This window comes from Argopecten irradians, chromosome 9, assembly GCF_041381155.1.
Source record: "Argopecten irradians isolate NY chromosome 9, Ai_NY, whole genome shotgun sequence".
NCBI lineage: Eukaryota > Metazoa > Mollusca > Bivalvia > Pectinida > Pectinidae > Argopecten > Argopecten irradians.
Genome location: NC_091142.1, coordinates 6,691,152 through 6,909,308, shown reverse-complemented (window position 1 = coordinate 6,909,308; position 218,157 = coordinate 6,691,152). Strand labels below are relative to the sequence as shown.

The following is a 218,157-nucleotide window of genomic DNA, read 5'->3' as shown; positions in this document are numbered from 1 at the left end:
TTTTAACTATGGAGGGGTCAAGGTCAAGGGTGCAATGTCAACTGGCGGGAGTGAGATTGTATTTTGACTTTCAAAGGCCCTACTGTAACAGTACATGTAACTTGATTTTTCTTCTTCAAAATATATGTCATATCTACGTAATTATAATAATTTCTTCTCACCACCGTTTAAAGCATGTCTGATGTTTTCTCCCGTTTTATGTCTCAGCCACTCCATCCACTGAATGGATACTTTGCTGTACTGTTGTTTCTGTCCATATCCGTCTGAGGGAACAAGAGCTATCGGGCTTTTGACAAATTCTTTAGCAACAATCATTTCTTCGAGATCGCCCGCCATACATCTGCCACACATACGGACATCTTACCGTCCAGTAACTTTCTCTCCATCCAGTCTGATATGACGTCACCATCTTTAAATTTTAAGCGCCATGTCTCTTTCATGAATTTTGTTTTAGAGACTCCCATACACACCGAAGCTATGGTCACGTACTCGATTGCGCCGATTCATTTGCTTTCCTTTTTCTGTCGGCGTTGATCACTTCTTCCCAATGTCCCGAAGCATTGATCAGTAAATCTCTTAATTTGAGGCAAGAGAGTTTTAATATGTCATCGTCAATACGACACCAAGACAAGATTTGTTAACGAAAGACAAATTCTTCTCCCTCTGTAGTACTGTGCCATTCCATGAACAAATTACTATCGCTTGAGTGCATGTAGTCACAACCGTAAAAAGTAGGTGCAGGATAAGGTCCTCTGTAATCTTGGTTTTCTTGTAGATTGAATAAGTGTGGAAACCAGCCTTTCTTTATCTCTTTCAATCCAATCGATTTTGGTAATGCAGACAAATTTATGGATAAATAGTTAAGGCTGTCTACGACTTTGATATTCAAGTCTTTTCCTACATGCATACACATGATCTTAGAACTGTTGTAGATGATGTTGTCTGGTCGTTTGGATTGGTCTATCAAGTACAGTAGTAGGAAATATCCGTCGTATCCTTTCATGTTGTGGGCGACGGCGGTAAAATGCTGATGCTGGCTAGAAAATAATCATTTCCCAAATTGAGCGTTAGTGTCATTGCCTTGAAATACGACCTCTCTCGAATCACACGTGTCCTTGCAAGGTGTTTTAGATCATTCACCGTTTTAACAAAGCGTTCCACAAGAGTTGCATTGCCGTGTAACAGGTTTAGTGATGCATTTATTGCAGACGGTCTGTGCCACCACAAAGTTGTGACGATGTTCCGATTTCCCACACCATGAAAGAAGGCAGTGTTGACATAGGGTCACTTCTTGCAATTTCTTCTCTCAAATTTTTGACATGCCGGTCCAGGTAGATAACCCTCGTCGCATTGTAACACAGTGTCTTGAGTACACTCCAAAACGAAACATATGAACTTGGGGATGTGCGTATCGTTGGCAGGGGTTGCACGTAGGTGGCAGAGAATATCCTCTAACACGTACTATTGACAAGATTTACAGACGTATTCACCACATCGGTGGTATTTCGGGTCGCGCAAACGACGGTCTAGTACTTTGTATTTCCGCCATTTTTCACACTCCGACTGTTCACGTGGTGTTCCCTTCTTAGGTCCCCTAACGTATTTCGGTTTATCAAAATGGCGCTAAAAACATTCTATGTATCGACAAGTGATGTGACATTTGATACATGACATCTGTGTGTCCATCTCCGAACATTTAGTTGTTTTACACACGATACATGGCGTTGTACATGAATGACGTTCTCGGTTACTGTAAGGTTTCAAACGCATCTCGTAGAAAAAAAGCGTGAGAAAAAATCCGCTGATGTTGACAATACTGTAAAACGTTGAATTTCTTCGTCTTCCACTAAATACAGATAAATGTTTTTCCTTTCGTCGTTGTTTGTGATTTTGTTTTACAGTCTAGCACTGACCACTAAAATGTTGACACCTAATACTTCTTCAAAAGCTAAGATGTTCAAACTGGCCAGTCGGTCTGTAGGGACGTCGGCCACGTCAGATATTGTCTCGACCAGATATTCCTGCTCTTTTCTTTTCCTATCAACGACTTTTCTGTAATACTAATCAGAACTTTTCCTTGACGCAGTATTTGCTGTATCATGAGTGCTTGTGGTTCGGTTTTGGTCAATTCTTTCCAATCTTCGTTAGAGATTTTATTAGTTCATGCCCAACACACGGCTATGGATCGGGCCATACACATGTTGTCTTCGTTTACGATTTGAACCAGGGAAGTCTTTTTCTTGATGGAATCGTCTCCAGCAGAAATGTCTGCAATTCGTCTTCTTCCACCAACCTTCGGTACTTTGATGATACCGACGTCGATATCGAACCCCTCGATGACGGCAAGTTCCTCGTGACTCTGTAATACATATTCCACGTGCTCCATGACGAGATCGGCATCCAACCCTTCTAATGGAAGCAACGATGGCACCACGATGGCATTGTCGAGACTTGGGTGATGAATCAACACTCGGTCAATATCGTTTTGGCTGCCCCCTCCTTAGCTACCTACAACCAATTTCGAAACATCGTTCAGATCCCCATGTATATTTTTTCGGTGTAGTAATCTTGGTCTAAGTGTACCTGATATTTAGTATCCACAGCGGTTTTAGTCTTAAAATGCCCCCCCCCCCCCCCCCCCCCTTTTCCAAGTAGTATGGTCTTTTGTTGACTACCAAATTGGTTGAGCCTTGGGCGTTTTGGAGGGTCCGTTAGAAGTCTAAATCAAAGTTCGCTCTATTTCAGTTCTAGCAATATGTATTTCACGTACTGTTCATCAAGAATGCCCGTAAAATGGGCAAACTCTTCCGATTCCTTGCTGTTATTTAAGGAATCCACAATGTCTTTCAGGTCGGGAAAATGTTCCATTTTGAAAAAAATATACAAATAACAGTTATATGTTTTATTTTTCAAAACAAAATCCCCCTCGTGGACCCTTTCAGTGTTTTGGCTGATATGTAAATGTGAAGGCGGTTCGTTGAGTGCTTTATCGTAGATGTATAGGATGAAGTAGGCACTTGCAGAGGCACGTGTCAATCACAGTATAATGAACAACACATGGGGATCTATTCACCATGTTAGCAATCCTTTTTGAGACATTTATAACACTTAAAAACTCCCCGTTACGATGTAGTTAGGGTATTTAATGCGAGCGAATGAGATATAATTTTATAATAATTGACTATGTGATAACAGTTTTTAATGTTGACAGTTTGTTTATAAGCCAAGTTATCAATGCATAGCTAGACGATACACGAACATGTGTTATGTATTAAATACTGCTGTGTCTGTTAAAGATTAGACTGGCCACCAGACCCTAAGTTGCTGATAAGACTTTCTCAGCAGAGTTCTTTACTAGATTATCTCCCCCTAGTTTAAAACTCTAGAATCAGGCATGTAGTAGAGACAAAAATAATCAAACCAATTTTTAGTGATTTGTTTAATATTCTAGAGACTGGTAGCCAGTCTAGTTAAAGACTTGTGTTATCTCGATCTTACCCAGACACCAGTGCTACCGCGAAAAGGGCATCAATTTCAATAAGGAATGCACATTTGAAATATTTTACGAAAATAAATTTCAAACATCTCATTTATTATATGGAAACTACTGGACGATAATGGAAGTTGTGTTCCGTGTCGATTAAAACGCATAAAAATTTAAATGATCAATGATCGAATAAAAGCCAAAAATATCTCGACTCAAGTATCGACTGTAAAAATGATGTAAAACGTTGACACCATCCAAGGATTTTGATTAGGTATGTAAGTTTGCAGTTCTACTCCAAACAAGACTGATGCTAGGTCACCGGAATCATATGTCTTTTATACGGTAAAGTAGGTCAGGTTTGGGTTTAGGCAAGTAGGTGACGCAGGTGTTAGTCGGGGCTAAGTCAAGTTGGGGTTTTAAAACAAGTAGGTCACGTTGGGGTCTAAAGACCTAGGTCACGCAGGTGTTTAAGTAGGTCACGCATGACTTCAGATGTAGGTCACGTTGGGGTTAAAGTGTTCTCTAGGTCACGCATGTGTTTAAGTAGGTCACGCATAACTGCAGATGACTACACGACTTCAGATTTAGGTCAAGTTGGGGATAAAAAGCCGCCTGTACTACTGACGGTCACTATATCACACGTAGCACTCATTTTAAAACTGAGTTTCACATAAACATATACATAAAACTCGAAAGTTACTGACCAGTACATTCCAAACTTTCATGGAATATTTGAATTTCTCGACTTTAATACACTTACTTAGGAAAATGATGTGCATGCTTATTTGCTTACGTGGCAGCTACAGTGTACGTACACGCGTGGAATGTTCGAGGTCAGTGGAATGTTCCAGGTCAGTAAGTGCACATTCATTTAACATTTAGCTGGAAAGATAACGTATCTAACTGGACATAATGAGTCCTTATTTTAAGATATGATTAAATATTCAATGACATTACGAGACTGAAACATATTTAATATACAGATGTATCAACAAGACTCATTTGGTGTTAATTATTTTGCATAATGATAGATCACGCAAACACTGCTAAAAGCGACTAAATGGCACCATTTGAAATCTAGATTTTCATTTTTTGCCTAATAATATATAAGGGGTGGGTGGGATTGGGGGGATTTAGAATCTTTCAAATCAAGAAGCTACATGTACATTTAATCTAATAAAGAGAAAAATGAAAGTCAAACAACCGGATTGCAATGGAGTGTATCTACACGAACAAGTAATATGTACGACGAGGATTTTTTTTAAAGTTATGGTACATTACAGAATACCTACTTGATAATATATAAGAAAAGGATCAGTATTAGATGAAGCAAGGACTTGTTTTGAAGTGTGATCCCCACAATAAACAGGAAACCAGGAAATAGAGGAAGACGACTCCCCGTCCCATATCCTGCAGTTGCTGACCCTTCATGATCTTTTGAATGGATCATCTTCACACACAAAATGCTGTCTCTGTCTTGCTACCTTTGCAAGAAATGAAACAAAATCATCAGTCATACCAAAACGTGCAAGACATCACTTGATCTATTCACACAAAATGTGGTATCCCGCGTCTGCTCCATTCCCCTTATTGGTAACGACTTACAGAGGTTGTCCTAGATGGTAATGGTTCCTTGGAATCTCAGTTACCAACAAAATTGTCCGAAATCATTAATGACCTCCTAGAGGTGTCGCACGTACTTTCACAGAACTAGTCTGTTTGCAATAAGTTTTTCTTCTCTTGATGACTCGACATGCATGTCCTGGATAGGTTGGTCAAAAGATCAGTTCCACTCAAATCCACTCGCACTGATCCCCATATCTCATTTCTTGTATATAAACCAACATTATACACGATGCTCTATTACTGTTCTGGGTAAAACTGGAAACCGACATTTCCTTGAGTCAGTGTTCTTCTTTTTGGAATTTCCATGTCAAGCGTGTTCAAAACTGTCCACTCTATAGTACAGGCATTAGACACATCGATTGTCCCACATATGTCCGAATCCTTGACAAAATTCGGGCTCGGGCACAATACTGTCTTTTCAGAAGCATTTTTTTGGAGATGAAGCCACTGCCATATTAGACGGCACCGATATTTATATCTAGGAAAGCTACGATCACAAGCTCCAGAGAATGTCCTACTGTGGCAAGAAGAAAAGAAACTATATCGAATTCATGAGCATCGCCTTACCAGATGGCTACGTTCTGGACACAGTAGGACCATTCACTGGCAGCGAAAAAGATGCTAAAATTACAAAACAAATTATGGACAAACTAGTTACTTGGCTACAACAAGACGATAACGTTGTCGTTGACCGTGGTTTTAGAGAAGTTCCACCAGTTCTCGGAGCCTCTTGACTCAATGCTAGCATGCCATCATACCTGAAACCCGGCCAAAGTCAACATTCTGACTTCCAAGCAAATCAGATCTATCACCAAATCGAAATGGATTGTGGAATCCTATCATGGTCGTCTGAAGCACTGGACGTTCTTCCGAACGCAATTGGTGTCTAACAGATTAATCAATGTCATCAAAGCTTTGTTTCGAACCGTCACAGCCTGTCTGAATGGTATTAGAGATCCCAGAGAGAGATACCAAAGATAGACTAATGGCTGAACGTATGACTGACAGTTTGACAACACCGAATGGTTTAGCTGAGAGAGTCAAGACAGATACGGATGTATCTAGACGAGCATATACTCTCGTGTTTTTGTTAATTATCTTAAGAAAGTCGAAAATCGGCAATTCAACAATAGGCAAATTGAGATTTGAAAATGTTCTACCACTTTTTATCCTGTCATTTTGTGTCTAAAATGTTGTTATCGGGAATTTTTGAGATTGTTTCTTTCATAAAACAGCCAAATGGAAACATGCTGTTTTGTCACAAACATGCTAAGAATGTATTCTTTACTATGGCTATGATTTGATTAGATTTTCATTATTTTCGATAACATGGACATTCTACCAACACTTAGACAGCTTCTGAAAGGTACAATTTTGAGGAGCAGCCATACTCAACAAACCAATTGAAATGACCTAAATCATACTTAATAGATTTGTGACCACAGAGCCATGGGCAATGCACCAACAACAGGAGGTTTGAATCAGAGAAAGGACCATTTTGGAAACAGGCTCTTTCATGAAAAAATAACCAAAAAAAATTTGAATAAGGTTTTTTTTTCATTGAATAGGCAAGTTTTTCTTATAGTTGTAAAATATAGTTTAAATTATAATAAATAAATCATAATCCATGTATTATTTCTAGTACAAAAATGTTGTCTTAAGAATGTAAACCTCTGAGAAGTCAAAAGTTTTTTGTATTAAACTTTTTTTCTCATATGGATTTTTGGAAAAACGAGTTCATACCATAACAGAAAATGGAAGAAAAAAACGTATGTCCGTGTGCTCGTTTTTGAGCTATTGTCACTCAAAGATACCTAGTTGAAAAAATATTGGATTTTATAGGACTTTTGCCGTTTTGACCATGTAAGATAGATATTAAAGCCATTACTTCCTAATGAGGTGTTTGATATGTATGAATGTTTGTAGAATTCATTTTCTAGTAGTCTTTTTTAAAACTAAATCAGTTTTGATTAATTAGACTAATATTTTTTCTCAGAATAACAACATATGCTACCCCTACCCCTTAATTTTGAGCTATAAAATGCACCATTTTCAGCCATTTTTGCAAAATTTAACCCTTTATAGAAAAATTTCTGGTATTAAACTTTTGTTATTATTTTGCATATCAATAGGGAAACGGTTGTTCTTTCTAAATCAGGAAGAAAAAATGGGGGTCCGTGTACTTACTTTTTTGCCACATTTGATATTTTGTTATTTTTCAGTATTTTAAAGTAAAAAACAAAAGTGCCCAAATTACCATTAAATGTGAAAATAAAGTCACAAAAGTGAATCATTTCACATATTAATGCTTAATATTTTAATTACTACGAACCTAGTAACGATTGGCAGCAAAAATTAGCTCAATACAGCTAAACAATTCTTGCGCAGTGATGATTTAAGTAAAAACAATTTCAGTAAAAAATGGTAAAACTGTGGCTCTACTTGAAGCGAAAAAAGACACAATTTCAAAATGGCTGCCAAATGGGCCATTTCTTAAAAACCCCGTATTAAAAGATCTACTAAAAATAGAAATGTCATTTTTGACAAAATTTGCATCTGGCAACTTGCTATAGATACTGATAAATTGTATTTGAAAATCTCATAACTTCTTTGATCTATGTTGAAACGAGACTTCAACGGGACTGAAACCTCAGTACAAAAAAATATTGTCTTAAATCAATACCAAAGGCCTTTTAGAGGAGTGATAATTACATAAAGTTGTAACAGGATGGACATTTTTATAGCAGATGGAAAGTGTAATTATCAATAAATAACAATGTTAGTCATTATGTTATTATAAATCACAGATCCCATTAGACACATGTATTAAATTAAGAAGTCTTGTAAAATCTCACTTTTTTATTTTTCAGTCTTATTTAATTAGCTGTATATATTTCTAATAGAAAAAAATGGAATGAGTATCAAAGTCACTACTGTTACAAGATAAATTTCTCTCTTATTGCAAAAAGAATAGATTATACTACTACCATAAATTTGCTAATTTTATTATTATTGTATCACACATTGCCTTAAAGCATATTTTAACGTGAGCAAAAACATTTCTACAACGTATTACCAAAATGAATATCATACTTGAAACTTTATATTCTCTTCATCACAAAATTGTGAAATTAGAAACATAAGATTATTTTAAGCATATTGTCGATTAATTTATTAAAAGCACTCGTGTAAACAGTGTACGTGTCACTTCTGTTTTAACAATTGTCCCTCCTGTTTAAAATGGAAGAGCTAACAGAAGTGACTGTTACAGAAAGGATATTTTATGAGGTTTTTTTTTTCAGAAAATCAAGACTGTTAAGAATCTTTAATTGTACAGTATGCAATCCATGCAATATATCTTTTTCGTCTCAACATCTTTAATCTTTACAGAATACCTGTAACAGAAGTGACATTTCAAAATGTACAAATCCATTTTTATGTACCTATTTTTTGATTTTCTTGTACTTAAGACCTCTGTCCTGTCTTTGATCAATGGCACAGTCCAGATTGTAGTGTGTGCCCTTTTTGTGTGTTGTGTTGTCACGTGGTTTAGCCATATATTGATTGTCATCGTCCGGGAGGAAAGGTAGGAAGACTAAAACCGACTTATCCCCCTCACACCGTGCCAAAATTTCCGTTGGAATTAGGCTCAAGCACATGCATGATACAGAAACTTTGGACTCGCACAGTGAAAGGCTTCGCTAATAAACAAGAGGCCAATGACCATGTACCTCCCTGGACACGACAACAAAGCTAAATATCAATATCAATTTATCACTGTATTGAATATTAAAGATGTTCCATCTCCGACAGAGCCTAAACGATTTTCATCATTTGAACAATAATATGTGTTCAATCGTGTATATACATATGTATACATTCTGTATGTCTAATTATCACAAAAACTAATATAAACTTATCTATTTTGCTTTTGGTGCATGCGCAATTAGTACTTCATCCAATATAGGACATAGTGCTACGGAATTTGTTCGAAATGCAATTAAATATTTTTTTTATTTCTCTTTTATCTTAAAGTAAAATAAAAAGTTTAAACTTTTCAATGGTGGTGTAAAGTATAGCTAGCTTGTGTAACATTTTGAAAAAAATACTTATTCGTCTGCTCCTGCTTTTGATAGAGAAAAACAAATACCGTTTGTCAGCGGTGGTGCATCTTTAAACTATTATATAGGCCAATTTAAATGACTGGTACATGTACCATTTATATATGCTTATAACAATTCTGTTACAATCGATCGATGTAAAATATTGGTCATCGTCAATGATAAATTTGACGTTCATTTAAAGATGCTCCACCGCTGACAAATGGTATTTTTTACTATCAAAAACAGGATAAGACGATTTGGTATTTTTCTTCAATTACAAAAGTTACTTACTTTACACCATTACCACCTTTGGAAAGTTTAAGCTTCTAATTTTACTTTAAGATAAAAATATTAGAAATAATTAATTGCATCCCGAAAAAATTCCATGCCACTATGTTCTATATAGAATGAAGTTCTGACTGCGCATGCACCAAAAACAAAATGAATTATTTTAAATTATTTTGTGTGTTAATAAGAAATATATATACACGATTAAACACCAATTAGTGTTCAAATGATGAGTATCATTTATGGTCTGTCGGCGGTGGAGCATCTTTAATTTACAAATACACATTGACTTCTCACATACTTATAACCTATTATAAAGAAAACGTATCGATGAACAATGAAATTAGGCTTGGCTATTGTATACACTGCTGTATCGCTAAATACTATGTTTATCTGATTTGCATGTTATACCATGTAACTGTTTTTTCGACAGTGTCAAATTAGCTATTCTCGCCATAATATAGCTTGGCTAAATTTAACTTGCGAATATAATTTGAGTAGTAGGTAAAATCCCGGACAACTTTACGGAAAGTGTTAAAACGATTGTGTCTTTATTTTCGCTATTATAGTCAGAAAAAGTTTTCAAACTGGCATTTTGCAAGGTTTAGTTTTGAGACTACTATTTTTTCGGGATAAAAGTTTGTCTTTCGGGTAATTGATTATTAGTTCGACATTTTGTTCATTCGTTCATGTTTTGTGAAGGAACAATCAAATTATACTACATCCCCCATTTTTCAGGGGTCACTATTACTGTCCCGATGTCCATCCTCGGACTACGCAAAAATGAAGGCAGTTAAAAAAAACATGGTCGACCAGGAGCCAGAAGAAATTCGTTACAGAGAACGACGCCATCTTCAAAGCCACAAGTCAACCATAATACACCGGTATTCGATTGTTTAGATGTCCATCAAAATACCAAATTATATCTTATCTGTTGACCCACACAGAGCCTTCAGTGTTACTATGACATAGTTCAGGGGTGGACATTACGACAGTGATAGTAACCCTTTTAATATTAAGGATGATTATACCTGAGCGACCTTCATAGCTTCTGAGTTATGAAATTTGTTACATTAGATTATGATCGTTAGAAGAACTGATTCCCAAATTTCTTTTATATGAGACTTTTATATGATGATAATCGGACAATTTGATAAATAAATGAATCTTCCTCAAATGCTGATAGTGACCCAGAAAAACTTATGTAGGTATGATGACTTGCTCAACGATGTCTACAGCGAAATATCAGCTAAGTAGACAATCATTCCAGGAAGAGAAGCAACCCCAATAGCCTTCTGTCTCACGCCAAAACCTAGCTACACTATCTATATACCGATCGACCATACATTACCATAGGTTTTTGATTGGAACTTAGGAAAGCTCCAGATTCATATAAAATACAGGTCAATTTCAATAACATTCCAGGAAAGTTTCATGTCAATGCCTTTCTTGCTCTTTTCAAGTAGGTAAATTTTCACCTGAAATTGACTTGAATTTACCTGAAGATATTTAGCATGTTTTGTTCTTTTCAGGTAGGTAAATTTCACATGAATTTGACTTGAATTTATCTGAAAATGTTTTCATATTTTGTCCTTTTCAAGTACATGTAGGTAAATTTCACATGAATTTGACTTGAATTTACCTGAAGATATTTAGCATGTTTTGTTCTTTTCAGGTAGGTAAATTTCACATGAATTTGACTTGAATTTATCTGAAAATGTTTTCATATTTTGTCCTTTTCAAGTACATGTAGGTAAATTTCACCTGAATTTGACTTGAATTTACCTGAAGATATTTAGGATGTTTTGTTCTTATCAGGTAGGTGAATTTCACTTGAAATTGACTTGTATTTACCTAGAGATGTTTATCACATTTAGTTCTTTTCATGTAGGTAAATTTCACCTAAAATTGACTTTAATTTACCTGAAGATATTTAGTATGTTTTGTTCTTTTCAGGTACATGTAGGTAAATTTCACCTCAAATTGACTTGAATTTACCTGAAGATATATAGTATGTTTTGCTCTTTTCAGGTACATGTAGGTAAATTTCACCTGAAATTGACTTAAATTAACCTGAAGATATTTAGCATGTTTTGTTCTTTTCAGGTTGGTATATTTCACCTGAAATTGACTCGAATTTACCTGATGATATTTAGCATTTTTTGTTCTTTTCAGGTAGGTAAATTTCACCTGAAATTAACTTGAATTTACCTGAAGATATTTAGCATGTTTTGTTTTTTTCAGGTTGTTAAATTTCACCTGAAATTGACTTGAATTTACCTGAAGATATTTAGGATGTTTTGGTCTTTTCAGGTACATGTAGGTTAATTTCACCTGAAATTGACTTGAATTTACCTGAAGATATATAGTATGTTTTGTTCTTTTCAGGTACATGTAGGTAAATTTCACATGAAATTGACTTTACCTGTAAATATTGACCCTGTGTAACAAATTGACATTGAAATAACAAATTCAGAGTCAGACATACGTTTTAATATGAGTTTTATTGTTTCAAGTGAAACGTTTACGCTCTGGAGGCAATTGGATGGATTTTCATAGAACCCAGGAATGTCCTACCTCGGGCTGCTCAGCTATTGCGAAAAAAAAACAAGAAAGAAAATACTTAATTTCATAAAAAGCATAAAGATGAAATATTTTTAAAATAACACACTTGAAGTTTTTAGACATTAATTCTCTACTAATTATTTATAAACTTAAAATGTGATCTTTATACATTTATAATAATCATGTTATACACATACAGTAAGTTGGGTTCACTTAATTAAATGATGTTGATGAATTTGCTACTTTGGTGTTTTTTCCACACAAAAGAAATATCTACCGATCGAAGGTTTATCCATGCGATGTTTTATCACTAACACAAGGAGATGTTAAGATTATGTAACTTCTTGTAAATTATATCAAATATTGTAGATCAAAGCATTTTATATAATCTTCATGACATATTCATATTATCTAGATTATGCAATTCGAATTACATGATGATGATACTGTAAATGGACTTATTTTAGCGCAGTCAAACTTTAGAGCTAATGTAGAAAACCGTAAATTATAACTGATTAGCGCAGTTATAAATTAGCGCGATTTGATTGTTCAAAACTGGAAATAGCCTTTTACACAATTTAGCGTTGTTCATAAATAACCGCTTCACAGAGGGCGTGAACACGCTAAATTAAAACTATCGATAAAATAAGTACTTCTATAGTAATTCTTTTAAACAACTCACTTGTTCCGTTGAACCAAAGCGTCAGTTTCCGATCAGTCCTTAGATCGATCTCGAACGTTTTCAACACCGTACCACTTTTCTTTACTTTGATGACGTAGTCTCCTTTGAAAACACTCTTCCATATTACTGAATTACAGTTTGGTACAGTCTCGGTCAGACTTGTCCTCCAATCGGTGTTTACAAGGTCCACGTACTTCTGCCCAGCTGCGTTGAGCTGAAATAAAAAGTCTGGATTAAGAATTGATTGCGCATGTTTTTTTAGAGGAGTAGATTCACGAATGAACTTTTTTTGGCCATGTTTTCTTCAAAGACATGTTTAAACACAACACAGCGCAACGAAACTTGTACCCATTTCTACCCAAACAGAAATGATATAAGCATTATAAAAATGCTTCATTTGATAAGACTGCATTTTGTCATTGAACTTGGTAGAAAATTTGCATTTTATTTATTTCAATTAACTTGTTCAGAAGGTGATGATAAATGTAGTATTAACGCTAATACGACTCTACAAAATTATCGATGTCGTTTAACATTCCCATTTTAAAAATTAAAAGCCGTTTTGGAAAGGTAGTGGGCCTTTAATAAACCCAAAAATAATATTTATTAAAATATAATTTTCAAAAATAGATGTTACTAATCTTTTTAATATAAAATCAAAAACATGTTGTTTGCATACTGAGTGAATCCGCGTAAATGTTTCTTACACAAGTTCTTAAAAGCATTTTCCTGTCATAACCCGATGAAATTAAAAAAGAATAGTAACATCAATGCTTAATTAATAACTTGAATAATGTTGGATTTGTTTATCACAAAGTCTCACTGTGATAGAGGATGTCCCTGTCGCAAGTGCAGCCGATGACTCAAAGATAGCTTCAGACCAGAAACCCCACAAGAGCACACCCTTCACTTGGCTGTGACTGAAAAAGACTTTCATGGCTTTATCCATTGCCTCGGTTTTGGCAGTGATGTTGTTCTCTTCGATAGACATTTCCGTGATCCATATCGGAAGCCCAGCTTCTGCAACCTTATCCAAACGATACTGAAATAAATACAAATAACAAGGATATAAAAGATACATTTTAAACAATCATTAACATTTCAATATATACATATATTTTGCTATAAAAACATAGTATTATTTCATAGTATAGTATAGTGACACCATCTTGTGATATGTGAATGTATACAATATCTATAGTGCCTGATGAATTTAACTATGTTAAACAATTCATAATAAACCTATTTAATTTTGCTTATTATGTAGACATGGAATTTTGCCAAGGCTAATGTGGTTGTTGCTGATCTACGAGGTCCCAGTGACGAAAGTTGAGGAGTTGGAGAGAGCAGTTAGCAATTATCTGCGGCGATGGCTAGGAGTCCCACCAGGATTTACTTCCGTAGGTTTGTATGGGAAATCCAACCAACTACAATTACCACTTTCGTCCATAGTAGAGGAGTTCAAGGTAGCGAAGTGTCGTCTAGTAATGACATTGCGAGATTCCTTAGATGTAAAAGTCAGTGGAGCAGGTGTCCCGACAAGGACAGGAAGAAAGTGGTCAGCATCAACATCTGTAGACTAGGTTGAAAGTATGCTCGAACTACGGGATGTGATTGGAAACGCGTGCAGTGGAAGGCAAGGGCTAGGGTTGCAACACTTTTCAGCAGTGGAAAAATGCATTAATGCCAGAGAGGCGCAAGATGGTTCAGAGCGAGATCAAGCGGGTAGAGGAGGATAAAAGGAGGGCAAAAGCTGTTGAGCTGGGAAAGCAAGGGGCGTTGATGAAGTGGGAATTACCAAACAAGAAATTATCTTGGTCAGAAGTGTGGAGGAAGGACCATTGCAGGATAGCATTCCTGTTAAGAGCTGTATATGACACACTGCAGTCCCCAGCAAATCTTCATCAGTGGAGACTTATTGAGGACCCATCATGTCACCTCTGTGGCAGTCAGGGATCAATGGCCCACATCTTGTCAGGGTGTTAGACATCATTGTCACCAGGTAGGTACAGATAGCGTCACGATAAGGTCCTCGCGAGCTGGCAATCATTGTAGAGGAAGAAAGGACGGGGAAGCGCCCAAAGTCAACACCTAGTAATACGAAGATCTTTGTAAGGGGAGGGCGAGACAGTGGAGCAAAAGAAGGCAGCTACAACATCATTGCTGGATAGAGGAAAGGACGAGAGCTCAAAGTGGACCTGGGTGGAAGACTTGTTTTCCCGATAGTGGAGACAACAATACGTCCCGACATGGTTCTGATATCAAACCAGTCCAGAACTATCATCGTAGTGGAGCTCACAGTACCTTGGGAAGAAAATTGTGAAGAGGCTCATGAAAGGAAGAACTTGAAGTATGCGGATCTAATAGCAGACTGCAAAGAGAAAGGATGGAAGACATGGCTGTTTCCAGTCGATGTTGGATGCAGGGGGTTTCCAGCTCAATCAACGAACAGACTCCTGCAACATTTAGGAGTACGGGGGAAGGCAATGTCATCAGCCTTGAGAAGAACTGGTGAAGCTGCTGAGAAAGCATCTTGCTGGTTATGGCACTGTCGGGGCGACTTGGAATGGACGTCAGGATCAATCGAGTAGTGGATTGGCCACCACTACTGACCCACCAACTGGAGGATATCGTGGTTTAGGGATGAAACATCTGATGATAGTTGGCGAACACCTGATGACGATGGAGACTTGGCAAGTGAGCACCGAGGGGCAGAAAACCAGGCATTTGAACTACATGGATGCCAGGAAGATGACGCAGCATTAGATCAGCTGTAAGTGTAATAATAGGGTAGAAAAAGTATTGAATAAACTGAGATGTCGAAATTATATTCTATTATCGATGTGAAAAGAAATATTATACTTCGATTTTCCACTTTTCTCATTGGCTATTGGCTTGACACGTAGTGGACGATTCATAACACTGAGCTCTTTCCGCTGTTATCACTATTATGACCTCACGACCGTGTCATATTGCGCGTGTGAATTTACATTGTTCAAAGGTATGGTTTCACAGGATGATGTCATATGGTCATCGTTCTTCTTGCATTAACATGCACATCAAAACAGATAATGTATTGGTATAGAAAATCCATATCGAATGTAGAGCGAGTTCGATCACAAACTATAAATACCATAGTGAAACTTAAGTGCGATCGAGCTTACTTTCATGTTGTGCGCATGTGCACATAAACAAGAGGTTGCAATGCGCATGTTTTATCGACTATAGCTCGACAACCGATTTCTTTTAGTCATTCTACGGTAACTAAACTTTTTTGCGCATGCGTCTTTTTTTGAAAACATATATAAATAGAATATAAAAATGAATAAATGGAAGAGCATGTCCATGGTCAATAGTCAGTAATCAAACTCGATCGTAAAAAAATAACGGCATTTGATTCGGTTCATATAGTGTTAGGCAGACTGCGTTATAGAATATGACATAATTGTCTCATGTGTCCCCGATTATAATATTCCATCAGGTCGACATAACAACATATATTGACCTCTCATTCATGTTTGATGTTGTTTTGGGTTTTCTTATTATTCAACGATGGTACTTCTTTATATCCGTTTTCTTTATTGATCAGCTTTAACCTCCACCAAGCTATTTGATTCAAAACATTAAGTTTGAAAAAAAAGTTTGGATGACAGCATTTTTTTTTCGTTTTAGAAAGCCTATTATTTTGAGACATGACAGTAGGACCTTCGAAGAGGTAAACGAAAGAAATAATTAATATTAGACAAGAAGATGAAGTTACTTTGATAGGAAATTTTATCAATATTTGAATATGGCTTACCTTAAGTCGTGTTACGTCGATGTCTCCGGACTGAAAATGACTTTGTATTCCGATTCCATGAAGAGGCACTCCGGCGGCCAAATAAGTCTTAGCCAGGTTTGCCATTGCCTATAAATGTAACACATGTTTCGTTTCATTTTTCATTTCAGAATATCTTATTGTCAGACAATGGAAATACCCCCTTGCCCCACTCAACTAAGAGATATGAACTTATTTAGATATAATATGTTTAATTAAAAATGTTTTTATTTTATTGATGACGACGTCTTCGTTTCGGTTTGAGATACCATTTTGTGCTTATGGATGTCTTTTTGGGTTATAAGATATTAAGTTTTTATTTTCATTTTAAGTCTGAAATAAAATCATCATGTGCTATGTTTTTAAAATTACCGTTGTGTATAATCCACTTTTTACTATGGAGTAGTCGTTGAGGAAGAGTTCGGCGTTTGGTTCAGCCGCGTGGACATCCCGGAACATATCCATGGAGATATTCAGATTTCCCGTTCTCCTTGCGTAAAGATCACCGTGTAGATTTTCATTATCGACATCCCAATGCTTAAGTCTAATAAAAAGAATTTGAGAATAACGATAAACATCAAACGCAGAACGTGCCGCGCAATAATACAAACTAATTCCGGAAGTAGTGAAAGGCGCATTCGCTTAGGTCTATTGTGTTTGTATTGACAAATCTTCAAAATACTCTGAAGTACCTAACCTTACTTTATAGAATATCGGATCATTTCGTCGTTTTATTTTTTCTTATCTTGTCTTTAAACTCCTTTTTTAGATAAATAAATAGTAATGTACAGTATATAATACAGTAAAACTTTGCTATAACGAATCCCATGGGACCAGAAGAAATAATTCCCTTAAACCTAAATATTCGCTATAGAGTTCCTGAAAGCTTATTAAAGTCATTGGCCGATTACAACCCGAATCAACGTAGTTACCAACATAACTCACAATTCTCAAGAAGTCGAGAAAAATATCTTCTTTGGCAGATATTCTTTAGCGACAATTAATTTTATACTCGTATTTGATTTCTACCAATCGATTCTATTTTGACACCAAGTTTCACTTTAGAACAGAGCTACACGCAATGCTTCAGAACAAAATTTTGGAAATAATTGTTATTGAACAGAATTTGCTGGACAAGACCACAATATCACTTTGAATCAAAAGGTAATTCGTTATAAGCAAATTCGTTATACGTTTCTCTGAGAAGTAAAGATAAAGTGGTGCCCAAACCGGGGAATAAAATCTACTTCATAATAAGCGAAATTTCGTATCAAGTATATTCGTCATAAGAAAGTTTTACTGTATATATAGTATATTTTGGAGGATTTTGTTATTTCTGCGATGTCTTACCAGATGCGTTATTTAACTGTGTGAACCAAAGTATTTGATTGATTTTGTTTTACTGGTTTTTTTTTAAATTGAATCAGTATTTCTTTTTGCAATGAATAATTAGCGAACCTGTCTTTGGTAAGACCGATAGCAGATGCAGTCCTGTTGTCGATGGCCTCTTTCATTTCGTCTGGGTCCATTATATTAGCTACCCAAAGAGGAACTTTGTCTTCAAATCCCCAGAATACAGCGTGACCACGCACAGATAATCTATAATTACAAAAAATTTATACAAATAGTATGTATCATTTTTATATATATTCTTAAATGTTTTAATTGAATTTGTCCCATGTTTTATTTGAATTCGCCCCATGTTTTAATTGAATTCGCCCCATGTTTAATTTGAATTCGCCCCATGTTTAATTTGAATTCGCCTCATGTTTAATTTGAATTCGCCCCATGCTTAATATGAATTTGCCCCATGCTTAATTTGAATTCGCCCCATGTTTTATTTTTTTAAACATCGCTAGTATAATTTGCTTTATGCGATTTGTTTATGTAGTTTGGATAGTTAACTGTGAACATAGCACATAAAAACGGTTTACATAATTTACATTTTATCTTTATTCTTCCGTGAAATGATTGATTGATTATTGCAAGATTAGGTAAATGGAGTTTTTTTCTGAATCAGGTTACTGGGGATGATTCTCGACCATTTAGGTTTTTAACCTGACTGATAAATGTTCAGTTGACTTACCCATTATCTAATAGGTCGTTGAGGGTGGCATTAGCGTCCTCAAATTCAATAACTCCCTGTAAAATAAATTACAATAGCAAAAAGTGTCTCAGCTAAAATTGTTTTCTATATACATTGTTTGATTTTTTCAGAGTTTTAAACTCAGTGCTTATATCATGTACGAAACTTCTTTTAATTGATTAAACAATTAAACGAAATATTTCATTAATTTCATTAGGGACCATTTTCAAGAAATCGGTACGCAACAACATTGTTTCCAGCGACATCAGGATGACGTCACAAATAGGTTTTTAAGAAAGCAAACTTAACCAATTAGATGTAGCTTTCCCTGAGTAATAGAACATTGATAACATGAAGATGCATTGGAGTATAAATTCTGAATACAGAAAAAACGCAAATTCAAACATGTATAATAACCTTCGTCGCTTCCATACCCTTCCATTTGAGGGCATTTTCTAGGACGGCCCAGTTAGGTTTGAGTGTGTTGTATACAAAGTCCTTGTAAAAACCGTAATTGGGATCTGCCCATAGCTTGGCTTTAACAGCCGTTCCATGTCCAAAGTCGATAGTTTTTTGCTGAACCTTAAATCGAAAAGTGATATGTGTAATAATGATCAGAATTGTAGCCGTCAGACGTCTTACTATTTTCGCGGATTATGGACATGACCGCGAAACTTTTATTGATCCGTGAAATATCAAGAATTGGTTGAAGAGTATTAATATAAAATCGAGAAATTCGATTCGCTTAAATTTAATTTTCCCAGGTTTGGCTTCAAATTGCGAACATTTTGACCCGCTCGCTTTTACACATGCGAACTCTTTGTACCAACATAAAAAATAAAGGAAAGGCATCAGTGATAATACATTAGGGTTAGCTGAATATTTTATGCTTATCAGAATATCCGATTTTTTCTGGGCTCATGGTAACTTCAGAAGTCAAAGATCAAAGGGTAAAAATTCACATTTCTCTTGTTTAAGTTAGGTCCATACTTTTGAAAACCGCGCCAGTTCATATGACGCGAAACCCGAAGCTGCAGAAGTTGTTTTGGATTCCAGAATGGTTTTCCAATAATATACGACATTCCACTTGGATATTTTTTCAATAGGTGAAAATTGTCTACATATAATATTGAATGTTTAAAATCATTAAATATATCAAACAAAAGCAATGAAGTGAATATTAGATGCTATCCCTGAGGTTTTTGCGGTCCCTGTCGTAAATGGGAATGGATTTTCAAACACCGGATGTAACAATCGTCGCTATAAATGATAAGTGGGGACCCGCCCGTACCGAAATTCCGGAATTCTAAAACAATTGCCTACGGATTTCATGAAAACACAAAATTTGGAGAAAAATCAGAAAAATATACAGATACGATATCACGAAAACGTATGAACTGATGTGGGATGTTTTTTGTGGCATGATTTAAAAAAAATAGTCAATTATGACCAATCTTAGTCCGGGATAAAATGGGGGTAGGGTTGTGAGTTACCAACTTCAAGCTCACAAAATTGTGAAAATTTGAACTCGGACTCCATGTTTTTATATGATATCTGAAAAATATATTACCGTGGGCATATCATATACAAATATTGTGAAATTGACATGGATTTTCATTTCTTTTTTTGTCTATTCATCGATTTTTATGGGCGAAAATATGGCAAAACATGATAATTACGTATAGAAACGGTCCTCGGAAATAACAAAAAATAGTAAGCATTTGTAAAAATATAATGATTTTGTATATTGTTCTATCGTAAGAAATTAAGGACAAAAAGTCAACAGGATTGAGACTACATTCATCCAAATATTACAGAAAACATGTTTTTATGAATTTTTCTATTTTCGGCCAACAAATGTGTACGGATGGTATATTTCAAGTTCAAATATCTCAAAACGTAGTTCGAGAACACCCATTTTTCTATACAGATTTGAAATCTGAATGAAAAATGCAAGAAAATAAGACATGTTGAAACAAAAATGACATGGGTTTTCCTAAACGTATAGAGCTACATTAAGTCCTAATTAATCAAATATAAGAATTTATTTAGTTTCCAGGTTTTGCTTGTAGATGTTTGTAAAAAAAGAAAATAAAAACTAGGTCTCAGTGGCCTAGTCAAGTATTTGTCTATTTTAGCATAAAAAACGTGAATATATTTGCTGAAAACTAAGATTTTTCAAGAATTTGATAGCTAGAGATTGATGTTTAGCACTGCAAGTGGATTTTGACCTGCTTAAAATGATTGCACCCTTGGTTCATATTGGCTAGGGCATATGCATAAATTAGGTCATGTTCAATAAACGGTATCATCTGCCCACTGAACATCCTCTGTTTTCTCATGTTTTAAGCAGAATTTTAAATTAAAGCAACGCCTTCACTGGAGATAGAGTGTTAGAATTCTGCTTGTGGGTCCATTAAACAATGAAAATGTGGATGTTCAGATTAGGAAACAATATGCAACTGGCTCTAAGGTATATTCATACAAAATATTTGCTCACCACTGAGTTGCCGTAAAACGGCCCAAAATGATAAACCTCCTTTGCCCGCTTTAACGTTTTAAATCCATAAATAACAAAATCAAACAAAATTCAACGAGAATGCCAAAATACTTTGGTTATATGCAACATACCTCTACTTCAATACCACTGAGAGAAATACCTTGTTCTGCTAGAAATCTGAAATATGAATATAAGGTAGATATTGTATTAAAAACAATAAGTCAGGTCAGGAGAAAAAAACTGACCAATCACCAGCCTACAGAGACTTTCTTTGAAGACTACAGGGAGAGCGACGCCCAACTTCAACGCCACACAGACGGAAATATACTGTTATACATTTGCTTTGATGAACATCAAATGATCAATCAAATGTACCTCTGTGTTATGTTGCCTCCAATTAATATATGAGATAGCCCAGGGGTAAATACAATGTGAGTGATAGTAACCCCTGGAGTGTCGAGGATGGTGTTGTAAAGGTCAATTATTAGATAACATATATATCTACAATAACCTACATTTCGAGTACTCTGAACGTCAAAATGTGAAGGTCGCTATTTTGTCAAAACATCCTCAAATCACGTCAAGGCTTACCAACGTCAGGTCGTGACGTCACAATTGATTTCTAACCAATGAAAAGCAATCCAGGTTATATTATACCAGTGGCATGTGCAAAATTATTACACGAGGGAAATCACTGGATATCAGGCGGATGAGTTTAAATTTTTTTATACTTACGCGACATCTAGTTGAGATTTTCTAATGGCATCGATACTGTTAGCTGCTGTGGTCTGCCAGTTCGGATCTGGCACAAGTTCCACAAGGCTCGCATCATCGAAGAAATAGTTAACACCACCTTCTGGTATCTTAATGATAATCTTTACATGCGTCATATCTAAAAATAACATTCAGAAATAAATAATAATATTCAGAAATAAACAATAACATTCAAAAATAAACACCAACATATATAAATATACACCAAAATATATAAATAAACAATAACATTCAAAGATAAACACCAACATATATAGATAAACACCAAAATATATAAATAATTAATAACATATATAAATAAACAAAAACATTCAAAAATAAACACCAACGTATATAAATAAACACCAAAATATATAAATAAACAATAACATTCAAAAATAAACACCAACATCCAGAGTTTAACAATAATATTCAAAAATAAACACCAACATACGTAACTAAACAATAACATCCAGAAATAAACGATAACCTTCAGAAATAAACAATAATATCCAGAAATAAACAATAACATCCAGAAAAAACTATAATATCTAGAAATAAACACCAACATATATAAATAAACAAAAGCATTCAAATATCAGAATAATATCCAGAAATAATAACCAACACCCATATTTAAACAACTGGAAAATAAATACCTTTATCTAAAATCAGACAATATGTTGAAATTATCCATGTTATCTTACCATTAGAAAGCTGAATGTCGCCTCCAATCTCTAGCCAGGATCCCGGTCTGACATATTTCTGTAAGCTCAATGTAGTGTGTTGAAAGCTATCTGGAAATAAATACACAGTAACGAAATCTAATTATTCTTATCTTTATTATCAAAAATCTTTAAACATGTAATCGAACGCACCGTTACACGAATTATGGTGACGTTATTTATTGTCGTGAAGAGTACATGTTATGACGAATGCACATAGAAATTAAGGACCTGAATAATATGACATGATTATGTGTATTACGTATTTACACCCGCGAAACTTAACAACCATCTAGTAACTAGCCATCATCCGCTTAATAAGACCACTTTTCAGGGTCCGAAATGCCAGTTTTAACACAATTCAACCTGTGTATATAGTCCACCTAGCTATAAATTTTCCCTTTGTCCTTTGGGAGCCTTTATAGATAGATTAGACTGTGTAGCAAAAATATTTGAATGACAAATTTGATCCAATTGATTAAGTGTACTACAATAGAAAAATAAGAATTATCCCCCATGAGAGAGCGAGACAAAGTTAAGAACAACCTTTGGGACAAGATTCTTAAGGATCTGCTCTAGTCAAAGTCAATTTTTTTCCCTTATATATATATATTTTTTTGGAAATAGAAATCCATACCTAAGTTAAAAATGTGATAAAAATAACACGGTGGTGTGTTTGATTTTGAGGTTTTGTGAATCAAAGATGGCAATTTGACGTGAATTGTTATTTTAACCGAATTTCACTGTATTGAGCATACCCACGACAAACTAAAACAATATTTTGCAAAATTAGTTGCCTAATAAGTATGACAATTTGCAAAATTGACAAAACCAATGTTTTCTTTATGATACTATAACACAGTCAACAAAATATTTTTGCTCATGTTAATCCTACCCCATAAATTATCAAAATGAAAATAACTTGTTTTTACAATGATTGGCAGATTTAACGTTTCACAGAAAAAGATCTTATGACTTACTTTTTCTAAACTTTGCAGTTATAAGAAAATAGTTGCTGTTTCTAAAACTACCATAAAACAGGGGTTAAGTGTTTGATGTTTTTATCACATTACAAAATTTGTTATTTTCAGTACTTTTTGCTAAAAATTTAATAAATAAATATCTTCAATTGAACATAAAAATTTAAAACCAATATGTTATGATTCCAACCTTAAACGCTTATTATTTTCATCTCAGTAAACCTTAAGAGATTCAAAGCAAAAATTAAGTTGATGCAGCTAAAATTGTTGCCGCACCGGCGAGTTAAGTAAACATGTTGTAGTAAAAAATTGTGAAATTTCACTTCTCTATGAAGTGTAAGAAACGCATCTTTTCAAAATGGTCGCCAAATCGGTCATTTATTAAAATTTGTGTATAAAAAATGTATTGGCAAAAAAATATGTCTATTTTTACATAGTTTCCTTATGGCAACTTGCTACAATTAAATTGAGAAAATCACAAAAATCTCTTTGATTTATGTTGAAACGAGACTTCAACGATAATGAATCTTCACCAGAGCAAATCTTCAAGCTGCCGAACACTCGACAAGTCTTGTCAGCTTTTATAGATATTGACATATAGCACATAAGATAACCATACTTACTATCACTCAATGTTTCCTTTGTGGTGACTTGTACGGTATGGTTCAGTAGGCCATCGGCTAGGTTTTCCAGTTTGATGTATGCGGAGAATGCGTATATCTTTCCGGCAGAGATACCATCATTGGGACCTATATCGTATCTAAGTCCGGCCCAAGATGCTGCCCTATAAAATGGAAGGCGATGACAGTCTTTTAGTCTTTTAATTTTCCCTATCTTATTTTGATTTTATGTAGTGTTTTGGTCAAATACAATGGGAAGTCCATGTAGTACGTGTTTATTTACACAAAATTTTACAGAAAGTTTTTATTTTTGTTATATGTATTAGCATAGGAAGATTGACAGGTTAAGAAATCATTATACTAAAACATACTTAGTAGACTTTAAATAAACCAAACTTATTTTATGTTTTAACTCCATAAAATCTATTTAAGCTTATTCTCTTAAATAAATCTATAGTTTATATTCTCGTGAAATTCAAAATTTCTTCATCTTCAGGGACTCTTTCGCTGTTGAAGCAGCCAATCAGAAGCGACGTTACAATTGGTGTCCCTAGATTTTTAATGTTTTTCTCGTTAAGTCATTTTAACTGATAGTAAAACAATTAAAAAAAAAAAAAACAAATAAACAAACAAACTCATCATTATTTACTTTGTAGGACGTTTTCTTCTGCACATGTTTCAGTTATACCATTGCGCCTGCCAATAATTGGCTGGTTACTCTCGTTAATTTTGCACAGTTTTTCATGAAAATTTAATTGCTGATACATTAAATGTAGGACGATTTATAATGTTCTTCATTTCTCAAGGTCAGAACCAACATGAGAATAAACTATTTATAGATTTAAAGATGTTCCACCGCTGACAAATAGTATTTTTCCACTATCAAAAACAGGAGCAGACGATTAAGTATTTTTCTTCTGTTACAAAAATTACTTACTTTACGCCATTACCACCATTGAAAAGTTTGAGCTTCTAATTTTACTTCAAGTTAAAAATATGAAAAATGATTAATTGCATCCCGAAAAAAAATCCGTGGCACTATATTCTATATGAAATGAAGTACTGATTGCGCATGCACCAAAGGCGAAATTAATTATTCTATATTATTTTTTGTGTTAATAAGGCATATATAGACACGATTAAACACAAATTATTGTTCGAATGATGTATCATTTATGCTCTGTCGGCGGCGGAGCATCTTTAAATTCCTGTTCGTTTTAACACGTATTTCTACTAGAGATTCATAAACTATTTTAATGACATTTTTTAAATTATTTTTTAGAACAGATCGCAAATACATGATATAGACCCCATTTTTGTTGCAGTTTAATGTTTGAAAAGTATCTATCTTACCGACTTACTGATTCACTTTAATGGTTCAACGATTTATATCTATTGAAAGTAGGGACATACGAATTAGTTTTTTTTTTCAGTGATCACATTTACTTACTTTACACTTTAAAATAAAAAAAAAAACATTCATATGTATCTGTATGTTAATTAGACCCTCAGCGTTAAGGGAGTAGAACGACTGGTTCTTCCGTTGTCAGTATAATGTTGTACGTGAGTTGGTGTCTTCAGCAGGCAGCATGCTTCAGTAATATGGTACTATAAAAGGACAGGAGTTTCACTATACGAGAAGACACAACACGAACATACCGCAGTCTCCCTAAACACGTACAACTTACTTCATACATGTTACACACCGCATACATGGGAGGCCGTCCTTAACTGACCCTAGCTATCAATAGGATGTTAATTAATCAAACAAACATACATATCAGACACAGGATTAAACATCAATTATTTTGCACATGTGCTGTCGCCGGTGCAGCATCTTTAACAAAGTATTTATTGATGATAATGATGGTAAAATTAATAGTATCTTCCATGTTACTGTCATGCTGTAATTTTTACAGTTTTGATCACGCGTTAATAACCGACACGTGTGAAATTCAATACGATAAAGTGACAACTGCACCTGATGTTAAAGCAGCAGTTGCAAACGAACGCATCCGACCCCTTAGGTAATATAACTCTATCGATATTTACATCTGGTACAGACAGCAATAAACAACGTAACCGCGTTTTTGACTAACGTATAATGGCCTTGCTTCACGATGTATAAAATGGTACATCAGAAAAGTTAATATTGATCCCAGCCAATTATTTAATATAACCTACTTTCATTCGCGTGTGGTTTATTTTCTCGAATTTCGCGATGAAAGTAATTTTGCGATAATTTATTCCTGCGGAGTCATTATGAAATGGAATTCGCGAAATTTCTTATTCACTAAAAAATGGTTTACAGTATACGATCCTTACACGACAGGTACAATTTCATTGGTACGATTTCAGTGGTATGATTTCAATAAAATTTCAATAGTATGATGTCAATGATAAGCTTTCAATATTAGGATTTCACTGGTATTATTTCAATAAAATTTCAATAGTATGATGTAAATGATAAGCTTTCAATATTAGGATTTCACTGGTAATATTTCAATGGTATGATTTCATTGGTATGATTTCAATGATAAGATTTCAATATTAGGATTTCACTAGTATGAATTCAAAGATAAGATATCAATATTAGGATTTCACTGGTATATATTGAATGATAACATTTCAATATTAGGATTTACTAGTATGATTTTAATGATTATATTTCACTGGTTAGATTTCAATGGTATGATTTCAATGATAAGATTTCAATATTAGGATTTCAATAATATGAATTCAAAGATAAGATTTCATTATTAGGATTTCACTGGTATGAATTTAATGATAACATTTCAATATTATGATTTTACTGGTACGATTTCAATGATAGAATTTCACTGGTAAGATTTTCATGGTATGATTTCATTAGTGAGATTTCAATGGTAAGAATTTACAGATAAGATTTTTTAATAAACATATAGCACTAAAATTGGTTTTCTTAAAATTGACTTATATTTTCATAATTCAAGACTACTGCCTGGTGAGGTAAGGTAAATCTACTTCATTTATTGCGTAATTTCGCGTGAGAGCTTAAACAAAAATCTGAATATTTCGCCAATAATTATATACAAAACGTAATAATGTATGCATGGTCGTTAGTGAGAACCCTTGTTGAAAATTTACAAAAATGAAATATTGTATACAGGTTTTACATGTTTCGGACACTTTCTACGAAATAAAGCAAATATAGAAAATAAAAAGTGTAATAATTAATTTTCCCTAAAAGCTATATTCATCGCAAGCTGTTGGAATGGATTTTCACTGTTTGAGGTTTGAATGGTTATATGGCTTTGTTACATAGTTTAAAGATAATTCAGTCGGTTTAGAGAACGCTGACAGAATGTCGTCTAACGTTAAAATGTGAATCCCCTAAATAGTTTGTGCTTTATTCATATTTATCAAGGTTAATCAAATTGCAAACTAGATATTATGCGTAACAGCATTTATTAATCAAATCAACATATATAACACAATACTTTTGTGACATATACTATTTTACGATTTTCATTTAAGCATTAAACTATCTTCCTATGGCATGTATGGTCTAAACAGATGCAAGAGCTTTGCAGACAATCTTGTGAAATGATTGTCTGCAAAGCTCTGGCATCTATATAGACCATATAAGGTCATAGGAAGATATTTTTATGCTTATATGCTTATATTTACATTATCAACTCATTTCAGGGTCTGCATTAACATTTTTTTAATCTAGACCAGGAAAACCGTTTATCAACGACGATTTGATCCACAAGATGAAACAACCGTTTAGACGGTGATCAGTTGACGTCCCCACGTCAACATTAGTGACGTCATAATGGTCACGTTTTTGGTGTCCGTTATACCGTCATATACTTCACTTTGCCTTGGTTAATTTACATAGAAGAAGTGACAAGTAAATGTAAATAGATATCTAAAAATACCTGTTACTGATGTAGACACTCTGATTCCCGGTATGTTTCTCTGTGGTTTTTAAGTCCCAGGAACATCCCGCTTTGCTCCAAGGTGTCCCAAGGTTTGGGTCCTCAAATCCACCATTCTGTAGTAGATTAGTCCCATCGGCGCCCAGTAGGAAAGTCCAGACCAAAAGGAGGTACACCAGTGGTAGCGCCATACTTCTGTTTTAATTAGCTGACGGGGTTATGAAAATATATATTTATTAAGCATAATATTTATACATTGCTACGACAGCTTTACCTCAGCATTCTTGTTTCTTATTGGCTGGGTATTGTAGCCATAGAGATCGCATCACATAAGACACATATATCGATCGGAACTCCTCGGAGGAATAATAAGTTACATCTGAGGAGTTTCGAGTGATAAATCTATACATTTGTTGGTAAGCAGGCGTAACGCCAGCAAATAATCCTTGAGGGTGTATATACAATTTAAAATCGTGTGTATGTATATCTATTCGAAATTTTCATTATCAAAATATATTTTTTATGTTAATGTATAACATATGCCTCAAGATGAAGTGATGTGTCGCAAACGAGACATCTCTGACTTCAGTAAACGAGTTTTGAAATAGATAAATAAAAAAAAAATAAAAAACATTTTGAGATGGACATTAAATGCAAAGTAACAGGCCGGTATCACCAGATCGCATTAAAAACAGCATTAACGTCATTGATCAATCTTTGATCAACCAAATTTTTACGCCCTTAATGACTACAGATTTTCCACGTAGCCGTGTTGTCAGGATGATATTGGATATCACCGAAAGTGCTGATGGGGGTAGCGAAGGATATGTAAAGCAAACGAAAATAAATTAAAATAAAAGTAAGAGAAAAATATAATGATGCATGTACGAAAGGAAAACAAAGTTGTTACCATTCCATCGCTGTCCACGGGAAAATGTCTAAAGCCCTCACAATAATGATCAAAATTTAAAAAAAAATGTATATATATAAATATGTTGCAAGATATCACAGAAAATTGTGGGACTTTGTTGTGCAAATAAACATTGACCAATCATGCATGTGAAGCTGCTTCATTTCTCATGAATCCTGAATTTATGAACTTCAAGTAACCTCGACCAACATTGTTCACCTTCATGTCAATAGCATCTTTGAAAATGTGTGGTTGTGTTTGTATATATAATAATACGCCAAGTGTCAAAATATATTTTCTCAAAAAGATTTTTTTTTTCTTTCGGTGTTGAAAGAAATGTACAATGTATAAGTTCTGCATGAATTTAGCATTTTCGATAACATGGAGTTTTTATTTGCTAGTGTTGATAGTTTAATTATATATATTATTTCACTATATCTGATATTTCGCTATATCTGATATTTCGCTATATCTGATATTTCGCTATATATGATATTTCGCTATATGATATTTCGCTATATCTGATATTTCGCTATATCTGATATTTCGCTATATCTGATATTTCGCTATATATGATATTTCGCTATATATGATATTTCGCCAAATTTCATCTTATATTTACATAAAAAGATATTTTCTTCGGTATTACTAGAAATGTGTTCATTGTTGCAAGTAAATAGTGTAATAATGCAGATGCATGTTTCACAGCATAGGCAATGAAACGTTTACTGCAACGTATGTGTTTCACACAACAGGCAGTTATCTGGTTGGATGAATATATTGCGACAGTTGTACTGATCTTTTATTATAAGTAGAAACTCAACGAGTATATTTCATTTTCCACATTTTACAGCTACGAGTAACAATAACCCGATCGCTTGCGTGCCATCGTTTTATGATTATGTGTGTTGCATATTCATTATAAAGGAATGCTTTATTTACTGCGGAAAATATATCTTAAAGTATCATTGAGATTTGATTTTGGAAAGGATCAACTTGAGTAAGGTATATTTATTTGGATAGAAAATGAGGTACAAGATCGATACCTTTCTCCTATTTCTCCTTAAATAACTACCACCAAAATTGTCAGATGGAAAGGTATATCTCAACCCTCATGAAAGATTTTGGCCGGCAACTCTCGGCAGGCCACGGATTGCAAGCCAAACTATCTTACTTTGAAATATCCCTGTCTCCTGGTCAGACACATGCGAGATTCTATTTATCATGTGGTTATATCGTGGTAGGGAAAGGACCCATTGCGTAAGACAGCTTACACGCACTAGACAATAGTTCTGGTTTGTTACCTGACGTCAACAAAAGATGCGTTTATTGGTGATGACTTCATCAATTTGTACGTATAACGACGTTCCTCTGTTGACGTCGCGTTGAAAATGTTTGATATCTATTCAGAGGCAATATGTCTTCACGTCATTTGACCTGAAAGAAACTTAGCATGAAATTGACATGAAATTCACCTGAAATTGAGGTCAATTTTACTTGAAGATTTTTTTTCCAGTCAAAATCGTCACCTGAAACCAGGTCAGTTTCAGGTCAATGTAGTTTCAGGTCAATGTCATATGAATTTCAGGTCAATTTCAGGTTTTTTAATGTCCAACGGTTGAATGAGTATTTATTTTATGAATAAAATATCTTTCAGGATGAATTTTAATATTAAAGAAAGAAACAAAATTAGTGCTTGATATGAAGTAAGATTTTTAACAATTTCACATTATTAAGCTGAAATCACTCTCAAAACCTTATCTGAACAGCGGTCAAAATTATATCAGGTATGATATCGAAAGGTGTTTTATAGACTTGAATAGCTCGTGAAAGAATGTCAAAACGCTATCTGACATTGCGGGTATGTATTGTTTGTTACGTCATGTTTTTACGAGTGTAACGTCATATTTCAAAGTGTAAAGTGCGCAAATTGTGTTACCATAAATTAATGACGTCACAATCGATTTCTTTCTGCAGTGTGATAACTGTATTGTGCAAAAACGTAATAAGGAGTTTACGAACCACCCATATGACATCGAGCTCTCTTTTTCATGAATATCCTGCATGAGTTACATAAAAACAAAATCTAATCAACCACATTTAATATAAACTTTATTTTATTTCGTTTCTTTTTCAGTGCAATAATTTATAAAAGTAACGTCAAGTATAAACAAGAAAAAATAGGATTTGGAAACAAGTTTAATCTATTTCCTAGAACCACATTTAGGTTATGAGAAAGAAATTAAAATAAGAAAAAAACTTTGTAATTTATAGAAATGTTTTTAATAAGAAAAAAGTATTTGAGTCAATATCTTTTAATCAAAATCATAATAAGGTTGGACCATGGTGGTACAATAATCCAATAAATCTATACAATCAATGCGTACCAGCATAGTGGTGTTTTATCTTTAAAAGGTGAAAGTGGTAAAAAGCTAAATGGAAAAAGTATTCATTGTGACGAATCAGATATTGAATTAAGATTTTATGTTTAAGTCTCCTTAAGTATTAGTCTGTACACCTGCTGCTAATGTGTTTTGGAAAAAAAGGAAATTGATGGGTTTTTTAAAATATTTTTATTCTCACCCGGTAACCAACGTTATCAATGGAGCGTAGTAGAGTTGACACACTATGCTTTCCGAGGGTGGTTCGGATATTTAAATTGTGTTCGTTTTGTTTCTTAGTAATCCTTAATCAGGGTAGTTGCTATGTTTAATGTGAGAGAAGAGAAGGTAAACAGGAACGATTGCGTCGTCAAGTTTTGCTTTAAATATTCTCTAAAAATGCATGCAACCTCTCGCATTGCTATAAGAACTACGGTGACTATACTTTAAACCGTCATTTTTTTGTACCACCTTGTTTTCGCGTTTACATTCCTAATTACTTTCTCATGGTGATTTGATTTCGCGATTTAGAGTCTTTTTGCTTATGATCGTAACAATTTAGCGACATTAATTTTCGTGGTTTCTCATCACTGGCGAAATACGAGAAATTAAAACGTACATGAAAATAAGTTGGTTTTCAGTATTTCTAGATAATTCAGAATGTAACTTCGTAATCCGATATGTCTTCACGTAGATAGGACAACACTTCTCATAGTTACTGATGTGGAAACATGTGTTATTGCTGTGTCATCAGCCAGCTGTTTCGTAGGTGTTTTTTTTATATTTTTAGGTTTGGAAAGAGTGTCCATTACATATGAAGTAATTTACTGTTTATTTTTGCGAACCTTGACAAAAGATGATGTTATGAGTTCAATTAAATTCCTTTTGAATTGAGCACAAATTTATGATATCCTTGATAAAACTTACAAGAATGTATTAGTAGTATTTGTAAAGATTTCGGAGTCAAATTATTTTTCGAGAATTCCAATTTTTATCGACTTTCTCCAATCCTGTTCACATAATGTCGCCACAATGGATTTAAAAGCAAAAAATGTCATTTGCAATTGGGAACCTTTGACACTTTTTTTCCTCGTTTACGGAAAGTGCCGATGATTTCCGATGGTGTCAGTGGATCGCTCTAGGTTTTTTAATATGTCATACAATGCCTCTATTTGGCTCCCGTACAGTGGTGACATATATACCAATGCTAAGTTGGGTTTGACTTCTTAGAATAGTCTCCTATTAACAGCCCGGGTAATGTAAAGACGTGCAAGGTTTATTGGGGGAGGAAAGCCGGTGTGTGCGAAGAAAACCCACTGACCAGCGCCCAGTACCTGGCAACTGCCCCAGCAGTAATAACCAAAGTAAGTAGGCACAAAATAAGTTGCATAGCAATTTACATGAACCTTTACTAATTATACCAGATATTATATCGGTTTCCAGTTCAAAAATATATGGATGTGAAATCCAGATACAATGTACAAATGAGACATTGTACAACATTTACTTCTAGTATATATAATCACAAATGTGTTTAATGATGCAGAATAATAAAATCTGTTACATGTAAGTGATCGAGATCGGGTTTTCTCCCATACTTCACAGGGAAATTCCATGGTTGCTAGGGAAAAGATATCTCTATCTTACACAGGGGGGTGTAAGACAGCTCACACGCGCTAGACAATAACGTGATGTCATCAATACATGCGGAGTAACTGCGGCGTGCATTGTAGATGACGTCATCAATATTGACGCATAACGACGTTCCTGCAATAATGGCGCGATGAAAAAGCTGAAAACCAACTGGAATTTTTATCATCTTTTCTACTTAGTATGGGAGTAAAAGAATCAAACATGGGTCTGTTAAGTGGACAGGGATATCTCAACCCTCGTGAAAGATTTTGGCCGTCAACCCTCGGCAAGCCTCGGGTCGACAAACCAAAATCTTTCACTCGGGTTGAGATATCCCTGTCCACTTGACAGACCCATGTAAGATTCTACAAATCTCAGTCGAGGGCTAAGATTTTGGAACATAATCCCAACAGAGGCGTTAGTCTAGGTTGGGATGTTACAAAATCTGAGCCCGAGACTGAGATAACCCGATCTCGATCACTTAAAGGTAATAGATTTTTTTCGTGCCTCTTAGATATAACCAAACCCATCTATGTACGCGTTCAAAGTGTAAAATTATCCCGTCTAGGACCTCCTCGTTCAAAGCCGATAAAAGATTTCGTCTGCGCTTCGATTTAATTCATTCCGCGTAAAGATATTGTTATATAAAAGAAAAAACGATGATCAATCGGTACATACTGTTTTCATATAAATTAAAGACAACAAATAAACAATGCATGGTAAATGACTAAATGCATACATTTCTAATAATATTGATTATTTGACGCGTGTGACGTCACCGATTCGAGAGTATGACGTCACATGCGCGGACTGTTACATATATGGCGTAAAATTCCGCCAAAAATCACGTAAAGGTACCAGACATATCGGACGAGATAGCTCTGTCCGAGGTGCGAGAAATACAAATCGAGATCATGATGTGATGGATGATAATGATTGGGAAACTTAAGAATGAAAGGAATTCAAAATGAATTTAATTACATGTATGTGGGAACATTCGCAGGCTTCATTGGGAGTTACTTCCCTTTGCTTTAGTTTATACTATACGTATACGATTTATTTTTACAAATAGCCGTATCTTACGTACTGCTACTGTAATTTACAATTAGGATTATTTCGATTAAGGTCCTATTAATAGCCAGTGTCATGTAAGGACGCGCCAGGTTTTGTTGAGGAAAACCAGAGTACCCGGTGAAAAACCAGATTCAGGGTTATATGTATGTTATCATTGTATATACACAATCGGATCTTTCTAAGTTGATTCCCTTTATTTTATTCCGTCAGTACATTTCTGATCTATCATAGTTAAAGGCTTCCCCTCGTTTGACTCTCAGTATCAGAGTTACGTCCCCTCGTTTGACTCTCAGTATCAGAGTTACTTCCCTTCGTTTGACTCTCAGTATCAGAGTTACTTCCCTTCGTTTCACTCCGTCAGTACTGACGGAGACATACGAAGTGTAACACTGATAGATCGAAATTTTATTACTCCGCCAACCGGCAAAACAGTTACATAGAACTATATTGTTGTTCTAATATCAAACATACAGTCTTGTATTTGATTGGTTCTTAGTTTAAATATATATATATTTCGGAAATGTATTAGGCATTTAGAAACATATCCTTTGCTTGCTTACATTTGATTTTCTCAATGACAATAACAAACGTTTTATTGAGTAACGATTTTAAAGTTTAATAATTGGATAAAAACCACAATGTATATGTATACAAAAAATGCAACATTAAAAGAAAGCATAACCTAATGGTTTTTTGTCGTGTTAAATTACCAATAAAAGACGTTAGTAATGTAGAATTCTAGTGAAAAGCATATGCGTAAAAATTGTTCTTGACACTTTCACAAAAAAAATATTTGAAAAGTTGGATAAAATCAACAATATATATGTATATGCACAAAACGGCAACATTTCATATAACACAATCAATGGTCATGTTAAATGGACAATTAAAGGCGTTTGTTTTGCAGACTGCTAGTGAAAATTGGCACCCAACAAATTTCAGATATATCTCATAAAAGACAAATTTAAACATTGGATTAAATATTTTGGGGCCAATTCCATCGTATCAGTTCAAGATACAGAAAAATATCTATAGGAAATGTTTACAAAAGCACACACTCACACTCAAACGCACAAATGCGTTAAGCAAAAAAAAAGCAGCGTTAAGCAAATACAAAGAAAGAAAACGCGTTAAATAGGAGGAAACAAGTTATATAGCATGTTTCAATTATGAATAATTTCATCATGCTTGTAACAAGCAATTTCATTGCTTTAAAAATAACATCTCATCTCATAACGTAAACCAAATGACGTCGTTGTTTGTAATGCTGTTTCTGATTGGCCTAAACTCATTCCACTGCTTCTTGTGTAACTTACAATGTATCTGTGAACTATTGTCATCGTATTAAACTCTCTTAATAAACACTTCTCGATGTGACTACGATGGAGAGCATTACCAGGAGAATTTCCAGCGCTGGAGGGGAGCAGATTGTCGCAGAGTTGAATCTGAAAGAAACCACAGAATATGATTAAAACATCTGACACCCAAGATACACAGAAATGTACCTAGAGTCAGTTTATTTTGCAGATCAAAAATGCGCAATTTCCCTTGTAAACTGTCTTTTTAACTCATAGCATTACATCAACTTATTTTCGCGTGATTCGTGTATTTCGCGTATAAAAGATTGCGAAATCAATTGCTCTGAAAATGCATGACACATAGATACATTAAAACATCACTGTTAACAATTATATTAAATATTGCGATCATGTATATACACGGGATATTTTTTGCTGTTTATTCGGCCTTGTTTTTCCTTTATTTGTTTGTTGGTATGTTACCGGCAGAATGCTATTTTTAATAGACAATTGTAATGTCCATTACCTTTCGGTTAAGTCTCCTCCTACGTATATGTTTACACCTGTGAATGAAATAAATATAAAAGTATATTACCTTTACCGCGTGGATGTAGGTTACAATATGTGTCATTACAGTGCAAAGATTCGTCGTTGACGTCCGTACGTACCTACATATTAAAATTACTATTTCACAAGTATGACAGAATATTCTCGAAACAATTTGGTGAAAATCTATTTTTATTCATTTGTTTATTGGGCAAGATTTTCCTATCAAAGTTGTGATTCACACAGAAGCGTTTGAATCATTTCATTCTGAAGTTATCAAAATAACCCTTGAAGTTCCACTACCTTTACGAAGCAAAAATTGTATTTATGGTCTAAAATGAAGTTACAACACCAAACAAATGTACAATTCCCTGTGACGGCTGGAAACATAATACCACCCGTGTTATGAAAAGCAACATTCAAATTATTTGATTTGAAATATTCAAAGACGGTGATAAATGTTGTATTAACGGTAAATTATTATATAACTTTTACGAATTTACACACTTATCAAAATTGTTTTATATTCCTATTTTTTAAATTTAAACCGTTTTGTTTAGGTATGTACCTCTAAGGACATAATGGTTAAAGTTATGTGTGCCGATTATTATTTTTTTCATATGTTACTAACCACCAACATTTTGCAACATTTTGAAAATTACATTACTTTCAATGCATACATTCTAATTTTACAATTACACATAAGAACTGAAAATGAGTTAGGCAGTACTGCCAAAAAAATCATTATATTTACATCTACAGTGTAGTGTAATGAAACTGTGGTCAACCATTTCATTTCACATTCTACAGTGATAATTATTAATTATTTCTGCAGAGATATTTGCATCTGAACAGACATAAGGCATGAAAATAACAAGAATTTTACAATGTATTATTTCTGTGTTAAAATTACCGATTATAAGCCATTATACATTTCTGTCCATTTTAATTATTTTCACAGTTTAATTCATCAAATCTGATGGTTTTTAATAGATTACTGAAGAAAAACCCATCAGAATTGATGAATTTAAAGTGTCATCCTACCTGATGATGCTACTGACACCACAATTACTTGATCCTGTATGACGGAGAAGATTGATGATGCCATCGTCACGCCGTTCTGTCTCACATACAAAGTATAATTTCCCTTGAAGCATGACTCATTACTTAAAGATCCCAAAGTTTTGTTCCAGTTCGTCCTCCATCGTGTATTGACAAGCTCTACGTATTTATCTCCAGCGGCATTCAACTGAAAAATTAAAAAAAATATGAAGCCAAACTCAAAGTTCAAAAACGTTCAAGGTTAATGAGATGTTTGAAAGCAAAGCCAAAGTCAAAGTTAAAAAACTTTCAAGGTTAATGAGATGTCTGAAGCAAAGCCAAAGTCAAAGTCCAAAAACGTTCAAGGTTAATGAGATGTTTGAAAGCAGAGTACTAGAAAAGACAAAATCATCGACCTACGATTAACGCCTTACATTCCCACGTTGATCTCGAAGAATCAACCCAGAAGTTGATGTTTTGATACTATGTCGGAACACCGTTACGAGTCGGCCTCATCAATTTTTATATAGAAATATATAAATTATATGAACACATTACCAAGATACGTATCATTGCTTACAGAAAATGTCAAGCATATTTACGGAAAAAAAACAACATTTTTGCTCACCGTGACGGTACCAGACCCAGAAGCTAAGGCTTTGTCGCCATTGTCGAGTGCCCCTGTCCAGAATCCCCACAACATCACTCCTTCCACTTTCTGTTGACTGAAGAACAGCGTAAGCAGCTCCTCCAGGACGATCGTCTTGGCTGTGACGTTGGATTCTATGATGGACAGTTCCGATAACCAGATAGGAATCCCCGCCTCGCCTAGCTTGTCAAGACGGTACTAACACATACCAAATAATATATTGTAATATAGAAAAAGTTAAAAAAAAAAAAAAAAAAAAAAAAAAAAAAAAAAACAAACAAACAAATAAAAGATAACTGAAAATGAGGCGTGTGTGGTCAATGGTGATGTGGTAACACACTTTACTTTCACCAAGACGACCACGGTTCTATTCTTCATACGTATATATACAGACCATAATATAATTATATGTATTATTTCCTTTGGTTAAATAAAGATATCGACCGTAAACTTTCATCAAATTCTTCGGCAATGTTTACTGGAATCTCTTTATTGATGTCTTTGTTATTAATCATGATATGTTTCCAAATAAAAGGGTGATCCACAATATTTTACATCTGATGGAAACAAACCTACCTTTAAACGAGTAATATCGATATCACTTGAGGTGAAATGACTTTGGGCTCCGATACCATAGATAGGAACATTCGCATCTCTATACCGCTTTGCAGACTCTTTAATCGCCTAAAATAGAAATTATTGTCTATAAATCCATGTTCTTAATAAACGTTTTACTTTATCTATGAAAATATTTCATGAACGAAAATATCCTAATATTTTATAAATATCCACTATTCGGTTTTCGTGTAACTAACACGCACATCGGTAATCTTTTTGACATTTTTAATATTATCTTATATTTAATATAGAAATTAAGGACCTTTGCTTCGGTCCATATATTCTGTCTTTGCAATATTACAGAGTTAGCTCCCTTGCGAGTAGGTATAGATTGTTACGTCATTATTTTGCGAGCGCAATTCACGTGGTTTCCTCCGAAAAGTATGACGTTATGCTCGCAAACGCCACAATCAATACCTACCTGCAGATAACACTGTAATATGCAACTACAGAATATATATATAACACCATACGGAACTAAAAAATCTCCATAATTGAATATCATGTATGATCAGACAGACATACTGTTGTGTATACTGGTGATGTAATGACGCCGTAGTCGTTGAGGAAAAGATCGACGGATGAATCAGCCGAGGAGATGTTACTGAAGAGAATATTCGTCAGGTCAGCGTCATTAGTGATGCTGTGCATAAAATCACTGTGTAATTCGTCATTAAGTACATTCCAGGCGGCTATCCTGTTTAAAAAAAATAAATAAAAATTTAAAAAAAAAAAAATGAAAAAAATAATCAATGATAAATCTCAACTGGGTTTAGCCTTAGAAAGCTTTATATATATGTTGCTGTACCATACATTTGGTGGGGCTGCGAACCTTTTTTCCTTTAGTTCGCTGTGTGGCGTAATTCTGTGGAATCCCCACCACAGGATGTAAACAGTGGTGCTATATTTTGGAAAAGTTGTAATTCCACATGATAAATTTTGAAGAATATAATGATATGATGCGGATTCACACAGTTTGCAAACAATTTTTTTTTCGTACCCCGATAAAATTAAAAAAGTAGTGACATCAATACTTACAATTAATTTTATACTCTATTTGATAAAATGAAGTATGTTTAAATGTAACATTATAGTGGTTTTTCAAGGGATTCTTTTTTTCCGAATCAATACGCAACGTCAATGTCTCTATTGTGACGTCACGATAACGTCGGGGTTTCGCACCATTCACGGATTTTTTTTTTTCATAGTGGTATGCAAAAAAATATTGGCCAATCAGAAGCCAGATTTGGTATGAAAACAAAGAAAAAATAATTATAATAAATTGTAATAAATTGAAATTGCCATTTCAATTCATATTGTCTGAGTTTTATGTGGAGCAAGCATAAATATCATTTACAATATGTAAGTTACTTTTATCCAGTCCGAATACATTGTTGTAGAATCTAACGTTAATTTATACTGTGGATAATTCACACACAAGTTCTTATTCGGGTATGACATGTAAGCACAAGGCTTGACGAACGCCTGTCAAAGTTTTTTTTGTGACAAAACAAACATATCGAGTCGTCATTATTCTTTCCAAAAGATAGGTAGGAATGGATAACAGACTGATTTTGTAATTGTCTACGTAATGTAACATTGTTAATTATGATAAGCTCTTGTTCTTCATGGACGAAAGGCATTTTGACACTGGTTACTGTTTGAATATTTAAACTAATAACTACGAGTTACCTGCCGCTTACGAGATTGATAGTTCCTGTGATTCGAGTGTTTAATTTTTCTAACATCGTGGAGCTATCATTGATGGCCTGTATCCACGACGGGTTGTTTGCCTGTACTGCCGAAATCATGTAGTGACCTCGTGCGCTGACTCTACAAAAACAAACTAAAACAGTTATAAAACAAGTTGCGTTAGAAATCATCTTAGCAATGTTCTGAACAAGCAAATAAACAAAAGACCAAAAAACCCGAAAATGATTATGTTCTATGTAAATGGAAATATCAATACACAATTTGACTTAAATGTCCCTTTAAAAATAGGTTTTCACAGATAACAGTGTCTCCAAATGCAACCAACCAGAACATTTTAGGACTTATCAACTTATCTGACCATTTACAACACATACCACATTTGAACTTCTACCATCGAGTGTTCATTCTCAAAGAAAAATTGTTAAACATACTTGGAATTAAAAACTGTACAAACAAATCCTGTATTCACAATTTCGAACTTCTAATAGTATTTATGTACATGTATAATGTAAAATAGCCAATCCATAGAAATGTTGATTTATGCTTAAATAGCATGTATGTTTTGAAAATCTCTGGGGGGAAAAAAGTAAGAAAAATAATAGAAAATGTATATACAGATATATAGAGTTCTTACATACCACAAACATCAATCTTATAAGCTAATGTAATGTATCGGATATTGTTTGTCTACCTTGATAAAGGCACAAACTGCCTTGAAAAAATGACAATATATTTTGTCCACACGGATATGATGACTCCTTTTCCCCATATTTACCATTTGAAGTAATTCGTATCCCACAGACACGTGTTTATAAAGATCACGTGTGACATATGGCATACCTTTGATATTACATCTTTGGCCCAAATAATATGTAACGTAATAAGACATTAACTCTCAATAACTCTTTTCAGAGAACGCCATACCCTTATTAAACTTTATTGGTTTAATCCTTATCTTATGTATCTTTAATAAGATTTTAACTTGCAATAACTCTTCAGAGGCCGCAATTTCCGTTATCTAAGTTTATTGGTATTTACCAATTATCATTAATTTCCGATCAAGGTGGCCATTTTTGGAACTCGGAGCCATACCGTGCGTTTCATTTGCGGATTCGTACCAGTTGCACTAAAGTGATACGGCACCGCCAAATGGAACGCGTTTGGATTTTTCCATGATGGCAGCACCCATATGAAAGATACATGTACGCTTCGAATATTAAAGCTTAGTATTTTCGGTGTTAACAATGATATGGATATAAAAATAATACCTAAATAGTTTCAGCACACATTGAAATAAACGATCCATGTAGTTTTATCGGATATAAATACGCTCTGCCTTGCTTTCAACAAAGAAAACATTACGGTGACAAATGAAGAATCTCGGGTCCGCCATCTTGGATACAAGGGGTACGCTTCTGAAAACGAACCACTTGTACCGGTTCGGTTCGGCTGGTACAGCGCGTTCCATTACAGATAAACGGGTTCGTACCAGTTGTATCTGCAAATGGAACGCGCGGGAAGTGTTCACCAGTGAATCTGGAATGATCATCTTGTCCAAGATGCATTTGCACATTACGATTTGGGCGGTCATGAGGTAGCTTTGATGTAATCGATAAAATGTTAACATGAATCAAACATCTATTACAGCAAGCACAAATATAACACTATTGACACCGTGGTGCGACAGAATCTATTATAAGATCCTAATACAAAAAGATTATGAAATGACTTGAATAATCTGCACTTTTAAAGGGCATGTCTTTAATGATTATTGATTTTGTCTCGTCTCAGGCGCTAAATTAAGATTCTTATCACAGTATATTTGTTTAACAATTGTATCTATCTGCTGTGTATCCTTCGGCGCTAGTACAAGCAAATCTTAAATTGATATGCAAATGCATTCGTAAATTACATGTCTATATATGGTATTCAAGAGTGCATGTATTAATTTAACTTAACTATGATGAATTGAGAGGCTTTTAATTTAACATGTCTCTTTATAGATCAGAACGTCTAAATTTTAATTTATCTAGGCAATGAAACTATGTAAGTTTTATTTTGATCTGAAAAGCGCTTTTCATTTGAATCCAGGTCGAGTTTGCAGAGAGACATTAAAGTCAATATATCATTTTGATTAGTATTACGCAACATAAACAAAAAGAAACAATTGACCAAAGACGAAGATCACGTTTTTCCACATGCACTTACCCTAATGTACTTTTGTCAGTACATGGAAAATATCATATCAAGCTAAATACGTAGAATTCAATTGAAATGATGTAATTGTAATGTTTTAACTGAAATGTTGTTAGTGAATAACTTACTTACTTAGAAATTATGAAAAAAAAATGTTTTAATCGAATTTTCCTGATACCGCAAAAGTTGAAATTACGACATTTTTAAAATAATTACGTATGTGTTGTAGTTGAGCACAGCCTCAGAAAATCATTCGGGCACGATTTTCTATACTTTAATGTAGGTTTCCAATCATTTTAAGCTTATACGTGCACTTATATATTATTTTTGTCCAAAAGAAACATAACGACCATTCTTGATATATACTTTTTCACTTATATGACTTCAAATTCATTATTTGTAGACTTGCCGAATAATTTTCCTTCGAAAAGCCCATCATATCTATACGTGAAAAAATAATGTCTCGCTGTGAATTTGAACTTGTATACGGTTCAGTTTTATTGCCTAGTAGATCAGTAATATAAAACAAGTAGGATAAAATGCATACAGACGTTTAAACAATGGTTTGCACGATCATCAGTAATTGACACCAATTGTAGCTCTAAAGACGACACCATTATCTGTGTAAAAGTATTTTGAGCTACAATATTGGAGCTACTTCATAGCGTGAACTTGGTGTAAGTACTTCTTTTCGTGGTTTGGAATTCCGAGTAATGATAACATTTTATTTTGTTGTATTGATTTTGTAGCTTCAACAGTACAAAAACAATATTTCATGATACAGAAGTTACACTAGAGATACAATGTTGACGAGTTTATCATTATTGATCCTTTGGTAGTTCATAAATTGGACATCAACATACTACAAATAAACCTATTATTCGCGTTTACTTATTTTCATGTTTTCTTGTCAAATAACGGCGATTTACATCAGTTTAAAAATCTATATCTTGACGACGATTTATTTCCGCGAGTTCTACTTGCACACAAATATAATTAAAGCTTTAGGAGAGAAGGAAGCAAAAATAGCTAATACGAAAAAGGTTAATTTCAACGAGTAGTTTAATCTTCGTTTATTATTACTTACTGTATAGATGAGTTTTTAATTTCGTTAAATTTGTGGATTCATCGAAATTCTCGAATTTTAATGCTTCGCGAAATTGATCAAAATCAGAATTTTACATATTCATATTACAACTTGTCGTGTGAATTACGCTTTCAAAGGCTACAAAGATACCTCGCGATAATAAGCCTCGCATACAAGTCCCAAACAGTAAGTCGCGAAATTTAAGACCATTACAGTAGTAAGTTCAAAGAATACTGACCCATTATTCCTCAGGTCTGTTAATGCTGTGTCTACATCAGTGAAAACTATTGTCCCCTAAAAATATGAAAATCTTTAAAAGTTACAAAGCATCCTATAAACGCAGAACAGTCCCACAAGAAAAAAAATACAACATAAAATATATTCAAGTTAAATAATAAGAATACAAATTAAGAAATCAACGTAAAACTACGGAATAATATTCTGGAAAAATACGTAAATCATACCATCGTGGTTCAGTGAGTGCGATTATATTACTAACATCTACACACATGGAAATAGCATTTATCGTATTTTGTCTGTGATATCTCGGAAGGAATCTTTAAAGAAGCTCAACCGCTGACAAAGCATAAATTATATTCCTCAGTTGAACAATAATTGGTGTTTGATCGTGTATATATATGTCTAATAAACACAAAAAACAATATAAAATAATTTATTTCGCCATTGGTGCATGCGCAATCAGTACTTCTTTCCATATAGGATATAGTAACACGGTTTTTTTCGGGATGCAATTAATTATTTTTCATCTTTTTAACTTGAAGTAAAATTAGAATCTCAAACTTTTTAATGGTGTAAAGTAAGTAACTTTTGTAACTGAAGAAAAATACTAAATCGTCTGCTCCTGTTTTTGATAGTGAAAAAATACCATTTGTCAGCGGTGGAGCATCTTTAACAAAGACAATGGATATGTGTAATCATTCAAAATAATGACAACATCTGGGATTCAATCTCCCAAACACTCGATGACTTCCAGGTTCCAGGATCATGAAACAATTTTAGACTTCAGTTTGAACTTAGCCAATCAAATATGACATAATGTTCTGTAACATCTTCTGTGATTGGCTAAACATAACAATGTTTAGACATAAGTGCGTTTCATGATCTTGAGGCCAGATGTATTCATTTTGCAAACTCAGACGCAAATTACCATACATATTGATAACCATACATGTCGATAACCATACAGTTTGATAACCATACATGTTGATAACCATATATGTTACTAGCCATACATGTTACTAACCATATATGTTACTAACCATATATGTAACTAACCATATATGAAACTAACCATATATGTAACTAACCATATATGTTACTCACCATATATGTAACTAACCATATATGTAACTAACCATATATGTAACTAACCATATATGTTACTCACCATATATGTTACTAACGATGCATTATAATAAGATGTTAAAAAACAGTAATAGTAAACCTCGACGGCCTCCATGTTCTTCCACCTGAGTCCGTTTTCCACAGTCACCCATTCCGCCTTTAAGATGTTATACACAGTGTCTGGATAGTAGGAGTAAGTAGGGTCGGTCCACAGGTCTGTCCGTATGGCTGTCCCGTGTCCGAACTCACTCTTATCCTGGACAAGCTGGAAAACATATGTATACATCACTTCAATGGGTGAAACCGACATCGCTTCCAATTTCAATATATGGGGAAATCATAATTATGCCGTCGTTAAAAATCCACATCTGTTTAACAGAGAAATAATGATTTTTTTTTTTTTTTTTTTTTTTTTGTATTTTTTTTAACCCTGACACGTCCTTAACTTAAAGACACTGACTGTTATAGGATGTTACACTTATCACCAAATCAAAAATTCAGATTTTTTTTAACATAACCTACCTATTGTTATGTTAAAAAAATATGATACCTACCTCTATAGTATAGTCATTGAGGTTCATGTTTTCAGGATTAAGCACTCTGGAAAAATCGAAATCAATATATCTTTAAAATGACATATTTATCCATTGTATTTGTAAAATCACTTCACGAATTACGATAATGAGACAATATAACAACCGATTGATTTCTGTTACCATTCTAATTCTTTTATTTGAAGGGTTTCATTATCATCCATATATTCTATAATCTTGTCAGTATTCTTTTGTTTATTTATTGCCTACACTTTTATTTGTATTTGTTTGTTTGTTTGTTTGCTTGTTTGCTGATTTGTTTGTTTGTTTAACTTACGTCACATCAAGATTAGCCTTTCGATAAAGGTTTATATTAGCTTCTGCATTTGCCATCCAGTTCGGATCAGGCACGAGCTCCACTAAACTGGCCGTGTCAAAATAATAGTTAACTTCCTTTGATGTCACTTGAATGTATATCCGAATTCTTTCTAGATCTGTGTAGATAGAAAACGCAAAACACATAAAATAGAATCTGCGTGTGTACATGAGGTGTAAAGCAAATCATTGGCTAGCAATTTTCCATTTTTAATGCCTCACTCGTTTTTCACGATCATTCAATTTTGCGATTTATATTTATATGGTTATAATTTACCCATGCTTTTCATGTTTTGGCAGATATGAAATTTTTATGATTTGTTTCGTACCACCCATGGAAATTGCGAAATTTAATTGCATACGAAATAACGTAAAAAATCCAAAGGGTATGCTACTTAGATGACGAACGAAATTAATATATAATTTTTATAACAATGTTATTAAAATTTGCATGTTTGTTTTGTTCATCATGATCACGACTAGTGTTTATAAATACGTACTATCCACAAGTTTGAAGTCCCCTCCTACCTCAACCCAGGTCCCGATTGGAGTATGGGTACTTCGGCTGATGATGTAATACCCCCTTACCTCTGTATCTAAAAATAGATTATAGCATGTATTAATTTACTTAGTCAGCAAATGGAAAGAAATTTATTTCTGAATTAAAAACCAAAGTGATTTTTCACCCATGTGAATTCGGTATACTTAACGGATATAAGCGATTTAGTCTACTGACTGGATTGTTTAATGTCCTATAAACAGCCAGATTCATTAAAAGACAGGTCAGGAGCAAAAAATAAAAATAAAATAAAAAATAGAAAAAAACTAAACAACTAAAGAAAACATTTGCAATTTTCCTTTTAACGTAACAACCTGTAGAATGGGCATTCCTGCATTAGCAATTATTAAAAAAGTTATAAACGTTTGATTAGCGAAACTTTATAAACATTATTGCTTTATTCACTCTTTCGATGTTATCATTTTTTGAGTGTTTTATTTGCACGTATATTGTACCTTTGTATACTGTGTTTAAGATATTAAAATAATATCGTCCCTCTAATACCCTAATTATATAGATTTTACAGGGTTAAATTAGTGTTATATATATGATATATATATTTATTTGTAGAACCATCCACGTGTGTAAATGTTATTGTATCGTAATGTGTTGTCTCCCTTTGTTTGCTGTTCACAGTTTTAGTTCATATATGTTATCTCCCCTTATGCGGAGCTCTCTAATAAATGAGTGAATAAAGTTATGACATGAAAAGAAGATGGTCTGTTTTCTATCCCGATTTTTTAATAATTTTTCAAATCTCGTATTTTTTGAAAAAAAATCACATGACTGTCATATATACTCATCAGTCCATCCTCCAAATACAAAAAAATGTATGACAACATCCATTTTCATTGAGTTGGCCCCCTGTGATTTGAACTCCATCAAAGACATTCACAGTCTCGATCTTTTATACAGACGACAATGCAATATAATTTCTCATATTTATATAGATTCAATAATGTATCTTCATACATGATATATAAGTCAAAGTTCTTTCACGCCTTTTACTGACCTTTGCCTATAATCACCTTCAATTCAAGAAGTGAAGACGAATCTCGCCTCAACACAAAACAGCTACAGAACTAGGCCTACTTGATTCAAAGACCCGTTAATTACTGCACTCATTATGTCGATTAAAGCAAAAAATTCATCTTTAAGCGAAGTAATCGTCCCAGTATATTAAGCTCACATGAAAGTTAACAATAAAAGTAGATCATATTTACTCGATACGAACTATTTCCAAGAATGCGTACTCACATACTATTAAATGACCAACGCGCACCGAACTCATTCAAATCAACTAGTGTGAAAAGTAGAGAGCAGAGTCAAAAGAAATAAAGAAACGGTCCATACATCATTTTGTCCGCTAAACCTTTCTATATTTTTTTCTTTCGGCTATTATATATAATATAAATATATGACTAATATATAGGCAAGCAATGCCTAATAATATAGGCAGGTTCAGATAAATTGACATCAAATATCTTCTGAAATATCATCAGTTGTCACTATAGAATACGAAGTCAAAGGCGTAATTCGTATTCGTTGCTATTACGTAATATTCTAAAAGTGAGAATTATCTAGCACGTCCCCTGCATTGGATAAAAAAAGTCAATATTGATTTTGGATGTATCTCTAATGTATCTCTATAAAATTCAATATATGTACAACTACCATCTGTCACACCTTCTGAATGTCGTAACTGTATAAAGGTCATCAAAGGTGAAATCTATTAAACTTTATAAGTTATTTAAAATATTTTTCATATTTAGTAAGCGACATGTGTAAATGCCTGTGCCATAAATGTTTAAGTTATAACAAAAACATTTTCAAGTAAAACGCGTTACCGTAGATATGTTGTGCCTATTTTAAAAAAAGGAATTTGGCATAACCTTAAGATGCAGTAAATAATACGTTCTCTTCCACTATATTTATTACATGATTATATATTGCCTCATTCATTTGTTGACATCAAAACAATTAAGATTCCAGTAATAACCGGATTCATGTAATGTTTCTCATATCCACAAGAGAAATTAATTTTTAACGGTGAAATGTTCTCGTATTTAAATTTAAGGATCATTTTTTATTGATCTTAATAATTCAATCGAATCAACCGACATTCCAAATTTCTTGTTGAGCTTTTTTCTTAATGATATCGCTACGAAGTATTTACAACCAATAAAACGTCATTTTAAGTTGTGATAATATAATCTATTTAAGCCAATGCAACGCTCGTTACAAACGCTATATGAAATATTTATCTATAATAGTAATTAACATTTAAAGATGCTCCACCGCTGATGAATACTATTTTTTCTCTATCAAAAACAGGAGACGACAAATTTATATTTTTCTCCAGTTACAAAAGTTACTTACTTTACACCATAACCACCATTGAAAAGTTTGAGTTTTTATTTTAATTCAAGATAAAAATATCAAAAATGATTAAATGCGCCCAGAAAAAAAATCCATGGCACTATGCCCTATAAGGAAGTACTAATTGTACATGAATCAAAAGCAAAATAAATGACTGCTATGCATTTTTGTGTAAATTCAGACGCAAATAAATACAAGTACATGCCAGTCATTGTTCAAATCATGGGTATCGTTTATGCTCTGTCGGCGTTGGAGCATCTTTACTGAATATATATCAACTGAAGATGTTTGTCCCGTTCATATGATTCGCCAATGACTTTCCATACGTATCAACCTCTTGTATTTTTGTTCATAGTGGTATGAAAATTATTTTGTTTCCAAACTGTGTAAATCTGCGTTGTGCCAGGCTTTCGTCTCATCCTCAGATTAGATTCCAGAGTGGTCTGAACAAAGAAATATTAATTATAACAACTTACTGTAGAATTTTTGTTCCATCATCACCTCTACTTCCTCATATAGTTGTCCAGGTGCTAGATTTTCCAGACGTATAAAACCGACGAAAGCGTAGATATTGTCCATAGTCAAATCCAGTGTGTCATTGGTGAACGTATGTTCAATACCTTCCCAATATTGAGATCTGAAAATGATAGTTTAGATTACATTTTAAATAAATTTTTTTCTTAAATGTTATCTGTTACATATACAGAAACTTCTACTTTCACATTATGCAAATATACGTGACTGCAGTTTTATCTCAACGCCACTTTCCGTTGCCAGGCGGAAACATTCCGAATAAATCAAAATGTAAATGTAAGATTCAGTTGACAAATTAAATTGGAAGGTCTTACTTTCACTGATGATGTTTTCATTATGGTGGTGTTTTTTCTTCAAAATATTTAGGATCAAATATGTTTTTCGGACCTAATCAGTCGGGCCCTCTTGTTCAAAAGCCGATTAGACTATTCAAATCCAAAATAAATATTTCATGGTAACACTTAATTCACAAAAACTTTTATAAACTCACCAAGGAACTTGTTTTTATCTACTTTTGTATTTTAGTGAAAATATAATGAGAAGTTTTGAAGCAAGTCCTAAATCAAGAATCAAAAGATTAAGCTTACCCCCTTTGATCAACCGGGTCCTGATCTACTTTTTGTTCAAAAACCGTTTGATTACATTGAATACAGAACACTAACATAATCTAAGTTTTTAAACAAATACTTTGTCACGTTTGCGTGGGTCGTGAATGTGCATCTCATATCTGAAGGGATCGACTGGACAAAAAAAGATCATAGTCTGTAGTCTGTCCTTCGATTTTTTTTAATCTGCTTCAAAATGCTAGATGTAGTTTCAAATTCCAAGAGTTTTGATTTTGTTTAAATATCTTTGAATTGCATACAGTATAATATAAATGATGTATTTTTATATTAATTTTCTACCTTTGTTTTCAATATATGAAGAAACTGATAAAGTTATGAAATGAATAGATATAAGGAGAAAAAATAGCAAGCAAAATAAAAAATCGCATATAAACCAAGCACACAATAAGGTTATTTTATTACATCGATACCACAGTCTACATATTGATGTAACATGCAGGTTATGATAAATGTGCGGGGTTTAAGAACTCCACGGGAAAAATAATTATAAAGAAGAAATTATATATCGCTAAAATAACGTTCATGACGTTGAGTGGAAAATATTCCATGAAGTGGATGAGTTATTGTGCATTTCTGCATAGAATAGGTTACCAGAAAAAAATACACATATTTTGATGGCATAAATGATCGTTGGTTTCTACTTGTGATTTGAAGATCTATAAGGTAGAAACTTCCATCATAGCTAATCTAGACATTAATTTAAAGTTTTATATATATATTGATAAATGTAATCATGACCCAAAAGATTCAAAGAAAACCACGAATGTTCTGTTATGTATGACACTAAATACATGATAGTTATGAGATAAGGGAGATAACTCCTATAGCTTTATTATCAATGCATCCTATAAAGGTCATATCATTAACCTAGGTTATAGAACTTTCTAGAATATTATCATGTATAAACAAATATGTTTGTAAACATGTTGATTATAAGTAGAGATCTAGAATGATCTATTTCCAGAAAGTTCTGTGTGTTTATTTGTTTACTGTTTTTAGTTAGATATTTCTAGAAGTAGAAGGTTCTCCAATATTCTTGAACTAGGGTTGAGCTATATATATACTCCAACTGTCCAAAGCTAATCAGAACTGTAATGAGACCTGTAATGAGACATATCAAGAATTGTACAGTGCCATATAAGATTCTATTGGGAGAGCTATTGTGACTTTATCTGTGGATTATTTCAACACTTTGTGTGCATTTATTCATATTGCCTGGAACTTTACAAATCATCTGTGGACATTCATTTTCCTCCTGGATTTATGATTATTGTTAATTTGAAACCTGGAAGGATCAAGGATTATACCAGGACATTTGCATACAGATAAGTAACACTTTAAATCATCGTATAATATTGTATATATAATTAAATTGTGTTTTGAATTTAGCTGCTGGTTTCTCATTTCTGTTATTCTTGCTTGTAACAGTTCCATTAACATGTTGTAAACCTCCGTTTAGAAAAAAATATTATCTAGGCCTAAAATATGAAAAAAAATCCTTAAGCTTTTTATTTGTTTAAAATCTAATCTTGTACCTAAATCAGAATCATGGATAAATATGTACTTTTTTTAATTTCGTCGTGTTTTGAAAACAAAAGGATTTGTAAATCATGTTTGATAAGTATCTCGCTATACGAGTTCAATGCCCTCTAAGTAAACATGGGCAATTAGAATCGATATTTACAATAGAAGAAACTTTTTTGAGATTCCCAATGCATTAAAGAAAACCAAACGAAAACTTCGTTCGACATTCACTACACATCGACAGTTTTCAATGCACAAGGCCACAGATTCTTAAAAATCTATAATTCGTCGCAGCCATTTTTTTTCTTCAAAATTTTGATAGATTTTTGTCTGTGCCGGAAAGTCAAGAATTGATAAATCGACGTTTTAAAGCAAAGACATTGGGTTCATGTGATCGTGTATTTGGTTTTTGATTATGTTGTACGAAACCATGTGCAAGCTTTTGTAGCAGTGATGAGATGAATGAGAAATCTCTTTCATGCCCAGGGACACTGTTTATATTTTGGAAAATTGACCCCAAAGCACCAACCCTGGTAGTATTAGCCCCATGTCTCTAGTGAAAATTTATGTTGTTTTTTTTTCTATTGAAAACCGAAATATCATTAAGTTTGAGGAGCGTAAAAATGATGTAATGTCATCGATATAATTTAATAAGGTTTAATTTAAAAAGGTCGCTCTAACTCACCATAAAATATCAATTAAACTGATAATGACTTTCCAATGTCATTAATCATTTGCCGCTTTGTGTTCAATTATTCAATACGCATCTATAATTCCTAATGAATATAAAACTTTCAGAGAAGTTTATGTGATAAAAATTAAAGGGACAATTTAGTCTGACAATGCATTAAAAGTACCTGAGTGTTTGATTTTTAACTTAACGTTCGTGAACTTTGAATTTGATTATTTGTTTTATGTCATTTTACAAGGATGTAAAACAATGATTTTAAGTAGCAATTTGTTTAGTTCTTATTTGTGAATTAACCTCCCTGGATTGTTCGTTTAAAGCCATTCGTAAAATCTTTCCATTATTTAAAAAGCTGCACTCCAAAGTGTTCTTGTTGAAAATGAAATAAGCTAACCACGATTTAATTAAATCTTTAAAACAATAAAATTGAGAACCGATGTTATAATTCATGTACAAAGTATTCGAACAATAAAATTTATTTCTATTATCAGATTAAAATCATTTGTATATTCATATAACGCGGTCACGGACTACTGTTTTATGTACCTCGCACCAAATGCTCGTACCCTTTTTCTTAATTAAATATCCAAATTCGTTAATTAATCATCAAATATTTAATTAATGAAATCCATTAGTACCGGATATATATGACTTGATATACATGTAATAAAAGTAGCATTAACGAATTAAATTTAAAAAATTAAATCTCCTGGTTTATTTTATTACATTTCTCATTTCTTGAAGTCTTGAATTTGGATAATTAATAAAGATAAAAATATCTATTATGTCATCATGTTTAATTAACACATTTTCAAGTTTTAGTTTGGTTGATAAAAAGATATAGCACAGGTGTTTGTTGTTTTATTTGCAAAAAAAAATAATCAACTGGTGAAATTCTTAATTTTAGAAACAAACAAACCAACATACGGAAACATAAATGTAGATACCACATAGCCGGTTATTTACGTGGGACATTTTCTTCGCGTTTTCAGCTAAAAACAAGAAAATTAAATTTCCGTGTTTTTTTTGTTTTTTTTGTTTTTAATTTTTGCGATGTTTAAATGATTCAAGCATTTCCCAATATTTCGCGGATCAAATTTTCGCGATTACAGCATTGACCTACGAAATCGCGAAAATATCATCCCCGCTAAAATAACCAGATATACGGCATCACAAACGTTCAATGAATAATTATATATATCACTGTACGCCGATAGCCTCAAAGTAGACTTCAACATGACACACAATCAATCGTTTTTTTACCTTCTTTGATGTCCATATTGAGTTTTTAACTTTTTATTCATGTTCCTTTAAATATTAATTTATACCGAAGTACATTGGAAAAAAAACTACTAACCTGCCACTGATGTAGGCACTTCGGGATCCACCATGCACGTGCACAGTACTTGATGCTAATGTGCTGCCACCTGGTGTCCAGAACGTTATAGGGTCAGCCTCCAAATCGCCATTTCTGGACGCTAGCAGGTTTGTGGTTGACAATACGACCACGATCTTGATGCTAAGAACAAGGCCTACCTGTACCCACTTCATTATTCTCATCCCGACTAAATATCACAGAACAGACACCCGACTATTTAAATTAGATCACAAGCACTTCAAGGCCGAGGGTATAACTCAACGCCTCTATAAATAGATAATTATTAAATGCAGTTCACATTTACTAGGGCGAGTTTACAAATGACTTTGATATCAAGGAGACTGTTCTTTCGTTTGACGGGGGATTGTTGGTTTAGAGTATGAATTAATTACTCAGATTGGTATATTAATAGTGTGATGTGTAGATAGTTTTTTCACTCAGACACTTTAATGTTTGCTAGAGGTTTCCATATAACAATGATAACGTCGATATCGCAATATCATGCCATAACCGTTTGGCGTCGAAATAAATCAAATAAATATCCTTATTTCATCCCAATATATTTTGATGTTTTAATCTTTTTTCCACAGTTAACGACATTATTCCTGACGTCATAATGAAACATGTTTCAATTAATTTTGCATCATTCCAAACTGAAAAAATCTAAGCTAATGATGTCAGGTGAAATATTTATTTTTCCCTTTCGCTGAAACACCATTATTTAAAAAACGTACATATATGAGGAGATTATTTGCCTTTAAGGAGGAGAGATAAAAAAATAAACGGTTTCATGGGTTTGTTCACTTGAACCGATTTTATATCAACGGTAGATAATTTATCAATTCAATTTCATGTTTATTCAACGTAATTCAATGTTTGAATATTTGAAAGCATAGGGATCACAGTCACCATGACAACTTACACATATTATTTGTATACGATTCCTTACTGTTTAATTGTTATTTAAGCGAGGGTTTTGTTTTTGCTGCATTCACGGATTCATCCAATTTCGGAAAATTTAATACCTTACGATAATCAGATTTTTTTTTATATATTACGGCCAGTCGGATGAATGACGCTTTCAAAGGCTAAAAAATCAACTTTAGCAGCTATACAGTTATCTTAACGAAACTAACGTAAAAAGCTAACACCTCACCATACTTGATATGCCTTATTTTTGTAACTTCTATTAGTCAACCCTCCATAAATAAAAGTGCTGCAAGTGAGGACATCTCGTCCAGACAAAAATTACGTTTTAATATTATAGGAAACACGATGGGACGAATTTGCCTTCAAGCACAGTATTTGTTTCAAGATTTTTGTCAGGATAATGTTAGTCCCTTTAAATTATAGGAAACACGTTGTATTATTTTGTACGACAAGGACCACTTGTATTGCCCGTGTTTTTTTAATTTCTTTATATAATGGCACACGAAATTTTGGTGCATTTTTTCACATGTATACATTTTTCAACATCGAATTACAGTCCTTATCCAGTGATTCGGCACGACAATCTTTTGCTGGTGTATAGAGGGATGGTCAAATAAGTTTTTATAACATGAACATCGATAGTACTCGCATATTATCATGCTTATTTAGCCGCTTGATTTTAAAAATAACACGGTCTCTTTGGCCAAGTGGTTTTTATACATAGTTCAAAATGTGTTTAATTGATCATTTGATCATCTGATCATATTAAGCAGGTGGTCTTTATACATAGGTGGTCCAACACCCAGCACATTTATACAAAGGCCTGAGAGTGGAATAACACGACATATTGTGGTAGAAATTTACTCATTGATTCCTTCATAGATAACTGTCTGTAATGTCTTACAGTATCGTATTCGAATATTATTAAAAAAATATATATAAAAAAATTAACTGCCGTATTTTTTTTGTATAGCAAGGGATCTTGGCACCCACCAAATAGTGATCTATGTATAACCTTCAGTACTTTCTGAGAAATGGCAACCTTCAACTACCAAAATCCAAGATGGCTGCCGGTCGGCCATCTTGTTGACCGATTGGTCCTAAAATGCAATCTGCATAACAAGGGCCCTAGGAAAACCTACATATCAAAATTGAAAAAGATCCCTTTAGTAATTTCTGAGAAATAGCGGTAACAAGAATTGTTAACGGACGGACGGTCGGACGGACGAACGGAAGGATGGAAGGACGGACGGACCACGGACGAAATGCGTTTTGAATAGCTCACTATCTGATGATAATGGGCTAAGATATGCTACAGATCTCCGCTTAAGGTATCTAACTTAATATATAACTAAATCTCAACAAAACCACAAAAAAACAAATATTATTGCCCATGATGCAGACAGCTGATTACTTTTCTCATAAGTATAGGGATCACTAATGTAAAATAAATTTCATTGTAGGTGGCGCAACAGGAGTAATGTAAGGAAATAAGATCGAAGATTTCTGACAGACGCATAAAGGACTTCCTTATAAAGGTTTTATTATTCGATGGGATTTTGAAATCGAAATGATGGGTCTGATGTTAATGACAAATGTGTTTGGAACTCAACATGTAATCTATTCCTCATTAAACAAAAATATACAAATAATAATGAATACTTTGTTCCTTGTTAAACAAAAATGAATATATCTACTAATTTAACAAAATGGTATCGTTTATGATGCGAAAAACTGATCGCATTTATTGTATAGTGATAAAATGATATTTCGTATTTTTTCATATTGGGTTATTTTAAATAGGGGGGGGGTGGCAGTGAGACTTTTTATAAGAAGGATATGAAGGAAAATTTTAGTGTCTGAGATAGCCCTGATTAAAAATTGATCGTGAAAGAATGTATGGCACATGGTCCCGGACGAAGGTCGGTACTTTTTCTGTAATAACCCTGGGTTTCGATTTTAAGGAGCAATCTAGGTCACTAGTTATTCAAAGTTCCGTCCGTTAGATTTTGTTCAGCAATGCATAAACCTAAATATACTTTCCACGTTTAACAAAAATAAATTAAGTTTATAAAAGGTTTGAGCTACATCCGATATAAAAAATGGTTATCTCTATGACGTTTGAAAGGTGATCTTCCACATACTTACGTTCTGTTCTTATACAGCTATAAGTATTTTACTTACCTTTCCACGGTTGGATGGTTGTTGGTCCATAACGTCCTATTAAAAGTCAATGTAGTTCTAGCGCAAAAAGATAAATGCCTACAAATTTATTTTTGAAATGTTGAAAATGTTAGGTATATACAAAATATACAAAATTCATGGATGTGTGAACTAGAACTTTCCCCAATACAACTCCATTTTACAGTTATCCTTTTTATACAGATGTAAACATTTAGTATCAGTTGAGATGAACGTTTAGTAAATACCCATGTTAAAAAATATGAACAGTTTCAACTTTGTGAAAGGATGAAAGCTGATAAAGATTTTTCTCGTTTTTCTCTCTTACATGAAAGAATAGAACCATATGCAATATGGAAACTTGCTTTACGTTTTCCATAGTATAGTTCATACATTAAACGAATTGTTAAAATATGCGTAGAAATGCGCGATAATGAAAATTTATATTTGTGTCATTTTTGTGGTCTAATGTATAATGATCTCATATTGCACAGTGTACTTGAATGTAGCCACACTGAGAACTCGGTTGGGTTTTTTTAAAAAAAAATTTTAGGCAAATATTTGATCGTATTAACTTCAACTGAAGTTATATGTATACTAAATCTTGTGAACTCGAGAGTCTTTGTATTATGTATGTTTTTGTGCTAGCCTTATATATAGACTTTTGATACGTATATATCTGTTATTACAAACTACATGTATCATTTGTGATGTCTCATCTACATATGTTTGTAGCTAATTATTATTTATAAAGCATTCTAAGCTATTAGATAATGGCGAAATGTAGTCGAATATATTTTCCTTTCTACTAATTGTATTTTCTTGTATTGATAGATATGTATATATGTGTGTAACGTGTGTATGTTAGAATGGTTATTTATTTATTTATCTATTTATTGTTTTCTGTAAACTCTTCAATATTGGAGGAAATAAAGGTAATAATCATAATAATAATTGCTTCCTGAACAATAAAAATATATCAATTTCTATTACGCGGGTCGTCTTATGTTTTCCGGTGACGGCCTATAGCTAATAACCGTTGAAAATAGATTTGTACAGATATAATGCATTTTTTTGTTCTTATGCTTTCAATTCAGACATTTGAATGTTAAAGCTGACAATGCATATTAAAATTATTAACATGATTTTTTTTTTAAAATAAGTATACTCGTTTTTCCAAGAATCGTTTATGAGACATTCCCCGGTTGAGGACAGCCATTTTTGTTTTACATTCCGACGACTCACCGACCCCTATATAAAGCGCGTGAATCGACACACGTGCGCTCATTCATGTACCTATACACCTAGCAGTCCACAGGTTATATCACCTACAAATAGGTAAACAAAACCCTCACCTGTAAAACTATATGGGACTTTTTTTAGCAAGAAAACATGTCAACTCCTCTAAGTTGTAACGTCATTTAGATGTTTCTCAAAATAAAATTCCTACGCAAGTGAATAGAAATCCAAAAATAATCCGTCCACATATCTCCACGTATATCATCGTACCCGACGCACTCAACTGACCATATACACGTGACTATGTACCTGACCCGAACGAGCGACAACTATCAAGGACACACACGTGTCGTTGTACATGTACGTGTAAAACTTAGTGTATATTGAAGTGTTTTATTAGTTCGTATTGGACATATGTTGGGATATAGCTGACAACACATTCATCTATTACTTCAATGAAATATTGTCAGGTGAGTGCAGTGTTTATTTTCAATTTGACATTGTTATTTGCAATATCGGGGCATGTGTATCTGAGACAAGATATGTTTAGAATGATACACGTGTGTCAAGTGTCCCGTGCTTTATATAGGGGGTTGGCCAGTGAAGGTTACTAAGCAGAGCAAAAGAAAAATGGCTGCCACTTCCTTAGATACCACACTGTCATAACTAGGGGATGTCTCAGAAACAATTTTTTAAAAAAATATTTCGTTAATATTTTTTTTTTAATTTCAACTGCATGTTTTTAACTTGCATTGTCAGCTTTAATCATATTTTGTTCAACAATGTACACAGGTAATATTTCTTCACGTGAATTTCACGTAAAGGGCCTTTCACTTGAATTTCAAATGAAATTTACATGAATACTTTCTTCGTGTGTCACGCGAATTTCATGTGCATTTCATGTGAATTTTACGTGAAAAAATCACATGAAATTCATGTAAATTTCACATTAAATGTATGGAAAAACATTTACACGTGAAATTCACGTTTTTGCCCCTGTTCACGTGAAACTCACGTGTAATAATTTGCCTGTGTAGTGGGTCGTGACCACACAAGAGACTTTCGTGATTCACATTATCCTAATGGGACTTGTTATCTATCTACGCCCACTTAGATTCCTGTACCCTCGAGGTATATTGTCTACATTTGAATCAGATCCATTATTAGATGTTTTTACTTTATAGTAGTATTGACCTGTAATGACGAATGAACTTGACCGACGAATCCTGTTAATACATTAGGATAAGGAATGTTGACGTCAAATCAAAGATCTATATCTTGTTATGCGAAAATATACGGAGATATTGTGGAGTAGTGGTGACAACAGACAAGACGTATAATGTATTTTCTAACTCATATCCTCTTAATAGGGGCTTTTCTCCCGACCGTAGTTGGAACTAACTTGCTGGGGAATGGAGATTTCGAGGCGGGTGCCCTAGGGTCCCACTGGAGTAAATCAGGATGTTCCTGGGCCATAAGTACTACGGAGAAACGTGGCGGGGCTCAGAGTGTCCACATCACTGGGAGGTATAGTGTAAATTAAGTATTATTTTCAGATATTGAGATTACTTATGCAGAATTGAAAACGCCTTTCTTAGATTTCAGCTACTGGTTAAACGTTCTAAACTGATTTTACTAATTCCTGTCAAAGTGATGTCGTTTTTGGTGTTGATATATGTGATACATTTATGGTAAACTAAATATTTTTTTACGTTTCTTTTACCGTTTGTCATCAGATCCGCGAATTGGGCAGGACTTGGGTATCTTATAGGCACTCCTGATATCGAGTCCGGTAAAATCTACGCTTTTGTCGGCTACATCAAACTACAAAACCTGACACCTGGTAACTTGTACCATGACGTCATAGTAAAGTTACGGGTAGAAACACTCGACGGTACGTCTAATATAGAATAATTCGGTGATAAGTGTTAACAAAGCATATTTATAAAATCTAGATATATTTCTTAAATACTTCGATATTTATGTTTATATCATTTCCTGTAATTTCGTCGCCATTTGTAACGCTGCATCTGATTAGCTCATACAATGACAACCTTTTTTTCGAAATTTGGATAAATAATGGAACTATTGAAGTTATAGACAAAAAACGGAAGTAAAGAATATACTCTATCAAAATAAACATATTTTATTTTTTAACCAATTTAATAAAAAATTATTTTAGGGGCAAACGCCTACTCCAACATTGCGATACATCCTCGCCTCAGGCCAGGAGCTTGGCATGAAGTTGGTGGGGATTTCAAACTCCCAGCGAGTAAGTATATATTTAACTACACGAACTCACAATGAGAAAGAAATCAGGATGTGTCTTGATTCATAAAGTCGATTGCGTAAGTGTCTCTGGTATGGTAAAGGGTTTTAAAAGATATGCTAATTTTGAACGGAACAACATTATATAGAGAATTGGCATTAGATATTGTTTATTGCATAGAAATAAGTTTCTATAATAATATTGGAAGATTTTATTATGTAAAATCAGTTGTTGTACAATGTACATTTTTACCTATTTCCTTATTCCAACAGTACACCAATATCAAATATCTTTTGCGAAATTTCATAACCTGTACTATCTATGAGTTAAGACCAAGTGTATACATCAAGCTCGAAACATTCAGGTTCATGCATATATTTCAAATGATTGTGAAGGAGAGATTGAGGTTTACAAAATAGAAATTTTTAGGTTACTCTGATAATGGTATTCTAAGTCAATGCCAATTGTAATGAAATGACGTAATCATTTATCTTCATTTTTTTTTTTTATTATTATTATTTATTTTTTTTTCATTTGCAGATGTCAAAGAGATTAAGATTTACATACAAATCGAGGAAAAGGACGTGAACTATTTTTTCGATGACGGAAGCCTTGTTGAACTCGTTCCAGATCCAAATTGGCGTTCAAAGGCTGAATCTAATATAGATCTGTACCGGAAGGCCACACTAAACATACTGTAGGATCAAATTCCCCTTCCGGCGATGTACAATAAAATCGTCTTAATATTAAATTTATCATAAATACCTCCGCATTGAAACACTTAAAGAATTTTTCATTCAATCAAATTTTATTTCAACAAAGAAAATTAATTGAACACTTTTATTATCAATATCGTCAAAATCAATTAGGTAAATTCCCGGTATCTATATAAAATGTTAAAAGTTTTGTTGAACGTTAGAAAACCGTCTCGGCTAAGACAATAAAACTATATAAATAACTATTGCCGATTGAGGTTTAAGATAAGATAGCATCTAAATGTTGTATGATGTATGGAATTCATTGTGTTTACGTGTTAATGGTATAAAACAGGTCAGACATTTGGCATTTAAATTGACCTTATAGCACTATACAATACATTTAAATCTCTTAATCTTAGTCCAGGCAATATCCAGCTAATGCATTTTTATGTTCACGGAAAGCGGTAACAACTGTTTCTCCTTTTTGTTTCTAGAGTACGAAAGGTCAAGGGAATCAAATTAAAGACCTTTACAATCGAGGTGGGTATGTTAACAACATTTAATTTGTATAAATAGAGAATATTCATTATTTATTATTATTCATCTTAATTATAAATAACAATTATGTCTCATTGAGTGAAGTGGAATTTGTTTTTATGTATATCACGAATGTGAAAAATAAAACAATCAACCTCACGAGATAAAATGAACTGTTATTCATCTAGAAATAAGAAATATTATATTCATAATATACAACCATTTTACGTCTCCTTCCTAGGTCTGGTTTCCTTCCTATGCTTACTGGTACTAGTATATGATTGTATTTCAATCTGCTGTGATACCGCCTTGAATTATTTGCCTTTTACTAATCTAGTTTACACACAAATGCAACACATTTATGCTCCAATTAAAAGTGGAAAAAAACCTTACCAACTGGAATGCATCTTTTTGATTCGATTACAAATACAAAAAAATACAGAAACTGTTAGAATAGCGTCCCAATAGACCTGATAAAATTATACTGCTGCATTGATCTTAAAGGCCCACTACCTTTCCGGAGCAAAATTTAAATGTTTCTTAAAAACATAAATAACATAAGAAAATATATATCGATGGCTTAAGATCAGGTTACAGCACCAAAGATATGCAAGATTTCCTGCGTAATATATAACAGGGGAGAGTCATTTCGCTGTTTTGCCGTCTGGCGCAGTGATAGTCAACTACCGAGTGGTATTTAGAACGACGGCTGGGAAACATAATACGACCCGCTTTATGAAAATTAACATTTTATTTGTTTTAATTAAATTGTCCAGAAGATGATGATAAGTGTAGTATTAACGTTAAGTTAATAACTTCTGCGACTGTACAAAATTATCGATCTCGTTTTACATTCACATTTTAGAAATTAAAAGCCGTTTCGGAAAGGTATTTGGCCTTTAAAGTGAATAGTCGGGCAAAGAAACCAGTCTAAATGCGTTCATTGGCCTTCCAAAAGTTCTCACATATTAATACGACGGTCAAGTTCTGCTTACATTTCCCAGTTCTGACCATTGAAATAAATAAAAGTTGAAGCATTGAAAGCGAGGCTGCGTGGAAATGTAACCACCGACATAGTCAGCCGGGAGGACGTTTTAGGATTCCCATACTTAAAATTAAGTTCTTCGTACGCAGACAGATTTTGACGAGAGATATTCTATTTCTATTTCATAAGAAATTATACTGGATACATTCACACCATTTTTACCGACTTTAGCCATCCTTGCCCGACTGTTCACTTTAAACAAAACGTTGATCATTTGGTTTTGTTTAATCATTATTTTTTTATTTATCTATTTATTTTTATTTTTGTGTGTGTGTGGGTTGGGGGTGTGGGTGATGGAAGACTGTTGCATGATCTTGAAATTGATTTATTACACAAACTGAAGTAAATAAACTTGATTTTCAAAATTTATTAAAAACGATCACAATTTGTGTTCAGGTTGAGCAAAAGCGAAGTGAATTTGCACATGGCACAGCGGTGAAAGCTAAACTATGGACCAACTCAAGCTATTCTTTCTACAACGATTTCGTATACAACACCTTAAAACCAGAATGGGCCGTATTGGCGAACACACTCAAGTGGAAAGGCATGAGATGGACAGAGGTATTATAAAACGAAGATAAACGACAACATTTTTTCTATGTGTCTGTCTTTCAGAACGCTTCCATTATTTGCATTTTACTTATTTTGACTTATTTTGATTTATTCAATATCGATTTATCTGTTCGTTAGTAACATATCGATTCTTAATTTAGTTGGAGGTTTTAAGACTCTGTTTGAAGTATAAAAATAAATACGATAACTTATGTACCGAAACTCAATAAACTGAAATGTTATTTTGCCAAAATTTACAAAAAACACAACAATTTCCGAGTCAACAGTAATACCAAAGGTTAGGCTTGATGCCTACACTTTTTATCAACTTATTTATGTTCAAGTACACCTAAGAAGTGATAAATGGTCATACAAAATATCACTAGTTCAAACAGGATCTTTAACCTTAAAACGCACGTGTACCTATTCAATGCCTTAGCAATGTTGCAGCATGCACAATATAAAATGTAAAGTCACGTGCAATACCTGGACGATTTGATTGACACTTTTAATATCCCTTCACTTAAAAAACGAAGCATTTATCGGTGATTAAAACGAATTAAAATGATATCCTGGTGCCCAATATATAGAACATTTTCACCATTTTAATAGATAATCAAAACGCCTTTATAAACAACAATAAATCCCTGTTGACAAAAGTTATGAGAACCACAATAGGAAGATTTTGTAGTAACATTTTTCTTATATTTCGACAGGATAATTTAAGATTTGATGAAGCTAATGCCACTATCAATGACCTGCGTGATCATGGGTAAGTATTACTTTGCGTAGTGCAGAGTTATCTCCCTCGCAAGTAGGTATCGATTGTGACATCATTACTTTTTTAGCAAATAAAATGCGTCATTATCTCTGACATATATGACGATTCATTCATAAAAACGTGACGCAATAATCAGTACCGAGCCGCAAGGGCAAATACCCCTGTAATACACAGACAGAGAATAATGCATGCTGCATTTTTTCGATTAACTAAATATAGAATGGGCATAAATTCCTGTGTGAATGCAGCTTTAAACAGACACAACTACATCTTATTAAAATAAATCTATTTATTATTATATATTGTGACATACCACATAAATCTTATTAAGAATTTTTTGTCCAAATTCCGTACACAAAGTATTTTGCGAATATCGGATAACCAAATAGTCACCGACTCACCTAATTCGGATCATAGAATATATTAAAACTAACGCCCGTCTGTACAAAAAATGCAGTTTACATAGCAGTAAACAACGAAAAATAAAAGGCTTAATTTCAAAAGGAAATATAAATTCAGTCCATATTATCTATTTCTTTTTGTTGTCATGGAAACGGGCTTTATTAGAATTGTTTATTTCTCAATATATAACTGTGTACCACTATTTGTATCAGTGTTTCCTACGAAAATCCCGATATTTCAAATTATCTTGTAGATTGTCAATTCGAGGCCACAACATATTCTGGGGTGTACAGCGCCATGTTCCTGATTGGGTACAGAGCATCACTGACCCAGCTGAAATGTTGATCAAGATCAAGGAGAGAATCAGTGAAGCTGTAGCACTCACCAAAGGGAGGTAATTAAAATCTAAATTTAGATATTGATATAAGATACTCCACGTGATATACTTATACCTGTACCATGACATTATTTATTATTCAAGTACATTTATATGTACAGTCGAGACTGTCTTAGCGACTTCATGTATATAGTGACTCTCTGTCTTATGTGACCTTTCTTGAGACACCTCACAACGTAATTTACTATATAATTGGTCTGTTTTCAGCGACTGTATTTTGTAATGTTGAGCTAAGGGACGACACGTGGATCCGCAATGTCATTTTATCTGCTATTTAATTACTTATTTTCTTCAGACTTAAGCATTGGGATGTCAACAACGAGGCTCTCCACGACGACTTTTACGAAAGGAAGACCGGAAATGTCGATATCACCATGGATATGTTCCGGGATGTGAACACGGCCGATCCGGATGTTAAACTGTTCCTTAACGACTTTGCTGTCGTCAACAGGGGTGTTTACACAACCGTATGTCTTAAATTTATTATTATGACGTTGATTTAAACATATTTTATTATCATATACAATAAAATTGGGCACAAGGTTTTCAATTTATATAAAGCCTTCTCCCGACAGATTTTTAATTACCAATAAGTTATTGTTGCATAAGCGTAACATACAACAAGTGTGATACTAAATATGAAATATTGTAAATATGGACATATTCCACCTTTGCATATTACAGAGTTAGTTCCATTGTGTGTAGATATCGATTTTTACGTCATTATTTTGTGAGTGCAATTCACGTCGTTTTCTCCAAAACGTATAACGTTACGCTCGCAAACACATGCGTCACAATCAATATCTACCCACAAGTACAGATAACTCTGTGATATGCAAATTCGGAATAGGAGATTGCAGAAAAACTTGCAAAAACCATGTATTCATTTCAACAATGACGATTTGTTTCATTTTAAACTAAGGAGAAGCGTAAGAAGAGGTTATAATATACGTGTTATATCATTTATATTTTTATCATATTTCCCTAACAAATGACAAAGCAATTTCACTCAATTTTTATTTATTTTTATTGTTGTAATGTTTTCTTCATCAGGCAATAAAAAACCAAGCAAAGAGTTTTGTAGATAACCAAGTACCCATTCATGGTATTGGAGTTCAAAGCCATTTCAATCCAATAGAAATAGATATGACGCAACTAAAGGTACGGTTCACAATTTCTGATGAAAGTACTTGAGACATTTTATTTTTTCAAAGTAATATATCCTGTTAAATTTAAATTGCTGAGTGAGTTTGCGACCCGCATTTTGATCCTATTCGTACACAAATTGTACTGAATATCTTCTCATTATGCATAATGAGAATATATTCAACAAAATTTACAGTAAGAATAGGACTAGATTTCGGGTCGCAAGTTCACCCAGCAATTTCACTTTGACAGGATAATTTACTATGAAAAAATGATGTTTTTTTATTTATGCGCTGAAATAAATTACACTTCGTTAAAACAGCAATAACGGCAAATGTACAAATTCGACTTTGCGACAACTTATTGAAAGTCGATTTTACTCTAATAAAGTTGTACCATGATATATGTAAGTCATAAGAGGAACCAACTACATCTCTACTGGTTACCACAAATAGAAAAATAAAGTAATTCTGGGAATACGAATATATTTCAAAAAATATTTTTGATTCGTGTAAAACAAAATATTGTGTATGGTCTTTAATAGGGGAATCATCTTTCTTATTCGTGGGCAATATATATTATTCTTTGTGTATATGCTAATCTTCTTTGAGGCTATGATTTTTTTTTCACTCTTGTTATAGTACCGTTTGGATAAAGTAGCCGAGGCTGGACCTCCGATATGGGTGACTGAACTCTCAATCAGAGGAACAAACAACACAGCTAAGGCTATATCAATGGAGGACGCCATGACGATGTACTTTGGTCACGAGAAAGTTCAGGGGATCATTATTTGGGGATTCTGGGGTCCCGCTATCCAGTGGCCTGAGGATACGTTGACTACGGATGCCATACCTATTGTTGTGAGTAGAAAACCGTATAAGACCTCAAAAGACTTCCAGACAGATAATGATGTCGTCTTTAGAGCTACCATTGATACCTATCAAAATTGAGCAAAATATCAACAATTCACGCCAAAGATTATTTACACTTGTATATAAATTGAATATCTCTTACTTACGAGGCAATGTATAAAAGATTTAAGTCAAAGTCATATACCATTAGCGGTACATACTACTTATGGCGGAATCTTTAAAGGAAAATTTCACAGCAATTCTACACATCGTGAAATTAATGCGTTGTGAGCGGTATGGTAGATACTATTAACGATTGTTATGTTTGTTTTGAGAATATATGATATAAACTTGCATCCGTAAACGTTAAATAATTGGAATCCTAAAAAGAAATTGCAGGTGACCCCAAGAGGGGTCTAATTAGGCACACATCAGGACCATTTCGTAGCCTGGAGGCCCTACCCATAATTCCTAGCCGCTAGTAATTTTGGGTAGGGCCTCCAGGCTAGACCATTTCGCACCTGGCCGGTAAGCTTTATAGACCGAGTACGTAATATATATAATAGTTTGTAAAATATCCATTACTCTTAAATCCCTTTGTGGGTTTTTTCAGTTCAATGAGGCCGGGGAGAAATACGTGGAACTTGTAAACAGCAAATGGAGAACAAACTGGGATGGTAGATTGAAAACGTACAAAAACAGGCGATATTTCAAGGGCGACTACTGTGTAAAAGTAAAGAAGGACGGGGTAACGCTGAAAACCATTAATTTCTCTTTACTGAAGGACAGGAAGCTGAGACTGAAAATCAAGGGCACAAGTACGTTAGATGAATAATAGCATAAACAATACTAAGCGTGCGTTCCTTTTGCAGATTCGTACCAGTTGTACTGAATTGATACGTAACCTCCCTAATGGAACGCGTATGGGTTTTTCCCAATATGGCGGCACCCGTTTGAAAGAAACACTTAGAATTTTAAAGACTAGTTATTTTCTTTCTTTATAGCATTACAGATATAAAAGCAATACCTAAAACGTTTCAAAATGGATTGAAAAAAAAAGATAATAAATTTCAATTGATATAAATCTATAACGTTTTTCAATGGAAAGACTATTTCGACATTATGACAAATAAAATACATCAGCAACTTGGATCCAAGTGGTTCACTTCAAGAAACGAACCTTTTGTACCAGTTTGGTTGGGCTGGGACATAGAATTTCATTTGATATACAACAGATCCGTACCGATTCAAATGGTACGAACCCGCAAATGGAACGCACAGTCTATAAATATAATATTTAAAAGCAGTAGTTGTGATCGATAAAAGAAACACATCTTATCACATAATTGACCGACGGCCCTGTTATACAATCGCTAGACAAGTGCTATAATGTAATTGTGACGTCATAAATACCATTAAACGTCATTCTAAAACAACCGAACATTAGCGATTATAACACTTCAGCGCTCTTCTGGCTGGAGCTTCTAGGATTGAATACGATATTATAGCAATACATGTGCACTGTAATTACATTATTTGTATGGCTTTGGTATAGTAAGTCTTAAATCCGTCAAAATACGTACGCTTACAATACATTTGTGACGTCATCTTATTGTTGAAAGAAAGGCAATGTTCCATCATGGCAAGATTTTGCCTGACGTATGAAAAACCAATAATGATTGGTTTTATTCCTTTATGTGCAAGTCAACTGATAAATCGTTTTTTTTTTGCATTCATGAACTTTATTAAACTTAACTCAAGACGGAACTCCCTTAAATGTTTATAAGGCAATACCATGTCGTTAGCACATATAGTCAAATGTAAGATATTCTATATTAAAATAAAATATCATATTACAGCGTTGGTAAACGTATAATGTCCTAATTAAGTGGTTAATCATCGCCAACAAAATCATGTCACGGTTGGCTGAATCTTATACTAACGCATATAAATAGCAAAAAAATGAAAAAGATTTCATTATATAAATATAAAATCTTAACATTGCGCAAAAGGTGAAGATCGAAAACCAATTCAATAAGCATTTAAATACTGTCTCTGAAATTATCTTAATTTTGTTAATTTCGGTCATAAAATTGATGTTATTATCTTTTTGCAGACGACAAACCAACGGTTGCAGTGCGACTCTCCAAATAAAAGTGTCACTCGTCTGAGTTATATATGGCGACAGAACGCGGCAACTAGGAGACAAAATAGGTTTTACTTTCGAATTTATCACAATAAATGAAAATGATCAAATAAAAATGCGTTCTTCTTCTATCTATAAGAAATCAACATGTTTTTTATATCTACTCAGATCTTTTTTTTTAATTTTAATTTTTTACTTTTTTTTTTTTTTAATGAGCAACCTTGTTAGACTTTCCGGTCAATGCACTAGTTTTTCTAAGCTTTTTTTAAAGCACCCATTTACAATTTTATGTTGTTTGTTTTTTCAAATCCTTAAAAACTTTGAAATGTGAGGTTACACAGAGCAGCAAAAACGAAAACGAAGCTCATGTTATATAGATTTAAGTTGAAATCGGATCAAATCATGACCATATAAATTGAAAATAGTCTCATGCTGTATGATAATATGAAACTTTCTTTGTCTATGATCGTCTAGCTGTCAGGCATGATAAGTTATCGCTTAACGAATATCAAAACAAAATTGGTAATGAAAGCTAGATTTGCTAGACAATATTTAGGTAAACGTCAACCAGAAACCACAAACTATCTACTTCACTAACATGATCCCTCAAACAAATGGTATGCTTGTCATTATAGTTTCCTATGTAACGAACTGTATATAAAAAGAGAAAAATTAATTTCTTCAATTGATTCAATCATAACAAGCATTTTCATTGGTTGATTGAAACGTCGTTTCCGATAGGCTGAAACAATGGCGCAGGGATTTCATAGACAAAAGAGTCCCTAAGAATTATGTTGGTTTAGATTGAATTATAGGCGTTAACCTGAATAGGTTTTTAGGTTATGGAGCGATAACATAAAGTACAGAGTGTACTCTTATCATAGCCGCCTTCGTGGTTGTTAATTTAGAGTATTTAGAGTCATTGTTTCAGTCAATTATCTAATTACTAAATTATCAAGACAGAACAATGGTGGTGGTAGAAGAAATACTTCCTGCTGGAGTAACATGAAGATGATTAACTTATTAATTTTACAATTGTATTAAAATAGCTTATCAGTTTAGTTCAGTTCTTCATACCCTTAAACCACACGGTTTATCAGTACACTTATGCAATGTATGAATTGGCCGTGGGACATTGAAGATCTCCACATGATATAGTCTGACAGTTCTACACAAAGTCATGTTACATATATGAAGACCATCGGTCAAGTAGCCTAGGTTCCTATAGCATAGCACATGTACATATTAAATTGTTTGCCCATGTTCATATCTAGGATTGTAACAGATTGTGACAGATGTCATGTATATAGTTACTGAAAAATATGAAAGAGTATTGCAAAAGTACAATACCAACTATGAAGTTCGCCAGTACAACAACACTGAATGGATCGTTAAACATTGTCCACACAATGTCTGCCTCCAGACATATAACTTGTGATGATTATCCTCGGAGTATCGCGGACGACATAACGTATAAATCATCATGATAAACATAAGGATATTCGCTGTCTTTAACATGATCACGTTTTAATCAATTGCTAGATTATCCGGTTAGAACTCGGAGCAACCGCCCTCCCACCCAATCTGATTAAAACCAGCTCTTCATAACGTAAGCGTAAGCGTAGGTTTGAAGAGCTGCTGTTTTAATCAGATTGTTTATCAGGTTTTCTCAGATCTTTATAGCGTAAGCGTATTGAAGAGCTGGTTTTAATCAGATTGTACCCTGGGCTTTTGGTTCTTGAGAAAAGTCGTTTAAAAGATTTTAGCCTCTTTGACCCCTGTGATCTTGAATGAAAGTAAAAGACATTCATTTGAAGTAATGTGGTAGCCCTTCATCCCAGCATGCTACAGGCCAAATATTAGTACCCTGGGCCTTTCGATTATTGAGAAGAAGTCATTTGAATGAAAAGTTTACACAGGGCGCATATACTTGGTGCACGAGGGACGATGCATGATGACAATAGGGACAGATGACCTTATCAACTCTAAATCTTTAAACAAATTTGGTCAAGTCAAGTGCCATTTGGAACCACAAGGTTCTTTATAAGTGTGACAGAAAGAGAGAAACTGTTTAACAGTTCTTTTAAGTTTCTCAACGTTTACACAATATTCACCAAAGTGTACTTTAACAATTCTACTGGTTATTGTCTCCGACAATCTTTTCATGTATTTTTACGTGTATATTTTTTATCCCAAGACATACGTTTTATCAGAAACTTCCTGGGTTTAATCATAGAGGTCATCCCGCAGATATGAGAGACAAAACATATTTCTTGCTACGTTTGCTAGTTGATCAATTCGACTTTGTTTAAATAAGTAAATAATTTGACTCACTCTACCACCTGGTGTTCCGTAAGGTTTATCGAGACCTGCCTACCTAATTTGGTTGTGAAGTGTAGTTCGTCGTGTAAAAGTGTAGTTTTCGAAGAAAAGGTGTAGTTTTCCATATGTTTATATGACAAAGATTTTGAGAACAAATAACAATCATTTGCAGTGTTATAACACTATAATATTTAATTCACAAAGATGTTTGATTTACTTTATTAATGTTAAAAGTCCTATTACCAGCCAGGGTCATTTAATGACGTTCCCCTCATGTGTGTGTAATTCATCTAGAAGCATATCTTTGAAACAATATAACTTTAAGAATTGAAAATAAATGTCGATCAATCTTAATACGAAAACATTTTATACAAATATTGCATCTGAAGGAAATTCTTATCATTTTTATCTAAGCTTTTAATAATAGTGCCTTGGGAATACAAATTAATCTAGAAAATGATGACTGCTTCGACCCAATGTTTAGTCTGAATATCATTTTGTTATTTACCAATACAGTAAATAAACAAATTAAATTGCTTAATGGTCTAGGCTTAATTCCACTCACCTTTAGTTCTTTTGCTTTCGCACAGAATAGTTTTATTGAGGTGTTTAAGTAAAAGAAATATTGATATATGCAGAATAGCACCAGCCACCTGGTGAACGAATCAAAACAACGATTGATGCCTCATAAGGTATTGTTTTAATATGTGCATAAGAGTAAATCAACAACCACAAATTATGATAAATCTTCATAAATCAATATGAGAGTTTTTACATACAATTGTATGACAACTTCTCCCGACAAACCATTCCTACAGTCAGTATATAGCACCTCATTATGTCACAAATAGTATCTCACACAAGTGTCAAATTTATATCGTACAGCCTAGGATACACTTAAATATATATGTACATCTTATTTATTGATGTCCACTGTTTATACTGTGAACCAACTGATTTGCGCGACCATTTCATTTCGTAAATGCATGCATATCAAATATTTCAGTTCCAGTTTTAAATACATTATCCTATAATAAGCTAAGTCAAGGTCATTTAATATTTGCGTCAACATGAATTGCCCCAGAATAATAATATGAAATTCAACTGCACCCCAAAATATGGCTTAAAAATGGTTTGATTAAAACTATTCTTGCATATTTCTAAGTTACCTCCCTTGCGTGTACATGTATCCATTGTGACGTCATTATTTTGTTATCCAAATTCACGTTGTTTTCCATGAAAAGAAATGATGTCACAAGCAATACCTACCCGCAAGGACAGTTAACTTTGTAATATATAAATACAGAATACTAAGTATGTTTTCTCTATTGTGAAAGATTTAGAAAAGCTTAATGAATACACTGTATAATTATATAGATATCTTGACTAAATTCTACATCTAATTAAACTTAACAGAATATTATATAACTGTATAGATATGAAATCATGCTGTTCCTTTCGTAAGGCCTTTCTTTTTGAACCACTCATCGCTTTTGTCAGCTGCTATTCCCTGAAATCATAAAAACACAACTTATTACTTTTCATCTGCAATGACAGATCTAGTGTGACAATTATCACAACTCATTTTGCCTCAAAATTCAATTACTAACAAGAGATCCCACGGCGAAACTGATGCCTGCTATTGATAGTTTTTTGGGTCATTTGACCCGAAGAGTCAGGATGACCTATAGTCGTCATGTTTCGTACGTCGTCGTTAACTTTTCACATTTTGAACTTCTTCTCAAGTTCTATCAGTGCGATTTAGCTGAAACTTACATGAAATGATCCTGACATGGTCCCGACAAAGTGTTGTTATTTTTCGGGTTGATCCGAAATCCAAGATGGCCGCCACAGCCGCCATCTTGAAAACACATTTTGAACTTCTTCTCAAGTTCTACCGGTGCGATTTGGCTGAAACTTGCATGAAATGATCATGACATGGTCCCAACAAAGTGTTGTTATTTTTTGGGTTGATCCGAAACCCAAGATGGCCGCCACAGTCGCCATCTTGAAAAAACATTTTGAACTTCTTCTCAAGTTCTTCCGGTGCGATTTGGTTGAAACTTGCATGAAATGATCCTGACATGGTACCAACAAAGTGTTGTTATTTTTCGGGTCATTCTGAAATCCAAGATGGCCGCTCCAGACGCCATTTTGAACTTCTTCTCAAGTTATACGGGTGCAATTTGGCTGAAACATGCATGAAATGATCCTGACATGGTCCCGACAAAGTGTTGTTATTTTTCGGGTTGATCAGAAATGCAAGATGGCCGCCACAGTTGCCATCTTAAAAACACATTTTGAACTTCTTCTCAAGTTCTACCGGAGCGATTTGGCTGAAACTTGCATGAAAAGATCCTGACATGGTCCCGACAAAGCGTTGTTATTTTCCAGGTTGATCCGAAATCCAAGATGGCTGCCACAGCCGCCATCTTTAAACACTTTAAGAACTTTTCTCAAGTTCTACTGGTGCGATTTAGCTGAAACATGCATGAAAAGATCCTGACATGGTCCCAACAAAGTGTTGTTATTTTTCGGGTTGATCCGAAATCCAAGATGGCCGTCACAGCTGCCATCTTGAAAATACATTTTGAACTTCTTCTCAATATTTACCGGTATTATTTGGCTGAAACTTGCATGAAATGATCCTGACATGGTCCCGACAAAGTGTTGTTACATCTGGTTGATCCCTAATCGAAGATGGCTACCATGACACTATATCTAATTAATTTCATATGTGATGTTTGCCAAGGTAGTCAGATGACCGTTAAGGCCCATGGGCCTCTTGTTATATCAAACATATTTTCCAATAATTCAGAACCGACATATATCTGAATTTCTGCTTAAAAGTGCTTATATCAAAGCAAAACGGAAAACCTATAAATGCATCTCTTAAAGACCCACTACCTTTCCGAAACAAACAAGAGGCCTTGACAGTCACCTGAGTGCAGAAACAGAAAGAGCATTGTAAAGTTGGTTCAAATCTGTAAAAAGTATTTACGAATTAGAATAAACGAAAGTTGAACCTTTGTATTAGAATTTTTATTTTTTGTTTTTCATTTTGATAGTTAGTGTATTATGTTACCGAACCTTATGCTTAAAATTCCAATTTGCTTTGTCAACGTTAAACAACAAAACCAAACTAGAAGTCAGTCAGTGTCAGTGATTTTATAAATTTCACTTTTTAATCTATGAAGATTATTTGGTTCTATCAAACCTGTGTATTCAGAAGATTTTTTTTAAATTTTAGCCTATTTGACCCATTTTGGCCCCGCCCCTCTGGTCCCTGGGGGCCAGCCAGGACCAATATGGATATTGAGTTAAAATGCTATTTCAGGCTAATAATTCTAACGCAGTTTGACTCATTTCCCATTAAAACAATGGAAATCATGTTCATAAATGTGTTTTTCCTATATAAACTATAGTAAATTTGACTCCCTCACAAGAGGAAAAATCCGAGGACCATGAAATTCACACGTTTTGTAAGGGACCTTAAGACCTTTCAATCTATGAAGAGTATTTGTTTTCATGGAATCCGTGAATTAAGAAGAAAGATTTTTGAAAAGTAAGTCAATTTGACCCTTTTTGGCCCTGCCCCTCTTGCCCCTGGGGGTCAGCCAAGACCAATCTGGAAATGATGTTAAAAGGCTATCTCAGGCTAATAATTCTAACCCAGTTTTACTAATTTCCTATGAAAACAAAGCAAGTAATGTTCATAAATGTGTTTTTCCTATATAAACTATAGTAAATTTGACCCCCTCCCCAAGGGAAAATCTGAGATCTCAGGGACATAAAATTCACAATTTTTGTAAAGGGCCTTAAGACCTTCCAATCTATCAAGATTATATGCTTCCATCAAACCTGTGAATTCAGAAGAAGATTTATGAAGTTTTAGCTTATTTGACCCCGTTTGGCCCCGCCCCTAAGGCCCTTGGTGGTCAGCCAGGACCAATATGTATATGACGATAAAATACTATCTCAGGATAATAATAATAACCCAGTTTGACTAATTTCCTATGAAAAATAAGCAAACGTTCATAAATGTGTTTTTTCCTAATTAAACTATAGTAAACTTGACCCCCTCCCCAGGGGGAAACATGAGACCCCAGGGTCATATAATTCACAATTTTTGTAAAGGACCTTAAGACCTTTTCATCTATTAAGAGTATTTGTTTCTACCAGTTCCAGAATTTCAGAAGAAGATTTTTGAAGTTTTAGCCTATTTGACCTCTTTTCGCCCCGCCCCTAAGGCCCCTAGGATCAGTCATGGAAAATTTGTTAATAAGATTCAATGGTCATCTTATATGGATAATTCTGACAACATTGACTAATTTTCTATCATAAATGACTAATTAATGCTTCAATGATTTGAAAAGGTCACTTGAGACTTCGTCTCAGGTGACATAAAAATAGGAAAGTTTCTTAAAAACAATATCAACATGGACAAGGAAATGTATATCGATGACCTTAGATGAAGTTGAAACACCAAATAAATGTAAGTTTCTCTGCGTAATCTATGTTTAACATTGAAGATTTGTTTCGCTTTCACGGGAAACCTAATTTGATTTATTTTAATTAAGATGTTCAGAAGGTGATGATACGTGTAGTATTAATGGTAAGCTAATAACAATAAGGACTCTACAAAATTATCATTCACATTTTACATTCCAGAGGGCCTGTATCGCTCACCTGGTTTGTAATGCCAAATAATTTTCTGAATACAGGTTCATTGTTTCTTTTCTGAAGGAATTTTAATATTAACCTCTAAATCCCCTATTGGGCCCCACCCCTCCTGCCCCCTGGGAGTCAGAGCCAAAATTTATACAAGTTCTGTTCCCCTTCCACAAAGGATGTTTCTGGCCAAATTTGGTTACATTCCAAGCAGAACTCTATGACTAGTAGCGATTTAAAGAATTTACCTCTATTTCCCCTATTGGGCCCCACCTCTCCTACCCCCGGGGGATCAGAGCCAAAATTTATACAAGTTCTGTTCCCCTTCCCCCAAGGATGTTTGTGGCCAAATTTGGTTACAATCCATGCAGAACTCTATGAGAAGAAGTGATTTAAAGGATTTACCTCTATTTCCCCTATTGGGCCCTGCCCCTCCTGCCCCCTGGGGATCAGAGCCAAAATTTATACAAGTTCTGTTCTCCTACCCCCAAGGATGTTTGTGGCCAAATTTAGTTACAATCCATACAAAACTCTTGGACAATTAAGTAGCAATTTATAGAATTTACCTATAAATCCCCTATTGGGCCCCGCCCCTCCTGCCCCGGGGACCAGAGCCAAAATTTTTACAAACTCAGTTCTTATTCTCCCAAGGATATTTCTGGCCAAATTTAGTTACATTCCATGCAGAACTCTATGACTAGTAGCGAATTATAGGATTTACCTCTATTTCCCCTATTGGGCCCCACCCCTCCTGCCCCCGGGGGACCAGAGCCAAAATTTATACAAGTTCTGTTCCCCTTCCCCCAAGGATGTTTCTGGCCAAATTTGGTTACAATCCATGCAGAACTCTATGAGAAGAAGTGATTTAAAGGATTTACCTCTATTTCCCCTATTGGGCCCCGCCCCTCCTGCCCCCGGGGGGTCAGAGCCAAAATTTATACAAGTTCTGTTCCCCTACCCCCCACGGATGTTTGTGGCCAAATTTGGTTACAATCCATGTAGAACTCTAGGACAAGTAGCGATTGATAGAATTTACCTCTATTTCCCCTCCTGGGCCCTGCCCCTCCTGCCCCCTGGGGGTTAGAGCCAAAATTTATACAAGTTCTGTTCTCCTACCCCCAAGGATGTTTGTGGCCAAATTTAGTTACAATCCATACAAAACTCTTGGACAATTAAGTAGCAATTTATAGAATTTACCTATAATTCCCCTATTGGGCCCCGCCCCTCCTGCCCCGGGGACCAGAGCCAAAATTTTTACAAACTCAGTTCTTATTCTCCCAAGGATATTTCTGGCCAAATTTGGTTACATTCCATGCAGAACTCTATGACTAGTAGCGAATTAAAGGATTTACCTCTATTTCCCCTATTGGGCCCCACCCCTCCAGCCCCCGGGGGGCCAGAGCCAAAATTTATACAAGTTCTGTTCCCCTTCCCCCAAGGATGTTTCTGGCCAAATTTGGTTACAATCCATGCAGAACTCTACGACTAGTAGCAATTTACAGGATTTACCTCTATTTCCCCTATTGGGCCCCGCCCCTCCTGCCCCCGGGGGGTCAGAGCCAAAATTTATACAAGTTCTGTTCCCCTTCCCCCACGGATGTTTGTGGCCAAATTTGGTTACAATCCATGTAGAACTCTATGACAAGTAGCGATTTAAAGGATTTACCTCTATTTCCCCTATTGGGCCCCGCCCCTCCTGCCCCCGGGGGGTCAGAGCCAAAATTTATACAAGTTCTGTTCCCCTTCCCCCAAGGATGTTTGTGGCAAAATTTAGTTACAATCCATGTAGAACTCTATGACTAATAGCGAATTAAAGGATTTACCTCTATTTCCCCTATTGGGCCCCACCCCTCCAGCCCCCGGGGGGCAAGAGCCAAAATTTATACAAGTTCTGTTCCCCTTCCCCCAAGGATGTTTGTGGCCAAATTTTGTTACATTCCATTCAGAACTCTATGACAAGTAGCGATTAAAGGATTTACCTATATTTCCCCTATTGGGCCCCCGCCCCTCCTGCCCCCAGGGGTCAGAGCCAAAATTTATACAAGTTCTGTTCCCCTTCCCCAACGGATGTTTGTGGCCAAATTTGGTTACAATCCATGTAGAACTCTATGACAAGTAACGATTTAAAGGATTTACCTCTATTTCCCCTATTGGGCCCCGCCCCTCCTGCCCCCGGGGGGTCAGAGCCAAAATTTATACAAGTTCTGTTCCCCTACCCCCAAGGATGTTTGTGGCAAAATTTAGTTACAATCCATGTAGAACTCTATGACTAGTAGCGATTTAAAGGATTTACCTCTATTTCCCCTATTGGGCCCCGCCCCTCCTTCCCCCGGGGGGTCCGAGTGAGAGCCAAAATTTATACAAGTTCTGTTCCCCTTCCCCCAAGGATGTTTGTGGCCAAATTTTGTTACATTCCATTCAGAACTCTATGACAAGTAGCGATTTAAAGGATTTACCTATATTTCCCCTATTGGGCCCCGCCCCTCCTGCCCCCGGGGGGTCAGAGCCAAAATTTATACAAGTTCTGTACCCCCTCCCCCAAGGATGTTTGTGGCCAAATTTGGTTACAATCCATGCAGAACTCTATGACTAGTAGCGATTTAAAGGAAATGTTGACGGACAGACGGACGGACGGACGACGGACGGACGACGGACGCCGCGCCATGACATAAGCTCACCGGCCCTTTGGGCCAGGTGAGCTAAAAAACAATCGTTTTAGAAAGGTAGCAGGCAGAACTAGCAGAAATAATGTTTAAGGTTGTCGAAAATGTTTCTGGTTGGCAATATTGCCAATCCTAAAATGATTATGTACGATAACGCTCAAAACAAGAGATCCCAGAGGGATCTTGGCGCCCACCAAAGATTGATCTATGTCTGACAAATGAAAGAGGGATCTTTTCTCTGCTTTTCAAACTTACAATTCTTTTTTCTGCTTTTCAAACTTTAAACTATCAAAATCCAAGATGGTGGTCGCAAAATGCATTAGGCAGAACTAGGGTCCTAGAGGAACATACATATGATATTTGAGAACAATCCCTTCAATACTTTCTGAGAAATAGCGGTAACAAACTTTAACTATCAAAATCCAAGATGGCCACCGGTCGGCCATCTTGTTGACCGATCAGTCCCAAAATGCAATATGCACAACTGGGGTCCTAGGGGAACCTACATATGAAATTTGAGAAAGATCCCTTCAGTGCTTTCTGAGAAATAGCCGGTAACAAACTTTAACTATCAAAATCCAAGATGGCTACCTGGCGGCCATCTTGTTGACCGATCAGTCCCAAAATGCAATATGCACAACTGGGGTCCTAGGGGAACCTACATATGAAATTTGAGAAAGATCCCTTTAGTGCTTTTTGAGAAATAGCGGTAACAAACTTTAACTATCAAAATCCAAGATGGCTACCTGGCGGCCATCTTGTTGACTGATCAGTCCCAAAATGCAATATGCACACTACTAGGGTCCTAGGGGAACCTACATATGAAATTTGAGAACAATCCCTTCAATACTTTCTGAGAAATAGCCGTAACAAACTTTAACTATCAAAATCCAAGATGGCTGCTTGTCGGCCATCTTGTTGACCGATCAGTCCCAAAATGTAATATGCAGAACTAGGGTCCAAGAGGAACCTACATATGAAATTTGAGAACAATCCCTTCAATACTTTCTGAGAAATAGCGGTAACAAACTTTAACTATCAAAATCCAAGATGGCGGCTGGTCGGCCATCTTGTTGACCGATCAGTCCCAAAATGCAATATGCACAACTAGGGTCCTACGGGAACCTACATATGAAATTTGAGAAAGATCCCTTCAATACTTTATGAGAAATAGCGGTAACAAACTTTAACTATCAAAATCCAAGATGGCTGCCTGGTGGCCATCTTGTTGACCGATCAGTCCCAAAATACAATATGCACAACTAGGGTCCTAGGGGAACCTACATATGAAATTTGAGAAAGATCCCTTCAGTGCTTTCTGAGAAATAGCGGTAACAAACTTTAACTATCAAAATCCCAAGATGGCTACCTGGCGGCCATCTTGTTGACCGATCAGGTCCCAAAAAAATGCTTTGGCCCAATATGCACACCCACCCCAAAACCCAACCTAGGGTCCTAGGGGGGGAACCTACATATGAAATTTGAGAAAAGATCCCTTCAGTACTTTTCTGAGATTTAGCCGTAACAAACTTTAACTATCAAAAATCATAAGATGGCGGCTGGTCGGCCATCTTGTTGACCGATCAGTTCCCAAAATGCCGCACCCGGACACAACCACTTAATATTTGTTTTTGTGCCCCAAACCCCCCCAATAAAAACATCTTCTTGAGGGTCCTAGGGGAACCTACATATGAAATTTGAGAAAGATCCCTTCAGTGCTTTCTGAGAAATAGCGGTAACAAACACTTTAACTATCAAAATCCAAGATGGCTACCTGGCGGCCATCTTGTTGACCGATCAGTCCCAAAATGCAATATGCAATATGCACTTCTAGGGTCCTAGGGGAACCTACATATGAAATTTGAGAAAGATCCCTTCAGTACTTTCTGAGAATTAGCCGTAACAAAACTTTAACTATCAAAATCCAAGATGGCGGCTGGTCGGCCATCTTGTTGACCGATCAGTCCCAAAATGCAATATGCACAACTAGGGTTCTAGGGGAACCTACATATGAAATTTGAGAAAGATCCCTTCAGTACTTTATGAGAAATAGCGGTAACAAACTTTAACTATCAAAATCCAAGATGGCTGCCTGGCGGCCATCTTGTTGGACCGAGATCAGTCCCAAAATACAATATGCACAACTAAGGGGAACCTACATTTGGAAATTGAGAAAGATCCCTTCAGTACTTTTAGAGAAATAGCGGGTAACAAGAATTGTTAACGGACGGACGGACGGACGGAAGGACGGACGGACAGACGGAAGGACGGACGGACGACGGACCACGGACGAAAGGCGATTTTAAGCCCACCATATGAGGTGGGCTAATAAAACCTACATTTGGAAATTGAAAAGATCCCCTCAGTACTTTTTTAAGATATGAGTAACTTTTTTTTTCAAAATCAAAAGACGGTCTTTTATCTGCCTTTTTTAAATTCTTTTTTGTTCCAAGAAAAAACGTGGCTGCTATACTGTATAGCATGAAATATTGGTAATTTCTTTTGTGATTCGAAGCTTTCGAATCATCTCATGTAAATAAATATTCATGTTTAGTCGATTAACAACAATAATAATTTTGTTTTATATTAGTGGTTCTATAGCACATACGAAAACAACAAAAAATTCACATCATACAGTATTCCTTGGTAAAATATTGTAACCTCAATATAATAGTAAAGATATCGTGACTTACCTGGTCAAGTAATTCATCTGCTTTATCATCGACCTGAGAGAGCTCACGGAATGCCTCATCACCCACAAAACATATTTCATGGCCATCCTGAAGCAAAGATAATGCTTCTAGATATATATATCACTTGATTTTAGAATGATATACTCATTAAGTGCAAGCCTCATTGAAATTAATTTGAAATTAACCCATGGGTTCAGTGTAATAAATATTCCTTTAAGAAAAGATTCTTGAACAATTCTTTAACTTATTAAATAAAAAAAAAATTTTGAATTAAAAGTCATTAAAAAAATCACAAAAGAACTTAAGGAATATCAAGTTCCAGAATCTTGGTTAAACTGTAATGCTTTCTTTTGATTACATTTGTATTTCAAGTTAAGGAATTTTCATGAAATCGTCCGTCTGGACCAATATGTCCTCAAAAGCAGAGAAAATTTTGAAAAGGACACATTTAGGTTCAATCACCTTATCGAAACGTTAGGGAGGTGAATGAGTTTAAGAGTAAACAAGCCTCATTGAAATTAATTTGAAATAACCCATGGGTCCAGTGTAATAAATATTCCTTTAAGAAAGTGTTATTCTTGAACAATTCTTTAACTTATTAAATAAAAAAATTTTGAATTAAAAGTCATTAAAAAAATCACAAAAGAACTTAAGGAATATCAAGTTCCAGAATCTTGGTTAACTGTAATGCTTTTCTTTTGATTACATTTGTATTTCAAGTTAAGGAATTTTCATGAAATCGTCGTCTGGACCAATATGTCCTCAAAAGCAGAGAAATCAATCACCTTGAAGACACATTTAGGTTCTTATTAGACAAAGACTAGACCAATCCATTATGAAATTTAGGAGGTGAATGAGTTTAAGGTAACTTACAGGATCAGCCACAATGACTACTTCTACTGTGGCCTTCCCCGGGGTATCAAGACTGATCAGAGGAGTTAGGATCGTCTGCCCAGCGTCCTTCATCTTCTTCTCTATATCTGGTAACTGTGACAACATCACAAATAATGTACAGTCCAAAACTACAGAATTGTTTTAATCAAAGTACTGAAAATACTGAAAGGTTCGGCCTTAATCTTTAAAAAAATAAATTGTAAGACAGTTTTAAAGCATGCTTATGTAAACGTATTCTTGAATGCTAAAACATTTCTATGGTTCAAATGTGTTCAATTTTCTTAACCTTTAATTTGTACAATCCTTGTGTTTACATTTTTAATAAATAAAGTTTTAAGCAGATTTTAAGATTAGCGACAGCAAGTTTGAGAACTAACCTCTGTGCGAGGACATGAAAAAGCAATCCTTCCATAGGCAGTAGCATGGTCAACACTGGTGCCAATGTCTTGTAACTCAAGTTTACACTGAAAACAAACATATCCTTACATTGATATGGTAACTATTCTGTCTTGTAAATTTAGTTTACAATGAAAACAAAAAACAACATCCTTATTTGGCATTTAAATCAGATGGTTTTGTTTTGCTAATGTTCTATTAATAACAAAGGCAATATTAGTGTTTCAATCTGGAGACTAAGTAATGCTTATGCTATATTTCCTTGCAATACTGAAGACATTTTACAATTCATGGTACATTTTGAAAAACCTGTATTCAAGCAATATTAGTGTTTAAATCTGGAGACTAAGTAATGTTTATGCTATATTTCCTTGCAATACTGAAAACATTTTACAATTCATGGTACATTTTGAAAAACCTGTATTCAAGCAATATCAGTGTTTCAATCTGCAGACTAAGTAATGTTTATGCTATATTTCCTTGCAATACTGAAGACATTTTACAATTCATGGTACATTTTGAAAAACCTGTATTCAAGCAATATCAGTGTTTCAATCTGCAGACTAAGTAATGTTTGTGCTATATTTCCTTGCAATACTGAAGACATTTTACTATTCATGGTACATTTTGAAAAAACCTGAATTCAGGCAATATTAGTGTTTCAATCTGGAGACCAACTAATGTTTATGCTATATTTCTTGCAATACTGAAAACATTTTTACTATTCATGGTTCATTTTGAAAAACCTGTATTCAAGCAATATTAGTGTTTCGATCTGTAGACTAAGTAATATTTCCTTGCAATACTGAAAACATTTTACAATTTATGGTACTTTCTTATCAAAGCACACAACAAAACATGAACAACCAACAAAATATAAGTATTGCTTATGTGTGTCAAACAATTATTTTAAAAGTAGATAAATTTTGAAGCGGATACTTGTTTGAGTGAAAGAGGTTTTACTGTACTTTACCTGTGTATCATCAAATCCCAGTAATGCTAACTTATTCTCTTGTTTATAGACCTTCATACCACACAGCTGAGTCCAGAAATCTGTAACCGATACATTGCAAAAATACATGTACATATTTGTGTATTCTCTTCCAGAACAATTATTATGTAAAAGTCAGGCATTATAATTTCATCACAGACTATAAATTGCTTAAATATTTAACTTGAAACTACACCACTGTCAATTAAAAATTGTCTACGAGACAAGAGACACAAGCGGTATTTTAGACGCACCACTGAATGATCATGATCTTGATCTATGTCGGTCAAAAATACAATGTACATAACTAGGCAACAAGGGGAACCTACAAATGAAATATTTGAGAGAGAGACTCCTGCAGTACTTCAAGAGAAAATTGTCAAAATCTAAGATGGCTGCCGGTCGGAAAGATTTCCTTTGACCGACATAGATCATTCAGTGGTGGCTGTCAAAATACCTCTGGGATTTCTTGTCTTATAAAGTAGATAATTTGACAGTGGTGGAGTTTAAAATAAAATAATTAGGCAAGTTATAGTCTGTGATAAAATGGTAATGCTCAAGATTCTGTGCTTTCTGAGAAAAAGCCATAACAATAATTGTTAATGGAGGGATGGAGAGAACAAAAGGTGATTTGAATAACCAACCGGTTCGGCGTTTGACGATGGTGAGCTAATAAATCAAAATACAAATTAATAATAATAATTGTTATATAAACAGAGATCAGCCTCTATGTATAACAACAAATGCAATACATGGGGTTTTATTTTACATCAGTATGGTTGGAAGACAATGACATAAAAAGCAAAAGAAGCGGGCCCCATCAGCTGTGTGACAGAGACTGTATTTAATAATATGTACATGGTACTGGCCAACAAACCACTCCTTTGCGAAATCATAATTCAGTGTATATTTACTTACCAACAGACTTGGAGAGATCTGAACATCCTAGACACACACTCTGTACTGGATCTATAATACAAAACATTCAGTTATTCAACTCATTCACCCCTGAAATATCATAATGGACTGGTCTAGTCTTTGATTTAGAAGAGTCCAAATACATCTTAGGGGTGAATGAAGTAATATCCTATAACACAGGGCATCCCGATCAAAGATTCAGAAATCAAATTATCATTTCTCAAAAATCTGACGAGTCAAAGTCTATGATACATAGAAATGACATGTGCTTCAAACTCAAGAGTCAAATCTGACCTTTGGGAGTCAAAAACATACTCCCATGGGTCTAATGGATGCCCTGCATCAGTGCAGGGTTCTCTCCTGTTAGCTAGGTAAACAGGTCAGAATAGGATAAATCATTGTGGGAGGAGTAAGATACCAGCGGACACTACACACAAGTAAAGCATAGCCATCTCATTTTGCATTGCTCGATTTATGCAATTCCCTTCTGAACATCAGAGCACTTCAATGTGGATGGACGAAAACATTAAAGATGCTCCACCGCTGACAAATGGTATTTTTTCACTACCAAAAACAGGAGCAGGCGATTTGGTAATTTTCTGCAGTTACAAAAGTTACTTACTTTACACCATTACCACCATTGAAAAGTTTGAGGTTCTAATTCTACTTCAAGTTGAAAATATGAAAAATAATTAATTGCATCCCGAAAAAAGTCCGTGGCACTATATCCTATATGGAATAAAGTACAGATTGCGAATGCACCAAAAGCAAAATAAATTATTTCTATATTATTTTTTGTGTTAATTAGACATATATATACACGATTAAACACCAATTATTGTTCAAATAATGAATATCACTTATGCTCTGTCGGCGGTGGAGCATCTTTAAAGATCTAGTATTTGTTATATGTACAAAGGCTGTTAAGTTTAAATGTGTCTCCATTAAATAAGGTACACAAAATTCCATAACTAAAAATAATCTGTCAGTACTGAACAGATATGCATTCCATAGAGCAATTTTGATTACAAAAGAATTAACTTGAAATAACTTTTAATGCTGTCCAGCAAAGTGTTCTTCAGATTTAAATAGCGGATATCCTTGTTTCTTGATACCAGTTACATTTCATTGAGTGAGGTGGAAATTTTGATATTTTCACTTGGAGTAAAGTATATTTGCTTTTATGTTCACCATAAAACCTTATATTTCACTGCACAAAATGTAATAAATACTTCTATCTATTTGAGCAGATCCACAAAAAATAACATTTTAACTTCATAATTATACTCTCAGACTATTATTATAATCTAAAAGTAAACTACAGTTTAGCGGGGGTAAAATTCAGGTTTATTTATATTCACAAATTTATGCATACCAGTGAAATATCTATAAATTCAATGACGAACCTATGAACAATAGTTCAAACTAGTGAACTGCGAAAATTAATCTTCATACAGAAAAAACTCGAAATTTTGACCCCACTAATTTTCAGCACTTTACAGTATACTGCCCCACTCACCTCCCTGACTGTCCGTATCCTCAACGGTAAAGCTGTAGCCATCGGGAGATTTCACTTCCTGTCTCCCTCCGTCCACTGACACAGCATAACCACAGTTACTCAGGTTCTTAAAAGCTTCTTTAGAGGAAATATTGATGCCCTGAAATAATTATATAACTCATTTACCCCCGAAGACACTTTAGACACTTCTAAATCAAAGGCAAGACCAGTTCATTATGAAATTTCAGGGGTGAATAATAAAGCTGGGTGTCAGTCTTTCTATAATATTCAAAAGAGGTCTCTGCAGGCCTGTGATTGGTCTTTTTTTCTCTCCTAAAATGCCTTCATTTTACTATGAGATAGCCCAGGGATGGATAAAATGTTAGTGATAGTAACCCCTGGAGTACTGACTATGGTTCAGGGGTGGATATAACGTCAGTGAAAGTAACCCCTGGAGTATTGACGATGGTTCAGGGGTGGATATAACGTTAGTGGTAGAAACCCCTGGAGTATTGATGATGGTTCAGGAGTGGATATAGCGTCAGTGATAGTAACCTCTGGAGTTTTGAGGATGATTAAGGGGATGATATAATGTTAGTAATAGTAACACCTAGAGCATCTGTACTGTAACAGATCTAGAACTAACCCTGAAATCTGTCCCCAACCTGCATGTACCTATATCATAGTTATAAGTCAGCTCCACCACAAAGTGATTAGTGATAGTAACCCCTAGAGTATCGCAGATGGTTCAGGGGTGGATATAACAACAGTGATAGTAACCCCTGGAGTATTGAGGATGTATAGAACTTACCCTGAAATCTGTCCCTAGTCTGTATGTACCAATACCATAGTTATAAGTCAGCTCCACTTCAAAGTATTTAGTGATAGTAACCCCTAGAGTATCGAAGATGGTTCAGGGGGTGGATATAACAACAGTGATAGTTTACTTACCCTGAAATCTGTCCCCAATCTGTATGTACCAATACCATAGTTATAAGTCAGCTCCACCACAAAGTGATTATCCTCTGGTCCATATCCCACCATAGACTTACTCCATTTTCCATCGTAAGGTCTAAAACACATGGAGTCAATCCAGATATCAGTAAGGTGTATTGGTATACATGTACCTAGTAATAATATGTGAGAGTTGCAAGTTAGAATCCCATTCGGGGTCAGGGCTTTTTTTCAGCATGATTTGGGCTGATTTTCGGCCCAATTCCCCATTGCAATCCCTCTAAATTTTTCCCAATTCAAGTCATAAATTTCCCAAAATCAAAGTTTCTTGAAAACTATCCAAAAATATTGCATGAACTAAGTAGGCTACGGCTTTAGTTATTTGTGAATTGGCTTCAGAAAAGTTATGTATTATGCTTTATTTCATATTTCATAATTTTTCCCAAATCTTGGTTTTGTTGCACATTTTCCCAAATTCGAAGCCACAGGCCCATTTCCCAAAGCAATGAGAAAAAGCCCTGGGGGTAGTTGCCAGATACAGACCGCTGGCATGGTCAATGGCTATCCTCCACCAACATACTTAACACGTCCTTAAACTGCTGTAAAACTAATAAAACCAAACTAATATGTGAAAGGAGTACTAAATTGCATCATAATTTTGTAAAGATATTCGTTGAAAGATTTTTGCCTATTTGACCCACAGGGACCTGGCACGATTTTTTTTAAACTAACAGTATACATATATATAATATATATATGTATACTATTGGTTAAAAATTTTCGTGTCAGGTCCCTGTGATTTGACCCAAATGAGCCTCCATGAAGATTGATATCATTCATTTGAACTAACTTGGTAACCATGCACGCTTCATCCAAACATGCCACAGGCCCTATATAATGTCTCTTAAACTTTTACATTTTAACAAGAAAATTTTAAACCGCTATTTGAATGCTGTGTCCTTGAATGAAGATAAAGTAAATTCATTTGAATAAATTTAAATTGGTAGCCCTTTACCCCAGCATGCCAGAGGTCCAATATCTTTGGTCTTTGATTATGCCATGTTACATGTGCAATTTTGCATCAATTCATGAGCTTCTTGGTCCATTTTAGAAGAATATGTTTAAAGGGAAACGTTGACAGCCAACATTGCATTGGTGACATGTACGCATACAAATTTTGGTATATGGTGCCCACCCTTTCTATAGACTACCCAGGGGACTATATAAGAAAAATAGGGCCTTTTATACACTGGTCAAGATGTGTTAAAATTGACCATTATGCACCAGCAACAAGAATCATAAGCTTAAGCAATATCAGTTGGTTAATTGATCGAGGTGGTGTCTACTTAAGCTAAAAGGCAAGTTTAATTAAAGATGCTCCACCGCTGACAAATGGTATTTTTTCACTATCAAAAACAGGAGCAGACGATTTAGTATTTTTCTTCAGTTATAAAAGTTACTTACTTTACAATAACACCATTGAAAAGTTTGAGTTTCCCAAATATGAAAATTAATTAATTGCATCCTGAAAAAATCCTGTGACACTGATAGAATTAAGTACTGATTGTGCATGCACCAAAGGCAAAATAAATTATTTTATACTATTATTGTGTTAATTAGACATATATACACATGATTAAATACCAATTATTGTTCAAATGATGAGTATCATTCATGCTCTGTCGGCAGAGGAGCATCTTTAATATTAATATATAATATTACAGTTACCCATTACATGCTGCTTCACATCCTTTCTCAAATTCTTCATGTCTTAGAAACTGAAAAAAAAAACCCCAACATTTTATGATTTAAAATGTATTTACATTTTAATTACTGGCATATACAATTATATATGTTTATTGAATATGGAACAAGGAAGTAATTCCAACCGTGTGGACAAAAAAAATGTCAAATTTTTGTGGCGATCTGCCCCTTTATCAAGACATACAAAACGAACACGATAACATAATAGGATACAAACAGTAAAGCGGGACAAAGTGGACAAATATTAAACTATACATCAGAATGGAGCGCAATTTACTCTTCAGCAAGTGGCAGCCGAAGGCCGGATCTACAACAAGAGGCCCATGGACCTTAACGGTCATCTGACTATTAGCACAACACAATGTAGTCGTTTAAAGATTTTAGCATATTTGACCTCTGTGACCTTGAATGAAGATCAAGGTCATTCATTTGAATAAACTTGGTAGTCCTTCATCCCAGCATGTCATAGGCCCAATATCAGGTCTCTAGGCCTCCTAGTTATTCTCAAGAAGTCGATTAAAGATTTTATCCTTTTTGACCCCTGTGACCTTGAATGAAAGTCAATGTCATTCATTTGAACAAACTTGGTAGCCCTTCATCCCAGCGTGCTGTAGGCCCAATATGAGTATCCTGGGCCTTTTGGTTCTCGAGAAAAAGTTGTTTAAAGATGTAAGCCAATTTGACCCCTGTGACCTTGAATGAAGGTCAAGGTCATTAATTTAATCAAACTTGGTAGCCCTTCATCCTAGCATGCTGCAAGCCCGATATGAGTATCCTGGGCCTTTTAGTTCTTGGGAAGATGTCGTTTAAAGATTTAAGCCTATTTGACCTCTGTGACCTCCAATGAAGGTAAAGGTCATTCATTTGAACAAACTTGGAAGTCCTTCATCCCAGCATGCTACATGCCCAACATGAGTATTCTGGTCCTTTTGGTTATTGAGAAGAAGTCGTTTAAAGACTTCAGCCTTTTTGACCCATGTGACCTTGAATGAAGGTCAAAGTCATTTATTTTAACAAATTTGGTAGCACTCCATCCAAGCATGCTGCAGGCCCAATATCAGGTCTCTAGGCCTCTTAGTTATTCACAAGAAGTTGTTTAAAGGATTTTTAGCCTATTTGGCCCTGTGACCTTAAATGAAGGTCAAGGTCATTTATTTTGACAAACTTTGTAACACTTCATCCCAGCATGCTGCAGGCCCAATATGAATATCCTGGGCCTTTCTGTTCTTGGGAAGAAATCGTTTAAAGATTTTAGCCTATTTGACCCCTGTGACCTTGAATGAAAATCAAGGTCATTCATTTGAACAAACTTGGTAGCCCTTCATCACAGCATACTACATGCCCAATATCAGTACCCTGGGCTTTTCGGTTCTTGAGAAGAAGTTGTTAAAAGATTTTAGCCTTTTTGTCCCCTGTGACCTTGAATGAAGATCAAGGTCATTGATTTGAACAAACTTGATAGCCCTTCATCCAAGCATGTTACAGGCCTAATATCAGGTCTCTAGGCCTCTTAGTTATTCACAAGAAGTTGTTTAAAGGATTTTTAGCCTATTTGACCACTGTGACCTTGAATGAAGGTCAAGGTCATTTATTTGAACAAACTTGGTAGCCTTTCATCCCAGCATACTACAGGCCAAATATCAGTACCCTGGGATTTCTGGGTCTTGAGAAGAAGTTGTTTAAAGATTTTAGCCTTTTTGACCCCTGTGACCTTGAATGAAGGTCAAGGTCATTAATTTGAACAAACTTGGTAGCCCTTTGTCCCAGCATGCTACAGGCCAAATATCAGTAACCTGGGCATTTCGGTTATTAAGAAGAAGTCGTTTGAATGAAAAGTTTACGCACGGTGCACGGCGCAACGGTCAGATGACCTAAAAATGTATCCATGCTGTTCGGCAGAACGCTTAAATATGAGCGATGACTGGAAAGCGTGCCACGTGTGACGTCCAATGTGTGGCGAAATTTATAAATAGTGCTCATTGGTAGGGATAATTAATTGAAAAGCAAGTTATCAATTGACGTCAATAAGTATATTTAATGTTCGTTAATGCCTTTGGGATAGCGGGTCTGTAGATAGATAATCCAGAATCTCTCTCTCGATCAACGCTTGGTTTGTGTCCAGTAGGAACAGTGCTCAATTGCAATCACCTGCATGTCTTTCCAACTATGGATGGGTAAGTTGAAATGTCTGACAACCGGATAGTCAGGTTTGTTCTGTTTGATAGACCAGCGGTGATTGTTGATTCTGACGTTGAGTGGACCACCGGTTTCCCCAACGTATTGCATTGTGCATTTCCTACACGAGAGGAGGTAGATGACATTGCTGGATTTGCACGTCAGGTTCTACCGGATGTTGTATGCTCTGTTGTTGATAGCACATTCAAATGTGTCTGTGGATGCTGTGCACATGGACACATCATGCACCGTTTATTTCTGTATGTTGAATATTTATATAAGGTAACTAATCTAAACTGGATGTCAACTGGACCTGCATAGGTATTTCTGGGTTATATAGGTTTTATTACAATAGATTAAGAAAGAAAATGACACATAAGTATGCTGGAATACACTGGGGTCTGGTAAAAGATAAATGGATAAATAAATGTCTGGTAAATGCATACAGCAAAGTTTAATTCTCAATAGTAAAAATGAAATGTCACAAAATAACATTTGATTTAATTTTCCCCATATAGAACTATACAATACTACATAAATGCAGATCAGCTATATGCCATAGCTTTTACCTACATATATACATGTATTAATATATTTCCAGAAGACATTCCAGATTTTATATATTAAACCTGGAATTAAAACGTTGAGAGAGATCTGGAATAATTTGACTAGTGTGAGGAAAGCTCTTATCAGCTAAAAGGCACATATTGCATGCATATAGTATGTATTTGTAATTTGTATGTACCTTGTACATTATGTAACTAACTTATATAATATCTTACTTTCATGCCAAGAACATCTCTGTAAAATTTAGCAGTTTCCGTCCTGTTTCCAACTTTAAACACAAAGTGTAATGCTCGTCTTGTAGACATGTTTCTGCAGTAAATTCTAGAACGATATTGACGTGACAAACTAGGACAAGGCTACTCGGTCTAGATCTAGGTCTACAACAGCAGTGCAAACAAATGGAAAGTGGAAGTTGACAATATGGTCGTTATCATATTAACGTTTGAATTGGTCGAGTAAACCTAAGCGCTTCGACAACGTCGTTCAATAATTTCAAGATGGCTGCCTTCATGATGAAAACATGCGGACGAGAATTGACTTTAATATCTAGAACTAAAACATCGCATCTGAGTGTCGTAAACCAACTATGTAGAAAATATGCAAGAGGGTTTAGACGGACCCCAGTACGTGTTCTTACTGCTGACGAAGAAAAACGAGAATTATTGGACAATAAAATGATATTTCGCGATAGAATTCAGGATTTTGACAGACAGGATCCGGTACTAAATAATCTTAGCCAACAGAAGGACTTTGATCGCTTAGACTCACTTCCAAGAATTCGAAAATCATCAGTTGATAATGATTCGTTGTACGATCTGGAAAGAAATTCAAGATACGGCTCACCTAAAAAGAACTCTGATTGGCAAAATAATCTGATGAGCAATATTCATCAGAAAAAGGACAGAAAGACACAACAGAAGAAACAGACAAAACTAAGTCAGCAGTCCTATGGGAAAAATTCATTGAATGAAAGACGACAAGACGAACGGGTCATTAAGAACACTTATTCTGGCGTGAATTATACAGTTCTTGGGTCCAAAGACAAAAAAGTTGGGTAAGAAATGTTGTGACTAAAATCTCAATTACTAGTTTACTTGTGTAAAAGGACCTAGTCGGTGTGGTTTATAGTGTTAACAACGGTCTCATTCACTCTGACTCAGCTGACAGAGCATGCTTCTTTGGCTCAGTTGCATTGCCATTGGTAAATACTCATTTTTCGCAATGGAGACCTGGGTTCAATTTCTAGTCAGGTGTATTATTTCCCTGTTCTTGAAAATTTAATCTCTGAAAATTGCTAAAAAGTCTTGTTTGTTTTAAATTCCAGTGTCCTGATGAGAGCTGCACGATCTAAGAAGCACAGAGAAATAGACAGAACTATTCTCTTGGAAGGGAGCAGGTTGATCAGTGATGCTTTACAAGCCGGTGGCGTTCCAAAGTCTATTTACTTCAAAGACTTTGTTGCATTGCAGAGATTACCTAAAGAACTTCTCCAAGAAGTACCTATATTCAGAGTCGAGGAAAAGCATTTAAACAATTGGTCTGATGTTACCTCGGTCCCTGATGTCATTGGTAAGATTTCTGCTAAATGACTAGACCAGGAGCTTTTTTTAAGGTGTACAAGGCTGAATATGAAATTATTTCAAATTTTAGATAAATTCCCAAAATTCCATTTGCTTCTGGAAATTCTAGAGATAATCTGGTGTACATGTTCATAGATGAGATATTCTAGGGGGAGATAATCTGGTATACAAATTCAGAGTTGAGATATTCTAGGGGAAGATAATCTGGTATACAAGTTCACATGAGAGATATTCAAGGGGTAGATAACCTGGTGTACAAATACACAACTGAGATATTCAAGGGGAGCTAATCTGGTGTACAAGTACACAGTGGAGATATTCAAGGGGGATAATCTGGTGAACAAGTTAACAGCTGAGATAGTCAAGGGGGAGATAATCTGGAGTACAAATACACAGTGGAGATATTCAAGGGGGATAAGCTGGTGTACAAGTTAACAGCTGAGATAGTCAAGGGGAGATAATCCGGTGTACAAATACACAGCTGAGATATTCAAGGGGGAAATAATCTGGTCTACAAGTACACAGCTGAGATATTCAAGGGCAGATTATCTGGTGTACAAGTACACAGTGGAGATACTCAAGGGGGAGATAATCTGTTGAACAAGGACACAGCTGAGATAGTCAAGGGTAGATAATCTGTAATGCAAGTTCAGAGTTGTGATATTCTAGGGGGAGATAATCTGGTATACAAGTTCAAAGTTGAGATATTCTAGGGGAGATAATCTGGTATAAAAGTTCACATGAGAGATATTCAAATTGGAGATAATCTGGTATTCAAGTTCACAGCCGAGATATTCAAAGGCGGAGATAATCTGGTATATAGTTCACAGCTGAGATATTCTAGAGATATCCAACTTAAATATTAAAATGAACAATGGAATGAGTTTTGTAATTTTATTTTAGCCTACAATATATTTTCAATTAAGAAGTTAAACCTATGTAGAGATAATTTAAATATGTCTGACTTCTCAATTCAACTTAGAAACACTCTATAGTAAACATTTCATCCTGTGTTACACTGTAAGCCTATGTACATTTATTTCAGCATTATTCCACATGCCGGAAGATGGCCAGGTGTTTTTACAACCCCGCACCACGATTCCACTCACAATCGTCCTGGACCAGATTCGAGATCCAGGAAACATGGGTACACTGATTCGCTCAGCGGCGGCAGTGGGATGTGAGAGAATCATAGCTATGAAAGGTAAAATTGTAGTTACTTAACGCATTCACCCCTATAAACACATTAGGCTTTTCAAAATCAAAGACTAGACCAGTCCATTATGAAATTCTTGGTAAATGAATTAATGTACACAGGTAAATCATTCACCCCTGAAAACACATTAGGCTCTTCCAAATCAAAGACTAGATCAGTCCATTATGAAATTTCAGGGGTTACTGAGTTAACATACACAGGTCCCTCTGGTCTAACTGTTGATGTTTTTAGAAGAAAAAAAAGACATACAATACACAGTATGACTTATTTTGCAAAAATTTTATGTTGACCGTATGAAACTTGACAGGAACCGATATACTTCCTGCTATTGAAAGCAGTATTACCTGGTACATGTAATTATTTATCAATATCAAAAATGTTGTGCTGCTACAATTTATACGAAGTTGTTTTTATGTGCCACCTCTAGTGTCCTGTACATGTTCCCATTTTCATATGGATAGGAGATGTTTCTTCTTTGTTTAAAATAATATATAATATATTATGATATTTTTCTTTTTTTTTACAGAATGTGTAGATATGTGGGAACCTAAGGTGTTGAGATCTGGAGCTGGCGCTCATTTCCGTGTTCCATTTCATCGCAACGTTGCCTGGAACCATGTAGAAAACTACATACCTGTTGGATCAAGTATTTACCTAGCAGACAAGCGGCGGCCAACCGACAAAAGAATTGAGAAATATACCGACCCAGAAGACGATGAAAATGTGATAGATACACTCGGATATGATCAAAATGACTATGAAGATGATCCCGAAGTGGGCCTAGTTTCAAACACAAGTTTTGATGATCCAGCTCAGGTGAGACAGTACAGGCATGCCCCGCTTCCCGTGAAAAATTTCTCAGATGTGAACTTCTCAAAGGCTGACCACACAGTACTGGTGATTGGTGGTGAGATCGCAGGGGTCAGTATGGAGGCCCATAAACTAGCTTATGACTTGTATGGTCAGTGTGTTATGATACCCATGGTCAACGGGGTGGAAAGTTTGAATGCTGCAGTGGCTGGAAGTGTGGTCATGTTTGAGATCCACAAACAACTTCAGCATAAACAGTCCAATGATAGTGATGTATTAGAGTCGACCGATAGTGACGGAGATAGTTCTGATGATGATTAGTGTTTTAAGTGGTACCATGCTCAGTTCCAGGTATAAATCCACATTTATCAGGAGTCAAATAAGCGACACTATATATTTGCACCGAGGATGAGGTGGTACCATTATATATATATATATATCAACGGGGCTAATCGTACAAACCGGGCTACGCTATATATGTTTGGAAAAGTTGGGTTTTTTTTTTACATAGAAGAAGTCTTCTGGGGAGCTTCTCCCATAACATGATAGTTGACTGGTTGGCTTTTTAATTTATCGAACATTATTTTGCTGACTGTTGATACAATGTAATGTTTCAAAAGTCTAGTCTTGCTTTACCTCTATCATTGTTGGAGTACTGGGGAAGCATATAAATATTTGAGCGGTGTTCAAATCACAGCCAAGAATCCAAATATACAAGTTGCCCATGGAACACTAGTGTTTCACCAATGCATAAAAGCAAAATTGTTGTTTATTTGTATTACACTTTCTCCTGTATTTCACGCACAATACAGATGAGTATGTGATATCATGATTAAAAAAAAAGTGTGATTTTTGTTAAGATATTCAAACATATATATATAAATGAGGAGAGACAGAGCTGCTAAGATTGGATTCTGAGTTCATAAAATTATCACAGATTTCAATGATTAGGTGACTTTTTCTTGAAGAATGTTATTGTTATAACTGTATTATTTCTATTACACAGGGGACTTCTATGAAAAAAAGAGTGTTTCCCCGAGCGTAAATAGCATAGCCCGGTTTGTACGATTAGCCCTGGTGTATATGGGAGACCATAAATAACGGTAATACAGTAGTATAGGTCCAATTGGCCATAAAATGTGCATTACCATATTTCAGTATTTACATGTTTGTTTTAAAAGTAATAATGATACTGATTTAATTATAGTGTTGAAAAAAAAATGTAGGTGGTACATCATACAATTCTTTTACCAATAAAATTGTTGATTCAATGACCATATCTTGCATATTATATTTTCTTGCTGCTGCAATCACAAGGATAAATTTTAAACTTTATGGAGTGAAAGTGTCAAAAAAGAGGACAGCAAGTTTTTGTTGGGTCCCTCGAATGACTGCTTATTGATGGTATACTGTGTAGCTGGTTATTTTCACAGGGACCTGGCATGAAAATTTTTAACCAACAGTATACATACATATTATAGAATATATATTTATCCTGCAACTGTCCCACATACTGACCGATAACTACTGCCGGATAAACTTGTGCTTTATCCGTCAATACGAATGCTTTATCCGTCAATACGATCACATGAATTTGTTCCATATCTGACGGAACTTTTTCTAACTTGACACAGAACTTGAACCTTCCGGTGAATGGAACGTCATTCAGTCCCGCTAAAACGTGATGTCACATTCACCGGAATGACGTCATTTTTACGCTATCGAAAATCTCGTATGGCGGTGTTGTCTTTTTCTTGGCTCATGGCAAAGGTATGTATTGCAAAATAATTCTTTAATAGGTATTTATTGTTTTTTTAATATTTTCATTTTGTTTGAGCGATGTATCATACTGAATAGAATTACGGATACTGTTTGTGAATGTGCTTATTTATTTCCCACGGCAGTAAAAAGTACACTCTCATTCGGTTTACTGAATGAATCTTTACCTCCGCATCAAGGAAGCGTCTCTCTTCGAACGAAACCAAGTAAATAACTGTCAATTTGCTTTCATTTTGAATGCCAAAATGGTTGCAGGATAAACAGAATACACGTTTAGTATCTTACAATACAAGATTTATTTTGGTGCTCGACACGGAAAGCCGGGATGACTCGGCAAAGCCTCGTCATCTCGGCTTTCCTAAGTCTCGCACCAAAATAAACCTTGTATTGTAAGATACTAACCATGTATTCTCTATATATATGTATACGGTTGGTTAAAAATTTTCGTGCCAGGTCCCTGTGGTTATTTTCACAGATATGATATTTTCTCAATTTCGAGAAATATTAAAGATGCTCCACCGCCGACAGAGCATAAATTATATTCATCATTTGAACAACAATTGGTGTTTAGTCGTGTATATATATGCCTAATTAACACAAAATACAATATGAAATAGTTTATTTCGCCTTTGGTGCATACGCAATCAGTTCTTCAATCCATATAGGATATAGTGCCACGGAATTTTTTCGGGATGCTATTAATTATTTTACATATTTTAAACTTTAAGTAAAATTAGAAGCTCTAACTATTCAATGGTGGTAATGGTGTTAATCAAGTAACTTTTGTAACTGAAGAAAAATACTAAATCGTCTGATCCTGTTTTTGATAGTGAAAAAACACCATTTGTTAGCGGTGGAGCATCTTTAAGAAATGGTTGTGATACATTTAGCTTAAAGCTGGTTCGCAAAAATTTAAAACTGCTAGAATTTAATTTTGTTTTTAGTTCAAATTGATTTGACCCCCAAAAATAACCTGCTATACCACAGGAACCTAGCACAAATTTCTAACAAACAGTATATATATACATGTATGTTATAGTATACTATAATACATGTATATATATATAAATACTCTTGGCTAGAAATTTTTGTTGGGTCCCTGTGTCTTATACAGTATTTTATTCCAACATCTTCTGTAGACTGCTTTATTGAAGTGTCTACTGTAGCTTGACAGAATTATGCCCTCCTTTGCATTTTTTTTCAAAAAACAAAAACTCGAGAGTAATCAATAACAAAAACTAATGCATTGTAGTTTTGAAAATTGAAATTTATTTCACATTCACCATTTTCAGATAATTACATCTAAACTCTTTGGGAGAAAACACTCACACTCATAGAATCAGAATATGCACAGAGAGAACAAATATTGAACAGATATGCTTGCCTGGTGTCAGAACATTTTAGACGCCTCGATGAGACTCTTGTACAACACACAAACTTCATTTAAAACCCTCATTGTTTTAATTAAACATTGCAATCAAAATGATATAAATTTTCTGTAATATTGCAGTGATATGTTATAGTTTTGAAATTAAGTTATCCAGATATTGTTCATTTACATTTGTAATAATTCAGCTGTCAAATTATATATTATGTGACAGATGTTTTTACGTGGAGAGAATTATTAAGCAATTGTTTTGTATTTCTACATGGAAATGACTAGGAACATGTAAATGTATATAAATTTACCTAATCGTACCAAACTGCTATTTTAAAATACATTGTTTACTAATTAACAAATGATATCGAAGTCAGCCAAAAAAAAACAAACAATTGTTAAATGTGGAATTCACTGCCATGAATTAAATTGTTTTTTTGTATTATAATCATTTTAACTTGTCTTTCGACCAACAGATATAATGTAAATCAGTGTTTTTCTAACAAAATATGACAACTACACATGTCATGAGCCATTCATTTCCAGAATTAAAGCGTCACTTAAGATTATTCTTATCTTTCATAAAGAATGAATTATACTCATCACGTTCTCGCATACAAAATCACCCAATCTGCACCAAAACCCTCACTCATACATAATGAAAGCAAAACAGCTCAAAGGAAAAAGAATTTCCTTTACACGGATTAAAATAAAACATACCTTCATCGCCGGATATAATAACAAGAGGCCCAGAGGGCCTGTATCGCTCACCTGGTTTGTAATGCCAAATAATTTTCTGAATACAGGTTCATTGTTTCTTTTCTGAAGGAATTTTAATATTAACCTCTAAATCCCCTATTGGGCCCCACCCCTCCTGCCCCCTGGGGGTCAGAGCCAAATTTTATACAAGTTCTGTTCCCCTTCCACAAAGGATGTTTGTGGCCAAATTTGGTTACAATCCATGCAGAACTCTATGAGAAGTAGCGATTGATAGAATTTACCTCTATTTCCCCTATTGGGCCCCGCCCCTCCTGCCCCCTGAGGGTCAGAGCCAAAATTTATACAAGTTCTGTTCTCCTACCCCGAAGGATGTTTGTGGCCAAATTTAGTTACAATCCATACAAAACTCTAGGACAATTAAGTAGCAATTTATAGAATTTACCTATAATTCCCCTATTGGGCCCCGCCCCTCCTGCCCCGGGGACCAGAGCCAAAATTTATACAAACTCAGTTCTTATTCTCCCAAGGATATTTCTGGCCAAATTTGGTTACATTCCATGCAGAACTCTATGACTAGTAGCAAATTAAAGGATTTACCTCTATTTCCCCTATTGGGCCCCACCCCTCCAGCCCCCGGGGGGCCAGAGCCAAAATTTATACAAGTTCTGTTCCCCTTCCCCCAAGGATGTTTCTGGCCAAATTTGGTTACAATCCATGTAGAACTCTATGACAAGTAGCGATTTAAAGGATTTACCTCTATTTCCCCTATTGGGCCCCACCCCTCCTGCCCCCGGGGGGGGGTCAGAGCCAAAATTTATACAAGTTCTGTTCCCCTTCCCCCAAGGATGTTTGTGGCAAAATTTAGTTACAATCCATGTAGAACTCTATGACTAGTAGCGATTTAAAGGATTTACCTCTATTTCCCCTATTGGGCCCCGCCCCTTCTGCCCCCGGGGGGTCAGAGCCAAAATTTATACAAGTTCTGTTCCCCTTCCCCCAAGGATGTTTGTGGCAAAATTTAGTTACAATCCATGTAGAACTCTATGACAAGTAGTGATTTAAAGGATTTACCTCTATTTCCCCTCTTGGGCCCCGCCCCTCCTGCCCCCGGGGGGTCAGAGCCAAAATTTATACAAGTTCTGTTCCCCTTCCCCCAAGGATGTTTGTGGCCAAATTCGGTTACAATCCATGTAGAACTCTATGACAAGTAGCGATTTAAAGGATTTACCTCTATTTCCCCTCTTGGGCCCCGCCCCTCCTGCCCCCGGGGGGTCAGAGCCAAAATTTATACAAGTTCTGTTCCCCTTCCCCCAAGGATGTTTGTGGCAAAATTTAGTTACAATCCATGTAGAACTCTATGACTAGTAGCGATTTAAAGGATTTACCTCTATTTCCCCTATTGGGCCCCGCCCCTCCTGCCCCCGGGGGGTCAGAGCCAAAATTTATACAAGTTCTGTTCCCCTTCCCCCAAGGATGTTTGTGGCCAAATTTAGTTACAATCCATTTAGAACTCTATGACAAGTAGCGATTTAAAGGATTTACCTCTATTTCCCCTATTGGGCCCCGCCCCTCCTGCCCCCGGGGGGTCAGAGCCAAAATTTATACAAGTTCTGTTCCCCTTCCCCCAAGGATGTTTGTGGCAAAATTTAGTTACAATCCATGTAGAACTCTATGACAAGTAGCGATTTAAAGGATTTACCTCTATTTCCCCTATTGGGCCCGCCCCTCCTACCCCCGGGGGGGTCAGAGCCAAAATTTATACAAGTTCTGTTCCCCTTCTCCCAAGGATGTTTGTGGCAAAATTTGGTTACAATCCATGCAGAACTCTATGACTAGTAGCGATTTAAAGGAAATGTTGACGGACAGACGGACGGACGGACGACGGACGGACGACGGACGGACGACGGACGACGGACGCCGCGCCATGACATACTCTCACCGGCCCTTCGGGCCAGGTGAGCTAATAATGATAAAATGTATATATTTTGCTGTATGAAATTAATCCTGAAACTTCTACCTCCAGGGACTGTAATTCTCATAAATAAATGTTGTTTCTTATACAAACAGGGCAGTTAGGATTTGGGATTATTTTTTAATAACTAAATAAAAATCCCACGACCATGGAACAGCAAGAAAATTTATACCACATCACAGGGATAGGAAAATTAAGCAAGGGAGACAACCTCAACTACGATATCTTCACACTCTCTCTCTCATCTCTCTACCATTTACAAGTACACTCATGCAATCACAGTCATCAACTTGATGTGTTCTGTTTTGATGAAAAATTGGGGACTGTGATGAATCCTGATACATATTAGAAAACTTACAAGAATTTGTAATTACTAAATCCTAACAAAACATAAATTAGAACAAGACAGAATATTAAATACAAAATTTCTGTTAAGCCATATTATATCTTTTTAAATTTTGGTTTGTTATACTTGTTCTGTAGTTTATATGGCTAAGAAAATAATATCCAAAATACATGAAACAGTATTTCCACAAGATTAGGCTTAAAAAAGGTACCTAAATGTCTCCTTTTTGACAGTTTTTTTACTAAAAATTGGCTTTCTTGGAGATATTTTTCGTAATCTCTTTTTAGAAGATGAAACACATTTTACATGTTATAGTCACACAAATAATGTACATAAAATATTAAATGTACCCATTGATAATACTGTGGTATATATCATCAAATCTGCAAATGCTTTGAAACTGGCTCATTTATACCTATTCTTCTTCAAATAAATTAAACCTCAACATAACATGTAATAATTAATCAAATGTTAATTTGAGGAAAATATACTTTGTTTGACTAGCACTAATTAGCCTTCTCATTTATACATGTACCATGTATTTGTCCAAAAGGTTATATAATTATGATGATCAGAAAAAAATTGATGTAATTTTACAAATTTCAAATATTTTCCAGTCAACTATATTACATCTTGAATTTTGCCTCACATGTTCTTTCTTTATTTAATTACAAAGTTTTTACATTTAATAATAGTACATGTACTTGGTTTTTAATCCATAGTATTACTTTATCAAAGGTAAAATTTCCCTGGTGACAATTGGTTCCTAATTTTCTTTAAAACTTTTCTGATGTTGAACACGTGAAGATTCCTAGCCATGTGCTAGCATTAAACATTCTAAAAGGACACTTGGAAACATGAACATCCTATCTAAAGAGTCCTTTCTACACGACTCGTCGTACTTCGAAAAATCTTTTGAGGTAATACACCTGTCCGAGTGTCATGGCTACCAACACCAAGGCTTCAAAGAATGACCATAAAACCACACGAGAGTTGGTGTTGTCGTTTACTGAAATAAACATGGTAAAATATTGTTAGAAATAATGCCAATATAATTTAAATCAGATGTGTAATTCTGCTCCACTATGATGCTCTATGATATACACTCCAATACAAAATCAAACAACTGGCTGTTCGGGGTCACATTAACATGAACCCTGACCTAAAATCGAAACTTCTTGGAACGTACTAGTAGCTGTTTATACTTTCAAGAGATTCAATCACACAAAAGTCAAGATTTCATAGGCGACACGCTGATTGGCTAAACATAGGGGTCATGCTGAGGTGACCCTGAATTGGGAGTTGTTAGATCTTGTAGTGGAGCGTAATGTAGAGCATCAGAGTAGAGCAGAATTACAAGTTTAATTTTGATTAATTTGAAATATTCATATTACATATGTTTTATTCATGATCAGGCTTTACAGTAATTCAGTACAAACTCATTCACCCCTGAAATTTCATAATGGGCTCCTCTATTCTTTGATTTAGAAGAGCCTAAATGTGTTTTCAGGGGGGATTGAATGAGTTGACTGACACAACTGAACAACATAAAGCTTTTTGTGATCAAAATTAAATACTCTGGTTTCAACAATTTTGGCAATTATTCCAACAATTTCACAATTACACCAGCTGATGAGAAAAAACCTGTCAACAATGCTGTCATTATTAAATATGAATCATTTCAAGGCATTGCTCAAATAGATAAGACATATAATATAGTAACATGTCAACATAGAATCCAACCAAATTGAAGATTGTCTACATATTCATGTAAAATCTGCTCTAAAATTACACGAAAAGCATGGAACCATCTTATTAGACTATGACAGAATAAATATTGTCTAATAATAAACTTCTAAAAAGGAAAGTGATTTTGTAGTTAACTTACTTGCTCTATGAATTCTCTCTCTGACTTCCATATATTCCTGTTCATGCTTGACACCAGTGAGGGATGTTGACAGCTCATTTATCATCTCTGAAAGCTTCTGGTGGTTAGCTGAAAAATGAAATGACATTAAACTTTTAATTCATTTGAGCTTAGAAATTATCATGACAAGAGGCCCAGTAGGCCTGTAGCCATCCTCCTTTACTGTGTACAGGTCGCATTATAGCCAAAAGCTCATCATCTACTCAATCATCCCTGAAATTTCATAATGAACTGTTCCAGACTTTGAAATAGGAGAGTCCAAATGTGTCTTCAAGTGCAAAACAGTTAAATATGATACAAAATTATACAGAATTCAGCAAATTCTTTAAAATTATACAAGAATTAACAAGCAATAAATATATATATTGCATTCAGGTACAGTAAACCAACTTTGTTTCGCGCCTACATAATTTTGTGATTTCTACTTCAAAACAAGTTTGCAAAGATAAATATTCCCGGATTTAAAACTTCTGTGAAAATTCCTTTCAATATTTATGGTTTAGATATTAATTTGTGAAGATAAATTTACATATAAATTTACTCTGATAACCAAATTCGCGCAAGTAAATTGCACTCAAAAGAAAATTACAGTGATTGATTGAAGCTTTATCACATTCAATCTTTTGAGGCTTACCGTCAGTATCTCCTGTATCCATCTCTTTAGGTTTCTCTCCAAGATCCATGGTGAACATGACGATTTTAGGGGTCATCGTCGACATCTTGTTACTGAAGCAGTATTTGTATACGCCATCCATGTGGGCAGCAAATGTGTATTTACCATTGGATTCTCTGTCACCCTGATGGATAACGTTGCCATCTGGTCCATAAATCTGAGGAGACAAAATGTATAATTGGTTTAATCAGAAAAACATATAACACATGTTAAAAGTAATTTTCATACTCAATAAATTTCATGGGCCTGTATACCTTGAAATTAGGAAAAGATTTGTACTACAATCCCCGGTTTTTCAAGAGCAGTAGGTAGCTGACCATAAACAGGCGATCAGTCAGAATTTTGAGCCTGCGATTATGGTCAGTTTTAGCGGACTACTACTCATGAATACCAGCTGATATAGCCAGATTGGAGTACATATGGATTTGTTACTGAAAATATATTGGATTATAATCAAGCTAGTTAGTGATTTTATATACAACATGCAAGTTGGTGCTTTTCCTCAGAATTTAGGTATGAAAATTATAACTTATTTTAGCTCCTTTTACATATTTAACCCCTGATATGGTATCAATGTTCTGTTGAACATGGAATAAAATGTTCCGTTAAACACTATTAAGTATATGTACCTATGGTTTACAAACTGACAGTCAGGCAATCTGTCATGCATCTGCATGTATACTATAAGAATGGAGAACTCTTTTGTGAAAGGAGGTAAAAATCTTATACTTCGCAAACCTCCTTAATATCTACATGCATATGTTATATCCTCGATTTAAACGGGTATTAAATCTAAATCATGCAATGTGTGCTTAACAATCCGATTTTTATTTGGTCTTTTTGCTGTCTTGTCTTTTACCTTCACATCAATATCCAGGAATCCACCTTCCGCCACCTCAAACATCAGGCTCATTTTCGTCCCTGAAGTCACTTTATCGAAGAAACATTCCTCGGCATGTGCATCTATACTTACGAAATAACATTCTATAGATTTAATTGATATAAGAGAGACTAATAAAGTCACTAAATTAGGTAAAAAGTTCATCTTGACTACCTATATACCGGCTTTGTGTCAACACGTATGCTCGTCCACAACAGGATGCCACGTAAAGTCACCTAGTACGCAGGCGCAGGTGCGTCGCAACAAAATAGTGTATTTCCTGTTCTTGTTTTCAATCTTTTAAAATTTTCGACTTCAAACTTGGTAACTAAAAGTCAAAATTTAAAATTGAAACGGAAATCTTTGGCTGGCGATGAATCAATATAAATAAATTATGTATTTTTGGCTCATTCCATGATGTATGGATAACTCCAGAAAGTATCGAAAGGACGTTTTTTGACAGGCCAGTTATTTTTAAGCTAAAATGCAGATCCTACACGAAAGGCTTATTTATAAATAGAAGGCGTGACAGTAGAAAGTCACCAAAACGTTTGATCCTAATTTTAATTGATAACAATATTGTTCAAAGCTTTTTAGCTACCCAGTACAATCAATTTGGTGGTCAGGTGCTCGGAGGAGGAAGGGTTCTGATTCACAGAAGGAAATAACCGTATGATGCAGATGATCAAATGGAGCCTTATATCGGAAGGAGAGATATAATGGCAGAAGAAACAATAGACGTTATATCTGTAGTAGACGTTTACGACCAAGCGGCCGGGATTGGTAAAGAATTCGAAAAACTAATCGAAGGATATGGCGTTGAAGCTGTGACAGATTTGATGCCAAAAGTCATCAAATCTTTAGAACAATTAGAGACACTTGCTGCCCGCTATGAAAAAGAGACCAATGAAATTTCAGATTTAAAGTTTTTAATAGAAAAACTTGAAATAGAGAAGAATGAAAAACAACAAGAAAGGCTGCGCTATGAAGAGGTTTGTATAATTACTGTTTTGTATACTACATAATTTTGGTTATTTATGACTCGAATTACAAATTCTAATTAAAACATAGGATAAAATACCGAATAATTTGTAACAGTAGTATGTAGCTTTAAGCAATTTGAACCATAACAGCTGGACTTAATCACCGTTACTAATTACTTGTAATCGCAAATTACCCATACATTCTTATGCAATGCAATTTGACACAACCGCCTGTGGCCAAATTGGCGTAAAGGTCTAGACTGTTTGCTTTTAGGTACATGTAGCTCAATCTCAGGTAATCTCAGGTAAGCATAATTTGTTGACATATATACCTATACACCTGACTGTTCTATTGGGACTACCAATTAAAGGGGACCCAATGAATGCAAATACTGCAGTATATTTATGGTATTGTTTTCTGAAGCAGGTTTAACAGTATTCTCGTAATTACTGAAGGGAAAATTATCACATCTGACTGAATGTCTTAAGTTTTTGATGCATTTATGAATGTTACAATGCAAATTCCCAACGACCACTTTGCTACTTATCTCTGATTTATGTGAACAATCTTGATTCCCTGACATTGCTGTTCCATAGAAATCAATTTATTTTTTTGTCTGCATTTCAAAAGACTATTTTAAAGAGGCCACATTCAAAAAGCTAAGACTGAAAGTGTGCATTTGTACTATAATCTTTCATTATCATAATAAGATACATTAAATATCCTATTAAGAGCCGTACTTTCCTGAAGAAGCTTAAGAGCTTATTCTTATCCAGTTATCTAGAAATACCTTGGTAAATTGTTTTAAATAACCTAGACAATGCAAAGGGCCATTAGAGTCTCACTCTTAAGTCTATAAGTATCTAATTAATCCTTACTCAAAGTTAAGTATCTAATCCTACTACTCGAGATAACAAATGTTATCTGTTATTATTATCTTGCGAGAGTGTAACAATCTGCTGGCTGGTGCTATTGCATTGTCTTCTGAGAATGTATACAGTATATGGTGGCTGTGAAACAGTATTGCTGAGGCCCTTTGCTCACCCCTTTTTTAACCTTCAGGCATCTGACATGGTCAGACCTTCTTGATTGCTGGGAAGCTCTAGATCTCTGGACATGTTAAAATGATTAATCCGTGCCGGAAGACCATATGTGGAGGAAATATGTATACATAGCTAAATTATAATCCCTCCAATAGATTCACTTTGACTTGTCATAATATTAAAGATGCTCCACCGCCGACAGACCAAAAATGATATTCATCATTTGAACAATAATTGGTGTTTAATCGTATATATAGTAGTCTAATTAACACAAAAAATAATATAAAATAATTTATTTTGCCTTTGGTACATGCTCATGCAGTAGTTCATTTCATATAGGATATAGTGGTACGGATTTTTTTCGGGATGCAATTAATTATTTTTCATATTTTTAACTTGAAGTAAAATTAGAAGCTCAAACTTTTCAATGGTGGTAATGGTATAAAGTAAGTAACTTTTGTTACTGAAGAAAAATACTAAATCGTCTTCTCCTGTTTTTAATAGTGAAAAAATACCATTTGTCAGCGGTGGAGCATCTTTAATAATTACATTTTGGGTCATGTACTGTATATATAACATTGTACAGCAGATCCAGACTACTACGTATACCTGTACATGTCATGTTTGACAACCGTTGTCAATGTACCTTGTCAATAAGTTCCAGGAATACATAAATTATGACAATAACAGCTATTACAGCACTGTATATTGTACTAGAGTAACTAAAACCTGGGTTGATATATAGTCATAATGTAACATGGCAGAATATTATATATAAATCTATATAGCTAGTATCTAACAAAATTCAATACAGTAGACCTTTTTGCATTTTGTATGTACACACTGTGTACATGTACATTGTATTGATAGAAAGATCTACCCAGTAGCTATAGATCATCTGATGACATCGATGCTATTGTGCATTACTTATTTCAATCAGCCTTGTATCATAAAACATTAATGAGTACTGTGATAACTCTTCGGATATTTTACACAAATAATTTCAGCAATACTACAGCATGTACATACTACTTAATTAAGTCTTATTTATGCTAGAATTTGAAAATACTGTAGCTTTAACACAAACTGGGTCACCTAAGCTGCGAAACTGCCAAGTTTTGTTAGTCTGTACAGTTTTCTGTACAAAGTATCTGACATTTCTGTACAAAGAATCTGACTTTTCTGTACAAAGAATCTGACTTTTCTGTACAAAAGGTGTGTTTTCCTGATTATCCGTGTCCAAATTATTGTAGATTCACTCTAGATTTATGACCAGACCACAAACAACAGAATAGTAACTTACAATACCATTTATAAATATTGTAAACTATAAACATATTTTAATCACAATTCTTTATTCTTCTTTGAATTTGATATTTAGTAACCGAACTATTATTTACCTTTTCTGTAGAGTGAATAATTTTGTAGCAATTTACAGCAATAATTTGTAAATATTATTATTTACTCAATAAGTTTATCATAAACATGCAGTAAACCCATTTACCCCTAAATATGCATTTAGAATCTTCCAGATCAAAGGCAGGAATAGTCCACTTTGAGATTTCAGGGGTGAATGAGTTAAAAATGATGTTTGAATTGGCCGTGTAATGTATTTATCTATTGTGTAATAAATCTTTGTACAATAAGCGATGTGAAAACACTGGCTACCATAACAGCTGTCAGTGTTGTGATAGGATATGTAGGACAGCTCACTCAAGCATGAAGTAGGTAGGGTTGTTTTTATACTCAATTACTGTTATCACAAAACAGTAATTCGATTTTCTACCATGATTCATTTAACTGAATTACTGTAATCACACAATTTCAGCAAACAAGGTTTGTGACATAACTAATCTTGTAATAGCTGGGTATTTAACCCTTTAGCTTCCTGATATATACATACACAGAAAAAATAGATCACTTTAATTATGTGAAAATAAAATATCTTATAATTCAGTGCAGCTGTAATCCATTAAATAAACAATGTACAATCATAACTCAGTTTGAAAAGTTGGTATTATAGATAAAATAACTATATGTATAAGATAAAATAAAATATATTTTACTGAAGTGTTGTTTCAATTCTAAAATCAACAAGCCATCAGATCAGATACTTACATGTACCAAACAAATTGTACATATATATTGTCCAGCCCTGACTAACAATACACTCTTATCAAATTTAATCTACCGTATTTAAAAAATATTATAATTAAAAGACTGATAATAATATTGGTACCATATTTAACAGCAAATAAGACCCCTACCAGAGAAGAAAAAATTGTCAAGACTAGTAAGACTGATATCAACTTTTGGTTCAAAAACTGAAAATAATAGAAAGTATCAAAAAAATTTATTAAAATAAGGCTCAATAGTGGAATGATCGGGTGTTGTAGTGTTTAAGTTACTCAACTTTCACCTAGCTGGCTGGGGTTCGATCCCCGGCACCGACATGAAAAGGTTAGGGGTCACCTGCCTAATCATTTGGGTTTTCATCGGGTACTCCGGTTTCCTTCCACACTAAGATGATCCCTCGCGCGCTTACATCCGGGCCATCGAGAGTGATTTGCATAAGTTGTATAACTTGTTTCGTAATCGATGTGAAATAAATAAAGTTTGTATAAATATATATGGTGGAGTCATTTTGCTATCATCAAATTCATTGAATGCTGAGTGCTCTTAATAAATATTTTCTGATTTCATTATTTAGGAGTTGGAGAAAATAGAAGAAGAATGGAGGAAAGAAACCAAGGAATTACTGACCTCAGTGTCACGACTACAGGAGGACAACCGACGCATGAAGGATGCCCTGAACGATCAAAAACAGAACATGGCTCATGAGGTTGCCCAGGTGACAAGAAGTAAGAACATTCATTATCAAATAAATAGAACATAAAATAGCTTAGGGGCTTGGCACCCAACTCAGAATCTAATATATTTATGTATTTACCTTAGGTTGCGCCAAATCCCTGTGAGGTGTGATGACATCTGTTAGATTAGATATTTAGATAAATAATTGATATCTATTAAATTTTCTATGGTATTAATATTAATTTGAACTTTTTACAAATTTATAGAAACTGAGGAAAAAGAGATAGAAGTGCTCGTAAAATTAAAAGACACAGTTGACAGACAACGAGAAGAATTAAGGAAAGCAAAACAGGACCTTAAGGAGAAATCTGTAGACTGTGAAGCGGTAAGTTAGTTATCTCCCCTGTAATTCAAATTCAAGGACAGTTTATGTTAATTATCCCTCTTCCTCGTATATAAATAAACAAGACAGTGACAAGATAAATGGCACAAAATGATAGAAAGTTATCCTTCCAATACTAGAATAAAGAATAGACAAGATATTTATAGTAAATACTGGTTATCTCCCCTGTGGCTTTTCACATAGTCAACAGCATATGATAGATATACTTCAAAAATAAATACTAATAGTGAAAAATTGTTGGTAGATAATTTGGTATACATTTATGTATTTCCTTACATACCAGTCTCTACAAAATATACCTAGTTAGGATAAGTTACATCTCCCTTTGATTTTATAAAGCTTTGAGATAGTAATAGTAAGCATTTAATTCAAATTATCTCCCCTTGACAAATGACAACCTGTAGAAATGACTGTGAATGCAGTTTATATGTAAACTTTCATTAAAGCCACTTTGATGTCAGTCTTTTCATTATTATGCAATTCCAGATGAATTTGTAATAAATATTCTTTCAATTCCTTAAAAAAAAAAAAAAACACAAAAAAAACAGCTGGAGGCACAACTGGAACAAATAGTGAAAGTGAATTCTGAATTGAGGCGAAAGAACAATACACACAAAAAGCAAACAAAAACTTTACTAGAGGAAAAAGTCGACCTTGAGACTCAACTTGCTGACAAAGAGCAACAAATAACACATATCGCTGACATGATAAAGGAGCAGGAGGCCATCGAAGAAGAGAAAAAAGCCAATAAACGTGCACAAAAGTTGTCCGAAGCTAGTACTGAGGTAAGTGTTATCAGTGGAGAGTAAGTAAGCTTATAATTATTTAGAAAGTTACTGTATAGCAGAGAAAATAACTGGATGTACAGGAGTTTGAGTCTATTTCTGATATGATGGTTTGTGGTGGAGCTCTCATACATGAGCTTTACTAATGAAAATAAAAATTCAAATATTATGTCCATTGTATCTCGGTATCCTAATGGGATATTTTGTTACCTAGACAATTTCACGAACACCAAACAAATTAATTTTACACTGTAGGAGGATCATGAACATGATCAGGAAAACAATATACCTCAGGATTTGAAAGACGAAGTTCTAAATGAAGATGTTGCTGCGGGCAACGTCGACGGTACGGCTTCCGTCGATGAGTTAGAGGGCGAAAACATGGCCGTCCTGCAACACAAACTTAGCACGATCGGTAAAATGGTGATTGACATGAAGGATCCAAACCGTCCACGATTTACACTCAATGAACTCAGGACGGTACTGATGGAGAGGAACGAACTAAAAACAAAGTTAATTGAAGTGGAAGAGGAACTCACGGCATTCAAACCAAAGTAAGTAGCAGTTTGGTCTGCTGTGTCGCCCTCCAATCCCATTCAATGTTTTTAGTGTTATGTGTTTATTCAAGATTTTTTCCCAAACCATGGTCAGCTTGTACGTATACAGCCATACCGCTTGTTATTTAGCAAAACTTGTCGCCGAGCTACGCAGGAGATCAAAGGGACCCAAACTATTTACCGTTTTAAGTTTTGCTAAATAATAAGTGGTATCGCCGTAAAACGACTGTACATGTATTACCGGTAATTTTCACAGGAATGATATTTTTCCAATTTCGTGTGTCTTCTGTATGATGGCAAAATTTTGTCGAACTGTGAAATATTAAACATTAATTGAATAATATATATATATAGTATTATATACCCTTGAAGCCAAATTTCGAAATTTTGATTCCCTAAAATTTGATTTGGTCCAAATGGCAAACATTTCTTCCTGCAATGATAATTGACTTTTCAGTATCCTCTATGTGGTATTTTATATTAATTATACTGATATTCAATCAATCTTGGTACGACAATTATATGTTATAACTGTGTGGCTATGTCTCTGCTGTTATTACAAAATGTCTCTGCTGTTATTACTTATGTCTCTGCTGTTGACCCCGTGACCTCTCTGTCCTTCAGACTCGATGCTGACACTGCCAATGCATGCCTTGAATCCTCTACTGACTCCATGTAAGTTAATTCTTCCTTGTTTTATTAATTACTCTTAACATTTCCTTGTTAAACTTCCTATTTACCTCATTAAATTGCTGTGCTTTCCAATAAATTCTCGAAATTCCAAAGAATCTCTGACAACAAAATCTCAAGTTGTGCAATTAGCATTCTTTAGATTATGAGATGTTACTGTGATGTTTAAATTACTGCCTACATAGCTCTGACTATTGGTTTACCACAAGTCTGCTACATAATACTTCCTTGTGTACTCTTTGCCCTACAGGGATTATTTCCATAGGGATCTACTGATAATAATCCTCTGTTTAAATAAAGCCCACATCCTCTGATATTTAGCTAGATGTTAGTTTATGCACTTTTGAAAATCCTATAATAACAGACATCAGTATACCTTTGTGTATTTCTGATTGATACCTGTGTATTTCTGTGTGATACCTGTGTATTTCTGTTTGATACCTGTGTATTCCTGATTGATACCTGTGTATTTCTATTTGATACCTGTGTATTTCTGATTGATACCTGTGTATTTCTGATTGATACCTGTGTATTTCTGATTGATACCTGTGTATTTCTGTTTGATACCTGTGTATTTCTGTTTGATACCTGTGTATTTCTGTTTGATACCTGTGTATTTCTGTTTGATACCTGTGTATTTCTGATTGATACCTGTGTATTTCTGATTGATACCTGTGCATTTCTGATTGAAACCTGTGTATTTCTGTTTGATACCTGTGTATTTCTGATTGATACCTGTGTATTTCTGATTGATACCTGTGTATTTCTGATTGATACCTGTGTATTTCTGTTTGATACCTGTGTATTTCTGATTGATACCTGTGTATTTCTGATTGATACCTGTGTATTTCTGATTGATACCTGTGTATTTCTGTTTGATACCTGTGTATTTCTGTTTGATACCTGTGTATTTCTGATTGATACCTGTGTATTTCTGATTGATACCTGTGTATTTCTGTTTGATACCTGTGTATTTCTGTTTGATACCTGTGTATTTCTGATTGATACCTGTGTATTTCTGATTGATACCTGTGTATTTCTGTTTGATACCTGTGTATTTCTGTTGATACCTGTGTATTGATTGATACCTGTGTATTTCTGATTGATACCTGTGTATTTCTGATTGATACCTGTGTATTTCTGATTGATACCTGTGTATTTCTGATTGATACCTGTGATTGATACCTGTGTATTTCTGATTGATACCTGTGTATTTCTGATTGATACCTGTGTATTTCTGATTGATACCTGTGTATTTCTGATTGATACCTGTGTATTTCTGATTGATACCTGTGTATTTCTGATTGATACCTGTGTATTTCTGATTGATACCTGTGTATTTCTGATTGAACCTGTGTTATACCTGTGTATTTCTGATTGATACCTGTGTTGATACCTGTGTATTTCTGATTGATACCTGTGTATTTCTGATTGATACCTGTATTTGATTGAACTGTGTATTTCTGTTGATACCTGTGTATTTCTGTTGATACCTGTATATTTCTGATTGATACCTGTGATTGATTGTACTGTATTTTCTGATGATACCTGTGTATTTCTGATTGATACCTGTGTATTTCTGTTTGATACCTGTGTATTTCTGATTGATACCTGTGTATTTCTGATTGATACCTGTGTATTTCTGATTGATACCTGTGTATTTCTGATTGATACCTGTGTATTCCTGATTGATACCTGTGTATTTCTGTTTGATACCTGTGTATTTCTGTTTGATACCTGTGTATTTCTGTTTGATACCTGTGTATTTCTGTGTGATACCTGTGTATTTCTGATTGATATCTCTATATTTCTGATTGATACCTGTGTACCTGTGTATTTCTGAATGATACCTGTATATTTCTGCCTGCTTTTATAAATAACCCTCTTTCTACTTTTGAGGAATTTATATAGTGGAGAAGAAGACCTCCCTGTCCAAGGCCCGATCAACAAGGAGCCGGACGAGAAGCTCTACCCCGGCATCAAACGCGAGACGGGCATTCGTAAATTGTAAGTAACAGTTTCACATATATTTGTTATGGATGTGGATGATGAGTGTCATGTGATTTTCATTTTATACATGGATTGTTTATTTTACTCATTCACCCCTAAAGACACATTTAGACTCTTCTAAATTAAAGACTTGACCAGTTCATTATGAAATTTCAGGGTTGAGTGAGTTAAATTTAACAGGTGATAGAATAAGAAAAGAAATGAAAAAAATCAAATGTACAACACTAAATTTATGTAAATTACTGAAAAAAGTCCTTATTTTGGAAGGGGTCCATAAATCCCTCTAATTTTAATGGAAAATCTTTCCCCTGGCCTATATTTTTAGAACCGATTATAAATAAGTTATAATGTCCTATATGCCCTGTATTGATGTTTGGAATGCATTGCCTTGAGAAGTTTTTGTTCTTTTATTCACTATTGATTAATATATGATATAAAATTCAATTTCAATTGTTGTAATCATGAATGATTAACATTATCTAAATATATTACTTTTTATCTTATATCTTAAGCCTTATATTTAGAACTGTTTGGTCCTAATGAGTCACTTAAATATTAATTAAATGGTCTTGAATTTAGATTTTAATTTTCATGCACCATCGAATATCCTGATGGGAGGATATAATGTTACCCATGTTTGTCCAGTCAGATCCTGTATGTTGCCTTCATTTCGTATGAAGGCTGAACTCAATCACCCCGAAACTTTATAATGGACCAGTCTAGTCTTTGATTTGGAAGAGTCTAAATGTGTTTTCAGGGATGAAAGAGTTAAACCTTTTCACCTGAAACAAAACCCTAAGATGTCCATTTTCAGTATAGATTGTAGCTGTCTAATATGTCTATATGTTACCAATGATTTTCATCTTGTGGTATTTTTCCTGTATTTCATCAGAAAAATTGAACAGAATAGCTAGGTTTTGCATATAATGAAGATGTACTTTGTGTGGTTGTTTAGACAAAAAAAGCCAACATTCTAATTTGCATGCATTTTATTTACTTAGCATGGAAATGTTGTATTTTGAGAATTTCTCATATCTGAAATTTACTAATGATGATTTTAAAAACTTCCCCTAGCTTTTAGTGGTATAGTATTAGCATTATTTTTTTCTAAACATTATCTATCTTTATATATATACGGGATACATTACAGGTCTACATATGAATACATGATGTATATATGTGTAAAAGTACCTTCAGTTCACTTGCCTGTTAACATTAACTCATTAGGGACAGATGGAAAAATTATCTTATTTTCATATTTTGATATTTCATATGTATAACCCTTTCTTTTTTCTATTGTTTGTATGATATTTCTAATAGTTATAAGCATTTCTTAATCTGAGTTTCTGAAGGATGTGACTGGGGCCTTTGGGTCATGTACATCTTAACAGATTACTATAAACTTGTCTTTGGTTGTGATTGGATGTCAATAATTTACCTAGATACTCTCAACATTATACAAGCATTGTTCCTCATGTTGTCTCTTAATTATCAAATTCCAATTTGAAAATTCATTATCACACAATCTATTATTTTCCCAAACAGGAAGTTTCACTTTCATTTAATGGCAGGGATCCTTTGTAGATGGCAATCTTTTTCATAAATTATGCATCTTAAAAATAATCAATTGCATCAAATTGAATATAAATAGTATCTGTTTATTAATAAAATACGATAAAAGACAAAATAGTATGAAACTATGACAAGTAGAGAAAGCTTGAACTCAAAATGACTAAGAAAAAGAAAACAGAGTTTTAATTGATTGCAGTAATATTATTTCTCTTTACTAGAAATATGTATGCAGCTATTCACAGTGTACCAATTCAATGAAAACTAAGAGAAGAGAGTCACTGTGACCTAATTTAGTAATTTAATATGCAATCTTCTATATTTAGCTATTCACAGTGTATCAATGAAAACTATGAAAGAGGTCAATGTGACCTAGTTTTATATTTGCCATCATTGTATGCCTTTTGAATTAAAACTATGAAAGAGGTCAATGTGACCTAGTTTTATATTTGCCATCATTGTACGCCTTTTGAATTAAATCTATTAAAGAGGTCACTGTGACCTAGTTTTATATTTGCCATCATTGTACGCCTTTTGAATTAAATCTATTAAAGAGGTCACTGTGACCTAGTTTTATATTTTTTGTGCCATCATTGCAAGCCTTTCACAGAGTTGTACTTGCTATTTACAGTTTTACTGGACTGGTGGAAAAACTCAATTTGCCTGAGTTGGACTTCTAACGATCTCTAAATGTAGTCGTCTATTGACCGTACGTTATTGCTGTTGTCTTTCAGTGGTAGTCTCTGTTGCTTGTGGAGTCATGCATCTTCCTGCTTTGGTTTTAAAATTATCTTTAATTATTCATCTCTCTTGGATCTCATTTCTTTTTCCTTTTGTCTCTGTATTTCTGTTCCCTCCGCACGGATGAATATTCAAGTTTGGTCTTACAATAGGCATGTGGGGTTTATACTGGGTGAAATTATTATACAGTTTTCTTTAAACATCATACATGCATTTAAAGGTTATTAAGTCATACATAAAGGTATATCATATTTATATTGTAAATATATTGTTGTGTGTTGTCTGGTGTATAAAATATTATATCAATTTTGTAATTCTATTGGATACTGATCTTCCTTTGTTTAACAGCTGATGGAACTTAAGGAAATCTCATTATTTCTCATGTCATGAACTGTAATGCTAATTGCAAGTCTTTTAATTAAAAGTAAACATATTTATCATCATCAATTAGTGACTTCAATCAATATTGTTAATAATCAGCTTTTGTGTTAATTTAAACATTTACCAGGTATTTTTATGATACTGTTATATTATTTTCCTACAATTGTCTTCTAGTTTGAAAAGGAGCAAAGAGGGTATCAGTCAATCAAGAGTGAACAATCCTTATTCATACTCTATTACATTAAGGATATGCCAACATTCAATTTAACTAATTCACCCCTGAAAATTGTAATGAACTGTTCCAAGCCTTGAATAAGAAGAGTTGAAATGTGTCTCTCTAGGGTTGAATAAGAGTTGAAATGTGTCTATCTAGGTGTGAATAAATTAAATTTTGCGTTATAATAATATTTCCTTTAATAATCATTCATCTTCTCAGACTTCTGCACTCAGCTTGATTCCTCAAAATATGCACAACTCACTTTCATTATCCTGGAATTTTAAACCACCATAGTCACTATGTTTACAAAAATTACAAAAAAAAATTATATTATAGAATCATATAATTATGATTTGATTTCGCTCACCTGGTTCTGAATCAGCGAGGTGAATTTTACACGCCATTTGAGCCTTTTGTAAGCATCAATTTCATACTTCTTTAACTCATATAACTCTGAAGACACATTTAAATTTGGACTCAATCTTCTTCTTAGAGACCTTGGACAGTCCATTATAAAATTAATCAGGGATGTATGTGTTAATATTGGGTAGAATGTTTGTATTTATAATAATGATATTGTTTATTAAAACAGACGAAATAAATCTCCTTGTCATTGTGTATTTAATACAATGATTCAGCATATTAAGAATCACCTTAATTGTAATTGATATTAATTAGTAATTAATTATAAGTTTATAAACATTGTATATGTAGCATACAAGTGAACTGTTGGGCTGCACATATTACATTCTCTCTGTATCACAGCACTTTTGTTTTGTTCTCTAAATCTTGACAATGTATATTTCAAAAAAATGAATTACATGCAGAATTTTTAGAAGAGTATTTTTAGCAAACCTTTCTCAGCATGCCTAGATATACTTGGGTAGTTTAGCTTTAGTTTTGTTTGAAAAAAAAAAACTGTTTTATTACTTTCTTTTTTATTTACTTTTTATAAACTTTTTGTTTCCCTGCATGCTTGGCTTTAAATATTTTTTTGTTTTTCTTGAACTGATTTTTGTTACTAAAATTTTTAAGTTAATTTCTCGAATAACATTTATCGGTAAAAGTAAAATTACATTCTGGTTTTAAACCTGTTCACCATTCACCCTTGTAGACTTATTTGATCTCTCTTTTAAATATTGTTTTTTCAGAAAAATTACAGGTGCATGGGTTATGTTACCACAGTCACCCCTGAAAACACATTTGAGCTCTTCCAATTCAAATGATGGAATAGTTCATTGTGGATTTTCAGGGGTGAATGAGTTAAATGCATACAGAATGAATGCACCACTCTGAATGGGACATAATGCTTTGATACATGGATATATTTTAATTTGCTAGTGGGTTTCTTTTCCATCATGGTGTATGTGTTAGAAATGAGATTGACTGTTATTTATTGATAATTATGATCTTGTTGACTTGTTAATGTTAGCTTACTGAAGCTATAGAACTCGCTCTGAATAGTTTAAATGTATTTATTTATTTATACACAAAAGCTGTAATGGTTTTTATTGGAGAATTGATTTCCATTAGGAATGATCACCGTATATATATAGTTGCTACAAGGATGTGTCTGGTATGAGTGATTTGGGCTAGAGGTAAAATATTGACTGTTTACTTAAGTCATTCACCCCTGAAATTTCATAATGGACTAGTCTTGTCTTTGATTTAGAAGAGTCTATATCTGTTTTCAGGGGTGAATGAGTTGAACTTTTTCATCTGAAACAAAAACCCTAAGATTTCAATTTTCAGTATAAATTGTAACTATTTGTTATATCTATATGTATAACTTTATACTGTGGAGGCATTGTGGTTAAGGTGTCAGAGATTCTACCATGGGGACATTTAATTTGCTTATATCTTTTCACCTGAAAACCATCATAAATTGTAACTATTTATTATATTTATATAAACTTCCACTATGGTGCATGGTGCAGTAGTTATAATGTGTCAGACATCTACCATTATTACTCCCAAGTCTAGATATCCACCTCTGGGTTACGTTGTGATGAAGGAATGGTTAGGTATCAGACATTATTTTCTACCCATCCACTTCTAGCTATTCCGAATTTGCATATTACAGAGTTATCTGCACTTGCGGGTAGGTATTGATTGTGACGTCGTGTGTTTGCGAGCATAACGTCATACGTTTCATAAAAAAACGATGTGAATTGCGCTCACAAAATAATGAAGTAACAATCGATACCTACCCGCAAGGAAGCTAACTCTGTAATATGCAAAGACGGAATAGATTGTCAAGAGAGTGAGTGGTCAAGATATCCAGATTCTGCCATGACTACGATCAGGTCCAGCCAAACTAACTATGAATATTAATCATTAAACTGGTACAAAAAAATATTAAATTTATAATCACTCAAATGAAAGGGATAATTTTATTCTTAGAATGCAACCACAAAAGTATTATAACATTTCCACAAAAACCTGAAATTTTCCATTTTTATAAGCAGCTAATATCTGTTAGCTTGTATAATCAGAAATAATATAAGAAAGAGATAATTTTATTCTTAAAATGACACAACAAAAGGAATCAATATTTTACATTTCCACAAATTCCTAAGATTTTCCATCTTTATAAAACAGCTAATATCTGTTAGCTTGGTAAAGATCTATTCTAGTCTTTACATTATTAAAAGAACAACACTTTGAAGGACATTTTCCAAATTGCTTCCATTTAAAACAATCTTCTTGAGATAGAAAAATGTTTAAAACAATCTTCTTGAGATAGAAAAATGGCAGCTAACATACAGTGGAACCTCGTTATATTGATGTCCGGATCCTTGGGGAATGGGGAATCTCTTCAAACTCAACCAAATTTGAAATGACTCGACTAATTATTATTTGGCAATTTCTGAACTAATCACACAGTCAAGGTTAAATTTAATAATCAAAATGAATAAAAGTTGACAAGTTACTGTGTAAAGGTTAAGATCAGCAACATTATAAATGTCAACAAATTTCATTTTTGTAAATTGTCTTTGTAGCATTTGAAAGCGCCGTTATTATAACTGTCTGAAATAAGTCAAACCATGGATTTGATCAGTTTCGCGAGATATTAGCTTTCGCAAAGGACAATTTATGGTTTAAGCCCTTTTTGGCCCCCAAATCCATAAAATTTACATACATAGTCGTTTGGCTGGATCCATGAAATTGAAACCCCCACAAATATAAGCAAATATACAGTAATCTTCCTGAACTAGTTTTGACATATATAATTTATGAAATGGACAGAGCTACTGAAGAAGCACATCAGGTCTTAGATATTATATTTGGCTACAGGAACTTTCACTGACACAGAATGCTTGAGGAGTTGATTCAACTAGTGTAACTGATACAGTAATGTGTTATAAGTGGTAATGTCCTCGTGCTGCAACAGTGGATCAGGAAGTCAAGCGAATTGTGGATGTGTATTTAACGAGAGTATACGATCATTGATTCGATTGTGTTTGTAACCGACGGCGATTCCCCCACAGCGAGGGTCGGTCACTGCAAATTGGCTCAGCTAGAGCTTCCTAAATCTCACTAGTGTCCATGAAATATTGATCAAAGCTTGGAGTTAACACTAGAAGTGAGGAAATATTGTCACTCCCACGTCTCCTTCGGCACGAATTCCCGACGGATGTTGTAACATCATTGACATATATATGTATTGAACGATTCGGCCATCAAGTAATTGAATGGGGATATCAGAGGGGTGTGTTTATGATAGAATTTGTCAACATAGTGTGTATCAGTTGAGAGTTTTTCTGTTATTCTTATTGATAATGTTCATTTGTGGATCAGGCATTGGGTAATTAAAATTGTAATGTATTTTAAAATTTTAAAATGTCCTTTCTCAAATTCAAGCTTATTCACACTGTGAATTGAAATGTGATTTTGAGGAAGAACATTTTATATTTTGTAAACTGAATTGATTGAATAATCCATGTTTATATCAATTGATTCAAGATTTCAGAGGTTAACTGATGAATAAATATCTTATTTTTATTTTCAATTTTTATTTTCAATAATTATTTGTCATTTGGTTAACACCCCTTTCCCATAGCAAGTTATTGAATTAAATCAGTTGTACCCTTCCACAATGGGATTTATTTACATACCATGTGATACCCGATAACTTTTGTGCAGGACTAGTATTTCCAGTGGTGATGGAACAAATAGCTTTGTAATCTTCCCGCAGAAATAAAGTTAGGGATGGATATCATCTTTTGACATAATTCCGTCGCCAATAGAAACAATAGTCCCACACAAACGTTATCATGTATCCCGTGATATGTTAATTAGTCCTTAATATACCCCATGTATAAATTGGTATTTGTAGTATAATAACAATGATATAAAATAGTTCAGTGTGCCAGAATTATTTATAGAACTTTATCTCCACATGCAGAAATATTAGGGACAGTACTGAAACATGTATAGGAGTGACAGAGGTCTGAGAATTAGTTAGTGTTTATAGCCGCATAAAGCTAGGTGAGGTTGATTTTTTGCATGGAGACCTTCCAGCCCCCACACCCCCCCCCCCCCCCCCCCCCCCCCCCTCTTGTATTAGTACTTGTAGAACACAATAGTTAGTACGTATACTTACAGACTAGAACAAACCATATAAAACTGGTCTATGGACAGTTGGACACTCTTGTTGGGTCCAAATTGATATTAACTGTAACTAATTCTCAGACCCCTGAGGCACTGATGGGGCCATCCATAAAAATGCTAATTATCTCCCTTTCAGAGCATTTATTAATGAAATTGACATTTCTGTTGCAGTTTTAAGTTTGTGTTTGGTGGATCACCAAATGAAACAACAAGACACAGGACACGAAGCCACATTCATTGACATCTCTTTGGGCTGGAAGATGACCAGGAACTCTTCACTGACTTTGATGTCAATATGGCAGCTACCTGGTCACATTACCTTGGAGACGACCTTTCACCTGTCGATCTATTGGTCAGTAGCGTCTGGGACACACCTGATGCATCATGGGACCAATGCTTGTTATGAGTTGTGATCAATTATACATTGTTGCTGTAGAATGGGATTTTTTTGTGACCAAATTTTTTGTGATATTGATATTTCATAATATCTACCAACTTGATATTCCAAATTTATTCTAATAATAATTTAAGGTTTGATAATTTCATTGGATGTTATAATAATACTATCATATGACATATTGCGATCATTTTATAGATATATCGATAGTTATAGACTAAAAGTTTTAATTGTATTGATTTATAATTAAGGGTTAATGTAAATCAACATTTCGTGTGCAAATTAATTTCACCTATTTCGCAGCGATTATAAATCCCGAAAATAAACCTCCGCAAAACTGTTTCAAATACAGGTAAAGTAGAATTAAGTCTATATGTCTAGATCGCAAATCTCCATGAAAACATCCTTGAAAATGTGAAATTAGGTCGCCACCAAAAGTAATTGGTTTACCGTAGTATAAACCATAGAATTGATTTTGCTCTTCCTCCAGTTTTGAAGGAGAATTGACCACCATATTGGTGGAATAAAAATGTCGGGACTGATACCCCAAAATTAACATTAAATGGATACAACATTCTAAAAATAAATTGCCCACAAAAAAATCTGTTCTACAGTAACTACATTTTCTATGCTGTAGATATTAGGTATGGTAACATGTATGGTATATTTCATGGCTTAATCTGTAATAAAGTTTAAACAAGACCCTGTAGGTTTTTAAGAACATCTTATTTCAAAGAAGAATATTTGAATTTTAATCAACAAAAGTATTCTGTTATCTTTTAAATTCATTTACCTTTTGGAAAAAAGAAGTAGAGATGTGATGTAGTTTCAGTTTGCATCAGAAAATATCTGGTAAGAGTCAATTAAAGTTTGATTTATTTTTTGCAATTTTTTTTTATCAGTGTAAGTTCACGAATGTTCTGCAAATTAATATCTTCCACATTTCCACAAAATTTAAACTCCATGAAAATGCTATGAAATGGAAATCGCAAAATTTAGAAGCTGTGAAAGAATGTTCGTTTACAGAATAGCAATTGAGGGTCAGTATAAAATTCCACACCTTTTGCCAGACTAACTGTGCAAATATACTACAGGTTTCCATGTATACAAATTTATATTTAGTTACCATCAATTTAATGATATCATGTTTGAATGTTCCAGGCGGATGTTTGGTGTATTGTGTGAGTACGACATTATACAGTGTGATCGAACGATAGGCTCTGTGTTTTTATAGGGTAATCACTTCATAGTGTACAGTAATACATTTACTTGTTATTTCTCATTTTATATTCATTAATTTTTAGTGCGAGTGTACTCGTACTATTATTTTCCTTGTCGGGTGTAGAGTCTGTGTACATCCACTATGCGCTGATTCCAACTGCGCTCACAATACCGGAAGTCAGTGTCTTATAACTTTTAATAGATTTCGCCATGATTTAGTGACACCAAACTTTCAAAAACATATATTAAGATATACTTGTCAGCGATAATCTACTATAAATTAACAACAGTGACATTTCACAGTGCTTAACGCATTTGTTTTGTGTAAACTTCAAGCGGCGTGTCATACACACACATAAAATCACGATATTCTTAGCATCTGATCGACTTTGGAAACTTCCGGAACAATACAATGCAATTCAGGTTTATATAGTCAATAAAAGAAAGTGACGAAACGGATAACTTTTAGTTACGTCCACATATTTAATTTATTTCACATCATCCTAGGTCCTAGGTGTACATTGCACTATCGCTTAGTAAACCCTGTGACCATAGACCGCATTTGCTGCAGTTCAAATTAAAATTTATAAAATTACACAGCTTTGTGTGAGAGAAACAGAATAAAAAACCATTATGCAATATCAGTCCGGGTGCCTGAGCTCTAGATCTAATGTGCCCAGATAGGCATTTAAGCATGACACAGGTAAGTCACCACGTGCACAGAGACTGGACAGTGTCGAAACAAGTTTATCGTATCAATATCAATATGATAATAAACACACTTTTATGTTACAAGGAAACTTCAAAATAATTTCACATTTAAAGTTCTGGTGAAGTAAAGGACAGTATTTATTACAATGCACCAAGGGCGTAAACCATCTCCATGCAATAGTCCCAAGGATAATGAGCGAAAGTGCTACGTACACCTGTTGCAGAGGATGATTTCATAGCGGAAATTAAGGTTAGGAAGTATTTAGCGAGCACTTAATGTCTAACAGACATATTTCTAGTTTTGTTATTAAAGTGCACATCACTTGATAATATTTTGGCTAGCTGTTTAAGTGTTAAGAAATTATTTGGAAAGACTGATGGATGATTTGTTTACATCAGATAAATCAATATTCAAGTCAATTGTTATTAAAAAAATAATAGATATTAATGTAGCAATAATTGAAAAACAATATTTTATATTAATATAAGTTTTTAAATAGCGAAGTACTTCATTTCCATACATTTCACATACAATATGGTATTTGACAATGTATACTTATTTTCATGATTTTGTTATCAAAATACCAAACACTTATAAGTTTTATTCTTTTATTTTGTTTTCGGATACTCATTTTCACTTGTTCATACTTTATTTATAAATATTCCATGAAGAATTTCTGCAAATTCCAAGCAACAGATGCTGTCCAAAAGAGTTCTCTCCCCTTAATAACACTCTTATTTGTGGAGGTAACAATTATCTTCCGGCCCAGGGATGTACTATGTTTGTAAATTAGATATTAATACAATGTGTCATATGTAAAGGTTGTGGCTTAAAAGACTTAACTTTTATTTTTCTGTTCAGATTCCAACAATGATGTACAGTATGGTTTTATTTCAAAAATGAAAATAATTCCTGAATCATTTTGTTGCCAATTGAGTCATTATTAAAGAAAAATAACCTGAATAGTTAACCATCTCTACAGTAACTATTATACGTATATATCCTAGACTTTAAACTGTAATATAATCAGATTATGAAATTTCAGTTCTCAAAAAAATATTTTCTCGTTTTGAGTCATAATTGAGAAGTAGTTTTTAACTTGAGAAATTGACCGTCTGTACATTAGCAGCTTTAGCTAGCTTCTCCCAGATGAGGCCATCAGCCATTGTGTAGATATTAGCTTTGAACATCTCGAGATGTGTAGAAGATATAAGTGCGTAGCATGACATGTGAACTAGTGCAATCCTGATTTAATGATAATTGTGTGCTGTGATATATTTGTTGTTGTTGTTGTTGTTGTTATTGTGTACAAGTCGATATTTTTACCCAATTTCTATCCATTATACCCACAATTCATTTTGTTCATGTTGAGTTGAAAACTGTTTCAAGATACTGTATTGACATTGTTCAATGAACCCTTTGTAATTTGGAATTTTTTTGTTAGGTAAAACCTGTGTAAACTGAACACTCAACACTGTGTAGAGTGAACCATTTGTAATATGAACACTTTGTAAAGTAAAACCTGTGTAATCTGGACACTTTGTGTAAAGTAAAACCTGTGTAATCTGGACACTTTGTGTAAAGTAAAACCTCTGTAATCTGGACACTTTGTGTAAAGTAAAACCTCTGTAATCTGGACACTTTGTGTAAAGTAAAACCTCTGTAATCTGGACACTTTGTGTAAAGTAAAACCTGTGTAATCTGGACACTTTGTGTAAAGTAAAACCTGTGTAATCTGGGCACTTTGTGTAAAGTAAAACCTGTGTAATCTGGATACTTTGTGTAAAGTAAAACCTCTGTAATTTGGACACTGTGTAAAGTAAAACCTCTGTAATTTGGACACTGTGTAAAGTAAAACCTGTGTAATCTGGACATTGTGTTTACAGGAAAACCTCTGTAACATGGACACTTTGTATCCAGTCAAACTTTTGTATTCTGGACATTGTGAGGAATACAACTTTTGATTATCTTTTTGTAACCTTTGTAATCCAGAAAACACAAAAGTTTGTACCCAAACATTTACAACCATGGAAGAAACATGAAATACACTCAAACCTGTCCTAGCAGACACCTTTATAAAACGGATATCTGTCTATAACAGCCACTGCATGGAATCTTTTATACAGTATAAATGGCCACAGGAAAACTTTACAATGTCCAGCATTCCAGATGTTTTATCATGGAAACTGAATGTATGCTTTGAGTTAGGAAAAAGTGAAGGAGCTTATTATGTTTCCAGAAAAGCGGGTTTTTCTCCGTTTCCCCAGAACTTGAAATGGACACATCAAAGTTGGAACAGTTAATTATGAAATTACATGAGGATGATGTGTAAACTGTCCATTATTTCATCTTTCCCTTTCAATTCATTGACTTATTTTGTTTACTTACTGTGAATTGTATGAGATTTTATTTGATAAGATGTTCATTTTAGAACATATGAATTTGTATATTTTTGATGCTTTCTCCCAGTTTTTGCGTTGCCAGTTATTATTTTATTTTAATCCTGCATCACTTGTTATCATTTTACCTTTAAAACTTAACCCATTCTCCCTGAAGACACAATTAGACTCTTCTATACCAAAGTTTGGAATAGTCCATTTTGAAATTTCAGGGGTAAATGAGTATTTAACAACTATTTATAGATATATGTATATGGCTTTTGATCAAAATATTCATTTGTATTACACATTGACCTTTCCTCAACACAGTTTGGTTAATTCAGACTTTTATCATTTGTTTCAAAATTATTCATAACTGCAAGAGGTGTCGATTGCGACATCATTATTTTGTGAGCAAATATTTGCGTCATTTTCCATGGAAAATACCCGTATGTGCTTCTAACCCAAACTTTGCCACAAGGGCAGATAACTGTAATATTGAAACCCGGTACCATAATTTCACCTCTTTTCCATGTCTGACAACATTTGTGGAGAGGTATTGTACAATCCACATTAATAAATTGAAATGTAAGGAACAAGTTTCTAGATCATATAAATGAGGTTCAACACATATGATGAAGACCATTTTCTGTAAATTTCTGTTTTATTTCAAAGTAAAATTCACAAAATCAATTCATTACGGATATTCTGCTATTTAGTTTTTGTTAATCTCAAAATATCTATTGATGATATGAAATTTATGCTGATATGCAAAGTTCATATCCACATGGTACCATTTACCTCCGAGGTCAATAATTACGGTTTTGGGATGTGTAATTATGTTTGTCATGGAGACTTTAGAAATTAATGTAGACTTTGTTACTGCGATTACGGTATCATGTTTATGGTAATATCAAACCAGGGAACATTCCATTGGATAAGTCATTACATGACCACCATTGCAACATATTCCGTTTTCAGAGAGTAAAAGAACATTTTATGCTTGAATGATGGTTTTCCGTCTTTGCATATTACAGAGTTAGCTCCCTTGCGGGTAGGTATCGATTGTTATGTCATTATTTTGTGAGCGCAATTCACGCCGTTTTCTCTTTAAAGTATGACGTTACGCTCGCAAACACATGACGTCACAATCAATAACTACCCGCAAGGGCAGGTAACTCTGTAATATGCAAATATGTAATATAATTCATACGCTCATTTTAAATCACCTGATATATAACTTTTATGATCATGATATGATAGTTGTGATAAGTAAACGATCCATTGACATTATATAACTAAGTATATAGTCTCAAGATTTTTGATTATATAACGCGCATAGGAAAAACGGCGATGCATATTGTTGTCCGTCAGATGTACAATGTAAGGTACATCTGATTTATAAGAACGTGATATGTATAGTAATTTTGTCATTGTTATAATCATTCTTTTGTGGAAATAATTTTATCATTATATATTTCACAGAAAAAGGTGATATGTATATATACGGTACATTTTCATTACAAAGTTATTCTTATTGAAAATAATTTTATCATGAATATGATATTATGTTGTATATGATATAGGCTTTATGTAATGATATGTATTCTTGTAGGATCACTGACATATACCTCTCATAGCATATCGACTTATCCATATTTAATTTATTAACCAACACATTAGGTATACAACTGGTATAAACTACACTTTAAAAGTCTGGATTTAGAGGAGAACCCTGCCTTGCGCCTATTTGGGCCAATTAACTATAATTATATATCTGCTGTAATGTACCATGGTAATTTTGTTTCAAAAACTGACAAAACATATTTGCAACAGCATGAATATCTTTTTTGGCCCCAATTTGACCTTTTTCTAGGTCATATATATAGAGAAGGTGTTTTCTACATTTGTATACATTGTATTACATAGTTATCTCCCTTTGGGGAAAGTGAGCGAAACGCACATTGTTTTCACAGAAAAATATTATGCTATATGCTCCCAAACACATGACCTTCCTGCAAGGGCAGATAACTCTGAAATATGGAAAGAGGGAGTACATTTGAATTCTTGATGTATCTATTTACACTCATGTGTATCTATGATCTAATTATACCATAAAAGAACAAGAAACAAGAAATGTTTTGAAATGTGCTTGGCATTGCAAAAATTGCAAAAATATATTTAAATGAATTGGCATTGCAAAAATATATTAAATGAATTGGCATTGCTAAAACTAATATTAAATGAATATTAGAATAATAAAGCAAATTAAAACAATTTACACATTCCTTATTTATTTATGAAAATTTCAATTAACTTGATGTTTATTTACTTTAGGTTCTGTGTTTCTTGAAAAATAGTTAGTTTTATTTTCCGGTGGATTTGTCTGACTTTTCTTATTGGAAATTGAGTATATGATTTATAATCCGGTGTAGCTTATGTGTACAAAAAATAAATGAAAGTTTGAGAAAAAGTCACTTTGAGGTTGAAAAACTAGCTGATAAGGAAAAGTTATTAGATGAACTCCAATATTCTGCTTAGTAGAACAGAAAGTTAGATATCTTGTTTAGTATAATATTGTAAATAACTTAACTATCCACAAGCTTAAGTTCTATACTTTAATGTGAGGAACGGAAGGAACGATACATCTATAGCAAAAAACTCTTAGTGCCAAGTTGTGTATACATTCATTTTAATAGTTATAAAGGCCCATAAAAAATGTCTGTTTAGGGTAATCGACCAACACTAATTTTTTACCCCGACCCTGGTTTTTTCCCCACTTTTTTATGAAAAAAAAGTATTAAAAGTCGGGAATTCAATCTCAGACTCTCATTCCAGCCATTACTTTAGAGTGAAAGACAAAAACAAAATCTCAACTTACCGACCCTATTTTTTTTTGCCAATGTAACCCTAAACAGACATTTTTTCTGGCCTAATAATGATATGCATCAGAAAATGTGTATATGCTTTACATACATTAATTCATTTATTTTGAATACATTGTAGATTGTCATTCTATATGTAATGAAGTATACAGGACAGGGTCACATCCATCAAGGAATTGTACACAAATGTTACTATATGAAATTATTAACTTTTGATTATTATGTTGCAAATAATGTTTCATTATGGTATTTCACCGAACTTCATCTGTCATATTTAAAAATAGATAAATTCAAAAATCGAAGATACGATGAAAAAAATATAAACAGTGCTGACATATCTAAATTCTAAATGATTGATCCATATAAAAGTTGAGGGAAATTCTCAGAATGAGATTATTAAGAATTTAATTTTTTTAAGAACAATTTGATTTATGTGGAAAAAACTTAATTTAAATTTTGTAAATGATATACATGTTCTAAGTACACAAAACCACTCGGACCTAACAGAAAATATATGCGACCAATGTCAAAATGCCTTAAAAGCTATGAATTTTAAACTAGTGTTTTCTAAAGCTATTTAATTCACAGAAAAATGTAAGCTGAAGCAATTTTAAGAAGTTGAAAACTACATATAAGGACCTTAAATGTATACATATCATTTCAGTGTTAAACTGGTAACTTAATCTTTTTGCCCTCTTACATAAAAACATTGAGTTGTTCAGGCTGATTTTCAAAACTTATATTATTCGTGTAAATAGATTTGCTCTACTTTTAATACTATATCGGACTAAAGTATTTGATTGGCTGATTATGCTGTGAAACCTGTGTTAGTGACCACCTCTGTATAAAGACCACCTACATAATAAGACCATTTCTAGGGTCCCAAATGGCCTTTTTCAACACAATTCATCCTGTGTATAAAGACCACCTGGCTATAAAAGACCCTTGGATGGTCTTTTTAGACAGGTTTGACTCATCATTTGTATCAAGGAGCTGTAAAAACAGCATTTAATATAAATCTAATACAAATCTGGGTACATGTAATTATATCCATATATTTGATAAGTCGACATTCAATTGTATGTCATCCTGTATTGAAATTCATATGACTGTATAATACATATCAAAATTAAAGGTCATAGGTTAAATAAATTTTACTGTAAAAATGGTGTGAAATGACATCATTTCTCTAAAGAATCGCTTGTGTTGATGGTAATTTACATTTTATAGTGTCAAAAGAAAGTAATTGATTTAGTAAGTCCTAAAATTCGCTAATATCATTTAAGAAATCACTGTAGAAATTGGTGTAATCGGTAATTGTTTATTGCAGTTAAAAGTGACAGATTAAGTTTATTTAGGTTTTCTATATTGAAAAGGTAACACATGTACATGATTGTATATCATCTATGTATTTCTATAGGGAGAGGGCTTATATAGGCATAGCCTGCTGCCCAATCCCTATTAAATCTAATGATTTAATAAAAATATTTTGAAATGAAGTGTATTTCTATAGATATACCATTAAGTATTATTTTTGAGATAGTTAATTAATTAGCATTTTCAATAATTAAGTTTCTAGTGCATCATGTATTATATGTTATAGTAACATAGCTGATTTACAGTATATCAATAGCAGTATAAACACATTGGTGTAGGAAATAGTCATCAGTTTAATTTATATTATTTAGACACACATAATTATTTATTTAATCATATAAATATTATAAAAATGTATAATATATATTGGTTTATTCAGAAGTACATAATTATTATGTATCTAAATATATCTTTGTTAGTAGGCAATTCAGGGCAAGAATGTACCAAAGTACCATATTTCGCTACAAATAAGAACACCCCGGCCCCAACCCTCTACTCCCTCTCGATTTTACCAAAATTCACTGGAAATATGTTTTAGAATCTGTGTACAGCATATTTAATGTTTACGACCTTAGTCAACGCAGTCATTTCCAGACTAATTAGATACAAAAGTTAAATGAGGTAACAAACTAGAATTTGTAAATATGAAGTATTTTTACTTTAGTTAAGCTAACATAGACTTGTTTTAACATTCCAAAATATTATTTCATCCATTCGGGATATAAGTATAGCTTCTAGATGGAAAATTAGTGGTACACTCTTGAAAATGAGATACTACTTAAAAAATAAAATATATTATGTATTTTCAATTTGTACCAAAAAATAAAACAAAAAAAAATCAGTAAATATTTCATACATACTCTTAGAAATAATGTGACTGATGCATGACACGGAAAAAAGTCCCTATCTCTTTTAGCAAATCTGTCTCTAAAAGTAAATGTAAATGGAATAGGCCTATCTGTTCTCTTAAACACATATTGGTTTTATTGTACTACATACATGTATGCATTTACATGTTATTTATTGTTAATTAGTTCATCACATTAATAAACTTCTACTCTAATGAACAAACGACATGACAAAAGATTTATACGAAAGTTGCTCTAATGACAAAACGACATGACAAAAGATTTATACGAAAGTTGCTTACATAGTTTAACCCAGATGAAATCTTACAGCACCAGTAACACATAGAAGTAATTTTTTGAAGAAAATTTTGTTCTTTAAGTTTAGCTGTTACTCGATATAAGTACAGATAAAACAGTTAATATGTTTCAGTATGTTCTAGCTTGTTTATGTATGAATAAAATGTACTCTACAAAACCAAAGGTAGTATGTGTTGTGATTGCTCTCGAAGTATTTTTATCATACTACCCGAAAAAGATTTTGCGTGTAAAACCTTTTACTGATAATAGAAGTCTACGGAATCTTCTTTTGCCCCATGTTTTCTATGGCAAATTGCTACCAATAGCAGAAATTTGTTTTTAGATAACAAAAAAAATCCCTGATCAATGTTGAAACGAGACAGAAAACTCGCCAAAGAGGTTCTTAAGGCAAATCTTCATACCTACAGAGGTCTGAGAATTAGCTACATTTCATATCAATTACGACCCTCCAGGGTGCCCTTACATTTTAAGACGTTTTAGGGGTCTAGATCAAATCGGTAAAACTTCTATTTTACAGTTATACTTATATTAAGTATAGTACGTACCATATACCATTAAAGGATATATATGCAATTGTTCTTGGAAAATTTATATTACATATAAAAAGTATGATCTTCAAGTAGTTTGATGAAAGAATTAGTTTCTTCTGTACAACATCATTAATGAAATTCGTTATTCATTGAATATAATAAACAACTTGAGAGAGGACCAAGGATGGAGCCCTGTGGAACATCAACGTTAATAATATAAGATATTCTGGAGATTTTTTACGGTTTGTAATATAACAAAGCGTTGTTTTGGTTGGATTAGATCATCTTTAAATTATGAAAGTAAAAAATATCGAAACCCAAAGTTATAGATTGTCTAATGAGAAGACATTTGTGCCAAACAAGATCAAATCTAGTCGTCACAAGATCAGTGCCAATCGTTTTAGAACAGTCAGTGCTTAAAATGAAGTCTTTTACATCTAAGACTATGATATCTGCAGTTTACAGTACATAGGTGTTGTTTTTTTAAACATATTTTATTGTTAAAACAAGACAAAGGGATAAGACAAAAGTTATTACAACTTGTAAAAGCCTTCTCCTAACATACACTGACGAGACATGACAATGATTTTATTCTCGTAAACATACAAACAGTAGTGTAGAAATATAGAGACAATATACCTAGACAATATTTAAAATAACATTAAATACTAAATTTACATTTTTTATAAAATCAAAATCTTTTGCTGGACTTTCTAAATTGATGCATGTGTCTTAAAAAACTTTGGTTTATATGTAGAGCATATATAAAGCTCACTTCCACATGGTAAAAACTTTCAAATTTACATCAACATTCAAGTTTCTTAAAGTGAATAGTCGGGCAAAGAAAACCAGTCTAAATGCGTACATTGGCCTTCCAAAAGTTCTCATATATTAATACGACGGCCAAGTTCTGCTTACGTTTCCCAGATCTGACCATTAAAGTAAAGGAAAATTGAAAGCATTGAAAGCGAGGCTGCGTGGAAATGTAACCACGGACATAGTCAGCCGGGAGGACATTTTAGGATTCCTATACTTTAAATTAATTTCTTCGTACGCAGACAGATTTTGGCGAGAGATTTTATTTTTCTATTTCATAAGAAATTATACTGGATACATTCACACCATTTTTACCGACTTTAGCCATCCTTGCCCGACTGTTCACTATCTAATAATGAAATAATTCTGTCATTCACACATACTTGTCACATTGGAAGAAAAAATGATAGGAACTCTCACACTTATGACCACAGATACAATGTGAACCGTTGTTGACGTTTACACGAAATAAATCGGAATTTGACTGGCTACATAAATGTCTTCACTTACGTGTCTTCACGTACAATATTTGTATTTCTGCCACTAAAATTGTAATAGGCTGGATATTTTTTCATCAGAATGACTTTGATATGTATTTTTTAAGTTGCTAATGAAGGTGATGATCTAGTCGTTTCATCCAAGTCATTCACATATGAAGAGAAGAAGGTATAAAAGAAGATTTAGGTTGTTTTTCGATATCAATAGTTGACATTAGTGGCATGAACGTTGGATTGGACACGGACGAATAACATTAAACAAACAAACGTTTCGAAAAAACGCCAGAAATAACATACCTCAGCGTTAGGTATAAAAAAGTCCCTGACTGTTTTCCACTATAAGGCTGATTTTAATACCACGTTTTCTACATGTATAAGTTGTTCATTAATATGAGATAAGGATTTAGATGGTATTTGTGAAACACGTGTTTTACATTATAACTTTTTACGCTTCGTTCAGTTATATTAATATTCATAACTTAATTAACTTTATTGCGAATCCAAATTACGTTTTCGAATAAGTTTGCGTATAAGTTTGCGTAGATCTATTTTGACTTATTCAATTCGATTCATTTTATTCCGAATGCAAACAGCATATAGTATTACCATAAACATACACATGGAACATATTAAATATGTGCAAGATGGCGGAGAACACAGCCAATGTAATACAACACAAAATATGATATACATTAAAAAAAAGCATGTGTGAATAAGTTTGCTATGAGAAAACAAAACATATGTGTGTCATACAGTTACAGTTAATTTACAATTGCAATTTTCAAGCTACATGGATAAATAACATAGAAAAGGCAATAGGTACTGGCAATGAGAGATCTTGTGTGTAATTTGCTACGATAAAGTTGTGTTCAATACATGTACCGGTATATAAATATACTGTTTAACTATTTAATAGTGCCTTTCTTCTAGCCGTTGCCTGAATTAAATTTACCCAAATTTCTTAAAGTTTTTACATGGGTACTACAACACAATCATATCATTTTGAAAACAAACTTATGATCTGGGTGAAGTTTTGTGATATGTTTTGACTGTATTTTTCTGCTACAAAGTTTGCCAATTTCTGGCAAAACTGTAAGAAAAACATCAGGCATGTTTGACAAATTGCTCTGACGCAAAAAAGTCTACTTTTCTATGTTTGTTTGTTTTCAAATTAAAGTAATTTTTTTGAGCAAATAAAGAAAACAGTAACAAAAAATTGAAACAGAACAGAAAATTGGAGGAACAAACGAAATTATACAATAAAATGACAAGACTAGACTATGCTTAATTTATTGGTGTCGTCAGTTTTATAGCATGCAACCTGCAGACAAAGAGTAATTTCCCTTTATGAAATCACTGAGCATGCGCGTACAATAACTCATGCTTTCCGGCGAAGGACACAACTCTTGCAAGTGAAGAAAGATCTCAAGACACATAAGTTAGAAATGGCAAGCATTTTTACACGATCACTTACGAGGACGGCATGTTCGTTGCTTCGGAAACCACGCATAGCAAAGCAGTTAACGCAAACAGCAGCGAAAAACTTCAGTCAACTACAGCGGACGTCACCTTCACTTCTTGCAGTAGTAAACTCCAGTCAATCAAATATACACGGCAACACGTGTAGATGTTGTTTACATACTCAGGGTATTGACTCTTTCATATTTATGCACCAATGTACAAAAAGCATCTCGGGGCTTTTGTCGTGTGTCAAACTCTACATATTAAACCAAACTTTTATTTAGAGTATGCATGATGAAATCATTGCAGCACATGTAATTTATCCACATGTTATATGGTCATATTATACAATAAAAATCTCACTTTTTTAGTCTCCTTAGTTATAACACTTTAAAACTAAATTACTTCATATATTCTATTATACATGTGACTCATGTTGAATACCAAAAACCAGGTCACTGTAGTGTGACCTACACTTTGACCTCAGTCATTGAAAAGGCTTGCGTGGTCTCTGTCTCCTGATCTTCATGCATATAAGACTTTGGAACTTCATATTTGGATTCACATAGACTAGACAATGTGTGATAATGTTGGCTGTTGAGAAAAATTAGGTCACTGACCTACATTTTGACCTAAATAAAGAAAAATCTTATCCATTCTCTATCGTATATACAAAGACCTTCATACGTCATGGGTCTATGTGGTGGCATGGCATACAGGCCAGCACTTTAAAACTTCAATGTGACCTATACTTTAGCCTCCCTTTAAAAAATGTGATTCTATGAGACACATAAATGATTTCTTTTGCAAAATGATTTATGGTTTACTTTGTGCAATGATTTTATGAAAGGCTCGTCCATATTTGGTTCAATTAAGTGACCCTCAGGAAGCTGATTGGATTGAATATGGTATACAGAGGATTCCGCTTATTTGCATAGGTCATTTTCCAGAAGAAAATATGCAAATAACCGGAGTATTCGAATAGGCGGAGATGACATTTTGCACCTCCGTTTGACCCCACACATATGTATGTGAATAGGCAAATAGATATCGTTTCGTTTTTTTTTTTATAAATACGTAAATTTTTTACATTTAAAACGAACAACAAGTAATTATTTTCGAAGCTGTAAATCGATTTTAATTGTTTAATAACAAAAAATATATGCGGTAAAACTTACGATTTTCACATGTCAATCATCACATAATAATGCGTCATGAAGGATACGAGAAAAGTTTTAGTGACGAAATAATGTATCATAAAGGATACGAGGACATATATCTCTCTGTGACTGATTAATGTGTCAATAGTACTGAAAGAGTTAAAAAGATAAGAAAATGTTCAATTATGTTTTTAAAGATGTTCCACTGCTGAGAGATCATAAATGATACTCAATATTTGAACAAAAAATTGGTATTTAATCGTGTTATATGTCTAATTAAGACACAAAATGATATAGAATAATTAATGAATTTCTTTGCTGCATGCACTTTTAGAACTTCAATGTATATAGGATATACATGTAGTGCTGTGGATTATTTTTCAGGGCGCAATAAATTATGTTTTTAATTAGAAGTGAAATCTTGATAAAGAAAAAAAAACCATTTGTTTAAGTGATATACCATCTTTAAATCTAAAGCAGAACTTGCTTTTGATAGAAAATAGACTTTTAAAAGTGTAATTGAGATTTGCCTGAACCGAACCGAAAAAACCGAAAACCGATCAAAAAAAGTTGAAACCGAACCGAGCTGAAAAAACATGAACCGTGACATCCCTAGTGAATAGCTTGATAACATTTCAGAAATTAATGCATATTCAAGTAGCAATGAAACAACGTAGCAAGTATCTTTTGTATCCTAAGCTTACATACTGTACGAAACTTGCGGTAGTCATTGCACGCAGACTTTGCATGCTTTTATGTCTCGTTCAACGAGACGCTTGATACGCACATGTCTGTCGTAGTCAACAAGACTATGGTTGAACGAGACTACTCATGAATGGCGATTGTTGTAAGGAAGCATGGTTTCTCCAACCGATCGCGAACTAAGGTACGTTACGTTAATAAATAAACATATTTGAAAATGCAAATGCTTTAATTAGATGTTTGAGTCAGTGAATATACTAAAGTTATGATCAACCGCTGCTGATGTAAATCGTAACAGCGTCGAATACCTTTGCAGATTCATGCATAAAATAACAAGCCATACTATAACGTTAATCTGTTACCAGGATGATTTCTAGTAAAAGCGAAGTATCTTGAAACATATCGGCGAATTTCGCTAAAAATATATTGCAACATTGAAAAATATTCGATTTTATTTTTAGAATTTCCCAAATATTTTATTCAAATAACCGGAGGTCATGTAAAAGTCTATGCAAATACACGGAGTTGAAAAACAAAGATAAAGAAGGAAAAAATCGGGACCGCAGAATTTTATGCAAATAACCGAAATATTCAAATAACCGTTATTCGATTATGTGGAGGAAGCTTGAATATGGTATATCTCAAATAGACAAATACTAAGATAAGTTTGTCACAGTCAGCCTTACTTTTAGATTTAAACAAGCCAATGTATGATCTTATACATTAAAATTTTTGAAATAAGTCCATTTCTGTATGAACAATTCTATATTTCAGATGACCAAGAGTTTTCCAGTTACCTTGCAGAAGAAATATCTACAGAGAAATCGACCATGAGAGCTGTAGCTAGTATCCCTGGCTGGAATATAATAAAAGAAAATGCTGAAGTGAAGCTGGAAAAAAATGTAGATAATGAAAGGTATATTGATGACGACATTCAAGTATTTGTGTGTTTTGCCCACTCATGTATGGCTTACCTCATTCATCCCTGAAGTTTCATAATGGACTAGTCTAGTCCTTCATTTAAGAGAGTCTACATGTGCCTTCAGGGATGAATGAGTTAATTTTGAATATAGCAATGTCTTAATATAACTTTCTTTAACCAAGCATTACAGCTTCAATATGAGTCTGTGACCGGTACCATTCCCTGGTTCAAGTAGACTCTGGAATGAAGTAAATTAGAAAGTATATTGTATAAAAAGTACCCACGAAATCATAACTGTCTTGAAAGGTAACAAAGAAAAAAACCACCTTAGATTTACAAGATATGCTTTGAATAAATAGTTACTAGAAAATGTTTTATGATTTGATTTTTTTCTGAAATAAGTGTAACCCTGGTCAATATATCGCTCGGCTAGAGAAAAATTCTCTTTAGCTCGATCGGTTGAGTGTCAGACTAGTAATCCAGAGGTCCTGAGTTCGATCCCTGGCAGAGGCAGGTATTAAATTTATTGTTAATCCTGTACCCTTTTACATAATTATTTAGAGTCAATAGTTTTTTTAACAGTTTAAATTTTTAGATAAAATGTATTTAGCTTATAATAACAATATGATTGTAATTGACTAAAAGAAGATATTAATTAATATGTTCTTTTTTCTCATTTCAGTGTGACAGTCACCTTTAATTTGAATAATGCCACTGGTAGTGAACAGGCTTTAGAGGGTGAAGGAGTAGAAGGGGAAGTAAGTATGCCTAAAGTCACCTTACTCACATGAAAACACATTTAGACCCTTCCAAATCAAGGACTAGAACAGTCCATTGTGAAATTGCAGGGGTGAATGTGTAATTTACAAAAGTAAAATTATACGAAATGTCAACTGAATATGGGATAATTTCAAAATCCAATTTAAACCAGAATTATCTGTGTGCAGCACAGGTGCTGAATTGTTTCTGAAACTTGCGGGAACGGATAATTCAAGTTTTGAGATTTATACTTAAGTCAAAAAACCTATTTTGCATTCCACAATGTTTACACTAAGTTTTTATTCTTATTTCTTGTTTAGATTGAAGCAGATCCACCATTTAATGTAGAAATCAAGAAACCAACAGGAAAAATAATGTATTTTGAATGCACAATGATCCCCTCTAGTGAACAAGGGGGTGGTGACGCAGACGAAGTCGGTGAGTCACGTGTTTTGTGCTGAAACTTGAGATTTAAATTTTTGTTTTTCAACTGTTGGATTTTTCTGTGAAAGAAAATAATTCTTTGGTGCAAGATATTTCTGTCAGAGACCAATAAGTTCTTGATAGTCTTAACCAAGTGGGGCCACAGTGACTGATTGGTGGAAGTGTTCTAGCTGACATACACTGTTTTTTTATGTCTAGCTGGTATTCATCAAAAGTTGGTGGTTTTTCTTTTGGTACCCTGGCTTCCCTCCGCCTCCTAAATTTGGCATGCCCTTAAATAACTATGGCTGTAAACTTTATTTAATTTGCATTTATTGCGAAACAAATTAATTATAATAGACATATCAATTCTAATGGCCTGGTTGTAAGTGCACTAGGGATCTTAGACTGGGAGGAAACCGGAGAACCCAGAGAAAACCCAAAGTAATCAGACAGCTGAAAACATGGCATGCCGATATATCACCCTCTGAAACTGATATTAGGATGAAAAACATTTAATATCAAACTAAATAAACATTTTATCATCTTAAATGTCTACAGTTCATTCTTGTGCAAAAGAATTTGGTAGTTATAGTCTGTATTATTAAAAGGTAGGTATTTTCCTTTTTTTTGGTAAGAAATTATTCTTTGTATCATGTGCATCTTGTATTCGAATTCCAACTCTTGAATTCCTTTTCCTATAGCTGATGCTTTTGAAATTACATCAGTGACGATGGATGAAGGCAAGCTGAAAGAGGGTACATTTACCATGTTTTCAGAGACCATGGATGGGGTGAGTGAATATTTGACTGATGAATTTGGAAATGTAACATGTTTTATATTTTTGTTTCTCTAACATTGGAATAAATTATCCAAAATATTTTTCTAAATAAAGTATGATTTCCAATCAAGTAGGCCCACAATCCAGTGATTTTGAACTGTGATATTTCTAGTCTAAACTACGTCCTAAAATCACATGGCTTTAGACATCTTTTATTTGTCCTCTAATAAATAATGTGTGCTTTCTTTGACAGCAAATCTACGACAAGCTGATGGACTTACTGGATAACCGAGGTATTGGAGACGAAATGATTGCCGCCATGAGGGAATTCTGCAGAACATACGACCACCATCTATATGTGAACCTACTGTCTAAGATGAAAGAATTTGTTGATGAGAAATAGACTCTTCAGCCGACGGATTGGAGTAGTGATGCTAGAAACTTCTATTAAATGTTTGTGATGCTTGGACAATGATCGTGAAGGTTGAACAAAAGAAGATTGACATATTTACTGTATGGCACCAGTTTGATACTGAGCCTGATATCATTACATGTACTCTACAGGTAAACTGAAGAATGATTTCTTGTACTTCCCTCATTCACCCCTGAAATTTCACAATGAACTGTTCCATTCTTAGATTTAGGAGAGTCTAAATGTGTCTTCAGGGGTGAATGAGTTAATTTTAATACATATGGCTAACACAAGTAGAATTTGGTTTTAATGTTGCATGACAACATATCACTGGTAAATATACATATGATTAAAATTCTTAGTATCCAATATAAGTAAGTGGTGATGGTATGTCAAATCACTGATAAAATAAAATACATGATTTGTATGAAATTTAATAGTTCATAGTGTTTTGATGTAGGTTTCACAATCAATATCCATAACATTGATTACACAATGGTTTTAATATATGTATTTAATACTGGTAATCAATTAAGATATTTTCCGTCATTGCAATGTTATAGCCATACAGGAAGTGCTCAGAGTGTGTTGGACAAAGATTAAATAATTATACCAAAAAACTTCTATCATCTTTTTGTTTATAGATGGCACTGTATTAAAAAATGGAATCACACAGTTGCTTGATACATAGAGATTACATAGACGGCAGTTCTTTAATTACATTGAGAAGAATTACTTAGATTTAAGACAGAAGATTGTTGAAAATCAGACAACATCAATAATCATTGATTACCCACAGCCACGTAATCAGTTTATGGAGAGCAGTGGAGATTGGACGCTGGTATCTTAGGGTGTTTAGGCACAGAAGGTTGTTGAATTAGGACACAGAAGGATGTTGATTGGACGCTGGTATCTTAGGGTGTTTAGGCACAGAAGGTTGTTGAATTAGAACACAGCAGGTTGTTGGCCACTGAAGGTTGTTGAATTCAGACACAGAAAGTTGTTGAAATCGGCCATTGAATTTGGGTACAGATGGTTGTTGAATTCAGGCAGACAATCACTGTATATTACATGCCATTTTAACTGGACTTTGCTAATAGTTTGGAAAATCCAAGATGGGCACAGTGGCCCCTTAAAAGAGCCAAAATTCAAAAAATCTGATTTCAGTGAAACCTGGTCATGGGCATGTTCTGCCTGCTACCAGAAGTAAAACAGAAAGGATGCTTTGGCTTCTAAAGGGGGCAAACTCTCTGATTTCCAACTTCGAGGAAAAGCGAATTCAAACACAGTGGTACTAATTTGTTAAAACCTCATATTTTTCTGTAATGGGGGTAGTTTTGACATTTTTTGCATACCATCTTACTTTACCTAGTATACATCTTATGCCTATTCCAAAGCCAGTGAAGTGGAGTTATATATACCTCCATCCTCAAGGGGTTCCAATCACTTACAATTTCTACACCCCTGGACTATATCATAGTAAAACTGAAGGCAGCTAAGGGGAACAATTCTGAACCAATCACAGGCCAGCAAAAGTTTCCTTTGAAGAATACAGAGAGAGTAACACCTGACTTCAAAGCCACATAGTCAACCAGTGTACCGTTTTAAGGCTCTTTTCACATCAAAAAACTAAAATTACCTGTTCTGTTGCCTCCAGGTTTACTATGAGAGAGTACCAGGATGGATATAACCTCAGTTATAGTAACCGCTGGAGTATTGAGGACGATATATCTCAAATTTGCCTCATAGAGGCTGCATCATATCCCATAATCCGTCGGATATCCAGTGACTTACTTGTGTAATATTTCTGCTTTTCACTTGTATGATATAACCTGGAGCAATTTTCATTGGCTGTACCCAACAGGAAATCTATTATGACACCATCAAATTCAATCTATCCTAGGGTTCATTGTGGTCCCAACATTCACCTCTGTCAAGGCTCATGAACTGGCCGTCTGTTGACCTTGGGTTACAGAATATTACGTCATGACGATTGTTAAATACATTGTGTCCCATTCATGTATGACGTCATAGTGATTGTTTTTGAAACGGCGGACGTCGTATGCAAATCATGACTATTTACTTACAAGTAAATCTAGAGTTTAAATTGATATTGAATGATCAAATTGTATTATATCAGAACTGGCAGTTGTTAAATTACAGGAATTATACAAAAGGAAACTTATATGAAGAATTTAGTATGCATCATAAATACGTTTTTCAAGAATCTTGAAATTTTGATTGGCCGTTTACAGAGGTGAAACTGTGGGGACCGCAATGCACCCTGGGAGAGATTGCATAAAATTATGTCAGGATTTTGAGGACAGATGGACCAAATGGATGCCTCTGATGGAATTTTAGGTCAAGCACCGTCCATTAACTTTTTATTCAAACAACTTCTCAAGAAAGAAATGACCTTAGGCCAAGGTTGTTTAAATTAGCAAACATTTTAGCATGCCACAGGCCCAATACCAGATCTCTCAGACAAATTGTTGAAGGTTTTTAATAAGTTCTTTGACTGTCACTCCTGTGATCTTGAATGATGGTGAAGGTCATTCATATGAATTAACTTGGTAACCCTTCATCCTAGCTACAGACCCAATATCAGGTATCTAGGCCTCTTAGTTAGCTTCAAGCCTTGCAAGAATAAAAACTTTTTTATAAAATTTTGTATTGAATGAACTCAATTATTCTATACAATTTTGTGAAAATTGGAGCCCTTTCGGACCAGCATATCATAAGCTTGTTCATTTTACTGGGATTAGTTGCCGGGTACTGACCGCTGATCTTTGGTTTTTTAGCTCACCTGGTCCAAAGGACCGAGGTGAGCTTATGGGATACCGCAGCGTCCGGCGTCCGTCGTCTGGCGTCCGTCAACAATCTACTTCTTCTCCATAACTGCTGGTCGGATTTCAACAAAATTTGACTGGTAGCATCCTTATGGGCTACTAACTGAAAATTGTACAAATGATGGGGCTGACCCCCCGGGGGCCTGAGGGGCGGGGCCATAAGGGGTCAATTTGGCTATTTCCATATAAACGACTTCTTCTCTGAAACCAAGTATGGGATAGCACCCATAATGCAATGGTAGCATCCTTATAGGGTGGGGATTCAAAATTGTACAAATGATGGGGCTGACCCCCCGGGGGCCTGAGGGGCGGGGTCAAATTGGCTATTTCCATATAAACGACTTCTTCTCTGAAACCAATCATGGGATAGCACCCATAATGCAATGGTAGCATCCTTATAGGGTGGGGATTCAAAATTGTACAAATAATGGGGCTGACCCCCCGGGGGCCTGAGGGGCGGGGTCAAAAGGGGCCAATTTGGCTATTTCCATATAAATGACTTCTTCTCTGAAACTAAGCATGGTATAGCACCCATAATGCAATGGTAGCATCCTTATAGGGTGGGGATTCCAAATTGAGCAAATGATAGGGCTGACCCCCCGGGGGCCTGAAGGGTGGGGTCAAAAGGGGTCAATTTGGCTATTTCCATATAAACGACTTCTTCTCTGCAACTAAGAATGGAAGAGCACTTATAATGCAATGGTAGCATCCTAATAGGGTTGGGATTTGAAATTGTACAAATGATAGGGCTGACCCCCGGGGCCTTAAACGGCAATAGATGCGAGGTCAAAAAGGTCAATTAGGCTACTTTTTTCATATAAATTACTTTGTCTCTGAACCGATGTATTGGATAGCATATTTGTATGGTATCAATAGCATCATTGTATGGTTGTGATTCAAAATTAAACTTTGGGAGTCAATTTTGCTTATTTTTCTAATTGTCAGAGTCTTGTGATAATTACTAACAAAAAACCAGGTGAGCGATACAGGCCCTCTGGGCCTCTTGTCTCTGGGTACTCTGGGTTTCCTCCACCATCAAGGCATATCCCTACATGACTCTGGCTGTTGATAGGATAAACAACCCTAAACCACTCTACTGTGACGCCGCGAAAACTTAGGGTCAGGATGAAAAAGAACATGGAAAACCATTTGTGAACAAAGTTTTATATTCAACACTTGTATGATGTGATTGTTACAATCTTTTTTTCACCTCACAGCTCGCAAATATTAACAAAATGCCACTTAACACCTCAACACCATCCACGCTGATTCACGCACACATATTCTCAAGAAATATACAGCTCTCACTCGTATGCATTTATTCCTTCGCACAACATAATGATAAAACTATAAAAAGGGCAGTGAAAATTTTCAACAAAAAATTTAGAAATAGGATTTTTTTATGTTCAACAAAGAGACACATGCCACTGAACACAATGGGTAAAAGGTTTTCAGCACCAACTCAAGTTTGATTACGGTACTCAAAATGGACAATCTGTCTGCACACTCACACACAATATATCTAAGCATATTTTCAGTTTTGATACACAAAAGACTTTCATAAAATTACCCTGTGGATATGATTTTCATAGGGAAAAAAATCTTTAAAAAGTTTTATTTTTCAATCTTTGTACAATTCTGGTTTTTTTCCTCATAGATGTACATTGCATAATAAAATAAAGACTATGATTGTTTAAATATTATATAATTGTACTTCACTGTTTAAAAGGTTTGATGAACCAGACAGGAAATTGACCAGATAACATTAAACTGCAGACACAGGAACACAAAAAAAAAAGAACAAAAAAAAAAATTAAAATCTTTTGCCAATAAAACAGGATCTGAAAGCATAGGACTAAGGTTCTGGTTGAAATCACCTGTCTGTGTTTCTTTATGAATGATCAAAATACGTTTTAATTAATTACTTTAATATCAATTAATACAAATTGTACACTATTTGAAGAGTCAATATTAAAGTTTAACCAATCGTCAAGTAAGTCATTCTTTTAAGTACCACACAACCGTACCCTAATGGAAGTGACCATTTGATATGTTTGCTGTTAGTTACAAATCACAGCATGAGACTTTTTCCTTAGTTATAAATAAATGATAAAACTTTCAAATGCCAACAATTTCACCACATACATACATTTACACAATTAATAGCTGCAAATTGAAGATATCACGATAAGAAAATTGGATACATAGTGTAAACTGGCCACTAAACTAAATCATGTTGTCAGTTGAGTCACAATAGGGGTCGCCAGTATCAGATTCACACCATACACTGATAAGAAAACTTTACTGGATTAAATCATTCTTAGAAAAAGCAATTCAACTATTAGTTATGTACCTGTTTCTGCAAACTTACTTGGGTGCAATAAAATTTCAGCATTGACTTCAAAACTTATTAGAGAAATGAAGATTATTTTACTGACATAAAAGATATTAAAACAGATTTTTTGGCATAGAAATACATGATTTCAAAATGCAAATTTTTGTTTAATTTTTCAGCATTAGAGGTCAGACACTAATAAAATAGAACAGAACAATTTAACTACTTTAATTACCCACTTTTCTGCTAACTTACTGAAAGCCACAAAAATTTAACATTTATTTCAAAACTGATAAGAGAAATGAAGAATTTGTGTATTCACAATACTGGTAACTACTTCTAATATTATTAGCTTACAAAACTATAAAATTTCTGGCACAAAGATGCTAAAATTACATGTTTTTAAAATGCTAATTTTTGTCTTATATTTCGGCATTAGAAGTCTCCACAAGTGCATTTTTTTAAGAGTGACTCTTAAGAAATTAAGGACAGAAGTTCTTTTAAAAAAAAAATACAGTTTTAACATTTTGCAATATGGGAAAAAATGTAAAAATATACAGATATATTGAAATTAATGCCAGACTTTCTAATAGTGGAATAAAAGGAGTGAGATTCTGATACAAAAAGCATTGACAGAATTTAAAAACAAATACTTCTTAGTCATTGACTTAATAAATGAGACAGTTTTTAAAATATTGTAGTTCATAAATAATAATGAACTTGTAACTGAGCATAGACATTATTTCAATACATAAGCATACTTATGAATATCATAAGCTGGCCAAATATATCCGACATTGGAGTTGTACATAAACTCTTTAGTAATGATGTTTACCTAACGGGTCAATCATTCACAGGTCATGAAAATGTTTCAACTGTCACATGTCATGATTGAGTAATGTATTCAATGATAATGTATTCACAATTCAATTTAAATTAATACGAAATTGAATTCACAACTCAATTAAAATTATTCCTCACACATTCATGTTCAATTTATAATACGAGAAATTAGCAGTCCTTGATAACATGGCCTTTGAGACCAATAATATGTCCCATTGAAAATTGTTGTTAATCAATTTTTAAGTCAAAAACATTGACAATTTCCTTCCTATGTTGTCAATTTCATAATTCCCAAAATGAGGTGAAAGACCCCATCCCAAAATTGCCCAGCTTATAAATCAACACATTGATACAGCTAGTGGATCAAAATCTTAAAATTCTACATACCATCATAATATTTTTCTATATAATTTAGAACATCAAGAGATTCACTCAGACTCCGACACAACATATTTTAAAGTTATTCATAATTTAATATCAGGCTTTTACGACACAATCACATGCGGATTATCATTGTCTTTTCAGGTAGTTTCTGTATGTAAGAAAACATAATTCATTTGTGTTTTACATAAATTTAAAAAAATAAATCATATGGGAAAGCCTATTAAAATCAAACCAGCAATCCCTGATTTCTCAAAACAAACGCAAGTCAAAAACTGACTACCAGGCATGTCAATTTTCCCCCCATAACTTACTTAATGCTAAAAACATAAATTTTGACAATTAAGGAATCATATGTCCAAGGCAGATCTTGACACAACCGAGTTACATTCTTATTTAAACACCTGAATTTGTATGATTAATTTATCTTAAAATCACAAATACATGTATCGCTTCCATTTCTATACCCAGGCACCCATTACTGTTTTAACCAGGGATGAGACTCTAATGAAGTTTTACTACGATCACCGTAGTCGTATAAAAGTTCCTCTCCTAAGCTGATATCCCTGGCGGCCACCAGAGTGAGGTAGGGTTTGTTGTTCACTTCCACGAGCTTGGTGCGGCAGTTTGCAGCTGTTTTGCTATGATTGATAAGTCTACCAAGTCGTCCACTCTCTGCTGTCGCATCAATACTGAAACGGTTAAATACAGTACATAAATTAAAGATAAACCTTAATAGAAACAGGATTAAAACAACATAAGTCTCATAAAGAGACTGCAAAGGGTTTTAAAGGTACCTAATTAAGTGACTCTGATAGTGAAATATTCCTTTCCTTCATACCCAGCATATGAAAGAGATTTTTTCTATTTTTTCTATCTCATAGCACATTTATATTAATCCAAAGATATTATTCGCTTGACATATGACTTTTTCAACTCCAAGGTGTCAGAAAGATATAAAAAACAAGAGATCCCAGAGGGATCTTGGCGCCCACCAAAGAATGATCTATGTCTGACAATGGAAAGAGAGATTTTTTCCCTGCTTTTCAAACTTTTTCAAACACACTACATATAAAATTTGAGACAGATCGCTATAGTACTTTCTAAGAAATAGTGGTAACAAACTTCAACAATGAAATCTAAGATGGCGGCTGGTTGGCCATCTTGTTTACCGATCAGTCCCGAAAGGCATTATGCATCAGTCCTAAAAGGTACTATGCACAACTAGGGTACAAAGGGAACCTATGCATGGAATTTGAGAAAGATCCCTTGAGTACTTTCTGAGAAAAAGCGATAACAAACTTTAACTATCAAAATCCAAGATGGCCGTCGGTCGGCCATCTTGTTTACCGATCGGTCCCAAAATACAATATGCACAACTAGGATCCTAGGGGAACCTGTTTATGAAAATTGAGAAAGATCCCTTCAGCACTTTTTGAGAAATAGCGGTAACAAACTTTAACTATCAAAATCCAAGATGGCCACCTGTCGACCATCTTGTTCATCGATCGGTCCCAAAATGCAATATGCACAACTAGGGTCCTAGGGGAACCTATATATGAAATTTGAGAAAGATCCCTTCAGTACTTTTTGAGAAATAGCGGTAACAAACTTTAACTATCAAATCAAAATCCAAGATGGCTGCCTGTCGGCCATCTTGTTCACCGATCGGTCCCAAAATGCAATATGCACAACTAGGGTCCTAGGGGAACCTGTATATGAAATTTGAGAAAGATCCCTTCAGCACTTTTTGAGAAATAGCGGTAACAAACTTTAACTATCAAAATCCAAGATGGCCGACGTTCACCGATTGGTCCCAAAATGCAATATGCACAACTAGGGTCCTAGGGGAACCTATATATGAAATTTGAAAAAGATCCCTTTAGCACTTTCTGAGAAATAGCGGTAACAAGAATTGTTAACTGACGGACGACGGACCACGGACGAAAGGCGATTTGAATAGCCCACCATCTGATGATGGTGGGCTAAAAATACCATTAGGACTTTTCCAATTACTATATGAATTATATGAACGGCAAATATCTATGTTAATTTTATTTAGAGAGGAATTACGATTATTCTACATTGTATTGTATGCAGATTGAACTTGATAGCTGTATGGGTTACTTGGTGTTTTTGCAGCGTAATTTTGTTGCTGAATTACACCCTGTAAACCAAAATATTTTTAAAGCAACTTTTTCTTCATGTTTTTGGGCTTGAACAACAGTATCGTATCAATTTAATTTTAAAGTTTAGAGTCAAACTTGTATTTAATACATTTCGGCTGGTCTTAATGTCTTTTAAATTTCATTTATGCAAAAATAGAAAAGTTCACAATAGTTTTTGCTTTGTTTGTTTCCACAACTATCTTGATTGCATCAATCAGCGATATTGTTTAAACTTGATTGTGCTGGAAGATTTTAGAAACTCAACTAAGAAGTACATGAACAGGGGATTTCATTAGAAATAAATTATGTTCATTTACCAATAACTATTATTTTTGTGTCTGAAATAATACATGTAGCATCCTGTCTCTGGATCCTCAGAGTACATTCTCTCCTTTTCTTTGGCATCTGATAGCGCAATCAAGTCACCAGCATACTCCACCACAAAGTCTCCACGCTTGAACGCTTTTGTGGAGACAATACCACGTCCCTTGTTTTCCATTTCCACTATCTGTCATATACAAACAATACACATCATTACTAAATGTGTCTTTAAATGCAGTTTACACCATACATAAGATGTTTTAAATGTGATATTAATTGGTAACAAAGTTTGAGTGAAAATATCGGTGATATTTCAGTTGCCGTTGGCATCAAAGTTTGGGTGAAAATATTTCATTTTAGAATATTTTTATTGTAATATTACAATTGGGATTGGGCAACAGGCAATGCCTATATTAGCCCTCTCAGTAATATGCCAATTGAATTAATGATCCACTTGATATTTCACCGATTTTTCTTCCATGCATGTTTGGGTACAATTACAAAACTTCATCTCATTTTGCAGTCAATCACTACCATAAACATCATTAAAAGTCCAACAAAACGGTTACAAATAAGAGAACTTAGGACAAAAAGAGCAACAAACCTTTAATCCTTCTTCTTTCTTGTTTAAGATTTTGTCTTCAATATCGGTCAATATTTCTTTCTACAAAGCCAAAATGGACATAAAATTATATTTATAACACACAGATACTAATCACCTGTGTGATTGGAAAAGCAATACAGTGATCCCTTGATTGTCCAAACACATGTGTCCCCCTCCCAAATGGTCCAGCTTGCCAATTTTCCGGGCTGCCAGATTCTGTTAATTTATATAATAGTGATGTTCCGATTAATCGAGTTCGTCGAGTATCATTCGTTTTGAGTGTTTGACCAATTAATCGAGTAAGAAATCTGTAATCGAGTTTTGTCATTATTGTCCGACATCATGTTAAACGAAAGTGTATAATTAGTCAATCAATAAAACATGCAAGAAATGTTGTGTAAAACCTGTCCTAATCAATCGCTTGTGTGTGTTTTCGTTCACATCATTTCAAATATTAAGCGTCTAAAACCAATTAAAGAGCGCATACATATAAGTACTGGAGTAATGTAAATGTAACAGGTTGCAGGATTTACAATAAATTTAAGACCTGCCTCTGCCAGGGATCGAACTCTGGACCTACTAGTCTGATGCTCAACTGATTGAGCTAAAGAGAAGTTCTCTCTTGCCGAGCGGTATATTGTGGATAGTATTGACCAGGGTTACATAAACATTCAGATGAGTATGATTTTATTTGTGAAAACATAAGCGATGTGTGAATAAGAAAGTTTGTACGATTTTCCTGGAAAACGTACACGGTCATCAGTGGCAAAAAAAAAAAAAATGATTGATTTAAATCAATCATCAATTGATTACACACAACTGACGATCGATCATAAAATTGCAATTGATTCCCAACACTATTATATAATCAAATCTGCTCCCTGACATTTCTGTCTGGATTGCGAGGTTACCACCTCTTTCTGGACTTTTGGTATCAGGATTATCACAGGATCACTGGACCGTATCATTTTGTTATAACTTGATTTTAATAAAGTAATGTTCTGAGTCATTCAGAAATGTTATTATCAAGTACTACTTATATGACAGGCAGACAAAGCGAATGGTATTCAAAAATAATATTAATGTCTAAGATTATGTTGTATTTATGTTTCAAAACGGATCTTGAAAGATCTAGATTTTAGTCAAAAGATGGATGTTTTAAAAGAGAAACATACAATGAATTTTCAGAAATACCATTTCAAAATTTTCTTAAAAAATCAATAACCATAAACAAGGTTTATGACAGGGTTTATGACAGACAGACAATGAGACGAAAGACAATTTTAAAAGCCCTTATTTTAATGATAGTGGGTTAACTGTACCTCAAGTTCAGATTTGCATCGCCTACTGCCTCCTACGGATGGGGAAGTAATCTGTGACTAGTGAGTTGTTCAGTTGGTCTGGTTCAGAATTTCTGGAATACAAATACAAAACTCTAAAACAAATCCGATTTTGTCCACTATATATCATTTATATAGAAATGTATAGCAACAATCTAGGCCTAGGGGTTACTATCACTGTCATATCCACCTTGAGATTTCCTTTAAAATATTATAGGGGTGAATATAATGACAGTGATAGTAACCCCTGGAGAATTGAGAACGTGCAACACCCAACACTAAAACTCTGTCTGGCTTTGAGTAGATCCTAAGAGATATACATTATTTTTCGCTTTGACAGAAGATAAACAGGATAAATATATATATTTAAATGGGGGCAGTGAATTCTTATTCAAAATATATTCTCTTTTAGGTTCATTTTAGAGCTAATTTAAAATTGAAGAAATACTTACTTTTTGGAAGTTTTTTTCCTGCCTTTTCTAGACTGTGAGGTGTCACTGGTTGTGGTAGAATCTGACACTTTTTTGCTCTTCTTTCCTTTTTCTGATTTCACTCCAGTTCCATTTTCTAGTAAAATCTGAAAGATTATTTGGGCAAATGTAAATCAAAATGATAAACTCATTATGATAATGCTTCGCAACGAAAAAGAAGTGAATAAAGCAGGAAGAAATATATATGATGGACCCTGCAGGGAGAATTTTGCCTGAAATAATGTAAGGTCCATTATTTCTAGATGAATTCTGGACATTGACAATTTTGGAGGGGCCATAAAGGAAATACAGTTTATTAAAGATGCTCCACCGTCGACAGAGCATAAATGATGTTAATCATTTGAACAATAATTGTTGTTTAATCATGTATATATATGCCTAATTAACACAAAAAATAATATAAAATAATTTATTTCGCCTTTGGTACATGCGCAATCAGTACTTCATTCCATATAGGATATAGTGTCACGGAATTTTTTCGGGATGCAATTAATTATTTTCCATATTTTTAGCTTGAAGTAAAATTAGAAGCTCAAACTTTTCAATGGTGGTAATGGTGTAAAGTAAGTAACTTTTGTAACTGAATAAAAATACTAAATCGTCTGCTCCTGTTTTTTATAGTGAAAAAATAGCATTTGTCAGCGGTGGAGCATCTTTAAGTCACTTTTGATTTTGTGTGATCTTGACAAACCTGCTTAGAAGGAAGGTCTACACTGGATTGGCTGTCAGAGTCACTTTTCTCCTCCTTTATATTAATCCTGTCCTCTTTAGCTGGAGAAGCATCAGGGGTAAGTATGCCATTAGGTATCTCATTCTGTTTGTCTTCTTTCTTTATTTTATCAACTCCTGGAATCAATGATCAAACATGATTCGATTTTTTAATTAATATGTGTATCCAATGTTAAAATCAAAACACTGTCAGGGAAAAATGTTTACTATTATCTTTTAGCTGGGACACCAGAGTAAATGTCATAAATTTTATCTTTAGATTTTAGTTTTAGATTGTATTATTTTGTTGATTTCCAGCATTTCATTTTCAACAAAGTCATTTCATGTGCACAGTTAAGGACACTCAAGGAACAAAGACATTAAATCAAATCTTCACTCCCAAATCAGTAATAACAATGTATTCACCTATGCAATAATACCTTGAACAGTTACAGTTGATCACTAGATATATGTTATAAATCAGCATACTATCGCTACAGTCTCGATAACTTGCATCCCGGTGCAAGTGATTTATACCTACAGTGCTGGCAGGTGACATACAGGTCGCGGGAATGATGCCTGTCAGTATATGGCTGTTACTGTCAAAATATTACTGTAGTGATCAACTGCATCCAATCAAGGTATTATATTTATTGCGTCAGCAGTTATACAGTCATTGTCAGTCAATAAATCAAAGTTATCCAGATATTGTTGATGACAACATACGACTTGCCTACCTTTGAGTTTTTCTTTATTGGGTCGAGGACTTGGAGGAAAGTAATCTGTGATCCTTGATGCTACTGGTGATGAATTTGGAGTTTCCTCTTTAATATGATCAGCCATATTCCCTGCAAATATTGACATAACAATTTTTTTATTAAAGTTTGTAAATGCATACAAATCATTCCCAATTAAATTCTTGCGACAAAAGCCAGAAATTTGTGTAACAAACAATTTCATCGTAGCTGCATGCACAGGCATCATTGTACCTGAGCATTTGTGTTTTAGTGCGGCAGTACTGTTATACCAATGGACATTCATCTATCTTGTTACAAATAAATATTATAGATAGGTACTGTTGCAACCGCACATGAAAATGTTAAAATAACATTTGAGGGCACTGGTTAGCCAACAGTGACCAATGATTTTAATATTTGTCGTTATTTTGCTAACAATTAAACCTGACCTAATGTTTTGATTGCTTTAACACTTTTGTAGACCAAGGGAGATCACTCTCATATGATAAATCTTAACTAAAGTTGGACAACAATGGATAGCGGAAATAAGGCATAAAGTTTCCTCTGGAAAAACAGTTTTACAATAACAATGTCGTACGAATTGATAATGAAAAGGTTATCAGTCAGCGATCACCAGTGTTCATCAAACAACAATATTTTCGAATATGGATGTTCAGGCCTTGTCAACTTGTTGGTGCTTACCGGCAACAGATTGATATTTAGCAGGCAGTGTGGTTTCATTTAACTATTTAAATGAAACTAGCAAGGTAAACAGAGAAATAGGCCTACATCATAGATGATATCAATGGCTCCTCTCTTAGTGTCAGTTTACAAAAAATAATACCTGAAGATGAGCTTTCGTCCCCCGCGAATTCGTGTTGAAAATTTCTTGAACAAAATTTCGTCTGGTTGTTTACGTCCTCTGATTGGTCAATCTCACATCTCGCATTATTTCGAAGCAGTGAGATTATTATTTACATATTCATTAAGTAAATAAACTTCGTAATTTGATTTTCTATTATACAATTCTTAAAATTGGTGTAAATAACTAAAAGATAGATATCATTTCAAATAATAGATTTTTTTATTTTGACGTCACACACTACGGAACTCTGGGTAATGAAGAGTATGGTGGAGTAAATCAGCAATGAAAAGCTGTGCGGCCGCGAGTCTCAAGTGATGGCCAATGAAGCGAATGTAAGGCGTTTTGGTCTTTGAAATTTCGTTTCAATTATAATAAAATACACCACATATCCAATCATTAACAAAAATATATCATTTTCCTACCCTTTACATGTTAAATATGATTTTGTAATTGTACCCATGTGCTTCTTCCTTGTTTCTATTTCGTCAGCGTAGAACACATTTGCGTCGATGTATCATCATGATTTCGCAATCAAGACATGATGTCATGTCAATATAAAAACAGCTTAGGGCATAAATTGTTTGGTTTGCACGATTATTCAGTTTTTGAGAGTTGCTGTATTCAGACAAGACCACAATTACAACAGTACTCTACCAATATTTCATTAGAAAAAAATAATTGAAGGACACCGGCCATGCCGTATGCTGAGGTATTGATATCAGAGTAATCTATTCTCTGCTACCAACTATACTAGGTTGACTTGAAGCTATGCTTATGTATATGAAAGTTGTATTATATCACTGATTTTTTTTTTATAAACTGGCGCTGTTTTTTTAAGTTTACGAAATTGTTTGTACACCTTTCATTAGGGATATCACCAAAATGTTTTCCGTCACTTTATTTCTGTTCAGACATACAAGCCGTGTGTAACAGGAGGCCAATCAAACACATGCATTCATAATTAAATAGTGTAAGAGACACCTTAGCGAGATTTTATCGCTTGAGTTTATACATAAAACTGGTCACCAAGGATAATCCGCTACAGAACTGTTCTACAAAAGATACTATTTGAATTGATCAAATGGATGACATTGAAATGAATTAACTTGTTTTATTATAATCTTGTGCTGAAGGACCAAAAAAGCAACTTGTTTTTTACCAGTGGCAGAGTTATTAAAAAAATCATGATCCCAGTCCCTATTTACTAATAGGTCTTGCCAAGTCTGTTTCTTTATTTTCAATATATATTTTGCAATTCACAGTAAACTCTTCTTTATGATGAAATAACATTTTCAACTCGAATTTCAGAATTCCTTCACTGACATCTTATCAGCAGCGTTAGATGAATCTGGAATCTTGGGAGACTTTGATGACTTTGATGAACCTGTTGCAGAAGAACCCATCAATAATGTAGCCTATCAAGAAGTCCCAAAGGCAAGGGTTAAAAGATATTGAAATTTATATTGATACAAGGCATTATGCAATAATTTATAGCGTAAGGTCGTTTTTATAATCTGGCGGCCTTTTAGTTCATCAATCAAAAGGTACACAGATCAACCAAATTGCATATTGTATCAAAATCATTTAAAACCAAACAAATATCTTGGACAACTATGGTGGTAATAATACCAATGAACTTTCAGAAAATAGATTCTATATTAATAAGTCTGATTCATTCTGGTATGGGTAATTATATAATTAGGAACCGGTTTGCAAATATGTTAGTGGATACAGAAAAAACTGATGTCCTTCAAAAGTTACCAATATTACTTACGAAAACTAAGGGTAGTTAAACATAGATCTATTAAATCAATAAAAAAAATCATGCATTTCTTTCTCCAGCATCAACCAGTCGCTGCTCCAGTGACATGGAATGGGAACGTCATTTCTCAGCCCCAAGTGGGCCAGTCAGCAGTGTTCTCTCATGCATTAAAACAACTGGCATCTACATCACAGGTTATCCCTACTGTTGGGACCCTCCCTAATCAGGTAAGTAGTAACAAATCTCAGACCCCCTTCCTACACACACACTCCCCAGGGGCCATAGTAACAAATTTCTGACCCCTCCCTACACACACTCCCCAGGGGCCATAGAAACAAATCTATGACCCCCCTCCCTACTCACACTCCCCAGAGGCCATAGTAACAAATCTCTGACCCCCTCCCTACAAACACTCCCCAGGGGCAATAGAAACAAATCTCTGATCCCCTTCCTAAACACACTCCCCAGGGGCCATAGTAACAAATCTCCTCCTCCCTACACACACTCCCCAGGGGCCATAGTATTTAATCTCTGACCCTCTCCCTACACACACTCCCCAAGGGCCATAGGAACAAATCTCTGACCCCTCCCTACACACTCCTCAGGGGCCGTAGTAACAAATCTATGACTCCCTCCCTACACACACAAACCCCCAGGGAGTACAGGTTATTTCTACTGTTGGGACCCAGCCTAATCAGGTAAGTAGTTACGAATCTCTGACTCCTCCCTTCACACATTCCCCAGGGGCCATAGTAACAAATTTCTGACCCTCCCTACACACACACTCCCCAGGGGCTATAGGTTATCCCTACTATCTCCAGACTGTATTGACCCCCCCCTCCCCCCTCTAAAGTCAACTTTACCCTAAGACAAACAACTCAACCACCTTTACTTAGTATTCGGCAGTTACAGATATAAAAACACATGGTATGTCCATAAATTACTCATGTTTTTTTAAATAGAATGAAAAAACCATATCAATGAACAAGTAAATAAATTATATCCATGGTCTTTAATGATATTGCAAAATGTAAATCAATTTGAAAGAAGTTATTTTGATTAATATTCATGCTTCTCTATTTTCAGATTGGAAATGTTCATCAGAAGGTGGCATTACAATCTACACTGGGTCGATCAGCATCCTCCCCAGCGATGATTCGGATACCGAAATCAAGTATTCAGAGCTCTGTGGCTAATTCCATTCCTATAAGTATACAGCAAGCAGCAAGTGCTACCTCAGGAAACACAACTCCTCGCATCATCAAAATTACAAGAGTTGGCGGAGCACAGGGCCAACTTAAAATTCCCCAAAATAGCGGGGCAATTACTTTGGGAAGCCTGGCTGGGGGATCCTTTGCAGGCAAAAAAATCATAATCAAAAGAGCCGTACCAGGAGCTGGTGGGTCTAACATTGGAACTGTAGGTGGGCACAGCCTTGCCACTGTTCAGAGTGCTCCTAATATCGCAGAACTAGTCCAGGGAAACCATACAGGAGTGGCGACACAAATTCATCAGCGCCCATTCTCTCCACAGCTACAGCATGCTAATTCACCGATTCAGATTGTCAGTCAGGCTGGTCCAGCCAGGACACTACAGAATGCAGTGTCGTTACTGCAGCGGAGTACTGGGGAATCTCTGCTCATTCCAAAGACATCTGGCACCATACAGGTGTCCCATAGTGTCAACAGTGGTTTGTCCTTAACAAAGAACAATATTATCGTCAATTCCAGTGGAACAAATGTGGCGACAGCCGGGACCAATATTGCCAATATAAAGACTAACTTGTCACATAAAGACGTGTCTAGAATGTGGTCCAATGAGGACATCAAGTTTAAAAACTTTTCAGCGCCTGTTATGAAGAACATGGGTGGTGGTTTTCAGGTAAATTCTTCATACTACAGTACATCACTGATTTTCATACTCGATAATTTCTGGGGCTTGTATGTATGTTTAAATGGAACTAATTCATCTATTGGTGGTGGAATTATGCTCAAAGATGATATCCATCGCTTATGTCATTTCCATGGGAAGCTTACAAAAAGTTACGTTCCATCACCAATGGAGATACATGTACTAGTACCACACAAATGTTATGGGGTATCACATGGTATATGAATTAGTCCCACTGGGAAAATACTACATTTTTTCCTCCTTAAATTATATATATATATTTTAGTTTCTTTGTTATTTGAGGAAATATTTACATGACTTTAATAAAACACAGCAAAGTTTCTCTTTGGGAAAGGAACATTTTATTCAGCCCAAAAAGCATTCAGAAAATGACTGTAACACTGCTGCACAAAAGCTGAATGTTATTAATATAAAAAAGATACCAAAGTGATGTTTTATTTTAATGATAGTTGACTTTTATAAATGGATTTTGTTTTTAGCATGGCCTAGCAGGGATGAGTGCACCTTCTATATTGGAGGATGAGGAACTTGTGGAGGATGAAGTGGAAGAGCTAGGACATGCCGAGACATATGCTGACTACATGCCCAGTAAATGTAGGTGAAGGTTTTTTTAACTGCTCAGCATTGTCTACATTACTTTTATTTCCTTTAGGCCTATCTTCAAAGTACTTGATTTCAATGTATTATTTGCATAAGAAAGGAGACTTAAACACCATATACTATGCTAGTATATGTCAAACTTCTCACTGCTACATAGTGTTTTAGTCTTCAGTTCTGTACATGTTTGGACCTTTCTTCAAAAACTGTTACATTTATATGACCAGGAGTTATGATGCCCCTTTGAATATGATGTAAATATGTCTAACAAAATCATCTGCACACCTGGCATACCCATTGCTATTGTGAAACATTTTGGGTTGAAATATTTATCAATATATCTTTTTATCAGATCAGCAAATTAAATATACTGAATTCATCCTGATTAACTTTCAGTGACGGTGGGTGTGAAACACCCCGACCCAGTGGTGGAGACTAGCTCACTGTCCAGTGTTGAGTCGTCCGATATCTGGTACAAATTATCCATTCCTGACTCTACCATTGACTATGGAGACCTTTCCGCCTTACAATTGGAGTCCATTGTGTACGCCTCACAGCGACATGACTTAATCCTCCCATGTGGGGAGCGAGGAGGATTCCTCATAGGTAATTTATTGTGTGAGAGAATTCCATGTCTCCTGTCGTATTTTGTCATTACTCCAATCGCAACTGCCCTTAATACTGAATTAACCTGTCACATGTTCTAAAGTTTGTCCCCCAAGTACTCAAAATTTAGTACTCATTCTGTATCTGGGTATTTGACATTCACAACCAAATGTGGACAGGTAGATAGTGGAAAATAATAGACTAACAAGGGATGGGAATGGTCACTTCACTTATAGTATAGCATATACATACAATCCGTGTAAACCACAGACAATTTAGCTATGCATTGTCAATAAAAGTGAGTTTCAGGAAAGGGTAAAATAAATTGTTAACTTAGAAATATACCTGATATATTCTACAACTGACCTATACGTCTACATTCTTTTATAGTGCTATGTTCCCTCTTTGTTGCAGGTGATGGAGCTGGTGTCGGTAAAGGTAGAACCATCGCGGGAATCATTTACGAGAACTACATCCAGGGCAGGAAACGAGCTCTCTGGTACGTGTTAACATTGATAGTGTTTTGTTCTCTAGGTGGCTGTTAGTACAGTAGACCTCTAAATACAATAGAAAGGATATGTTATGCATCACATACGGATGTTTTGACTTTACTGTTACATTTTGCGTATCTCTGGGCAATAAGAAATCGCAAAAAAAAATTTAGAAAAAAAAGGGGGAGGGGTAGTGAAAATGTTTCAAATACAGATAAAATAAAAGCAAACAAATGTCGATTCCGAAAATTAAAATAGAAGCAAACAAATGTCGATTCCGAAAATTAAATCATTGAGTAAAGGCCATTTAAGCATGAAAACACTGCAAAAATATGTTGGTTTACTCAGTAAATATTTTGCGTTGAGGTCAGTTTCTGACAAAATATTGAAGTTAAACCATAAGTTAAATATTAAAGAGTATATCTCTAATCATTTACAACTCAGAATAGTTCACATGTCTCAAAGATAAAATTAATAGTGTTTTGTAGTTTTTGTTGCAAAAGAAGGTCTGTAAAAAGTCCTTACTATTTACTACCAGTCTTTTGTGTACTAAGATTTTCTGTTTATTTTGTATTTTTTTTTAATTTTTGTATGTAAAAAGTCCTTAATGTTAACGGTAATGTTTATGTTGTAGGCTGAGTGTGTCAAATGACCTGAGAGTGGACGCAGAGCGCGACTTGCGGGACATCGGGGCAGGACGGATAGAAGTCCATCCCTTAAACAAGGTGAGTTTTAACAACATCTTTAGTAAAATTCATAGGTAATATGTAGAGTTCTTCAGTGCCAATGTTATTTTGCAATGTTTATATTTTGAGTTTCATTTTGAAAATTCATAATCCTGTCTAAGGAACCTCTAATTAATATTAACATAGCTGTCACATGCATGTCCATGTCTATGCCTATCTGTTATTATATAAACTGATAAATAAATAAAATGAGATGAACGCATGACTTATGTTAAGATGTTTAGATGTATAACCTTAAAGATTGTAATTTGTTTCTTCAGTTTAAATATGCCAAGATCTCATCTAAAGAAAACGGTAGCGTAAAGAAGGGAGTGATCTTTGCTACGTATTCCTCACTGATCGGTGAAAGCCAGAGTGGGGGCAAGTACAAGACGAGGCTAAAACAGCTGCTCAAGTGGTGTGGCAAGGACTTTGATGGTTGTGTATCCTTTACTGCTATAATACATTATTTATGTTTAATATGTATCTCAAATATGAAGGCACAAAAGATAATTTTTATTCCCCACTATAAAGTGGGGGACATGTGCGCCTTGTGCCTCATTGCATCCGAACTTCAAATTAAGACAGAGATTTCAAGATTATCTATCAGATTGCTGAATCATTTATGTCTTTCCTGATGAATTTTTAATTATTTGAAGTTCTTCTTGTTAATATTAATAAACTTTGAAGAAAAATATACCTTGGCACTTATTTCATACTTTTTGAAATACTGTTTGAAATTAGTTTAAAACATTTACCTAATAGATTTACAGGTCATCTTAGAGTATGTTTTTAACTTTCAGAAATCAAATTTGACTGTCTGTTGTGAAGCACATGTCTATTTATCATTGGTTTTGACTCTTCAGATTTCTGATAAATATTGATTTGACTTCTGAATCTGTTAAAAGTCAAGGGTTAACTGGGTATCTTGGATGAGTTGTAAACAGCTAAGTGAATCATTAGTAGTATTCAGCTCCTTGACAGTGAACAGATTATATTTGATGAATGTCACAAAGCCAAGAATCTGTGTCCTGTCGGGAGCAGTAAACCCACAAAAACAGGACAGACCGTACTCGAGTTACAAAATCGTCTCCCTTTGGCTCGCATTGTATACGCAAGTGCTACAGGTAAGCATGTTTTAATTTATCCTTTACGACATGTAAGAGCCTATTGACACCTTAACATACCTGTTGGGTCATGGTGGCTAGTTGGTCAAATAATCTGATTTAACTTTTCACCTGTACACAGAATTTAGTAGGTTGATAATTTTTCTCTAGAAACTTCAACTTTTCATACTAAGTCAATATTAAAAAAATGACCGAAAGTGTTGATAGGACATAAAACCATAATCAAATTTGTCAATCTGTCACAGGAGCAGTCTACTTTAATAATGTCATTCCTAAATCTATTTTGAAATCTCAAAGATTTTCCTTCAATTTACTATGTTGTTCAGTTAATTATAATAACATTTTGTTTCCATCTGTTAATTTTGATGATGTCTTTCTAACCAACAACTTCAGTCTCATTTCTCAGCCTCTCTTGAAACTTCATATGAATCATAATAGACATTTCCTAAAAAGATTGGTGAGTAAAAGGGAAAATCATACTTTTAATTTATGTGTAGGTGCTTCTGAACCCAAGAACATGGCATACATGACGAGGTTAGGTCTTTGGGGACAGGGTACTCCCTTTCCAGAGTTTAACGACTTCATTCAGGCTGTTGAACGCAGGTTTGTATTAATTTATTGGTTTGTTAATACCTTATAAACAAAATTATTAAATAAATAAATTCTGGTGATATCCTTACAATACAGCCATCCCTCAGATAGATTATTATTGAATTCTTTCAAGATTCAAGAAAATTTATTTTACGTTGCATATCAGAAACAAATACAACATTAGCACTTTAGCCATTCAACAATTCTTCAACCGATATATGTTTTGTTTGATTTTGCTTCCAGGGGTGTCGGTGCTATGGAACTGGTAGCCATGGACATGAAGCTACGTGGAATGTACATTGCTAGGCAACTCAGTTTCAAAGGAGTCTCGTTCAGGATTGAGGAAATTCCTCTTGAAAAAGAATTTGTGGACATTTACAATGATGCCGTGAAAATGGTAAGGAAAGATAATATTTAACAGCAATGAAATAATTTCTAATTTGAATGGTTTGAACAGTTCTAAAGTGTACTTTTAATGAAATTTGATTTAACATAAAATCAAGAACTATAATCCCACAGAACTTCTGTATGGTTCTGATTATGTAATTACAGTAAAATATGGATATAACAAACCTCTGGGGACCAATAAAATTACTTAACTAGCGTAGTTTGTAATACACATATATAATACTAGCTGCAATATTGTAGCTCAAAAGACTTTTAGACAGATAATGATGTCGTCTTTAGAGCTACAATTGGTGCCTATTACTGCTAATGGAGCAAAGTAATGGTTATGCAAACCATTATTAAAACGTTTGCATGCATTTTATCTTATTTGTTTTATATCGCTTACTTCCTAGACAATAAAACTGAACCGTATAAAATATCAAATTCTCAGCGAGACATTATTTTTTTACATATACATATGAAGGCCTTTCTGACGAGAATTTATACCGGAAGTCTTCAAATTATGAATTTGACGTCTTGTGTGCGGTATAGTAGATATTAAGAATGGTACTTATGTTTGTTTAGGATAAATACATTATGGAAATGCTTGTATATGCATAAATTAATCGGAAACCTACAACAAAGTATAGAAAATTGTGCCCGAGTGATTTTCGGAGGCGCTGCTCCACTACAACACATAGGGACCAATTCGTACCCGGCCGAAAGGTATAGTAGGCCGGGTACGTATATTCGTTCTAATATAATACCTGATACATATATCTCCATAAGGTAGAGTTAATTTACTTGATTTCTTTCCATATGACTCTTTTCACTTGTTCAGTTGTGAAGATTTTATCTTTGCAATACATTTTCGATCCATTTAGAATTTCGGGATCCCAAAACGACGTGGGCGAGTTCAATTTATCGTCAATTAGTCACAGATGCCAGTGATTGTAACGTCATATTTTTATTTGATTTTTGTGACATCATCATGATCACTGAATGATGGGACTAATCAATGGTAAATTGTACTCAAGCCGCATCATTTTATGATCTCGAAATCAACGTAATGCCTTCAGTTGATATACATGATAAATAAATATTCTTAATATAAATGTAACCATTGACCTCGATGATATTTTTATTATTTCACTTTGTTCAGTGGGTTGTGGCTAGAGACCGATTCCAGAAAGCTGCAGAGCTGATTGATGCTGAACAAAGGATGAAGAAGACAATGTGGGGGCAGTTCTGGTCAGCTCATCAGCGATTCTTCAAGTATCTCTGTATCTCTGCCAAAGTTAACCACTGTGTCAGACTGGCCAGGGACGCTGTTAGAAATGGCAAGGTAAAAACTCTAGCATCTCTGATAAATCTATGAACTGCCTGTTTTACTAGTACCAAAAGTCATAAGTGTACTGTTGCCTCTGATAAGGTTGGTGGTTGTTCTCCAGGTACTCTGGCTTTCCTCTATTAACAAACCTGCGATGTCCTTAAGTGACCCTGGCTGTTAGTAGGAAATTAAACTAAGTATACTGTAGCCTGTCCATTAACTACACCAAGAAAGTCTTTTGAATATTGTCTGTTGATAGTTGTACATGTATTTAATTATGCCACCTACCAGGTATTTTTATTTACCCAAATGTGTTCATGTTAATTTGATATATAGAGATAGCGGCAGTTGTTTCTGTGTATACATTGTCAGTTATATTGAGTAATGTATATAATGTCACACTGAATAATGTGGGTTACTTTGCGGTGTTGCAGTGTGTTGTGATCGGCCTCCAGTCGACTGGGGAAGCCAGAACACTAGAACAGTTAGAAGAGAATGGAGGAGAGCTCAATGATTTTGTGTCCACAACAAAGTAAGTACTTAATCTCCATACTTGTTTATAGAGATATTGTAACCAGCTAAATCTGAAAATAATATTTCTCTAAAATGTAATTTCAGTTATTTACATCTCATACTAAGGCCAAAAAAAATTAATTCTTAGTTTCTCAGGCACCGCTGCATCGACATTTACCCCCCGCACCAACTTTTTTATGCGCCATAACTTAAAAATTAAAATCGAGACCGCCGCATCGAACGCACCCCAAATTTCCATTCGAACTCGCCCGCAATTTCCATTCGAAAACGCACCTGGAAATTGGCTCCAATTTTAGTATGCACCTTTCATTTCCGGTAAAAAATGGCTGCCGATGTCAGCATTTGCTCAAAACGGAATGTTTCCTCCCAGGATTATGTATTTTCAACTGGTTTTCTTTGGATATAGTGACGATTGAGATATTTAAAAGCTGTTCTTAAAGACTGAGTAAGAATTTACATTTTCTACACATGTTTTCATTGATTTTCATGTCCTTCAAGTGAGAAAAAAATAAAATGTTATCTGCCGCATTTGTTTTCAGAGAAATAAAAAATAAAAAAATATTCCCGCCGCCCGCACTGACTTTTTAAAAAAGTGGCCTGAGAAACTAACAATTAATTTTGTTTGGCCTAATGTTGTATGGTTACTGATATATGTAGAGTGCATATTACTAATTCTTGGGGATATTTTCAACAATTCTCAAACTCCAGAACTGAGGACTCTTGCTTTTTGGAATTCCAGTATGATTATAACAATTCATTGCACCCATGGAATTCAGGATTTTGTTCCAATGGAATATCACCACTCTGCTTAAAGAGTATAGAACTACAGAATTTATTTAAGATAGCGTATAAGTAATAGAAAAAGTATACAGGCCTGGACAATATAATTTATTTCAGAGTCCTTGGGTCAGATAGGTGTTTCAATGAAGCAATTGAATTTTTTAGCTGAAAATCATTCTTTTACTATCTTTTTTTCACAGGGGTGTGTTTCAAACATTAGTGGAGAAACATTTTCCAGCACCTGATCGGCGGAAAACTTTTGACATCTTTGGGATTGGTGGATATCCAAGCTTCCTTGATCGCAGTAACCCACCTACACCAGAAAATCGTAACGACAGGAAGAGGAAAAAAGGTACATTAATATCTACCTAGTAATCGACCTACTTCATCACATTGAAGATCATGTCAATATTGTTGAAGGTGTGGCTATGTACTTGGAAAGAGAGGAAAAATTTAGATTAGAGATGAAAGATGAGTTTTGAAGTCGTCTAGGGACTTTGAAGTTACAATATCAGGGGGAAGAAAGTTCAAGTCTTGAATAAAATGGGGAAAGAAAGAGAGGATGCGAGAGTCAGTTCTACAATAAGGAATTTGGTATGCTAGTGTAAAGGTACAATAGAAAAAACAGTGGGAGAAAAGGTATGATAGAAAGAAAGAGGGGAAAGGCTAGGATAGAAAGAAAAAGGTGGGATAAAGAGAACAAGGAGAAATGTAGGATAGACAGAAAGAGGAAAAAAATGTAGGATAGGAAGAAAGACAGGAAGAGGTGAATAGAACGATTGAGGGTAAAGTGACGGATAGAAAGAAAGAAGAAAAAGGTACGATAGAAAGAAAGAGTGTTGAGATTAGTGTTTGTGATATTAGAATTGCGTGATAAACCTGATTGGTCTATCTTCTAAGATGTAATTATCACCATTGATATTTATTTATTTACCAGACCAAAAAAATAACAAAAGTGCAAAGAAAAAGAAAAGTAACGACAGCTCAAGTGGTTCTGATGATAGTGACTCGGATTGGTTACGGTCAGACTCAGAAGCTAGCAGTGTGGACTTTGGAGCAGACGACAGCAATTCTGAGTCTGATGGCGATATTGACAACTTCAACCCTTTTGGCAGTGGATCAGATAGTGATGATGGTATGTAATTCACCTGAAAGCATGCATGTGATATCCTTATGATTGTAAAATAAAATAAAGTCTCAGTAGTTGTCAAATTTTACACACTCAATTTGATTTTAAAATTTTTCTCAGTCCCAGTAATTGTGAAATCCATGCCCAGTTGAATTCAGTCTTTGCTGTTGCAAACTTTGTTTCTTTTAGATTTATTCTTGTAGATTTCATCTTATAAGATGTGGTAGAATCTTAATACCTTGACATTTTTACACAGATCCGTGGCTTAAAAAGAAAAATAAAGCAAACAATAAGAAAGTGTCCAAGAAAACAAAGAAGAAGAAAAAGAAGAAACACAAAGAAGCAGATGAAGATGAAGAGTTTGACAAACAGTTGGCAGCCGCAGGACTCATGAAAAAGAATCATAGTACCAAAGAGAACATCAACAACCTTAGCAATAATAACGCCACTAACAACAGCTCCAACCAGCCTGGTAAGACTCAGAAGACACTAATCATATATCAAGAACATTTGAAGAAAAAATTCTTACAATCTCAATGGTGTTTTCTAAAAGGCTGAAATCACACAGACTGTGGGAAACTCTTTTACATCTCTTTTTTTTTGTATGGACAAGTATTGGCGTCCTTTCATGACTTAACTCATTTATCCCTGAAATTTCATAATGGACTGTTCTAGTCTTTGATTTAGAAGAGTCTAAATGTGCCTTCAGGGGTGAATTAGTTCAATGGTCGTTACTGACGCCCATAGAAAAATAAACACATGGCAATATGTGTGTTTTCACTGCTTGATTCATCTTCACATTAAAAGAATTTTGTCAAATAAGTTTAAGCAAAGTGTGATGGTGTATGGAAACGAAGACTTAGGATACAATTCTGGTTTAAGGAAACCATTATGTAAACCAGCTTGTTCAATGTTTTTCCAGCAACTTGATTTTGTTTTCACGCAGAACAACTTTGCCATAAATTTTTTTTTTTAAATAGCCTTTTGTTTGCAGCGATTTGTTTATGCATTTTCATATCTCCTACAAAGTATATGAAAATTTAATCGCACACAAAAAAAAATTTTGTTCACATTTATTTTTATCGTCCCTAACAAAATATGGCAGGAACACGATTTTACAAAGTTATGTCTTCCTAGTTTTGTTGGAGAAAATATCTTTTTTGGAGAAAAAACTTCATCAAGAGTGTATTGTTTCAGTTCTGGGTATGGACAGTGTAGAGAGAGCTGTGTCAATGAAGAGGGAGTTACTGGACACCTTAGAAGAGGTCGGGGACAAACTGCCTCCTAACTTACTGGACCACCTAATAGACGAACTGGGAGGCACAGAAAATGTTGCAGAGGTATGATAAAATATGGAGTCTTAAATGTCGCCAGATCACAGAAGTGTAGTAATTCCAATACAGTTTAGAATAGCTGCTCAGAAAATGTTATTTTTCTCATTCCTTGGACAGCGTAGTCTGAGCTACCATCTAGGTACTTAAAACTTATATAAAACATTTTTTACAATGCCATATCACATACAGTTATGTCTACTGATCAAGCTGAAGTATCTTTCCCAGTGACACAATGAAACCCCTGTGTCAGTATTCAAACAAAGGATCCTCAATCATTAGTCCTGTGGCTAACCACCTAACCACTTAACCATTGACTGTGATAGACCAGCAATAAAGAAAGTATTGATTTTGTTTTGCCTTAAATAATCACACTCTGGGTTTCTTTCATTAGCTCACCTGGCCCGAAGGGCCGGTGAACTTATATCATGGCGAGGCGTCAATCGTCCATCAGTCAACATTTCCTTTAAATCGCTACTAGTCATAGAGTTCCGCATGGATTATAACCAAATTTGGCCAGAAATATCATTGGAGAAAGGGGAACAGAGTTTGTATAAATTTTGGCTCTGACCCCCTGGAGCAGAAAGAGTAGGGCCCAATAGGGAATTTACAGGTAAATCTTTAAATTCCTTCAGAAATGAAATAATGATCCTGTATTCAGAACATTACTTGGCATTACAAACCAGGTGAGCGCTACAGGCCCTCTGGGCCTCCTGTTTTTGATCTGCTACAGTAATAGATACAAGAAATTACTGTGGATATGTTTAATAGAGGATTCTGTTTTTCCATTAATACTGATCAAAACAGTTTGACCAAAGATTTTTATGTTGCTTCTAGACCTTGACAAAGTGAACGTTTGAATCTCATGTTGTTTTACTTTACAGATGACTGGTAGGAAGGGACGTGTTGTGAGTACAGACGAAGGCATTAGTTACGAGTCACGCAGTGCCTCCGATGTACCACTAGAATACCTCAATCTTACAGAGAAACAAAGGTTTATGGACGGAGAAAAGGTAAATAATTACAACACTATATTATGTTTTAAATTTTACATCTCAGTAACCTTGCATATTTCATCTCGTTGATATTAGATATTTCAAAAACTGGTAACCAATTTACGTTTGGGATGAATGTAAAATTGTGAATGTTTATCTCAATGAAATATTATTTTCATTTCTTTAATAGATATGAATTTCCATTCAGCTTTTAAATCCGTGAATGTTAATATTCGCGAACTTATTGTGAAATGGAAATAGCAACATTTTTATTAGCTGCAAAAGGAGGATGATTTTATTAGCTGCAAAAGGAGGATGGTTCACAATATCTATAGACCTTTCATCACAACAGAAGTTTATTTTTTATGCTTTCTTCCATTCCATTTATGTAATATGGACTAGTCCAGTCCTTGTTGATTTATTTTCTGTGTATTATTCTTTCTCAGAATATTGCTATAATTTCGGAGGCCGCTAGTTCTGGTATCTCTCTCCAAGCCGACAGGAGGGCAGTCAACCAGAAGAGGCGTGTCCATATCACATTAGAGCTACCGTGGAGTGCAGACCGAGCTATACAGCAGTTTGGTAGGTACTTCCATAAACCTTATATAAAAAATTTTTTTTTAAATAAGACAACCAATAAAAAGAAAATTTGAAAGCAACGGAAAGCAAAATGAAAAATAATGGTAGTTTGGTAGGTACTTTCATAGCTGATTCCATAAACCTTATAAATTAAAACAAAAAAAAATGAAATAATAATAAAGATAACCAATAATTAAAAAAAAAATGCGAACGCAGAGCAAAATAAAAGAATAAAAAGCAAATGAGCCCTACTAAACATTATCCATTTTCGTTTCTTGGTTTCTACCAATATGATTTTTATGTTTGTTGAATACATCCCTGGGGTAAGGGACTTGAATTTGCAAAAATTGCAATTTTGGCAACAAGGGACACAAATTTGTGAAAATGGAAATATTGATTTTAGCAAAAATTTTACTAATATAATTTTTGTTAAATTTATTCCTTGGGTGATCTTCTTTTTCAACATCAAAAAATCTTACATTTGTTTATATTTTCTAAAATTTTCTTGGTTTGTTTTTAGGTCGTACCCACAGATCGAACCAAGTTCATGCCCCGGAGTATGTGTTCTTAATCTCAGAGCTGGCAGGAGAACAGAGATTTGCTTCCACTGTCGCAAAACGTCTCGAGAGCTTGGTGAGTATCGGTACATAAAGGCAATGGTTAAGAAAACCTGTTTTTGTGTAGAAATACAGCTGATAGATTATGACAATAAAAATGTATTTGTCCTGCAACATAAAAAATAATCTTTTATATGTAGTCTGACCATGGCATTGTGAATTACATATTTCTTTTCCGATTGATTTGATATCTTTTCCAACAAAATCTATTCTTTCATGTATACCTAAGTATGTACATGGACAATACCAAATAATTTTCGAGGCAATTTAGATCCATATTTTTGTTTACAAACATCTTGTGACGTTGAAATATTGTGGTTTTGCAATGGAACTAATACATGTACCACATGATACCTGATAACGTTTGTGCGAGACTAGTATCTCCAGTGGTGATTGAATGTAACTCTTTGTAATCTTCCCTCTGTATGGGATATCATCTTTTGTCGTCATTCTATCACCAATAGAATCACTAGTCCCGCACAAATTATTCGTTATCAAGTGGGATGCGAATTAGTCCCAATGTACTTTTAGTGGCACTCTCTAGGATTATTTTTTAGCTCGCCTATTCAAAGAATAGGGGGAGCTAATGTTGTCACGTCGGCGTCAATGTTGGCGTCCCATTTCACGTTAAAGTTTTTGAGCAAGTTTCTGTTTCGTCAATTGTTTAAGCTTCTTCTGAATAGCCGAGCTTTGCTGTTCTCCAACAGCTCTTGTTACGAATTCTGCCCACAAGGGTAAATAAGTTGGTTTACAGTATTAAAGCTAAACTGTGTTTTACCTAGTTTTAAAAGATCAATAATATTGTTTGATCCAATTTCTACAGGGTGCTCTGACACATGGGGACAGGAGAGCCACAGAATCCCGTGATCTCAGTCGCTTTAATATCGACAACAAGGTAAAGTTATAGACAATCATTCTTATGGAGCCTATTATAAAACAATATAAAGTGAACTTTACATTGTTAAAAAATCACTGAGAAACTGAAGAAGTTTTCGTCTTGTTATGTGTAGATTTTTGGTCTATGAATTAACAGCATCTAAATATAGTAGAGAAATTTGAGTAGACATAATAAAGAGGAAGGTCCAATTATTAAATAATCATCAGTTGGTTTTAGGCAACCAATTTTATAGATTAATTGACTAACATTTAGAGAACTGTAATGTAACTATTATTGTGATTTCAGTATGGCCGTGTATCCCTAGAGAACGTACTGAAGTCATCATTAGGGTTTGAAAGCCCTCTAGTCCCCCCACCTTCAGACTACCAAGGAGATTTTAATGCAGGTAAGGTGTCCAGTTATTTATGTCACGAGAGTGAATAGACTCCCAACAACTATGAACAGTTGACAATATTTATTATACACAAACGGAGACAGATAACCTGAAATAAAAAGAACAATACCTGACAACATAGGGACGCATAAATGTACCAGCTATAATATGCCATATTTATACTGTAAAGTAATAAATATAATATACAGGTACTTATTTATTATATATCTATAGTAAATTCTATTTTAATTTCAGAGTTATTACATTTAGTTTACTATCACTTGACCCTATACATTACCCTAACCTAACGGACCACGTGCGATTCTTTGTTATACATATACATATTATAAAGGTTTATGGACAATTTATTTAAAGAAGTTATAACAGAAAACTATAAAGTATATTAATTATATTGCATAATGAATTATATTGCATTATGAAGAATATGTTAATTCCTTTATTTCTAGTTATATATTAAATAAACATACCTTTCAGCACTGTGGCCGTAAAGCACACAGGCTTCCAGCTATAGGTGGTATCTGTCCGGTGCCTATTTTCCATGTAATGTGTGGACACGCTTCCACCAGGGTGGGCGTGCACGTGCAAGGACAGGGTCATGCAGGGTCAATGTGACACACTCAACCAATCCATTCACTCACCTCTCATATGTCATCATAACAACTTACATACACACACATTTACATGTACAGGACATTACATGACACAGGGACATGTAAATTCAGACAATACACAGCGCATGTAGTTTTAAGACCTAATATAATACTTTTTATGTACACAGTGAATTCAAACACCGCGACATGTACAAAATAAAATCAATAAAAAACGCTGTCATTTCTGCCAAAAGGAGGTGTTAACAAGCAGGTGTTTCATGAAATCTTTTGATTTTCAGATGTGAGGAAGGGTCTTGTTGGAGTTGGTGTGGTAACTGTGGACGAACGAATCAATATGCCAACCCTGGACAAAGGTAATTACAAAATAAATTTTTTTTTAAGAAATCTAAATATCTCAACGCAAGTGAAGATGTTGCCAGTCAGCACAAGGTTTAGACACATTTTGACAGACTGAATGGTTTGTCCAAATTGATAGTTATCAACAACATATGCCACTGTAATGCCTTTTTTATGGATGAGTCATGTAGTTTTCAATCTAATTAAAATACAGATTTTTTTCTGACTTCACTTGATACAGGATCTGACAAATCCCATTAGGGTGACATTTTGGTGACCTTTGGAATTAGCCAATGAAATTGCTGCTTCCAGAATCTTTGAAGTAAATTTCATGGGACAAAATAGTTTGAAAAAGCTGTTAGAATTGTTTTCCTGTACTTCGTCATCTTGCCCAAAGAGCACAACAAAGCTTAATGTATATGTATCTTGTGTCAAAATCTTGTTTTAAATTGATGTAGCTAGGTGTAGAAAATGCATGTGATCTGAAGTACAGGTGGTATAAAGGTCACCAGAACGTGACCCCTTGTGGGTTGTTGTCAGATCCACTATTGAACTGAGTGATGTATATTTCTATCAGATTGTGTATGTTTTAAGCTTATGTCTGGCACCCACATTATTATTATGTATATGTCTTTCTTGCTGCCACTGTTTAAATCACTCACCCCTGAAATTTGATAATGGACTGTTCTAGTCCTTGATTAAGGAGAGTCTAAATGTTTCTCCAGGGGTGGATGGGTTGGAGAGTCTAAATGTTTCTCTAGGGGTGGATGGGTTGGAGAGTCTAAATGTTTCTCCAGGGGTGGATGGGTTGGAGAGTCTAAATGTTTCTCCAGGGGTGGATGGGTTGGAGAGTCTAAATGTTTCTCCAGGGGTGGATGGGTTGGAGAGTAAATGTTTCTCCAGGGGTGAATGAGTTTTAAGTTTCTCTGGTGTCGAGGGCATTGTGTGAGTTTCTTTTACACAGGATGTTTTCTTTGTGTTACAGATTACAACAACATCAGTAAATTCCTGAACAGGATCCTGGGCATGGAAGTGGCTCTACAGAATGCACTGTTCAAACACTTCTCCCAAACTCTCATGGCCATCATTCTGGAAGCCAAGAGAAATGGACGATGGGACATGGGCATTCTGGGTAATTATATTGCTTTCATTTTGTTTTGATTTTATTAGTTAAAAATCTTATTAACAGCCATGGCAATATAAGGATATGCCAGGTTTGTTGGTGGAGGAAAGCCAGATAACCTGGAGAAAAAAACAATGACCATCAGTCAGTACCTGGCAACTGTCCCACATAGGATTCAAACTTGCGATTTAGAGGTGGAGAACTTGTGGCAATATGTCTTTACATCTTGATTTAAAAATAATGACCCTGTGGTGAAACGCTAGTGGAATCTTAAGATTTGGCCTCTATTTAACAAAATACATAGTTGTTTTTACTAATACACCAGTTCACCAATTTTGTATTACCAGAATTACACATGCAAACACTTCAAGTTTATCAAAGAATGTCTACAATTATCTGCTGCATCCTTCATCAGTTTACTGGTTAAATGAGTTTCCCTGACTGGCCAGTCGATCGATTCATTCCTTTTTGTTCTGTTACAGATCTTGGTTCTGGTTGTGAAAGTGTGAAGAAGTTAGAATCCAGAGTGTTTGTAGGAAATACGGCCACAAACACAGCTAGGACAGAGCTTACCACGGTAAGGTTTGGATATCATCATGTCACTACAAACAGAATGGAATACAAAATTATCATTCATTTTAAAGATTGGAGTGAGAGGTGATTGTGGAATGTCTGATGTTTGTAATGATGGGTGTTTGTGGGAAGTTATGTAATGAAATAATTGAACATCACAGATTCTAATATCCTGTTTTAATTCTTGGTATTTACAGTTTTCTGTAGAGAGGGGTATGTCTTGGACAGGGGCCACTGAGATCTGGAGAAAATACACAGGATCTGAGGATGGATTTTATGTCTCAACACAGGTATGATCTATGAACATTTCATAGGAAATAACAATTTTATTCTAAGGCCATTACTATATCTTATTTTAGTTTCCAAAAGAGAGGTACCTTAATTAGGTTGTGATTTTTCTGCTACATTGTAAGGTCCTTTGATAAGTGGAAATGTTCTTGCTGACATTAATTTGGTCTGATCAGATAAGATAGTCAGCAGCTACTGTAAACAAGTTATTTTTGTGAGTGCGACTAAATTATGCATATTTCGGGAGTGTTAAGAAATCACTAAAAATGATGATTGCCGCAGAAATGTTTGAACTGTATTCAAAATAGAACCATATGACTCCGTCACAAAATTAAATAACTGTGAAAAGATTGTTTAATAAGCATGAAAACAAAAAATTCAGTCAATGCAAAAATAGGTTTGTTTTTACAGTATACTTCAAACAAATACCAGGGAAATTTGTTTGTATGTTAAATAATAACTAGTATGTGTGTGATGTTGTTAGGAGCGGAGTATGAAGAAGACAGCAGTCCTGGCCGTCTACTATGGGTTGAGTAAGAAGAAGGAGAAGATGTTTAATGTCTATCGTCCTAACACTGGCCGACAGGTCCACACAGAGGCTCTCTCAAATCTCAAGAAAAAATACAAAAAAGTATGTCTTTATGCTTCTGTCAGTAGTTCTACCCATCTATGTCTGTCGTATCACATCCCATCAAATCTAAATGGCCCGTACTTCCATACTTCCTAAACCTGGCACGTCATTATATAACAGGATTTCAAACAATTCAAACCAAAACACCTCATCCCATTTCAGTTGCATATGGAGGTGCAAGATTTATGTCTTTTTTTATATGTTATAAAAAAAAAGAAGCTACCTGAAGAATGAAAATAAATTTTGTGTCAAATAAATCTACTCTAGTTAAATTGAATTGTACAAAGTGAAATAATGAAAGATGGTTTCATTTTGAAGTCTGACTTTCATAAGCTTTATATGCTGTGAATTGTTACAGAATGAGGACTATTTGTTATGCGGTCACGTGATAAACATGTTTGTTATGCGGTCACATGATAACCATGTGACCAGTTACCAACCAACTTCCACTAGACCATTAAGTAAAGTGAACCAGCTAAAATGGTCTTTAAATAGTATAGAAAGTATTTGTAGATTTTACAAGCATACTTGTTTTTGAAGCAATGATATTTTAGCTCATATTTCCACTGCAATAAGCACTAAAATATGTACATTCACAGTAAAGTTGTACAGACCGTCTGATGAAACGTGCTCTCTTCTCTACAGGTACTGCCCGATGCTGCTCGGCCGATTTGGGACGACCAGTACAATTTATCAGCAACCATCTGTAGTCATGCATATTGGTATGTAGTATTGTATTGATAATATTATGGCTTTGTCATTGGAGAATTCTCTCCCTTTGTTTGCATCATTTGTATAACATCTATTCAAATAAACCTTGCGTGATCATTTTGTGACAGTTAAACTTAGGTTTGAAATGTTCTTATCATATTGGTGGTCTAAATAGCAATATAAAACAAAATCCTAAAATTGAATGAAGTTTAAAACAGAAAATCTTTATTTTCTTATTGCTTTAAGGACAATAAAGCAATAAGAAAATTGTCTAGAATCCTGTTGGGACCGAGAAAACTACATCTTGTAGCCTTGCTATGTAGTTTGTATTTTGCCATATGGAAGTGATGATGGGTATCATTTTATAATTATGCACAAACTTCATTCAAATTTTAAAGATGCTCCACTGCTGACAAACGGCCTTATTTCACTGTGAAAAACAAGAGCAGACGATTTAGTATTTTTCTTCAGTTACAAAAGTTACTTACTTTACCCCATTACCACCATCGAAAAGTTTGAGCTTCTGATTTTACTTCAAGTTAAAAAATATGAAAAATAATTAATTGCATCCCGAAAAAATTCTGTGGCACTATATCCTATATGGAATGAAGTACTGATTGCGCATGCACCAAAGGCAAACTAAATTATTTCATATTACTTTTTGTGTTAATTAGACATATATATACACGATTAAACACCAATTATTGTTCAAATGATGAATATCATTTATGTTCTGTCGGCGGTGGAGCATCTTTAAAATTTGATATCTAAATTGATGATTAACTCCACTTATCATTTGCCTTTTTTTCCAGGAAGGGCAATTGTAAGAAGGTGAGTTTAAACCTGCCATGTGAGGTGGGTCTGAGAAGTCGAACATTCCATGTACTTAGCGGCTCCGTTCTCAGTGTCTGGAGCAAGGTAGAGGGCGTCCTTGCTTCAATGCCAGGGGGAGCTAACTCCAAGATGCAAATCATTCGCCTACGAACAGACAGTGGCCAAAGAATCGTTGGTGAGTAAAAGTTCAGAACATAACTGAAAACGCTTATACTGTGGTAAAACCCAAATTAATAATATCCAGTCCATTTCAGAACATTGATGTGACGTTGTATTACAATAAGAATTCAGAGTTAATAATATTCTGTTTGATTTACTGTGTTACAGGTAGCCTTATTCCCAATAACTGTGTCCTTCCGTTATGCAACATTCTGTCTCAAGACTGCAAGCAGACATTCACAGAAAAACACCCAGTACATGAGGAGAGTTCCTCTTCACATCTCAGCATGCCGCTTCTCTTTTAGTACCAACATGCGGCTTCACCGTCATTTGTGTTCTCATCTGAAAACGCATGGAAAGTTCCTGTAAAATGACTTAATATTAACTCAACAACCAATCCAGCCAAAGTGTCTATAGTGTGCTGCTCTAATCCAAGCTACGCTGTACACGCTAGATACGCTTGTTAAAAACAGGTAATAATATAGCTTTCTCTGTATCAGATTCCCTTTGTGAAAGTGAAATATCCAATAGTTTAATCTTTCACATAACTGGGCTGTTATTTTAGCAATTATCCAGTATGATTTGATCTAACCATTTTAAGAATCTTCCATTAACTTTAAATATTGAATACTGATAAAAAGAAAAAATGTGATTTGATTACAAGTATTAAAACTTCATTTTCATATTTCCTTGCAATAATTTAATTAGCTGCATCGATATAATGTCTTTCCATCGCTTGGTGTTTCATTCTCACAATGTGCTTGCCATGGCAGTCAAACTGCATCGCCTATCGAGTTCATTTATTTTGTCAATTGTGTTCAATCTGCACTGTAAGCCAGTGTCTATTCTGGACTTTAAGTCAACCATCCGTGGTTGTGACGTAAATGATTTTTGCCTTATATTGTGTACTACTGTCTGTACAATCAACTTTTCATTGCAAAATTACAGTTGTGTGTGATGTTCACAGTAACACAGCTATACGCCATGCTTACTTGTTCCCAAGGGATCCAGTTTTACAATTTTATAGCTTACAACAGTCATTCTAAATATATTTACGTAAGTCATACCTAATTTTTACAATTTTTTAAATTAATAAAATTATACTGTAAAATCCTTAAGGCTTTCACAATTTTCATGTAAAATTATTTGAACAAATTACTTAGTTATTTTTTGACAAACTTTTGCGTTGTAGCTATAAATCAATTTTAATCACCTTCTTGAATACCAGGCATTCTTATCTAATCTATGTTGTTTTGTTTAGTGGTCGAAACTTCAAAATTCTGATTTTATAGATCAACAAAATATCACAAACATAAGAATTCCCGACCATCACTTTAAATACATTTATTGTCACTTTCTCAAACATATGTTTATATCAATATGTTATTTAGTGAAATATTTTACTGTTTTCTGTTTCTATGGAAACAGTTTTGTGGCAAATCCATATTCTGTAGCGGACCATAAATGTCAAAAATATGAAAAAAGAAAAATGGTTTCTAAGAGTTTTTTCATTTGATGTGTTACATTCTAGAAATCACATTCATTATGTGTATTAATTGCTCATCATTTAGGTTTTATTTTCTTGTGTATATTTTATTCTCTGATGACGTGAACGACTTGAATTTGATTACAAGTACAGAAACTGAAAAAGTGATCCATTTTGGTGCACATGTCATTTGAAATTGTTGTGATACTTAAAAAAAAAAATTCCAATTTCTCGCTTTATATTTGCATATCCATGTATCCGCATTTAAAACATGTTATATTGAAAATTAATTGATGACAGATGTTTGACCTTGACATTGTAATACTAGTTTTGGTGACCTTGCCCACGAAACTTCACTATGTTCAAGGTCACAAATATAAACTCAGCCAATTCATAAAAATGTGATCTGCATTGTATAGACCAAGTGATTAAATTAAAATTTAGATATTCAAATGTATCAGGTGGTTAATAAATGGACTTCTTCGGATATAGATATGGTCATAATAGACTAGTTAGCTTAAGTTATTACAACTTTATGGGATAGATAAGATGATCATAATAGTTAGCTTAAGTTATTTATAAATTGATGTGACATTGTTGCTATGTGATGTGATTCTGTGTGAAGACTGAAAGAGTGTTCTAGCCATTCACCAGTACAACTATGCATACCATTCTGGTCAAATGGTCAATTATGATGGTGCTTTGGTGTGCTAGTACATTTGCGAGCGTGAAGTTTGAAAATTGAGCTGGTAGTGTATTGTATAGTAGAGATATATCCAGTGTAAAATATGATAACTGCAGGTGTACATCGGCACAGAACATAGCAATGCCCTAAGTCTTTCAACATTGTGTTCCAGAAAGTTTCCTGCCATTCTTGTTAACTTGTTTCTGTCATTCCTTTGTGATTGTGTGAGTGGAGTGCATCGGAAAGTTCTTATCTGATAGAGACCCTGTGATGTTTCAGATTAATGGCCACACCTTAATGTTACCAACCGCAATTCTAAATACACTGCCACATCCTTCACATTTATATATTTGATTACCCTTTCGAGCATTATATGGTCACATCCTCGATCTTGCACTAATGGTTCAAAATCAATGGTCACATATATGGTTTTAAAATTATACACACACCATATGACATATGTCATGTTCATCCCATTAAAATCTCAAACACCATTAAAGATCACATCTACACCATTAAAAACCATTCAAGGTCACATTCACTGCATTGACAGACATGACATCAAAATTTAATTATCGAAAGTGATAATTTCACATTTAAGTTGCAGTATTTTCATTGTCTTTTTTTCATTAAACTGGATTTTTCACCATTTTTCTAAACCATTATGTGTGTGAAACAGTTCGATAGTTTTACAAGTGACCAGTGTTTGAAATGAAAGTCTCTGATCTTTCCTGATATATTGTTATTTGTGGTCAAGTATTAAAAGGTGTTATTGAATAAGTATGTCGTTGATATTCGATGAAATAACAAAAAAAATGTGTACCTATTGATTATAAGTGCAAGTCTCTTTTTCACCAAGACACATGTCTATTTGATGAAAATGGTACAAGTATTTATTCAGAAGAAGATATATCTATTATAGCCGATTGTTTCTTTAAATTTGCTTGAAATTCAAAGCTTTCGTGTAAATGTCCGCTCTTTTAATTTTGCATATCAAAAATTGAAACCACTTTGAAAAGTGAAAATCGTTCAGCGTTTGAGTGTAGCGTTTGTGTGTGGATATTGTGTTCTATACCAAGTAGTAGTGACTACATTAATTGTTTGTATATACTTAATACATTAAGTTATTTTATTTAGATCTCGCATAAAACTCATTAAGACATGCCAAACATTTGTGTAGATTTGTGAAGAAGTTTTTAGATTACCTCCCTTTATTTGAGGCCTTTTAACACATTCTCCTTAAGTCCTGCCTCATGTCTGGTGCTACATCATTAAAACAGACTTAAAATACACAGTAAACATGTTTATCTAACAAGTCACAATTATTATTTTCACTTAAATATATTAATTTTAAGTCGCCTGGGTGGTCAGATTATTTTAAATCAAAGAAAGTTTATGTTGGTATCCACGTAATTTGAAAAGTCGACAGGTATTCTAATATAGGATTAAAGATGGATACATTTTATTTCATGTAGGTAATATTTCCATATTATGATCAATTTGACTTTTAGGATACATTTAAATTTGTTGACTTAATATGAATATATATATAATTTTGATCTTGACCACATGATATTAGTCTTTGGATCAAATAGTGACTAAACATGAAGATACAATTTTGATTCCTGACTACATATAATATTGGCATTTAGAAGTTAGATATTGACTAAATATGAAGATACAATTTTCATCCCTGACATAATATTGGTTTTAAGACGTTAGATATTGACTAAATATGAAGATACAGTCTTAATTCCTAACGACATAATATTGGCCTTCAAAAGATAGAAAGTGACTAAATATGAATCCCCAACATGATATTTGGTCTGCCTCCAGGCTACACACGAGTCTGGTTCTGTCTCTAGTCACGTGGTTGTTATGTATGGTTCGTTATGTTTGGTTATCACAGATGTTGATGATATTCATTATTGCTCAGTCTGGTTTGTTTTCATTGGCTGTTATAAATATAATTGGGAGAATGGTGGCTTGTGATTGGAGGTAATGGTAGTCATGTGACTAAGTGTGGGCGTGTGTATGGTGTCAGACGGTAGAGAGGATCAGTGTGATTGGTTGAATGTTGTGATGTGACTGGTTTGTCGTCTTATCAGATATATATTGTCACATGTGATTGTTTGAAAGTTACTCGAATAAAATATGGAATATACTTACGTTGTTTTGTGATTTCATTATTCTAAGATATTAATTTTGATCATAGACGGAGCTTTAATGAAGTCTTTCAATAACAAATCTACTCACGGGTATATTTCAGCCACTGGTCGCCCATTCAGGCCTAAATGTGCAGGCTCATCTGAAGTGGGATTTAGTCGCATGACCAAGGGATTAACCCTAAGTCAATATTAATTTTGGTTTGGCCGTCTGTGACACTTCGCTTCCCTGCGGTAATTACAATTTCCTTCAAACTTTTATCATTAATAACGTTCGTTTTGTTAAGAGCTGAGTTAAGTTCGATTGACACTTGCATGTATGTCGAAATTGGCTAAACATCCACTTACTAAAGTAAGAATATTTACTTTTAATAGCCCGTTTATCTTAAAAAAAAACACGACAATATGTTTCTTTTTAGATGCAGAGTTTATACCCTTGATACATTTATACGTACAAAAGTGACAATACTATATGGTTTGGTTAAAACCTTAGTTTAATATGACATTAAATAAAAGAAATATATATAGATTTAGAATTAACAAAGATGACCATATATTTAAAGGGACAATTCACTCAGGCTAATTCTTTTACATAACCAAGAAGCAAAATATGGCATAAATGTATTGTTCTACATTTCTTATGAAACATATAACATAAAATATTGACAAATTCCACGTCATTGTTTAGTATTTTAATCTATACCGCTGTAATTAAATCGTTGATCAATACGATTCAGCAGGTAAAATATGTACGCTGTATCTATACCCGAGCCAACGTCACACACGTTAAACAAATGAACTACATAACCACTGTGGAGGTGATAAAATGATTTTTTAGACGAGCCAATTCACCTAATAAGGTAAACACACTATTGTCAGAGCGATTTGAGCAGTTCTAGACAAAAGTAGCATTACTCTACGAGCAAGGGACGGGGTTCGGCATACAAGATGTTCGACCACAATGTGTAATGGCGGACAGCGAGCGAGTTTGAACACTCCACACGCATTTCGCCACCACGGGCTTTTCTGGCATATCACAGTGAAACCGACTGATCTAATTTCCACTAGATCTGGGTTTTTTCCGGTATATGTACAAATTTTAATGTTCTTTTAGCCTGAATTGTCCCTTTAATATATGTGCTAACATCAGTTGAAATATCGCACGTAGAACATTAAATAAATAGCATGCCCTTTTATAAGATATAACACAACGGGTTTTTTATCAGTAGAATAGCATAGGAATTATTGCTCTTATTTGTAATCATTCTCATAATTATATTCTCGATACGAAAATATTCTAACCCCTCACTCACTTATGTCCCCTATTTCTCTGTCTCCTCTTCTATATATCTCTCTCTTCTCCCTCTCCCTCCCTCTTACTATATCTCTTCCTTCTCCCTCTTACTATCTCTCTTCCTTCTCCCTCTCACCGTCTCTCTCTTCCTTCTCCCTCTTACCATCTCTCTTCCTTCTCCCTCTTACCATCTCTCTCTTCCTTCTCCATCTTACCATCTCTCTTCCTTCTCCCTCTTACCATCTCTCTCTTCCTTCTCCCTCTTACTATCTCTCTTCCTTCTCCCTCTTACCATCTCTCTTCCTTCTCCCTCTTACCATCTCTCTTCCTTCTCCCTCTTACTATCTCGCTTCCTTCTCTCTCTTACTATCTCTCTTCCTTCTCCCTCTTACCGTCTCTCTCTTTCTTCTCCGTCTTACCATCTCTCTTCCTTCTCCCTCTTACCATCTCTCTTCCTTCTCCCTCTTACCATCTCTCTCTTCCTTCTCCATCTTACCCTCTCTCTCTTCCTTCTCCCTCTTACTATCTCTCTTCCTTCTCCCTCTTACTATCTCTCTTCCTTCTCCCTCTTACCATCTCTCTTCCTTCTCCCTCTTACTATCTCTCTTCCTTCTCCATCTTAACATCTCTCTTCCTTCTCCCTCTTACCATCTCTCTCTTCCTTCTCCATCTTACCATCTCTCTTCCTTCTCCCTCTTACCATCTCTCTCTTCCTTCTCCATCTTACCATCTCTCTTCCTTCTCCCTCTTACCATCTTTCTCTTCCTTCTCCCTCTTACCGTCTCTCTCAAGTTTTATTCATATATTATTCGTTGATGTAATGACTATGAAAGAAATAAAGATGTTTGTAAAATATCGCTGTGTTTTAATATACTACATAGGAGTTCTCACAGTTGTATCGTATAAGTTAGGCTGTTATCTTCATATTGTTGATAAATAATTGAAGTTTGTGTTAGAAAGCGCTTTGTATCAGTTTAATAACTTGTGCCAAGTAATTTTTCCCGAATATAATATGTTTAAACTAAACAGAAATTTATGAATATATGTGAAATTTCTAGTTTAAACTATTAATATGTATAAGGCAATATTATAAATTCTTCCGCTAATATTATGAAAGAAACATTTTTCGAAAACATTTTCAGTACATGATGAACATATGTTGCAGCACACACCATCCAGTTAGTTGTATAAAATTGTCTCTTGGTCTCCATGCTCGTTGCATTTCACTTCCCAAGTCCAGGATTGCCAAACGCGTGCACGAAAACTGCAAAACATATTTATCATATAATGGAAAAAGCAGTACGTCTCATAACAAACAGCGAACAATTGAACAAATTACATACAAATATGTGTCCGTTAAAGGCCCACTACCTTTCCGAAACGTCTTCTAGTTTTTAAAATGGGAATGTGAAACGAGATCGATAATTTTGTACAGTCACAAAAGTTACTAATTTATCATTTACACTACACTCATCATCATCATCATCTTCTGAAAAATTTAATTAAAATGAGTAAAATGTTAAATTCATAACGCGGATCGTTTCATGTTTACTTTTTTTATATTCTAATACTAATATTGATGTACATTGTAGTAGACTTCACTGAATTTAAATTTTGTCTTCGAACCAATGCTTCGCCTAAAAGTACTTTCAGTACTTTGATTATTCTACCTTTATTGATATACTGGCATCTCTTCTTCCTCAGATCGAAAGTTTTCCTTCTTCCACATATTTTTGATAAGACCATGTTCAAAATGGATTCAGCAAGTGCCTTCCTTGATTCCAAGTTATCTACATCATTGGTCGTGGCACCAGCGGATGGCGTAGGAGAGACAAGTGCACTTGACTTAGTTGATTCTGAAAAAAATATTGCAGTTATACATATTGTGTGAAAATGTTTAAGAATATTTACATATAATTTTAGTTTACTTATAAAGAGCATTTTCATTGGATTAAAATCTACGTAACGCTGTGTATGATTGCTGAGACAACGGTGTAATGATTTCAGAGCAAAGAAGAGTCCCGAGATGAATTATGAGTTCTGAAGAGATTATCTTTAGGAAATTGAATTATGAAAACCAATCTAAATATATTTTGTATGTTATATAAATTTAAGACAAAAATCTGAGTGCACTCTTGCGGTCTGTTTATATCAAATCAATCCTTAAATATTTTAAGAAGTGATTAGAATGTTGATGTACATACTATTGAACTATGCGGTATGCTATTTTCAAAAATAATAGACATCATTTCTTATAAAAAAAAAAAAAAAGCAAAAAAAAAAAAAAAAAAACATGCCATTGTGTGTGTAGACGGACTAGATATATCTGGGTGACATTTTCATAACATTTCCTTTACTAAAGTAGGCGTTTTTCCAGCCGCATAGTCGAGTTAAATAACTTCAGCCTGAATCTTCAAGGTGCTGGAAACTAACCAAATTGTGACATTATCGATGTCATCATTTCTTTTATGACGTCATCACACATAATGATGATGTAATCTGTACATTTGTACATAATTAAGTTAAATTAGGATACTCCTGCTTTCCAAATCATTTTGAATTTTCAAAAAAGTTTAGTATTGCAAAAGTTCTTACCTGTCAAAGTCGGGACATGTCTTTTGGACACCCTGTATATGTTATATAGTTTATCCTATTTACTTTTTAGTATCGTCATCGATTGAACTTCCTTGTAAATATTTTTTTCTCTGCATTAGCATGGTACACCACAACCCCTAATTAAAATATATGGTCACGATTGTTCGTTGTCAGAAAAAATAAACAATTTCAAAACAAGTTCGCGATTTTTATTGAGAATTGGTATTCCAATATAAATGGATGATGCAGAGGTTAATTCCCGGAGATAAACTTTCGCGAATTTCCTTTGATCGAGAAACTCGCGAAAGTAAATCACACGCGAAAGAAAGATGGTTTACAGCAACATCCAGGGTTTATCTCACTTAAAGTTTTTAATTATTTATTTTTAACGTACATATTAAAGAACGTTAGTAAACTTTATAAATGGTTTATATGCTTAAATGCAATCTTTAAGCTTTAAATTGCTTATTTACACATTTCACAGCAACAGAAATAGTAGTGGGCGTTTGTTCAACGCAAAAACTGAATGTTGATGCAAAAAATATACGCAAGAAATATAATTGTTACTACCTGGGCGCTTAAGGATCTGTTATATTTCTTGCATTTCATTTTAATTTCATCAATATTCAGGTGTTTTTTTTATTCGTGATTACTATTATTATTCTATTTAAAAAAAATAAACCTCTTAATAATTATCCTCAACCTAATATGTTTATTCACAAAAATTCTACATTATTTACTACTCTATGATCGTAAATATTGTATATTTTGTGCATTTTTAATTGACCATATGTGAGACAAGTAATCACTCAATATGTTATCAAGTCTTAATAAAGTATATTATCATAAAGTCTACGCCTGATTCGATGAAAATCTTATTAATATCTGTTTGTAACTGAATTACACGTAAACAATACTCACGTGAAAGGTGTTTCGCTTCAGCCACAATAACGTAAGCAGTGATGATGAGAACGAGGTAAACAAAAACAGTTTTAGTCATGTTGAAGATATAATTGTAGCCAGACTTTACATATGAAAGCTGCGAAATACTAAATGTCACATTTATCTCCGACTATCTACATCACATATCGTTATATTTCATTCTTTTTATTCCAGCAATGAAGATTGCAAGTGCCACAAACATTGATATTGAAAAAGAAAAGACCCTGCTTTGCTTGTCTAGTGATTAATTTTTAGTGTTTGTTTTCAAAGTTTGCACCTTTGAGTGGGATTAGTGTTAATACGATTAACGTATCCTATTTAATATGAAACACGAAGTAATGCTAAAACCCTCATGTGTACCATCCTTGTTTTCTGTTGATTTACCGAAACGGTCATTCATTATTGTTTATATCAACATCCTGTTTACAAGATTAGATATTTTTCTCCTAAATGAAAAACAACTGACTATGAAGGCATGAATTCATTTCATTTGACACCTGGCGTTATTTATGATTATCTTAATCAGCTTTGGGTCACACAAATGGATACAGGTGGCTTAGTATAAACTAGTTATGGTGTTAACTCATTCTCCCCTGAAGATATATATTGACTCTTCTAAATCAAAGACTAGACCAGTCCATTATAACATTTCAGGGGTGAATGAGTTAATATACCAATAATAGAACTTATGTGCTTTTTTCGTCAGCGAGTAATGATCTTTTAATTTTATCGCAATATCTACACGTGTACATGTACTTACAACTGTAATGACCTTAGAAGCGAGGGTAAATAGGTACACAATCAAATAAAATTCCTCTATCTACCTTTAAAAGGATTTTTTTTTATTATCTTTTGGGTTTATGAAATTATAGACAGAAAGCGGAACGGCATTCTTCATATTTTTGACTTTTTAACCCAAAAATATATTAAAGATGCTCCACCGCCGACAGAGCATAAATGATATTCATCATTTGAACAATAATTGGTGTTTAATCGTGTATATATATGTCTAATTAACACAAAAAGCAATATGAAATATTTTATTTTGTCATCGGTGCATGCACAATCAGATCTTCATTCCATATAGGATATAGTGTCATGGAATTTTTTCGGGATGCAATTAATTATTTTTTATATCTTTAACTTAAAGTAAAATCAGAAGCTCAAACTTTTCAATGGTGGCAATGGTGGAAAGTAAGTAACTTTTGTAACTGAATAAAAATACTAAATCGTCTGCTCTTGTTTTTAAAAGTGAAAAAATACCGTTTGTCAGCGGTGGAGCATCTTTAAAGGGACAATTCACTTAGGCTAAATCTTCTACATAACCAAGAAGCAAAATATGGCATAAATGTATTGTTCTACATTTCTTATGAAACATATAATATAAAATATTGACAAATTCCACGATATTGTTTAGTATTATAAGTGATACCGTTGTAATTACAAATCGTTGATCAACATGATTAAGCAGGTACAATATGTAATATGTACGTTGTACCCATACCCGAGCCAAAGCCAAGCACGTTAAACAAATAAACTACATGACCACTATGGAGGTGATATAATGATTTTTCAGGCAAGACAATTCACCTAATAAGGTAAACACACTTCTGTCAGAGCGATTTGAGCAGTTCTAGACAAAAGTAGCATTACTCTAAGAGCAAGGGACTGGGTTCGGCATGCAAGATGTTTGACCATAATATGTAATGGCGGACAGCGAGCGAGTTTGAACATTTCACACGCATTTCACCACCAAGGGATTTTCTAACCTATCACAGTAAAACCGGTTGATCTACTTTCTTTTAGAACTAGGGATTTTCCGATATAGTTGACTAGCCGCATAATCCGTATCCTTCAGAGTCCGTAAAACAAACAATGACAAGATATGGTGTAATAGCCCTAAACAGTTATGAACTTTCCCCTAATTACAAGTCTAGAAAGTTAAGAGGTCCAAAGTTATAAATATACAAAATTTTATTTTAGACTTATGCGCGGTCCGACAGAAAGTCAATAGTTAACGCCCCCAAAGTTTAGAAATGCTACTTTGCGCATGTCCGGACATAAAAGTTGTTTACCGCAATGGAGCGAGCTTTGCAGTGAAAGCTTACCGGCTTAGAATCAACTGCTGATTCGAAGTGAATAAGGAGATTATTTAAACTAAAAATGTTGTGAATTGGTGAGAATATTACATGGAAACGAATTCGAGCTATGACAACAGCTATGATTTGTGAATGATCTACCAAAACCACATAAACTGACTTCTCTTCGTCTCTATAAGGTGAGTGGGGCCCCGAAGGGGTAACAGTTATATTCTGTAAGTGTTTGGTCGCTTTTTGAAATTGGTACCATAGTAAAATAGAGATAAGAAATCAGGAAAAGTGTTGATAAATTGGGGAACATATAACAGATTTAATCTTGGATTACAACAGAAGCATGCATAGAGTCGTATTATACGCCTTTCCTTAGCCTAAAAGCTGATCGCATTCTTCAGTGTACGTACTGTTACAACGTCAGGAGTGTGATATCTATTCCGATATCTATTTGTGTATTTATAATTTTATGCATATGCAGTGAAATATATATCCTTTTACTGTATGCTATGGATATTACTGTATTAAAGAAGCCACTTTCAAACTTGCTTCATCAGTGCCCGTGTGTGTAAGATTGTTTTTTAGACTTAAAGTTACTTAGTCACGTACTCGTTATGCTATCTGCTGATCTTAATTATATAAAATTCACACCAATACATCATAAGTGGTGTAAGTAAAGAATATTGAATTACTTTTTACAATATGTATTATATATTATGTCCAATACATTTAGGCTACATAAATTCTGGCACTAATTAGTACCATTATTCCTCACATGAAAATGCCTAGACCTTTAATTCAAGAAATGACTAACTTAGTATCTAGTGAGGTTTGATTTTGATAAACTTGTGTTCAAAAGATGTGTAATTGTTATAAATTTGTGTTTGACAGAAAACAATTGGAACTACGTGTAGTTAGTTTTACATGTAGGCTTTCACTGAAAGATAAGGTACATGCATGTATACAGTATTTATCTCTGTACATAACTGACATTTACTCCATATTTTCTTTATAGAATGTATGGGACCTTCAACCAGATGACACAAGTGCAAGATGTGATGGCAGCTCGCCCAAAAATAAAAGGGAAAAACAACTATATGTATCTCTGAGATCAAAACTGACAGTAAGAAAATAAAGTCTGTTTGTAATGTACCCATTATGAACCAGAAAGAAATTATTTTCAAGAAGGAAGGACAGATTCAGACTTGAAGTACAAACCTAGCATAGTTCTTTACTATTATCACCAGGATATTTTCAAATAATTCATTTCTGCTTCACACAAATGAAAAAAGGAATAATAATGATTATTGCATGTTTACATACCTAGTATGTATAACTTTTGAATAATTTATGAACAATAAACCAAATAAAATAATATATGTCATTTGTCTGAGTTGTTTGATTATGTAGTGTTCATTTTAGAAATGTTCAAATACAGAAAATAAATAGCAAACAAGACTGGAGCAAGATCAAAGGTTATTTGGGTCAAAAGTCAGTGTCAATCTCATGTACATGTACATCACAAATTTAACCAAGAGAGCTGTCTTCATTATCTACACATCAAGAGGACATTCTACAGGCACTTTAAAATGTTTTTATACTTTGTAAAACTGTTATTTTGATCATGTAATGCCCCAGTTCTCAACATCTCAAATCTTTTCTGTGTGAGTATTACCAGAAGTACAGAAAATAATCGCCAGCATCAGAAAAGATTGTCCAATGCATTAAAAGGAGTATCACGTGGTACATGAATTTTACAAATGCACAAATGATATATTTTCATGTTGATATCAAAGTGAATACAAACCAATCAAACAATTTCTATATTGTTTTTTATGGATATGTATAGTTCACATCTGTAAATAACAAACAATTTTATACTTTTTATTTGTAGATTTAGATTTGGCAATCTATCAACTAGTCGTCACGAGAAAGAACACCAACTCCATATCGCTTGAATGGCAGCGTCCACTCAGTCATGCAGCAGACAGCTATGAAGTCCAATGGGCTCTGGAATACTCCGAAAATTTTAACATCATAACCGTGGGAGCAGACGAAACATCTAGTTATATAGATGAACTGATGCCCGGAGAAATGTATAAGATCTTGGCGAGTGTGGAGTGACACAAAGAGTTATTTCACAGAACATCATCGTTACAACTTGTTAGTATCCTAATATTATGAACCCAGTCAAGAAATTAGGTCATCCACTAAAGCCATCAATGTCATCTCAGTCAGTAACTTTCGCTAAATACTTTTGATAATTTTGTAGTTTCAAGTGTTATTAGTTTACTAATTCTTCCCTTATCATAATTTGTTATGCTAATTTTCATAACGCGGGTCGTCTTATGTTTCCCGGCGCCTTTCTAATTACCGCGCGTTATTTGATAAGCACTGTGCCAGACGGCATAATAGCTAAATCAACCTTCATTGTAACAAAGATTCACATAAGAACGTTATGATTGGTGATTAACCTATTTGCTATTCGTTTCCGAAACGCTTGGACATTTAAAGCCCCACTATGTTTCCTAAGTAAAAACAAGGAATAAAAAAAATATATCAATTACAATTATAATATAAAAATATCTATGGCCTAAGATGACGTCACCGAGCGCGCCAAAAATGCAAGATTCACTTTGTAAATCTATGTTTGCAGTTAGTAATGCAATTTTATTTGTCTGTTTTGCCGCGTGGCGTAGTGAAAGTCAATTAACATACAGTAATTAGGACAATGATTGGGAACATAAGACGACCCACTTTATAGAAATCAACTTTATATTAATCTACATAAAATTGTTAAGAAAATGATAAGTGCTGTATTAGACTAATAATTTTGGACTCCATTACGGTTTATCGTAATTTCATCTTCATTTAGAAATATATCTTAACATTAATTGACAATGGTAAGACTTTTATCTTCATGGATTCACAGCAATGTTATGGGTTTAACGAAAATCTTCCTCCATTAATAGATAAGTCTTAAAATTAATTGATAAAGATAAGATTTTAATATTTATGGATTCACAGCAAAGTTATGTATTTAACGAAATATCTTAAGAAATACCATATCCATTAAGAATTAAGTCTTAAAATAATTACTTAGTTTCATTTTCACAGATCCTAATAGGCCTGGTAAGTTAACATGGAGAAAAGTTACTTCCATATCATTTGATTTGAGATGGGCTCTCTCTGGTGGCAATGTGGTTTCGGGAGATACTTACGATTTCATGAGAGAATATGAGACAAAAAAATCCATCAGTACTGCTAGAAGACCTGGAGGACAACACATGGTACAGGCTAAAAATATACGCGGTCCGGAACAACCTGAAAAGAGAACCTGAGAAAAAACGTTTACCACGATATTAATAGAAGGTATGCCAAAGTCAAAATAAAATGTATACTGATGTATGATAAACTTTGAATGCAATCTGTACTAAGCATTGAATAAAATATATAACAAACTCGACATAAAATGTATACCAAACTCGACATAAAATGTGTACTGAGCTTTTAACAAAATATACAAAATTCATAATAAAACAACCACAAGAAAAAAATATATACTTTTTCCGACGTTTCTCAAAAAACAGTTTGGATAAAATGCCTTTTTTTCTATCTAGTTTGCAAAAAGATACTAGTATATATCGATGAATATTATGCTTATTAGAAAGAACCTCTTTCATGGAAAATGGAAAATTGGCCACGAACCAATTTTATTAAAACAATATGTTATATGTTGCAACATTAATGCCAACCGTTGCAATGCAGTTGTATGTTTAAAAAATCAAAAGGTCTCAGGAGCCAGTTTTATTGTCCGTAGAGGTGTATGACAGGTTTATCCAAAACGGTGTTGAACTCAGGTTTTATGTCGTTAAACTATATAATTTTTTCAAGAGTATCAATAACATCATATTATAATTACACATTTGTAGATAAATGATGACTAAAATCTAACAAATTTCGGCTACATTTGAAAAACAGGAAATGTCAAAATTTTGAGTGCTATTTTCGGTCATGTCAATTATTAACAAATGTGATACTTTCAGCTCCGTAAAATCCTTCTGAAAAGTAAACCAAATACAGACTGCCACTTTGATGAAGCTTTGTGTTACTTTTAAATCGAATGTATGATAATTGCCAGTATCTACATTGACATTTATTATCTGGTGTAGCAATATCACGAAACGGATGGGTTGAGCCTGTGTGAGAATCTACAGAAAATAGATAAAAGAAATGATTACAATAACAATAATTCTAAGTGTTGTATATATCGACTTATCGATGAGACTACTTGATTAGCTATGCTGGAACACTAAAAGAATGTTTCACATCAATGCATATCAAAAATATGAAAACCTGTGCTTAACTACAAACTGAATTTAATGTACAATTCCGCCGAATTTATTTCCATAAACGAGAGAAAATATCCTAATCTTGAATAAAAAATTGAATAATACTCAATCAGCAATATAACTGTTTATTTGCTAAAATAGAATGGTAAACTTCAAACTGACTATTTCTAATATTGTAGTTAGTTGGGGATGCATGTCAGCTGCCTTAGTAGCTGGAGGAATAGGCGGTATCGGTGTGGCCAGATTTGCTCCTGCCCTTGGCCTTTTCGGATTCGGCACAGGAGGAGTAGGAAAGGGTACCGTGGCCGCAGCTTGGAGGTCCAGCTATGGGGGAAGTGTAGCTTCTGGGGGACTGTTCTCTACTCTACAATCTTTCGGAGTTGTCGGTCTTTCAGCCTCGGCTAAAGCAGCGATAGTATCCTCTGGGATGGCACTATGGTGTCTCGTAGAAATGTAAGGACGTTTTCACATTGTTCACTGGCTAAAGAGGATATATGTTTTTATCACATAATCCGCCTGATATCCAGTGACTTGGCCCATGTGTTATATTTGCAACCACTTTCAGCGATTTTCATTGGCTGAAAATTCATTGTGAAGTCATGACTTGTAGCTTCATGTAGAAAACGTAATATGTATATATGATATAACCAAACTCGTCTTGAAGTTTAAAAACTCATTTCATAAAATATCATAAGAAAAGAGCATTCATTCGAGACATATTTTTAATATGGTTGCAATTTGCACATTATTTTATTGACGTTTGATGTGATTTGTATACTCGTTGTAAACCAATTAATATACTGTATATATATATGAATGTTTTATTTATGAAACCATGTTTTCTCGTCATCCTTCCGTTTCAAACAGTACATTCGGAGTTATGGCCCTTTGCCTAAATAAATAAAAAAAGTCAGTTTCTGCCACTTCCGTACAACAACTGTTATAAATATTTAGCGATTTTCTTCAAACTTGGTAACAAGGTTGAATGCCTTAAGTACCTGGTCAGGTCCGATCAACTCTTTCAGTGGATGTTATTTATCAGAGTTATGGCCCTTTAATTTACTACAAATGCCATTTTTCTGCAGTTTCTGTGTAATAACTAACACATGTTAAAACTAATATTGTTAAAACTTGGAAACAAAGTTAAATGCCTTAAGGGCTTAGCCAAGTTTGATCGCCACTTTTGGCAGATTTTAATCAGCCCTGTATTACAAGGTAACTTTTACATTCTACATGGAACATTCAGATCGGTAACTGCTGCGATTCATGGGTAGAAAAAATTTGAAAACTGTTACGTTTTGCATGGAAATTATCATTCCATCCTCAACATTCAGGTGTCGTAATATCCGTCCCTTGATTATGCCATATCAAAACTGAAGGCTCTGTCTGTGCCAATGGGTGAACAGATTATTTGGTCCTTTAATTTGCATTACAAAAATCGAATAACGGTACATTGTGATCGACTTTGCGGCTTTGTAGTTGACAACCTGTTTGTAGTCTTCAAAGAAAGTTTCTGCTGGCCCGCGATTGGTCGATTTTAATCTCTTGAACTGCGCATGCCTTAAGTTTTATTATATGTATGAGATAGTCCAGGGGTGGATATAACGACAGTGGAAGTAACCTCTGGAGCATTGAAGATGGAAAAATATATATCGGGTACTTGAAATAATGACAAACTAAAAGATATATCAAAAATAAAATTTGTAACAATTTATTTTAATATAAATATAAATTTATAATCATCACAGATAGCATAAGTTTACAATTCATTATGGTAAACTTATAAATTAAGTTTATAGCATATGCATTCATGGAAAAAAATGGCTAATTAATGGTTATTAGTATACAGATGTACCAAATAAACTTTCATTAAATAATGCCTAAATTCTAGCCAAATCTCCATTGATATACAAAAGTTCAGTTTAACCTTGCAACTGGAGGTGGTGAAAAATGCACAAGTGCAAAAATCAATTATATGTAACAAAAAAAAAAATATAATAAAATAAAAATTCAGAATTTAAAACCTAAAACCCACTACTCTGCATATCAAAATAGACTGCTTTAACCTTAAAGAGTCTGTCTGATCACTAGATAGATTGCCAATACTAAAAAGTCAGTTCCGAAATCTGTCCCAGGAATCTGTCTTCTAAGCAAGAAAATGGTATTTAAAATCATGAACTTTAAATTAATTTATAACAATTTTTGAAAATTTAAAAATGTATTTCTTGTCACAAAATTTGGACCAACACTTATGTATAATCCACCCATACATGTATTTCTCAGGTTATCTGATACTTTAATCAATTGCAACATAAGGATACAAAATATTAACCTGTATTGAATTTACACTTATAGAAAAGTGCAATAGGCATTAAATGTAGTACCAAACTGACACAGGTAAGTAAGTATACAACAATGGTACTAACTGTTAAGTACCTTCTGATAAAGTAGTTTGTAGTATAAGTGTAAAGTACAAATCAACATCGATAACGGTAACTGTCACTAACTGATACAGCACTAAAGTACATAATTAACTTTCATTAAAACTAATTATTTATGTCATCACTTAAAGATGCTCCACCGCCGACAGAGCATAAATAATATTCAACATTTGTACAATAATTGATGTTTAATCGTGTATATATATGTCTAATCTACACAAAAATAAGTATAAGATAATGTATTTTGTCTATAGGGTATGTGCAATCAGTACTTCATTTCATATAGAATATAGTGCCACGGAATTTTTTCGGGATGCAATTAATTATTTTTCATATTTTTATCGTGAAATAAAATTAGAAGCTCAAACTTTTCATTGGTGATAATGGTGTAATGTAAGTAAGTGTTGTAACTTAAGAAAATACTAAATCGTCTACTCCTGTTTTTGGTAGTGAAAAAAATACCATTTGTCAGCGGTTGAGCATCTTAAACTTCATCAGTACAATTGTTATTACAAAACAGATACATGTACATGAAGTTAGGTTAACATAGCCTGTAACAGGTACTGGTGGAACGTTGTGTAAAAATGTATAAATATCGAATAAATAAAAAGAATCCCTAAATCAGTATTTATAACCAAAAGTAATCCAGACTCTTCATGTTTTTAATATATCTGTTTTAACCTTAAAGAGTCGGTTTGATCAGTAAATAGATGGTCAATCTTTAAAAACCGGCTCCGAAATCTGTCCCAGGAATCTGTCTTCGAGGCAAGAACTATGATATTTAAAGTTGTGAACTATAAATTAATCTATAACCATTTTAGCTTAAAAATAGAGTTTTTGTCACAAAATTTAGACCAACATTTATACATAATCCAACCATACTAGTATTTCAGTATAACACTTTGGAACCATAATGATATCAATATTGTCTACATATTCGTCAAAGTGACTTTAAACATTTCTTGAAATACATTGAATTACAAAAATATAACTTAATATCAAAGTGTACATCATGTAAAAATTGTTATCTAAATGACTGAGTTAAATACAACTTTGAAAACTTTAACCTGAGTTAGATATAATTTTGAAAGCTTCAACTTAAGAACTTTACAAAAGATATATCCAATAAATAAATAGGTAATACAAAAAGTAAACATAAAATCATCGTGGCACTCGCATTATACCATGCTTTAACCATCAAATCAATAAATGAGTTTTGCATATATTTCAAACAAATAAGAATTACATAAAGCAAATATAAAACATAATTGCAATATGTTTTTTTTTAACTAAATAAAGTTTCCATTTGGAATACTTTTTTTTTGAGCTGGACAATAAATACCATGGAGACCGTATTTATCCTTCAAGAACTGCCCGTTCATTCATAACGCTATAGGTGTACATTAGTAATTGTCTCTGCTAACAAGCAAAATGTACTAAAAACTAAAATAAAATCATCTGATGATAATCCAAATCACTATAAATTGTATCAATCTTCTTTTATATCTTTACTGGTAATATCATCAATGATCTTCTATGGAATATTTTTGCTTTTCAGTTATATATCAATTATAATAACCAAATATATATTTCCAACCTCTTTCTTTTGATGATATCATATAAATTCTACATCAAACTTTTCACATCCATATTAAACTTTTCATTCATCATTGCGGGGGTCTACTCGACCTCCTTCCCTCCTCAGACATGAGAATAATCTTCTTAGAAAACCGGGTTTCTTGGTTCGGCTGGTGTTCTTGTTTTCCGCAAAATTGTCAGAATCTTCAACTAAAATTAGAATAAGATTTTAAGTATACTCTCAGACTGGTACAAGAGGCCCAACAGGCCTGTAAAGCTTATAATGTTCTATGTAGTTCTAAAGAAAGACTACCATATTTCACATCAAACTTACATTTCATAAGTACATGTATTAAGAACTTTGCCTTGTGTCAGCTGAATTGTCTTGTAAGTAAAATATTCATATTTTCATAGATTAAATAAATATAATGATATTTATATTATTATATATTTATATATTTGTTGTTATTTGCAAAGTATAATATGTTTGTGAAATATGACATTATAATTACCTTTAGAGTTTCCACATACTAGCTGGAGGCAGGGATACCTCAATTTTAATGAGCCTGTAGATCTTCTCCTCTGAATTACAAAACATTTTCCAATGATTGATAACATATCTAATATATCATTGAGTCATTTTGAAAAAGAATAACCGTGTACAACAGACGAGAAATTTTATTTATATGTGATACATTATTACAACATTTGATGATCATGAAAGTACTAAGTAGGAGTTTAAAAAACTTTTAATAAACAATTTAAGATATAAAAAAAACTACTGAAAATTACAGAGGTTTTTGTGACAAAACGCTTTGAAATACTTACAATAAAGAAACCGAACACACTCCGATTGGAAGCTTTATTCTCCGGAACAGCACTGTCAATAGTCTCAGCCAAATCTGTAAATTACGGGAGAAATACGTTTGTGGTTACAGTGTCTTTGGTTGTGAATTATCAAAATATCTATCGAACATGCATACACTTGTACTTTTTTTGAGTTGGTATATGATAGAGTTAAATTCTCCAATGCAGGTAGGTAGCCATCGTGACGTAATTATTTCGTGAGAGAAACGAAACATATGTCGTGTTTTTCTGTAAGGTATGACGTTACGCTCACAAACATTGACGTCATAACAATCAATACCTATATGCAATAGCAGATAACTATGTTATATGCAAATACAGCACATTGATTCAATTTTAGTCCAATAATTTTACATCCGTTATAAAAACGACAGGCCCAAACAACTTAGTAAAGAACAAAAAGGTCAAATCATAGTTAGATATTTATGAGCGGTATACAATTTCGGCTGAAGACTTTCTTGCTCACCTAAATCCTTAGCCTCGATATCATTAACCTTCTTCTCATTGATATCGGCAGTGGGTGTTGAGTGTCCATCTTTGTCTGTGTGGAATTGTTCTATTTCTTTTTTAGCTTCTCCGACGATGTCAATTGTCCCTAACTTATGATCTTCACTTCTGACATCTTGATGCATTTCCTTTTCATTGTCTTCCATCAGAACCATTGCTGTATCGTCACCTACAATCCTCATCAATGATGAACTCACGAAGTCATCGACATGTTCGTCTAACATCTCCTCCTTCGTAATAGAGGAAAGTGAAATATTAACGAAGTCGTCAATATTCTTATCCATATCTTCCTCTGTGTCTTGTTCTGCTTTTTCACTTGATGATGGATCTGTGGTTTCTGTATCAGTTGCAGGACTGGCTTGGCCAGGTTTTTGGTCTGAAGTAGATGAAGGATCTAATCGGAGGTCTGCTGTGGTTGCCTTCCTAGGTTTATCTGGTTCCTCCCTTGTTCCTGGTGCTTTGTTGGCACGCTGGTCGATTACAGCCTGTTTGTATTGCCTTTGAAGAAGATTTCGTCTTAAATCTTTGTTATCCATCACGACCTTTGTTGGCCTTCTGTTTATGCCAGGCTGCGAAGGTGTCATTGATAGCTTGTATTTCTGACTGTCTACGTTTGTTTCTAATGAGGGTAGAGATTTGGTCTTTGGAAACTCTTGATTCATGTTTGGTTTCTGAGCTCCAAAATCTATCTGAGGATTTTTTTCATCTTCCTCCATAAGGTCGCTTATCGATTGGTCCACTACATTGTTCAGGAAACCAGAAACTTGGTCTTCTGAATCGTAACCGCAATCCATGGTTAACTGTAAAATTGTAATTAGTCTTATATACATTTGAAAATCGTATTCAGTTTATTACTGGAATTACTAGAAAATAGTTTATTCGGGATAATTCTAAGTAACATAATATACAATATAGTAGGACAGGGATAAACCTTAGTTATATAATGTACAATATAGTGAGACAGGGATAAACCCAAGTAATATAATGTACAATATAGTGGGAGAGGGATAAACCTAAGTTATATAATATACAATATAGTGAGAGAGGGATAAACCAAGTAAGTAATATAATATACAATATAGTGGAAGAGACAAAAACTAAGTAATATAATGAACTATATTGTGGGAGAATGATAAACTTAAGTAATATAATATATAATATTGTGTGAGGGGGATAAACCTAAGTAATATAATATACAATATAGTGGGAGAGGAATAAACCAACGTAACATAATATTAATATAATGAGAGAATGATATAATAAGTAAGTAATATAATATACAATATAGTGGAAGAGATAAAAAGCTAAGTAATATAATGAAGTATATTGTGAAAGAGTGATAAACCTAAGTTATATAATATACAATTTAGTGGGATAGGGATAAACCTTAGTAATAAAATGTACAATATAGTGAGACAGGGATAAACCTTAGCTATATAATATACAGTATAGTGAGACAGGGATAAAACTAAGGTATTTAATATACAATATAGTGGGATAGGGATAAACCCTAGTAATAAAATTACAATATAGCGAGAAAGTGATAAACCTAAGTTATATAATATACAATATAGTGAGACAGGGGTAAACTTAAGTTATATAATATACAATATAGTGAGACAGGAGTAAACCTGATTATATATATTATACAATATAGTGGGATAGGGATAAACCTTAGTAATAAAATATACAATATGGTGAGACAGGGATAAACCTTAGTAATAAAATGTACAATATAGTGAGACGGGGTAAACCTTAGTAATAAAATATACAATATGGTGAGACAGGGATAAACCTTAGTAATAAAATGTACAATATAGTGAGACGGGGTAAACCTTAGTTATATAATAAACAATATAGTGAGACAGGGATAAACCTTAGTAATATAATATACAATATAGTGAGAGAGGGATAAACGTAAGTAATGTAAAGATGGGTAAAAACTACTCTGCCGACTGTGCCAAAGATTGAAAGAAGCATACATACTTCGTCAGCTGGGTAACAGAGGCCTATTTAACACTAAATACAAATCACAACGACCCGCTCCTTTTACACTGATATACTTACGATGTTTCCCGAAGATAAAGACCAATAAAGTGATGAGTTTGTAGAACGATAGTTCGTAAGACGAAAATTTGTAGAAAGGCACTTTGTGTTGTTACCGCGCGTAAACTCAGGCAACGATAACAATAACAAGGGGAAATAACTCTAATTGTTAACGTCATTAGAAACAAGGACGATAACTCCTCCCGCATAACAGCCTACTAGGTGCCAGTGTACAGTAGATTTGAAAAAATCAGCAAAATAAAGTGCAGGCTTCAATTATGTACACACAGCTTTTTAACCTTAAGTAACATCTATATAAAAGTATAGATATTTTAATCTACACAACAGTTGCAATTGTTATGCAGAGTTCATTTTTGAACAGGTCCGCTTTTTGTGGTTTTGTGAGCCTGTAAAAACCATGGTAACCAAATTTGTTGTTTTGAAAAATGCAAAAAATTGGGATTTTCAACCCAAAATTACATCCCATCTAGGAGAATTTTTTTTCTTTAACACAGTTTAAAACCAAGCATCACTGCCGTGATAGCGGAACTGAGCCTATTTCGACATATGTATATCATTAAACGTTTGAGCAATTGTTACGAATATTACAGTATCTACTTTTAGCAGATAATCATAATATCTATGTTTATAAAACATGAGATATATCCTGACGTAAATATATTATACTTGATTTATAACGGAAATCCCCGACAACTTTGACATGGCGGATCGAGCATGCCATTCAAAATGGCGAGATTCATCAACTTTGATTCAGACAATTGAAGACGATTACAGGTCGATTATCTTACCTTATACTGAAAACGAAGCATGTTTAGATTCTTCATTATGTTATTAATTCGTGTATTATTGTTGTATGCACTCTAAACCATCAGAAAGCCGATTATTATGCGAAATTCCATGCCAGAGAGCGGCAGGTGTTTACAGTTTGGCGGCATCTAGATTGTGACGTCACAACATGTAAGCTCGATTCTGATTGTTCAATAGGGTCTCGGCGGCGAGTATAAAAGGCCGCCCGAAAACGTCAAACGTCAGTTCGATCTTCGACTCACATTCTGCTGGTCATAATACCTTCAGACTTCACAACCTTACCTTAGAGGATGTCGTCAGTTACACCTAAACGATGGGTAGGCATCCAAGTTTGTTTGGTTTCTCAATACTAGTGTTCTATATATTCGAGCATTACTTACTATTTACGTTAATGTTATTTTACGTTGGTTTACCTACACAACGACGTGATGCATTATGGGATACTTCCAAAAGCAGACGATATACGTTATAAAGGAAACAATGTGAATATGAGTTTTACTGGTAAATTAAAATTTCAATTTTAATGTATTTTATACAGGCAAGTAGTTTGTTTTAAAAAAAATATTAATGTTTCATATTAATATTTTGTACGTTGTTATATTCCGTGCTATTTTTCTGAGAGGAGGGTCTAGGGGCAAGTAAGAGGTAATTGGGTCAAGGTCTCATCACGCGCAGTATTATCTACTGACCAGTGCGCGTGTGTCAGCTTCATTACCCACTTTATTACAAGATGGACACAGATCAAGGTCAGTTTTTCTGATATTTTTCAATATTTTATCAGCATATTTGAAAGAAATACCATGGATCAAACGTCAGTTATCATACTAGGTCACAGTTTCGTTAGACGTTTGGGCGGTCAAATGTCAGGGACATGGGATAATTTAGGTTTGGATAACTCACTGAATGTACATTGTGTTGGGAGGAGTGGCGGGAGGATACGCCATTTGTTTACTTCTGACATGTCACGTCCCATTCAGGATATAAGACCGAAGATTGTCCTTTTACAAATAGGAGGAAATGACCTTGACTGTAGTGATTATTTGGTTATACGAGAGACTTTAGCACGGGATTTGTTCTCCGTTGTTCAGTGGCTAATTAATGGCTTTGGTGTTGAGCTGGTCGGTGTTATGCAACTTTTGTATAGGGCTAACACACGTAACGTGCCAGTTACAGAGTATAATGCTGCTGTGGATTTTGTGAACAGGGCCATCAAACATCTTTGTAGTGTAGAAAAGAACTGTTTTTATTGGCGACATAAAGGACTAAAGGATGGTATCTTTGATAAATTGTGTCATGACGGAGTCCATCTTTCCCGTGAGGGATTACGTACATACAGATTATCAGTACGGGGCGCTGTGCTGTGGGGCCAAAAATTGACCCGCAGGGGCCGTAGCTCATTTGCATAAGGTAAGGGTTATGACGTAGTTGTTACTCACTGCGCAAGTACATTGGTATAGACGGCTTCCGCCCAAGTTTGTTTACGTTCCGGTCTAATTTTAGAGCGCGACTCGCTGTTCACATGATCTTTACTTAGTGGTTTACGGTGGCTAGGCTACCATGTGAGTATGAATTATTTAGACATTGTAGGATTCGGAGAGATTAATGTCACGATAACGGAATAACCTGGTTTGGCTATATTCATACAGTTTTGTATCTAGCTGTGCTGTTATACAAGTTATCGCACGTGGGTTTCCTGTACTGTTATACTACAGGCATGCTATGGGTTAACGTTAACGTGTCTCTGACATTTCCTATCCATTACTATTGATAACATGTATGTGCAGGATTTCATTATTCTGTTGAGCATGCAGTCATGATAATTACATGGTTGTGCAGAAATGGTAGATTTCTGTTGAACAATCGCATGGGTTGTGTCTCTTTGTGCAGATATTAATTTTCTGTTGAACAAAGAATAATTATCTTCAAAGCGTATGGACTTGTGCAGAAATAGACTTTCTGTTGAACGAGTGCCTATCTATAGTTTGTGCAGAATGCCAGTATTCTGTTGAACAAACTAGATTAAACTAGAATTGATAACACATACTGTACATAATGCTTATTCCCACTGGTGAATATTTTACAACATTTCATTAAATACTTAGCTTGGTAAAATGAGCTTTTATCTCATCTTAATTTCACATCACATATATTGAGTGCAATTAATTTTAATTTGTTCCGACAGGTCATCTGTCTATTACATACAGAATGAGTAGATATAGGGCAGTACTGTTAATAATTAGTAAAGATCAACATCTTTACTTGAAATTAATAATGATCAGTTAAATTGAGAAGGCTAAGATTTTTCATTGTCCTGTCTACTCCATAGTACTTTATTAATGCTGTTCATCTGTAGGATGACTTTCTAATCCATTTTACATTATTCCCAGAGCATATCGGCCCCTTGAGGAGGCCACGACGAAGGGCAGCAGTCCAACATAGTTTGGTCACCACTCGTAGACGATCAGAACTCCGCACTAATCAGGGGGAAACACTACAAAGTACACCACGAAGTACAGCTCAAAACATTGAAATTCCGCAACATGCACCAGAGAATGCTCCAGTGACTGTGGCTACTGTACATGCCGCCACAGTGAATGATGTTCCTGTAAATGCTACAGTTAACTCTAATCCACTCAATCCGGTCACAAATGCTTCAGTGTTCCCCACAGCAAGAGAAATAGCGTCAGAATTGCTTCAACAGATGCTGGAGAAAGGTGTAGCCTCAGTATTGCCGGGGCTTCAGGCTCCGAGTGCTGCAGCCAGTTCTACAGCTCACCTGAACAACACGGCAGTTCCTACCCAGAACATTAACCCATTAGGACCAAACATCACCGGCTCGGCTCTTTGTGAAAATCAATATAGCGGTGTTACAAGGACATCAACACAGGATCACCTCAGCCAAAATGGACAAATGCTGACTCTCAATCATCACCTTCCGGTTTCAACATCGGGTCCAACAGCAACACTTCCAGCCACCATCCAGCCGCCAATATCCAATGTTGTTAACACTATAACAGGTGACGAAGCAAGCAGCATATCCAGACCCCTAGGCACTAATGTTGACCCTAAGATAGTAGCAAAAATTCAAAACAATGAATTTGTAGAATTAGGCCAGTTACTCGCAACCTCATCTTCCCAAGATTTGTATCAATTCCAAATCCATAATGGGGAGGTGTCGGTTGTACCAAAAACTAAACAAGTTCAAATTAAATCTATTGAACATTGGCTCCAGGCCTTCCATACATATGTAGCATTGTATGTAAGAAGCCATCCACAACATATGGAAGGTTTGATGAAATATGCTGACATAGTTCAAACATTGGCCCGTAGGTCTGGATTTGCTGCTAGCATGTTCTATGATAGCAACTTCAGGAAATGGTTTCAGGTCAACCCCAGCATGCTATGGGGAGTAATTAATCAAGAACTGTATGTCCAAGCATTAGGTATTGGTCTTAGAGCAGTGACTAAAAACCAGCCCTTTCTTGGGGGAGCCCCCCAACAGGCTCAAGGAAATGGTAAAAAACCAAAGGGGAAATGTTGGGATTTCTTACAATATGGCTCCTGTGCAAGGGGACAACAATGTAGGTTTCCCCATACATGTACAAAATGTGGGGGAGGGCACCACGCAAAACAGTGTAGAAACACCAACACCCCACGAAGCGCAAACAACTCGACCAACACCAGCAACAATGCAAATAAGCAGTTCGCTCAGAACAGAGACCAATCCAATCAAAATAAATAATTCAAAAAGTTCCCTTCCCACTCCCGTTAGTGTTAAGGTTCTAGAACAATACTTACAGGGATATGATACATTAAAATCCAATAAACTTTTGTTGGGGTTTTCTGAAGGGTTTTTGTTACAATACACGGGCCCACGCCAATTTAGAGATGCAAAAAATTTAAAATCAGCAGATGATAATAAGTCAACTTTAAAAGAAAAGATTGAAAAAGAGGTTTCACTGGGAAGGATAGCGGGCCCTTTCGATCATATTCCAATGCCTAATATTCACATTTCTCCATTGGGTTTAGTGCCCAAAAAAGAAAAAAATGAATTTCGGTTAATTCATCACCTTTCCTATCCTGAAGGGTCGTCCATCAACGATGGAATTTCACGCGAAGATGCCACAGTATCATATCAAACAATTTCCGATGCCATAAAATTAATTCGGTTAAAGGGACAGGGTGCATTATTAGCTAAGACTGACATAGAAAATGCATTTAGAATTTTACCAATACATCCATCAGACTATGAATTATTGGGTATGAAACTTGAGGGGAAGTTTTACTATGACAAAGTGTTACCCATGGGTTGTTCTATTTCCTGTAATTTGTTTGAAGAACTGAGCACTGCTCTGCATTGGATCATGGTTACCAAATTTCAAGCTGCTGGAGTTGTTCATGTTTTGGATGATTTCCTGTTTGTAGGTCCCCCCCTTTCAGATAAATGCTTTAAAGATCTAACCACATTTTTAGCTCTGTGTCAGCGCATGGGAATACCAATAAAACATACCAAAACAGTTCAGCCTACAACAGTTATTACATTTTTAGGGGTAGAATTGGATTCCGATAAAATGGAAGCACGGCTTCCATCAGACAAAATCCAAAAAATCACAGAATTGCTTGGCAAATTCAACAGAAAGAAAAAAGTTACTCTCCAAGAGTTACAATCCTTGATCGGTCTACTTAACTTTGCCTGTACGGTGGTTGCACCAGGTAGACCATTTCTACGTCGTCTGATCGATCTGACACGTGGAATATCTAAGCCAAATCATTTCATTCGTTTGAATAGAGAGGCCAAAGCAGATATAAAGGCATGGTTAGAGTTTGTGGTGGGTTACAATGGTATATCTTTGTTCTTACCAGACCGTTGGGATAACTCTGAACATTTACATTTTTATACTGATGCCAGTGGTATAGGATATGGAGCAGTGTTTGGCAAACAATGGTTTTATGGAGAATGGCCGGACCATTTTAGATCTTACCATATTACCATTAAGGAGTTGTTCCCCATAGTCTTAGCTGTAGAAATTTGGGCTGACCATTTACGCAATAAATGCATTATGTTTCATTGTGATAACGAGGCGGTGGTAACCATATTGACTAAGCACACAAGCAAGGATTCAATTGTAATGAAATTGGTACGCCGTCTCATTGTTCAGTCTTTGAAGAATAACTTCTTATTCTCATCTGTTCACATTATGGGAAAGAAAAATGTTTTAGCTGACCGTTTGTCTCGTTTGCAGGTCACAAACTTTCGGGACCTTGCACCTCACATGGACAGTCTTCCAGTCCTTATTCATCCAGCCCTGATGAAAGTCTGAATGATGTGGTTGAGTCATTGTTAACATCTGCAGTTTCAACGTCAACACAGCAAACATATTCTCGTGCATTTCATTTATTGCACGAATTTGTACAAACATCCCTCCAAGGTATCAATTGCCTTCCAACCTCAGTTGACACCTTAGTCTATTTTATTGCACACCTATTTAGCAAACACTTTGCAGCTGCCACTATAAAAACATATGTAGCAGGCATCGGTTACATCAATCAACTCGCAGGTTTCAGTGATCCAGCCAATTCATTTCTGATTAAAAAAATCCTAGTAGCGGTGCAAAGGGGATCATATCAACCCGACTCCAGACTCCCTATTACACCGTCTATTTTGAGACGTCTGGTTCAGGCTTTAGCACATACAAACCTTTCGTACTTTCAGCAAATTCTGTTGAAAGCGATGTATCTATTAGCTTTTCACGCATTCCTTAGAGTAGGAGAGATGATATCTGGCAACGGCAGTTCACATGCTTTACAATATGAAGATTTAAGACTTGTTTCAGATCATTCTTCTATAACACGGTTAGAGATCACTTTTCATTCCTACAAGGGAAACTATAATATTCGTCCTGTGGTTATATCGATTGATCGGAAACAGGATACCTCCATCTGCCCAGTACTGGCTCTCGAGCAATACATTAGATTAAGGGGGACCACACCAGGCCCACTGTTTCGGCTGGCACCAAATATACCAATTTCTTACCATTTTTTCGGCATATGTATGAAACAGACGGTGATCGCAGCAGGTCTACCCCCAAATAGTTACTCCAGCCATAGCTTTCGCATAGGCGCTGCAAGTTCAGCTGCAGCTGCAGGCATACCCGATGAGGAGATCCAACAGATGGGCAGATGGAGATCTCTTGCTTTCAAACGGTATATACGATTACCTACATTCTATGACAATTAGTCTATTCTAGGAAATAGATCAGGCTGGTTAGTATGGTTGGAAATAATGTTATTATACAAACCATTTAATTCATGTTCTTGGGCATAGGGTCGAAGAACAATTTTGTCTTATTGGTAAAAACTGTGCAATACTTCTAAAAGCTGTACATCTAATACTGTGTCATATATGATTTTGTACACCGAGTGTTATGGTAATAAGTTGTTTTTGGGCATTGGGTCGAAGAACAACGGTCACATTGCACTATAGCAACTATAACAAATTATTTGTAACCATTTTTGTTAAACTTTTGTATTATGTCAACTTGGGCATTGGGTCGAAGTTGATTTACTATGTTTTAGTAACTAAGGGCGGCTGGATGCTGACTGGAGACATCTTACCATATATACTTATATTACTGAAATACTTTGGCATCCATAAATTGGAGGGGTTGTTTCATATCAACTTGGGCATTGGGTCGAAGTTGATTTACTATGTTTGAGTAACTAAGGGCGGCTGGATGCTGACTGGAGGATGTGTATCAACGTGTTTACTATACTTAAAACGGACACTACTATCTTACCATATATACTTACTGAAAGACTTTGGCATCCATAAATTGAGTGGTTGTGTGTACTAACGTACAATGAACTTTTCACTTCTTTTCAGTGTTTACGCTTTAGAAGGCTTTTTGTATATATATGTGCTTTCAAAGATTTACAGTGTCTTCGTCAAGGGCACAAGCCTTGACACATTTTGTTTACCTAATTTTTCGTCAGGTTTTTCTATACAATTATACATATTATCCACTAGATCAAATATTCAATGTCGACTAGGGCTTTGGTGGGGTATGTTTATCAGTAACTCATGAGTAAATCAGGAGTTTCTGATAAACATTGTGGCGCTTTTTATCCCCACCTTGGACCATATCTTTATTTTGCTTATATGCTTTATAAAAATGATTGAAAGAATCATTTTATGTTTATGTCATATCTCGTCGTTTATCATAATAAACGGCCATTTTCAATTCATATCATGTTGTTGGTTTTCATTCACTTGCTTGGTCCAACAAGCTAGCCCTTGTCGACATTACGCGCCGGTATAATGGTAAATTAAAATTTCAATTTTAATGTATTTTATACAGGCAAGTAGTTTGTTTTAAAAAAAATATTAATGTTTCATATTAATATTTTGTACGTTGTTATATTCCGTGCTATTTTTCTGAGAGGAGGGTCTAGGGGCAAGTAAGAGGTAATTGGGTCAAGGTCTCATCACGCGCAGTATTATCTACTGACCAGTGCGCGTGTGTCAGCTTCATTACCCACTTTATTACAAGATGGACACAGATCAAGGTCAGTTTTTCTGATATTTTTCAATATTTTATCAGCACCCACCTCCTCCCCATGACCTTCCTCAATTCTGTGGCCAAAAGGTTTCGTTACGGAATAGCTTTTATATAATATTATAGTTTGAACATATGTTGTCTTTGTATCGAGTTGCATCCTTGCAAGTTGTATCTTGCTTTTGACCATGACACATGTCTAGATTCTTTTCATGTTTAACTTAATAGGTATAACATGTACTTTATGTAAGAATTTTCGTTAACTATGGATGGGGCGCTTTTTATCCCCACCTTGGACCATATCTTTATTTTGCTTATATGCTTTATAAAAATGATTGAAAGAATCATTTTATGTTTATGTCATATCTCGTCGTTTATCATAATAAACGGCCATTTTCAATTCATATCATGTTGTTGGTTTTCATTCACTTGCTTGGTCCAACAAGCTAGCCCTTGTCGACATTACGCGCCGGTATAATTATACTTAAAATGCTTACAAGTTGATGTGATACGATCCAAGGGAAGCAACCTCTACTGAAATTATTAGCACAAGTCATTTTGGCTCTATTATTTAGATTTTTATCATAAACGATCGTAACTATTACAAGTTCAGTACGATCTCACCAGATGAGCTAACGTATCGACATTTTTACTAATATTATAACAAAACAGCAACTGAAGTATCTGTTCCAAAATTACATATCAGTGTACTTTATTGTAACCTTATATCATTCTTGTTAACATAATAAATATACCAGAACTTTTACAAAAGTGTTTGTCAATTATATCTAATAAATCCATGATACTGGACAGGAGCGAACCTGGGGTTATGTAACACCCGTTAAAACGTTTGAGCAATCTTACCTCGTACCCCGGCTATCAATTTCTGCTGCTACAGTAGTGAGTTTTTCCATCTTAGACGCACATTCGGATACCCTATAAAACATTAATCTCGAACACATTTTGGGGAATTTCTTTATGCAAATGTGAAGCCTGCACATAATTATCTAGATTGAATTCACCAATTTTATTACATATACATTTTTAAATTTTTTATGCATATAGTAAAACAGGGGCTTTCTGCTTAATAAAAATCTCACCATGGCCATTCGGTCTTGCTGTACACTGCTACCCTAAGGTTAGGTAGCAGAAAACAGTAGATTTTGACAATCTATGAAAATAAGGCACATACCTTAGAAATATAGATATAGTCATTTAACTGTGATATAACCACAGTGGAAGTAACCTCTGGAGCTTTGAAGATGGAAAATTGTATACCGGGTACTTGAAATAATGACAAACTAAAGAGATATATTTAAAAATAAAATTTGTAACAATTTATTTTAATATAAATATAAATTTATAATTATCACAGATAGCATAAGTTTACAATTCATTATGGTAAACTTATAAATTAAGTTTATAGCATATGCATTCATGGAAAAAAATGGCTAATTAATGGTTATTAGTACACAGATGTAATAAATAAACTTTCATCAAATAATGCATAAATTCTAGCCAAATCTTCATTGATATACAAAAGATCAGTTTAACATTGACTCTGGAGGTGGTGAAAAATACAAAAGTGCAAAAATCAATTCTATGTAAAAAATATAATAAAATAAAAATTCAGAACTTAAAACCTAATACACACTACACTCTTGATTTCTAAATAGACTGCTTTAACCTTAAAGAGTCTGTCTGATCACTAGATAGATGGTCAATATTAAAAAGTCAGTTCTGAAATCTGTCCCAGGAATCTGTCTCCTAAGCAAGAATTATGGTATTTAAAATTATGAAGTTTAAATTAATCTATAACCATTTTCGAAAATTTTAAAATTCATTTCTTGTCACAAAATTTGGATCAACACTTATGTATAATCCACCCATACAGGTATTTCTCAGGTTATCTGATACTTTAATCAATTGCAACATAATGATATAAAATATTAACCTGTATTGAGTTTAAACTTATAGAGAAGTGCAATAGACATTAAATGTAGTATAAAACTGACACAGGTAAGTAAATATACAACAATGGTACTAACTGTTAAGTACCTTCTGATAAAGTAGTTTGTAGTATAAGTGTAAAGTACAAATCAACATCGATAACGGTAACTGTCACTAACTGATACAGCACGAAAGGACATAATTAACTTTCATTAAAACTAATTATTTATGTCATCACTTAATGATGCTCCACCGCCGACAGAGCTAAATAATATTCCACATTTGTACAATAATTGATGTTTAATCGTGTATATATATATATATGTCTAATCTACACAAAAATAAGTATAAGATTATGTATTTTGTGTATGGAGCATGCACAATCAGTACTTCATTTCATATAGAATATAGTGCCACGGAATTTTTTCGGGATGCAATTAATAATTTTTCATATTTTTAACGTGAAATAAAATTAGAAGCTCAAACTTTTCATTGGTGATAATGGTGTAAAGTAAGTAAGTTTTGTAACTTAAGAAAATACTAAATCGTCTACTCCTGTTTTTGGTAGTGAAAAAATACCATTTGTCAGCGGTTGAGCATCTTTAACTTCATGAGTACAATTGTTATTACAAAACAGATACATGTACATGAAGTTAGGTTAACATAGCCTGTAACAGGTATTGGTGGAACTTTGTGTAAAAATGTATAAATATCGAATAAATAAAAAGAATCCCTAAATCAGTATTTATAACCAAAAGTAATCCAGACTCTTCATGTTTTTTAATATATCTGCTTTAGCCTTAAAGAGTATGTCTGATCAATAAATAGATGGTCAATCTTAAAAAGTCGGCTCCGAAATCTGTCCCAGGAATCTGTCTTCGAGGCAAGAACTATGATATTTAAAGTTATGAACTTTAAATTAATCTATAACCATTTTAGCTTAAAAATAGAGTTTTTGTCACAAAATTTAGACCAACATTTATACATAATCCAACCATACTAGTATTTCAGGTTAACACTTTGGAACCATAATGATATCAATATTGTCTAAATATTCGTCAAAGTGACTTTAAACATTTCTTGAAATACATTGAATTACAAAAATATAACTTTAATATCAAAGTGTACATCATGTAAAAATTGTTATCTAAATGACTGAGTTAAATACAACTTTGAAAACTTTAACCTGAGTTAGATATAATTTTGACAGCTTCAACTTAAGAACTTTACAAAAGATATATCCAATAAATAAATAGGTAATACAAAAAGTAAACATAAAATCATCATGGCACTCGCATTATACCATCCTTTAACCATCACATCAATAAATGAGTTTTGCATATATTTCAAACAAATATGAATTACATAAAGCAAATATAAAACATAATTGCAATATGTTATTTTTTAACTTAATAAAGTTTCCATTTGGAATACTTTTTTTTGAGCTGGACAATAAATACCATGAAGACCGTATTTATCCTTCAAGAACTGCCCGTTCATTCATAACGCTATAGGTGTACATTAGTAATTGTCTCTGCTAACAAGCAAAATGTACTAAAAACTAAAATAAAATCATCTGATGATAATCCAAATCACTATAAATTGTATCAATCTTCTTTTATATATCTTTACTGGTAATATCATCAATGATCTTCTATGGAATATTTTTGCTTTTCAGTTATATATCAATTATAATAACCAAATATATATTTCCAACCTCTTTCTTTTGATGATATCATATAAATTCTACATCAAACTTTTCATATCCTTATTAAACTTTTCATTCACCATTGTGGGGGTCTACTCGACCTCCTTCCCTCCTCAGACATGAGAATAATCTTCTTAGAAAACCGGGTTTCTTGGTTCGACTGGTGTTCTTGTTTTCCGCAAAATTGTCAGAATCTTCAACTAAAATTAGAATAAGATTTCAAGTATACTCTCAGACTGGTACAAGAGGCCCAACAGGCCTGTATAGCTTATAATGTTCTATGTAGTTCTGAAGCAAGACTACCATATTTCACATCAAACTTACATTTCATAAGTACATGTACTAAGAACTTTGCCTTGTGTCAGCTGAAATGTCTTGTAAGTAAAATATTCATATTTTCATAGATTAAATAAATATCATGATATTCATATTATTATATATTTGTTGTTATTTGCGAAGTATAATACGTTTGTGAAATAGGACATTATGATTACCTTTAGTGTTTCCACATACTAGCTGGAGACAGGGAATCCTCAATTTTAATGAGCCTCTAGATCTTCTCCTCTGAATTACAATGTTTTCTAATGATTGATAAAATATCTAATATATCATTGAGTCATTTTGAAAAAAAAGCAATCGTGTACAACTGACGAGAAATTATATTTATATGTGATACATTATTACAACATTTGATGATCATGAAAGTACTAAGTAGGAGTTTAAAACTTTTGATAAACAATTTAAGATATAAAAAATATTGAAAATAACAGAGGTTTTTGTGATAAAATAATTTGAAATACTTACAATAAAGAAACCAAACACACTCCGAGTGGAAGCTTTAGTCTCCGGAACAACACTGTCAATAATCTCAGCCAAATCTGTAAATTACGGGAGAAATACGTTTGCGGTTACAGTGTCTTTGGTTGTGAATTATCAAAATATCTATCGAACATACATACATTTTTTGAGTTGGTATATGATAGAGTTAAACTCTCCAATGCAGGTAGGTAGCCATCGTGACATAATTATTTCGTGAGAGAAACATATGTCGTGTTTTTTTCTGTAAGGTATGACGTTACGCTCACAAACATTGACGTCATAACAATCAATACCTATCTGAAATAGCAGATAACTATGTTATATGCAAATTCAGCACATTGATTCAATTTTAGTCTATTAGTATTATAAAAAAGACAGACCCAAACATCTTGATAAAAAATTAGGTCAAATCATAGTTAGATATTTATGGGTGGTATACAATTACGGCTGAAGACTTTCATGCTCACCTAAATCCTTAGCCTCGATATCATTAACCTCCTTCTCAGTGATATCGGCAGTGGGTGTTGAGTGTCCATCTTTGTCTGTGTGGAATTGCTCTATTTCTTTTTTAGCTTTTCCGGCGATGTCAATTGTCCCTAACTTATAATCTTCACTTCTGACATCTTGATGCATTTCCTTTTCATTGTCTTCCATCAGAACCATTGCTGTATCGTCACCTACAATCCTCATCAATGATGAACTCACGAAGTCATCGACATGTTCGTCTAACATCTCCTCCTTCGTAATAGAGGAAAGTGAAATATTAACGAAGTCGTCAATATTCTTATCCATATCTTCCTCTGTGTCTTGTTCTGCTTTTTCACTTGATGATGGATCTGTGGTTTCTGTATCAGTTGCAGGACTGGCTTGGCCAGGTTTTTGGTCTGAAGTAGATGAAGGATCTAATCGGAGGTCTGCTGTGGTTGCCTTTCTAGGTTTATCTAGTTCCTCCCTTATTCCTGGTGCTTTGTTGGCACGCTGGTCGATTACAGCCTGTTTGTATTGCCTTTGAAGAAGATTTCGTCTTAAATCTTTGTTATCCATCACGACCTTTGTTGGCCTTCTGTTTATGCCAGGCTGCGAAGGTGTCTTTGCTAGCGTATGTTTCTGACTGTCTACGTTTGTTTCTAATGAGGGTAGAGATTTGGTCTTTGAAAACTCTTGATTTATGTTTGGTTTCTGAGCTCCAAAATCTATTTGAGGATTTTTTTCATCTTCCTCCATAAGGTCACTTATCGATTGGTCCACTACATTGTTCAGAAAACCAGAAACTTCGTCTTCTGAATCGTAACCGCAATCCATTGTTAACTGTAAAATTATAAGAAGTCTTATATACATTTGAAAATTGTATTCAGCTTATTACTGGAATTACTAATAAATGATTTATTTGGGATAATCCTAAGTAATATAATATACAATAAAATGAGAAAGGGATATACCAAGTTAGTAAAATAATATACAATACAGTGGAAGGGATAAAAACTAAGTAATAAAATAAACTATATTATGAGAGAATGATAAACCTAAGTCATATAATATACAATACACTAAGACAGAGATAAACCTAAGTAATATAATATACAATACACTAAGACAGAGATAAACCTAAGTAAAATAAAATATAATATAGTGAGACAGGGATAAAACTAAGTTATATAATATACAATATAGTGAGACAGGGATAAACCTAAGTAATATAATATACAATATAGTGAGACAGGGATAAACCTAAGTTATATAATATACAATATGGTGAGACAGGGATAAAACTAAGTTATATAATATACAATATAGTGAGACAGGGATAAACCTAAGTAATATAATATACAATATAGTGAGACAGGGATAAACCTAAGTTATATAATATACAATATAGTGAGACAGGGATAAACCTAAGTAATATAATATACAATATGGTGAGACAGGGATAAACCTAAGTAATATAATATACAATATGGTGAGACAGGGATAAACCTAAGTAATATAATGTACAATATTGTGAGAGAGGGATAAACCTTAGTAATAAAATGTACAATATAGTAAGAGTGAGAGAGATACCTAAGTAATATAATATACAATACACTAAGATAGAGATAAACTTAAGTAAAATAATATATAATATAGTGAGACATGGATAAAACTAAGTCATATAATATACAATATAGTGGAATAGGGATAAACCTAATTAATATAATATACAAAATAGTGAGACAGGGATAAAACCTACTTTATATAATATACTTATACTATATATAGACACGGATAAACCTTAGTAATATAATGTACAATATAGTTATAGAGGGGTAACCCTAGGTAATATAATATACAATATAGAAGGATATGGATCAACCTAAGTTATGTAATATACAATATAGTGAGACAGGAATAAACCTTAGCAATATAATATACAATATACAGTGATCAATCTACATGCGCATCCCGAGTCCTGGACTCACAGAATTTTAAAAGGACCCATGAAATTTCTGGGAATGGGTATCTATAACACTGTGGGACCCATTGTTTTTACAAAAACCATTGAAAAGGACCCACGAAAAATAATCGTAGATTGAACACTGAATATAGTGAGACACGGATAAACCTTAGTATTATAATGTACAATATGGTTATGGAGGGGTAACCCTAGGTAATATAATACACAATATAGTGGGAGAGGGATAAACCTAAGTAATATATTATACAACATAGTGAGACACGGATAAACCTTAGTATTATAATGTACAATATGGTTATGGAGGGGTAACCCTAGGTAATATAATACACAATATAGTGGGAAAGGGATAAACCTAAGTAATATATTATACAATATTGTGAGACAGGGATAAACCTAAGTTATATAATATACAATATAGTTATGGAGGGGTAACCCTAGGTAATATAATATACAATATAGGATATGGATCAACCTAAGTTATGTAATATACAATATAGTGAGACAGGGATAAACCTTAGAAATATATTATACAATATAGTGAGACAGGGATAAACCTAAGTTATATAATATACAATATGGTGAGACAGGGATAAAACTAAGTTATATAATATACAATATAGTGAGACAGGGATAAACCTAAGTAATATAATATACAATATAGTGAGACAGGGATAAACCTAAGTTATATAATATACAATATAGTGAGACAGGGATAAACCTAAGTTATATAATATACAATATGGTGAGACAGGGATAAACCTAAGTAATATAATGTACAATATTGTGAGAGAGGGATAAACCTTAGTAATAAAATGTACAATATAGTAAGAGTGAGAGAGATACCTAAGTAATATAATATACAATACACTAAGATAGAGATAAACTTAAGTAAAATAATATATAATATAGTGAGACATGGATAAAACTAAGTCATATAATATACAATATAGTGGAATAGGGATAAACCTAATTAATATAATATACAAAATAGTGAGACAGGGATAAAACCTACTTTATATAATATACTTATACTATATATAGACACGGATAAACCTTAGTAATATAATGTACAATATAGTTATAGAGGGGTAACCCTAGGTAATATAATATACAATATAGAAGGATATGGATCAACCTAAGTTATGTAATATACAATATAGTGAGACAGGAATAAACCTTAGCAATATAATATACAATATACAGTGATCAATCTACATGCGCATCCCGAGTCCTGGACTCACAGAATTTTAAAAGGACCCATGAAATTTCTGGGAATGGGTATCTATAACACTGTGGGACCCATTGTTTTTACAAAAACCATTGAAAAGGACCCACGAAAAATAATCGTAGATTGAACACTGAATATAGTGAGACACGGATAAACCTTAGTATTATAATGTACAATATGGTTATGGAGGGGTAACCCTAGGTAATATAATACACAATATAGTGGGAGAGGGATAAACCTAAGTAATATATTATACAACATAGTGAGACACGGATAAACCTTAGTATTATAATGTACAATATGGTTATGGAGGGGTAACCCTAGGTAATATAATACACAATATAGTGGGAAAGGGATAAACCTAAGTAATATATTATACAATATTGTGAGACAGGGATAAACCTAAGTTATATAATATACAATATAGTTATGGAGGGGTAACCCTAGGTAATATAATATACAATATAGGATATGGATCAACCTAAGTTATGTAATATACAATATAGTGAGACAGGGATAAACCTTAGAAATATATTATACAATATAGTGAGAGAGGGATAAACCTAGGTAACATAAAGATGGATAAAAACTACTCTGCCGACTGAGCCAAAGATTGAAAGAAGCATACATACTTCGTCAGCTGAGTGACAGAGGCATATTTAACACTATATACAAATCACACCGACCCGTTCTTTTTACACGGATATACTTACGATGCTTCCCGAAGACAAAGACCAATAAAGTGATGATTTTTTAAAAAGATAGTTCGTAAGATGTAAATTTGTAGAAAGGCACTTTGTGTTGTTACCGCGCGTAAACTCAGGCAACGATAACAATAACAAGGGGAAATAACTCTAATTGTTAACGTCATTAGAAACAAGGACGATAACTCCCGCATAACTGCATAACGTTAGCCAAATTTACACAAAAAAGGCGATAATAAAGTAATTGTAACAGCTATTGGTAACTTTAAAAATGGTAAATCACATGGCGCCGACGGTTTATTAAATAAATGTTTTCTTGACGGTAAACACATTGAATCTATTTCTCCCTAAAACATTTTTTTTTCAAAGTAAATCATCTTGTCAAAGCAGAAACATATATACATAGAGATTGGCAACTCCTCCATTTTTACGATCGGCAGATGTACCTCTGTATGTGCTAAGGGATTTTTAGATAATCTCTTAAATAGTTGAAAATAAAAGAATAACTTTGATATGTTGTAAAAGTTCAGTAATTTCCAGATGGTTTGAGTACGATTTTGGATACCGGAAGAAATAATATTTTAACTTATTTATTAATAAAACAAAACACACTTCCGGTTTTGAATGCTTGGTTTTCGAAAAACCAGGTAAAATTGCCTATATTCATGCTTTCAAAAATCATATTAAATATCATCATTCGGGAAAGCTAATCACAACAAACCATGATATAATGTTTAAACTTTGTGTTGATACAAAAACAACTTGTCTAAAAGAATACACTTAAAAGTAGTTAGCCAAGGCAAAATGCCTACAAACCGGAGGTCCCTCTGCCTGTCAACAAAGACAAAGAAGGAGTTTCCAATCTCTATGTATATATGTTTCTGGTCAAAGTAAAAATGCTTAGTGAATTTTTGACCTGAATTTTGATCCTATTCTTTTTTTGTCCTATTTTTACTATTAATGAAAAGATATTCACCAACATTTGCAGTTGCTGGGTGAATTTGCGATTATTCAACAAAATTTGCAGCAAGACTGTTCTAAATGTAACTTTAATATTACTTATCTATTTCAACAGAAAGCGTTTCAATACATCTAAACAAAATTGCTCTACGTTAAAATAGTTAAACATTATGTAATTAGATAGAAATATAAATAATATTTATAAAAAAAGGGCGATGAACGAAAAGAAACAAAGGGATGGACAAACAAATTAAAAAGAGTGAGGCAAACAAAAATAAAAGATTGGCGGAAGGAGAGCTAGAAAGACGAAAACATAAAAAATCAACACTTAATTTATACGATGATATAAATCGTCTACAAATATATTTAGAATTAATTCATACAAGTGTATATTTTATTAGATTATATACAAAAACCCACACAAACGACAAAAATCGATAAATTGGTGATAGACAATATGTATAACGTTAAAATGATACGTAAAATCAAAAAGGAAATATTTTATGATATACATGTAGATATCTAATAGTCTACTAAACCATACTCACCAAGTTACGATGTTTGCGATGACAGCTATCAAGAAAGTGATGACTTTTCAGTGAAATGATTCGTGAAATAAAAAAAAAATCTCTGTTGATATGTAATTCGTCTTCCTATCGCGCACAAAACTTTGGCAACGATAATAATAGAAAGGGGAGATAACTCTAAATTTTGAACGTCGTTAGAAACAAGGGCGATAACTCTTACATACTGTGTATAATATTTTCGATGTCAGCTACTCATAAGAAGTATGATGGTGTAATGGTGTCACTTCAACGATCCACATCACGTAACAATGTTAAATAATTACTTTTAGATAAAATAATATAGAAAAATAAATTAATCTAAAATAAAAATAAAATAAAAGTAGATTCTAAATAAAAAAAAATCTTCATATTAGTGATTATTTATTTGTTTGTTTGTTTAAGTCGCCAATGTGATTATATAGTTATAACTTCTTCTTTATATCTGCGAAATAAGATTTAAACAAACAGACTAGCACATGAACGAACTACATACAAGCAGCATATTTATAGAAATATCAATTTTCAATAAATATTCAAGCGCACGCGCACACATCGTTATTGATTTTTAGGTATAAATACATTTGTATAGCGATAAATGTTGAAGTACTATTTGTCTATCAAGGTGATCCTCCTTGGGAACCCAGTGTGAGGAATATCGCATAAACTGATATTAACGGTAGTATTTATCGCCTGGGTTACCGATGCAGTACTGTAAAATATAATGTCCAATTAAAATAGCGTGGAGATTAATTTTGAAATCATAAATATCATCCAAATAATTTGTGAAATTATTGAGATACGACATCTTTAGTAATGAATGATAAAGATGCATCTCTGAGTTGTTCTTGTGTAACATCGGTCTCAAACAAGGGGAGAATTCCCCCTTTTTTCCCTTTATTTTAAAGTATCTTGATGATCTAGAAGACCTTCTTGATTACCGTTATCTTCACTTTCTAAAACAGGTGTCAGCTTTAAGCGAATTGATTATAATTCATATGAGTTTTTTTTTATTCTGGACGC

At 34.2% G+C, this 218,157-nt stretch overlaps 15 protein-coding genes and 1 long non-coding RNA gene across 28 annotated transcripts; 7 read left to right on the top strand and 9 right to left on the bottom strand.

Moving 5' to 3' along the window:
• Window positions 1–11,989: 11,989 nt before the first annotated feature.
• LOC138330812 (uncharacterized) lies at window positions 11,990–28,358 on the bottom strand. Its single transcript, XM_069278328.1, has 13 exons — window positions 28,156–28,358; window positions 24,236–24,396; window positions 22,615–22,704; window positions 21,890–22,046; window positions 21,286–21,331; window positions 19,072–19,236; window positions 18,655–18,710; window positions 18,027–18,167; window positions 16,941–17,112; window positions 16,551–16,658; window positions 13,575–13,793; window positions 12,752–12,965; window positions 11,990–12,095 (listed from the first exon to the last, which is right to left on the bottom strand). Exons 1-13 carry the CDS (start codon window positions 28,344–28,346, stop codon window positions 12,058–12,060), a joined length of 1,758 nt encoding a protein of 585 aa, XP_069134429.1. The 5' UTR covers window positions 28,347–28,358; the 3' UTR covers window positions 11,990–12,057.
• A 6,500-nt stretch (window positions 28,359–34,858) lies between these two features.
• Window positions 34,859–40,141, bottom strand: LOC138330811 (uncharacterized). 3 transcript variants are annotated; one of them, XR_011209596.1, is made up of 6 exons: window positions 39,997–40,141; window positions 38,830–39,001; window positions 37,666–38,370; window positions 37,041–37,245; window positions 35,977–36,013; window positions 34,859–35,597 (listed from the first exon to the last, which is right to left on the bottom strand). XR_011209596.1 is itself a non-coding variant. In XM_069278326.1 (5 exons), the coding sequence occupies exons 2-5, from the start codon at window positions 37,738–37,740 to the stop codon at window positions 35,507–35,509; spliced, it is 408 nt and encodes a 135-aa protein (XP_069134427.1). In that variant the 5' UTR covers window positions 37,741–38,370; window positions 38,830–39,417; the 3' UTR covers window positions 34,859–35,506. The 3 variants fall into 3 exon arrangements, 2 of the variants coding, with proteins under 2 accessions (XP_069134427.1, XP_069134426.1); XM_069278326.1 differs by lacking the exon at window positions 39,997–40,141 and having other exon boundaries at window positions 38,830–39,417; XM_069278325.1 differs by lacking the exons at window positions 34,859–35,597; window positions 35,977–36,013; window positions 37,041–37,245 and having other exon boundaries at window positions 37,356–38,370.
• A 1,234-nt stretch (window positions 40,142–41,375) lies between these two features.
• Window positions 41,376–53,434, bottom strand: LOC138331328 (uncharacterized). Its single transcript, XM_069278865.1, has 7 exons — window positions 53,241–53,434; window positions 48,988–49,148; window positions 46,074–46,169; window positions 45,536–45,692; window positions 45,220–45,265; window positions 44,766–44,930; window positions 41,376–41,615 (listed from the first exon to the last, which is right to left on the bottom strand). Exons 1-7 carry the CDS (start codon window positions 53,432–53,434, stop codon window positions 41,376–41,378), a joined length of 1,059 nt encoding a protein of 352 aa, XP_069134966.1.
• Window positions 53,435–57,815: 4,381 nt separating this feature from the next.
• LOC138331261 (uncharacterized) lies at window positions 57,816–68,551 on the top strand. The gene is made up of 13 exons (XM_069278774.1): window positions 57,816–59,138; window positions 59,348–59,505; window positions 59,794–59,883; window positions 60,421–60,577; window positions 61,073–61,118; window positions 62,557–62,721; window positions 63,429–63,484; window positions 64,149–64,289; window positions 64,588–64,759; window positions 65,346–65,453; window positions 66,080–66,298; window positions 66,903–67,107; window positions 68,406–68,551. The coding sequence occupies exons 1-13, from the start codon at window positions 58,951–58,953 to the stop codon at window positions 68,441–68,443; spliced, it is 1,743 nt and encodes a 580-aa protein (XP_069134875.1). The 5' UTR covers window positions 57,816–58,950; the 3' UTR covers window positions 68,444–68,551.
• Window positions 68,552–71,442: 2,891 nt separating this feature from the next.
• LOC138331260 (glyoxalase domain-containing protein 4-like) lies at window positions 71,443–91,381 on the bottom strand. The gene is made up of 10 exons (XM_069278773.1): window positions 91,157–91,381; window positions 88,164–88,213; window positions 86,433–86,553; window positions 85,503–85,641; window positions 83,984–84,034; window positions 83,048–83,127; window positions 82,056–82,142; window positions 81,658–81,771; window positions 80,785–80,871; window positions 71,443–72,267 (listed from the first exon to the last, which is right to left on the bottom strand). Exons 1-10 carry the CDS (start codon window positions 91,244–91,246, stop codon window positions 72,202–72,204), a joined length of 885 nt encoding a protein of 294 aa, XP_069134874.1. The 5' UTR covers window positions 91,247–91,381; the 3' UTR covers window positions 71,443–72,201.
• A 42-nt stretch (window positions 91,382–91,423) lies between these two features.
• On the top strand, window positions 91,424–95,821 carry LOC138331259 (rRNA methyltransferase 3, mitochondrial-like). The gene is made up of 4 exons (XM_069278772.1): window positions 91,424–91,995; window positions 92,266–92,510; window positions 93,567–93,725; window positions 94,264–95,821. The coding sequence occupies exons 1-4, from the start codon at window positions 91,439–91,441 to the stop codon at window positions 94,866–94,868; spliced, it is 1,566 nt and encodes a 521-aa protein (XP_069134873.1). The 5' UTR covers window positions 91,424–91,438; the 3' UTR covers window positions 94,869–95,821.
• A 1,751-nt stretch (window positions 95,822–97,572) lies between these two features.
• LOC138331258 (transmembrane emp24 domain-containing protein 2-like) lies at window positions 97,573–104,462 on the bottom strand. The gene is made up of 4 exons (XM_069278771.1): window positions 104,202–104,462; window positions 103,304–103,499; window positions 102,631–102,738; window positions 97,573–101,751 (listed from the first exon to the last, which is right to left on the bottom strand). The coding sequence occupies exons 1-4, from the start codon at window positions 104,385–104,387 to the stop codon at window positions 101,627–101,629; spliced, it is 615 nt and encodes a 204-aa protein (XP_069134872.1). The 5' UTR covers window positions 104,388–104,462; the 3' UTR covers window positions 97,573–101,626.
• A 354-nt stretch (window positions 104,463–104,816) lies between these two features.
• LOC138331257 (RILP-like protein 1) lies at window positions 104,817–130,096 on the top strand. Of its 7 annotated transcripts, none has more exons than XM_069278766.1 (9): window positions 104,817–105,214; window positions 108,960–109,110; window positions 109,327–109,445; window positions 110,012–110,248; window positions 110,504–110,802; window positions 111,430–111,480; window positions 113,395–113,502; window positions 115,706–115,783; window positions 121,199–130,096. In XM_069278766.1, exons 1-8 carry the CDS (start codon window positions 104,912–104,914, stop codon window positions 115,752–115,754), a joined length of 1,317 nt encoding a protein of 438 aa, XP_069134867.1. In that variant the 5' UTR covers window positions 104,817–104,911; the 3' UTR covers window positions 115,755–115,783; window positions 121,199–130,096. The 7 variants fall into 7 exon arrangements, with proteins under 7 accessions (XP_069134867.1, XP_069134870.1, XP_069134871.1 ...); XM_069278767.1 differs by having other exon boundaries at window positions 104,818–105,214; window positions 113,407–113,502; XM_069278769.1 differs by lacking the exon at window positions 111,430–111,480.
• A 4,266-nt stretch (window positions 130,097–134,362) lies between these two features.
• LOC138331256 (complement component 1 Q subcomponent-binding protein, mitochondrial-like) lies at window positions 134,363–140,058 on the top strand. Its single transcript, XM_069278762.1, has 6 exons — window positions 134,363–134,653; window positions 137,104–137,245; window positions 137,934–138,009; window positions 138,331–138,448; window positions 139,138–139,226; window positions 139,468–140,058. The coding sequence occupies exons 1-6, from the start codon at window positions 134,452–134,454 to the stop codon at window positions 139,615–139,617; spliced, it is 777 nt and encodes a 258-aa protein (XP_069134863.1). The 5' UTR covers window positions 134,363–134,451; the 3' UTR covers window positions 139,618–140,058.
• Window positions 140,059–143,619: 3,561 nt separating this feature from the next.
• LOC138331253 (N-lysine methyltransferase KMT5A-like) lies at window positions 143,620–153,245 on the bottom strand. The gene is given in 9 exon segments (XM_069278759.1): window positions 143,620–146,726; window positions 148,520–148,710; window positions 149,128–149,187; window positions 150,450–150,479; window positions 150,481–150,541; window positions 150,920–151,044; window positions 151,650–151,804; window positions 152,404–152,514; window positions 153,106–153,245. Coding segments are annotated over 8 exon segments (942 nt in total). The 5' UTR covers window positions 152,510–152,514; window positions 153,106–153,245; the 3' UTR covers window positions 143,620–146,512.
• A 232-nt stretch (window positions 153,246–153,477) lies between these two features.
• LOC138331252 (protein strawberry notch homolog 1-like) lies at window positions 153,478–179,653 on the top strand. Of its 2 annotated transcripts, none has more exons than XM_069278756.1 (31): window positions 153,478–153,600; window positions 154,577–154,702; window positions 155,111–155,257; window positions 156,117–156,911; window positions 157,421–157,535; window positions 157,935–158,144; window positions 158,559–158,643; window positions 159,270–159,360; window positions 159,642–159,803; window positions 160,352–160,487; window positions 160,985–161,090; window positions 161,322–161,475; window positions 162,628–162,810; window positions 163,230–163,327; window positions 164,310–164,461; window positions 165,047–165,244; window positions 165,495–165,710; window positions 166,436–166,578; window positions 167,454–167,582; window positions 168,011–168,146; window positions 168,664–168,776; window positions 169,584–169,655; window positions 169,944–170,043; window positions 170,942–171,016; window positions 171,985–172,131; window positions 172,605–172,699; window positions 172,893–172,985; window positions 173,468–173,614; window positions 174,260–174,336; window positions 175,138–175,334; window positions 175,487–179,653. In XM_069278756.1, the coding sequence occupies exons 1-31, from the start codon at window positions 153,583–153,585 to the stop codon at window positions 175,621–175,623; spliced, it is 4,653 nt and encodes a 1,550-aa protein (XP_069134857.1). In that variant the 5' UTR covers window positions 153,478–153,582; the 3' UTR covers window positions 175,624–179,653. The 2 variants fall into 2 exon arrangements, with proteins under 2 accessions (XP_069134857.1, XP_069134859.1); XM_069278758.1 differs by lacking the exon at window positions 153,478–153,600 and adding an exon at window positions 153,841–153,977.
• A 409-nt stretch (window positions 179,654–180,062) lies between these two features.
• Window positions 180,063–184,683, bottom strand: LOC138331254 (uncharacterized). Its single transcript, XM_069278760.1, has 3 exons — window positions 184,465–184,683; window positions 182,619–182,804; window positions 180,063–182,212 (listed from the first exon to the last, which is right to left on the bottom strand). Exons 1-3 carry the CDS (start codon window positions 184,541–184,543, stop codon window positions 182,172–182,174), a joined length of 306 nt encoding a protein of 101 aa, XP_069134861.1. The 5' UTR covers window positions 184,544–184,683; the 3' UTR covers window positions 180,063–182,171.
• Window positions 184,684–186,569: 1,886 nt separating this feature from the next.
• On the top strand, window positions 186,570–191,713 carry LOC138330810 (uncharacterized). Its single transcript, XR_011209595.1, has 5 exons — window positions 186,570–186,763; window positions 187,591–187,698; window positions 188,470–188,738; window positions 189,693–189,947; window positions 191,107–191,713. It is a non-coding gene; the product is annotated as an uncharacterized lncRNA (long non-coding RNA).
• Window positions 191,714–192,332: 619 nt separating this feature from the next.
• LOC138331250 (uncharacterized) lies at window positions 192,333–198,491 on the bottom strand. Its single transcript, XM_069278754.1, has 5 exons — window positions 198,388–198,491; window positions 196,280–197,120; window positions 195,775–195,848; window positions 195,459–195,528; window positions 192,333–195,156 (listed from the first exon to the last, which is right to left on the bottom strand). The coding sequence occupies exons 2-5, from the start codon at window positions 197,112–197,114 to the stop codon at window positions 195,029–195,031; spliced, it is 1,107 nt and encodes a 368-aa protein (XP_069134855.1). The 5' UTR covers window positions 197,115–197,120; window positions 198,388–198,491; the 3' UTR covers window positions 192,333–195,028.
• Window positions 198,492–199,696: 1,205 nt separating this feature from the next.
• Window positions 199,697–207,154, top strand: LOC138331247 (uncharacterized). 3 transcript variants are annotated; one of them, XM_069278751.1, is made up of 3 exons: window positions 199,697–199,940; window positions 201,582–202,211; window positions 204,438–207,154. In XM_069278751.1, exons 1-3 carry the CDS (start codon window positions 199,925–199,927, stop codon window positions 205,430–205,432), a joined length of 1,641 nt encoding a protein of 546 aa, XP_069134852.1. In that variant the 5' UTR covers window positions 199,697–199,924; the 3' UTR covers window positions 205,433–207,154. The 3 variants fall into 3 exon arrangements, 1 of the variants encoding a protein (XP_069134852.1); XR_011209677.1 differs by lacking the exon at window positions 204,438–207,154 and having other exon boundaries at window positions 199,697–200,753; window positions 201,582–201,722; XR_011209676.1 differs by lacking the exon at window positions 204,438–207,154 and having other exon boundaries at window positions 199,697–200,601; window positions 201,582–201,718.
• A 972-nt stretch (window positions 207,155–208,126) lies between these two features.
• On the bottom strand, window positions 208,127–217,253 carry LOC138331248 (uncharacterized). 2 transcript variants are annotated; one of them, XM_069278753.1, is made up of 5 exons: window positions 217,120–217,253; window positions 211,695–212,535; window positions 211,213–211,286; window positions 210,903–210,972; window positions 208,127–210,608 (listed from the first exon to the last, which is right to left on the bottom strand). In XM_069278753.1, the coding sequence occupies exons 2-5, from the start codon at window positions 212,527–212,529 to the stop codon at window positions 210,481–210,483; spliced, it is 1,107 nt and encodes a 368-aa protein (XP_069134854.1). In that variant the 5' UTR covers window positions 212,530–212,535; window positions 217,120–217,253; the 3' UTR covers window positions 208,127–210,480. The 2 variants fall into 2 exon arrangements, with proteins under 2 accessions (XP_069134854.1, XP_069134853.1); XM_069278752.1 differs by lacking the exon at window positions 217,120–217,253 and adding an exon at window positions 215,621–215,735.
• Between the last annotated feature and the right edge of the window lie 904 nt (window positions 217,254–218,157).

What these genes read in the sequence shown, in the direction of transcription:
- LOC138330812 (XM_069278328.1), bottom strand. Translation starts at nt 28,346, where the DNA reads ATGGCGCTACCACTGGTGTACCTCCTTTTGGTCTGGACTTTCCTACTG. An exon ending in ATCGGTCTTACCAAAGACAG is followed by an intron (nt 17,113 to 18,026) that starts GTTCGCTAATTA and finishes TCTTTTTATTAG; the next exon opens with ACTTAAGCATTGGGATGTCG. An exon ending in CAGGGACATCCTCTATCACA is followed by an intron (nt 12,966 to 13,574) that starts GTGAGACTTTGT and finishes TTTTTATTTCAG; the next exon opens with CTCAACGCAGCTGGGCAGAA.
- LOC138330811 (XM_069278325.1), bottom strand. Translation starts at nt 40,115, where the DNA reads ATGATTTCGGCAGTACAGGCAAACAACCCGTCGTGGATACAGGCCATC. An exon ending in ATCAATCTCGTAAGCGGCAG is followed by an intron (nt 39,002 to 39,996) that starts GTAACTCGTAGT and finishes TTTTTTAAACAG; the next exon opens with GATAGCCGCCTGGAATGTAC. An exon ending in CATCACCAGTATACACAACA is followed by an intron (nt 38,371 to 38,829) that starts GTATGTCTGTCT and finishes TTTCTATTTTAG; the next exon opens with GCGATTAAAGAGTCTGCAAA.
- LOC138331328 (XM_069278865.1), bottom strand. Translation starts at nt 53,434, where the DNA reads ATGAAGTGGGTACAGGTAGGCCTTGTTCTTAGCATCAAGATCGTGGTC. An exon ending in GATGGAACAAAAATTCTACA is followed by an intron (nt 46,170 to 48,987) that starts GTAAGTTGTTAT and finishes ATCTATTTTTAG; the next exon opens with ATACAGAGGTAAGGGGGTAT. An exon ending in AGAACATGGAGGCCGTCGAG is followed by an intron (nt 41,616 to 44,765) that starts GTTTACTATTAC and finishes ATTACATCAAAG; the next exon opens with CTACCTCATGACCGCCCAAA.
- LOC138331261 (XM_069278774.1), top strand. Translation starts at nt 58,951, where the DNA reads ATGTATTTTCTAACTCATATCCTCTTAATAGGGGCTTTTCTCCCGACC. An exon ending in AAGGCCACACTAAACATACT is followed by an intron (nt 60,578 to 61,072) that starts GTAGGATCAAAT and finishes TTTTGTTTCTAG; the next exon opens with AGTACGAAAGGTCAAGGGAA. An exon ending in AAGGCATGAGATGGACAGAG is followed by an intron (nt 62,722 to 63,428) that starts GTATTATAAAAC and finishes ATATTTCGACAG; the next exon opens with GATAATTTAAGATTTGATGA.
- LOC138331260 (XM_069278773.1), bottom strand. Translation starts at nt 91,246, where the DNA reads ATGTCTACAAGACGAGCATTACACTTTGTGTTTAAAGTTGGAAACAGG. An exon ending in TGGGATTTGATGATACACAG is followed by an intron (nt 82,143 to 83,047) that starts GTAAAGTACAGT and finishes GTTTGTTTTCAG; the next exon opens with TGTAAACTTGAGTTACAAGA. An exon ending in TTTCATGTCCTCGCACAGAG is followed by an intron (nt 81,772 to 82,055) that starts GTTAGTTCTCAA and finishes ATGTTGTCACAG; the next exon opens with TTACCAGATATAGAGAAGAA.
- LOC138331259 (XM_069278772.1), top strand. Translation starts at nt 91,439, where the DNA reads ATGGCTGCCTTCATGATGAAAACATGCGGACGAGAATTGACTTTAATA. An exon ending in TCCAAAGACAAAAAAGTTGG is followed by an intron (nt 91,996 to 92,265) that starts GTAAGAAATGTT and finishes TTTAAATTCCAG; the next exon opens with TGTCCTGATGAGAGCTGCAC. An exon ending in CTCGGTCCCTGATGTCATTG is followed by an intron (nt 92,511 to 93,566) that starts GTAAGATTTCTG and finishes CATTTATTTCAG; the next exon opens with CATTATTCCACATGCCGGAA.
- LOC138331258 (XM_069278771.1), bottom strand. Translation starts at nt 104,387, where the DNA reads ATGAACTTTTTACCTAATTTAGTGACTTTATTAGTCTCTCTTATATCA. An exon ending in TCCTGGATATTGATGTGAAG is followed by an intron (nt 103,500 to 104,201) that starts GTAAAAGACAAG and finishes TTGTCTCCTCAG; the next exon opens with ATTTATGGACCAGATGGCAA. An exon ending in AGAGAGAATTCATAGAGCAA is followed by an intron (nt 101,752 to 102,630) that starts GTAAGTTAACTA and finishes TGTTTATTTCAG; the next exon opens with TAAACGACAACACCAACTCT.
- LOC138331257 (XM_069278763.1), top strand. Translation starts at nt 104,912, where the DNA reads ATGGAGCCTTATATCGGAAGGAGAGATATAATGGCAGAAGAAACAATA. An exon ending in GAATCCTCTACTGACTCCAT is followed by an intron (nt 111,481 to 113,394) that starts GTAAGTTAATTC and finishes TCTACTTTTGAG; the next exon opens with GAATTTATATAGTGGAGAAG. An exon ending in GAGACGGGCATTCGTAAATT is followed by an intron (nt 113,503 to 121,198) that starts GTAAGTAACAGT and finishes TTTCTGTTGCAG; the next exon opens with TTTTAAGTTTGTGTTTGGTG.
- LOC138331256 (XM_069278762.1), top strand. Translation starts at nt 134,452, where the DNA reads ATGGCAAGCATTTTTACACGATCACTTACGAGGACGGCATGTTCGTTG. An exon ending in AAAAATGTAGATAATGAAAG is followed by an intron (nt 137,246 to 137,933) that starts GTATATTGATGA and finishes TTCTCATTTCAG; the next exon opens with TGTGACAGTCACCTTTAATT. An exon ending in GTGAAGGAGTAGAAGGGGAA is followed by an intron (nt 138,010 to 138,330) that starts GTAAGTATGCCT and finishes TTTCTTGTTTAG; the next exon opens with ATTGAAGCAGATCCACCATT.
- LOC138331252 (XM_069278756.1), top strand. An exon ending in CAAAACGTCTCGAGAGCTTG is followed by an intron (nt 168,777 to 169,583) that starts GTGAGTATCGGT and finishes CAATTTCTACAG; the next exon opens with GGTGCTCTGACACATGGGGA. An exon ending in CAGTGGCCAAAGAATCGTTG is followed by an intron (nt 175,335 to 175,486) that starts GTGAGTAAAAGT and finishes ACTGTGTTACAG; the next exon opens with GTAGCCTTATTCCCAATAAC.
- LOC138331254 (XM_069278760.1), bottom strand. Translation starts at nt 184,543, where the DNA reads ATGACTAAAACTGTTTTTGTTTACCTCGTTCTCATCATCACTGCTTAC. An exon ending in TGAAGCGAAACACCTTTCAC is followed by an intron (nt 182,805 to 184,464) that starts GTGAGTATTGTT and finishes TATTTTTTTCAG; the next exon opens with AATCAACTAAGTCAAGTGCA. An exon ending in ATGCCAGTATATCAATAAAG is followed by an intron (nt 182,213 to 182,618) that starts GTAGAATAATCA and finishes TATGTTTTGCAG; the next exon opens with TTTTCGTGCACGCGTTTGGC.
- LOC138331250 (XM_069278754.1), bottom strand. Translation starts at nt 197,114, where the DNA reads ATGGATTGCGGTTACGATTCAGAAGACCAAGTTTCTGGTTTCCTGAAC. An exon ending in TATCGAGGCTAAGGATTTAG is followed by an intron (nt 195,849 to 196,279) that starts GTGAGCAAGAAA and finishes CGTAATTTACAG; the next exon opens with ATTTGGCTGAGACTATTGAC. An exon ending in GTGTGTTCGGTTTCTTTATT is followed by an intron (nt 195,529 to 195,774) that starts GTAAGTATTTCA and finishes TTTGTAATTCAG; the next exon opens with AGGAGAAGATCTACAGGCTC.
- LOC138331247 (XM_069278751.1), top strand. An exon ending in TGTTGTTAACACTATAACAG is followed by an intron (nt 202,212 to 204,437) that starts GTGACGAAGCAA and finishes TCTCGTTTGCAG; the next exon opens with GTCACAAACTTTCGGGACCT.
- LOC138331248 (XM_069278753.1), bottom strand. Translation starts at nt 212,529, where the DNA reads ATGGATTGCGGTTACGATTCAGAAGACGAAGTTTCTGGTTTTCTGAAC. An exon ending in TATCGAGGCTAAGGATTTAG is followed by an intron (nt 211,287 to 211,694) that starts GTGAGCATGAAA and finishes CGTAATTTACAG; the next exon opens with ATTTGGCTGAGATTATTGAC. An exon ending in GTGTGTTTGGTTTCTTTATT is followed by an intron (nt 210,973 to 211,212) that starts GTAAGTATTTCA and finishes ATTGTAATTCAG; the next exon opens with AGGAGAAGATCTAGAGGCTC.